Source organism: Colias eurytheme, chromosome 17 (genome assembly GCF_061535395.1).
Source record: "Colias eurytheme isolate Ceu_HAF_F1 chromosome 17, ilColEury1 Martin Lab GWU primary, whole genome shotgun sequence".
Taxonomy (NCBI): Eukaryota; Metazoa; Arthropoda; class Insecta; order Lepidoptera; family Pieridae; genus Colias; species Colias eurytheme.
Genome location: NC_142996.1, coordinates 1,866,148 through 2,108,463, shown reverse-complemented (window position 1 = coordinate 2,108,463; position 242,316 = coordinate 1,866,148). Strand labels below are relative to the sequence as shown.

Genomic DNA, 242,316 nt, shown 5'->3' with positions numbered 1-242,316 from the left:
GGTTCAAAGGGCACAATGCAATATATACTATCATTATGGTTACTCAAATACAGAATTGATAAAATAATATCCTCTAAATGTTTTAATTTCCAAGATACAAGTTATATGAAGATATCACGCAAGTCACTACGTTCCCGTGATTATCTGAAAGAGCTGAATCTGCGGCGTCACCACGACACAGCGATTCTGACGTCAGAATTGATAAGTGAAGATATAAATTAATCACATAAACGATCTTGCCTAAAAGGTAGACGATGTCAACGTGTACTGCGTATATGGCAGAACATGTGTTTTTGTTAGGTCTCGCTGTGATTCCTTCAACGCCAGATTTGCGGTCTGGCGGGAGGCGGCGTCCCCTTTATCATCTCTTAACGCGTCCAGATTTGGCAACGTCGATACGAAATCCTGTTCCGTCGGCTTTTTGCTCGGACATTTCCTCAGATTCAAGGAACGGCATGCAAAAAGAGCAAGTTTCGCCTCCAGCCTTTTATACAGGTTTTGTCATGAATTTTTATGGGCTCAAACAGGGTAACAACATAAATTCGACTCATAAGCGAAGCAATATACACATCGAAGTTGCAAAATACACGGCTGACGGTTTTTAAAATCACCTACCTAAGGTAGGTGTTTTGGTATTGACAAAGTAAATGGAACGTGTGAGTTACGAAAATTGTGCTATTTAGACAATATTTTGAGTAGCGGTCTCGATGCTAGGAGAGGTGTGAAAGGATAACTCCTGAATAAACAAAATGTGCCTGAGATAGTCAATATTCGACCCAGTATAAACTTGTTCCGTGTGGGCGTTAAAACGGTCAGGTAAGGCTTTTGACACCTAGCCCTGACCGCGGGGAAATAGCGTGAATATTGTCGCGTTCTGTTTAACATCCAATTTTTTAACATGTTTGATCAGTCCCTTTAGTTTTGACCCTTGAACAGCGTGGTGTCGAATTTTTAATGCATTCACTTTATGCGTGATAATATGAAATAAAAAAAAGAATCTTTGGAGACGTATTCTTTTTCATTAAAATTTAAAGGGTTACGTTGCTTTTATTATCAAATATAATATAAAGTACCAGTTCTTTTATCATACTTTACTAGAAAATATATACCTGGATATAAAGTTTGTAAATGAAGATTATAAGAGAAGGAAACTGTGATCTAAAAAACTAAAAAAAAATATCTTTTGGTACAACCACAAAAAATACCTACTTACTGATTTTAAAACCTCGTTTATTTTCACTACTAATACCTCATTTATTTGCTTCTCATAATTATTTTGATCTAAATAATATGTTTAGAAACCTACTAAAAGAAAGTTAAACAAAAAAACAACTTACATTTCATCCAGATCGGTTTCATATCTAAGCTGCGACCAACATTGTATGACAACTTACAATATTGTTATATTAAATAAAAGTATGTATATTTAAACGTACGTATAATAACTTTAAAATCTCTTCAATAATCGAAAAAAGAAATAAGGAGTGGAACCCAATGTCCTGTCAATCAGAGCCAGATTTAATTGGCTCGCTCGCATCGAGCGTATGTACTCGAGCCGTTCAAAACAATTCACCGATGAAATAACACGCGATCCGATGACCACCTGGCAACCCCGGCCGTGCTAATAATAAATCTTAATAAAATAAATTGCATACAAATGTAATACATAATTACTCTTTACATACACATACACGTTATTGCGATTATCCGTTTTAATTGACGTTTCTATTCTATATTTCTTTTTCTACCTAAATACAGACTAAATGAAACTTTTCAAGCCATTGCATTTTGACTTTATTAGCTCATTATGCAACGATTAAATTTGAAATATTGCTAAAACATAACGCTTCCTAAAAAAACGCTTTCTTTTCTTAGTGTTTGGAATTCAAAATCGAAGAATGAATTTAATGTTTTCCTACTAAATTGCATTGTAGCCTTTAATACAATAGACAGGTAGCATAAAATCGAATGTAAACAGAAATCTCAGCTGATTTATTTTGTATTATTTGATTATAGCTTTTATGTTTGTAATGGTAGAGTCTAAAGTCCAGTGAAGAATAAACATAACTTGCAGGACAGAAGGCGCCGCGCTTGCCGCCGTGGCGCCGGCTAGCCGCCGACACCTCGTGTATTATGAACTAGCCCCGTGACCTGGCGTCGATCAAGTAACATTTGCTTCCGAAAGCAAATTGCCCACAGTAACTTCCGAGAAATTACAGTGAACTGTGCAACAATTATTTACACTAAGCTCTTTACTATAATTGTCACAGACCTAAAAACTGAAGTGTAATTTTAATTTAATATAACGATAATATTTATTTTCCGATGGTAGTTTCATCTCAATTTGTAATGTATTCATTCTATAGATCGTGACCAAAATGTTAATTGATTTTATTAATCAGTTACGTTTTACTATTCCGTTATCACGTTGTTTTCAAGTTATAAAATGTATCATGTTACATTTGGAATTTTTGGAATGGATACTTGTATAGATATCATATAATACATACAAAAGGATGTTGATTAATTTTTAGATACAAACAGACAGTGGCACTTATTTCCACGCACTACTCTACCGAAATAAAAACAAGTGTTTAGAAAGAGACGCAAGTATCCCTAACTCTAACAGCGAAGCGAAACATCGATAATTTATGCGAACAGCCCTAACAACAGGAATGCAAGAGACATGATGCTTGCAATTATCAACCCTATTCATTGGCGTTATGAATCAAAATTAATTCCTATTAACCAAGATAAATGCTGTGGTTGAAACAGGTGTTCATGGCTTTAAATCTTTTCAATCGCCGAGCTAAAACCGACTTTAACAAAAAAAGAAAAGGTCTATTTTACATCTTATTTACAATGTTATAGGTCTTTTTGGAAGTGACGGTAACCTTCATTGCTCCCAGATGTGCATTTTGCGTAGTCGGTTGGGTGAGGAAAACGATATTACTGGCAATTAACGAGCTTTTAAATCGGATCAATGGATGCTTGTAATGTAAAAACACAAGCGTATTATTTGTTCATATTATTGACTGCGTAGACTAGCTAATCGACTGCTTTTATTCTAGTCAATGTTTAATCGCGTAGTAGGTATATTGTTTCTTTGTACACTGAAATTGATTGTTTTTTTTTTTTAATTTTAACCCGTTTAATGCCGTTTTAAATGGTTTCAATAACGTAAGTTACGTTACGTACCTACTTCAAGGTACGTGATTAGAATATAATAATTGAAAGTTAAAGAAGTAGGTAAAAGAAGTTTTATTTGATTTCTTCGATAAACTAAAAATAACAAACGTATTACCTACCAATGATCCATTGCAACCTGAAACGTAAAAATGCAATTTTCAACCTGCCAGACTGCACTTAAAAAAAACGCATTGTTCAAAACCACATTCAAAACACAATAGCGGGCTGTCACCTCGTCATTTTGACATTGACAGGTAACGCGCCGGCGCTCTCGGAGTAATCTTTTTTTTTTCGAAGATTATGGTCATGGCGATTTGTTTTTCTTGATCTAACGCGTTATGGTAAAAACTGATTCCTTTGTTGACTCTATATTGAATTCCAATTTCTCCGAGTGCGCATTTGATGGATAGATAGAGTCGAAAATATATTTAAATGTACTATAGTTTCATATACCTTCCTTATTTACCTTCTTACTTAAATTTTTTTATAATATTTATATGTTATGTTTTCATTTTATATGTCTAAATGATTGAATTCCCAATTTTTAACCATAAGAAGATAAAAAATAGGTGCAAGAAAATGGATACATAGCCTATACTATATTATCAGGTTATACAACGTCAGCCGAGTCTACCCGTACCTACCTGACTACGTTCATGGAATATGGATTACATAATATTTAATCCATACTAATATTATAAATGCGAAAGTAGCTCTGTCTGTCTGTCTGTTACTCAATCACGCCTAAACTACTGAACCAATTTTGATGAAATTTGGTATGGAGATATTTTGATACCCGAGGAAGGACATAGGCTACTTTTTATCTCGGGAAAATGACGTAATCCCGGAAATCCCACGGGAACGGGAACTATGCGGGATTTTCTTTGACTGCGCAAGCGAAGCCGCGGGCGGAAACCTAGTAAGTAAGTAAATGGATTTAATAAGACAATTAATTAATAGCTTGATCCTTCCCTAAAGTAGGAACTTTCTCACATGAAGTTTTGTCACATTAGCTAAACATACTTTTTAGAAATGACCTAACTGCTTTATTACGTACTAGCGGTCCGCCCCGGCTTCGCCCGTGGTACATAATATTTACGTTTTCTCTACATAAGAACTATCCTCGTACTTCAAGGAATATAATAAAAAAAGAATTATCGAAATCGGTTCAGCCGTTCTCGAGTTATGCGCTTACCAACACATTTTGCGATTCATTTTTATATATAAGATTATCTTAACCTTAGAGACTTAGAGTATACATTAGCAAATCTTAACGAATCTCATATAAAGTTGGAATTAGATAGAACCAATCATTTCCACCTGTACGCACGGTGGGATTCGAACTCCTAACCCAAATCCCGGCACCTGATCCCACACCTGCGAGGAATCCTTTCGTTTTTTTGTCTGCACACCTGCACCCTGGGATATACTATACCATTGCGTAAAGTAGAGCTATGAATGTGTAGAGTCGACGGAGAGAAGCCATTTTTTTTTTTTTTTTTTTTTTTTTTATATGAAAGAAGGCAAACGAGCATGTGGATCGCCTGATGGTAAGCAATTCCACAGCCCATAGGCATCTACAGACGTGTCCGAGGATGTGTTGCCGACTTTTTAAGGTGGAGGTATATTCTCTTTTTAAATTCAAGAAAAAGCCATTCTCTTTGCGTTGCGTAATCTAATGGATAGAGTGAGCAGTTTTCTTTTCTCGATTGTAGTCTCGTTTTAGTATTAAGTACCTACCTAAGTATTAATATAATTAGGCAGGTATACTTAATATAGTTAATTTAAATTTGTGATATAGAAAATATTATAATAGACTCATTTCTTTCATGAATTATGAATCGAGATTTATTAATCATTCAGAACTCTAGTTCCTAAAAAAGCATATTTACATTATATGCTGAAAAATACAATACCTACCATTAATTATTATTTATTATTAATGTCTAAAAAAAATCGTATTCATTTAAAATAAATTGCCGTGTCTATTAATTTTTAATTCACCACCTCTACGAAGGTCGATATTTTAAATTTTTTACAACAAAGGTGTGATTCCGAAGCCGATTAAAGTAGTTTTTTTAACTAAAATTGCCCAACTTGCTATAGTACCTACCTGTATTTAGATACGAAAAAACTGTCACCACACCATCGTAATGGTAATACGGTACATTTTTTACATTGAAATATAAAGAGGTCTCCAATTTAAATACCCCATTCAGCTTAATAATATCATAAGATTATATGTAAGTAGATAAAGTTTGTCTTCCATAACAAAAACATAAACGAATAAATTATCATATATTTGCTTTTCTAAGTGGGTTACTCTTTGAAATCTAGTTTCTGCATCTGAGTTCGATAAGTCTGATAAAATTGGTACTTATAAATAATTTTTTATACTCTTGATTACCTACCGAAATTGTTTCAGTAAGTAATAAAAAAGCGTACAACAATAGCAAACTAGAACTGGATTTGATAACTTTTTTTTATCAGTGAAATTAGTTAAATTAACTGAGTAAAATTTCATTATTCGCAATCATGATAGAATCATACTCACTTGTTTGTCTGTAACGCGTATCTACTCACAACTTTGAAAGAGAACTGAAATTGTTAAAAAAAATCATAGACAAATCAAAAAGCAATAAACACTTGAAACATCGGCGACATCATATTTTGATTTATACTCTATGGGATGTCCACCGCAGAGACACTTGACCAGAGACCACAGCAAACTGCAAACATATCGTTGTGGGGTCCCGAATTAGGGAAATACAAAAACGCACTCAAGATGACTAATGACGTCATCAATTTCTCGGCGAATTCCTTCCGATGGCAACACATGCACCACATGTCATCGAAACATATAACGACCGGCGCTTCCGCTTAATATTGCCATCATTTTGTTGATATGCCTTGGCTTGGAGGCCGAAATCAATAATTATGAGGTATTATTGAAGTACCGTTTGACAATATGTATGATACGAAGATTATACATGGGAAAGCAGATGTCATGGAAGTACAGATTCAGAATTTTTTACATATATGTTGGCGACATAATTTGGATATTTATAATCTGTGCAACTTACAGAGCCACCTGGCAACACTGTTTATTCGGGAAGACATCTTTGATTTACAATTTACATTTTACACGGCATTCTATACAATCCTTTCTGTTAATTACTATTTTACAATTGTTACATTAATAAAGTACATACGAGAGAATTATTACTTTCTATTATCATACAACCCGACATACATAACAGATTGGCGACGAGAAAGTGGAAATTCAATACAAATAATCGAGTGAAGAACATCGTGCGTACATTGACCCATGTGCTCCTAACACCTTTTCCTTTGTTCCAAGGGTTCCACATCCCGTGATGATAACCCGCTTCACAACCTCCTTTTTCCTTTATAATAATATACAATACATTACAAATACGCAAAATGGAACAGCAATTGGGGCAAGTATTATCTCAAATGTTAGAAACTATTCGAGGAATTCAAGTACAACAAGCGCAATTACAACAACAATTACAAAATACGGATAAATCGGTGAGTGGAATTACATTACAACCATACGACGAAAACAATGAAAGTTTCGCATCGTATTTACAGAGGTTAGAAAATTACATTAACCTAAAAGGCGTTACAAATGATAAAACAAAATCACAGATTTTTCTGAACTGCATTGGTCCTAAATACTATCAAGTTTTACAAAATATTACAGCACCTGATTCTCCGAAAACCAAATCATATTATGAACTGATACAATTATTGAAAAACCATATTGCACCTGAACCTGGTGAAGTAGCCCAACAGCACAAATTTTGTTTACGACAACAATACGAATGTGAAAGTATTGCAAATTATGTTGCTGGTTTAAAAGAACTAGGGGGAAAATGTAACTTTCAATGTGCAAGCTGTCAACACAGCACATTTGAAACTCATCTGCGAGTACAATTCATACGAGGTCTCCGGAATTCAGAAATAAAAGAAAGATTATTACAAGAAAGCTCATCTACAAAGGTTGATGATTTAATTAAAATTGCAATGGCGATTGAGACATCTAAAGCTGAAACAAAAGAAATGTGTTCTGGCCAAGTAAACATTAACAAAATTTCAACTAAATCAAATTATTTCAAAAATAATACAAACATACATAAACCTAAAAATATAAATACATACAAAGATAAAAATATAAATAAATCATACAGTTCATATAACGAGAAGAAGAGAGAAATAAAATGTTTTCGATGTGGCAAAGAAAACCATACAGCAAGGCAATGTCGTGTGAAACATAAACTATTTTGCAAGAAATGTAAGACAAAGGGACACATACAATCGGTATGTTTCAGAGAACAAAAACAAATTGAGTTAGTTCAGGATCAATTCACCGAGGAAGATGAAATATATGAAATACATAAGATATTTAACAATAACATACAGAGTGATAAATTTAACATAACCTTACAATTAAATGGAAAAATACATACCTTAGAACTGGATACAGGCGCTGCAGTTACTACATGCTCGACAAATTTTTATGAAAAATATTTTAATAATCTGAAACTTAAAGATACATCAGTAAAGCTAAGAACATACACAGGAGAAATAATACACCCATTAGGAACTTGTAATTTAAATATTCAGTATAAGAACACAGTTATTGAAGGAAGAATCTTTGTAATTGACCGCAAAGTAGACACCGTAGTTGGAAGAGAATGGCTTAGAAAATTGAACTTAAATTTTGAAGTAAATTCAATATACAAGGAAGAACAAGACATAACAGAAAAAGAATTCAAAAATAAATTACAAACATTATTAGAAGAATATAAAGAATTATTTACAGAAGAAATAGGTGAAATTAAAGATTATCAAGTCGCATTTAAATTGAAAGAAGATGCAGTTCCAGTTTATTTAAAGCCACGTCCAGTACCTTTTGCATTGAAAAATCAAGTAGAGGCAGAAATTGACAGATTAGAAAAAGAAGGCATATTAGAAAAGGTTACATACTCACAGTGGGGTACACCAATTGTTCCTGTGATGAAACATAATGGAAAGGTACGCCTATGTGCCGACTACAGAGCTACATTAAATAAAAACCTAGAAAATGACAACTATCCAATCCCTCGAGTTGAAGAGATATTTTCAAAGCTCAGCGGTGGTAAATATTTTTGTACATTGGACATTAACCAAGCGTATTTACATATGAAGACAAATGATGATACAGCAGAGATGCAAGCCATAAGTACATGTAAGGGTACATACAAAGTAAGAAGACTGATGTTCGGTGTGAAAATAGCACCAAATGTTTGGCAAAGATACATGGATCAGACATTACAAGGATTAGAAGGTACAGCTTGTTTTTTTGATGATATCGCTTTACAAGGACATACATACATACAATTACTACAAAGAATCCGAAAGGTATTTAATAAACTTAAAGAATGTGGATTACATCTAAACAAGAAGAAGTGTCAATTTTTTCAAAAATCAGTTACATATCTTGGACATAAAATAAATGAAAAAGGATTACACCCTACAGAAGAAAAGATAAATGATATAAAGAATAGCCCACGTCCCACAGATGTTACATCTCTACGTACTTTCTTAGGAATGATAAATTATTATCAACAATTCATATCTAATTTGGCATCTAAACTAAATCCTTTATACAAGCTATTACAGAAAGATACAAAATTTATATGGAATAAAGAATGTGAAAAAGCATTTCAAGAGTTGAAAATTGAGCTATGTGGAGAAAAAGTACTTATACCGTTTCATGAGAACTTACCTGTCACATTAGCTACAGACGCATCTCCTACAGGATATGGAGCTGTTTTATCACACATTATGCCGGATAAAGCTGAACGACCTATAGCATTTGCATCAAGATCCTTAACTAAAGCAGAGAGAGGTTACAGTCAGTTAGATAGGGAAGCAGCAGCCCTAGTATGGGGATTAAAGAAATTTTTCCAATACTGTTACGGCAGGAAGATAATACTCATTGTAGATAATCAACCATTAGCTAGAATTTTACACCCAGAGAAAGTTACACCAGCTACCACAGCCATACGATTAGTACACTATGCAAACTTTTTAGCAGGATTTGACTATGAGATACGATTAAGGAAGACTACAGAACATGCGAATGCCGACTATTTTTCAAGAATACAATATACAGATACAACTGAAAGGAATGAGACAATGACAGACGATGAAGCGTTCTACCTAAATCAAATTGCAGAAATGCCAGTTTCATTAAAGGAAATAAGAGAAGCTACAGCCACTGACCCTGAGTTACAGAAATTATACATAGATATACAGTCAGGAAGAGAAGATACAGGAAGACTATACGAATATTCACTACAAAACAATTGCATATTTTATGGCATAAGAATTGTAATACCTAAAAAGTTACAACCTCAAATATTAAAAGAACTACATACAGCTCACACTGGTATTGTGAAAATGAAGGCATTAGCCAGAAGCTATGTCTGGTGGAAAAATATAGACATAGATATAGAGAACATGGTAAAGCAGTGTAAAACATGCTGTTTAATGAAAAACAACCCTACTAAAGTACCTATACACATCTGGGAATATCCGAAAGAACCATGGAGTAGAATTCATATTGATTACGCAGGACCATTCATGAATCAATATTTTCTTATTGTGGTAGATGCCTACACAAAATGGTTAGAGGTAATACCTACTACTTCTATCACAGCTACAGCTACTATTAATATTTTAAAGAAAATCTACACTACGTTTGGCTTACCAGTTACCCAAGTATCTGATAATGGAAGACAATTTAGATCAGAGGAAATGTTAAGATTTTTAAAGGAAAATGGAATACAAGATAAGTTTACAGCACCCTTTCACCCATCTACAAATGGTCAAGCAGAAAGATATGTACAAACGGTTAAAAATAAACTTAAAACAATGATGAACGAAGAAGGATCTGTACAAGATAAGTTACAAAGATTTTTAATGATGTATAGAAAAACACCTAATAGTTCTACAGGACAGACAGAGTCCAGGAGAAATGATGTTTAAAAGAATATATAGAACAAGAATAGATTTAGTGAAAAGAAAACAAGAAGTTAGAGATAGCAACAATGAAGAATTAAAGGTATACAAAGAGTTTAAACCAGGAGATAGAGTACAAATAAGGATGTATGATAGTAACAAATGGAAATTTGGAAGAATATTAGAGAGGAAAGGAAAATTACATTACAAGGTGGAAGTAGATGGAAAGATACATCACAGACATACTGATCAGATAATAAAGACATCATTCTTGAGTGAGAATATTAATACACCAGATACTTACCGACCAACTTACCTGCAAGAGAGTTCACCCACACCAGCTTCACCTGAAAAAGAATGCATACAACCTAGCCCTACAGTAATAACACATACACCAAGAAGATCATCTATACAGCCAGTAGCAAGTCCAGGAAATTACCAACCAGAAAACCTTGTACCAGAAACAATTCCAGATACACATGAACCTACACCATCCAGAATTGAAATCCGTCGTAGTACTAGGATGAGAAAACCTCCCAATAGATTGAACCTTTAAATTTATAACGAGGGAGAGTGTTGGCGACATAATTTGGATATTTATAATCTGTGCAACTTACAGAGCCACCTGGCAACACTGTTTATTCGGGAAGACATCTTTGATTTACAATTTACATTTTACACGGCATTCTATACAATCCTTTCTGTTAATTACTATTTTACAATTGTTACATTAATAAAGTACATACGAGAGAATTATTACTTTCTATTATCATACAACCCGACATACATAACAATATAATTTAAGCCCAAAATAAGTAAAATTTAAGTCGTCTAAATTTTTGGCTTTTTGGTATATAGAATTCGTTATATGAACTATTATTATCGTCGATATCACATGAACTACCTATAATAATAAGTGAGTCGATTTGGATTTTACTATAAGTATTTACATGATTGCAATACATCCACAGATAAATTAATGACAGATTTCCTCTTCATTGACAAAATAAGATTAAGTTTATTGAGTACTAGCTGTGCCCGCGACTTCGTCCGCGTGGAATAGTGACTGCATAGTAGTTACTAATTAACACACAATTATTGAGTAAACACGTCTTGAAACACGTACTACCATAAACAACTAAATTATAAGTACTTACAGATTATTTTACAGTTAAGAAATAAAATAAATAATAACACAAAATAACTGTTAGTAAAATTTATTACTAAACTGAGCTAAAAAAACTTAGGTACAAAAGAGTTCAAAATTTCCAGGGTATGGCTATCCTCCCGCTCCCATATCCTTCTACTTTCACAGACTTTCAACTTTTCCCTTTCACCCCTAGTAAATGGCAGAACCGATTTTGATGTAAACCATGTCTAAATGTACCTATATGTACATGTCATATCCTTTCGTTTGGTGCTCCATTTGGATTATTTATCCCCACTATATCACCCCTAAGGTGCCCTATATGTAATAAACAGATGAACCGATTTTGATAAAACATGACTAATTGTAATTCAGACGTCAATTGATATGCCGCTTGAGTATATTATTTGACCACATTCGATTATTCATTCCCACTTTTACCGCTATAATCCAATAAATGGATGAACCGATTTTGATTAAATACCTAGATGCCTCATTATACTTCTCACGTCATGTCATGCCCTTTCATTTGATATGCCACTGTCAAATATACCCAATTTGACAAAATTCATTTTTTTATTCCCACTTTTATACCTATATCCAATAAATGGATGAACCAATTTTGATAAAATATGTCTTATTGTACTTTACACGTCATGTCTTTCATTAGATACGTCACTTGAGTATATTTGATAAAATTCATTTATTTATTCCTACTTTTACCCCTATATAAAATAAATGGATGAACCGATTTTGATAAAATTTGACTAATTGTTTCTGACAGGTCGTCTATTTTCATTTGATACCTATATCACTTGGGTATAACTGACAACATTCATTTTTTCCATTCCCACTTTTACCCCTATATATAATAAATGGATGAACCGATTTTGATACACTATACCTAAGAACAACTAATGTAACAAAAAAAAACGCAACTAATTCGTTTTACCCGTTAGCGAGCTACGGTTGCACAGACGGACACGCAAACACACATAGCGGACGTAACACCCCTCTTTTTGCGTTGGGGGTTAAAAATATAATACCTACGACATAATTTAAAAGACATTTTATGTAGAAAATTTACCTAGAAGTAACCATAATGCTATTTGTGCATGTTTTAGACTTATGAGCAAAAATCGAAATAAAGGTCCTTTGATCCCCCTACTACCCCCTCAGCTAAACCCCCCCCCACCCCACGGTACTTTCGATATGATCATCTGGACATGTCAAGGAATAACTTTAGCGTATAATTTACGTAATAAAGTTATTCATGTAAGTTATTCATGTATAGAATGCCTTAGCAAATGTTCGCCGTGATTACTTAAATGGTCATAACTTTTTTATTTATGAACCGATTGACATGATATAAACACTAAATGTTAAGTGAAGCTTACCACAATATATTAGTGAAAACCGCATCTAAATCGGATAAGCCGTTTCTGAGATTAGCGTGCACGAACATACAGACAAACAGACAAACAGACAAACAGACAAAAATTTTTTTAACTACAGTTTTGGGTTCAGGATCGATTTAAATTTTAATAATAACACCTGCTAAGTTTTTTTTTAATATTTTCATTGTACAGACATCACTTTTCTACGATTTTATTATATGTATTGATGATGATGATGATGATGATGATGTAAAGAGTTATCCATCGTAATCCGATGGAGCTTCCTAATAATAAAAACACCTTTTGCTAAAAAGATTTTAACAAAGGCTGGTCCACACGTTCTTGCACCTATAAAGCCATATTCACACTACCCTTTTTTTTATAGTGGGGAAATCTTCCAAAGATACCCACGGCCCCCGGGGAAGGAGCCGTGGGTTATGTCGGATTCTTACCGACTAAAACCCTACTGTGTTCCGTCGAGCAGCTTTAATGATGGGGCCGCGGGTATTTGTTAGAATTCTTCCGCGACCATCCACACTACCCTAGCACTGCGTATCATAAACTCCAAACTACTGAGTAGTCACTAAACTGTAACATATCTGTTTGCACCGCCGGTGGGTTCGCAAAAAACACCCCTGAATTCTGACAATTTGACAACCAATGGGCCGGATGCGTGTCTTAATTGGTTCCAAATTGGCCCCTGATTTGCCGCTAAGTAAAATTGCTATTAATATTTATGTGTAATAATCGTTTAGTAATTAGCTGTTACACATGTTTAGCAAATGTGGTAATTGTTTTTGATACGTTGCAAATATGCAGACATCTAAAGGGGTGAATGTTATGATAATTCATAATCTTATCACGAACTAATTATTATCAATTATTGAGTGATATTATCTTTCGTCGTAACTTTTTCAAGTGTTTAAATTGCTTTGTGTTTAAAGTGATATCAGCTGTCAGATATAACATATTTTTTATTTAAATAATGGATAAAAAATAATATAATGTATTTATGTAGAGTAATTAAACTTATTAAAAACCTCATCATCATAGAAAATATTATACTCTAACGCGGCTATCATTGAGTTCTGTAGAGTGATAGTAAAAATGTAATATTATAAATCATCTTATTAAATTATCTTTAAATGCACAAAGATCACACTCAACTTAAAATATACAACTTCATGTACAGCAACGTAAAACGTGTGTCCTTCCCAAATCCCAATAGCTGCTGTAAAATATAAATACCGATGTTTTTTTGTCAGGAATCCTGACAGGAAACGACACGTATGTTTACCCGCCATAAGCATGTAACGACAAAATGAGAAACACGTCCCAGGGGAGCACAGATAGCTAAATTATTGGGGCTGGTAACTTTTTTGACATGTGTCAATTTAAAAAAAAAAGTTTTGTACAGGTTGTTAATTAAATACAAAATTAATTGATTGATTGAATATCATTACCAGTGATTTCAACTCATAAGCTTTACATTTTTATTTAAAAGCTTTGAATTTTCAAGAGAAGCGTTCAAATTATAAACTAAACTACAACCAATTTGTATCTAGTAATGTAGGTTTTGTACATTACTTCAGTCAAAAATTGTACTTAGATCACATAACTTTTTTCCAAGAGTAATGGACTACAATTAAGATATGACTTTTAAGCTTTAGCAGAAGCTTAAAAGTCATGAAAGCAACTGTCAAAAAGAGTAACGAGAATATTAAAAGAACAATGTGAAATATTTCATTCGTTGTTAGCTCCAAATTCAACCCGACACACGTTGCTTCGGATTTTATTAACGCCTGTTAAACTTGGCATTTTAACGTAAATAAACGGGCATTGTCCTAAGCCTGACTATTGTTTCGGAAGTAGCCTTGCGTTTGAAGCACGTCAGCTAATTTTACCCGACTTTGAAAAAAAAGGTTATGGGAAATGAAAGAAAACAAGCTTTATTTATTATGCCACACAAACTTAAAACTAGGTAACATTGTTGATTGACATAAAAATATACCTGTCTACGTCTGTAAATATGGTTTGATAGGTAATACATATAATCGAAACAGACTCAGCCATGCTGTCGGATTTAGATACTTGAACAGCGTTGATTTCCAGTCTCTCCGCGTGTATTACATTTCAAGTACTACACTTTCATTTAACAGAAATGACCATAGATCTAGTTTAGTTTCTGTAATCCTCCTTTAGTTTCTGTGATCTGTGGAAATAACCATAATGTCAGTTGTCACCACACGTAATACGTCAACTTAGGAAAAAAATGTGTGCGTGTACTAGTTAGTATACACACGTAAGAAGTGAAACTTCTCAATGACCTTATTTTTCAAAAAATAATTTACTATATACAACTTTACAGATATACGTCGAATCATGCGTGGTAGGGATAAGAAAAAGATGGTGCGTAACGGAAAAATGTCACGCGTAACGAAAAAATGTTACACTAAATTTTTTTCCAACCCCGATAAAGAAGTTTCACTTCAATAATTAGTTCTTTTGTCAAGTACATATAATATGGTGATGTATCAAAATAAGAAGCATATAAAGTATATCGGAATATAAAGTATGAATCTTTAAAATATCTTCGTATAAAATACACATAACACAATTTACATACAGTGATTTCTGCCAGTCTATCAGATGCAGGTTGGTACCTACATAATATTTGAATGATGAGCAAGTAGATATTCTTAAATTATAGATTACTTATTTGTGTCTGTTATTAAATATCATATAGAATTAAATCTAATTTAGATTATTTATTTATTTCCAAAAATCCTCCAACACTTTCATTCTCTCTATTACCACACAAACGTTAGTTTGTATTCGAGTAAAATTTAAAAATAATACAAAGGAAGTTCAAGACTGCTGTCATGAAGAAGCAATGAACGGAAGCCACACGCGAGTTCCAAATTCGTTCGTGTTAATATAAAGATCTGTTCATAAGGAAAACTATACGTAAAAAATATTACATATTATGATTTAACTACTTAGTGTATGTAACTAGTGAATTAGTCGAGATAAGGAAAATGTCTGTAAAAATGCAAAAAAGAAACGTTTTTATACTTCTAATATTATTATAAATTTATACTAGTGTGCTGTGTGCCCAACGAACGAAGGAATGCAAGGCAAACATTACTTAAATTACAGTCAAAGTCAATATAAATAAACTACACTTGTTTATTAAAAGTTGTATAAAATTTAATTTCCTATCCACTGTAATAGCACAGACTAATAATAATATACTACGTATGTAATAGTAAGATACTTTGTTTAATTGACATGGGAGTGGACTAGATTCGCTATTACTAAATCTTTTTATTAAATTTAATGAGGGTGCTCCGTTTTTCAATTCCCTTCCGAAATGTTGTACAAAGCAATACAAAGAGAGAGTAAAATGTTGTAGATAAATATTTTATGTTTTAATACGTTTAGATAAATATATTTTAACTTCGATGAATTCGCATATATTTCAATAAGATCATTTATATAATTGACAATAAATACATCACACCCGAGCTACAGAGAAATGAACTTTTGGTGCTATTTTATAGCATACTAGCGGTCCGCCCCGGCTTCGCCCGTGGTACATATTTCACAATAAAAGGTAGCCTATGTTCTTTGTCGGGGTCTAAAGATTGTCTGTGCCAAATTTCATCAAAATCGGTCCAGTAGTTCATGCGTGAAAACCATACATACATACATACATACATAATTACAAACCTTTCCTCTTTATAATATTAGTATAGATTACCAGCTCAAAACGTGTTTTTATTGAATTTTTATACCACTAAAAGGTCTTTTAATTTTCTTAAGTTTCTGTCAGTGTGAACACAGGCTACCTAGGACGATAGGGCGCGCGCGCCACTTCAGCCTGTAATTACCCGGCAATCTGCTCTGCCCAGGATACGCGGCCATCTGGTGGAAACGTTTGCTTATTTATAATTATAAATCACTGCATGAAGGTTAAGTAAATAATTGCGTTTATCGCTTCTCGATGTGTATAATTTTATAGGCAATTCGCTGTCTAGAAGAGTTTTAAAGCGGCGTTTTGTTAATGCTCTATGATTGTTGGTTGTAAATTGTAATAAGCTTTTGCATTGCATGCCTATTTTTATTTTATTGGTGTTATATAAAGTTTTGTTCATAATATTTTTGGTTGATTGTGTATAAAGATTACGTTAATTCACTTAAATAATAAAAAATAAAAATATATATGCTTAATCCAATGATGATGAATCCATGATGAGCACACGATCGATATATACCTAAACATAAAAAGTATAATATAAAAAGTTATTATAAAGGACAATGTTCCCGAACGGCCCCTTTAAAAATAATGAAAAGAACACAATAGGTGGCGCCACGCGGCAGACACGCGCAAGCCGCATGTCAATTATTGTCACTTGCAATCCAACCTCCGGTGGAAGCGCACGCATTGTCTAACACACGCGTTGGATATAAGAACGCTTTTAAGGGTGCGATGATATATTTCCTTCCAGTTAATGCTTCGAATGAATGGATTATTTATATGCATGCGTACGTAACACCATAAAAATAAATATTCTATTTTACTGACGTTCTAAATGCAATTTATTACTCATGCAGTATACATACTTTAAAATAACAGCTGATAGACATATTGGCACATACAGTCTATATTTATCTATATCTGTAATCTAGTAATAAAAACACTGTTTACTTATAAATATATTTTACAAATGTGGAAATCGGACCAATAAGCCTCTGGTACATAAAAGTCACTAATCTCTGTGTCAATCAGATGACAGGTCGTTATTAGGGGATCATATCATTTTATTTGACCTTTAGCACCTCGTTTAGCACATATATGTGACAGAATCGGAATGGTAATTTTGTCTTAATTTTAGCTTGACCTGTGCGATAGAATATATTTCTTTATTATTTACCATAGAAGACATTTTTAAACGTACTTCGCCATAATTTTAAATTTTAATTTAGAAACGTTTTAGTCTGAAAATAAAATTTAGATTGACGCGAGTCTTCAGCTAGCCTGTTCTAACTGTAGTCTATCTAAAATTAGCAATCGTAGATGCACCCAATATATTTTTGAAATGCAAAATAGACATCCTGGACATCGCAAAGTTCAGACGATTTAAAATTCACAACACAGGTTGAGGCTGCAATTTAAATATTATTCATATTACTTCGATTGGAAACACGTGTAAAAGCAACCTAGAATGAACGCATCCCAAATACATCAGGTGGAATGAAAACGCATAAATCTTGATATTTTGTACCGTGACACGGTTGGCAATATCGACCTGCATAATATATTGATTTTATCATAACGTTGTTTGAATGTGCTATTTAAATTACACTGAAGAAGATTCTACAAATCTAGCGAATATGTCTGGATATCAATTTGCTTATTTTTTGAGAAAAAGGTTTTAACTGAAACATCAACATCTGCCCTAAGAAGAGTCTTATAAATTGTCCAACTAGATAGATCCCTTGTTACCTTTGTGTTTATTTCAATTCCGTCATTTTCTTATTCTTAACATAGAGATGGATACTTAGAAAATTCATAAGCCTCCTCTATAAGTTCTTTATTTACAAAATGTCTTGCTGATTTTATTAAAGTGCGTGTTCCATTACGTACACCTGTTTTCTTTTAATTCTGATTTGCAGGTGAGATAGCGACCTTCTATCTAAGAACAACGAACCGCAGCTGTTTATTGCAATCAAAAGAAATATTTCACGACAAACTATCTCTGATCATCTGGAGTTATGTGTAATTTGAATGATAGCTACATGAAATAATATCTGTTCAAAAGTTCTACAACATCCATAAGACCTTAAGAACTGCCTCCCGCTAAATGCAATCAGAATTGCAATAAATATAAACTCAAAGCACGATAAATAACGCATAAGTACTTAAGCCATGCATCGAATTCATATTATCATTAATACCCATAAATCTTCGGCATTAAAGTTTTATTTTGTCATTGCCATCCCGGCAAGACAAACAAGATGGCGAACAGATAAACAGCCAGATGTCTCACTTATCTTATCTGTGGCAATTTTACCGCAAGCTGCGAAATATTTATAATTAGTTAAGATACTGTTGCGTTTTAAACACGCACTCGATTGTCTTTTTTGCGATGAGTCATTGGATAAGCTTATAGCATAAAACCGTTTTATCAAAATCGGATAAGAAAATGAAGCAATTTTTATTAAATTCCATCAAGTACAATATGTACTTAGTACACGTGTGAAAAGTTGTCCGTCATTTATCATTATATCATTTTAATAAATAGTCTACAAAATCAACTTAAGTATGTATTATTGTGCAATTCAAAACAAAGAACCTACCCACCTAATTCACGGATTCTTTGTATAAACAGCATAAGAAAAATTGTTGTTTTTGTTTTTACAGTTCATCTTAAATAACTTTTTGTGACAAATCACTTCGTGTTGGTTAGCGGCCGAATTCAAAAATGGCTGTCCGAGTGGGAAGTTTTCCACAATGAAATTTAAATTGCAAAATATATTTTTATTTTATATTTCCTGGGTGAGATTTCATCTTATGCCCCAATTGAAATATGTAGGTATTCAAAGTCTGAAATTATTTTAGCCAATTGCTCCCACAGAAATTTAATCCGAAAATTTAATTTATGAATAGCCCTGCCGAAGGGTCACTTAATATGGACGTCTGGGTGAATTGAATGTTTATACTGGTAAGGACATGCCTAAAAGCATTTCCTTTTGGGCATTCCCCGTCTGTCACAGAAATGTGGAAGGCCCAAGGGGCCATACTGCGAGTTACAACGAGTTGGTTTAACTTGTTATATTTACCCTTATATATATATATTTATTGAAATACACATGATTAGGAATAAATATATAAAAAAAAGATTTAACTATGATTCTTTCTATGTTGGGACTTGGGACCTTGTGTTGCGCTATATGACCGCATCGTTATAAGTAAGTTCTGTAAATTCATTCTTGAAAGCAGAAAACTTTTTTAAACATTCGCCATTGGCGTAACTATCTTGCTCAAAAATATGTTTACACTTATCATCGGTCTCTGCCACAACATTTATATAATTTGCACGCAGTGTCAACTAACACAATTTGTCAAAGCGCATCGATACCACAACAGACAGTATAATGGTCCATAATTAAAAGGAAATTTCATAACGAAAAGACAAGGTGTCTTCGGCTATCGTCATCAGCTGCAAACGCATCAGGTGCTCAAAATTCGATCGGCAAAGGTGTGCGGCGAATAAAAGTTTCGAACGAATCGACCTCCTAATTGCCGGAAACCGACAGCGACATTTTAATTACAATTTAAATAGGTCACTCCATTACATTCGCATTATCCAAACGCGCATCTAAGACGCACCTTTACGCGCGAATGTCAAATGTCAGTTTATTGTTGCCACGTTAAAAAATGGATGCGTTTTCGCCCAGCTGTCTAGCAATATAAGAGCCACGTGCGCGCGAAAAAAATAAAGAATGGGGGGACAAGATGGCGCTGGCTCTCGTGCACTTGACATTTCCAATTAATTTGCGCGGGACATCTGTGCCGTTAGCAGCTGAACGATCGGCCATTTGGGTATAATACGGATTACGCTTAACACGCATAACGATATTCTGCTAATGACAACAAGGGTTACGAAATATTGCCAGATTACAAATCCTGTCTATTTATCATTTTTCTTTGACATTTAGAGGTACTTAGTTACTTGAAAATTAATGTACACAATACAATCAGAAGAAGGAATAATAAATTGTACTAATTCCTTGTTCTAGACGAAATAGCATTGATATCTATAAAAAAGTATAAAATGTTTCTCCATCATTTTTAAATTGAAGCAATTACAGAAATCGGTTAGCAGTTTGATTCAAGATGAGCGAATCTTAGTACCTACCTACTGTTTGCTGATTTCAGAAGTAATGCCTGCTAATTGCTTGTACCCAATAGGAATGGAACAAGGCATACGTTCATGGCTGACGTAAGTGTGAAATGCGAAACAGTACCTACAAGCAATAGTTATATACAAATTTTAGAAACATATCTAATATTTATTAATTTACAATTTAGTCATTAAATTAGACACAGAACTAAAATATATAGCTGTGACATCACCGATTTACACAGGTATCAGGCGCGTAAAGCCGCAGATCAAGCTAACTAAACAAAGAAAATTTCAACCTGTTGGGTAATTTTTATAATTCACCGATTATTAATCAATAATTAAAGTTTCATTAACAAAATATCAATGTAGAGTCAATGAAAGAGAGATAATAATTAATAGATAACTGTCTTTATTTTCTTTATCATATGAAAATGAAGAATCATCGGCGAGGTCATTTTACAAAAATACACCTGCTATCAACGATAGATAAGTTTTATATCGGATTTCTCGTTAAATTTATACTTTTATTTATGACATAATATATAAATTATGTCATAAATATAATTACTCTAGGATCATGTTTTTATTTCGTTCTATTGGAATATGATAGTAATTGTATAGGTAGTGCTACTCCTACGAAACTAGCAATATCTATAGAGATTGGTAATCGTGGAAAGTTGGCCAGAAGGATTAAATATTACATATATACAGAATCATCCTTCGATAAAATAATAAGTACCTACATATGCTTAAAAAAATGCTTTAAAAATTTTAATAAATGAAAACGTGTTCATGAATTTCTGATCAATCAATCGGTAAATTTAAACATAAAACATGAACGGTTCCGATGATTAATACATTAGTATCATGAATCTTCCATAGGCATTTGTAAAATTCTCAAAACAAGTCAACTACCTACTCTATAATACATAATATTATACATCACTCAGAACCCAAACTTATCTATATAAATCTTAGCATGGTTGATGGTAACCACAGAACACTAACAGTAACAATATCATCACTATCATTAAAGCTATACTCTAGCCTAAATACAATGTAGGTTTACCCCTAAATAACTACATTAGCGTTTGTTTATTACCCTTGCCCAACGTAACAGAAACATAATTTTGATAAATGTACACCGACTACTGCCAAATTGATAGTATAATCAATTTATGGAAGATTTATTGGTCACTTGCACATCATGTGGTTAGCTTCAACTTGATTGCAAAACAAACAGTCAATAATTTACGTTGTAAAGCAGCTTTACACTGGATTCTGGATGCACATTGCAAATTCTAATGTGAAAGTAACTTTGTAATGATTTTATGCACGAACTGCTGAATGGTTTTGGATACATTTTCCTAATAAAATTTTCTTGAAATAGAGTTTTCTTAAGAATAGATACATAAATGCAATCACATAGTCCGGAAAAAAATAGTCGTCTGTTTTACGTAACGTTTATTGAAATTTGTAAGGAGGTCGAGCCATCCTATGCCTTTACAACCATAATATACATATTTTAATAAGTCATCAATATATTGATAAAGTAAAGATTAACGTGTCAATGAGATAAAGCATTAACCACACTTTAAATTATATGATGTGTATGCTCTTAAGACAAGTGAATCACAAAAAATGCCCCCCATATACTCCGCCCACGTCATCATAAACGATGCAGGAAAGGGAAGCGAACAATTAGGCGCATTTCACGTTTGTAGTGCTAACCGAGTTAGAACAAAGAAGCTTTGTTGGTCCGTCTCAGAGGAAGTCTGTCAATTACTTTCAAATGAGAATTGAGAAGAATGAGGACGAAATAATCGGCAGATGGGTATGAGGAAGAATTTAAAATCTCGTAGCTAGAAAATTGACCGCCCAGTTATTGAAGTGCAATTTAAATTACCTAACTTCAAAAAATTTCGGCTATTGAAAAATATTCAAAATCGATTCAATATTTTCACAATCACAACTGTGCCCCCAACGCCCAACTTGTTGCCGACCGAAATTTGCCGGCCAACATTGTAAAAAAACTACTCATAAAATCGGAACTAACAGTGTTGTAGTACATTTTTTCTGCTACACGCCACATTAGATTCATTTTACACGTATTAAAACACGTTAAAACTAAATTTAACACGCGTCCTTAAACCAGTAACACTATTAGTTTTGCATCAACGAATTTCTAAACGTTTACCGTTCTCACCTGACAGCCAGGGATGACGGAGCAGAAAAAAGTTATAGTTTATCATTCTAGCATTTATGGTACTTAATTACGTGAAATAGATAAAGTTCAAAACAATATGAGTCATTAATTTTAAATAGAATTATCATTATTTTTATTGTACTTTTTATTGTTTTATACGCTTATTTTTTCATGTTTACGAAAAGATAATTAAGTCTGTAATTGCAATCGATCGCTTGCTTGTTTTGTCCGACCACCATGCATCTGAAAAGTCAATTACTAAAACATCGATAAAATTAAACTGTGAACAGAACAGGTAAAAACTTTTTCATAAAGTGAGTTCTTGGCGCCAGATTTAAAGCGGTTCGGTCACACCGCATCACACTTCCATAGAAATCGAGCCCAAGCGCCGCCATAAACTATTTTTTTATTATTTTGCACCTGCAACGTGCAAACCCTTTGCAATGTTTTGACAGCGGCGCCTTTTATTGTGTTCCCTTTAAATTGCATTAACGTTTTTATGAAGTGTGCTTTATTGTATTCTAGTAGAAGTGTGAATCGATGATATAGAGCCTTAGGGAGATATATTATGTAAGTGACAGGATAGATTATGGTAGAGAACATAATAATGATAGGTACTACTATAATCCTTTCAAATTAAATAATATAGTGTATGTAAATCTATTTCAATGAAATTATGAAAAGCTGTAGTACATATTTCTAACCAATAGACAAATTATATTAACTATTTATTTCTTGATTTGTTTGATCTTTCTCTACAATTGCTATAAGACACCGTTCTACTTATAACTTATATACGCATTTCATTCTACAACATGATTTTTAGAATGAAATGCAATTGCAATTGTATACAGGATACACGTTACCTACACCGTACACGCCATTACATGTCAAAATAAATGGTGGGAACTTTCAAAAAGAGAACGATGATGCGTGTTCAAAATTCGAATGTAACATGAAAAGTCAAGAATTCAAGGGACAAAGGAGATTTCAAATCAGTAGCCCAAGGCATTGAGATAATATTAATATGGAGTCGATACCGCCTACACCACTTATGTTCCACTCAACATACGTCATGTGGCGTAACTGCACTCAGTCGCTTGCTCGCTCATTGGCGCGAACGTCACGCTCATTTTTTATTTGTTTTAAAGTGAAACGCATCAAATATGCCTACGTGTGTGTTACGATATTGCACAAATAATACAAATAATACGGAAAAGTGCAAAGGAATAACTTTTCAATCAGTAAGTAACTAGATAATAATTTTTAAAACTTAGTTAGAACAAAATTTTTGGCGGGCGACATTTTGCGTCATTTGTCATAGATTAAAAATTTAAGATATGACATTGGGCATGAAATAAGTGTTGTGTATATTTTTATAGTATAAAATAATAATTTTACATATTTAGAAAAGCATAGACTGGTTGTTAATTGAAAAAAGGTGAAATCATGAAATATGAAAATCAATTACTTAATCACCAATTTTTCTTTTGTTAATTGATTTTAATCAATTTTAATTGATATTGTATAAGCTACTGACTTGAACGTATAATTGAATTATTATTTATTTATCTGCACTAATATTATAAAGAGGAAAACTTTGTTTGTTTGTTTGATTGTAATAAATAGGCTCATAAACTATTGGACCGATTTTGATGAAATTTGGCACAGACAATCTTTAGACCCTGAGAAAAAACATAGGCTACTTTTTATTGCGAAATATGTACCACGGGCGAAGCCGGGGCGGACCGCTAGTTCAGAGATTAATATTTTTTCTATTCAAGGTTTCCATGTCTGGGTCGTGAAGAAAGGGAAAAATGGGTAAAATTTGTCCAAAACAACCGCAGTGAAGAAACCTGGTTACCATCCGATAGAACTAGCGTCTGTTCATTGCATTTTCGCGATGAGGATAAATATACCACAAAAGCGGGAAGGCGTATTCTAAAGAAGTCTGCTGTTCCTTGTATTGATGTTAGTAATAATAATAAAATTTTACGGATTTGTATAACAAATAAAATATTATTTTAGCCATCACTAACATTATTATTATTATATTTATTTTAGCCGAAGGTGTGCTACAATAGTACTGGAACAATACAAACAATTTCTGAGCCGGGAACATGTTCTGAGGATGATGAACTAAATATAAATAAACACAATTTTTACACGGCTTTATTTTTTTTCTAAAAAAGGCTCAATTTGTAAGGAATGAAACTTCCCATAGCCCATATTGAACCTCCTCATCCTATATTATATGCCAGATATTGTTAGCCCCGCGTAGTAAAGTCAGTTTATATCTAAAATAAATATTAAGTAAGTACAAAGAAAATTTCAAGTCAACGTGCATGTAAGGAGTGGCACCCAATAAAATAAACAGAAAGAAACAAAGTGTCGCCTCTATAGCGGTGAGTCAGTGACATCGCATAATCTATGACTGTCTAGCCGTCATTCGCGCGCCCCGCGCCGCCATCTTGGCGCACAGATTTTGTTCGTGGTGTCTGCTCCATTATTAATATTATCTCAATGGCCCAAGGTCAGATTATTAGTAAAGAATTTCCTAATTGGCAACATTTGTTGCACGCGAACGCATTCAAATGTGTTCGACATTTGAATTCTAAATTGCATGGAATGCTACTGATCAGAAGCCTATTTGGTTTAAGATCGTGCCCTTTTTTATTCTTTTTAAATCGATCTGTTCCTTGAATATTTAAATTACAGTAAAGCAAAATAATTGTTTAGGAATTATCTGTGGTATATTCATTATATTCTTTATAATATTATTTCAACATACGTAATATTTCTAAGACAAATCTATCAGCCAGAATATTATAGTAATTAAACTCGCTTTATGACAGTTTTATACGACCATTACAATATTTATTACGAACAGTTGTACTAGAAAAAAATATGGAGGGCGTCAAATGTCAAAGCTTGGACAATTGCGGTATATTTATTTATGATTGGCAACTGCCAACTCGTTTGTAACGAAATTTAAATGACACACATTTCTCATGCTGGAGATAAAACTTTTTTAAACTGGGAGACTGAATACGCGTGTCTATGGTAATGCTAAAGGTGTGGCAAATGTAAGTAATGCTATTTCGAGACATTTTTGTCCTACAATTCCCGCTAATATTCTGTAATTTGACCAAATGGAAAAATTCAGAAGAAGAATAATATTGTAATATAGACTTCTACTTATATAGAAGAAAAAAATAGTGATACCTAAATGTGCCACTTTCATAGGCAACGACAATCTTGCTATTATTTCACGCAAAAAATATGTAACACGTAGGAATAAACTAACTTTGCTAACCACAATTCTTTACTAATATTTGTATACGTAGTACATATATTATTATTAGTCTGTGCTAATATCATAATTCATAAGTTTTTTTTTGTTAAGATGCGGAACCTATTGAGAGGAATTAGAAAATTCTTTCACCAGGATAAAAAAAAATTACCGTTAGAAAATTTAAACTTTAAATCGTAAAGGTTATATTAAACGTGTGTATTATATTATATTAATCGTGTCCAGATAACGACGACCCCTCAAATCTCACACGTCGTGATCTCGTAAGGAATGTCCGCCCGCGGCTAGTTCACACGCCGGCCACGGGGCGCTGGTGTTCGTGATTCGGAGGAATGTAGATTCAAAATTCGAATTTTGATGGAATAATATTATGTATTCGAATTTCGATTTGAAATGAGGATTTATGATTGGACAATAATGATAGGTGTTTTTTGTCACCAGTCTTTGATGTCACTCATTAAGTGAGATTTCAGTTTATATAAGTTGGCAGTGGGAATTTCGTTATATTTTATATTAATTAGATTGCTCAAGTAAAGTGAAATTTGGACTTATATTTTCTTTATTTCAAAAAAATATTATAATTTATACTTACAAAGCTGATGGAATGACATAGGATCCAATGAGTTTTATATAGGACCTTTTAAAAATACTAACAAGTTGGTAGCGACTAGCGGGCTGTGTTTATGAAGTCTCGGTCCGTTTAAAAATGGGAAAACATACCAAGAAAAGATTCTTCAAAAGATAAGCTGTTTAATCGTTACAGTTATTTTAAATATTGGTTTAAAAACAATATTTTACGTATCGATTTGATTTAATATGACACTTTCTTACAACATCGCATTGCATCGGTATGAGGTAAGTACAGTCATTAAGAAAATTCACGAACTCGAAAAAGTTATTTGAAACTTATTACTTATTCGTGAATTTTTCCAAGTTCACAGTGACATACAAATAAAAAATAAAAAAAAAGTTTTCTAAAATAAAAAAGAACATGTTTAGTGTTTGCTTGGTAAGTTTTATAATCACTAAAATGAACGTACATATTTCCATATATACATATTATGTATTTAGTTAATATAAAATTAATTGAACAAATCACAGATTAAATTACAGAGATTAAATATTATTAAAAATGCTTGTTCACACGACTGTACTCAAATTTGTAGCCCATTTATAACCCATTTTTATTATCGTCTGCAAGGCTATAATTCCGAGAGGAAATCTACATTTTATCGCACTAATTACACATAAGTAATCAAATAATGACAGTTTAACACCGGTAGCGGAAATATAATTATCATGATTTATCTGAGATGTTCTTAACCAATATTTAACACAACTGTAGCGCCTGAGGTCGTGGGTTCGGTTCCCAATTAATCCATCAGGCCCCGGAATCACAGACACAATAGAAAATCTATTGTGTCGCGGCCGGATCTGGCCGTTCGGGGCTCAATGGGTATGTTCAAAATTACTTTTGTAATCACTGCCAGTAAAATTGGTTCAGCCGTTTTGGACAAATCTAAGACAACATTTTTCCATCTGGTACCTAAGTACGTACATTCGTATAAAATGTATTTTCTGTAATGTCTATCGGTATCATTATTAATTAATATCTTTACAAAATTGTAATATTTTCTTTCTATAATAGTGCGTGAAAAATGACCATAGAAAATAATACATTCATAATTCACAAAGGTCAACACAAAATGACAAACATCATACACTATATAATATAGAAAGCTAAAATGGGGCTTCGAAATTAACTTTCTAAGTCATTACCAAAAAATCTGACCACGTACGTGACCTTACACGATAGATGGAATTAAAAGTTGATTATAATGTGCCGCAATGTCGCCATTGGCGTTTTGTGACGCCATATAGTATGTACATTATACTTGCCTGGACGAAAAATATTTATATTGAAGAAGTATTAAATTTTTAACACAAAAATACGCTCAGGATTCAGGAATAATTTAGCTTTCTGTGAAGTTAAATACATTAAATACCGTCAAATCTTTGTCCATCACGTAAATACTCATAGTACATCAAGATTCATCAATTAGGTACTACTTCATTTGACACAAAATAGATCATACAACAACCAAATTAACTCTTGAAATAAAACATTGAACCAGCCAATACTAAAAAGTAAACACAAAAAGTGTATTACAGTAATCATTTCATAGAAAAACTGAATTATCGCAACGATATACCACGTACAGTTATAAAAAAAACTCAATCACGCTATGTTGATTTTAGCAATTAGCGATTGAAGCGATTGTAGCGCTATCGACAAAGAAAGGGCACGTTTTGACGGAGCACGGTCAGCGCTACAGCGCCGCGGGGGATGATGGCTGTAGTACAAGCGTAAGCGATTTTGGTTCAGTTACATAACTTGCTGCTTGGGACAATTATGAACAATGAAAAGAAATTGTTAAAAATATTCTAGTCCTGTAGGGCGGGCAGTTCTGTACGACTTTACATAGAAGGTAATTAAAATGCAAGTGCTACCATTTATTGAAAACTTGAAAGCTATTGTAAGTAAGGAATTCGTCTAAATTTTCTTCATTTTATGTTGACCTTATAGCTACGAGCAATTATTATTGCTAAGATCTGATATTCAAGTTAATTTTTTACAAAATGGTAAGTACTGTTTGTATGTTTTCCTTGTTTGGATTTAAATCAAAAACTTCTCAATAGACTTTAAAAAATAATTTAACGTTAAAAAGGTATATCACTGACACATACTTTATATTCCAGGTCAACCCCCGGGCACAACTGGCTCAAGCAGGTACCTAAAAGATTATACTGAGGAAATCTAGTCTTGAATATTGACATGATATGAATTTAAAATTAATATTCTTCGCTTACACATGTAACTTGGGCCGCAATCTAAGCGAGCGGTGGTACGGTCGGCAAAAAAATGTAAATTGTCATAAGCCACGGGCGATTCACGAGCAGACATTCCCACAGTGCCTGGTACGGATAGCAAAATTGATCTAGCATACAACAGTTTATAAGTTATGTGTTTATTGTTTTAACACCTGGGCGATGATTTGAACATTTTGAACTTTGGAGTATGAAAAATGCTTGCACATGCATTATAATTTATAACCCCTTTTCTAGTGAAACCCGTGTACAATAATTTATAGATATGAAATATAATTTGTGATGTAATGGTGGTATGTAAATATAAGAAATTATTAATCAATTTAATACATTATTAGTTATCTTACTATTTGTAAACATTAGGTAGAGATAAACTACGATAACATGGCGCGCCCCTCCAAAATTCAAAACGTTTGAAAGTATTTACAATGCACCACCAAGATTCACAACGCATGTGTGCGTAATGAGACGGCCGTCAAACAAAAACAAATCCACGGATTTGTTGCTCGACTAGTCACGCTCTAATCGCTCATTATTATTAGTAATGGCGCTGCACTGACGTATTCTATGAAAACGACACGTGCGTTGTCTTGGGCGCTCGGCAACTTATGATTAGTTGACCAACAAATCTGGACGTAAAGAACTAAAGACGAATACGTACAACTACATACAAACTCCTTCGTAAGGATGTCACTACACACATTGAAACAGTAATTTGGAGGGGCGCGCCATGTTATCGTAGTTTATCTCTACAAATTGTCTCTAAATTACATCGACCGATTGATTGATTGATTTTAAATTTTAATAAAGCGCAACCGGCAACTGCGATGTAGTAAAAAGCTCCAGTTCTTTCACATCACCATTATTTGTTTCTTTCATTTATTAAATAGATTAATTAATAAGAAACTCGTATTATAGCTTTTTTCTAAGCTACGCTATTTCTTAGTGACAAATGCAATATTCTTATAAGTTATTGACTGTGCCGCGCGGTTTCACCCGTGGACGAGCCTGCTATCAAAAGCAAGTATTTTTATATCTTACGTGCAGTTTTTTCTGGTACATAGTCTACATAACTGCCAAAAATCATCCAAATCCATCCAGTAGTTTTTTCGTGAATGAACAAAAACAGCAGTAGAATATTCCAAAGGTAAAGTAGAGCGAACGACTAGCACACAATACATCTAAGATACTATAAATCAAAACCATTTGTACATTCCAAACCATTATCTTGGAGGTCACAACTAAAAGAAAAGTGTTTGTTAATTCATATTAGGGTCACTTACAGCAATTGACATATATGTCTCAATGATGTGACATCCTGCGGTACAGGAAGCTAAGATGGTGGACGGCTTTATGCAATAACAAACGGTAATTTAATAAGTTTATTTATTTTAATAGTATGTATATACTTAACTGTTGAGACCGTTTGCTGTAATTTACTGTTTCAAAGTTATTATATTACATATTTGAGATATAAAGTAAGAAATCGAAATGTTAATTGAAAACCTATTTAATCTAAAATATGTACAATGAAGAAAGTCTTACGTGGTATGAGTAGGTAATGCTCTTTAATTCATGCAACGTTTTATATATAATACTAGCTTTCCGCCTGCGGCTTCGCCCGCGTTTTCAAAGAAAAACCCGCATAGTTCCCGTTCCCGTGGGATTTCCGGGATAAAACCTAGCCTGTTACTCGTGGATAAGGTAGCTTTCGAACGGTGAAAGAATTTTTAAAATCGGTCCAGTAGTTTATGAGCCTATTCATTACAATCAAACAAATAAACAAACAAACAAACAAAGTTTTCCTCTTTATAATATTAGTGTAGATAAAGAAATCCCGAAAAGTTTTACCCAATAGAAGATTCACCTCTTATAATGTAAAAGCAAAATTGTTCGAAAAAGCATTAAGATGTTCCTGTCTCCCTTTGGTACAAGCAGGAAGCGGCAATGTACAGACAAACAGTCTAATTAATGCTAACAGCTTAATTATAGCAAGTAACGCCGCATAAATTATAAGATCGTGAAATATTGTCTGTTCCCTTGACACATTCTAATTAAAAAAAATAGAATTCCATTTTCCAAATAGGCCATTCCCAAATATCTTCGATTAATTTTCTGCTATCAGCAAAAAATTGTTTTCAAAAGAATAATCTATGTATGTAAAATTGTTTTCAAAAGAATAATCTATGTATGTAAAAAAAAAAAATAAATAAATAAAATAGTTAAAAACAATAATTGATTGATAGTGATAGAAAATTCTATAATTCCTAGGTTCTACGTAAGTCCTACATCGTGTATAACTAACGGTACCGTAGCAATTCACCTGTGACCCCGTATATTGACATTTCACCTTCTAGTTAATATTAACCGAACAAATACACAAGGCATTAGTACTATACAAATAGGTAACGGATCGACACCTACACTATATGCCGTGTAAACATTTTGACCTCCCGAAATGTTCCCAGGGCGGACAAATTAGATGAATAAATATTTAGTGGAAATTGGATATTTGTAATTCGTTAGTCAAGTATAGGTAATTGAAAGGCACTGTCTTTAATAAGAGTTCTAGTTAAATACATAACATATTTCTAATAATTGAATATAACTCAAAAAGAGGATAACGCAAAAAAAATTACGGATGTTTTAGAATTCACTAATAAATTATTTTCATATATCATTCAAATAAAAACAGTAGAGGTGTCGAGACAACCTTTTTACTAGGAACGTAGCCTTAAGTTTTGTGAAAAAAGTAACTCTTATAAAAAAAGTATTTGCAACGAAGCCCCTCCATTCCTAACTTTCCCAGCCGCCATTCATCAAACTTCCGAATGTTTGTAGTTTGTATTGTAAACAAAAACGCGATCTTTACCTCATAGTACGAACAAATAAGTTAAGTGGGTACAGGGTAACCCTTCCGTGGGAACCTCTGACCGTAGAACAGTAATTGCCAGCACCTCGCGATGACGAGCATGAATGTGTTGACAAATTTCACAGTCAATATAATGTCATACGTGTCATGTTGATGTGTAGTGACATAAGCATTTATTGTCTGTGCTTTAGATTTTGTTATCTGTGCATGTTTGCGTTTCGAATTATTATTGTGGATAGTGGATACCTACTTGAGTATTTTATACTGATTGAGTATGAAATTGTAATAGGTGTATGCTTCTGCTGAAATCAGAATAATACCTTTCTTTCTTGATATTGTTGTATTACTGCGTATAAAATAAGTACTTACCTATTTATTTGTACAAAACTACAAACCTAAGACTTATAAAACATAAATATTCAAACATTCGGTTACCATATAATTGTTGATTTAAAATTCAACTAATCAAATCTCGTACCGCCGACACATAAAGAAACATATTTGTAATTTTGTCATTTACATTTTAAGCATATTCAGTTGAACAGATGATAAAAAAGTTAATAATGGGTGAGGAAATGGGTTTGGGATCAGAGCCTCTAATTAGGCCGCGGCGGGAAGCGTAGACGCCGATTGATTTGACCGCTGTCATTTCGAATTTATTGCTTTTTTATTCTTTTAGACGAAAGAAACGCATGGATTTAATCTTGCCATAGATTTAAGATTACACAAAGTTTTTTTTTATTTGGCATTATCCTTTAATGTAATTCTAACTTCCCTTAATTTTTTATTAAGCTTTTGAACGATTTATATCTAATTTCCTTCCATTTTATATGAAGCTTTTGCGCGACTTATGAGCTAAGGTTTTCTCGAATCAATACGACATAGGGTGGGTTTTGAAAGTCTATTTGTTAAAAAAATTGCAATTCACCTACATCATGTCTACCTGTGCGTGTTTATGGGTGGAGATCGCTTAACGTCAAGCGATTCGCATATCCTATAAATAATAAAATCTAGTAATTATACTATTCTAATATATGCGTAATAAATAATAATATTGACTTTTAAGGAGTTGAAATCTGTTAAAGCATTTGAATGCGCATAAAATAATTGTGAAAAGCTCAATTAAAATGTTAAGCTCAATTAAATAAAATATTACCTGCTGATAGTTATAAAAAAAATAAACAAATGGCACATCCATATTATGAAACAACACGCCAACCCGTGCGCTGCACTTTTGACAGATGATTTAAACAACCTAACCCCAACGATGATCGATTTTTTTCTAATTTTATACTTAACTCATAAACATCACCTGTTTAACCTGCATAATGCAGCAATGCAATTTTATTCTGTTAAATATTTTTTGTGGTGGAATGGGGGCTGACCGGATAGGTACGGGTGTCCGCTTGCGGCGAAAAGATTCTAGAAACAAAACAATATAATATACATAATTAATTTTCTTATTTCTTAGAATTAGAATTAATAACAGCTGATATTCTTTCTTCTACTTATCTAAGTAATGACTTTTTCGGAAGTGCCTAAACGAAATACATATGGTTAGGGAGCCAGGTGCAAATTTGGTTAACTATTTCCTCTCAAGAGATAATTCGTCAGACGCATGAGAGTATAGTATTATAAAGCCTCGTGAACGTCAGCTGGCGCTCGGTTGGGGGGGTGAGCGGTTGTAGCCTCCCACGCACATAGGAAAAAAAATACATTCATTCATTCATTTCCTCTCAGCTAAAAATTTGTCAAATTGTAGCTAACCCAATATCTCAACGAAAAAAAATAGTCAGCTGGTTACAACATGGTGTATTATACGTCAGCTGGTGTCTCGAACATGAAAGTTAAATTTAAAGAAAAATTTATTTTCCGTTATTTCCTCTCAAACAAAAATTTACCTGATGATAGCTTATATGTAACTGTGGATAAATATATATGTCAGCTGGCTGTATCTTGGTGGAAAAACCGTCAGCTGATACGGGAGGCTACAACCGCTCTTCCCCCCAACCGAGCTCCAGCTGACGTTCACGAGGCTTCATAATACTATACTTTGATGCATTTTACTAATTACCGCTTGAGAGGAACTTGGTCATAAAATCTGCTGCTGGCTCCCGGACCAATACGTCCAAAAACTTCAATAGAATGTAATGTCAGACAAAAACTTTTAATCATGACACATCCTTGAAAATGATTGTAATGTAAAAATTACTGAAACTTTGAAGTTCTTGATGAGAAAAAGCTTAGAATTTGTAACAAAATCAGATATATTATTGATACAGAATCAAAATGAGAAATTGCGTCGATGCTAAATATGTGGCATCGTCAATCTTCATTGCCATACTTATCTTCTAGGATTTAATGCAGGATCATCTGTTATAAAGCTCACTTTCTTATCACCGTATAATCAGGCGATCAAGATCGTTAAAATATTATTTTTCATATTTACAAATCAACAAGCAGCAGTTGTAATAAATAAAAAATTAAAACATCGAATTTATTACATACAAAGTGCATATTTGGTGCTTGCTAATTTGCCTACACATGTAAAACATGTTCTGAAAAATACGATATATAAATAAAGAATAAAAACCTGAATTACCTATATGTAATCGACATTTATATAATTGTATTCTACAACTTGTATAAAATGTATGTGAAAAAATGCATGTAGAAATTCATCGAATTACGATAAATTATAAATAAATAAAAAGCCGAATAATGAGTGATCGACCTTTAATAATTGCATATTTTATACAATTTGTATATTTCAGCACAAAGTTTCGAGTGCAATAACTATTCTTAAAAGCGGGTTAAAGGCTGCAAAATGCCATATCACACATACCTTTCAACAAAAACTATAACAGCAATTAAGGGCCATTTATTGAGCTGGCCAAAATACTTCCGCCATATTGGTTACTTGCTCAAAATACATCTGCTTTCGATTGGTCGATAATTACAAATTGTCTTTGATAATGAAGCCCGTATCGCATGATATCTTTAAGGGCGCACCGGTCAGTCATATGGTGGAATAACGAGATGTTTGTGTATCTGTATTTAGGTATTTTATAATTAGCTTTTATGTGCTTACCGCTTCTAAAAGTCTTATCTTTAATTTCTTAAGAAATGCATCTTTAATTTCTTTTGTATTTTGTGTCAACGTAATTTAATCGATGCATATTGAAACAAATTTAAACAGTGATATATTGTTTTCATGTACATATTTTCATCATAACATATTTATAGCATTACAGATGTTCCAAGTTCTTGATTAAATAGCTTTTTGTTGTACATAGAGATGTATTTAATTTTATAGAGATATATAAATTAAATTGAATACCTACAAAATCATAATTAAATACTAATTAATAACGACTATTAGGTAATAGGTAGGTATATTTAGTGGTTCTTCTCTATCTGTCTACATTGAAGACTTACAAGTTACAAATGTTACCCCTTACGGGGATTTCCGTTTACGAAAATGCGTCTGTGCGTCTAATAGAGGGATTTCATTTGAATTTCTCCAGTTCATAACAGCCGAAACCAAAAACAAAATTCCTCATATATAATTATAATAATTAATTACACTCTCATTACAGTTCAGGCTTATTTCCATCATATATTCTTTGAAACAAATTCACAACCGTCCCTTATATATTTTTTCTAACGGAAAACAATTGTAGCTGAAGAAATTTGTTTTTTCATTATCATGCCCCCTTTAGTGAGACATGTGTTCATTCAGTAGTCTTTTTTTTATTGAAAACGTTGAAATATGGACAGGTGACGGTTATATGATAAAATTGTAACAATGCACGTACATATATGTCCACAACCTTCAAGTTTGTTAATTATTATTTAAAATGTAATTAATTAAGCGGATGCAAGGTTGTTTTAAATGACTTTAATTGTTTAAATATTTTAAGTAACGAAGTCTTGATGCGTCAGTTTCAAGTTTCAACATTGAACGTGAAATGCAAAATTGAAATTATGAAAAAATACTTCTGAGCTAAAAAATTATAGCTAAGACTTCCTATTTGCATTAAGTGACAAATTTATCTATATCAATTTCATACAATTAAATTAATGCTAATGATTGCAATAAAAGAATCATACATTGCAACGATATACTTAAAACGTTTGAAATATAATTCTGTTAACAGTATTGATTAATTTAATAATATATCTACTCTAAGGTTAATTAAAACGCACATGTCCATAACCGATGCGTAGAATATATGGATTATACGGTATACAATGGAGAACGGGTCTAAAGATTTATTCGAAGACCAAAGTATATTTATGTGTTTGTTGATGAAAATAAAGAAGACATAGCTAAAATAATATTTTTAAACGGTTAAGTTGTTTTTGCGTGTGTAGAAACAAAAAATTCTAGCTAAGTCAGTGATGAAAACAGATTATAATATGTACATTTTTTTAAGGTGTGATAGGTACAATGAGGTTCAAAAACCGCAACAACTGAGCTTCTATATATGTATATCCTGAAATGACACAAACTTGCTAACTGGATTCCACTTAAAATGTAGTATTTTTCATAAAAGCAAAGTGTGAAAATATATACAACTACAATAATTAATACACAATTCTTCATTCTTCGTGACATTGCATTCGTATAGGTAGGTCTGTATACATAAAACATTTACATTTGAATCAATAATGCATTTTAACCTTTTAAGAAAGTTATTTCACATGAAATATTTAAAGCGCGCCACCCCGACAAAGTCTAAAAATAAATGATTAATTAAAATATCTTCGGACTTATCGCGAAATGTTATCCACACATAAATCTCTAAAACTCAACACCTGTTACGATTAGGGCTGACACTCGATCAGGTGTGCAAAAGTGGTATGTATTAAAATTATGAGCCGACGTTTTGTATTTATAATTTTGTATACATTGCTGCTATAGCTTCATATGTATGAAAAATTAACAAAGAAAACCAGCAATGTATTCTAAGTTGAAATTAAAACGGCTAAGTCGGTTGGTTATAGCGCGCCATCCATTCATTGAGGCAATTTTATTCCGTTACTTTTATCTATGATCAGAATATTATTTTATATCTTTATTTGTGTGTATGAATCGCTAAATTAGTCATAATTATTGGGGTTGTATTTTTATGTTAGGATATTGTAAGAAAACATAACTGACCGAATGTTTATTACCAATTTCATTAATAATTTTATTCAGTGTTATAGTGTGGGCCTTAAATTAAGGCTTTTAATTTCTATAAAGGCCTTTAATAGAAAATAAAAGTCATACTTTAGGTACTACGAAGAATTTTAAATTTTAAAAGGATGGAAAATTAGATCATGAAGTTCACGCATTTGTAACAAAAAACATGCCTCCACCAGGCCATCAAACAAACGTTATCAGTTGCTACAGTCATACATAAGTAAGATATTTTACTGAAATATTTTCTTTGTATTTCCATATCTATAATCATCATATAAAAAATAAGACCTAGATTGCATGTCCTAGAACGAGATATAACAGTTTAACTAACAAATAGAAATGTGTCAGTAAGCAGCTGGCGCAAGCTGCAAATAAAAAGTTCTTTGTTAGATCTTTACTACTTAGTTTAGAACTACCGCGAGTCATATCTCGAATTTTATAAATACAAAGTGCTTAATTAGCGTAATGTATATAGGTATGTCGCATTTGATGTATTTGGCTCTTAAAATAACGTCTAACTACCGATGCTTTATGAATAAAAAATGTTTACAATTAGGCATAGACAGACATACACAGACACTATTCTATTCATCACATATTTTTAACGATTGATTGTGACATATAGCCTACTAGTTGGGCCTGGTATAAAAAAACTCTGCTTGCTTAACATCACAGATAAATACATAATAATATTATACGTTAACATGTAGCTTTCTAGGGGTAACTACTGTTTACCGAGTAATAGGTAATTTTTAAATCGATATTGTCCTCACGCGACTTCGTTCACGATTAATACGTTTGTTGAGGTAACCCTAATTATCGTGCCTGTTTAAAATAAGTTGTAAATTCTGCTTATAAAGATCCGTATCCAAAGTCAAATGAGAGTCATTTAATTATTATTAGATTCAAGTACATTTAATGAAAAGCTGTTTGTTTGATTTTTTACATTCCAAACTTTAATTGTATTTATGTCCATGTCAGATAATAGTCTAAAAAAATAATGAGTATGTAGCCTATGAAGAGTGTCTAGTAATATTTCTGTATATTCAGTGTTATACTTTTAGGAATGAACTTCCCTATAGGCTATAAGTAGATATAAATGGGCTGTGTAAGTTTCTGTCCACGAATAGCGTAAACACATAAATTTTAAACACGTAGGTACTTAGATACTTAATAGTTAATACATATTAAATTACAAACATTCGGCAACCATTAATTTATTACCATAAAATATGCAAGCTGACGATCATCTTTTCATAAATTCGACATAATTACAACATTCGTTAATTTTAATTAAAAAAGAAATTACAAACTGTGGCAAATGTCTCTAAAGGTGGTTCTACAAAGGTTATATTTTTGTTCGTGGCTCGTTATATTTTAGACTCTATAGCTATTAGAATACGGTGTTAGTCTGTTACTTGTGAAAAATGTTTTTATTAATGTTTAGGGGATGCCACCTGATCCATGCGTCATAAATGTGACACATGTCATAAATGTTAGGTTATGTTTATTGCAATGTGGAAAAAATAGAAAAAAACTAATCACAATACATATTTTCATATTTATTGTCTGTAATGCAATGGACCACTCCATGACTGAATACGAAATGTTAAATGAACGGTTTTCATGTCGTTTTTAAATTAATTTCATATTGTTAATATAGTTCAATTTCTTAACCATATTCGTGCTTACCGAAGATTTAAATAAAATTTTCATTCATTCTCCAGTGTCTTTGCACAAAACAATAAAAAAATATTGGTCTGTGTGCCTTTGTGTGTTTGTGTGTGTGTAAACAAAGTTCTAAAACAGGATACGGATTCGTGACAATATGTAATAATCAGTAATTTAATAAAATCCATATAGGTACGTAACTACGTAGGTATATTAATTATGGCAAACGCAATATAAAATAAAAAAATAACCGAATATTCATTTGCATTCAATGTGTTTTACTTCAGAGCGATTAATCGATCTCTTATTTACAAAATACTGTTAACAGGCCCCACCTATTCAATAACAATAAAACCAATAAACTGGCTATCTTAAATGGAGATTAAGAAATATGTACTATTGTAAAGCTGCGGCGACCACATAAATTTATTTTATAACTAAATACCCTTCGACATTTTACAGTAAAAGCAGCTGTGCTATATATTTTAAGAAAGGCCTTACTTTTTAAATTGCCCGATCGCTGGTCACGAAAGCTGAATTTTTTTTTAATTGCTCGTACAAGACGCACGCTCCTGCCGGCTGTCTCGAATCGATCTTATAAGCTTTGGCACTAGGCAATTGCCAGGTGTCCGTGGCGAGTGTTTTACGAAAAAAAGCGAAGATCACCCGGCTAAAAAATCTGTGCAGGTGCGTGAATCCGAACGTGGTCAGGCGAAAAATCAGCTGTCCAAAAACAACTGTCTAAATTACGGAAACATTGATTTAGTTTTAATCGATTCCATAATTTGCACATTGCGGGCAGCTATTGGATTGTCCGTTTTAATTTTCTACGCAGCGTTTTAAGCTAATGACTACCTACTTATTGGACGGTTTATTACAGCTCTTGTGAAGATATTAAAAAATTAACACTGTAAAGTTTAAGGTGACCTCTAGTCGCTGAGAAATATCACTAGGTTTTATTTGATAAAGAAGTACACACTACAAAATTATATTTTTCTAAAATTGAAACAAAGAACACATTTTGGCCGGTGTTCTGCGGTTGATATCGAGGACATCATGTTATGAATTACATACCGCAGTGCTTAAATTTTATGAATATCTCTTAAAATACTAAAGGATAATAAAGACATATAAAATTTTATATTTAAACAAAGAATACATTAACATTAAAATAAATTATTAAATTAGCCAAAACCCACAATTTACTGATGAAAACGCAAGATGACATCTCATTACTGCTCCGCATGCAGGACATAAAACGCATTAACAGTCCGGTTAAATAGAAGAAATCCCTACAAAAAATGATAGTCGAGTAATTTATTCCCGAAACGTAAAGGTGTGTCCGCACATGGCGTCAGTTACAACTAATTTGGACGTGTTAAGCGGTTATTTGTCGCGCGACTGTCGTTCATTTCGCTTGTACGAGTCTGTCCGGAGTTTTGATGAGTGCCTTAATTCTTATTCATTACTTCATTTATCTGAAATACTAAATTTATTCGGCACTTCGACGCCTCAAGGCTTGATGTATTACTGCTTATTTATAGGACACGCTTTTTAGTTGTACTGATGAATGGCTTGGTATGGCAATTTCTTTGGGTAATAATTTCGAATTTTGATGCTTTTCAAAATATTTGGACGCTAATTTCGAGCATGTTTTTTTATTTGCTGAATATTTTACATTCCTCCTTTCTCCTTGGGCAAACTGTCTCATTAATTATGTAGAAGATGCTAGCTCATTACTTGGCTCGCATGGTAACTGAATAAGTAGGTGCTATTCCTGCCTAATTTGATCCATTATATCCATCAACACATTTGCATAATAAAAGATAAAAAAGGTAGGTAACTTACGCAAAAGTAAATACAATATTGTAAAAAAATAGGGCAAAATAATAAGCTGCTAATCCCTCAATACCTAGTTTCCAAAAAATTCCCGCTATAATTTCCGCCACATGAGATAGGACATAAATATATAGACTAGACTAGAGTCTAGTAGAGACTAGAGTAGAGCTCTAGAGAGCACATAGCAGTGAGCACAGAGCAAAAAGAGCGCGCGTATATTTTTATCCTGTGCCGTATTTGTATAGATTGCACGCGATGTGTGCTGCAGTTAGGCGCCGCAGTGTCGCGACGCATTCTATGTGCGTTGGGTTACTGAGATTCTAATAAAAAAGAAAAAAAGATATTCTGCAAGGGGAAGGAAGAACTATTTTGTTGGCGCTTATAACTTATAAAGTTATAAGTAATGAGTTGATATTATAATAGATAATATTATATTTGTAAATATCATCATAACTCTCTTGAACGGACCGACCCTAAGTATTCGAAAGCTTAAAATAAAAATCAAAACAATTTTACCCGCAAATCCTGTAAGTAAGTGTATAAATATAACTTTAAATTAATATAACTAGTTGGTAGTAAAGTAATAATAATTCAATAATTTTACTATCCAAAATAAACTAAACTAAAAAGTTGTACAACACTTTAAATATATATTTGACTCTGACTCTACCTTCTGATTATAGAGTCGTATCTTCTTCTCAGTATGAAAAATGGCATCTTATAATTCTGCATGTGGGTGTAATTTTACCTGTAAATGCACCTAAAACTTTTTCTTAGCTCTACTTGGCGGCAAATCTGACAATCAATGGTACTTGGTATTCTGAAAAATTTGTAGAGCTCAAATCAATATCAATTGCAAATAATTTTTAATTGTCGGTAGACATAATAATGATGTAGAGTGAGATAGAACTAGGAAGAATGAAATGAATTACCTGAAGTTCAGAATCATAAACACTGCTAATAAAAATATTTTTGATCCCGGTAATTACTAAAAAACCACACCCACGTAAATTACTGCCACCATAGTTTTACGGTAATAAATTAAGAGTCAACGACCGCACTAAGATGTTTGCCAAAATGGCGGTCGAAGTGATTCGGGCCCCGCTGTGCTTCCGCGAATGCACCAAGCTAATTAAACCTGAATTATCTTAATCATCAATAAATGGTAATTTCCGAATATTTCGCTTCACAACAAATTCATTTGCTTGCACGGACGACACGATAATTGAATAATAACTATTATTTCCACAAATTTTCATGCGCACCGCAAATTGTAACGGCCAATTATGTACCGGTTGTAATTCTTCTGTGTTGTTTCGAATAAGTTGTTGTCATTAATTTACTTTTTACACTACTATTATGAAATTTTTAAAATCTTCCGTAGGTTCATTGAAGATGGCCTAAAAATATATAACCTTGTAGAGCAAACAGTTATTTTTTTATATAAATAATTAAATTGTGAATTAATTATCTACTTAAATGAATGTACATTAACCACTCTTTATATGTAGTACATTTACCCTTGATACCTATGTGATTCACGCATCTCAATGAAAAGATTTATTATATAAGCATTTTACTAGATTTCCGCCCGCGGCTTCGCTCGGTTTTTCTAAAATCTGATAAAATTTATACTAAAACCTTCCTATTGAATCACTCTATTTATTGAAATAAACCTTATCAAAATCCGTTGCGTAGTTTTAAAGATTTAAGCATATAAATAGGAACATACGGACAGAGAAAACGACTTTGTTTTATATTGTGTAGTGATAATATTAGATTAGCAGATTGCGAATGCAGATGTTAGATCCCAATAAGCTGTGGTTATGGCTTGCAACTTGAAAGTTACTATTCGTATTCACAATTTGACCCATACCACATGAGTAGAAAGACGGAACCATACTATGCACTTGTATTTTTATTAAATTTAGAGTACTTTATAATGTAGAGACTAGAGAGGGTAGAATTTTTATGGTAATACAAATTAAATAATACTTTCTCTTATTTATCATTTAAGCTCGTATCATATAGATTATAGAGTTTAAAATACGTTATAAATATATCACTTTGATAATCTGATTGCGAGCTTACACCCCAAAGCAAAGCAGTTAGCTTCCTGGTTCAGACAATTTATAATAGTTTACTGTTCATGCCAACATCTGCGCCAATTGTTGACACAATTTGTGACTGTAAAGGAGCGAACAAATAAAAACTAACTAACGATATACAGAAGGCTGCACACGTGTGTTCCTTCGACTCAAACTAAATGTCAAACTCCATGTTTGATTTTTAAAAATCGAACCTATTGCCATTTCAAAATGGACGCATTTATCTAAATGGAGCTTTGGTTTTTGTCAAAAATCTATAACTGTAAATTTTGACTAAATATTTTACGTCATTAGAAAAACGCTTAAATAATTTAATGGGTCGGAAATCTGAATTGTGTTTTATCTGAGTAGCTATAAAGCCGGTTTTTAAATAATCGATTTTAATAGAAATTAGTCGTAATGTTCAATAAACTCTGACCCGACGTCAATTTGTCTAAGTTTATTTGCTGAAATGTCACCGATGTAATTCCGCAGTAACGACTTACTTGACGTGTGAACTATTTAAATGTCAATCGTTATTTTAATAATATTCCGTGCAGATGTTTTGACTAATTAAGTTTAAAGTTTGATAACATTTCTATTTAAATCAATTACTTTAGTCATAGTATTTTTGTTGATATTTATTATTATTATAATAAAATTTAATGTATGAGTTTGCCAATAAGGCAACTTTAAAGATATTATAAATAGATATAAATGTATAAGTATCAACGAACCCTACGCAGAAAATACTCAGCACCTTTGAAATATTTGACATAAATTAAATGAAGAATGATTTTTATTGGTATTTTATTGATATTTTATTTATATCATACTAGCTTTCCGCCCGCGGCTTCGCCCGCTTTATCTTAAGGCTAACCGGCTATCCCTTCCTTTCCTTCTAGAGAATCACCCTACATACTTATTAAATCGCATCAAAGTCCGTTGCGTAGTTTTAAGGAAAGCGACTTTGTTTTATTTTATGTAGTGGTCCATTTTCAGTTAATCCTCTTTAATTGATTTTTTAATACTCTGGTTTGTAGGTACATTTCATAAAAAATATATCAATTATTTATGTTTTACAAATCGCATTTATATTATTATCAATAAAATCCATCATATAAGTATCATAGAATTAATTCCTAAATTGCAAAAGCAAGCAAACACCATAGACACTGTAAAAAAGAAAAGTGACAGATAAGTTTCATGGGGTTTGGTATCGAGCGTAGTTGGCGCCAAACTGTCGACTTCGTTGCGAGAGCTCCCGCTCAACGAGCGAGTTTCCTTGAACCGAGTTCCAAAGCTGTGCATTGAGATTACCGATTATCCTTTTTTTTTGAAAGAACTTTCAAATTGTAGATATAACATGCAGGGGATTTGCTTTTTACGAATGAACTTAAAAATATTGTTATTTCAGTTCTAATCATTTTATTGGTGTTGCGTTGCGTATAGCTTATGTTTTGACTTATTTAGCTACGAAATTCGTAGCACGAATATCCAAACATGAGTATGGACGATGCTATTTGCAGCATAATATATTTTTCTACGCGAAATCTGTGATGAAATCTATTACGTGTCTCTTTTCTAAACGTATCGTCTGTTCTCTCGCGAACCCGTTTAAAAGAGCATAGCGTGCGTTCAAGGTTTCAAACAAAGGACGCATTTGTAGGTAATTGTAACAGACACGGGCAGCATGCGGAATTTCCGTTTTCCGAATAGAACCGCGCTTCACCTGTCGCGGGCGGCAAGGTGCGAGCGCACGTGCCACCCTCCGCGGGTGGACTCCGCTTGGGGCTAGAGACTAGGCCATAGACAAACTGTGTCCTTGAGAAACACATACTTAGCAGTCGATGGTTGCTTCATCATTTCAAGCGATGACCGGATGACCACTTCGTTTTCAGACATATTTTTTTCTTAAATTATAATATGCAGGAAATAAATATGTTCAATAACTGTACATATAGAAAATTTAAATTTCTATATGAGTGTTGGTGTGAATTCTTATTGTGAAACCTTTGGTAGGTATTTCACTCAATTTCTAAGCCATTTAAAAACGACGGTAAAATTAAAATTCGGCCGTTTATTTGAATAGAAGTAAATAATGATAACTATTACAACTATCTGCGGGCTATTTTTATAACGATTTTGTAATTGTTTGGTAAAATACACATTTCAAGTACCAAGCGGAACAAACCCGCCATTTTGCAAGCCCCTAAATAACACCTGTATCTAAAAAACATATCAGGTGGCGTAGACGTTGATCACATTTATATGCGTATGCCGTATCCAATAATTTGGCTATCTGGGACTTTTAAAAGTTATCTATTGATAAGGGATCTTGGAATTAAAAGTAACAGTTCAAAATTATGAAAATATGAAACCTACCTAAAGTTAATTTCAATGACATGGACCTTGGTGTCTGTTGATATTTACTTATTTTATCGGTTTATTTCATCATAATTGCCAATTAGTATGGCGATGATTGTTGATACATTGCAAGTAAACAGGGCTTAAATAAATTTGCGCGGAATCTTGTACTTTTTATTTTTCTACATTCTTACAATTATTTCAGGCTTGTCTCCAAAAAAGTAGACCAATGACGTGCTACAATTTAATAAATTCGGAAAAGCAGAATAGAGAATATTTTTTTAAATTGTTTGACAAGAATTATGTAAAAGTGTAAATACATATTTAAATATTTAGGATTCGTTAAAAAAATAACTAAAAAGTTTGTTGTAACGTCGATGATCGATAAAGGATAATTCAGACATCAAAATTTTCTAAATAAAATTAATTATTTTATTTAGAAATTAGATATATATAGGTAGTTAAGCTTCACTTGAAAAGCACTACAGTTTCAGTTCCAAGCTATTTTAAATCTCAAATATTTAAAAGGGTATTATTATAATGAAGCTTTGATCATAGATCTATAATTAATACAGCTGCCAAGTTCGATTTTACATAAAAACTTATGGATATTTAACTTTTATAGTAAGATCTGGTAAAAGTTGTCACAATTGATAAAGATTTAAAAATCCGAGCTCCCGCACTTACCATTATGGCTTTATGTATTTTCGAGACGATTTTGGACTTGATTTATAAACTGAATTCATTTTTGGACATCGCTTTTGGCTTGTTGTGTTTGTTTTTCGAATTTTTTCTCTCGGCGTCGAAAATATTTCTGCTTAAATTGAAATCTTACTTCGTACTCATTTTCATACGTAAACTTGATGTTTGTTAGAACAGTTGTTTCTTTAGATTTTTTTTAAATATTCAAATGAATAAATGTGTTGGTATTCCTATTATATTATATGGAAAAAAAGATAGCTACAGAGATAGTATATTTATCATAGATCTGACCATGTAGTAGCTAAATCTTGTTGTCTGCTGAAGTCTGTACGCAATGAAAATGTCTGCCGTTTCGAAAATAAGTTTATAAGACCCTAATAAATAAAATATGTATATGAATGGCAGATCAATTACTTTCAAAATTGTATTTTTTTCAGCACTTTCATAAGTGTCTGCCAGAATGTTATCCGCGTGATAATGGTCTGCCATTGTAATTGACAACATTTCATTTTTTATAAGGCCATGAAAGAAAAAAACCGTTTCTTTATTTTGCTCTTGCGATTACAGAAAAAAATTTATTTCATTTTTTAATCGCATATTTTAAGAGAAATTAAATAAAAACGATAAATGTGATGATGACGTCATACATACGGAGGAATAAAAATGCGCCTTAGCCTAATTTAAAAAAAGTAAAAAAAAAAACTATCACTGACATTTACAGGTTATGGCATGTGTCAAATTTCATATTAATGTCATTTTTGTGAATTATTCATGTAAACAAACTTTATATCGTGTTATTGTGTTTTGGTTTTCTAATTTAATCTCATTAGCGTGATATTTATTTGATTGGAGTTGGACTAATTCATTTATATTATACAAATAGTGCCTATAGTGTTCATAATTTTCTTGAAATAAAAGACTTTGTTTACTTACTAAAAGTTGTATTTATTTAACACTTTCCAATGTTTTTGGGATAGTATATTTGTTTCCCAGAAATTTTCAGCACCCCTTAACAAATCCTGCATGAAGTCATCATCATCAGTATTTGTGAATAAGTTTCTTTTGTTTAAAATTTGGATCAGCAAATAACAAATAACAATATTTACAAAGCTTGGCGAATCAAAGTGACAAATGTGCCAAAATGTAAACTGTCAAGATTTTTTTTTAATTTAAACTAGGTATGTGGCAAAGGAAAAAATGTATTCCTCCGTATGTATGACGTCATTTGGCGCTTACGACATTTTAGAATGAGATGATTTTAAAACTCAAAAAGATGAATGAAAACTTCCAAATTTAGAAAAAGCAAAAAATACGTGTATAATAATTTTTGATCTAGTTTTCATTAAAATAAAAAAATAAGTAGCTTAAAATTTTGAAATGTTGTCAATTTTCCGATAATAAAAATCAAATGGATTTAGATTTCGCCAAAAATTTCCACCTGAAATACACACAGGTAGCTTTGCGCTAGCTCTCTAGCTATGTTTGTATCTACCACAGTATCTATCTATCTATCTAGTGGTGCACACTAAAAAATTTATGATTGATTGATTGAACAGCCGAAATTGAAAGTATTCCGAAAAAATACCTAGTTATTAATATTATTTGCTAAAACTTTAAATTAATTTAATCGATAGTAAATTACTTTTTTACATCAACTGCAACTCAATCGAAATTGTACTCAATTAGCAGGAGGTACGCCATCTATCCGATATTTTCATAAACAATGAAACATTAAGTATACTAAACGACGTCCAATTACTGCTACTCGTCGCTAGATGGCAGCTTTTAGAGTAATTCAATTCAACCCTATATTTTGAAAGTTTTAATTTCAGTAATTAAAATAAATATTAAATACATATAAATATATTTAATATATTTCTATTAAATTCTAAATATTCTAATTTTCCTGTAAAGATATGAAAAACAGATAAACATTTTTACGGGGGAAATATTATCCTAGATAAACATAAAGGTAAAATTAAAAATGTTGATCAATTAATCAAGTTACCAAGTTTTAACTACATAACGGCAAAAGATATATTTTTTAATTAATTAATATTGAAATAACCTCTAATTGGTACATAAAAATTTTTATTTCTGAATTTGTGAGTCATGCTCTTATTATGTATTCATGCGGTGTAAAAATATGTTATGTAAAATAACCTAACATTTGCGCTGCTCCTTGTCAGCTGTTATACATCTTAAATTCATTTTTGGGTAAGTGATATTGAATTATAAATCCGTTACATTTATAATACAACAATTAGGTATATACAATAGGTATCCATTATATATTTAAGTTTAAGTACATAGGTATTTCTTGTGTCATTTCTATAATGTTATATTGTATAGGTATCTACCTATAGTAACAATATATTCTGAAGAGTGAAGAGTTTTTGTTTGTTCATACAAACAAAAGCATCTCATCTAATCACGGGAATTATTTTTTCAAATCTCGATTTCATTTTCACCGTTAGTATAACCACAGATAAAATACCTACTAGCACAGACTAATAATAATATACTACGTATACAACTACTAGTAATAACATTACTTTTTCATTGGTTACTTAATATTATTTGTATACGTAGGTAGTATATCATTATTAGTCTGTGGTATTATAATAAAAAAAATCTGTTATGGGCGAGTTGGACTCGCTACCCTGGATTTCGGACTTCTATACCGGGAGATATAAACCCGAATAATGTATTTTAATAAATTATGTGCCTATAATTAATTTAGATTTTAATATTTTTGCAAAAAAAATAATTAATCGATTTACGCATCTAAAGTCGTAAAAAGTCATAATTATCTGCTGCCTCTTTTTCAAAAATTGACTATAATAGGTACCTAAGTACTTAATTAAATTTATTTATCGAATATAGAGTGTTTTCCCACAATTAGAAAATAACTAGATGATCCGACAGACGTTGTCCTGTCTTAGTATGTATATCAGATAATTATTCCTATCTTTCAAGTTAGATCAAACATCACACGGGGTGTAATTACAGTAAATCAAATTTAAAATCAGTTCAGTAGATAGTTTATCTTATTAGTTTATCAAAATTTCTCCATATTTTTTGTAAAGTTAATGTTTTTGGCAAAATAAAGATTTATTTAAAGACTAGCTTTCCGCCCGCGGCTTCGCCCGCGCAGTCACAGAAAAAACCGCATAGTTCCCGTTCCCGTGGGATTTCCGGGATAAAACCTATCCTATGTCCCGGGGTAAAAAGTAGTCTATGTCCTTTCTCGGGTATCAAAATGTCTCTTTACCAAATTTCATGCAAATTGGTTCAGTAGTTAAGGCGTGATTGAGTAACAGACAGACAGACAGAGTTACTTTCGCATTTATAATATTAAAGTATGGATTTCATGTATAAGTTATAACTTTGGTGTTTCTTTTTTATTCAATAGGTAATAATGTTAACTTTTTTTAATTAGGGATGAGTGAGAGTGTTGTAAACGTAAGAGTAGACAAATATAATCAGAAAGCTCCGAATTGCTAAGCTATTGAAGTTTCACGTGTTATTGTGAGGCAATTTTAAAAGATAGACATATTATGCTGTCTAGGAATTTATTTTTATATAATAATAATAATTTAAGAACATTTGTGTCGTACATGATTTCTATGTAGCTTTAATCATTAAGGCTGCACACGCGACGGAAGCTTAAAAAATGGAGTAACTTCTCCCGTTTTCCCAATATTTCCCTTCACTGCTCTGCTCATATTGATCGTAGCGTAGTAAAAAGTATACTATAACCTGCCCAGGAGTATAAAGAATAATTGTGCCAAATTTCGTTAAAATCCGTCGTGTAGTTTTTGTTTCTATAACGAATATACAGACAGACAGACAGACAAAAATTTTACTGATTGCATTTTTGGCATCAGTAGCGATCCCTTTTCACCCCTTCATAGTTTTTTTTTTAAATATATTTAATGTACAGAATTGGCCTCTATACAGATTTATTATAAGTATAGATTTAGTATTTATTTAATTTTTAACGAGGTCTCTAATTAAAACTAGTTGTAACCAAAGCATATACCTACATATAAGTAGTGAAAACCAGTTCTAGCTAGTGAAAACGCGGTGTCATGATAAACAATAATAAATATATCTACAATACTGCAATAACTGAAAAATATGTACGTAACATATCGCAAAAGATTTCGGGATTACGTTTATTTGGCCAAATGACGTCCGGGGGCCGCCTAAAAGAGACTTTTATCATAAGATACGCTATCTCATTCTCTCTAGCGTTCAATACACTGTTGGTCTTGTAATTTAGGACACGTAAGTTGTAAATTGTAATTATTATAATCTTTTATAAAAACAAAAATTTAGTTTGGTTATTACTTTTGTTTTTTAGTATTCATTGTAATCATAAAGTGATTAATTTTATCCATTACCACTATACTATTTAATAATAATAATATAAATTATAATATAATATTTAATAATGCAAAAAATGTAATAGCTCTAAATTATATTATTAGTAATTTTGTGTTATTTATCTTAACAGTAAAACTTAATTCTAATTATTATGACTATAAGTAATTAATGCTTCTGTGATGTGTCTGACTATTTTACACGCTTTATATTAGCTTCACCTGTATGTTTGTATGTTTGTAACCGACTTCTTTGGGCGCGATTTTGACCCACTTTAAACGGTCAGATTTCGTTCAAACTTTGTAGATTTATTGAGGACCGATGACAATACACTAATGTGATAAAATTTTCTATTTTTTAGTTCGGTTTTCTATAAAAAGCGTGTTTTTTAGTTTTTTTAAACTATTATTATTTATTGAATAAATAATATTAAAATTTCGTGAGTAACTAGGTACGTAACTATTATTAAAACAATTTTTACATTTTATTATATGGTAGTTGCATATGTAGTATATTATTATTTGTCTGTGATGGTAGTGTCTTGATAAATACTTATGCCTTCGATTGCATTACAAATTCGTTGATCATTCTTTATTATTATACTTACATCACAGCTTACATACCTATTATAACGTTTAGATGATTTGGCCTGTTGGGCTGTTGACTTGGGAAGTTCCGGCTGCTAACTAAAAGGGGAATTTGCATCATACATCAAAATGTCTCTCAAAAGAGTTTTGATTGTAAACAAGATGTTCCCGAAGGCTGGATTGGACTTATTAAAAGATAAGTAAGTTATAATTTTTTTACAATATAGTTAATAGTAACTTAATTAGAAAGAAAAACAAAATTTTTTACCATCAACATTTTTTTTAAGATTTACATTTTATTTTATCGGTTTTATTAAGTACTTTCTAATAATTTCTATGTAACTTTTTTTTTGTCACTGTTCGTTTTTTGTGCAAATGTGCAGTAAGTAACTTTATTTTAATTCTATTAAAAATAATATTCGTCTGCATAATTTATTTGAATTACAGTTACTCAATGCTTTGCCAATATTACTTTCTGCTATAAAATTGTATAATTTGTTCATAATATTGCATCATCTATGCTATCATAACACTGAAAAGTTTTTTGTTTAGTTGAACACGGTAATCAGGAAATTGCCACTTGCTTCCAATTGAAAAGTTAATATTACCACAGATATTACTGTGTTGGTTAGGAGAGCTATAATAATATTGCTCTATTACCAATAGGAGTAACAATGAAATTTTTTGAAAATACGGAATATATAACCTTGTGAAACTGCGTGCACATTATTATTTAATGGGTACGTGCTAATTATTATTTTTTACTAACATTTCTTTTTTGTTTCTAGACTACAGGTGACAGTGTTGCCATATTTAGACTACCAACCAGAGATGTTGCCAGAAATAAAGAAAAATATTGCGGGAAATCACGCCTTGATATGGAACACGAGGCATCGTCTCAATAAGGAATTTTTGGACCTAGCTGGTAATAATCAGTAATAATTATTTTGAAATAAATCATGAAACATCTTTTCTTTACCAAAACCAAAACATAGATTTAAGCAGAAGGAATACCTTTAATTTCTTGCTTAGGAAAATTAACTGATAAGCGTCTTTTTGATGAGAGATGAAAAATATAATCCTTATCCTTACTAGCCCTATAAAAAGTGATATAGGCAAATAATTTATATTTTAAGCCTTTCCAACTATCTTCGCCTTCTATATATTATCTTGTCTTCTTATCTTCGTTCTTAACAATATTATTTTTAGTATTATATTTTTTATTCTTATACCTCTGTCAAATATAAGCACTTAGTTAAACACAATTCCTTCCCAGGTCCACAGCTAGAAGCCATAACAACCATGGCATCTGGTGTAGATCACATCGATATAGCCGAAGTTGCAAAGCGCGGTATACCTCTGGGTAATACTCCGGACGTGCTCAACAATGCTGTGGCTGATATCACTGTAGGATTGCTGATAGCTGCAGCTAGGAGCTTTAAGCCTGGTATTCAGGAGGTGGAAAGGTATGAAAAAAGGAAATATAAGTTGAATTGAATTGATCCTTTCATTGAAATTTTATTGCAGTGTTACCAGGAAAACAACTCAGTTTGACTCGTCTGCAATAATGCACCTCTGCCTAGGATAATAATTGAGTTTTGGTAGTGAATTTAATTAGAAATTAAAATTATTACACTTTCCGCTCGCTTCTTTGCTCGCGTTTTTTCCAATTCGCATTTAACTCTTATCAATAATTTTTTTTATTTTTGTTTAATACATAATGGTATCCTATATATCTTTTCCTGAGCACTATATTATTTGGTTCAGTATCTCTTCCTTTGGCTACATTTATATTTAATCATAATTAATTTTTTTCTATAAAACAGTGGTGAATGGAAATACGGTGTCCAATGGAAATTAAGTCGTCACATAAACGGTACAACTGTTGGTATTGTTGGCCTTGGAGGCATCGGGCAAGCTGTTGTTAGACGCTTGAAGGGATTTGATGTTGGGAAATTCATCTATTCTGGACGTAGTGATAAACCAGAAGGTATAGTAATGGGAAGAGTGTGTAAATGTGATCTTCTGTCTCTTCTTAAAGTAATTTGCAACCAGATTCTGAAAGATTGGAAGTAGAAAGATTAGTTGCAGTAATAGTTATAAAAAATTCACATAAGTGATACCGACCTCAATTTTTTTTTATTTGTTGTTATTTTTTATTTGAGCTTATACTTACTTTCCGTGGCTAAGACAAAAGTACTTCCTGTATATTCAAAATATTTTTTATTACCTATATTCTAGCAAAAGCCTTAGGAGCTGAAAGGGTACCAATAGAACAATTATTAAAAGAAAGCGACTATGTGGTCCTCTGTTGCCCTTTGACTGAAGAAACCAAACACCTTATTAATAAAGAAACCATCAAATTAATGAAGGATACTTCTGTTATTATTAACATCGGTAGAGGAGGTTAGTATCCCTACTAATATAAATGGAAAAGTAACATTGTCTGTTCGTCTGTTTGTCAGTCTATTCACGCATAAACTACTGAACCGATTATGTATGTGTATGAGTTTTGTACAAAGATAGTTTCAGACCTGAGAAAGAATTTGGATACCACGAGAACGGGAACTATGCGGGTCTTCATAAATAGAGTTTGAGATATATTCATAGCGTCGTTAGATGAAGACATTACTTCAGAGCAAAAAAAGTCTATTGAACAGTCTGAAATCTCAATAACTGAACTGATAAAGTTCAATAAAATTTTGTATTGACCTAATCATCAATTGCGAGCCACTGCCCACTTGCATCTGTTTCAGAAATAATATAAGTAGGTACTATTACCTATAGGTATGGTTTTCTATTGACAAGAATATTTTTCTAAATTATCCTGGGTAATATACCTACAATTAACGTAAGTTACTTTGGAATTGTGAGTGTAAACCACGTGTATATCACATTCATCGACATTTATATAGGTACATTATCATAAAAATAAAAATTAGCTAAAAATATAATAAAATTCACAGGTATTATAGACCAAGATGCATTGTACGACGCTTTGAAAGAGGGTCGTATCTTCGCGGCCGGTTTGGACGTCACCACGCCAGAACCTATTCCTAAGGACCATCCTCTTGTATCATTGCCTAATTGTTGTAAGTATTATTAATTATTATATTTACTAGGTAATATTCAGTATAGTCGTAGTAGTAATCTGTGCTAATATTATATTATTAATAAGAAAGTCTGTTCGTTTGTTTATCATGTCGTAAATGAGCGATCTTATCACCTACGTTTATTATCTGGTGATAGTAAGTTAGGAGGCGAGCCGCTAGTTAGTACAATATATTATGTATAGGCTACTTTTTAATGGAATGAAATATCTGATTCACATGGTAAATTCCATTGAGCAAGTGTGCGAAACCGCGGGCAAAAAATATATGTATAAAGTAAAATGTTGGCAGAACTGATCCTAAATTATAATTTTTCAGATTTTTAAATTCCGGAAAAATTGTAAATAGTTAGTTAGTTATATTAATTTAATTTATTTCATTTAATTTTCATCCATATATTAGTTACCTTAATACTAATATAACCATTATTTTTTAGTAATAATTCCACACCTGGGCAGTGCAACAGGGGAAACTCGTGACGCGATGGCAAAACTATCGTCACAAAACATTCTACAAGCTCTTGATGGCAAACCAATGTTGCATCCAGTTTGTTGAATGTAATTCCGAATACCTATATTATTTGCATGGAAATTATAAAACATACATTTATTGAACAAAATTGTGTTTCATTTCATTTTTATATTTAGGGGTTACCCTGTCTGAAGATCTTTAAAATAAAGTAGGTAAGTATCCTAAGTACAATATTATCAAAATACAAAGGTTGGATTTTAATGGCCTCCTATCATAAAATTATAAAACAAATAATATTCCATTGTGACTGTTATCTCATCTGTTACCTAACTATAAATCCCATTTTTGCGTATTGCACCATTTTATATGACTTTTACAAGGGGTATCGGAAATTTAGGCTGAGCAGCCTCGCGCAGAGGGTGTTGGATACTTCATATTTAAGAATATAATAAGACAATCAAGTTAGTTTTGTAAAATATCTTTAAAAAATTATATAAAAAACCGGACCTCAGCCATTGAGTACGCTAGCAATAATAATTCAATGACCTCTAGAGGCTAGAGCGTACTTACGTTTTATAATCTACAGCGCCGGTCACCGGCTACCAATCAAAACACATGGCGCTTTTAGATTCCATTCACCCACGCTTAATTTTTTATAGCACAAAACATTATATTCGCTATCTGCATCAAAGTGCGGCCTTGCCTTGTCTCGAATACGATTTGTTAAAGAGGTTATGATAACGTTTTGTACAAGATAAATAAGAATTACGTAAACAATGCATTGTTTTACGTTTGTTACCGTATCGGTGCTAGTATTCACCTTTACCTTGTCGACGAGTGACGCGTTGACCACAAACATGACTAAAAATCTCAAGGTTCTCGTCTCTTCCAATGATTTCGCCGAAAGCGGAATTAAAATACTCGAAGAACAGTAAGTAAAACTTTTATTATATTAAACTTAATGTTAGGTAATTCAGTAATTCACATCATTTTGCAGTACTAAAGCTTTATTTTGATAAATGTGTGAGAATCTTGTGAGAATCGATGCCTTTCGACTATTATGACAGCGCTCTGACAGTTAAGAATTATAGAGTGCGGCATCTTTAAGTGCCATAATAATAAAAATAAAAAAACCCCCGATATTTTTTTAAGCTTTTTTTTTTGTTTGTTAAAATTAATTCTATGTTATATTAAGTTTGTGATTATGGAATAATACCTAGGGCTAGATGAATAATTTATCTCGACAAGAAAACTATGCATCTAGTTACCTATTTCAATTATTATTTTTTTTATATGTATTTATTAAAATTATGTTTCTTTATTGGTATAATATCAATCACGTATTTTCGTTTTTTTCCCCCAGACTGTTCTGAATGTTAATTGCTTTTTAATTATACTTAGGTTAACGAAGTGCGTATTATCCCTACACATAAGGAAAATTCTTATGAACTCTGATTGAGAAGGTACTTACTTATTAGTTAAGCCAGACGGTCTTATGACTTTTACGACTACATTACAATTATAAACCTATGTCATATCATTGGTGGTCAAGCGTTGTCACGGTAAAAGACGCAGGTTCAAATCCCGCCTCATGCATTTAAGTATCTACAAGTACCAACCTTAGCTACCTACCAACTTTTAAATATATTGAAATACATTTTATGTAATTAAGTATAAAAAAAAGATAATGAATAGTTACTTACTTTTATTCAATTTTATAAATCGCGGATATCTTCCGCGGGCTTCCATATAAATATTCGTATTTTATTTATCAAATTTTAATCGAGTCTACAGACATCGATTAGTTTTACAGTAGCTATGCTAACAACGATTTAAGTTTGAACAATTACCAAGCTTAGGTACAATTCTTTTCATCACAGCTTCACAGTGGTCAAGTCACGTTACTTCGGTTTCAATGAGGAGGGTTTGAACGAGAACATGCAGGAGCTCATGAACCTGATCCCAGGGTGTTCAGCACTCATCTGGGTATCACACCACCCGATTACCAAGGAACTGTTGGATAAAGCTGGTAAGTTATACTTTTTTTTTTGTGTGGTGTCTCTCAATGTTAGCCAGAAGGGCTTCTACATTTTAACGCGGACGCGGGGGTGAACTGAAGGTTCACCCTGGTAGCGACATGCACAAGGGCGTCCCCCCGCCACGGGGACCACGAACCTCGGCTTGAGCTGTCGCTTGAGTGGAGGAGGCCAGAAGGGCCCTAATCGGACGGGGTAAGTTATACTATGGTAGATGTTTATAGGTACCATTGTATATTCTATGCCTTAAAAGGTACTTAAAAAAGCAGGTAAATAACGCTAAAATACATGTTATTGCTATTATTTCCACTATGTTAAGCTTACGTACCTATACAGCTGATTAAAGAAGCTGGTAAATAAGAGTGAAACAGATGAATTTTTTGCTGTTTTCACAGCATAACATAATGGCGTGTCTGTAGCTAAAAGTTCCATGGCAAATCCATTGATGAGGCCTCAATGAAGGCTACACCAAAATTGTAGTTAAAAATAAATTAACTGAAACATTAATTTCAACCTGACCAATGGAAATTTTCTCAAAATTATTATTTTATCCGTCACAAAAAAGGATTCGTCGTTTCTATTTCTACATATTTTTTGTCCTTTTTACGATATCTTTAAAGTATTTTAAAAATCTAAATAATGTAACAAATGCCTTCAAAGTGTAGCTCTTCCCACAGGACCTCAACTCAAGATCGTGGCCGCAGCATCCGCAGGCTACAACAACTGCAACGTACCTGAGTTGAAAGCACGCGGCATCAAGCTTTCGAACACACCAAATGTTCTGAGCGCTGCCGTCGCTGAAATCGCTGTGTCCCTGATGATTGGAGCCGCTAGACGTTTCACCGAGAATATAGATCAGGTTAAACGGTATGTGTATGAAAACTCGGAATATTTTTTCGGAAGCTTAATTAATATGGGATCAGATCGTGCCATGTGTGAATAATGTCCTGAAATATTTATTTATATATGTATGATGATAAAAAAAGTAGTTACGATATAAGAATAATAAAAAACATCAAATTTATAGTATCAAGTACTCATTTGAAATCATGTGACAAAGATAAAAGATTTTAAATCAGATTGGTAGGAGTCGCATACTGTCACCGGCATCATCAATTCATATACATATATTTCTTAATCGTTAACTTGATACACAGATAGAAATATATTTTATGGTGGAGCTAGCAAAGGAGCATGTGGACCACCTTATTAAAAAGTTGCCCGGGACCATAAACACTCATAACAATGTTACCATTGCAGGTGCTTTGCTTTTTTATTATAAAATATTCTGCTTCCAATATTATCATGGGCAGTACCACCGTGTTAGTTACCATCGTGCGATGAATCGTTATTTTTTTTTTCTAAAAAAAAAATCACTACTTATGCATTTTACAGAGGCGAATGGGAAGGCATTGGCTTCCAAAACATGCTTGGTCAAGACCTCCGTGACAGCACTGTTGGTATTGTTGGCTTCGGTGGTATTGGCCAAGCCACAGCCAAGAGGCTGGTGGGATTCGAAGTTGCCAAGTTCTTGTACAGCGGACATAGGGAGAGACCCGAAGGTAAGCCAGTGCTTACCTTTGCAGTCAAAGCATTTTGAATCGCGGATTTACGAATTTATTAAAAAATTATGAGGCAAAAATAAAGTTTGTTTTTTTTACGATCTTATAGAACACAAACACATGCAGAATACAAAAAACAGCAATTAAATTATCTTCGCCATTGTTTAATTTAAATTATATAATAAATTCGCCAGTAAAATCATAAATTAAAATAAAGCTATTGCAATAGCGACGGAAAAATATCGTTCTGTTCAAGATAAAAATAGTTTAATGCTGTTAACATGTAACATCCTGTATTGCAGACATCAACTAAATTTTTAATATATTTTTAATAGCCTAAGAGCTTGAGTATTAAATATATCTATTTAACATTTATTTTTTTCTTTCTAGCTAAAACCTACGGCGCAGAATTAGTCCCATTAGACACATTGTTATCTCAGAGTGATTTCATCCTACTATCTGCTCCTCTAACCGACGAAACACGCCACATGATCAACAAGACTTCCCTTGCTAAGATGAAGAAAAACGCTATTATTGTGAACGTCGGTCGAGGAGGTGAGTTCATGGGCTTAAATAACTTATTAGTTTATCATAACTATTTGGCCCTAATGATTAACAAATTAGCCTATTTCGAATTGCTGTCAAACTAGCACAGATATAAGAATAATATCCCTTATAATTATCAAAAGTTTGTTTTTATTTCTTGAAATAAAAAATAGATTTTTCAAAAAAAAAACAATAAATTATTCTACTGGCTACTATTTGCACACTATTTAAGTGCAATAAAGATGCAATATTGTCAAAAATATTAATTTGAAATTCGGTTTTATCGCAAGTTGTGTAATACTATTTTACTTCTTATAGATATTATATTAGTATTTAATATTTCGTTTTTGTAACCAATAAGGAGATAGATGATACCGAATAAACACATTCCAGATTATCTGATAACAAACATCGATTTTTTTCTAAGATATTGAAATTAAAGCTCAAGATTGAGCAGTCTATTTGCTTTAAATAGTAAAAATAATTATACTCAACTGAATAAGATCTCTTCGGCTTCGCCCTACAAAAAAAAACCTGTAATCTTAGAAATTTTTGTCTGAATGTCTAATTTTAAAACTACCTATGTATTAATAAATGTGTTTTTTTTCTAGACCTGATCAACCAAGACGATCTATACGACGCTCTAAAGAACAAACAGATTTACGCAGCTGGCTTAGACGTTACTACTCCAGAGCCTCTGCCTAAAGACAACAAATTATTGACTTTGCCCAACTGCTGTAAGAAAATCTATTCAAAAAATCTTATCTATCAATAATTTGTCATATAAAATGCTACTTTTTGGAAATGTAAAAAGAATTAAATTAGAACTAGTTATAAAAACATTTTAAAAATCTTCTAATTCACCCAATTTATCTTGCTTATGCTGTTTTACTAATATTGATTCATGTAATTAATGAGAGCATATATTATGAGTGAAGTATTTAAAAAAACAGCCACAAATAATACTAGTTGGACAATCAATGATTTTAGTTCGAGATTAATAAATATTCCACTCGACTCACAGTTAAGACAAACCCTAACAAGTCAGATTACAGAAAAAATTAACTGTTCGTCAATTTCAATGTATATTGTCACCATACAGTTTATGTATATGTACTTAAGATATTTATGTTATATTTGATAATCTTTCAGTTATCCTACCCCACATTGGCAGTGCCACAGTACGCACAAGGAATGACATGGCTGAGTTGGCTGCTAAGAATGTAGTCAATGCATTGTATGGACGAGCTTTGATATCTCCAGTTTTGCCTTAAGAATCTTGTGTACTCTAAAGTCTAACTATCAAAATGATTTGTGTTTCAATAGAAATTGATTGTCAACTGCAGTATTGTATATTATAGAATTGTGCAATAATAAATATTATTTTAATTAAAAATATGGTGTTTTATTATATGTAGTGTTAATACTCAATTCAAACCTTTTTCAAAACCCTGCAATCGAATAATAGTTATAATACAACTTTGAATAATAAAAATTAGGAACTTATGTTCCTAGTAAGTACATAAATTTCAAAAAGTTATTGTAAATGATTTCCTTCTATTTCTTTAATAAATGAAAACATCTATATGGCTTGTATTCTTTCCAAACCTATAATAGTCTAGACTCTTGCCTTAAATTGTTTGACAGATTTTATATATGTAGTATAATATAATATTATGTAACCAATTGGAATTTAATAAGTAAAAAAAATGTTTAAATATTATAATAACATAAATTTACTTTATAATAAGATATACAGTTAGTTTATAGATTACTTTATACATATAATAATAACTTAAAACTAGGCACATAGCTGCATCATGGTGCATCGGCAACTATAGTTCCTAAATCTTTCAAAAATGGTTCAATTTGGTGTTCCAACGCTAATATATGTCCCGTATTACAGTTGTCACTTCCAATAAATGTTATGACTAAAGGTAATTTACTCATTTGAATGACCTGAAATCAGAGAAAATGTCTTACCGCTTACGCCTTTTGTATTAAAGAAACATAAAATCAATAATATACAAGATAAAAAGATAAGTAGAATCACAATTAGAAATATACCTGATATGTTGAATACATTGAAATTATTGTTTTGTTCCTTCCAAGGCCTAGTTTACTGGCTTGGTCAGTAGCCATGCCAAAAGTTGATATAAAATTCGGTCGTAAAGCTAACTGAGGTGCCTTTTCTGTGACTGCTCGTACCACTGGGACTCCATCCCGATCTGTGATTAATATACAATGTAGACCATTCACTCTAAAAGAAAAATTATATGGTAATATAACATACAATCTTATTGTATTTCAATTCATATACAAATTACAATTTGATTACTTTTCAAGTAAATGATTTAAATATTTTCTTAAATCGTCAACCATGACTTATGTAAATATTTTAACTTTATTTTAATTGTTACTTTCTAGTAAAAAGTACAAATTAAAAACACCAAAACAGACAAAAATAATGACACAATGACACTCGTGAAGTCGTGAAGTCGTGAACATAAAAAAAATCTTTCAATCTCTCAATCTAGTCACTAGTGTCATTTTGACTCTGAGCCGTAGAGTGAGAATGAACCATAGAGGAGGCACTAAAATGACAAGGAATGCGTGAGAGAAATACACTTATGACTATAAAGCTAAGAGCAAGAGAGACAGAAACATTGTTTTTTGTTTCTCTCATGTTATGCGATTTCTTTTGTTGGGGACAAAGGCAGTTTGTCCCAAACAAGCGGCTACAGTCCATTGTTTTGCTAGTTTTCTGTTTTTTCTCGCTGTTAAGTGACTTCAAAGTTTAATAAACGTTGACAGTGATCTGTTTTAATCCGACTTTAAGTGAAAATATGGTGCGTTGTAGTGTGATTGGTTGTAAAAATCGGCCGGAACGAAGATTACCAAATATTACCTTTCACACGTAAGTAAACTTATTTGAAGTATATTGTTTTATAGAACTGGATATAGTTGATACATTTTCATTAACTCTAATGTGAAATTATCTACAAATATATAATATTTTCATCGAAATAGACGTAAACATTTTTTTGTGTTATCCGACTAAATTACGAAGTGTTCTTGTTGTTCAGGACGCCATTTGTTTTTACGTAGTTTCAAATTTATGGTATAATCATGTGATTAACATTAGGGATACCAGTACAGGGTAAAATTTTCCCCAAAATCGTGAAATGTTTTTTTAATATTAAATGTTAATGTTTGTGTAAAGTTTGTTACACGGTTCGGTTTTCCGGTTCAGCTTTCCTCATTTGCATTGGTTTAAGTATTTTTTTTTTCAATGTCGGTTTTTTTGTATATTCCAGGTTACGATGCACATCATAACGCTGAAGACTGCGAAGCTGGCCCTTCCACACGAGCTGCAGCTGCCACTGAAGGCAGCGAGGACCCTGCCCCGTCAGGAGAGGCGGTGTTGGAGTAAAATCCGGAAGGCCACCCCCCGCGCCTTCCTCACCGAGGTGCGGCGCGCCTTTATAAGAACGAACGAGCGGCGGAGTCGTCCATTTTCGTCTGCTACTCGCGCGCACATTATCGCGGACCCTCTGCCCATTTATTTCTACCGTCATTTTGCTGTTCATTTTCAAATAAATGTATTTCGTTTAATTTGCTTTTAATTTGAACTATTTCCAGTACGTTTTTATTAGACTACATTTACGGCTGTATCTTCTAATTGCGTTGACATAGAAATTTGATTTTATTACTGCTTAAAGGTATAATAGACCTAAGTTTTTGATGTGAATATCAATTATTGAATACCTACATTACATTTGCGTTCATGAGTAAAGGGGTTATAAGATTAATTTTTTTTTTTATATAATGTAATAAAAAATTCATGTTTTTCGTAATTATTCCCGTATCTGTTTTATAAGATATTATTCTGTCTTCTGATTCAAATTCAATTTGAATCTGAATCAGAAGAAATAGCAATTAAAACCGCATATTCTGAAACTAGCAACTACTTGCAAGGGAATCACAACCTACAAGGTACTCCCCACGTCCTATAGCACAGACAAAGAAAAAATTGCTACAAGCAACATTTAAAGATACAACATAATAAAACAATTAGGTTTGTTCGAAGCCCTCGGTGCGCGAGTCCGACTCGCACTTGACCTTTTTTGTCCTAATTTTACTGTATTTTCTATTATTATTTACCATTGATTGAAATGATATCTAAACTTTAGCCTTGTTTTTTTATAAAAAATATATGAACTGGGATATTTCGATATTTGTGGTTAATTGCGAGAAGTGTAAAAGCAAAAGTTGTAATAAATATTTTAAATACCTACAACTTTACCATTAAACTTTATTCCGCAGTTATAGTTTTTTTAATCCCGATCTCAGATCGATCGTAAATAACTTTTCCTCTAATTTTTGTTACCTATATTCTCTTCCGTTTGAAATTGATTTCATTGTTCTATAATATTACTTTTATGTTTCAAAAGTTAATAAAAAATCATGTTGAACAATATTACTTTGTTAATTTCAAAAGTTAATATTAAATTAGTGGTCCACTTAGGTCGTGCACATGGCCCAGGGGGGGGCATGGCCCATGACCCCCATGACCCCCCCCCCTGGATCCGCGCTTGTACCGGCCGGCCGCCCGGCTATATATTTTATACCCGTGCGAAGCCGGAGCGGGCCGCTATGTTTTTATATACAACGTTCACAGTTTTTCTGTAGTGTATTTACTATTTAGTATCAGCATTGCACCCGTGCGAAGCCGGGGCGGGTCGCTAGTTAAGTTAATAAATAACAAAATCTTTTCAAATCTGTCTTTTTCTTCATAAACCTATCTTACAAAAAAATACCCAAACATTTATAGATATTTTGCCAGTTTTTCGGATAAAAAGTTTTTGTAATAGTTGGCAACATTGACGTAAGGATTCGCCATCTCGTTCGGGTATACGCCGATGTCGTCTCTAGTACATTCTCCCTCTACGCTCTGAGCATTTTGACTAGGAATGGGTCGTCGACGCATTTTTCATCAACGAGACTAGACCGTTAAATGTCGTTCATCAACTAGTCGATCAACTAGTTAAAATCTTCGACTAGTCGATGTGTAAACTGAAACGAATTGACACGGTCGACCGACGCGCGACGGTATTGGTAATCGAACGTTCGTTACCTTGAACTGAGGTCTACACTCTACATGTAAAATTCCACATTCTTACCACGAAGTTATAACGAATTATAGATTTTCAAAGAATTCAATGTCAGGGTTGTCTCTAGTAAAGAAAAAGTCAGAGCTGTTTTTTAACAATTATATATTTATCACCTATCTATTACCAAGTTTTTGTTTATGTTTTAACTTGTCATTTTAAGTCGTTAGTTATAGTCGATATTTTAACATTATTCAATATATTATTATAGGTAGGTAATCCTTATGATATGTAATAAATTAACTGAATAAAAAAAATATCTTGGATTTTTAAGACAATTCAATAATATCAAATTAATACAAATTAATCTCCTTTTTTTTCAATATTTCGAGCATTGATCATAGTAATCTCATTAAAAGTCAAACGGAATTAACGGTAAAAATATTGAACTATCAACTAGGTAGTTGATACAAACGTGTCGACTGACGAGCCGTCTACGACGAGTCGTTTAGCCGTCTACGGTGGACTATTATACGGCCACGTCGAAGAGTTAACCGTCCGCGTCGCGGACGCGTTGACGAGCGTTTCGACTCTTTTGTTTAGTCGTTGAATTTAACTAGTCCGTTGATGAGCGATGGACTAGTCGAATCGTTGAGTGTACATAGACGTTTAATTTAACTAGTCCGTTGATTCAACGCCCATGCCTGATTTTGACGTCAACTGTCCTCTTCATAGACAATTAAACATGTACCTGTTTTGTGATAACTTACCAACAATCATTAATTTTGCAACATATATAACTGAAAGCTTATAAATTTTATGAAAATCGATAAGTTTCTTAATTTCGTAAACAAGTAGGTTTATTTACACTCCATATTTTCTTATAATACTTTTAAGTAAAAATTGTTGTTCTGTTGTCTAAAATCTATAGTCTATAACCAAAATGGAAGAATCAGATTGACAAGTTTGTGATTTTCGTAATTTATATTTTTGGGTTTCAAGTATTTTTTTACCTGAGTAAGTTTAAAAATTGTCTTGCACAAAGCGAAATTCAAGATCGTTTAAGTATAAAATATCATATGTATCAATAATTCCATTACTTTGAGTGGATGATGAAAAAAATAGCTTTATTAGGATGATAACAAAAGATAATATAAAAATTCAGCCTTGTCTCGTTATGTGTTATTTTTCGTCACATGTGTACAGTGAGGATTAACAAGTCATGAACGATCCGAGTGCTAAAATACAGGAATGAATACGTAACTAAGAAAGAGATTGTAGGATTTGTGACGTCACTAGAACGAAAAGACAATAAAATATCGCTTCCACCGCTTCTACTTTAAAATGTTTATTAGTTTTTTTAGGTAAGTACGAGCGTATTTACACTGACGTAGTAAGGGGAGAGTTCGCGGCGGAGAGGTGGTTTTCCGCGAGGATGGGCGGCGATGTCTGCCCCCTCCGATAGCGCTGCGAGCCCTTCACCATGTGCATGCACCAATATATCGCTCATGCAATTGTTTCATGAGCTAAAACAGAAATTTCCCGGTGTCCCCGATCATGTTGTATCAAACACCATTGAATTGTATTGCCATGATAAAAAAGCTTGTGAGACACATCTCCACCGAGAAGTCAAAACCTCCTTAACACACGCTTATCATGCGTCGTCACTGGCAGCTGCACGTCAGCTCAATGAACATAAGATCAACCCGCCACTGAAGTGTCGCAATCAACCTATTGTAAGGCACGAAGCTGTAAAATCAACAAATGTTAAATCTATTACTTGCCAAGCTCCTCAAAAAGCTTTAATAAGCACAAATACTGAGGCAGATATTCCAAAAGTGAACACTGATGCCAATCAAAATGTTGTTGATTTAAAAACAAATGAACCACCTGCATGCTCGCCAATCACAATTGTGAATCTTGATAATTGCTTCGTAAAGTACAATGCAGAGTCACCCAGTGATTTGGAATTGACAAATGAAAACAGAAAGGTTGATAATGAAAATCATAATAATCAACCTGAAGAATTAAAGGAACAGATAAAAGAAGCTGAGCAACCAGAAAGTACGAATTATAAAATATTAAAGAGCAACAAAATTAAATGTAATTTGCATGAAAGGTTGGAAAGTGCTAAAGAGAAGAAAACTATTAAGAAAAATAAAGAGGAGCCTAAAGAACAGCCACCAGTAGAAAGCCAAAAGCCACAGAGACCAAATACATTGAATTTTATAAAACCCAATCCAGATATTGCATTTAGCGAGAACAATAAACATCCTGAGGCTGAATCGTGTCATACTGTATCACCGGCTCCATCTTTAACAAAATCAGAGGGCAAAGATCATAAAAATAGCCCTTATAGAGCAGACAGAGGGTATCCCCTGAATTTGTCTGTAAACGTCAATTGTCATATGGACTTGAGTCGTGCATATGCTGATCCATGGTTGGAAGACTACGAAAGCCCTAGAGCTATCACATCAGTAAATTTGACGGTTTGCACACCGACGTCCAATATGGCAAGTCCTGTGCGAGAGAATAGAGATGATGACGGAGGTTTTGAGGGGCATGTAACAGTGACAGTCAGCCCGAGCACGCCGAGGCCTGCAGCAAGGCGTAGAGCGCCGCCGCCGCCTACATCGAGAATTGATTCGCCAAGACCTACCAGAGTGGCTCCTGATCCACCAGGAATGGGTAAGTATTTCTAATACTGTTTTTTTTTACCATATTTCTTAAAAACATCCTCTATTGAATAGCACAACAAATAACTGAACTAAAAAACTCTCCGAAATTAAGAAAAAAATGTCCTATTAAGGCTAGAAAAATATTCTTAATCTGTTTGTTTTGTTAAGTAAACAATGATATTGATGTTTACATTGTACACAGCTGACCTTCATAAAACTTTTTCCATTAATTAAATATCACTGTGAAAATCAACTATAGTGCTTAATGATGATGCTTCTTGACAGAGAGATAAAACTATTTTATTATTAAACAATTTCAGACCGTCTATTAATTGAACGTCAAAAGGAGCGTCTCTCCCGTTTGGCGGCGGCGCTAGTGCAAGAGAAAGGTCGATTGGCACAATTGAATCGTGAGACACAAATCCTGGCTGCTCCCACGCCTACGCCCTCTGCAGCTCAGAGATTGAAAGACCATGTGGAACGGCTGAGAGACGAATGTGATATACTTGCCAAGCGACTCGAAATGGGTGCTAGGGGTAAGTAATTTATGTAGGTACTAGTGAAAGAGTATATGTAGGTAAAATGTTTGCATAAAAAAGATTGACAATGAAACATACAACATCTATGTGACAGCTATTTTGTAATTCTGATAAATATTGATAAAAGCAGCATTGCCTAATTCAATAGTGATGAAACATTAACATTCATATTATGTCAATTTTTATACAATGTTTTATAATTAATATTCAGGTGTTTTTGTGTTTAAACCAATTTAAATTCTAGAGGCACTAGAGGAAAATATGAATGTACATTTAAAAGTAGTATTAGTCTTTGTTTGGTATTATTATGTATAATTCACATGTCCTTGGTTCAAAAGAAATGATGATGCCATTATTGTACATTATTGTATAAGACATATTTTTCGCAATTCTAACTTCGCTTATCAGTATAAGCTTAATGCGGTTTATCTTTCTTACACTGCATGGTTGTTTGTTTTTAGATCTTGGTAGAACGGAAATATATGTTTGTACTATTTATATTTTTTATGCAAATTGACTAATATCATAATTGAAAAGAATTACCAGCTGCTATTTTACTCTAATGTTGTTTTTTTTTTTAATGACTTAACTTAAACAAACTAAACATTAACAAGGTTATTAAAAAATAACTGAACTATATTGAATTAAATTCAACACACTGATAGTTTTAAGAAAACTCCTATAAGCTTTTATTACCTTTTTTATAAAATTCTAATGCATTTCATAAATATAAAAAAAAATTTGAAATAGTCAATATCAAAAGCGCGGCGCGTATTATCTGTCAGTGACTACTGTTATCTGTATCTGTAATTACTTTTCACGAACACAACTTCTCATTTATCATTAATCATTATCTACCCTTTGCATACCTTTTTTTTTTAGTGGGGAAATCTTCCAAAGATACCCACGGCCCCCGGGGAAGGAGCCGTGGGTTATATCGGATTCTTACCGACTAAAACCCCACTGTGTTCCATGGGGCCGCGGGTATTTGTTAGAATTCTTCCGCGACCCCCTCGGACCCTTTGTATACCAAACGAACTTGGCCCATGCCCATTCTACATGACAATAATATCTCCCCAGCGCCCCGGATGCCCGTCCCCGAGATGGACGACGCGGGCAACTTCTACAGCAACATCTACACGGGCCAGCGGCCGCCCTCCTCGTGGCAGTGCCACATGTGCACGTTCCGCAACCACCCGCTGCTGGACAAGTGCGAGGAGTGCGACATGCCGCGAATATTCGTAGGTACGTCCCCGGCGACCACGCACGACTCCGGCTTCGGCTCCTTCCGAGACAGGAACAGGCGCGGAGCCAACGCCATCGAACCAGAAGTCACCGACTCCCCCATAACTAACATTGTGGGCGGCTGTCGGGCTGTTAACGTGTAGTGTCAGTGCTCAGTAAGGCCAGTGCAAAACTAATGCATGACGGACCTGGAATGATTTACCGAGTGATGTGATGTTCCTTTAGATGCATGTGTGTTCATTAACCTTCTACCTTCCAATTAGTTACCGTTAATTGTAAGAACTGTTAAGTGTTGCAATATTAATGCTAATTGGAAATGCCATTAGGTTTGTTTTTTACTTAATCTCGTTGAGGATAGACGTAAGTATATTTATTATATTATAATGTTAATATACATCACATTCTTTCTGGTCATGTAGGTCAGTTTCGGATCTCATAAGAAGACTACTAAGCACCTTGCCAAAAATAATGGAAATTATTTAAACGTTTGAATTGGTAGTTCGCGTTTGCTCAAATTTTGACTTTTGCTCAGTGCACATTTTTATATAGCAGCAAAAAAACAAAATATTACTACATTATTACACAGATAGTGTTAAATATAAACACCACACTAACATGAGTTTTTTATACTTATTGTAATTTGTACTTATAAATGGTGAGCATAGAAATATTTTGGCTAATATGAGGCGGTAAATTTGAACTTTCAAAGAGAGAAAAGTTTAGTGTTGAATTTGGCAATTTGAAGAAAGTAAAATTAGTGCATAATAAATTTTTAAATTATTCAAAATTATGGATTATGAATGAAATTATTAAATAGTTAATTATAATTATTTTTATGTATATTAGATTATTGATGTGCCTTGTTAAAGGATTTATTTTAGATTATAAGTCAGGACATAAACAGGGGATTTTTAATTATGAGGTAATTGATGGATATCACAAAATATATCACAGTATTAACTAAACTGTGATTCATATTTAAATAATAAAATGCGAATTTTAATACACCAACATATTTGATACACAATGGAATAAGAGCAAGAGAACTACAGACTTGGTATCAAATAATTTATTACAACAAATGTAGCTTGTAAATTTCCCTTGACTCATATAAGTACTCAACAACATAAATCGACATACCTACTTATTAATTAGGCTATAAAAAAAACTGGATCAAAATCCATTGTGTAGTTTTAAAGATTTAGGCATACATACAGACATTAGGACAGATGCGGGATGCGCCTTTGCTTTATAGTTTATACTAACCAAAGCAATAACGAGACCAGTATTCAGAAATCAGACCTAAAATTAATGGATTTTTATAACACAGATCATAATTTTCAGTTTTCTTGCTCTTATTCTGAGTGCCCAATTGAAAGAGGCAACTTTACACTGCTAATATTTTTAAGCTTTTATATACTTTTTTATATTGCAGACTTTTGAAATATTTATTATAATATCGTCAATTAGAAAGATTAAGGCTTAAATTGAATATTTGAATTTAAATTTGCATAATAATTTTGTTTGTATTTATTATTATTTCTATAACTGATGATTTTCGTAAGATCTCTTTTAATTTGGTGCAAATATTTGGCATGGGACATTTCATACAAAATGAATAAATATTAAACGATTAATTGTAGGCTAAATATGTTTTTGCAACTTCATTTATATTGTTAGGTTATATATTAATGTTATGTTTCTTGAAATTCTGACTTGTAGATACTTACTAATTTAGTTATTACTGAAATGAAATTATTGTGATCGATAAATGTTTTATGTATACTAGTTAATAAATTGTTATTCAGTAAAAATAATGAATATTTTATTCCTATTCGGAAACGAAACTTTTAATTTACTAACTAAATTTTAGTTCAAAAAAATGACAACAAAAAATATAAGATCTAAGTAGTAATAAGTAACAGTTTCATTTAATTTAAAAGAAAGTTAAGAGCCTGTTACCACTTCCTACTATGTATTTCCTATTTTCCGTAAATATGAATGTATATATTAATGCAATGTGTGTGGTGTGATTTTTTCTAATATAATAAAACATATTGAAGCAACACCAACATACAAGGTAAGTCACTAATTATGTTGTCTATGGAATGCTGTCGTGAGTGTTTATTCTAACGATAGTATTGTCTTTGAAAAGCAATTCGCAAATGTTCTAACTGTGTTTTGTTTCTGTACAGTTCGTGCTCCGGATGGAATTACTGTTCGCTTAATGCCCGGTCGTCGGAGTAAGTATATCAACATTATAAGTTAGAAATAAACCGTTACTAAAACGCAATATGGCTCTACACTCAGTGCCTATAGATTATAGAGTTTAATTGGCAACTACAATCCAAAATTTTTCGTTTTCAGAGATTGTGCGGTCGTGGGTTTTATGAAACGAAGTAATATCTACGAATTACAAGTTCTCTAATCTATCTTAAGTGCAGTAGTCGAAAACAATCTGTGATATTCGCATTTGGTCATTAAAGTCTGATTTTACGTTGATATTTTGAGTCACATTCCAAATTGTAAGAAGGCTTGTCTATGATTGCATTTTGTAGGCTTCGGGAAAATAACGATAAAGTATGAAATCAAATCTTTCCTATTCTCACTCGAGTGCTCTGTTGTACCAAATGCGAATAACTGTATGTTATTTACATTTTATCACTGCTGCACTTTAGGTGGATAGGAAAGTACTACGTAGTGAAAATAATCTATAAGTACGTACCTATTGTAATACATACTATTTAAAATATCTTATCAATTTTGTATTTATCGTTAGATATTTTGATAAATTACTGAGAAATCTATATCAAAGCTTGGATGAAGTCGAGACGATGTATTTTATTTTTTCTTTTACTTAATAAGAGATATGTTTATGAGTAGAAACACTATAGAAGCTTGTTTCAAATTAGGAATTTAAGTATCTTCCAGAAAAATGATACTAGAATTTTGTTTTCATTGATATAATATGTGAACCGCAACAGAAATGAAGTCATATGTATTCACAGTAGACTGTTTAGGAGAAAATATAACTAAATACCTACATCGATTTAAAATCAATGCAATTCGTGTAAGTAAAAAATATTTATTTATTCATTATATGTAGGTATATTAAAACAAACATAATATAATGTACTTAAAAATATAAATATAAAAGAAAAATATACAAAAGCACCACATTTGCTATGGTGCTGTATATATATATATTTTTGTGAATGAAAAATTTACCGTAGCTAAATAGTTCAACCAAATTAGTAACTTCATAACTTGTAAAATCATTATTCTATCTAAAATCCCAGACATCGACAACAATGTTGTAAATATACGCTTTAAAATCAATATCAAAATAAAATATTACATATTATACGTACTTTTAAAACAGCACAGAATACTTAACTACTTATCTATATTTTTAAATAAAGATAAATAATTTATTAATTTGCATAAAAATGTTTTTTTTTACATAACTAACTATGTAATTCTTTAAAAAATGTAATTTAATTCAGTTCTGTGAAAGATTCAATACCTTGGCTTAAAAAGATGTAAGTCTTATGCCGCCACTTTTATGTGGATAATCGCATTGTAACTAAGTATGTAGTGTGTACGTGAGAATGACAAGAAAAGATGTTATACCTATCGGCTTAAAACTAGACGATTGAAGCGTTTATGTAAAATAAACAACTAGACTCACAATCACGCTCAAAAATTGTCCAAAGCAAATCTCTGCCTACTTATCTATTTGGCAGAGTTTTGAATGATTGCATACAACAGGCTGAACATTATTGCAACGTAATAAGGTGTTAATTTCATTGAAATGTGTTGTATCACGTGCTCGGACATTTTTTGACGACCTTTTAAGTTATAACAAGCAAAATAATTGCAGTCTATTTGTTTATAATACGTCAATGAATTGAATCCGTAGATTTTGTTTAAACTTCCCGAACAATTTGTAAGGATAAACTAAGTAAATTACACTTACTCTAAAAGAAACCGAGTCAAATTTCCTCTTACACGAATGAAAATGATTGAAGCAACATGTAAAATAATTTAAATCAAAACGACGAATTTACACTTACATGTATAAGATCAATAAAATATTTAAATACCTATGTCTTCTGTCGATTGTATCTTCTGAAACTTAACAACAGTATTTTCCTTAATTATTGTCCTCCAATATAAATGTTTAATATACCTACTTATTTTACAGAATTTTATATCGCTTGTAATTTTGTTTCGATTATTCCTTTTAAAGTCGATACAATATATATGGATTGATGATGAAAAAGTTTATTATCCAGTGTTACTAGCTTTTAATAATACTTGAAGATAATAAAGAGTTTGTAAGCGATTATGTAAAACAACCAAAGTATGAGATGTATAACATTTTGAAAACAGTGTCTTTGCAGCAAAGAGCAAAGAATTTTAAGATACATTCTTGACGAGAATTGACGACTGAGCAACGACATGCAACGATGATTCATATTTCAAGAACTCAAATATTCTTTGTGAGGAAATAAATAGAGCCGCCTAAACCAATCAGAACTATATCTAGAAGTGATTTTTTTTGCCTTTGCTTTATTTAAATATAACTTGCTTAGCATCTCCTGGCTTCTCCTGCTGAGTCATGATCTAAGGACAGACGTCTGACAAAAATATAATAAAAGCCATAATTATTGTTGGTTCGACATTATTTTATGAAGACATTAATTAATATCCGTGGACATAGAAAATAGAATAGGTACTAGAAGGTCCATTAGTAATCCCAATTGTAAACGTCTACCAACACAAAATGAATATTTGATTTCAAATACATGTATCAATTTTATCACTGTGTTTTCAAATAAAGTTAAAAAAGTTTACCTTATCAAAATTGTTTAGATAAAATGAGTTATCACAATGCTCTTCCAAGAATTGCTATAGTGAGATAAACACTTCCATTGCTTATCTTTTATTAATATTGATGATAATCAGTTATTACTAGACCATTTGTGTCGTATTCTAAAGATAATGATTGTTTCTTAATCAATGTTTAATAAAGAAACCGTAGTTAAATTATTTTATCCTGGATCTACTCATCAATGACCGAATATTGTGAGATTATCATAAGTATTATACCTTAAACATAGATATGCCGCGCCCCTGCTAATATATATGCAATTCTTTAATTTAGATCATAGATTACAGCTGTTATACTTACAATTAATATGTTACATATTTTGTCGATAATTCTATGATAAACGGATAATGCGTTACTTATCCATAGAAAAATGGATAGCGAAGCTCCCTTGAAGTCCGTATATTTTCATCTCGTTGTGATATTCGTATTCATTGTAAACATTTAAACAAATGTAATACCTAGTTGAATAGACATATTGCGGATTTGCTGGCAACCCGCAACACTGCATGAAGCATGCACTGAAAAGTTCTCGACCGAGGAGCGACAATATTTCAATAAAAACATTGTTATGCAACTGTTGCTCATCAAATGTTTGCCATAAATACAAGTCTTTAATAATTCTCCCCAAACTGCCTATCTGCAAATCTTCCATATTCTTTGGTTCATATTCAAAATGTAACGCTTAATCACATGTGAAATACAACTAAGACCACACAACATATTCTGTGCTCTCACTAAGACCTTAAAAAATCCTAACTACATAATGCCGAAATTCCTTGCCCAACAATAATGAACGTGCTTTAGAGAAGCTTTACTTTTGATGTTTTTCTTTAATAGTCATGAACAATAGACGCTACTACAAATTACAAACAAGAAATTTTAGTAACTACCCTCATTACATTTTTAATATTAGATGCCTTCCCAACATACGCATGTTGAGATAATTATTGTTATTTTGTACTTATCTGGTCGAATTCGCTTGTGATAGCAGTCGGAAGGCTTTTCAGATGTAGTAATAAAGTATTAAGTAGGTAACATCCAAGCATAATGCAATCAACCAAATATCAAAGTCGTATGATTGAACCTTGGTAATCTGTATGCAAAAGGAACTGGTAAAATTTGTAACTTAAACTGTGATTTCTAGTCCATGCTCTGAATAGGCCTGTTATTTTCTAAATGGAAAAAAAATTGCAATCATATAGAATTTTGAAGGCATATTGATTATTCAGCTTTATGTACTTATTTTAAGTAAAAAGCATTTGTATGTATAAATAAAATTGTGCTCATCTTTAGCTTGAATCTATTTAGCATGCTTTGATTTTAATTGCAATTGAAAGGCAACATATATATTAAACTTCCATCAGAATACCTAAAAATCAACTAGAGTAGAAACAGTAATATAATTGAAACTTCAAAGTTGAAATCAATAGTATATAATATATCCACATTTCTTAAAAATCTAAGCGTGCTTTAAATAGATAAAAAGCTATAATTGTATATATTATGAGTAAGTACCATGTATTGTTATTTTTGCTTCTGATTATTATCGTAAAAATGTGCAAGTTTTTAAATTATTTTGTACCTAACGAATACGTGTTGAATTATGAGTCACTATTCGAAAATATAATAAATCGATGGCTTACAATGTTTTTCTACAAAAAGCTCAAAAGAAATCAATGAACAAAACTATCATCGAAATATTCGTATCATTTTAAAGAACTTTAAGAATTAAGTAGGTACATAATATTTACAAATGTTTTTAATTTATAAAAATGTACTGAATATAAATTAGATATTTATCACTAGTCATTAGACAGTTAGCTACTGCTTGCAACATCTATACCAATATTTTAAGGCTGAAGAGTTTGTTTGTTTGAATGCGCTAATCTCAGGAACTGTTGGTCCGATTTGAATAATTATTTTGGTGTTAGATAGCCCATTTATCGAGGAAGGCTATATATCATCACGCTTAGACCAACAGGAGCGGAGCATTGCGCGTGAAACCGCGGAGCAGCTAGTTAGAAATAAATTGGACTTCCTATTTTATTACAAGTCACCAAAAATGTTAAAACTTGCACAGTTTTACCCATTTCTAGTGCTTTATAGTAATTAGAGGATATGTATCTTATACTTGGTATATGTACTTACTATCATGTGTATCAAAATAAAACTTGTTATTGAAATTTGTTTAACTTGTTTTTTATTATCTTATCCTACAGTTTAAGATCTAAAGTTTTGAAGAAGAATGGTAAAAATACATTCTAAAAAAGAACATCGGAAATGAGAGTATCAAGAAATTTGTATATTGAATTTAACTATTTCACTTATAATCCATTTTGGAAATTATATCTGCCTTTGTAGCTATATGAACAGTACAGGGATGGTATTCAATTTACTATCATTATTATTTTTGGAGAACTAAAAACATTAATATATCATTTTCAAATCCTTTCATTGAAATGCTAATAAATACTTTTAAAAAGTGCCTAGGAATCTAAATTCATGTGTAAACTGTTATTATGAATTATTTAAATCCAGATAAATAAGATTTACTACTCAATTTAATAAAATTATCTGTAAAAAAATTCAAGAGAAGTCACTCTTTTATACCATTATTGTCCTTTTCTTAATAGATTTACATTATTTACAGAATAACATAAAAACAATGCAATTTATATTGCAGTTCCTCGTTCCAAATTCTGTTTAATCTCTGCAGTGTGTTCTCCATAGAATCGTTCCAACTTCTTGTTGAATTTGGCATTCCGTTCATTAATGTAATCAATATCAGCATCATCATTGTGTGTACGTCTCCGAGAGTATTTAGCTCTTTTAGCAATCTGTCCTTCCAAGTCATCTACCATTTTATCCACTGCTTCCTTCCTGTCTTTATGCATCCCGTGAATAATAACGTTCGGACCGCCGTAAAAGGCGTCGCCATATTTTTGCTTCTGCTGTTCATATTGCTCCATATCTGCTGACGGCATGTTCTTGACGAGACGGTTATATTGTCTAACTGTCGCTTGCTCGTAGGTCGAGAAGCCTTGATCTGGGTTCTTTTTCTTCTTTTTACGTTCCAATCTTTCTGCTTCTACCGCTGATATGTTAAGTAATTTGACTCGGTCGTAATCTTTCCCTTCTTTGGATGCTTCCTCGCGTTTATTCTGGTCGTCCATTAACCATTCTGCTTGGCGGCGTTTGGCTTCGTAGTTTGATGGCAACTTGTTTCTAGCTTCTTCAGCTACAACTTCTTGATGATTGTGGGACCTTGCTTCGTTTCTAGCGTTGTGCAAGGTTCGGAGTCTTTTCATGCGTTCTGCTTGCTTTTCAGCAAATGACAATTCTTTAGGAGCTGTCGTTGCTTGTTCTACTTCATTTGAACTCATTTTTAACTTAATATGGAAACCAATTCAGATAATTTTACAAATAAACTAATATGAGTAATAACAACAATAAAATACGTGATCAACAAGGAAATGTCAACTGTCAATGTCATAGATTATAGACTTATGAAGTGTGGTGCACAGAGCAAGTAATGCGTGGTGAATATTGATCTATAGTTTATGCATACTTAATTATTGTCTATTGCAATAAGATTGCAATATTTATCAAAACTAGACTCTAGATAGGTACAGTTTCTTATAAATAAATCTATATAATATTATTATTAGTAGTTACTACTATAACGAAACAAACTATTAATTTAACCCTTATTCAAACGCGAGCCTGTGGAGGAGCTAACAAAAAAGTAAGATACGTTCCTGGGTAATTTTGGGTCGTAGATTTCAAAAATACACACAAAAAAGGGGTTAGTGGAGGGGAAGTACCCTTTTTTCGGTGGGAAGTATATATCCCGTCATCTGTTCTCTCTTGTAAAAAGTTTGGAAAGGTGGGAACTATAGCTCCCAGTGTCCACTCCAGACATATTAATATAAATTATAGATATTTTAAAACACTAGTTAGTTGCCCTGACTCCACTTGTGAATTTAATGTTATCGTAAAAAATTATAAAGATCAAGTTTTTTAATAAAGGAGGTGAAAGTACTCATCAATGCAAGTTTCTTTTACTGAGGGAAGAATTCGGGAATTGAAAAATGAATGACTTCAACACAAAAATGGCATTTTTCTAAAACAAAATAAAAACAATAGGTAAATACTAATGTATTGAGTTAAGATTTCTAATTATCTGATCAGGAAATAACGAATAACAATAAATAAGTTGCTTATACCAACTAAAAAAGATTTTTTAGACACACAGATTTTATATATAGAATTTCCGAATGTCGTGTGCAGTGACGAACACTGGGATGATATCTTCCCACTGAAAGACTTAATTTCAAGGTATAAACGAAAGATTCTGGGCATATTTTTACGTTTCACGCAACCGTAATATAGTCTAGTTTACATAGCTAGAACTCAAATCTACTTATCTAATTTTTTTTGAGCACTACACCAAAAACTAAAAAATAACGGTCGTTTTCGGCTGCAAAATCACGTCACCTGACTTTGACGTGTGTTTACCATGACATGTAATAATTCTCTGAAAAGTGTTTCCATGAAAAAAAGTTCTCTAAAATGTTAAGATTGCGTAGATAAATATTACACTGCATTAGGTTTAAGCATATAAAAATAAAACACGATTTACTTCAATCTGAGACGTGGGAAGTATAGCTCCCAGCGTTTTATTAAGGGTTAAGCTAATTCTTCAAGCTCCTTCAAGTCATCAATGATTCCAACGTGAAGTTCTCACAAAACAGGTGCCCAAGCTCTCTGTATTAAGTATAATATAGTCTATGCCCAAGCCCCAACCGTCAAGTGCACAGATCTAGCACTACTAGATTCCGAACATGCGTGGCCACCTCAGTGCATTTCGCTCTATATTCGAGTGTTGCCATTTTATAAACATTCCTACATTTTAGGGAAAATTTTCATTAAAAATACGTCCTCAAATTCACTCTAACATTAATTATTTATTACAATTCAGTGTAATAAATAAATAATATTAGGTGAATTTGAGGACGTATTTTTAATGAAAATTTACCTTTGTAGTTTTTATAAACATAATATACATTCGAGAAGGGAAGACCACAAATAAAGGAATATTAAATTCAGATACAGTTTCAATGTGTTTTATTATCATAGGTTATTTTACACATGTATAAATTTCTGTGCTAAGGGCCGATTACAAATATTGGAACATAAAAATCAAGTAGGTACAAAATCTACATAGCCCGATGTCGAATGTTTTTCGTACGTAAACGTACGCTTTTGGGCTTATGAAATTTAGATATAAGGAAAAGTTGCGTAATTGGCTTGAATATCGTTTCCTTGAGTTTTAGAAAATATTTATTTCCGTTTTCGATGCTGCGGAGAACTTCTGTTTCTTCCATATTTATAAGCATTTAACAAGCAATTTCTTAAGACGATTAGCTGATATCTGTTTTTGCTTCTGCAACTGAAAAAATAAATTTTATAATATAAAATATTTTTTGTGTCAAGGCCATTGTATTAATTATTTTAATACCAATATATTGGTATCAAAGTATAACATTAATATACATATATAGCAAATAATTAGAAATAAAAATACTTCAATATATTAAATTTGAAACTATGGCATCAAAACAACTCTGCTTTTAGAAATAAAAACATTTTTTAAAGAGAAATGCTAACAATTAATGGCAAATAAAATGGAATTAATGATTAATTTACTCCGGTTATAATTTTTTATCCATTATTAAGTATGTATTACCAAATAACTTGTTATTTTTATTAATTAAGATGTATTTTTAGTACAAACCAGTTTTCGAGTTTTAGCACCTGGGGACACATTTTAATCATTTGATTTCTGTCTATTCCTTTTAACTCCTCTATAGCTCGTTGATGGTATTGGAATTTGGATCATCATTTTGTGTTGCCGATACTGACTGCACAGATTCAAACTAAAAAAATATAAATTCTTAGATTTATATTTTACTTTTATTTTACTAGAGAGTTAATGTTAAAAGCAATTTAATATGTAACAAAGTTTAATAAACGCATATGAAAATAATCTATCTTAGGGTTATAGGGAAATCTAACAATGGAATTTGATTGTGATTTAAAATCAACTTCTTAAAATGTAGATAAGTAATTACATTCATGCTTATTGTTGGCGTAGCATTTGACTGAAGGAGAGATAATTTAGGTTTGCAAACAAAAAAATTGCGTTAAAATTCTTTGAACATATATTCTCGCTTTTTAGATGGTACCCAATTTTACCGACTAGCATCAATCCATATTTTACGAATGCCAGAATACGTTGGAAAACTATTGGACAAACATTTTTTTGCAATTTTGTGGACTTTTTTTCCCATTTGCAGGCAACATTGTGATTGAGGTTATCTTACACTTAAAACCTAAAACTACCACGAAATATTAACAATAAGAATGATCAGTTGATAGGAAACAGTCAAATAAAATGATTCTGATATTATGTATCTATATTTAATTGTTTACTTACGAATGAAACGAAATTCCATCGGCGTTTGTTTCCGTGCGGCTGTTATAGCCTAATACGCTGCAACCACCCATAATTATAAACACTCAGTACACGTAGGACATTCAGAACACTTTTATAATTAACTTCCAAATGTATTTATCACCAAAAAGAACAGTAGACACAAGAAAACTAATTAAATATCAGATCTGCTTTGTTTGTTTGGCCCAGATTTGACATTGGGCCATCTAAAAAGTGGCCACGCAGATAAGGACAAAAAAAACGTATCTACATCCCCTTCACTCACATAGTGAAAGCGTAGCTATCTATCTCGTTTCACCATAGCATTGCATATCTACTAGTGCTAGATCTGTGGTCAAGTGAATTACTGAATAACCTGAAGTGAGCTAGTAAAATTGTAACGTGACTGAGTGACGGTTGTGTGTTCAGTGAATATTTGTCGAATATTTTTTTAAGTCGAGTGTTTATTTGAAAATACGATGTCGGATGAAATTGCTGAAAATGGAACGGCGAACGGAGACGTTCCTGAAATCGAGCTCATTATTAAGGTATTGTTTTATTTTAGCACGTGTTTTGTTCAGGATTATCTACTCCGGTCACCTTAACAACATTGCACTTAGCTGATATTCATATTTTGTAGAGTTGGCAATGTCAGGGATTTTTGCCGCTATTCAATGATCTCGAAATCGTTTACAATTATCAGTTTTGAGAACACGACTTGTATGGAAGACTCGTATATGCATGAAAGTATACTATTACTGCACTTGTAATGCATGTTATTTAGGTCACTTGCCGTTGTTTTGTGTCTGATGCATTATGTATATGACCATTATGTTTTGAGATTTACGTTTTGACATAAATGTTGAGATGAGGTCATTTCTTCATTGGATTATTGTATATAGAACGTTCATGACTCATTTGTCGTGGAACACCCGATATATACATTATTTTTAGAATTTCGTTTTATGGCTATTAGCTCATTGCCTCGTAAGGATAATTAATTATTACCATTAACTTATTTGTATTCCCATTAGTTAATGTGAAAAGTGCACCATAACCTGTTAGTTAGGGAGCCAGCAGCAGATTTTATGACCAAGTTCCTCTCAAGCGGTAATTTGTAAAATGCATCAAAGTATAGTATTATGAAGCCTCGTGAACGTCAGCTGGAGCTCGGTTGGGGGGATGAGCGGCTGTAGCCTCCCACGCACGTAGGGAAAAAAAATATATTCAGTCATTTCCTCTCAGCTAAAAATTTGTCAAATTGTAGCTAACCCAATATCTCAACGAAAAAAAATAATCAGCTGGTTACAACGTGGTGTATTGTACGTCAGCTGGTGTCTCGAACATGAAAAAAGAACAATTATTTTCCGTGATTTCCTCTCAAACAAAAATTTACCTGATGATAGCTTATATGTAACTGTGGATAAATATATAAGTCAGCTGGCTGTATCTTGGTGGAAAAAGCGTCAGCTGATACTTTGAAAGTTATTACATAGGAGTTAGACAGAAGCATCTATTGCCAATTTATATGCATCAGCTGACTAGGTTTTCCTCAACTTATTGCTAGCTGATTTTTTTTATTTATCGCATCAGTATATTAACAATCAGCTCACAAATTTTCATCTGAGAGGAAATGACGTATCTTTAATTATTCGACATTGCGCTTCAATATAAGAGTTAAGTTGAAATAAACATTCAGTATCAATATTTTTAAAACGAATAAGTATGAAATCAAATAATTTTATATATTTAAATAATTAAATAATCAATTAGCAATAAATGAACTAGTTACTCGATAAATAATATTTATTATATAAACTTGATAAAACATGATAATGAGAACAATATGATTTATTCGTTTTCGCTCTGGCTTGAGTCACTTTCCTCTCTTTCCGATTCATTATCAGAGTCGTTATATACCAACGATGTAAGTTTTGCAGGACGTCAACATAAAGTCAGATTGAAATAATTTCTCGTAAATGTTAATAAATGTTAAATGAAGAGTTTGTTTGCCATATGTACGGATTTAATCGTCTAAAAAAGATCAATGATTAACGTAGTTATTTTTATTTAATACTTTTTAGTGTATTTTTCAACACGAATCCAACGAGCCCAAACTCGATACCTAAAGTTGAGTCAATATATTACCGAGTTCCTATGGCCACCTTCCGATTCCATCATCAAATCAGCTCTATATCATGATAATGTTTCATCGCTATCCAATTTACATACGTATACAAAAGTTCAGCTCAATCGGTTACCAGGAAGTGAATCAACTTTACTTGCTTCATTTCAATTAAGTCATCGAGATTAGACAAAAATGTTCATAAAATAAAAACTACTGGGCCTATCCGAATAAATTCGAATCCGAATTTTTATGGGACCAATTCGACACCATTCCGCATCAAACAAAAAAAAAAGAATCACGTCAATCGTTTCAGAAACCTCGGAGTAATCGGTGAACGGTTTGGACGAGAAACTACAGTGGGGAGCCCATGTCAACACCGCTGCAGGTAAGCTCAGTTCTGCTGCATATGCAGTCCGAAAAATAAGGCATCTCACCGATGAAGATACGGCTAGATTGGTTTATTTCAGCTACTTTCATAGCATTATGTCCTATGGAATTCTACTGTGGGGCAGGGCTGCAGATATAGAAACTATTTTTATCTTACAGAAAAGAGCCATTCGCTCTATATATAATTTACGTGCTCGGGACTCACTAAGAGATCATTTTAAGAATACTGGTATCCTTACTGTACCATCACAGTATATATTTAATAATATCTTGCATGTACACAAAAGCTCTGACTTAGACACGATTATGGCACAAGGAACAAGAATAGAATTGAAATGCCATTTTTCCGATTAGCTAAAGTTAAAAATTCATTTATGGGTCAAGGTATACGCTTATACAATAGAATTCCTCACAATATTAAAGTTCTAAATTTAAAACTTACATAAAAAATGTACTAGTTCAGAGAGCGTACTACAGTATTCAGGAATATATGGACGATAAAGACCCATGGAGGGTTGTCGCGTAAAAACCACAGGACAGTTCTTTGGCATATTATTTAGTTAGGTAGATATAAGTTACATATTATGTAAATTTATTGACATTATTTAAAAGAGCAACTATGGAGTTTCTTGCCGATTCTTCTCCATAGATACTGCTTTCCGAATCGGTGGTAAATGTTAAAAATACTATGTAATGACGATTCGAAAGTGCTACTAAATAGTAGTCTAATTGAATAAATGAATGTTTGAGTTTGAGTTTGTTTGTTTGAACATACATAAAAAAAACATACCGGCCGAATTGATAACCTCCTCCTTTTTTTTGAAGTCGGTTAAAAAATCAGCTAGCAATAAGTTGAGGAAAACCTAGTCAGCTGATGCATATAAATTGGCAATAGATGCTTCTGTCTAACTCCTATGTAATAACTTTCAAAGTATCAGCTGACGGTTTTTCCACCAAGATACAGCCAGCTGACTTATATATTTATCCACAGTTACATATAAGCTATCATCAGGTAAATTTTTGTTTGAGAGGAAATCACGGAAAATAATTGTTCTTTTTTCATGTTCGAGACACCAGCTGACGTACAATACACCACGTTGTAACCAGCTGATTATTTTTTTTCGTTGAGATATTGGGTTAGCTACAATTTGACAAATTTTTAGCTGAGAGGAAATGAATGAATGTATTTTTTTTTCCTACGTGCGTGGGAGGCTACAACCGCTCACCCCCCCAACCGAGCGCCAGCTGACGTTCACGAGGCTTTATAATACTATACTCTGATGCTTCTGACGAATTATCTCTTGAGAGGAAATAATGAACCCAATTTGCACCTGGCTCCCTAACCATGTTTTCTGTTTTATTTTTCGTCATTCAAATTTAGTCCAAATACCTAAGTTTTGTGCTTATATAAGTTCAATACTACAATTACTTTGCTTTAAAATTTATTGAGGAAAAAGTTCAATACATAATCAATGAAACAGTATCATGTTACACCTTTAATTGGGAAAATTCATATGATATGATAATCTTGGTCTAGTTTTAACATTATTGAAACCATAAAAACTTTTAAGATAGAAATTTACCTAGAAAACTGTTCCCAAATACTTCTGTATGTAGTTATTTTAAACTATAGATTAATGAAATACCAATTATGATAATATAACTTAAAAACCTTCAATACTGCAATGTTATCTTGAGAATAATAATAATTACTAGATACTTATAGTATAACTATTTTCATAGCAATTATTATCAAACACATTCAATTGCTTTAATTAATTTGTATTTTATATAACTATATTAGTATGATTCGTGAATTATAGTATCTCCTATCAGACTTTTAATTTTGTAATTCTGTTTCTATATGAATTGGATTTTATCGTTCAGATATAAAACATTTCAGTTTCTATTTAAAACTGTCCGTTGTCTATAACATTAGCACATATTATTAGAATATAATTGTTTTTCGGCTATTTAGCTTGTAGATATTTGTCTACTACTGAAACAATCTAAATTTTAAAAAGGATAAACATTTAAATTACTTGTACATTTCATTTCAAGACATAAAATATAAACCATTTCCAAATAATTCTATTACCATTGATATGAAGTTATGTATTCCATAATTATTATAATAACTCGAATGTGAATATTAAACATGTGGTCATCTATTTATATACAAACAAAAACATAAATATGTATAACTTTCATTCAGAAAGTGTATTTGCTACTGCCGTTGGGCGCTTGCCAAGCTGTTTTACTTTAAATTTGTTTATTTGTGCATCCGCACTGGAAACTGTGTTATTGTGCCAATGTCATTGTCTTTTTGTAGCTATGAGTTTTTTGTATCATCGCTATTTCAATTATAAAGTAACTGTTGTTAGGTTTTTATTGATTTGCTTTCTGATTGAAAATATCAAGTCTAATATATAATAGTGCGGATAGTTATCTTGTTAAAGTATAAGATATGATTAACATACAATAAAGTAATATATATATATATATATATATATATATATAAAGCGAATGCTCTACCAGTGTTACATCCCCTAGTATAATTAATTCTCTGATCTGTAATATTGCTAAGAAATTAGAAACTACACAACAAAGCTCTCAACAACTATATTATTTAATGAGACATTATCAATCTTTATAAATACCCACAACACCCATAATTACAGTAATTAAAAATTGCATGGTCATTTTAGCTGCTTACTAAGTATTTCAAATATGTGAGGAGAAAGAAGTGAAGATATCAATATGCTTGATAACTTTTTCATTTCGTAGTTTTGTTAGTAGGTATGTACAATGAAAGACAATTATTACGAACTCAGAAATAGAGTCAGTCTAATTAAAGGAATACAATTTTTTATCTAATATTATTAACCAAGATATATCATATTGTGAATTACGTATGGTAATGTAGCAAAATTATATAATTTTAATTGGCATTATATTATTTACGCGTAACGAGACAGGGGCCTTAGACAAAGTAACAATTAAAAAACGATAACGAAGTTAGAAAAGGCAAAAATGTATGGGATTGACATTAGATAGACCACGTGATCTAACGCGGCGTATGTCAATCCCATACATTTTTGCCTTTTCTAACTTCGTTATCGTTTTTTAATTGTTACTTTGTCTAAGGCCCCAGCACTCTTTAGTCGCCTGAGCTCGCGCATCATAAATAAATGGTCGCTATGAAGTATGAACGCAACCATAGACAAGATGATTCAGTATATCTCGAACGTAATAGTTTACGGAAGTAATAGCGAATATTTATTCTGTGGTAATAGACAACCCGCGTTTTTTATTGCGCGGATGCGGGTTAATGGTTGTTTTAATTAATTTTTATATTTGCCAAAATAGACGTGAATTGCATGTGAATGGCGTAATGAATATCTAAAATAAATTTTGGTTTGGCTAATTTTTATTGGGCAAGCATGTCTATGACGGACGCTTTCGCGTGTATAGCGGTCAGATAGAATAATCGACGATAGCAGAAATAATTGGATTTGCGTACTGAACTTGGAATAATTAATTCAATATCAATTGCCAAGTTCATTGTGAAATCAATTCATTAAGAATCTAATTTACACAATGAAAGTTTTGAATAATATAATAGTCACACTCGTTTTCTAATCAAATATGTATTTCCATCAAATATGAGTAGGTAGCTACTTCAATAAAATTTTATATACCTACCTACTTGGTAACTGGAGATTGAGGAAGTTGTGGCAGTTCAGATAAATACCTATATATAGTTTGTGTTTAATAAATATCCCTCGGTTTTATGCATTCTGTTCACACCAACCGTTTTCAGCATAGCATCCCTGGATAGATGCACAGTGCACAATCGAATATCAAGTCATTATTGCCAGGGTCGCATCTCGCATGCATAGTTTAAAAAAAAATGTAACATTAAAACCATTTTAAACAATCGTAAATTTCGTAAAATTGTTGAAAGTGGCTACCACCAGGTACCAGCTGTAATACATATACTCAGCACCTTTTAATTAATGATTGTGTAATATTTAAGCAGTTTTGTTTATCTTTACACAAAAGGACTTCTAGAAGGTTCCAGTCCGAGCATCCTCGGGCATTCCGCTAGAGAGAGCGCATGCGCGCCTTCGAAACAGAAACCTTGCGCGGGCGCCGTCCTCAGAGAAAGTGACGCGACACGCGACAGATCGTGCCTAGAAATGAGTGACATGATCGAATTACCATACCAGCTAGATAAAATCACGATTATGATAATTAACCGTTTTGTTAGGACACACTGATCCAACCCACGATTTGTTTTTAAATTATAATCTAGAGCTTTACGCCAGTCGCCACCTACACTAAGATCTGAATTAAATGAATATATTACATGTATAAATGCAGTTTTGTAATTCATAATTAAATCTTCACTTTTCCCCATTACAAATTATCTCGCTTTTATGATGTCGGTTGCTATAAATTGTTGGTAGATACGTAAGTAACAATGCATCTGCATATTCACCTTCAAATTTCTCTGATTTTGTATTTATAGGATTGTAAATAACTTTTATTATATAGGTACTTTTGAACCGATAATAATGAGATTATGAGAACCCTTCATCTCGGACGTCAACATATTACATTCATAATATAGCATTGTGATTAAAATTCTATAACCATTACTTACAATGTGGAATGAACAATTTTTATAACCAATCATTAATAAAGAAATGATCTATTACCTCTTCGTATTCAAACGTGGTTTTAAATTGAATGTTGGTACAAGTTATTAATCATTACGTAATAAATAAAATTGCTCTCATAAATTCTTTGTCATTATTTCATACACATGAGCAGCTAGTTAGAAATTATACCGTATACTAAAAGTCAAATAGTAATTAAGTGACATACTCGTAATTATTGTTTAGTTCAGTCACCAGCTTGCCTACTCTTATAATGGACCCTTGGGGCCTGTATAATTCAAACAATAATTAAATGAAATTTACGTCTTTTATTCTAAAAAGGACCAATTTTATTTATTTCTTCAAATACCAAATTGGAAACGATTGTTATCGAGTAGAATTTATTCAGAATAAAGTGTTTGTGTATCGAATTATTTTTTTAGAGCAAAATTCAGATATGATCCGTTTTTTGTGCTCTATCATAAAAATTGAGAATCGTCATTAAATAATCAAAATTTTTAAATAAAAATTTACTGCAACTATTTTGTTTTGTTAATTGACAAAACACAAAGAAATCAACTATCAACTATACCACTTATTTCTGGAGTAAGTACTCCATTGCAAACAATTGATAAAATAATACGCTATGTTATTTTAAAACAATTCATTTCTGTTGCCTTCGCGATTGCATTAATTTGGTCATATATTGTGATAAGGATTTCCTAGAATTCTGGCAATATAGGTATGTGCTTACAACTATTTGCAAACATTTCCATGAATAACATTTAAGTAATATTCCACCATATTATATTTATTTGCGTGTGTAGAAGGCATTTATTTGACAGTTGCAGTTGAACGCACGCTTTGTCTTAACCAATTATGAACTATACAACTTCCCCCTATCTATTTAAAACCGCAGTAAAATCCGGACAAAGACACTATAATCTGGTTCTACTGAAAATCAGCGTTTGCTAAGTAGCTACCTTGCTTGATCTACGTATATCTGTCTTCTTATTTTACTCCTTATTTGCATTCCTCGTATTTTTTGTTTATAATGGAGTCAAATTCAAGATTGACTCCTGAACTTGCCCACTCTTAAGAAGAGTCATATATCATTGATCGTCGTGTTTGAAGCTAAGCGGTACAACTGCGCTATTCTTGTAAACTATAATTGTAACAATCCTATAAAAAGTGCATACATCGTCTCGACCTCGTCTCTTAGTGACACAACAGATTTTTGTCGCGCTCAAACCAGTTATTATGCAAAAGTCGTGCGAAGTGTAGTAACGTACGCATTGCACAATGCTTGAACTATACTGGGACTTTTTATAGTCTGTTACTCAGTTCTGTATAAGGAAATGTAAATTAGGAGTGTTGTTTAAATGTCATTATGCCAAATATGTTGATTTCTCTACTATAACTCTCATGTGAAATCTCGTGTTCTCCAATGGGGTTAGGGGCAGATGGGGGCAGGGGCATTATGCTTGCCTCGGTTTCACTGATCGACGTTTCTTCTGTGTCCTGTCTGACAATAATGTAAGAAAATATAAATTTCCTTCGTCTCCACCGTGAATCGCATTCGAAGACGTCTTCTAATAGTCTTACATTATTTATATTATCATGAAGGACTTGTGATTTGCAGATTTGCTTCGTTTTGAAGAGGGAGACGTCGTTGAAACTGATAAGAAACGCTTAATTAAATTTCTTCAGAGAAATTGGCGGCATTTATCACTAAAACGATATCTTCCACGCAACCTTGACGTATAAGAAAAATAAATAATAAAGTATAGACTATAGATACAGAATACTGCATATTGCATACGCAATTTAAAAGTGCATAAATAGAGATAAATTCTTAATAAAAGATAAGTTTTTTGTATAATATGTATATTGAAATAGGTCGGTGGAATAAATTTTCTAAAGTTCCTAAATATAGGTACGCGTCTTTACCAAATCACCCATTGAAATTAATATTTTTTTATTCACTTAATGAGTCATTTGTTGATAAAATGTTCAATGAAATAATTAGGTGCAAGCTTGAGTATATATTTTTATTATTAATAAACAAATTGATTCTTCCAAGATCAATTATATGTGGAAACTCCTATGGAGTCCTTTTATCGATTCTTGGTAACCATATCTATGAAAGGGCCAGCCTAATCGTTTCAGAAACGTTTTGTGATAACAGCTTTGATAATAAATATGCTCGTATATGTTTTAATCTTTACGTGGTATGTATTTACACTTCCAAAATAGTAATTTTCCTATCCATACTAATATTATAAATGCGAAATTAACTCTGTCTGTCTGTCTGTTACTCAATCACGCCTAAACTACTTTATTTTGATACCCGAGAAAGGACATAGGCTACCTTTTATTGCGAAATATGTACCACGGGCGAAGCCGGGGCGGACCTCTAGTACTATATATGTTTTTTCTCCATTATGTACTTCTGATTACCGGAATATTTGACATACCTAGTTGCAAAATAAATATACTTGGCTAAAAATGAGTTTCATAAACTACTCATAGTCAATACCCACAGACTTAATAATATGAGAATCTTGCGTTTGATATAATTTTTTCAAAAATATTGAGGTAAGGAAATCATTAATACAAATTACAGCAAAGGGAAAGCAGTCCATTTGCATTCGTTAATTAAGGCTTTGGCCACAACAAAATATTTGAATGTATAATCTGTACACATCACAGCAAGCGATGTTATTGTCGTGACGTAATATCAAAATAACATACCGAAAGTGAGAGGTAGAAAATTCTCTATTCGCTATTTAATTGACGCTAACGGTCATTAAATTGAATCGTATCTAATCGCGAGCAATTAAATGTCGGCCGGATTTTTATCTACGAAATCATATTATCTAATACGGAATACGATAAATTGTAAATGAAGTTCTCATGATGTACAAGTATAAAGCCATTATAACAGTTACAATATATTTATGTGAGTGATATCAGAATGGGATATAAATACAAATGAATGGATATATGCAGCAGACAGACGCATTTTCATGAACGCTCGTAAAGTTACAGCGCAATAATTCGTTGTTGAACTCTCAATATTTGTTTTTTATACATTTAAATACCTATCTACTTTGTACATGGTTCGATAATTTTAATGCATAGCCAGGTGTGGCTTTAAGGAGAGGAGCTCGTGCGCAACAACTTGGGGAGGGGTCTGCGCACGCGCACCTTTATCAATCGCACCTAAACATATACAATTATGGTCTCTATACCCATTATATTATAGCTCATAATCACCGAACAACCGATGTCCTACTTATTTATAGATTAGTTTGTAATCCTCATGGTATATAAGAGTTTGTTTAACTTCAATTCAGTAATTAGCCAGTCACACCTTGCATATAAGATATAACCGGACACAAGATAAAATGATTATGACTTGTATGTGTTTTGAAATAAAATGATTCGTGTAAATTATCATCCATTAAAATTTATAGCGGTATTTATTTATTTTTATATCGTTTTCATCGCCGTCGCTATTCAATGTTTATCGCGATGATTCGCTTTAAATCGGCAATGAGTATTTTGAGGCATTGCAGTAATTACAAAACAATTAATTCGTATTTAACAGAAGTACTTGCAGCGAACTTTTTATCTCCTTTTGATAAATAAAATACTAGCTATTTGTGTTCATTTGTTTCCTTAAAAGACATGTAATGTTTTTATTGTTGTCTGACACGATTTCTTCGTATGAATTGTTTCTTATTATATCCGAAATTAATTAATTTCGGATATATCAACACTGATGATAAACTACGTAAATGATTTATAGCTAGCTGCACACTTTATAAGTGTAAAAGGTAATGTTTAAACAACTACAAATCTTCTTTATTTTATTACAACCTTAATAATACCACAAACATTTGATAGGTTTAACTCCTCTCACAATTTCACGTTTATTTCACAAAAGTTTTAGTTTATATATTCTTTATTATAATAAAAATCTGTCTAACGTACACTTTGTTCAATGTCGTGCAGTCACACATGTTAATTTCCGTCAGCTGTTAGCCGTTACGCTAACATTCAAATTCGACATGTGCGTCTGTTTATTTTAATATCCTGTTCCCTGGATTGACGAGGCGATAATCCCCTAAGGGTTGATTAGTAAACCGTTTTATCTTTGATTAAACCAATTAGAGGTTCGTCCCCTATTCTATTACGCTAGGTATCGTTAGAGACAGTGACATTAACTTTACATTTAGCATAATAATTTGCTTTTGACTTCGTAACACCTTATAGAATATAATGTAATGAATTTTCAGGTATCAATTTCAGTGTCAACATGCTCGTTTTAGCACAGGCATGTAAACTTATTTTGTTAATTTACCTCTATCTAGCATAATTATGATTCATTCTGTTTATCTAGTAAAACTGATAGTGAAGCGATAGTAAAGATAACTGTCACTAAAATTATTATTAGAAATTATATTTAAAGAGATGGTGACAGATAAAAATCCAGCGCCACGATTGGATCCAAGTAGATAATTACAGGCAACGGTCTTAGTCAAATTATCTCTGCATACTTGGTCCCTTTAAAAACGTAACGCGTAATTTACTTGTGTAAGGTATAGACTATAGACTCATACATAAATATATCTAACTAGCTGCTCCACGCGGTTTCACCCCCGTGGCTCCACTCCTGTTGGTCGTAGCGTGATGATATATAGCCTATAACCTTCCTCGATAAATGGGCTATCTAACACCGAAAGAATTTTTCAAATCGCACCAGTAGTTCCCGAGATTAGCCCGTTCAAACAAACAAACAAACAAACAAACTCTTCAGCTTTATAATATTAGTATAGATTGAAACTGACAACTGTTCACTTTACTAGTCACTCTAAAGCTCTCAACAGGCACCACCCTTTGCATGTTTCTCAACATTGTGATTATCCGACGAAAGCAAAGTACTTTACATCCTGTATATTTTATTAATCGCCATGTCTTATTTATGGGAGGATATTTTGATTGCGATGTTGTTGTGTTCATGTTTTTGGATATTGCTAAATTGTTTATGAGTTGTGTATTAAGATTAAGATGATGTTTCGGGTCAAGGCCTTGTGTGAGAAGGTACATATTATAAAATGCTAATTATAAATGATTACTTCGATAATGTTTTGAAATAATAATTATTTTTTTATCTTGATCTAGAATCTGTTAAGCAGTATTTAACGCGATATTTCAATTAAAATTTAATCAAAAATTGTTATTGAATTGTTTTAGTAGCATTCTATTATCTCTCTAGACTTTTCCAATATCACAAACTTTGTCAAACAAAGTCTTTGTCAAACAAAGTCTTTGTCAGCTATATTCCGCATACTCTTAATAGTCTATTCACACAGGTAATCCTGTAGTGTCCAATTCGTTTACTGTTCCACCCATCCGTATCTTCAAATTGTAATTTTCGAATTTTATAATGTGGCTCTTAGAGAGGACGTTTTGCAGCGGAGGTCGGAGAGAGGTCGAGCATGAGTCATCGCAAACCGGATTTACCGCAGCAACCAGACTTCGATTTTGATATTGGCTTCGTTAACGTACCCCGTTAGAAGAATATTAAAGTCATACGCCGTAATGGGCTTTGAATTAACCTCCTTGATACCTTTATCGGTCTCTGATTGGAGTGATTAGTTCTACTCGGGGATAAACGCAGTGTAATATAATTTTATTACTTTAGAAAAGTTTACTGTCACAAGTTCTCGCTTGGCGGTTGGATAGGTAACCGTGTTGTTTTATGTAGAAAGCTGGAAATTCAATTCGACTAATATTCGCTTCAATAGTATCGTCATCGGCAATTATTTGCATAGTGGTACCTGTAGGATTATAAGGTGTATTGAAGAAATATGGCGTAAAATTTTCTGCTTCAGGTGTCTCGTCCACACCCCTTACAAATTTGTATGTGTCTTTTATAATATTGTTATAAATTATAATGCGATATCTTAATGTAGCCTACTTTACAATGTCATTGAAAACTTACGTCATAACGTTATTTGTACCGGCCGCCCTGAAGATAAGACGAGATTAGATTAAGCCATAAATGAATACAAACTTACCTACTTTCTAGCGTCGCCATGAACTGGCGGTTAATTTACAATATTTAACGTTGCTAGTAAATTGTTGGTAACATTTCGTAATTACAAATGAAATCCACAACAAAAATCAGTCTTAATGTTTATTTATTACAAAGATTAAATTCGATACGATTATTATCGGTTCTACAAATATGTACATTTCGATAATATTTATGTTTGGGATTGTTTCAACTTTGCAAACATATTAAATCAACAGCTTTACTTACGAAAGCATGTACATTGTACGTGCATTTAAATTGTATTGTTTATCAATTTATCGTAAATCGATAACGTTAATGATAAGTAACATTACGAGTCACAGTTTTAAATAATTCAGTTGGCAATATTTATCGGTCCAACAATTGAACGATCTTGGCTGATTTACTTCATTATGTGTGTTTTACTTACCGTTCTCAAGTAGAACAATTCATCGCGTTTTTATTTCTAATGCTTCGTATGCATATCTTGTGCAATTTAGTACTAATAGTATTCTGATCTGTTGTTTGCAGTTTTTGTCTTCATTCCTTTTATATTGTTATCTGCGGAGATCTTGATGTCGTTTGCTTCTCATGCAATTTCGTTTATAACGTTGCTTTACTTAATACAGTTATTGTCTATACGGAATGGTGTTACTGAGACCGCAAACGATTCATTTCCAGCATTGCGGTTTGTAATGCTTCAGAGTTTAGTAGATGCAACCATTAGTATGCCGTGTCACGTTCGATGGTTCGATGTTGTTCTGATTTGGGGACCACGGGACATTGGCCTTACCTTATTTGTAGAGAACTTGAATTTCATTTGATTTTAACAAGCAATGGGAGTATCTGAGGATTAACTAGTGCAACTTCTTTTCATAACTCTCCTCAGTCTCGGGTTAAAAATCTAAATGTCTCTAAATATATAATAGACAATTATGTAACACAATTATACGAATTTTTAATGTAACATAGTAAACATATTAGCATAAAGAGAAATGTATTTGTTTCTAAAAAAATAACAAGACCCTCTTGTGTCCAAGAAATGTGCCTCTAGTTCCAAGTTCCAACACTTGTTCGAAAAATGAATAATAACAACCTGCAAATGTTCTCCGACTTACGTTTTCTAGAATTAAGTGGCAATGGGTCGCGCAACCTCGATGTGAAACAAGTTATTATGTAATCTCATTGTAAATAGTTCTCATAAGTGTCTGACTTATACGGCAGTTGGACATACTTTGAGCTGTGATCATGGAGCACGTGTGGCCACTATTATACCTTTTAAATGGCAATTACGTCTTCTATAGGAAACCTTTTTTCAATAGGATTCCTCAAATGCTGACCTTTATGTGTTAGTCAGGCTTATGTTATTAAACTTTGATATTAGTTTACCACCTCCACCTTGAATAGTTTGGTCCTATTGCGGTAAACCAATAATAATGCAATAAAAATAAGCCGTATATCATGAAAACATATATATTAAAGCAGGATCGTCAATTATCTTCTTAACTAAGCTATAAGACACTTGGGTTCAATTGTTCTATTGAAACATAACACTCTAGTTTTGACGAATTATGACAAATGTGCTCTAATCTCATTAAGAATAAAACTGGCCATATTTTAGTGTTTACGGTATAAAGGATTACATAATACTTGGCTTTGACACAAACAAGGTCGTTTTCATTATTATAGTACCTCAAGATATAAGTGTTAAATGTATTGTCGTGACTAATGATATGGATGTTACACGAATGTGCGATTGTGTTATATTCTGTTGTGTGACTACACATTTGTTATGCCTGGAAACTGTGAATTTTCTCTTTCTGTAATTTACATCTTATTTGTGAAGGTTTTAGTCCGACGTGGGTTATCTTTTTTATAATATGGTTAGATGTGAAAATGTGAATGAATATCGTAGCGCATGGAAACAAATTCTTCTAAGACTTGCTTAAAAATATTTCCTCTTTATTCGGTTCAAGGATTAAGACAGGCAATTACATGTGACTTTAGTCAGCGATTGTGTATGTACTGCAATATTAATAATTGTTACAGACTTAATATAAGGACAATGGTTCAGTTTTACTGAGGCTTGAATATATTTGCATGAGTTGTACTATGAGTTATGACGTCATCTCGCGTCATGGGGACGACTGCGAAGGATAATCATTTGACTCAAGGTCACCAACGGTCCTTTGCCTTATCACTGTGATACATGTTCATATACTTTTCCTGTAGTTAAAATTTTATTTTTAAGTGTGACAAATACGAATTCAATTTAAAATATCCCACTGTCGTTACGTTTGTTAATGCTATTGTTTTAATTTAATTGTTATAGAATGCTTTTATTAATATTTAAAGTAAAAATCATACACAGCGAAGTGAAGAACAAATTAAAAAAAAAATAGTTTGGTCTGTTGGTAAGTGGTTATAAATATTATCATTAATGTCAAAGACAATTGCTAATAAATTATTTCTTGTTACAGGTAATAAAAATGTGATTGCAAATAACATCAATGTCATCATTACGTAAGTTGAGTTAGATGATTTTGAATAAATTTGCAGGAATTTACATGTGACCGAGACATCATCAGGCGTGTGAGCAAATACGCATTGAATGTACTAAAATATCGATTACTTCATGTTATTGTTTTGTATTCATCTGCAATTAAATACTTATGTTTTAATCAAGTAAAATGTAAGTATCTGAGTCAGAATATAAAACAGCGAATTCTGTTATGGTCATCAAATCTTATTTATAGGTTCATCATCATAAAAATATTTTTAATATTAGCACTTCTACACTTAGAAGTAAAATCTGTGGCATATACAAAGGATAGACCATTCAATAACCGCTCACTTAACATAGCGTCCTTACTACTTTCGAAGTGTTCTATTGCCGCAAAATCTTCTTTAAAAGTCGCACTGAAAACTGTATGTCAATTTTTTTCGCCATTTTCTTATTATCGTTTGTTTGTTGCGCATGCAGTTAATATGTCCCATTACTGGTATCAAGTGTTGAACATCAACAGCTCTTGTATGTAATTACTTTCAGCTTTTACTCCAAATTACACAAAATTCACTTTAACTACAAACAATTTGTGATTAGACATGCGTGTTTACGTTTTCTACTTAGTAAGCTGTTTCTCTTTTATGCCTACCGAGAGGAATTGCTTTGCGAGGCTATTTCTTAAATGAACCTTTCACGCTAAATTCATCTTTGATTAGGCTAATAACGCCTGCAACCAAATTTCTACACCAAGAAGAAGTAACTATCGATAAAGCAACAGTTATTATCTTTATTGCTGTTTTTACTTTTCCATTTCAACTAAATTGAGCAACTATATTTATAAAATTGATCCTCATTTTTAAACGATGGTGATTAAGGTTGATGTTCCGACCGTCCCTCCATACATTTTTGATTACCTCTAAACACTTAACACAGACACTATTTCTTTAAAACTAATCATTTTATCACTTCTCTATAATGAAATGTGTGCGCGTTCGACCTTTTTAATCAATAATTTACAATATTTACTTAGAAAAACAACAGTAAAATACCGGAAAAATTTGACACTTCTACAGTAGTGTGCGTGACTTTTGCCAAGCGAAACACGACATAAAGCACGACATCTAGCGCATAGACTATATACTTATTACAGATCTAGCGCGTCAATGTCTAAACGAAAGGCGATGTTTAGACATTGACGCGCTAGATGTCGTGCATTCGCGTTCGTTATCTTATGCATAATGAGCATAATTCTAATAAATCAAAGTTCTGTGTAAAAATTGAGTAATTTCATTTCCAATCGTTCAAAGAAAATAACAATAAAATAAAATAAAACTAATGACCTTAGAAACTATGTTTTTTTTTATTTATTACTCATTATTGTTCGTCCGTCGTAGGTCTGTAAACTGTATTGTACACTGAAGGTAAATGGTACTGTAGGTACTTTAGTTCGGCGTCGTCGCTCGTCGGCTTGATATAAAATTACATTCTTGATTTCATTGACACGCGCTATGATTTGCGCGCGGAATTTAATAAAATAAAAATAAATAAATAAAATAAATAAAACATTTATTGATAACAAACGAAAAAGTATACAAGCCACACAGAAACAGAAAAAATAAAAATAAAGTAAGAACAAAAACATGGTAAAAAAAACTTAAAACTAAAACAAAATATTACACAATCAAGAACTTACAACCTAAAAATTAGACAGGTACTGTGCGGCAACGTCTGTTATCAAAAGGGGCTTCTCAGTATAAAGCTGCAGTGACTTTTGAGTCAACTAGCAGCACTGATTTTCAGAAACCCCTATTGACAGTCGGAGTTACAGCCTGTGTGATGTGTGTGCGTGAGTGAGTAAGTGTGTGTGTGTTTTTTTTTTTTTTTTTTTTTTTTTTTTTTTTTTTATTATAGAGGGAAAAAATACTGTTAAGTATCTCAGGTCAAGATCTGCGACCTGGTATGTCGGTCTCGATCATGGTCTCATGGTCCATACCGACTAAAACAACCCTCTTTCTCCCGTCCATATCCCCGCGGGATGGCCGTTAGGCTTTACTTCGCGGGGGGACGTATAGCATTGCTGCTTTTCTCACTAATGATCTATGCCTTCAAGCTTTTCGCATCCGTTCTTTCTTTCGTAAGTCTTTCAGAACCTCCGTTGCATAAGCGCTCGTTGCTTCCCACGATTCTTTGTTTGACAACATCACTCCGATTATGTTCTCAGGACATACTTTTCTTCCCATTGTTGTTTCCCAGGTGTCTCGGGCTTCTTTGTATACTGGACATATAAAGAAAACATGTTCTGCATTTTCGTCTTGTCCACAGGTGGGGCACTCTGGAGAATCTTCATGCTTAAACCGATGTAGGTATTCTCGGTAGCAACCGTGACCAGAAAGCATTTGGGTCAGATAGTAGTTAACCTCACCGTGCTTACGATTGACCCATGGTTCAATCCGTGGAATGAGGCGATGGGTCCATCTTCCCTTGGTAGAGGTGTCCCATATCCGTTGCCACTTTTCTAAACTCTTCCGTCTTTCTTCAGTTTTCAGCTCGGTCTTTGTGAGTGCGGTGCCGCTTTTCTGGCGATAGTAAAGGTTCTTTCGCTCTTCTGTCAAGACTTCGATTGGCAGCATTCCAGAGATGACGCATGATGCCTCTACAGAAACAGTGCGGAATGCGCTGGCAATGCGTAGTGCGCTAACTCTGTACGTCGATACAACTTGACGTTTAGGCTGTTGCAGCTGCAGCGCATTTGACCAAAGTGGGGCGCCATACAGGAGCACTGACGTCGTCACCGATGTTAAGAGCCTTCTCCTTTGTTGTTTAGGGCCTCCAATATTCGGCATTAGTCGGGATAGTGTTGTTGCAACTACTGCTGCTTTAGTAGCGACATGTTCTGCATGCTTATTGAAGCTCAGGCGTGTGTCCAGCATTACTCCCAGGTAGCGAACGTATGGTTGCGTTACGATCTCGTAATTACCGACTCTGAGTGAGGTTGTTTCTATCCGTTTCCTGCTAGTAATAAGTACGGCCTCGGTTTTGTGTTCAGCTAACTGCAGTCCGGCCGATTTCATCCACTGACTAATTACTTGGAAGGTCCTATCGAAAGCCCAATTCAGTTCTTCCAAGTATTTGGCTACTACTACTACTGCTAGGTCATCAGCAAATGCCACCAGTTGTGTTTCTCTTGGTATCTCCGATTTGAGCAGTCCGTCATACATAACATTCCATAGAAGTGGACCTAATACTGAACCTTGTGGGACTCCTCCGGTGACGTTGTATTCTTTAGGTCCACTTTCAGTGTCATATATGAGGACCCTGTTTTTAAAATAGCTAGCTACTATATCCCTAAGGTAATCTGGCACTTTCAAGTTTGAAAGAGCGGACATTATCACATCCCATCTTGCGGAATTGAAGGCATTTTTAATATCGAGAGTTACAACGAGGCAATAGTTCTTAGAGCCTCCTCTCCATCTCGTCCCTGAAATAGCTTGTCTTGCGGTGTCGATAACTAGTCCGATAGCATCTAAGGTTGATCTGCCTTTTCGGAATCCGTATTGGGAGTTGGACAAGAGGGGTTCGACTGCTTCTTCAATTCGATTGTGAATTATCCTCTCCAGCATTTTTCCAACTGTATCCAACATACAGAGAGGGCGGTAGGATGACGCCTCAGAGGGAGGCTTATTACCTTTCGGGAGTAATACTAATTTTTGCCTCTTCCAGACTGTGGGGAAAAAGCCTTCCTTGAGACAAGCGTTGAAGGCGTCTATAAAGATTCCTGGTACAGATTTTATCGCTTGCTTTAGAGCAACGTTGGGTATGCCATCTAATCCAGGGGCTTTGGTATTTCCTATTCTGCCACAGGCGTCTGATAATTCCTTCTCTGTAACAGGCGGTATAACTTCCTTCTTATTGTGTGCCATCTTATACTTAAGTTTAGTTTGCTGCGGGAATAGCACAGTCACAATTTTCTCCAGCAGGGTTGGGTCAGTAGGTGGTGTAAGTCGATTATATTTAAGATTTTTCATGACAACTTTATAAGGTCTACCCCAGGGATCACTTTCCACTTCCTCAAGCATTTTTGTCCAGCAGTTCTTTTTGCTCTCCTTGATAGCTTTGTTTAAGACTAAGCGAGCTTCCTTATATTTTTTGTAAATTTGCTCGAAGTGTGTGTGTGTGTGCGTGTGTGTGAGTGTGTGTGTGTGTGTGTGTGTGTGTGTATGTGTATGCGTGGGTGTGTGTGGGTGGGTCGGTGCGTAGGTATATAAATAAAATAAACGTAAAACATATAAATAAGTAAGAACTATATAGGATTCAATAATACAGTAGATTAAAAAATAGATATACATATTAACTATAAATACTTACTATACTTACAATATTATAAGTGATGAAATATGGTGACAGACACTACAACGGGTACTAAGGCTGATTCGTAGAATTTAGAAGGTAGTTTCGATACTTGAAACGAAAGCTACTGACTGAATTTCTTGTGTTGTGAATTTATTTTTGTATGCTATGCATTTTAATTGATTCAAATTGCAATGTTTCTCTAGTATGCATTTGAGACTATATTGTAAATTGTAATAATTGATCGTGGGTATAGTAATTAATTATTCTAATAACGCAATTAGTAATATATGTATTTTCGGTGGGATTCAAAACAAAAAATTGGCCCGTGATTTTTATGAAATTTCACCACATTGCAAATCACATCAATCATAGTTCATACACATGTATGACGAAAGTGATTAGTATTGTGGCTAACATTGACTCATCAGTTCATCACTGAAACCAGTGATAAATCAGTACCTATATCATATTGTGTTTGAATATTTTTAAACAATGATATAAGTATACAATTATTATAAATCGGTAAACTATCAAAGTAATCACAAACTTGCAAACATTGGTAAAATGTCCAGTAGTTTATGAGCCTATTCATTACAATTTACAATCAAACAAACAAACAAAGTTTTCCTCTTTATAATATTAGTGTAGACAAACACTATGAATACGATCACTAATGCAAATTCGGGGATTTTCTAATTATTGCTAAATAATAATTGAATTCGTTTTGAAATACTCTATAATTTTTAGTGTATAAATAGACATTTATAATGTGGTGCTCATTTTTTTTGTACTGCTAACGCTATTGTAGGTACCTATTTTCGTTGTTTTATTTCAAGTGAACACGGCCATACAATTTTGTCACGAGCCGCCTATGATTGTAGGTACTTTTGTTAGGCTCCTTCGTCGTCCGCGTCGGCTCGAAAGTTCTTGATTTCATTGTCACGCGCTATGATTTGCGCGCGGATTTTCTTGTGTTGTGAATTTATTTTTGTATTATTATTATTTTTTATTTATTTTTTTATTTTATTGATTCAAATAAAATATTTCACTAGTATGCATTTGAGACTATATTGTATTATGTATAATTTATCGTAGGTATAGTTATTCTTATAACGCAGTTATATTTTCGGTGGGACAATTTGACCCGTGATTTTTCTGAAATATCACCACGTTGCAAATCACATCAATCATACACACGTATGACGAAAGTATAGTGGCTATAATTGACTCATCAGTTCATCACTGAAACCAGTGATAAATCAGTACATATATCATATTTTATTGTGTTTGAATATTTTTTAAACAACGATATAGGTATACAATATTATTATAAATCGGTAAACTACCAAAGCACTTCCGAATTTTCAGACAGACAAACAAGTAGTTTGAACACGCAGTTTTCTTATACTAGTAGCAAAAATCAAAACCATAATATTATGTTTCCCTACTATATTTTACTAAAAGTCGAGTGCGTCGAAATCGTAAATAATAATATGTTTTTCACCTTCCTGGTTATTTTCCCATAGTAAATAGTGTTTTAGGTTTGTTGTTGTAGGTAGGAATAATAATAATTATTCTTACATGTTGGTTATGAAATGTATATTGAAATAATTTACTTTTACAAATCATTAGTGATATAAGTTTTGAGTGAAAATGCTTGGATCAGCATAATATTATATGGTACTTCAAATACATGTTTTGATAAAAAAAACAATAGTGTAATAAAATAAAACTGCGTTTTATTGTAATCAATGTTGACAATTTTAAATTCCAAAATTATTGATCAATAAAATAGTTTACACCAACAAATATAACTTTTATTTTTATAACAATCGTTCATAATATAAACCGTAGCAGGTGGCGTTTTGAAGTTCTGTCTACTCATACAGAAAAATGGAAAACTTGTTTTTTTTGTAAACAATTTATTACTCATGTTGTTTGGCAACTCGAAGCGTGGTCGTCCGTCGTAGGTACTTTTGTTCGGCGTCGCGTCGTCGTCCGCGTCGGCTTGATATAAAACATTCTTGATTTCATTGACACGCGCTATGATTTGCGCGCGGAATTTCTTGTGTTGTGAATTTATTTTTGTATGCTATGCATTTTAATTGAATCAAATTGCAATATTTCTCTAGTATGCATTTGAGACTATATTGTAATAATTGATCGTGGGTAGGTATAGTAATTAATTATTCTAATAACGCAATTATATTTTCGGTGGGATTCAAAACAAAAAATTGGCCCGTGATTTTTATGAAATTTCACCACATTGCAAATTATATATTATACAATTACAATTACAATTATTATAAATCGGTAAACTATCAAAGTAATTACAAACTTGCAAAATATGCTTTTCCGAATTTTCAGACAGACACACAATTTTATTAGTTTGTTTTAGCAAAGTAGGTACCTATACCTATACGCTTACGTCGCGCGTCGCGTCGTCGAAAACGGTGCGCCCAGAAACAAACATACCTAATTCAGTTACAATCCTTTTTTTGTTCCGTAATTTATTGTATTTATTCTAATACGATTTTTTTTATTCGTCGGCCAGTTCTACTAGGTATAAAAAGATAAAATTGAAATATAATTATTGTAGCGACAGCCATATTATGTTACTATGTTTTCGTAAATATGTTTTTCACCTTCCTGGTTATTTTCACATAATCTTATCTTATATATAAAAATGAATCGCAAAATGTGTTGGTAAGCGCATAACTCGAGAACGGCTGAACCGATTTCGATCATTCTTTTTTTATTATATTCCTTGAAGTACGAGGATGGTTTTTATGTAGAGAAAACGTAAATATTATGTACCACGGGCGAAGCCGGGGCGGACCGCTAGTCTTCTTATATATAAAAATGAATCGCAAAATGTGTTGGTAAGCGCATAACTCGAGAACGGCTGAACCGATTTCGATCATTCTTTTTTTATTATATTCCTTGAAGTACGAGGATGGTTTTTATGTAGAGAAAACGTAAATATTATGTACCACGGGCGAAGCCGGGGCGGACCGCTAGTATATATATATATAAATGAATCGCAAAATGTGTTGGTAAGCGCATAACTCGAGAACGGCTGAACCGATTTCGATAATTCTTTTTTTATTATATTCCTTGAAGTACGAGGATGGTTCTTATGTAGAGAAAACGTAAACATGTACCACGGGCGAAGCCGGGGCGGACCGCTAGTCTTCTTATATATAAAAATGAATCGCAAAATGTGTTGGTAAGCGCATAACTCGAGAACGGCTGAACCGATTTCGATAATTCTTTTTTTATTATATCCCTTGAAGTACGAGGATGGTTCTTATAGCTAGAGAGCTAGTTAGTTTAGTTTTAGTGCAGTGGCAGTGTAAATGTTGTTGTTGAGGTTATGTAAATTTAACACTTTAGTTAACTACCAAGATATAAAGAAATGAGGATAGGACACAATAACTATTGGTTGAGGTATTTATAAACTCATAATATACTTTTAAAAAAATCACGTTTTAATAAATTTCTAGAATTAAATTAGAACAGCTGATTCAAAATAGCCTAAAAAATCTTAATAATAATAATTACGCTTCACAGCAAGAAGAAATGTACCATATGTACCCGCACAAAGTCGATATTGTGTTGCCTACCGTTCGACTCAATGGCTAGGGTTGTAACTACCTTTAATAATTATTACCAAACTAATAAACCGAGTGATGCGAAATAACCATAATTCTTTTAGAGTTTGATAAAATGATCAGGCAGGTATTTTCTTTAATCCTCTGAATTCTCGGTTACTAAATTGTATCGTTGAAATTATTCTTAATCGCGTAAATTTAATAAATAATCATATGGAAAACACTTTTCATTTGTTTTTTTACTTTCACGCCCAACTACTATACAATAATTACGTTGTTTCGGTATTTTGACGAGAAAACGCAGGAAACATCCGTTGTATCATTTTAGATAGATTGTATATTTTGTATCTGTAGAATTGAAATCAAAGCTATGTATATGTTGTCTCCATTCTTTTCTTATCGGATTGTTGATCCCAATGCGAATGCGTCACTTAAATTTTATAAAAGACAATTAAGAACATCAAAAATAAAGTGATACGTAAATATTTCACAGTGCAATATATTATATAATTAATAATAATTATATATTTATGAAAAAATAATTACATCAGATTTAATAATAGCAATTGTTTTGAATGTACATAATATGAATAAATGATTACATCATAATAGTAATAATTACAATTGTTTTATTTCCCATTTGTTGCAACCCTAGCATATCTTCATGTAGCAGCAGAAGTACCTACACTGGCGGCGCGGCGGCATCGTGCGACATCAAAGGCATTGCCTTACTAGGTAAGTTTATAATGACTCATTTCTTTTATTATATAATTTACGTTTTACTTTTACAGAATCCGATTCAATGGATTATGAAGACGAGTCACACAACGCCATACGATAGTGATGATGAATGAACATTTCAATAAATGCATGCGTGTTTTTTTATGTTGTTTTGTAATTGTTAATTGTTTCTTAAATAAAGAAATAAACTAAATATTTAAATGATGATTTGTTATTTGCAACACAACTTTATATTTGAGATTCTTTACAAATGTATATTTAGTTTTGTATCATCAAATTTATAAATTTTATTCCATAGTTTTCAAAATTAAATGTAAATGACCATAAAAACATTAATAAAGTAAATCATTGATGTAAGGTCAGGGAACGTAATACATATATACATCTGACCATGTAGAAGCTAAGTCTTGTTGACTGCTGAAGTCTGTAAAGTTTTGTTGTCTGCTGAAGTCTGTACGCAATGAAAATGTCTGCCGTTTCGAAAATAAGTTTTTAAGACCCTAATAAATAAAATATATGTATATATAATGGCAGATCTGGTCAAATACTTTCAAAATTGTATTTTTTTCAGCACTTTCATAAGTGTCTGCCAGAATGTTATCCGCGTGATAATGGTCTGCCATTGTTATTTTCCGATAGTAATAATAATCTATTTTCAAATATCAAAATGGCAGACGTGGTCAAATGGTTTCAAAGTTCGCCAAAAATTTCCACCTGTCTTACCTAAGCGCGCGCCCCGTCCACCACTCTGGGCTTAGTGACTCCTCATCTCATGTATAGTAGGTATAGGGGAATCAACACACAAAAATCCAGGTCTGGTCAAATACATACAGGTAGCTTTGCGCTAGCTCTCTAGCTATTACTTCTTATGGAGAGAAAACGTAAACATGTACCACGGGCGAAGCCGGGGCGGACCGCTAGTAAATAATAAAATAATAAATAGTGTATTAGATTTGTTATTGTATCTTGTATACCTACGAATAATTATTCTTACGTCTTGTTGGGAAATGTTCAAATACCTACCTATTGAAATAATTTACTGTTACAAATCATTAGTGTTATTAGTTTTGAGTGAATAGGCATGGATCAGAAATTCAGAATATAATATGCTACTAACTACTCAAATACATACATGTTTACACAACAAACACCACTGACCTCTATAACTATAAGTTATAGAGGTCAGTGACCGTCAGTGACAAACACTATGGATACCTACGCTCGCGAATGCAAATTCGGTGATTTACTAATTATTGATACCTAGTCATTGAATTCGTTTTGAAATAGCCTGTACTTTGTAATTTTTAGTGTTATAGACATTTATAAAATGTGGTGCTCATTTTTTTGTAATAAATCATCCCGAACGCTATTGTATTTTCGTTGTTTTATTTCAAGTGAACACCTAGGTATACAATTTTGTCACGAGCCGCCTCTGGCCTCTGGGTGAAATAAACAAGTCAAATGATTTTTGTTCTAATTGTATTTTGGTAGTAGTTTGTTTAGAATTTACATTACCATTGTTTAATTTTTATTTTGTATTTGCAGTAAAATAAAAAGATGAAAAACTTCATTAGGTATATTGTACGACACCTCACTCTGAATCGCGCTAGCGAAATTTTTTCGTTACAGAGCACATATACAACTTTCGGACAATCTTCATTGAGGCCGGCCGGCAAATCGAGTATGTCGAGAAACTTCACTTATTCGATGGAGGTATTCTACCTTCCTTCCTCCACAGTTGTGGGACCCCGACGTGCATTGAACACGCAGCTTTCTGATACTAGTAGCTAAAATCAAAACCACAGATATGTCTGTGATCAAAACCATAATAATATTTTTACCTATTATTTTACTAAAAGTCGAGTGCATCGAAATCGTAAATATGTTTTTCACCTTCCTGGTTTTTTTTCCATAGTAAATAGTGTTTTTGATTTGTTGTTGTATGAATAATTATTCTTACTTGTTGGTTATGAAATGTATTTTGAAATAATTTACTTTTACAAATCATTACTGATATTAGTTTTGAGTGAAAATGCTTGGATCAGCATAATATCATATTTGCTACTTCAAATACATGTTTTGATTAAAAAAAAACAATAGTGTAATGTAGGTAATAAAATAAAACTGCGTTTTATTGTAGGTAATCAATTTTGACATTATTTATTTCCCAAAATTACAATAAAATAGTTTACGCCAACAAATATAACTTTTATTTTTATAACAATCCTACTTCCTACTAATGCGAAAGTTCATACATGTTTCAAAAGAAAAACTTTTACTTTTACTATTATTTCAATTTATCCGGTTTAATTAAGACTTAATATTGATACATATGATCATTATAAATACAAATAGGAATTAACAATATAACGAATACGTGGCACAACTAAAATTTTACCGATACCACCCGTGGTCATTCTCCTTTGTGGGTCATTTGTAACAGGATGGCGGTTCTACAGCGAAAAAAGAAAAATGATGGTCAGAACGCTGATACCGGATACCTTAAGATACTGTAATATAAAATATTACTAGATTAGATAAAATATTATAGGTAGTATCTTCACCGTGTGTGACGCGCTTTACATTCACGCCATCTAGAGTTAAATCTTTATCATTTTTGTATACGTCTGTGTGTGTAAACGACCCTGTATGCAATGACAGATGTTAAAACGCATAATTTTACCGAATTGGGTGGATTTTAAGGCAATGATATAACATATTTCAATAAAATATAATATTCAGTAACCGCCATGACTATTCCTAGGTTTGATGACTATTCCAATTACGCAAAAACTCAAATAAACTAGAAATGTAGAATTCAGCGCCATCTAGCGGGATATTGGCTGGGAACAGATCGTTGCAATCACCTTAAACCATAATTTTTATTAATAATTGTCAATAATTGTTCTCAGGCTCTTTAATTTTTATTAAGTGGTCCTTTTTATACACTTTTATGAAAAAGAGTGTAACTTTCTTTTCCTAATATAGAGTATGGGTTGCCATAGGGCATTTAATGAGCAATTATTGTCCAATTAGACATAAATAGTATAGACTATAGAGTCTTATGTATTGTTACAAACATCTGCCTATTTTATCTTCATCCCCACATACTTGTTGTCGATTAAAATCACCATTAGCGTAATTATGAGAGTCGCGGCTTCCAACAACGGCGACGATTATACGATACTCGGAAATAGTGGAAAAATTAACGGAATTGCTGGTATACGTTTTATTTTTAGTTTCATTGTTTAGTTTTATGGCTGCGGTAAATTTCGTATTATTACCACTGAGCTGTAAATCGTGCAGCGAAGAGACAGTTGCTAAGTTTTAATAGCGAGTGTATAATTGGTTGGTTAAGCCATTACGAATGAAATTGCTACTCACAAGTCACACAATATAACTTCGTCGAAGCTTTCTTTCGTATAATTGCATATTTATTTGTTACTTGTAGTGTTTTCTTTGTCGATCGAATTTTAATATGCGTATAATATGCGTGGAAAAATTACGACCTAATACGCAATTTTACTTAAATCAACGATGTTCATGTACAACTAAACCACCATGCGCTTTTTATAAAACATTTAAAATTACAAAGTACGTGGTAACTTTGTGTAACCGGACTTGGTTATCTTAATAAAATATCCAAGACATCTATCTAGAAGTTACATCAAGCCATTTGCATGTTTGATGATCAACTACAAGCAAGGTCTGATGAGTTGATTAAATTAATTTAAACTTGAGACGCGTGTCTTCGACAATATACAGCAATTTACTGGCAAGCACCATCTAAGGACATCTCTAGTTTCTCCACTAGATTATACCGATGAAAACAATTTAATGATGTCCACAATTACGTGAAATTAATTCTGCCATAGGAACATAAAATGTCTAGAGGAGCTACTCGTGTGTGAGTAGAATAAATTAATTTTTAATCGTTCCGAGGCAGATAATAGTATTAACGTACTGATAAATAGTAAATTGTAATACAAATTAACGCGATAGTGAACATTGGAAACTTTTTATTTTATATAATTCGCGATAGCAACTGGCCAACGACGAGGTATTAACCAATTGCATTTGTGCATTTATTTTTACGAGGTCACGAGTCCTTGCTCATAGAATTTTGAACAGTTTACAAACTATCACTTTTGTTGTTCTTTGCATTTAACCTATATTCATGTTGTGTGCAATGCAATGAAACATTTTATCACGTTTAAAAAACGATTCATTCATCTTAAATAAGTGTCTAATTTAATCTGTGTCACTTCTCGCCAATCAGTTCTTCTCCAGATGGTAGCATAATAATCCCAGAAAAAAATATAGATTCTTTAATAGATCCGAACTAGTTTTAAAACCTAAGATCCTAAGATGGTCCAACTAATGATTCATCTAATACTATAAGCTACGTAATAGCATTAACTACTGGAAAATATCGAACAGTTTTCAAGCAAATGATTTTTTGTTACAAAATATCAATTGATGGCAAGGCCGTGATGTCATTGTCATCACAAGCATGAAGGTACGCTGAGATCATCACAATATATTATTAGCGGGAATATTATCAAGTAAACAATGTAAGGCCAGCTGCAGGATATTATGAGTAACTTATTCACATGTGTGTCATAAGTTTTTAGAATTTTTAATTCCTAGATTTTTATTTTAAAACTAGCTGTTGCCCGCAGCTTCGCCTGCGTGGAATACAAACTTCTATCCCCTATTTTACCCCTTTAGGGGATGAATTTTCTAAAATCCTTTCTTAGCGGATGCCTATGTCCTAACATCTACCTGCATGCCAAATTTCAGCCCGATACGTCCAGTGGTTTGGGCTGTGCGTTGATAGATCACTATATCAGTCACCTTTGAGTTTTATATAATATATAGATAGATAGCTGTGTCGTTTTCCATTTGAACCAAGTAAAATTAGGAATTTTTGAGCTAGTGTCCCGTGGGAATGGAACTTCATAGTTACTTAGTTGGTGTCACAGAACAGTAGTTGGTCTCCATTCTGATTTGATAAATCTTGACTGTGTTTTTTTATGATCTAGGGTTTAACACACATTAAGGGTGCTATAACAGTTTTTTAACAAAAACCGCTATTTTACGGTACAATTTTAACTCAAAGCACTTACACGTGAGAACAAAGTAATATCTTAATTTAAAGATAATATATTCAGTTCTACGATCATCTTATAAAAATTGTACGACGTCATACAAAATTGTCACTGAAATACGATTTTCCCAGCACAATGATCGCATAAAATGCAAAAAAATGGGGTCTAAACCGGTACACTTTTAAGAAAATTAAAAGCCTAATCTATCTTCTTACCTATAAATTATTGAAGGATATATAGTCCTTTATAGATTGTGATAATTTTTTTGTATCTAAATCAAAATTTTATTTCAATTATAAGCTAAATTAAAAATACTTGTCGATTTCTTCATACATTTTGCTCTCGCGGGTCGTCAGACCGCGCTCAGAAGCGCTCTTGGAAGGACGGGTGTATCGCTCCTCGTCCCAAAAATAAAAACGAATTAGAAAAAGATTATTGTGCGTATACTGTCGTTTTCGTGATTTGAAATATTTGATACTTTATAAGAGTAAACTGTATAAGTTTCATATTCCAGTTATTTGTAATTTAAAATTATGTTTTAAAAATTATGTTGACTGAGATCCTCTTTTTTTATGGGTTGTTGAACGGATTGGTGGGGTAAAGCAATTTGACAAAATTTAAATCCAAAATGGCGCCGACGAAAATTTGCCATCTTTTCGTCATGGGTGTCATTTTCATGGTTTTTGAGGTAGCTATTAACCAATATGAGGTCAAAAATAAAATCCAAGATGGCGCCGACGAAAATTTTACATCTTTTCATCATGGGTGTCATTTTCATGGTTTTTGGGGTAGCTATTAACTAATATGAGGTCAAAACTAAAATCCAAGATGGCGCCGACGAAAATTTTACATCTTTTCGTCATGGGTGTCATTTTCATGGTTTTTGGGGTAGCTATTAACCAATATGAGGTCAAAAATAAAATCCAAGATGGCGCCGACGAAAATTTTACATCTTTCCGTGATGGGTGTCATTTTCATGGTTTTTGGGGTGGATATTACGCAATATGAGGTCAGAACTAAAATCCAAGATGGCGCCGGTGAAAATTTGACATCTTTTCGTCATGGGTGTCATTTTCATGGTTTTTGGGGTAGCTATTAACTAATATGAGGTCAAAACTAAAATCCAAGATGGCGCCGACGAAAATTTTACATCTTTTCGTCATGGGTGTCATTTTCATGGTTTTTGGGGTAGCTATTAACCAATATGAGGTCAAAAATAAAATCCAAGATGGCGCCGACGAAAATTTTACATCTTTCCGTGATGGGTGTCATTTTCATGATTTTTGGGGTGGATATTACGCAATATGAGGTCAGAACTAAAATCCAAGATGGCTCCGGTGAAAATTTGACATCTTTTCGTCATGGGTGTCATTTTCATGGTTTTTGGGGTAGCTATTAACCAATATGAGGTCAAAAATAAAATCCAAGATGGCGCCGACGAAAATTTTACATATTTTCGTCATGGGTGTCATTTTCATGGTTTTTGGGGTAGCTATTAACCAATATGAGGTCAAAAATAAAATCCAAGATGGCGCCGACGAAAATCTGTTATTTTATTTTAGTTTACTTCTTTATTATTAAGAAAATTACACCTATGACGAAAAGATGTCAAATTTTCGTCGGCGCCATCTTGGATTTTGGTTTTAACCTCATATTCGTTAATAGCTACCCCAAAAACCATGAAAATGACACCCATCACGAAAAAAGTCAAATTTTCGTTGGCGCCATCTTGGATTTTGGTTTTAACCTAATATTCGTTAATAGCTACCCCAAAAACCATGAAAATGACACCCATCACGAAAAAAGTCAAATTTTCGTCGGCGCCATCTTGGATTTTGGTTTTAACCTCATATTCGTTAATAGCTACCCCAAAAACCATGAAAATGACACCCATCACGAAAAAAGTCAAATTTTCGTCGGCGCCATCTTGGATTTTAGTTTTGACCTCATATTTGTTAAGAGCTACTCCAAAACCTTGAAAATGACACCCATGACGAAAAGATGTAAAATTTTCATCGGCGCCATCTTGGATTTTAGTTTTGACCTCATATTGGTTAATAGCTACCCCAAAAACTACCCACACTTGCAAATGTGTTTGCTACGTAGGAAAAGTTCAGATTTAAGAGTATCCTAGGTAATGTGTTATGTGACGAATACCTATAATTTATTTCATTCCGACTATTTTTCGGAATAACATACATTTACTAAGAATTGTATACAATGCCGGATTTAATACAGTGCCGGTAACATCATATGTATGATAATAATTCTACATTTCTTAAAAAGCTTTGATATTGTATACAATTCATAGATTATTATTCAATGAAATAATTATGCAAAATAGTCACACTTTTTTAAGTTGTTTGAATATACTAACATACTTATTAGGATCGTACCTACTAATAAAAGTAACAAAATGAATTTTTAAAGTTCCTAGTAATCTTCTGGAATCAATTTCAATAAAAATACATAATATCAAAAATTAAAAATAATATCAAGTATGAAGATGGTCTATAAAATGGAATGCGCTATGTTTACGTGAGCGTGATATTGCCGCGAACAAAGTTACGTCGTTAGATACCTAAATTTGAGTAACGCAGATTTGTGACAGCGTCCTTAATATGACGTCACACCATTCTTCATAATTTTATTTCCCATCCACGGGCATGAAAAAACTCTGTGAAATTTATGGTTATTCTTGGGAATTCCGTGATATTGAAAATAAATGTTATTTAGTGTCTAAGCAGTATAGGTACTTAAGGTGATGAATTAATTTTTCTAACATTTACGGCCCTTTTTAAACCTTCGTAATTTTTATATTATTAAAGTTGTCGTGATGAAAATTCTTGACAAGAAAGTTCAATAGTAACACAATACGTCTACCGTTTTAGAAACATGATTCCATGATATTTTCTCGATAGAAAAAAAAAAACAAAGTTCTCATTGTTATTTTTTTTTAATCTCTGGCATCTTCAAAATAACAAACGTAAAGTTACGACTTTTTGGATATTAACTATAAAATATACAACCTATACGTCTACCGTGTTAGAATTTTGAAATATGCGATGGTTTTGAAATAAACAAGAAATACTTGAAATTAGCGCCTGACCAGCCAATATAGCGAGAGCCGCCCTGTACCTTCCTACCCCGATCGCTGCACGAGTCATTCCCGCTACGGCCGTCACACGGGGAACTTGTGTCGCTTGCGCAATCGTAAAAAAGGGTGACAACACGATAAGACAAAATGAGACAAATGGGGACAATAAAGAAAATAAGAAGAAGAAACATAAAGGTTGGAGGAAAAAGAATGCTTACAATTGGAACAAATTAATGAAGTAAGTTGGTTTTATTTTAAATTTGATGATAATTGTATTATAGACGATGTTTTATATGTACCCCTGTTTTAAGTACATAACGAATGTGTAAGATTTTTTCATTTATAGCATAAATAATCTTTTCAGAAATCCGGAATCCAGAAGGAAAATAAACCCACTGATTGTTCACAATGTGAACCCACTCCTTCGTAAGTATCTTTATTCAGTCAAAAATGTATGTTATCAACGCTCTACTGGTTTTATCGCATGATTCCATTTTTAGCAAAAAGCAACAAAGTGCAAAGAAATAAAAAATCATGGTGAACTTAGTGGAAGTATGGTGGACGTAATATGGAATTATGGAACAGGAGCTCGTTGGAGTAGTATTATATTTTAAAAAAATTTCAAGAATTTCTTAGTAGGTGGTAGATAAGTATGTTGTATAAAGAATTTGATGTTGATATTTATTTCATTTATACTTACTACACCTGTGCGGGAAATTGCTTAGTACTAAAACCGGTTTATATTCATATTTACATAGTAATGTGAGTTTTCATTTCGAAAAATTTTGTGTAAGTATATTAAATTGAGTTCCTGGGTGATCTGGAAACACAATTGGGCCCGGAGGATGGCGCTGCAGTCACTCCTCCTAATCACATGAACCGATTTGGATGAATATTTGTGTGCACATTTCATTGTTGTGGGATGATTGGTTGATTCGTTTTCACATTAGCTAATATTATGTATTTTTGTTGTTAGAAAGTAAACTTAATGTGTTTATGTTTATAATACATTATTATTGGTATAAATAAGCCAGTGTTCGTCTCACATTGCTGTACCTGCCTACCTATCCTACCAGGGCCTAACTTTGTTCTGGCTATTTTATTTTGATTATTTGTAATGAATAATTACAATTATAATAGAGTGCAAAAAATAAATACATGCGTCAATATATTTTGTGTTTTTTTTAAACAATTTTTTTATTTAAAAAAATATCATTCCGACCGCGGCTTTGCCCGCGTGGAATTAGGTTATATCGTGAATCCTGTTTTATCCCACAGAAGTGTTCAGTTCGGATAAAAAGTATCCTATGTGTAAATCCAGGCAATTAGCTATATTTTATCAAAATTGGTAATGTAGTCTTGACGTGATTAAGTAACAACTAACAAAAAAATATACAAATTAACATCCAAAGTTTCGCATCAGTTTTACTGTATTAGCGATATCTTCCACTCTTGACTTTGACTGAGAAGAATTAGGGTTTATAACTTCTTTCAGAAATAGTACCTTTCATTTCTGGGCATGATGTAATATCTACGTCAGCATCAAATTCTAATCTAAATCAATTCAGTAGTCCGCGTAATTAGGTACCATTTCATTTTTTCAGAGTAACAATATTTTTTGTTATTTTAAAGATTATTTATAACCTGTATTATTTTGTAATAAAGTAAACATTACGAAATAATAATAATTAATAATTATTAATAATGTCTAAGTAGTTGTTAAAAAGAAGATAATTTTGTGTTTATAAGCAAGAAAATAAAACCAATAAATCAACAATTAAATATATGTATAACAATATTATAACTGTATGACGACTCCATACATGTTTGTCCCGAGTCGGCCAGCGGCAGCGCGGCGAGTATGCAAGAATGACTTCGCGCACACCCGCGTTCGCGATAGCGAGCTATTAGACTCCGCCCGCCAAGCAGTGGATTTTTTTTTGTGTATCGTCTTAACGTTTTTCTTCCACATGTGTCTTCCATACGCAACATGATATCTGACTTAATTAACCTGTCTAGATACAACATAATTGTAGGTTCTTTATTACGTTGAAAGAATTATCTCAATCTATTTCAACTTCAGCCGTTATGGAGGAGGAGTTAAAGGAATTTATTAATTCCTCCTTTTAATTGATCGTTGGCAATTAAATGCCTACAAGTTTCGTTTCTTTTTTCCGATTAATCTCTTTCCTTTTAGAATTTATTACATTTATAAACTTTTTGCTACATCAGATCCAATTGATTGATATGAAGTTGTGTTTTTTTTTTTTTTAATACAAAACACGCATAATAAATGTTCCATTACCAAAATACTGTAATGCGTAATATAAAAAAGAAGAAAGAATAAAAGACGACCGAGAAAAGGTTCGTTTTTAATTTGAAAACAAAGCTTCTAACACGTGCTCCAACTAATTATGCCGAATGCAGAGTTGCCCGCAATCTCCATCTCATTTTAAATAATGATGTCCGCAGAACTGTCGCACTCATTCATTTATTATGGAGCAGCGATGTCATTATGTCTGTATGCAACTAGATACATGGTAATTGTGTTGACAGGCGGACACCGGATAACATCTGATTGCGCGCCGCGCCTTCACATTTCCGGGCAAACGTTTTTGTTGCCCAAAATGTAGGTAAGATAATAATAGGGCTTGGAGAAATGTATTCCAAATGTGGGAAGATAGCAAAATTCCCGATAAAGTAAGCGAAGAAAGAATCGAGGTCACCAATTCTAGTGGATGGTCTTCATTAATATTAATCAATGGTTTTGTTACTAGGCATGGTCTTAGTAACCGTGTATGTACGTAATATTTTACGTAAATTATGGTGACGACAGTAGCTGTATAAGATTACAAAAAGTTGAAGAGGAAAGTCCTTGAGTTACAGTCTCACATAATGTGCCAATAGATCATCGTCTAAAATATTACCTACTCATTAATTATTTCATACTTCCTTATTATTAACTACTGACTAACTCTTTATGCTATTTTATTACTTGTAATGCTACTTCATATTTTAAGTTTTGTCTTGACTACACAGCTCCCATATTACGCACAAATTAAAAAATTCCATAACTAGTAATCATTTGTTATGGTTTGCCTTTATAAGGAACTTTTTTTATGGGACAGTCGCGTAAATGATCGCATTGCCTGATGTAAGGTAATATAGCTGGCTTTTCATTAAACACTTATGTCATTATAATTATAAGCAAATATTTGTTATACAATTATCATTGCTTACCAAAGCCATAATCGTTTGTATTGCTCATAAAGGAGTAGTTGAATTAATGAAGGTGTAATTTAAGGCGTTTAAACATTCGGCGCTTAATTGTGGAAAAATCTTAAGTATGTATGTCTTTTTTTGTATTCGAAAACGACAAACGAGTTGATTACCAGATGGCAAACACCGCCAAATAACATGATTCACTATAGGTATATTTGCCAATCTAAATAATATGGCTACTGTTAAGTCCTATAGTAAATAGTAATGTAATATACTTATATAGCAAATCAGAAGTTGGAGATGCGTCTTCAACGAATTCCATAGAATATGCTTTCCTATAATTGTGATCAAAATCCACTGAAAAGATGTACCTACTACTGCAAGAGCAATCCAAATCAAATGTCGCCAACGCTTGAACGGTTCCCTGCAACAGAACTTTATGTAATCAGTCAAACAAATTGGCCAAGACAGTCCAGCTGGGGATGTCATAACATCAGACAATACTTCAAAGCGCCAGTGAGAGTGGCGGACAATCGTAAATCCGTCGGCGGCATCAGACAACGCGGAAGCGTTTGGTGCAATGCGGACAATTTAGTTTCACTTTGACCGAGCCACGATCACGCGATACTTTCTGTTGTTTTCTTTTAATTCACGTCTTTAGAATGACTATGACGAGGTTTATAATAAAGCAGGCAATGGATTAAGTGATAGTATATGCACAATAAATCATTTAAATTTGAATTTGCGACGCGATTTTGTTTAACAGGCACAGTTTTTACTTTTGAACCATGGATAGATTTTGTCCTTTCAAGATCTGATTCCCTTTGCCAATATTTAAAAATTTCTCTTTTCTGGTTATTATCAGATACTTAACATATAATTTATGTCTCACATTAAAAATTTTGTTAAGGGGCTCTTATTGTTCAGTATTTATGGTACGTAAACTGTTTCCAAGACGTTATAAGTTACTAGTTAAATCAACTATTTTATCAAATCACTCCATTTTATGCGGGCTTCCGCTGTTAAATATTGTTTTACAACTTGTAGGAAATGCCCGTTCACTATGATAAATCTATTGAGTCGTTATATTTCATAAACTATCTTGTTTTATTTGTAGTTTGTACAGCACAGCCGCTCATTTATCTTCTCTTGAGTGTATATTTCCTAGTAAAGTATGGTAGCAATAAACTGTTATTATATCAATAACGAAATAATTCATAGCTATATATAAAGTCAAATAACCACTTCAGGTTTACGACTTTTTAGGAACTAAAAGTAGAAGTAACGCACGCACAAAATGCATAGTTTTCTTTTGTAGTGCATATACTTTACATAAATTTAAATAAGCTACTGGTTTTAGAAAGTTTTTAAGAAACTGTCAATTCACTCGAGCTACTTTTGAAATCCTAAAAACGACAGCTGCATAAATCTTTCTAACGTTATAACTCATAACGTTGAATACTCAGTTCCACACAATTAACTCTTAACTCTAATAAATATATTCAAAACAAAATGCACAAATATGATTTTTCATATATGCATTAAACTCATTATCCGCCTCTGTTTATATTCGTTAATAAAGTTTTAACACTTGTTAATTAAGACAAGCCAATCGTTCCATTTTCCGGTAATTACTTTGATAATCTAGTCAATTTTAATACTGAATTATAATTTGTATAGTCAATGATTGTTTTCGTCACACAAGGTTTGTTCCTCAGTGAAATCTTCAGTGCCAATTCTATTGCACAGTTATTAAGCACAGCTTTCATCGACCGCCGTTCATAATCATCGTTTTGTCTAGCCTCGATCGGATTGCAGAACGGTAGAAATTCATCGTAAGGCAAGACGGGTTGGATGTAATTAGAGAGGTCTGTACTTTCACGGTCGTGGTCGGCCCTGGTCAAGTTTCACTGTCGCGGGTCGCTGCACTTCTCAGGTGTTGGCGTCTTGTACGAATCTTCAAATGTAACTGACAAGCTTGAAGGACTGTAGATTTCATATACACTGGGATGTATAAAAGGAATCACTAAATGTACAATTAAATTTAACGATCCCTTTTAAAACGAAGCATTTTTTATTGACAGGTTAAAAAGTAAAAATACTTTTTAAAGCTTCGATGTTGCAATAATAGTTTTCGTAACACCAACGTCTGCCGCTTCTGTCGGATTGTTGACAAATTGCGAGATAAGTCGTTGCGCGTGGCGCCGTGACGGGCTCTCTAGTTTTTCACAAGTATCTGTAAAAATGGATCGACTCGCGATGTGCGGGAGACGTATGTGCCGCTTTCGTTTTCACGAAACTAAAAGTGCCTGTATGTTCGGGTGGTGTCGTTGACTTGGATGTTTGTTTGCCACGCCTGGTTGCTTCTGTGCCGTACTATCTCATCCTATCGTGTAAAGCCGCAATGCCGTAATTTGGCGTCAAGATTTATATCGTTTTCAGCCCGTCCACGTCGTAGCGATCCGCATCGTTACTTCCTAGTCTTGGCACGACATCGACATTATCCGCGAATACTTTATTCGCGTTTATTTCTCTATGATTTATAGCGTTTTCTTTATGAAAATTTAAAACGTAATAAAGCATGGATTATCGGTAAATTGAATTAATACCTCGTATATTTAAAACATTAAGCAAAATTATGCGCAATGGTGATATTGCGTTCAATATTTATGAAATACCACAATCTATTTGTATTTTCTAAAGTATCGATGGCTTCTAGGTCTCGGTTATCTAGCATTTCATGAAAGTAAGTATAGGTCTACCAGAATCTGATGGCATATTTATATTTAAGAAATAAAAGATTTTTATGTGGCAACTTATTTGACAACTATCAAATTGGATGTCAAATTATTTGTCTTTTTTGCAGTTGATGAATAATTTTTAGGATTTTGTCTAAAAAATCTTCGAAAATGTCGAAAAAGCCGCTGCGATCACAAGCAAGAGGTGTTGTTTATAATGTGTATAGAAAAACATTCGATGAAGAAGGGTCAAACACATCACAATTTTCAATTTTGAAGATTTTATTGGTAAATTGGACTTACCCGTTTTGATACTATAAATTAAAAAAATATATTATATGTAGGTAACTATAATATTGTTTGTTGATTAGAATATAATTTTATGAAAACTTATTACAGGAGTTTCCAATACGGCTATTCGTCAAGTCCATGCTGTCCATGTCAATTTTATAATGTGTGTCTGTTAATACTTACGAAAATAAACATAATTTTATTTTATTTTTATTTTATTTTATAAAAAATTATAAGCAGTTTTGATCTACATTATCATTATATCGATATTTTCACATGGCATACTGGTAATGAATATACAAATATAGGTATGTGTAAATAATAATATGTATTACCTGTATAAAAGTAATTTGTATAATTGTATATTATACATGTAAGTATGTACCTACATAATATTAAGTGGATATCTCATTATTGTCCACTTATGTAATGTGAGTAATGATATTGAGGACAAAATAAAAAATAAGCAGTATCAAGATCGTTCAGTCCATTTTCCCTAGGGTTGCACACTCAAAATTTTGATTTCCCTAATTGCCATCAGATTCTGGTTTACCTATAGTACTCTATATTCCATAGAGCGTAGACATTTTTAAATAGATACGTTTGCTGAACATGTATTTATTGAAATCCAATTAAAGGGCAATGGACGTAACTGTCTTCAGACTGGAAAGTGTCTCTACATGATATGATAGTGATATGTGTATGTGCATATACCATTTTCAAATGGCATCTCCAAATGATCTGTTTCAATATGAGTCATATACGCTTTCCGCGCGTTGCGTATATGCAACGATAACATTTATTCAAGGACGCTGAAAATTGTCGTTCTCGTTGAAATTACGCAACAGATTGTTCAAGCGTACAGCATGCAAATCGGGGAGGCGTTCACATTTTCATAGCGTGGCGTGACATTATCGATTGTCAATAGCAACGCTAGTTTTCTAATTGTTAATACAGTCTGCTTTGTAACGTCATGTTGTTCGTCTATGTAGGTGCGATACGCGCCATTGATCCACCAGGTTTCTATTCCTCTCATTGATTGTAGTGAAACCACACTGAGGTTGACCACGAATGTTTGTACTGTTGTTTGTGTAATTAGGACCGTGGTTAGCGACGATTTCTCTGCTTGTAAATGACCTGTTTCTGGTATTGTCTAAACTCTAAACAATGTCTTGTGTACAGACCAACAACTTTTAGTTAAATTAGTATTAAGCGTGGGAAGCATCATTAGTTCCATAATCTATACAATTATTTGAACATGTCTTGTTTTTGTTAATTAATGAAAATATATAGACTCAGTATCCTATTATTTGTTGCTTAATGCTTTGATATTATTTTAGTATGGTTATCTCAAATTAAATATATTCTTTAATAATTTAAGTTATATATATATAAGTATATTGGTTGATTTTTCTTAAAAACTCGATGCATTTCCAATAGAAGTGCAATTCTTACGTTTCACAATAAAGTTGATAGTATTCGACTATCTAAGAAATTCCATCAAATTATTGCAATTTTAATAGTAGAAACTTTAATGTGAATAGCCAATAAGAATTGAACACCGTCACATAAACCTGAGTGCACTGTACACTTCCAATAATCGGTCATGTTGGTCACACTAGCGATGTAGCTCGTGCAATTGAAAACAATAGCGCTAAACACAAACAGTGGCTTGTATTATCCATATTTGTATAGAGAAAACGGCCAGCGGAGCCTTCGGCAATTTGTCAATTGTGTCGTTAACTGGTTATGATTATGGAGCGTGTCCATTTGACCATAACGAGCGAGGAGAAAATGCTTGAAAAACACCTTTGTTACTGCACTCCGCTAAATAGCCAATAAAATGTTTGAATGTGTTGAAACTGAAACTCAAATGTTATAAATAATTGAAGTAGTAAAAGAGCAACAAGCTGCGTGCGTTTCAAAATAAACAGACCTGTTTGCTCCAAGTACGCAACTGTGAGAATAGATATTAGATGGAAATATAACCGCTTGTATGATCTTCACGAATCCGTAGAAAGTTCACAGTCGGCACAAGACCCTTTGACCTCAAATAGTAGGAACCAATGACTCATGGGCACACACAAAGAAATTGCAGACATCCAAGCAAGACAAAAGAATAGCTATGTAGATGTTGTTATGTGTTAGTCAGCTTTTAGTGCTGCTTATCATTATATGCTGTCAGTTAACTGCAAACTAATGGATATGGGCATTATGTGTAAATGAATTTAGTTCGAAAACTAAGCTTCGAAACAGTAATTTTTATTAGTATAATGTTGGTTAAATTTTGTGTTCTCATCATCTTTCATTAGATTATATTTTAACTTGTTTGTAACAAAAACTCTTGTTGAAATCGAATAATTCTGGTACAAATAAACTGCAGATTATATTTGTACGATGTATTTATTTGTCTCTGCCACATTTAACATTCTATCCACTTGCTATAAAGACCGCCAATGAGGTATTATGCACATTTCCTTAAGTCTATTTAAATGGGTAAACTATCACGTTTATTTGTTTTCAATATATCTTGGACAGAGTAAATACTTTGTTTTTAACGAACAATTAAATATCAACGTAAACATGCATAGATAACATATAGAGATATTAATTAGGATAGTGGTAGAATTCAAAATCAAGTCATCTGGAATCGGGTGTGTTTTGTCGTTATTTGCCGGCTCTTGTATTGTTGCTTACTTCCTCATTTCTATGCAAAGTAAAATTAAGCAGTTTACAAATCACGTATTCAATTTCAAGAGATTTCTTCCAGTGTTTTAATTCGAGATTGATTGATATATTAATACATTTTATACCCTCCTTCCTGTAAAATGTTTTGAACAAAATAATGATTGTGGTTATGTAATGCACTTGATACATAACACACCCGTTCGATCAGTTGTCGTTTTCTATCAAGGCATTCGAAGGAAAGCTCAGTAAATACTTAAAAAGGTAAAAGTTGTTAGTACAAGTTCGACTGAGTAAAATACTTATAAATATAGCGCACCCAGTTCAATACACTAAAACTTGTTTTTTTCTGTATTGCTTCTTAATCTTATAGACGTAGTTAAAGCGTGGTAGCTGGATTTAATTCAGAATTTAAATTATGTAAGTTATTACGTAAGGATTTTGGTTTTCACTTCTGATATTGAAACTCAAAATGTTATATACTATCCCAAAGCCAATAAAAACTGCATATATTATCTAAAAAATTTTATTTGATGTTTCAGAAAGTTAGGTATCAAAATTACATTTTTACTAGTATCTTAGCCTAAGAACTCTAAACCTAGATTGACGTATCTGGTAGGAAACAAGGATGCATTTGGTTGACTAACTGAAACAACCGCCTTCCTTTGACCTCGCTCTAACAGCACAGTTTTTCACGACATAGTTTAAGGAAGATTAAACGAATCTAGATGAAGCTTATCCGGTGTCTAATTAAATATTTTCCTCAAAAAGTATATTTGTATTTAATTGGAGAATGCATTTACGCATACCCAGGGCCAAAGCATCTTAAATATTTACATTTAAATGTTTAATGGTTGGTTACGCATTACCTACACGCTCTAACTTTCCAAATAATTTTTTAGCTCATAAAATGAACATTAATTTTTAGCTTTATTTGTTTTAATTACCAAGTAAAACATTATAATACAGTAACGTTCACTGAAGCATCGTTAAAAAGGGAAATTAATTGTGTAACTTATATTAATTAATAATTATTAAGAGCGGATAATACCTCCGTTATTAACTAGAGCAGTTTTTACGGAACTTATGAAATAATAATTATAATTGAAATGCTCACTAAAGGAATCCATTAACGAACAATTAAGAATTAAATTGGTCTTCTTAACGTTTATTTTCGTCGGTTTATATTTATGTAACAATGAATTTAGATACATACTTTTGAATTGCTGTTTAAATGTTTAATTTTAATTTCAAATGGATATTTTCGTACCTGATTAAGGAAATAGAAGTGTTTGGTGAACTTTTTCCGAATAATTAACAATTTTATCAAATTAAAATATTTAATCTATATTAAACTACTATATATACTATATATAAATACTGTCTATACAGTAGATTTTTTTGGCTAGGTTTTTTTTTGTACTTAGAAGTCAGTAGTAATAATGTGCCTTTGGCACTTCCTTATTTTCATCAAACTTAGGTACATCATGTATCATACAACTACAATGAAAAATCTTTTTATTCTTTTGAGTAATGATACATTAATATATTTTTCCAATTTGTTAATAACAACATGCATTCTCTTTCAGGCTTCCACGATCGACGGAAGGCGGAAGGGAGCATGCCTGTTCTGTCAGGAATACTTCATGGACCTGTACCTGCTAGCAGAGCTCAAGACCATCAGCTTAAAAGTGAGTTTTACAATCCATCCTTATGTCTACCCTATATTTCATAAGAAGAATTGATAACGGAACTTTATTTTGCATATTTAATTCAAACTTGAAAATAATAACGTCACGTATCCCATGTATCGTCAATTTGTTGCAGATAAAGATAAACAATCATTTTCTATTTCACTATGACTAGACAATATTGTACTAACTTTCTTCGCAAGTAAGCGAAACCTAATCACAACAACAGCTGTTCAAATCAATCGATGTGTATTAATGAATATTCACGGCCCTGCGCTTCCGACATTGTCGGTCAGGTGCAATGCCGATATAGTCTGTTAAATCCGTTCAGGCCTACGAAGTATTTAACATACTTAACATGTCTTTTATTTAACCTTTGTTGAGGTTATAGTATAATTAAGGTGTCCTTTTACAGTTACTCATTATATTTTTCAGAATTAACTTCTAGCCTAAATGTGGGCGTGATAGGTTATTATCATAACTTTTCATTTTCTAGGCTAAGTTAGTCCTTGTGACAATCTCAAGAGCCGAGGAGGCTATAGATATTCTAGGCTTCAATATCACATATAACTGGATACAAATGTTACTTGCAGGTAACAACAGTGGACATGCAAAAGCCGCCGCCGGACTTCCGCACGAACTTCGAGGCGACGCATCCACCGATATTGATTGACAACGGGCTGGCGATCCTCGAAAACGAGAAGATTGAACGGCACATTATGAAGTCGGTGCCTGGTGGTCACAATCTGTTTGTACAGGTGCGTTTCTGCAATTATTATCTGGTCCAACTAACTCTCCTATTTAATTTTATAGCGTTCAAATCACTACATAGTATAAAACAAAGTCGCTTTCTCTGTCCCTATGTCCCTTTGTACGCTTAAATCTTTAAAACTACGCAACGGATTTTGATGCGGTTTTTTGTAATAGATAGAGTGATTCAAGAGGAAGGTTTCAGTATATAATTTACTAGCGACCCGCCCCGGCTTCGCACGGGTGCAATGCTGATACTAAATACACTACAGAAAAACTGTGAACGTTGTATATTAAAAAAGAATAGCGGCCCGCTCCGACTTCGTACGGGTATTAAATAGATAGCCGGGCCGCGGCCTGCCGGTACCGCCGCAAACGCTACGTCCCGCAATTTTTAAATCTGTAATATCTTCGAAAATATTCACTTAAATCATACGGTGTAAAGGGCCATATAGATCTATATTAAACGAACAATGTATTCAAGGTATTTAATTGGTTAAGGATTAATGCTGTATTGGTTAAAATCGCATCGAAAATTAGCCATTATTTGTCGTAAAATGTAAATGACAAAAAAAAGTTATTGTGGGTTATCCATAAGAGATAGACATATACCATCGCGGACTTTTCTGTAGACATTTTCAATGTGTATAATACTTAGTACATTATTTTGATAAAACTCGTAGGGTTCAGCCTGCGTTTGCAATATAAGCGGAAAAAATGTAATTTTTTACGACATCACTGTAGAAACCTCAAAAATAACAGTACTTCTCCACTATTTAATGGATGTAATTATACATATAAACCTTCCTCTTGAATCACTCTATCTATTAAAAAAAACCGCATCAAAATCCGTTGCGTAGTTTCAAAGATTTAAGCGTACAAAGGGACATAAGGACATAGGGACAGGGAAAGCGACTTTGTTTTATACTATGTAGTGATTAGGTTTTAGACAAAGCGGGCGAAGCCGCGGGCGGAAAGCTAGTGCTTTATAAATGAGTATTTTTCTATTCCTTTGGCATATTAAACCGAAACGTAGAGTCATGGGTGGCCATGGTCCGGCAAAAGACGCAGGTTCGAATACCGCCTAATGATTGAAATTCTCTTTTCTTTAAAAATTTCTACATAGTCCTTTCGAAAGGAGTTCTCCTGACTTTACCCAAGATCTGACCTGTGTCAAACTTTACTTTACCCATACGAAATGTTCAAATGGCCTCTTTCGAAGATATTTTATCCACTGACTTGTACAATAAAATCGAATCGTATCCAATCTTCGAAGTTACAATCGAATGACAAGAAAACATTCAATTTCTACCGTTCCAAGAAACCGATCAAGAATCGTGCGTCGATTCTCGCATTGTCAATTTTTAGAGAATATTTATAAATAGATTAACTTGGAGCGGGATTGTTGTTTCAGTTATTTTTTGTCTCATATTTTTCACATAGTTATGTATATATTAGATACTTGTTTCCAGTAGCTTAAAAATCTTAATTTTATTCCTATTATCTATGAATGTAATACTAATTATATGCATGGCATAAGTGTCGCTATAAAACTGGTTTTGCCAATATACACGTTTCGATTATTATACAAATATCGTGACTATAATATGTTAAATATTTGCTATAATATGATGAATTGATTAAAGATGAGGTATTTTTAAGCGTTCATTGTATTATACGTTTGAAGTAAAACTTGTTTTGTTGTCGAACATTATTACATTAACATTGAGCACTTATTTTTAGGCATTTTGTCTTCTTTGCTAAATTCGTAGGTATATTCATGAACAAAATAGTCTTGATCTGAACTGACGTTACTCAGCTTATTATTTCAGTAACTAGAATATTTTTAGCACTAACTTTGGCCAATTAAAAAAAACGCATTAAAATCAATTGTGTATTATTAAAGTTCTAAGTATACATAGGGACAGTACAGACAAATAAAAGTGGCTTTATTTTATACCTAATATTAATAATTTAGGATCTCAACAATATAAAAAATTAGAATGTTTAATTTTTACAAGTGCTCCTAAATAAATAGTTCACTTTAAATTCCACAACATTTTTCTTACAAAACATAGTAATTGTTTTCAGTACAAATAAGGGCGTTTATTAAATTTCGCAAACGTTCAACAAATAACGTACAGATAAAATTATCACGATAAGAGGTTTATGATAACATTACATAATACGAGGTGAAGTTTAGAATGTTGTTACGAAATGTTGGCAATTATTTGTTTAAATAAAAACTGTCATCAATTTTATTTCATACAATGGACTTGTTGATGTTTGTACTTTTCAAATATTAATTAGTTAAGAAAGAAAATTTTGGTATTAAAAAATTCCTCTTATCCAATTTTGAAAACAGTTAATCATGTGTCATAATTCATAAATATAAATAGCTTGTTTTTTGTCCACTCTACGAAAAATTTATAAACTTTTTACCATACATGGTTACTTGTCATAATATTCAAAATTTAAGGCATTTTTCAAACTATCCAAGTAAAGTATCGAAAAGACCCTAGTAATATAAAGTTTGGTAAATTTTGTGAATTTTAGAACGTAATTATATTATTTATGCTCTAATTTGTAGATTCGCATTACTCAATACCGAAACAATTGGACAATATATTTAACTAACAAACCAAACCTATATTTATTCCTTTCTTCTTTAACATAAATGACATATTTTTATAATCAAATTAAATCTATTTCCAGGACAAAGAGGTCGCGTCACTGATCGAGAACCTGTACTCGAAGCTGAAGCTTGTGTTGGTGCGCAAGGACGAGCAGAAGTCGGCCTCGTTGCGCGCGCATCTCAGCAGGATCGACGGCCTGCTCGAGCGCAGGGGGACCAGGTAATCCTACTACTATTATAAAGGCGAAAGTTTGTATGTATGGATGTTTGTTACTCTTTCACGCAAATACTACTGAACCGATTACAATGAAATTTAGCACACATATAGAGGTTAACTTTGATTAACACATAGGATAGGTTTTATCCCGGAAATCCCACGGGAACGGGAACTATGCGAGTTTTTCTTTGAAAACGCGGGCGAAGCCGCGGGCGGAAATCTAGTACTAAATATTTTATTTAGATTACTACTAATAATTATTACTTAGGACAATACTATTACTAATGATTACTATCCTATTTCATGCTAGCCCACTTCATACTATCGTACTGACATTTAGTACAGACATAAATAATTAAGGTTAAGTATGTTATTTTAAAACTAAATGAGGGTACCGTCATGAATAAAAAATATCGTTAAGTAAAAGTGGTAGGTTACCTACACAAAATATGAAATTTTCAGGATCATGAAAAACATTGTCTAACACTACATACATGAACACGCCATTATAAATTATACATAAACATATTTTAAAGAATAATGTTATTTCCGACAGATTCCTGACGGGTGACACAATGTGTTGTTTCGACTGCGAGCTGATGCCGCGTCTGCAACACATCCGCGTCGCCGGCAAGTACTTCGTAGACTTCGAAATACCGGTAAAGATACTTTATTTAATAATTTAATCATAATAAATATCAGTGTCATTCAAAGATTATTAAGCAAAAAACCGCTTGGTATACTTTCGCTATTTCTAAGAAATTATCTTTCTGTAATGTTGAAATGAAAATAAATTAATAAAATCCTTGTCAAATATTTAATATCAATGTAGCAACACTTATTCCAATGTCAAAAACTATTGTCTATGAGCTGTCAAATGTCACAACAATTACAATAACCATTTAAAAATTAAAAGAAAATGTATGCGTGTACTAGAGTACACACGTAAGAAGTGAAACTTTATGACTTTATGACCGTAAAAATGTCACGAGTATGGCGTAACGCAAAAATGTCACGCGTATGGCGTAACGCAAAAATGTTACACTAAATTTTTGTCCAACCCCGTTAAAGAAGTTTTCACTTAAAAATAATAATATTACGTCCATAATATTATGTTAATTTTATACATGTATATTATTTGTGTCCACAGACGAGTTTCCGTGCCCTTTGGCGCTACATGTACCACATGTACCAACTCGACGCGTTCACGCAGAGCTGTCCCGCTGACCAAGATATCATCAACCATTATAAGTTACAACAGGTATGTGTTGTCAAATGTATCTTGTGATGTCATGTAATTAATATTGATAATAGGGTTTTATTCGACTCGGTATGTCGATGTAGGCGACTAGTTTTCAAAAATGTTTACCGTACGATTCTGGCTGTTCTAGAACTATGAAAATTAAATACTTTAGGAGGTGTATAAACACAATACTATACTTGAAATATAATGTTTAAAATAAATCCCATATTTCGTATTACTTCTTATTTCTATGTAAGCCTTTTCCTCGTAACTGTACTTTTTATTCTTTTGCGAAAAGTTGCCATTTAAAAATAGGTCTCCTGTATTTTTTTGTTTTAATCCCAAATTTTGTAATCATCCTTACAAATTCATCACTGGCAAAATTACTATTAAACGATTTGTTCGCTTGAATCATTTCGTAATTCCTTTGTATTCCGCTACAATTTACTTTTATTTTAATAGATTAGAATAGCGCTCCTTACGCTTTTTATTTATTTTATTCTATCATGTTCGTATTCTTTTTTTCTATCTATCATCCCTCTGCAGTTATCAACAAAAGGTTTACTTACACCAACGATGACACGGCAAAGAAAAGTCGACACTGCGACGCCGGTATGTTACGGGTTCAAACTGTGTCGTAACACGCTCCGTGTACATAGCCATTTCATAATAAAAAAAATAATAATAAAAAACTTCATACTAAAATGTGCCGCCTAACATTTACATAATCTGTGCCGTGTAAATGGCTTTGTTGTCTGTGGTTTCTGTCAGTGTAGCCATAGGAAATAATTATTTTTAAGGAAAATGGAAATTATGGATACATTTTTGTTCCGGCCTAAAAATGCGTTAAAATATTTTGGCTATGCTGTACTAGTACCATCTTTGTGTTTGTTATGTTATTATTGTAAAAATATGTACTCTTGCTTGGTTGGTTGAGGTAATCTTTAGAAAAAAAACATCATTAACATTTAACTTATTCTCATTAGTTAAAATTGACCTTTCTATTATAATTATATAAAAATAACAGCACTTTTTGAATATAACTTTCCTACTTTTAAAACTATACTGCAAAATTATTAAAAAAGTATTCTCATATATGAATCGTTTACAATTACTTCTGACACACGAATTATACATATTTTATCATTTCAGGCGCTAAAAATGAAGAAACACGAAGAACTGGAGACGCCGACATTCACAACATCAATTCCTATCGACATCAATGATTTAAACAACGCAGAAGAATAAATAATGTTACGCGAATCCGAGCCTTGGTACAATAGGCATTAAGCTGAATTTTCGGTCTATATTGCCAATTATTGCACAGGGGAATCCGTCTATTGTTTATTTTTGGATTCCTGACATATTTATAACCATGTGATATCCCACCCCACATACCCTCGCTTGTTTCGTGTTGAATTATAAAATTTTATTTTAATTAAAATAATCTTTAGAGCTATTTATCTCTAAGCTATATTTTACAAATTTACTTTGAAAGTAATTGGTGCATTTCAGAATTATTGTTATTGTTAATTATTTAGTATAGCGAGAGGTATTTGCGGCCATTTTAATACGATTATTATTTTGTTACACGGGCAGAGGTGGCAAGTTTTTTTTTTTTCACCTAAATTATATTTTATCTATATTTATCTTCACAGTGAAGTGACAAGTTTTTTTTTAAACGATTGACTTTATAGATTTAGATTCAGTGTTCAAACACAACGAAAAACATTCTGACATATTTTTGTATTATATTCGCAATTATAGAATAGGATTCGGTATTTTTTGTTTGTTCTGGACGTAGTTTAGTTATAGATAAGTGACATCGCCATTATTTTATCCTCTGCCTTTACATTTTATTTAGCGTTTCGCTCTTGCCTCAAAGTTACCTTAAAGAAGGTGGATAAGTACTTATTTTCCTTGTTTTTCCTGAAACATGTTTCTAGAGACATCTAGATTGATAAATGTGAGGCTTTAAATCAAACCACCTAACAATAGATTAACTGTTGTATATTTCTTGTATAAAATGTATTTTTAGAGGAAATGTAGAACAGTTCCAATACCTTTTTAGTACACATACCATAGTAAAGGGCGAAGGACATCAACATGTCAATTGGACAATGTATAAAATATTAACTAGATTATAATGTAAATGTTAAGGAATAAACCTGGATTAATATTATTATTTTTTTATTTGAGTTTTATTTTATTTTCCTTTTCCTATTTTTAATTTTTAATAAAAAAATATTTTATTTTGGTATTTTTTTTAATGCCTTTTTACTTTTACTTCTTTTTTCTTCTAATTTAAAATGAAATTTATTTAAGCTTGTAGAAGTATGCCAAATGCTAATGTGATAATATGTAGCTTTTGTACTTTTAATAAAATTTTCCAAAAAATATTCTAGTATTTATTGTATAAATAATATAAATGCATCACAATCTCGTCCATAATTACAAGGCAGGCACCCAAATACTTGATGTAGAGGAATTTCATCCCAAAATTAAATTTAAATTACCATTTTCTGTAATAGAATTATTTTTTGGTATTAATTTTATTTGAATAAAGAAGTAATCCATCTCAAAACAATCACCCTACTCTCAGGTAGGTGGTTTTAATTTTTTTTACATTTATTCATCACATGTTTCAGCTATTAAATAAAGATATTATTATAAAATTAATTTCAAATATACAAACATAAGCCTCAAATAATATGAGAACTCCCTCTTTTGTTAATTTTCTATATTTATGATTCACTTATTACAATTTTCTTCTTCATCCATTCATTTCTATACACATCTTTAGGTAATAAGCAACTCAGAAAGACATGTGTTATATATGCTGTTATTCCCCATATTTTATAATTCTCAGCCAAAAATACAGTGAGGATGTAACCATTTTTAAACTGGGTGTAATATTGATTCTTTGGATCACACAATACATGAATTGGTACTGCAAAAACCTCCGATACTTCCTTTTCGTTTATAAGTAGGTCTTCAGGATTTAAATTTGAAATACAACCTACAACAGGAGTGACCATTATTGAATTGTCCCGCCCTGGGAATGCAGGCCCATGGCCCCAAACGTCTATCTTAGATGACGAAATGCCTATTTCCTCCTCAGTTTCTCTCAATGCAGTTTCAACAGGCGTCTCACCCTTATCGGTCTTTCCTCCAGGAAAAGATATTTGACCACTATGACCTCTCAAATTCGTAGATCTCACGGTATATAGAAGTGCAGCATCATCTTTAAAACGACACATCGGCACTAAAACAGCAGCTGTAGCCGTGGGCATCTTTGCAGTTTTTGAAATTGGCACACGAAACTTTTTCAAATTTACCATACATCGCTCACGAGAAGCAAGCGAGAAAAGGTTTTGTAATCCAAAGACAGAAGAACCCATTTTAATATTAATTTAACATATATACACGTTTTATATTAGTATGGTATACATTAGAGATAAGCGTTTACATAATATTATTATATTAACAAAATTTACCTATAAAATTTTCAGTTTATTTCTCTATCTTGAAAGTTGAAGTTTGAAACTTTGAACTTTGGTCTTTGAAGTTTACGAAATCACGAAATGTCAGTGTCATCGTATGGGGAAGATAAAATGTGATTGCCAATAAATACATTGTGTAAGTGTGAAATAGGGACAAAAATTACTTCTTTTATACCTGTTTATATTTTGCCATTGACGATTTATATGATAGATGTATCACTTATTTTACGAATTTTTTTAAGTTATTAATTTTACTCTATGGTAAGAATTTGGCTTAAAGGTCTCGTAGCCAAAACATTTAATTAAAAAAAAAAAATGAATTGTCAGTGTCATAGTGGTATCATACTGTCACTTTTCAGACGTCAGTGTCGAAACTCATAACGTCATTTACATTTTCTAAAGAAAAATGTCTTAAGGCCGCTGCATACGTGACGGGATTTTACCCGGACGGGACGTGACGGGAAGTTTTGGAAACATCGTTGCATACAAAATGTATCCAAATACGCATATGTCACGGGAACATCGACGGGACGGGAACGTGGACGGGAAAAATATCGTCGCCGACGATGTTTAGCACGTCCCGTCCCGCACGTGCCCCGTCCCGTCCGTGATTTCGCTACGTATGCACAGTCGCTCCGTTCGTGCCGGAGAGATTAATAGTGACGCCTTCCAAGTATCGAAAATGGACGATGAAAAACTGATCGAATGTGTACGCTCTTATCCAGCGTTGTATAATTTAGCGAACCCACAATATTTAAATACAAAATATGGCAATTTTATTTTTATAAAAATTATTTATGGCGTAAAATTGCTGTGAAATTGTCATACAGTGAAAACGGTAAGTGTTATTTAATGAATATATTGTGGTATTCCTAACTATACTTAGTCCTTTTCACCTATGATGATTCCTGTGACACTTCATCGTGTTCTGAATTACGTATTTTATGTTTAAAATGCCAAAATAATTTTAGTGCATAATATTTTTGTTTTATGGCGGCATTATTACCAAAAATATAAAAATGAAACATCTTAAGCTTATAAATCAAAAACAGTATTGTTTTGTTTAAATTCAAATTCAAATTTCTTTATTTGCAGAATGTAGATTACAAAGATGTTAATGTTTTCTTGACGGTCGTAGCTTCTTCGTCATCTAGAGCAATAGCAATTAAAGCCAATTCTTGAATTGAAAAATCCATCTTTCGTTGTTCACAACACTAGCACGTTAGATCAGAATCACGTCACGGTGCGTATGCGTTTGCACCACGTTCCCGTTGTGAACGAGGCAATCACGTGCCCGTCCCGCTCACGTCCCGTCCGAGGTATTTTCCCGTCACGTATGCAGCGGCCTTTATTTATATTTTTATAATTTGTTGTAACTTTTGTTGCCAAATCAAATTATTTTCAAAGAAAATGGGTCCAAAGTTCAGGTTTTAATTTTTAATACCATGTAAACATTCAGACCGTAGGCAGTGTTTCGACGTTTAACTTTAAACATGGTTCTGTCACCGCGAATATTGCTGTCGAATCTTGCGCGTGAGAAATGTAAAGCGTGTTTGAGAGAACAGCCCCAATTATTCATTCAAAATGGTGCAATATCCGAACCAAAAGCTGCAGTTCTACTGCCACTATGTGTTATAAATGAAGAGGTACATATTTTGTACACTTTACGGTCATCCGCTTTAAAAACTCACAGTGGTCAGGTATCGTTTCCTGGTGGTAAAATTGATAAAGGAGAGGATGTAATCGACACAGCGCTAAGAGAAACAGAAGAAGAGATTGGTATATCTCGTGATGCGATCGACGTTTGGTGTACAATGTCCGCAGTTCAGGGACGCGATAAGAATATGTTGATAAAACCTGTCGTGGGAGTTATCAAAGATTTTGAAAAGCGAGTATTAGTGCCGAATTCCCATGAAGTAGAAGAGGTATTCACTGTTCCCATATCAGCACTGTGTGATCCACTGAACCATGCACACTTGATGTTTGATAACACACCTCTACCAATATTTTTAGCTGGCAAACATAAGATATGGGGTATAACAGGGTTTATTACCCACTTGTTCTTGCAGTGCTTCCTTCCCAGTGAGAATTATTTGGTTGACTTTATGAGGAAAAAGTTCGAAATGAATGAACTTTTGCCATCTAAGTTATAGTAATAGTAGCTTGTACATATATTTACAAATGATCAAAAAGTGAATTATTGTAATGGGGTAAATGAAAACAATGAAATGTAATAAATAACAAGGTTTTATTTAACTTTTTGTACACTCATGACTTTATATAAATTACCAATACAATTGGTGATGGGTTCTAGGTTGCTTGATTATTCATAACTGTGATATGTATTTTATGAATAATTTATGTAAATTTCGAAATATTAAATTATTAAAAAAATGAAATTGTTTTAATTTTTCAAAGTAGGTGGTAACAGCTTACAATCCACTCTTGAAATCATTGGCAGTGAAAATAATTGTATGTAATTCAGTCTACATTCATATGTACATATATTTCTGTATCTTATCATATCTGATGCACAAATAGGTTGATATTCTGATGTACAAGCGCAGTACTTTTCACCCCAATCCCATACTTGGCAGTGTGCCAACACACACATAAACAAAAAAATAAATGCTGAAACAAAAACGAATTTAGTAAGTATTTACTCCTTTAGTGATCTTAAATACAAAAAAGCAAAAAGCTTACTTACTAAATATCAAATAAATAAGGATTAGCACTATTCATCACATCTCTTTTCCTTAACAATCATTAGTTGCTGACCATACAACCTTTCGAAGGTCTTCTTATAGCAATTAAATTCACAATGGTTATTAAAGCTGTTTCCATCTGAAGAGCACACTGGGAAGTACATTTTATCGCAAGGACATTTAGTGAAAAGTGAGTATGAGTCTGGTAGTGAATAGCAAGCACTTGTGGTTAACATTATTGCCAGGAGAAAAACTGAAAAACAAAATTGTACTTAAATTTGCACACACAAAAACAATATTAATTTTTCGCTGCACAGATTTGTAAGGATCTGTACGTGTTTGTAATATGAATATTTATAAAAAAAAAATATTGCCGTAGTTTTCATATTATCATTTAATTTATTTTAAATATACAAAGATAGGTTCTTTCATGAATTAAACGAAACACGACAATTTAATGGTGTTGTTGAACAGCATATTTTGAATGTATTAGCGAAGGTAACGAGCAAGTAACGAATCTACTTAGTTAGGTAATTACAAAAAAAGGAGTTTAATTAGTCAACTAGGTACAATGTACTCAACATAAATAGGTACATATTTGAGTAAACACCCTGAAACCTTTATTCAAACACATTGATATAACTATAATAATATGTGTGATAGCTACAACTTTAATATATAACAGTGCCAGTACAATAAAAAAAATATTATAGTACTTACCAACTTTGGAATCCATTGTTTACAAATCAACTGACTACTGACTAGTTCTGTGTTCGTGCTCACTTTGAAACCTTCGCCGCTTTTTATACTGTTAATTATTGTATTATCTCAAACTGATTAAAGAGCAAGGATAATAAAGGTAAACCTGGCCTGGATCCATGAGTGGTAATTCGCAATAAATGAAGTAGATACTATAACCGCTTACCGCAGTTACATTAACGATACTCGACACTGACTATTGTTTTTTTTATCTGCATTTCCGTTAAGCGCCTAGTTTATTCAGTATTTATAGATTGTAACTTGACTGTTGCGCACCTGCTTATTGATTGAAGTAAATAATATCTCAGCCCAGGCATGCCTATTAATAATTGTAGAATATTATCGGAACATTTGCATAGTAACTACGTGTTCGTAATATATTTGACCAAGTTACGTACTTAGTCAGTACAAAGGTAGGTAATTGATTTGTCGTTTTGTTGTTTGGTGTAATCCAAAGACTACTATGTATATACGGACAGTGTAATCTCCCTCAGTGTCAATTAAAACTGTGTTTATAAATTGCTTATTGAGAAGCCATGGGTATAGTTTATTAGCCGTAGAAAATAAATTATATAATCGTCTAGTTAAAATAGCTAAGTCGTTATAAAATGTTTCATTAAAATGAGAATAAAACTCTTATTTTACTTCTTTTCCAGTTATTTTACTGCAGTAAACTTCAGAACAAATACAAAAATCTATAATAGGTAATTGCGCGTGACTGTAATTTTTCAATTTATTTAATTCAATAAAACAATAAGGGAGCGTTAAAGAATGTTGTTTATAGCTACTTTATTTCTTATTGATAAATAAAATTAACCCACGCAAGGCACCCCGCACCAATGAATATAAAATTTTTGAATATATAACGTAATTCTATTCTATTCCTAGGGAATCGCAATAAATAAAATTCTCTACGGATATTTATACCACAGACTAATAATAATATACTACGTATACTGTCGATGTTAAAATATATGGCATTTTAAAACAATGACTCTTTATCTGTTCCTAATGAAATAAATAGTTAAATACTAATGTAAATTAAAATTAACAATGAGGATATTTTAACTCGTATTTGCGCACTTTATTACTTCCCGTCAAAAGCCTATCTTTTGCGGTTGTTTATTTTCAACGCCATAGGAAAAAACACGTAAGCACTTCGCCATAATAAATATTGTCGTAATAAATAATAAAACAGTTATTTATAAATTTAATTTACCTGCTTCAAAAACGGAGAAGGTCCTAATTCCTTAGTACTTACCACTGTTTTTTTTTATTTTATATAGGTACCTAGATTACCAACAAGTAAATTTGAAAATACAATATCCTCTGACGTTTATTCTGAAACACGCAGGCAGAAAACATCTGATTTAATAATAAATTATTATTTTTATTATAAAGTCAATATGTAGGTAAGTACATAAATTAAAGAATTTGCGTAAGTTTTATTATCTGTGATACAGTCTTGACTCTTGACTCCCTACATTATTCCTAGACCATGCATAGGTAATATTTGCTGGCTTCATATTTTAGTAGTATCCCAAAGAATATAATGTATATTATGGCAGTATCCTATGTATCTAACTACTTACATAGGTATTATCTTAATTATCATCACCTTTAGTATGTACCTATGATTTTAAAAATAACGGCTTATGGTTTCAAAAATCCCCCTAAGGCCTATAGGGTACAACCAAATATGTACCTACATAATATACAATATTGTTCTTTATTTTATTGTATTGTCGTGTAGACAAACTAACAAAGAGTAAGTAGTAAGTACCTACGTTACGAATATATTATTTATAATGTAACCGACTACTTACGTATGGTATTAGTATTCTTGACATGGCATGAGGATTTTAATTTTGTATTTTATAGTCCACAACTTTATGAGTTATGACCATGTTATGACGTATATTAGTGCGTAGCTGTAAAAAATAAGAACTCAACCGAAAACGAATAGGTACTAAGGTACTACTTAGCTATTGATAAACTATTTCACGCAAAAGTTTTTGGGTGCTGCCTGTCGAAGCTTTAGTATCTACCTATCTGCTTTTGTTCAGTACCAAAAGCATTAAAGACAGTTGCTTGAGTTATTATTAAAATGAATATGTATGTAATTATTATCATGTATTATATTGTAAAACACTGTATTAGATTTTTGTACACACACTGTATCTGCGCCGGCCAATTAAAAGATCTTCCACGTTATATTATAACTTTATATGTGATTTTATTTAAGTATGTACCTACTATTACAAACTAATAATAATGTACTACGTATACAACTACTATAGATATTAGGACACCTACATTAGGCTAGCAATTTTAATTCGACATCAGTGATCTGAAACCAATAGTTGTGAATAGCGATTGTTGCGACAGGTCTTCCTTAAAACAAGGAAATATAAAACAAAAGAATAATAATCAACTAGTTATATTAATATTCAGTAGCCATTAAATAAACCATCAAAATCAACAGACGTATATTTCTCATGGGGATACGGGAATTCACCCTTTGGACAATATCTAACTTAACTGATAGGTTACCGACCAAACAATATATTCGCATAGGAGTTGGTTATATATAGCACGGTTACGGCATAGCACGGTTTTTCACGCGTTATTTATACTGATGAAACTAATTTTCACCACAGTTTTCACCGACGCACGTACCGCTTCTATTGGTAAGTCCCAACCTTGAGTAGAACGCGAACGGGTGTAGCATTTACACCAATTACCAAAATGCCTAAACGTAAAACTTGTATTAATTGAGATGCATTTTATTCTCTTTGGTTAGGCATTTCGTTTAGCGAAAAAGTATGAAATTGAAATCACTATCTCTCTAGGAAAAAATGTTTAAAAAATATGGCAAATATTATTTTGTAAACCAAAATATACTTATGCATTGTTTAAAGGCCATACATAACATTTTATTATTATTCTAGTTTTCGTAGTTGGTATTAGGTAGGTACGTATACATAAAGAGGAAAGGTTTGTAATTATGTATGTATGGTTTTCACGCATAAACTACTGGACCGATTTTGATGAAATTTGGCACAGACAATCTTTAGACCCTGAAGAACATAGGCTACCTTTTATTGCGAAATATGTACCACGGGCGAAGCCGGGGCGGACCGCTAGTAGAAGATAAAAATGTTAAAGGAAAAGCGCCATTCAACAAGAACAATGCATAAGGGGTTGAAAGGAAGGGTGGGCAATGGTAATTATAATTATATATGTAAGTAAATTAATAATTTTTAATTATATAAGTACGAGGATGGATGTTAGTATTAAGTAACCCGGAAAATAAATTATTCCTATTTTGGAAGTTATAGGTACTGAGACGTCGAGTGATTTTTGGTAGGAGAAAATTTTTAAATTCCATAATATAGCTAGGTATATATTATGACTATAAATTTATAATGTATTATGACTATCTAATTTTTTTATTTTATATTATGCACTTGAAAAATTTATTATAACGTTGCCAACTGCTGTTTTAAGAAAGTGAGGGTAGCTCTTTTGAAATTTTCGTACCTAATAATGCAATCAAATATATAAAAATGAGATTTTCACGCTCGTCGTAATAATTATATTATCTGATAACATCTGATATCAACTCTATCTGAGTAGGTACCTTTTTCAAAAATGTAATTAATAAATAAATAGAAGACGTAAGTAGGTACATAACTATTTTTTTGTATTCTTCTGTCTGTCCAACGATATCCACTTATCTAAATCAATTAATCACATGCACGCAGTACATGGAAAACCTTTAAACTTAACAGATAAATACATATGAGGATATATATTTTGTATGCTCAAGTAATAAGTAACTTGTACTTAGTAGTTACTTACTTACCTTATGTTACAGCAATATTTAATAATTTGCCAGACTGTGATTATAGATGCCATTTTTTTTAATTATTTTTTTTATTCAGTTGGTCAAAATCGAGTCTAAAGAAGTCGGTTACATACTAACATACAAGGCTAATAATACTAACATAAAAGTGTGAAATAGTGACACTGTTTGGCTAAATGCCTTAGCTATAAAATTATTGAAAAGTGGAATCTCTAGTTTATCTACGAATACCAGTTATGGAAATATTTGATTTGGAGAAGCTCTGTAAAACACATATGTATTGAATTAAACTTCTTCAATCCAAACCCTATAGTGCAGTAAAATAATCTAAAATCTTACGGTGCATTTACATCAAGCGAACATAGAGCTAGAGCAACGAAAGAATGCTCTACGCCTGTTTACACTAAAATAATTTGACATTGTAAGGGTTAGAATGAGCATTCGCTTGATGTAAATGCACCGTTACACAATTGAAGAATGACACAGCGATAAATAAATAAAATTACAAACAGGAAACCTTTCAAAAGTGTTTTCGAATTAAACCGCAGCATGAACACAATAATATAATGACAATATGCAGATGAAATCATTAAATATAGAGAATACTAGCTGTGCCCGCGACTTCGTCCGCGTGGAATATAGTGACTGCATAGTTGTTACTACTTAACTTTTATTGAATAAACACGTACTACCATAAATAATTAAAAAAACTTTTAGTAAAATTTATTACTAAACTGAGCTAAAAAAATAAATGCCTAATTAATTTTCTACGTAAATTTTTTTTTTAAATTATGTCATATTATTTTTTAGGCACCAGGAAGGAAAGGAGCAAATTTATTTTCCTTCCTTCCTTGTATGGATGTTTTTGACAGTATATTATTGTGCAGCAAATGAGTGCCGAGACAAACGTCAAAACGCAAAGGAATAGAATCCGCTATCGATACTAATTGACATAAGCGTACTGATGATGTTTTGTTAAAGATTTGTTCACCCTACCAACGACGACGACGATCACGAACAAAATTTTCATCCAGTCGCAATTTAATAAAATTGTGCAAAACACATCATACGCTTATGACAATTAGTATCGCGGATTCCTTCTATTCCTTTGCGTTTTGACGTTTGTCTCAGCGCTCATCTTTCCTGTCTCGCGCCTGTAGTAACTAAACCGTTTAGACTGTGCAATAAAAATTAAATTAAAAAAAAAACCCCAAACAATCATATTTTTAGGTAACTACCAGATGAAAAAATCCCTAGGATCATAAGAAATTAGTTGGGTATTTTATTTTTTAGTTTGTAATCATGTCACTTAGTTTACCGAAGAAAGAGTATTTTCATTTCATTTCCCTAATAAATAAAATAATGTTCCTGATTATGATTCAGACAGAAAAAGATTCTAAACTAGCGTATTATAGATACACTTAACTTTAGCCTAGTATTAGTAGACATTTCGATAAAACTTATTAACAATTTCAAGTACCTTTAGATATTATAATCGACAATTGAGCACAGTGAAAATTATATTAATTTCCTAAAATTAGAAATTCTTATATGAATATATAAGTACAACAAGTCCTTTAATTAGGATGTTGTTTAGCCTACCTATCTATCAATTTAAAGGGCTATTAATTATGCATAAAAATTGTTGCTTCATCAGCGAATGCTGTAACTGGCACTTATATTATGAAAGGGTTGCTGTCGTTGAGCAAAATTCAATCACATATTTCAGAACGAATTTTGAGACCATGGCAGCATAATATTCAGTGGGATGGAAGTAAGTAAATAACAATATTTGTATGTAGAACTTACACTAACGTACTTATCGTTACTTGTAGGAAAATCACCATAAGTATATGTATTTGAAAAGTACCTAAAGTGTGAAGTCAAAGGTGCTAAAATATTATTTACCTAGTTATATGTAGGTATGTAAAATTCATTACAGTGTTTTAGTGGACTATGGAATATAAATACTTTACCTATGAACTACCAAGTATCTCGATTTTAATAAGGACAAAATAAAAAATAAATAGTATGTTTTTCGGATAGCCTGTGTCAGCAACTTGTAATATCTAATTTCAAATTTGCATAATGACAATATAGAATACCTACAGGCGATCATAATAAATTATGTAATATATAAATCCACAAAATACAAACAGAACTAGTAATTACTTATACACCTTCTAAGTGTAGAAGTATTTACGGTACATTTACCGATTTCAGGATAAATTTTTAGAAAGTTAATTTCTTAACCCGTGACGCGTCCTATGTACAGACGGTTGCTCATAACTAAAACTGTACTGTAGCGTCCTGCGTAACAACGACTGTTCATAACGCGGCCAATGACTTTGAAGGTCACCTGTAGTTCTTACAAGTGAATGTTTCCAGTATAAAAAATATTTCTCTATGCCTTAAACATTTATAATTCGAATCGACACGACTCCGAGACAGGCAATAGAGACCAAAACCACAAAATAAAAAAAAAAGTGAATCATTGATTGAGTTGCGTCATCGGCCATAGTTTGTGACATTTGTCTTGTTCAACGAATATTTGGATTGTGAATTATGCCGAGAGGAATAATTAGATGAGTGATAATTGAGACGTATATTACTGGAAATTTTACGTAGAATACGTTTATGATATTGGTTTTAGGGATATTTGAAGAATACTCAGTGAAAAAGTGTCTCAACTTTTCAGTGCGGAAGACGCAAAATGGCGCTTTTTTTCTTGTTTGTGAATAATGGAGATTTGTTATTATTCATAGTGAAATACGTTGTGTTAAATGTGTGAAAATATAAGTGAATGTATTTGGCAATCGTGTAGTGATATGAAAACGTGAATATGATCATTTGATGACTCAGCATTATCATGTAAGTGTTAGTATGTAAGCAATTAAAATTAAAACAAAAGAAAATCAATTTTTTATAATTTTATAGAAAAAATATATCGTCATGATTACATTTTTATGCTATAACTAGTTTCTTCCTCTTTCCAAAAATATATCATACATGGCATATAATTATAGAACAATAGGGTAAATAAAATTTTCAAACTCGGTAGTCATAAAAAAGCTAGATTTCGTGAACTCCCTTGACACTATCGGGATCGGTGCCGGCTGTGCGCCGGACGCGTCACGGGTTAAGTCATCAACGGTTGTTACCCTGAAAATGTAGTAATCAAAAAAACGCGGGAAACTGTCATGAAAAACAAAAACATTTCCGCGTAATACCTATGTGTACTTATTAAGCTTGTTCTTGGGGAATTTCGTAGCGATGTCCCTCAATATGTATTTAAACGAAGTCGAGGACACTGATGCATCATTCATAATATAGATTTCGATGAGAAATAACGTGTGTTGAAGATAGATTATATTTAACCTAAGATAACCTATAATGGGGTACCGGTTAGGTAAGTCCAGTGTTTATTGATTTTATTTGATTAAAAATTGACGGAGATTTCGTTTGTTTTTCAAGTAATTATGAAGATGGCTATTGGTAATAAATTCAGTCATGTGCAGCTACCAGAGGAAACAAGGATAAAATATTTTGATTTGATGGTTCTCAAATACCTATTAATTACTAACTGAATGTTTTCTTTGTTCAATCTCAAGATAATTATCTAAATTATTCGAAAAAATATTTGTCCTACAAAATCTATGGTTTGATCAAAGAGTCCCCCTTTCCAATGTGTATCGATAACGAAGTCATCATAAATGATTACTAACCAGCTGATTTTTTTATTTTCACTTATTTAATTCAACAGACATATTGTCCTACAAATTGCGTAATAAATATTTGAGAACCGTCAAATCAAAAATTTTTATCCTTGTTACCTCTGCTACCACAATCGAGAGTTTCGTACATGAAATTATTGGGCATCTCATCAAAATAAAGCTACTCACGAAAAATTAGCTTGATAGTAATCACTTGCAAAAATGGGCGATGGATCCCGGACTATAATACTTAATACCCAAGATGAAAACTTGTTTAAAAGAAATAAACAAATTTTTTTTAATAGTGGTTAGGTACTCAGACTCTACCACTTAATAATATATAGTTGAGTACCTAACACTAAAATCTAACCAATTCTTGAAATTCAAGTACCTATGTATTTGTATAAATAAGCTAACATTTGTATACGAATATCAACATAGCCGTATCTATATAATATGTACATCTTATGTAAACATGATTTAGAGGTCGGGGAGGCCGACATCCGTAACTATATTTATATTTAAGTTTGACTTCAAGGTGAGACTTATCAAAATAGTATCTTTTGTACATTGATTTTTAAGAAAAAAAAAACTATTTTTTATAGTTATTAACTTAGGTTATTAAAAAGTTTTATTTTTTACGGTTCCGATTCTCAAACATTAAACTTACAAGTCAAATCAAGATACAGCCGTTTCAGCAAATTTTCTCAAATGAAATTTGGTAAAAATCATCGTTTGTAAAAATCAAAAATCAACGTAGAACAAATAAAGGAAAAATTGCTATAAATTTTTTACCATAAAAAATAGGTTTGTTCGGAGCTCTCATGCGAGTCCGACTCGCACTTGGCTGGTTTTATTTAAGTATTTGTAGGTATACATTAATGTTACGCCTATTTGTTTAGTTATCGCAGCATTATCCCTGCCAGCGTCTGTCTTTCCAGAGAAGTACAATATGGGTTCCTTCAAGAGGCGAATAAATAGGCATTTTCTAGGTAGACATGATTTACCACCATAGACCGCGTCACCGCTTTCCATCAGGTGGGACTGTGGTCAAATGTCTACCTATCCTAATGTAAAAAAAAAAAAAAAAAATTATGTGCGGTTTATAGAAAAACGCCTATTTGCAGACAATAATAATTATGTGAATTGCAACCTTCATCCCAATTTAAACAAGATAGTTCAATTTTTTTCTGGGCGAATATTGTTAAAAAATGTATGATTTTTTGTAATAAGTAAACCACGGATGCGTTTTTCGAATGGGTTACAAAGTTTATATACCTAATCATAATAACGTCGTTTAAGTATCTATTTTTATTCAATTTTAATTATGTAATATTAATTTATCGATGTGCTTCGATTAAACTGATAACGAGTTTAAATAAATAAATAAATAAATAAAATTCATTTAATTCAGGCCACATAGCCCATAAAGTGTTAGTAAAATCTTATCCTAGTGTTAGTATTACAATTACCTATTACCTACATACATTTATTACTACAGTTTAATTTACAAATCCAATGCTTACTGATGATATTATCCGAATAATTTAACACCTTTAACACAATATTTGAATTTTTACGTATACGGTCTCTAATAGAAAAAATCTTTTTTCTCATAATTGCATAAAAGTCATTTAAATAGACGATTGATTTGCTTTCTTTCGATAGGATTAGGAACACATTATTTACAAATCGTAGGTAGGTATATAGGCAAGCAATCATAGATCCATTGTGTCCATATGTATTTATAGAGATAATATTTATTATTCGGAAATCGGGTTTACATTAATTTATAAATTTTGATATTAATCACATATCTCTTTACAGGAGCATTAGTCCTAGTGTCGGGCTGTCTTTCCGTCACGCTCGCCTATATACCTCTGTGCTTCTCGCCGTGCAACAGCGATCAGCCGGTCTGCGGTTCTGACGGCAAAACATACCCCAATGTATGTCTTCTAAAATGCAATCCTAGTCTAGAAGTGAAACATCCGGGTCGTTGCATAGAGAAAAGGGATTTGAACGAGTTCCTTTGCGCCTGCCCATCTAACCTTGACTATGTGTGCGGAAGCGACGGCAAAACATACCCGAATGAATGCGATCTAAGATGTACAAGTCCTAACGTAGCAGTTCAGTACAAAGGGCAGTGTAGAGTGAAACGCGAAGAAATCCAAGTAGCGTCTTTAAATTTGCCCAAATGCGAGTGTTCGTCCGAATCTAATCCAGTGTGTGGAACCGATAGTCTCACATACCAAAACCCTTGTTTGCTAAACTGCGGTAAGGCCTATAATGCCAATTTAGAGTTAAAGCATGACGGCCCCTGCGAGATTGTTAGAGCAAAGCCTGTTGGCAATGTGCCAAATTGTAGTTGCACTAGAAATTTGAGTCCAGTCTGTGCGTCCAATGGCGTCACGTATGGAAACTCCTGCATCATGAAGTGTGTGAGTGAAGATTTGACCATGGTCCGTGATGGACCTTGCGAAATTGCGTATTAATGAAACCTGCTTTATGAATTCCGAACTGTTCTTTCGCGCCAAATTTCTGTTTTTACAAATGGCGGATATGAAATTTGTTACATGACCGTGTTTGAATTTATATTTTGATAAATATACCAGTGCCAATGAAGAAAAAATAAAAGATATTATAACTTTTAACATATTTATTTATCAACTCCTTAATAACTTAATCAGTAACATATGAAAGAAATAATTAAAATCGAGAACAAAGATATTATAATTAATGTCTATTAATAACTTTACAATCATAAATCGAAATTTGCTAATAATTCGTCTCCTTCATCATCTTCTAAGAAATTGTCTATACTGTCTGTTTGTCCGTTTATTTGAGATTCATTATGTTCATTTTGGGTATCCTTCCTTATGTTTGTTCCTGGTATAAAGCTATTTTTATTCGGCCTGCACGGAGACAAGTATTGCGTAATATTCGTTTTACTTTCCTGAAAAAGAAGCAATATATTAAAATGTAAATTTGAAATGTCCCTATATTTGATACTAGCTGCTCCGCGCGGTTTCACCCCCGTGGCTCCACTCCTGTTAGTCGTAGCGTGATGATATATAGCCTATAGCCTTCCTCGATAAATGAGCTATCTAACACCGAAGAATTTTTCAAATCGGACCAGTGGTTCCCGAGATTAGCGCGTTCAAACAAACAAACAAACTCTTCAGCTTTATAATATTAGTATAGATACAGAATGTAATTTTTTTTTTAGATTCCTCACATCGTAGGCTAACAGAATATACCATGTTTTCGAGTTATGATTTTTCAAAGGTTTCAAAGTAGGCAGTATATCGACTACAATATTTTTATATAAATGAAAATAAACAGCTGTACATATTATAAAATATAATTTATACTTGGGGATCCCCACAAAGATCGCATCAAAAAGGTCTTTAGATAAACGAGTTTGTAATTGCAATTTATAATAATAGTAAATAATGATAGATGATGGCCAGTCAAAGTATATGACAGTTAATTATAATTGTATGCTATGTTGTCCTTATGTTAACTTGATAAATATAATTCAGAATTAACTTTGCCATTCAATCTTCTAGAAGAGATTAGAGAACCACATGAGGTAATTTAAATTATGCATATTTTTTAAAGATTTTAATTTGAACTCTTCTTGTATTACAATTTACAAGATCATAATGAGTCCGATTGATTTTGAATATAAAATAATAAAAGATAAGAATCAAACGATTTTGAACAAGTTCGAAAATTAGCTTTAAAGAAATCAGCGTACCTGATGTTTAACTGTTGTATCTTCAAAGCTGTCTTTACTTAAGCCAACATTGTTCAGTACCTGGAAAATATGAAATCATATTATTTTTTTTAATAGAAACGTACACCTAAAGTTTATAAAAAACGTAGTAATTTATATTTTTTTCATGATTTATTGACTATGATATTTGTGCGAATAAACAAGTTAGTTCGTACAAATACATCGCTCCTTACACACACACACACACACACATACGCACACGCACACACACACACACACACTCACGTGCAGCTTGTCCTGCAGCAGCGGCCACATGACGTCATCGGCGGTGCCGCTCGCGAGCAAGTAGCGCGCACACACCGCACCCGCGCGGCCCAAACGGTGCGCACGTGATTCCGCTTGTGACAAGATCTGCACAAATAAACATTTAATCAGAGAACATTTTTTTAACCCACTTCAAAAAAGTAGGAGGTTTTTTTTAAGTATGTAGTATGTACACCGATTACGCCGATGTCTCTGAACCGATTTACGTGATTCTTATTTTGTTTGATGCGGTATAGTTTCTTATTGGTCCCATAAAAATTATAATCGGATAGGCCCACTAGTTTTTATTTAATGAGAATTTTTGTCTGATTTCGATGACTCAATTGAAATCTAGCAAGAAACTTTGATTCACTTCCCGGTTACCGATTGAGCTGAAATTTTGTATACGTATGTATCTATCGAGTTTGGGCTCGTTTGATTCGTGTTGAACAATAAACCAAAACGTATTAAATAAAAATAACTACGTTAAAAAAACCGACTTCAAAAACGGAAAAGTAAAAAATAAAAAAAAGATTTGATATTATTAATTACTACATATTATTTAGATGTGCTATTTACTAAATAGGTTTGAAGTCACCACCAAGCACTAAGCACTTAGTATTAAGCCTGTGTAAACCGGGCATAATGGAATCAAAGCTACCTACTACTACATAAGTTTTGGCTATTCAGTCACTATTTACACTCATTGTTCATTCAATCAGATGAATGAACAATGAGTGTGAATAGTTAATCATTTAAAACTAGAAAATAATATTATTTATATTTTAAATAAAAAAGCTATATAAGATTTATGTTACTAGTATGTACAATCATTTTTACAATCGCGCTTTGTAATAATCACGGCTTATTACAAAGCTCAGCGCGTAGCAACACCGATCAACGCCGCGTGCGTCGGTCGCCATTTTGTTCCAAACATTCGGCTCCTAAGTTAGGAGCATTCGTGCTATCGGTTAGGAGTCCTAACCTCTGGTCCGATAGCACGAATGTTTTCACTGCGCTCACGCTGTTTAGTTATTGTTTTAACCACCACTAAGTTTATATTTTATTTTATACTAAGTGCTTAGTGCTTGTACCAAGCACTAAGCACTTAGTATTAAGCCTGTGTAAACCGGGCATAATGGAATCAAAGCTACCTACTACTACATAAGTTTTGGCTATTCAGTCACTATTTACACTCATTGTTCATTCAATCAGATGAATGAACAATGAGTGTGAATAGTTAATCATTTAAAACTAGAAAATAATATTATTTATATTTTAAATAAAAAAGCTAGGTATATAAGATTTATGTTACTAGTATGTACAATCATTTTTACAATCGCGCTTTGTAATAATCACGGCTTATTACAAAGCTCAGCGCGTAGTAACACCGATCAACGCCGCGTGCGTCGGTCGCCATTTTGTTCCAAACATTCGGCTCCTAAGTTAGGAGCATTCGTGCTATCGGTTAGGAGTCCTAAGGTATTGTTTGGTTAGGTTTAGTTATTGTTTTTGTTAATTTTTTCGTTAATTGTTTCGTTAAGTTGTGTTTGTTGTTAATGTTGTGTTTATTTGTTGTTATATTGATTCGTATAAACGATATGGAATATGGATCCTCAACCAAGCACGTCAAACCAAAGCTTATCTCCAAGAAAGAAAAGAGCACGGGTTGTTCTAACCGTTAACGAAAAACTTATGGTGTAGAACGTCTACAAACACTTATATGAAGAAAAAGCTGCTTCACTTTTACAATTGAGACTCCCGAAAAAAAAAAGAATGTGTTTCGAAAACAGGTGACATTTTGGGAATTGGTATGACTTTAGAATACAGCGTACCTACTCGTACGTAAGAATACAAAGAAAATGATTAATTCAAGTCTCCCGAGAAACGTGAACCGAAATACAATTTTAAAGATAAATTGGATGATTTTACTTTTGCCGCTATAAGGCGAAAAGTGCATCATTTTTTATGCAAATCAGTCACCCACCATTACAAAGGTAATTTTAAACTTAATTCCTTCTACTAATTAATTATATTCTATGTCCGCGATAATGTTCGTTGTAAAAACAAAATATTAGATTGCGTGGACTTCCGTTTAAAGAATAAAAAAAGACTTCCGTACTCAAAAACTTTTTTTTATTACTTTACAGATTCTTAGGTCGTCAATTAAGATCAGACTTACCCAATTTTTCTTGGAATACACTTAGACATGTTATGAAATACCTGAATTTCAAATATGTCACAAAATCAAGACGAAGTATATATTTTAATTGACACAGAGGATATTGTTTTATGGCGCCAGCGACCTTCGAAAAATTAAAGAGTATCGAAGGGAAGGAAGGTATATTTATTACCAAGACGAAACGTGTATAAACGAAGGTAATTAAAATTTTCTTTTTTTAAGTTATATTGTATTTTCAATAATTAATTTATAGTTTTCACTATCTTTAAAGGCATGCACCGAAGAATGAAGAAGGGGTTGACCAGGCTATGGTATCGGCCCGCTAGGCCTTCGTAGATGGCTCGACCATTGGCTTAAAACAGTTTTCAGGTAAGGGCAGAAGATTAATTATATTAGCCATATAGGCGGGAAGAAGGATTCGTAGAGGACAGTCTATTAATATTCGAAGCCAAAAAAAAGAAGATTATCTCCAAGAGATGAATGCCGATTATTTTGAAAATTGGTTTTGGGGGGTTTTGCCAAAATTAAAACCAAATTCAGTAGTTGTTATGCATAATGCCCCCTACCACTAGTAAATTAGAGACGCTGCCTACAATGTCTTGGACTAAACTAAAAATACAAGAGTGGCTAAACAGTAAAAATATACCATTTCAAACTACAATGGTTAAAGCTAGTCTTATAGACATTGTGCGGCAGCAATAACAACAATACTACGAAAAGTATGTTGTAGATGAGATGGCAGCGCAGCATGTTATAATTATTGTTTTACGTCTGCCCCCATACCACTGTGAGCTCAATCCTATTGAGTTGGTATGGACGCAGGCTAAAGGCTATGTTGCGAGTAATAACAAGACCTTTAAATTGACAGAAGGGAAAAAACTTTTTGAAGAAGGACTTTAACGTATCACGGCTGAAAAATGGAGTAGCTGCGTGTCTCACATTATCAAAGAAGAAGACAAAATGTATGCTCTCGACAACATGATGTTTCTGACAGATTCATAATAAATGTCGCCGAAAGCGACACTGATGTGTTTTGTTCGGATTATTAATAAAAATAAATTATTTAATAAGCAATGATTTGGTTTTTCACTACCTACCTATACTTGTTATATTTTTATACACGGTCTATACTCTATAGTTTCAACTACATGATGTATTGAAAAGAGGATAGTCTAACAAAGTATTCGGTATTCAATATAAGTGGATACTACAGAAACACAGTCGTCGAAAACTAGTTGGTATTTACAAAGCACGACTAAAAATCGAACCCCGTACCCGATATCGGAAGATATCGGCACTAACTATACACTAGACAATCGAGGCAATTCCATTTCAGGATTTTTCAATCATTTACTTTGTCACAACGCTATTTTTTATTTCATCCAAAACTGATAACACAGTAAACGTCAGTTGACTTCGATTAATTAAAAATCCGACTATAACGATACTAATTGACATAAGCTTATGACGTTTTCGTAAGGATTCGGTCACCCTACAAACGACAACGACGACCACGAAAAAACTTTTCATCCAGCCTAAATTTACACAATTAAAATACTGTAGAAATTTGGAAAAAAAAAATTCGAGATCAATGGACAAAAAAAAGGTTCTTCGAAGAAACGGTGGCTCCTAGGAAGAAAATGTATTTAATATTTATCCTCTTTTATAGATAATTTTATTATATACAATTTTGGTAAAAGGTTATATAACTTACCGTTTCAGCAAAACATTTGCTGAATATTGTTCTCGAAAAATTTCATTTATTGTTTTCAAATACCGGAATGACGGGAAATGTGGATGTGTCATCGTCGTTAGTAGTGTGACCGAATCATTACCAATTATATTTATAACGCATTTGAATGTAAAAAATAATTAAAATATAAACATTGTATCTAACATCTACACTAGTACTTACCCCCGGATTCCAGTGCAATTCCGCGAAAAGTACCAGGTCAGCAGCGGTGAGCGTGAGTCCCGAATTCGCGGCTGTTATCGATAAAACGCCGCAACGACATGTCGGACTGTGTTGAAATTTGTCCACTAGATCCTGAAAACAAACAAATATTATGCATAAAGTAAACTTGAAATTACTACGACAAAAGTAGTGGTGTAGTTTTTTTAGTAATGATTATTTTTATGGACAAAGTCCGCCTTGAAATGGTCAAAACTAGAACAAATTTAAATGGGAACACAGCGAAGGCATCAGCTTTCAATATCATACAGTCAAATTAAGAATCTCCTCCTTTTTTGAAGTCGGTTGAAAAATTATTTAGGTATTTTAGTAATAGAAACCTAACCTAATCATAATCATTACATAAATCCTTAAAATATTAGTACAAAAATGCTTACTGCTCTCGCATGCGCAGGAGTCGAACCAACTATACAAATATAATGTATGCCAACTTCGTCTAGTGTGGAACATATCGCCTCTATAACGTTACGATGGTGTGCGAATACTAGGAACTTGCCCGTAAATTCTTTCAACAATTGCCTTAGGTATTTACTGAAAAATAATCAAATTATAAAAAATATAGTTTAATTTTATAATTATTTATGAAGTTAATTTTCATCAGTACTTCATTTAGTTGGAATTTCGGAATACAGAATCCCTGTTTAAAATAAATTTTCTATGAATCACAAGGATATCAAATTATTACAGGCTCGAAGGACCACAAAGCATTTAGAAGCAAGATGGCACTTTAATTTTACGGCAATTTGTGAATAAAATTAATAAACAGGTTCACATTGAAATAACACAAAATTTATAAAAATAATAATTGTCGTCTTACCTGAAACCATTGATCTAAGCATGCAAAATTTCAATTCAAAAATTTTAAAACAAAATACCGTCTGTACTTTCCAAAAACACATAATCTTTAAAAAAAAACTAACCAAATCGCGGGTATCTTGATAGCAGCGGATTCGCTAAAGAACGTGATAAGTGCCGCATGTTTCTCCGTCGATTTGCTGCGCGTGTACGCTTCTGCCATTTGGCTGAGACCCTGCTGTTCCTCTTTGCTAAATTGCAGTAACGTTTGGTCGAGTAATACTGTTTCTCTGTAATGAAAATATTTATTTTTAGATGTTTTATATGCGAGTTTGTGTTTTATGTTATGATGTGACTATTCAGGAAATAAATGATTCCAAAGCGTATTTGGGGAGTAAGTTACAGAATCCTGCTATTAAAATCAAAATATTTAAATCAAAAATTATATATATTTTTTTTCATATTTCGAAGTGTTTTCCTCTTGAATTTTGGCACTGTTCAGAACGCACTTGAAAATACAATATTGTAAAATTTATGGCAGGCATTTATTTTACTTACTATATCAGTTTTTTTTAATCCTAACATAACATAAAATAACATCTGCTTCACATACCTAGTCTTTTCTTCCAACTTCGTAAGAACTTGTTCTTTAGTCCTTCGTATTAAGAACCGTTTTTGCAGAATTATCTGCAGTTCAGATAAATTAGATTGTCCCGACATATCCCACCCGAAGTTCGTCTGTTTGCCCGCGCAATATCTTTTACCTGAAAACGAATACAAAGCTAAATTCTAATAAATGAATAATGAACATGTCTTTCAAAAGAGTACAAAACATAGAAAATTATTTTTAAATACTTTGTCAAAACTTGAAATTTGTCGCTTTATATCCGACCAAACAAGTATAATAGAGATTTACCGATGTTTTTAGTATTTCTAGTTGAAGATGCCTTACGGAACAGATTTTTTGACATCTCAAAAGCAATAAAACCCCATAAAACTCACCATATTCCGTATAATTCGTGAAAATCTTCGGTTCAATCAAAGATAGTTGTGTATACAACTCAGCGGGTCTACTCAGAGCTGGTGTTCCACTGAGCAGTATCACGCGAGAGCATTGCCGGGATATAGACAGTAGTGCTACTGTGCATTGAGCCTTATGCGACTTGAGGTAGTGGGACTCGTCCTATAGAGAATTAATGGCTCACTATATGACAGGATAATCTATACTAATATTATAAAGCTGAAGAGTTTGTTTGTTTGTTTGAACGCGCTAATCTCGGGAACTACTGGTCCGATTTAAAAAATTCTTTCGGTGTTAGAAAGCTCATTTATCGAGGAAGGTTATAGGCTATATATCATCACGCTACGACCAACAGGAGCGGAGCCACGGGGGTGAAACCGCGGGGAGCAGCTAGTTAATTAATAAATAATAACATGTTACTGGAAATGTATGAAACTGCATGGAATTGTATGTTTTACTTTGCTCAAATACCGAATATGCTCATTGAGCGAAGCATAGCTCACAAGTGACAATGCATTATATTCACAGTTAAATAGTTACATTGCGAAATTTTGTAGCTCTAATGTAAAAGATCAAACATTTTGGCATTGAATAAATGCTATGTCAGTTCAGTTCAAGATTTCATAATTCATTGTTATTAGTCAGTAAAAAAAGTCCCTGACAATTTACGAGATATCACCAAATTACATAATATATTATACTAGCGGTCCGCCCCGGCTTCGCCCGTGGTACATATTTACGTTTTCTCTACATAAAAACCATCCTCGTACTTCAAGGAATATAATAAAAAAAGAATTATCGAAATCGGTTCAGCCGTTCTCGAGTTATGCGCTTACCAACACATTTTGCGATTCATTTTTATATATAAGATATTTACATACAATTATAACAGCACCAAATTTCTTGCTTTTCAAAAGATCCGTGTGCATTGTTGTTATCTTATAACTCACGATTACAACTTCAGTCTGAAAATAATAACTTAATTTTAATATTAAACCTTATTTTTATAATCAAAAGGTTGATAATGTATTGTACCTGTCTATCGGCTACCATTTGGGCATCCTTACCAGTTATTAGAGTAACTATATTCATCATTGGAATGGACGGTAACAATTCGTGTATTTTACTTTGCCAAGTGTGTCTGTAAAATAATAAATTAATTCAGAAATGATCTAGAAATATCATAGAAAATACAATAAACATTGTTAAAGAATGATTTTTTTAAGAAGGTAGTAGGAAAAAAACACAGAAATTTCAAACAGTTTTGTAAATAGAAAAAAATAAAATATATTTTGAACCAGAAATTTTTTACAATAATTGTAATTAAATACGATTTATTTCTGTTCCAAAAATCAGTTTGGTAGTTTCTGAATAAATTCTAATATAAAAAAGTGAAAAATAAAAAATTATACAGGCTTACAACAAACATTTTCTTTAAAATACTAATCAAGATAAGAGATAATATACCTCATAGATGAAGTAGTGACAATCAAAAGAGGCCAGTTATGTCTATAATAACTAGCTATAGCCAGTGCCTGGAATGTTTTTCCTAAGCCCATGTCATCTGCTATCATACAACGCCCGCGCCGTGCAATGCCGAATCTACGATTTATTCTTAGTCATTAGAAAATAAACATAAAAAAATGGTCAATCCATTATTATAATTACGAAAATAAAGGTAAAAGAAACAATTTGTAGTATAAGAATAAATTGTTAATCATAGGCTTGTTGACTCAAACAAACATAAAAAAGAACTATTCATAATAATATTGTAAATACAAAATTCGATGTTTGTTTGTTACAAAATCATGCCTTTACTAGTACTGAATGGATTTTGAAGAAACATTGTAGTTTTATAGCTTATTTATCAGAGTAACACGAGAAATAATTCTTGTGTGTGTTTTTTCCGTGACAGCGAGTTATTCCCACAGAGACAGGACTTTAAACAGATGAAATAAAATTAAACCATTACTTATAAAAAAAAAAATACCTGACACCATCCTCTTGAAAGGGCATTAATTTGGTCCTTAACGTTGATTCTATAGGAGATAAATCTATAGAATTAGGGTTCATGATATTTTCTTTGAGTATCTGTGAGGGATAAAAAAATAAAAAAATAAGGTGGTGAAATAACATTCATTGAACTCAACTTTTAACAAACAAAAAAGATCTTTAAAAAAATGAATATGTATTAGAAATCCTACTAATATTATAATCCGATGCAAAAGTTTGTGAGGATGAATGTGTATATGTATGTTTGTTACTCTTTCACGCAAATACTACTGAACCAATAACAATGAAATTTACATAAAGAGGGTAACTTGGATTAACACATAGGATAGGTTTAATCCCAGAAATTCCACGGGAACGGGAACTATGCCGGTTTTTCTTTGAAAACGCGGGCGAAGCCGCGAGCGGAAAGCTAGTATTAATATAATAAATAAAGCTCATACCTTTAGAACATAATGTGGCAACGTTCCCAACACTACATGTGGAGCTAGAGGAGCCACCTTAGACATCAACTGTTCATAGTCATGTATTGAGAAATTCCATAATTTCGATTTGGCATCTGAAATAAATAAATGTAGCATCATATTTAGCCGTTTGAAAAAGAAAAATTACTGTCAGAAGAATTTGTTTTCTTCTTTGTTGATAATAACATATATTAATATGTGACTTACCATAACTTTTTGATGGTATTGTTTTGAAGATATTTATCAAAGGTGAACAAAATTCTGATGGATTTACTTCAAAACGATCTTCCGATATCAAATAAACTGTTCCACTCACAACTTTTGTTACAGGCACAGAACTTTCGGCTGTATTGTTTTTATCGTTTCTTGAGTATGGATGAAACGCAGGGCTTTTAGAGATATCCCTAGTATTTTTCGAAAAGTTACTTGTATACGAGGGTCCTGGTGATTTATTTACATTTTGCTGCGATGACTGGGAAAACTTGTTTTTAATTTTTTCTAATGCAGCTAAACGCTTTTTTTCGATCTCCTCTTTACTGCATGCCATTTCATTAATTCATGTAGCCCACATTAATTTACCTTCATTGTAACATAGGTTTTTAATAACAAGAAACGTGACAAAAACACAGAGGACAACCTGCAACTTGGGCTGGGACAACCAATATTAAAAATTTTTAATTTGTCAACAACTTGGTCAACAATCAAGTATCAACCACCAATCACTCACCAATCAACATTCAACATCGAACATTGACATAGACTATGAACATAGAGTAAGTGCCAAGCACAGATACTACAAATGACAACGATCATTTTGATTCACAGCTTTTACCTATAAATACAATAATTATCTTATATTATGAGTGCGATTATGAGTCTCTATTTGTGTTCTTTCCCGTAGAATAAGCCCGTAATCCGTATGAAAGACAATCAAGAGACGTGAGTTTGTTTTGACATACGACATATGCCATTCATAAACTGTCATATACCTTGCTATACATCGAACTAGTGGACTTTGACATTTGAATTTTAAAAACTTGTTTCAACTTTCAACTTTCAAGTTTGTAAATTGTAACAAACTCAACAGGCCAACAGCTGTATTGTAACACCTTTCTTTTTAAATCATAAGTCGTAAATTATCACAATGTCGGAGAATAGCAGCCCAATTAAATACTTTTTAAGTGGTGGTTTCGGCGGTGTTTGCACTGTTCTTGCAGGCCATCCAATGGACACTATCAAAGTAAGATTACAAACTATGCCTTTACCAAAACCTGGAGAAACAGCATTGTATGCGGGTACTGTGGATTGTTTCAAGAAGACTATTCAAAAAGAGGGCTTTAAAGGTCTCTACAAAGGAATGTCGGCTCCGTTGACTGGAGTCGCACCTATTTTTGCGATAAGTTTCTTCGGTTTCGGCCTCGGTAAAAAGTTAATCAAGTCAGATAGTGAACAGGTTCTCACAAGACCAGAATTGTTTGCTGCTGGTGCTTTTTCAGGTATCTTTACAACCTCAATTATGGCTCCAGGAGAGAGAATTAAATGTTTACTCCAAATTCAACAAGGTGGTTCCGGGCCACAGAAATATAGTGGCATGGTCGACTGTGCCAGGCAGTTATACGCAGAGGGTGGGATCAGAAGTATTTACAAAGGCAGTGTTGCCACCATACTGAGAGACGTTCCAGCGAGTGGAATGTACTTTATGACATATGAGTGGGTGAAAGAGATTATAGTTCCTGAAGATGCAAGTGCTAAATTGAAGATGTTGGCAACAGTGGTGGCTGGGGGATGTGCTGGTATAGCTAACTGGCTGGTGGGCATGCCTGCTGATGTTTTAAAGAGTAGATTGCAAACTGCTCCTGAGGGAACATACCCTAATGGTATGAGGGATGTTTTCAAACAGTTGATGGCAAGAGAAGGTCCAACGGCCCTGTATAAAGGTGTGGCTCCTGTCATGATAAGAGCGTTCCCAGCTAACGCTGCATGCTTCGTAGGATTTGAATTGGCTGTCAAGTTCCTTGACTGGGTTGCTCCAAACCTTTGATGATATTAGTAGTAGTTTATTAACAAATTTGTATCATATAGCAGATAAGATAAAATGATTTTAAAACTTGTTACATCTAGTGTAATTTAGATATTTTTAAATATTTACTCTGCCAAATTATATTTTCTGCATTATTTTTACATGACAAAATGATTTATTCATGGAAGCTTTAAAATAACACACAAAATGATAGCAATTTTTTTTTGTTAATGATACATTTTTTAAGTATTATTTTTGATGCTTGTTTTGTATTCACAGATAAATAATAGTGAAAAAATCAGTGCCTTTGTAAGATGTAATGGTTTTGTCTTTGTAATGTTATCTTTCAGTGCTGTTACACTTTTCCTCATGTTGATAATGTTATTTTGTTATAACAAATAAGGAAAATGTTGTGGAGCATATGAATAGAATGAAAATGATTCAGATTTTTGGTTGTATTTTTTTTATGTAGCACTATTTTAAAGTGTTGAGTATTTTGAATGTTTTCATGTTTAGGTCAATTATATTATGAACACAATATATATTTTCTTTATTTTATTTTTTAACCCGGCTTTCATTAAATAAATGTGGGATCAATTTATTTTGCCATCCTGAGATATTGATCAATTTCATGTAACTACCTGTTTGTACCAAGGTTGACACTGAAAGAAAAAAGTTTTACACTACCTATATTATCAAAATAATTAGACTTTAGTGATCAATTTTTTATGGTAATATAACAGCATGTTTTACTGTATTATTATATAAGAAGATTTTATTATTGCATTCTCAAATTAATGTATAAAGATAATGCAATGGCAGTTACAAATAGATGTGTTACATACATATTAGATTTTTTTTTCTTTTGCAAGAAGATAAGACTTTTTGCCAGTGTCAAGTATGAATATGTACATTTTGTATAGATTTTTATATAAAGTGCCTATTATATTGAATGAAGGTTTATAGTTTATACTAATGATCAATTGAGATACATAATTATCAGACGACTTGTTGAAATAATGATAAAGAAATCTTGTTCTTATCATGTGGCATAGAATCATAGATTATATGATTATTCATGGTTGTGTATAGTCTATTTGGTATAATGTAAATAAGTGTACACTTTCAATTAAAAATAAATACTAATTTCTGATATTTGCTGTATGTACGGGTGAAAAGAAGAAAGCAATGAAAGTTTTATATAAATTCTGCATCTTTTATTAATGATGTCTATTTATAAATATCAAATTATTTATATTGCATCAGTTGGCATAATTGTGAGCAGTATCAAAAATATCATTCATTCATAATTAGTAAAATTCTCTTCTGAAATTGATTTCTTTTCTTCTATTATTGTATTGTTCCCTTGCTATTATTTTTCTATTTATCACTTTCGAGGATTCCTTCACTACATTGCCTTCCTTTTTAGGTTTGAGACCTAGACCTGTTCTATCTTGTTTCATCACAGGTTTAATTGGATATTTTGTGCCAGTACCATCTGGACCTAAGCCTGTTTCTTTATCCCAACCTCCTTTTACCATTATTTGGTAACCTTTGTTAGATTGAGGTATCACATAGTTTGCAGGCAATTTCTTCCCTTTACTGGCATTTATATTGTGAACAGTGGATGATAGATGCTCTTGTTTATCAGGAAATGTTGTATTATTGCAAATCTCACATTTATATTCCTCTTTTAGCTTAACTTTAATTTGTTTAGAGGTTTTACATTCATTCTCATCTTCATTTGATTGGTGACTTAGTAATATATCAGCTAAAGTGTAATTTTTATTTTTTATAACTAAACTTTGTGCAGAATTCCCAGCTTTATCTCTAACTGAGGTGTCAATTCCGCGCTTCAATAGTTCTTTAACAGTCTCTATGGAGTTTGCTTGACATGCTATCATGAGCAAGTTCCACCCAAATTCATCAACAATGTTAATCTTTTCTGGAGATGTATCTAACGCGACACTTATCAACTCAACATCATTGTTTTGAACACATTGAAACAACTCCCTGTCTGTGAGTTTAATGGAATTTTTCCTCTTGCGATTACGGCTTCCTTTATCCCTTATATTAGTGGTATTTGTGTTAGAAAGGACACTGTGGCTCGCCGAATTCTGAACTTCTTCCAGATAAAGTTTTTTAGCTTGTTCTCCAGATAGAAATGGAAAGTTTACAGTGGGTTTGCTAACTTCACTGTCATTTGTTGGTCGGACAAAGTTACTGTAATCTTTATGAAACATATTATGAAATAAATTGTATTGTTATAAATAGTTGGATTAAATTCACATATCGTTGTTTTCAAAACTTATTTCTTGATGAGGTAAATAATTTAACAAAGGTTTGTAATAATAAATAAACGAGTCGCAAATGACGTAAAACGTTGACATTTGACTTCTGACATATGGTTGACATTTCCATTTTTTTGTCAGAATACCATCCTTTTGGAATTTTTAGTTTTTACGATATCCACAACGATATCTTAAATCTATAAACGTACGACATGATTTTGCATTTTGCAAGAGCTTAATATTGCTACACAGAAAACAGGATTTGAAAATTGTAAGTTACCTACTCATTAATAACATTGAAACCATAGTAGGCATAAACTGATTTACAACTTACAACGCTAAAGAATTAATATGTACACATTAGTATGTGTAAATATTAATTCTTTAGCACATTATATTAATTCTACAGCCGATCTATGTCAGTTTCAACTTTCAAGCCTTAATCTCCAAACAATCTTCTGAAGAACATGGTGTTACTATAAAGCCGCTTACACCAATCTAATATAAATATGTACATAACAAATAAGGCTTTGAGAAAGTACTAATTATAAGGATAAAATAATATAAAAATAAGCAATAACAGGTTTTACCACATGTTCAAAGTTTTTTAATTATAAGAGTCACATTTTCTTTGCCTATACTATTGGCCCATAAATATGATCCACTATAAATATAATATTATACATATTATTAACATTTTTTTCCTTGTCAATCATTTCTGTGTATTAATTGCTTCTCTTAATTATTTTATTCGATATTTTTACGAGATCTAAAGGGAATGGTCAATATGCTTTCACAAAACAAAATGATATTCATGATTTGAGATCATTGATAAATGAGAATTATGCAAAATAGTTGAAGGCCCCAATTTTGAGTCTAGTAACACTACATGGGTATTACTTTTAACTTATTTGGATAGCTCACTGGCTATACTTTTCAACGCTTCTGTCTGTTCTTTTAATAACTTCAGTTTTTGTCTCAAATAATCCTTTTTGAAGTTAAGATAATCTTCCTTTATCTGTATTTTCCTTTGTTCCTGCACAGCCAATAAGTCACAATTGAGGTAACATTCACTTGAATGCTTGGAACTTTTAACACCATTTTTAATCTTCACCTTTGACTTTTTAAGGTCTTGCGTGAACACTTTTTGTTCGGGAATCGATTCAGGCTCACTTATAGATCCATTGGACATTTCTGCGTGATAATTATCATCATGGTTATCAGTTAGAGGCACAAATTCTGTAGATTCCTGATATTCTTCACCAGTCTTGATGCCAAGTGCTTCTTGCTCTGCAGAAGTTAGCATGACTGTTGTCAATGGCAGCTCACCGTTTGTCTCTGCTTGACGTTTCTTTGTTTTGGACCGCAAGTCATGCCAAGTCTGAAACATTATAAAGTTACATTTTACTAAATATTTTCATAATTATATTATTAAGTAGACAGCTATCTTGCTCTATGAACTGAACTGATGTTCTAGCGGTTCTGTTCATGACATAAGTATTTAGAAAATTTTAAATGAAGCTTCAAAGCTTTAATATGATATGTTTATCTTAACTACACCCTTGTAAATAAACAATGTCTCTCATTTTGGTTGTAACATGGAGATTGATAGATTTAAATGCACACAGGCATTGTATATTAGTTGTTGATTAGTTGTGTATTTTCCGTAGGAATGTTAATTTATAAGAAAAGTTAACATACTTTTCGCCACTGCCTCCAAGTTTTTCTCGCCCCTTGTATGGAATTACATTCATTAGCTATATTCTGCCACAACTTTTGTGAATCCTTGTAGTTGAAGTCCTGAGTTACTTTACACGATATTAACTCTGGATGTTTAGTCATTAATTCTATTAATTTCTTTTTTTGCTTAGCAGTAACGTATATACATCTTTGCCTTTTTCTGTCTTCCATTTGCGGAACAACTAAGTGTTGTTAATTAGAAATAGTGAATTTATAAAACAACATTTTATAATTAGTATTATCGGCACAATAGCAAATATAAAGCCTAATATTTATGTTTATTTAATTTGGACATTTCGTGGGCACGCAAACTGCAAAGCAATATTGACAACAACGACAACAAATAACAAATGTCAACTGTCATCTGCCAGGGCTTTTTTTTCACAAGCTGTTACAGCTTATATTTAATTGAATAGTGGGTGTGGGCACAGATAATTTTATACTGATAATTTAATATTAAAATGTTGTTTAGGGTCTTAACAATTAATTTTACTTGAATCCATACTAATATTATAAATGCGAAAGTAACTCTGTCTGTCTGTCTGTCTGTTACTCAATCACGCCTAAACTGCTGAACCAATTTGCATGAAATTTGGTATGGAGATATTTTGATACCCGAGAAAGGACATAGGCTACCTTTTATTGCGAAATATGTACCACGGGCGAAGCCGGGGCAGACCTCTAGTAGAATATAAATATTAGGTAATTACGCACCGCATACCATATTGACGTTTTTTTCTAGGTTTTTCAGGTTCTGGTATTAAATTATTTCTAGATTAGCATATGGCAATACCTTTTTTAATTGTTTAATAGCAACTCTGAAGTCCGACGTCTATATTAATTTTTTGAAATTTGTCATTTTAGAAAAAAGACTCGAGCGGAGAAGTGCGTCACATAAATTTTGTAACATTACTGTGTTTTCTCCATTGAAATTTGCCCTTTTGTGATTGTAACTATGATATGACAAAACAAGAACTTTACAACTGTAATTTGTGAAGTTTAGTGAGTTAAAATGGTTGGCAGTGGCAAAAGAATTATGCGAGGATTTCTCCCATCCATACTCGGATATCTGTTTTTACTTCACCTAGCAGAATATGTAAGTACTTTGAGTAATTACCTATTATTGTTCTGCCCCAATAAATTTACGGAGTTAACTGATACTGTCAATCTATTTGCTTTAATTTTTATACAACTCTCTTGGCTATCTGGTCGAATATCTTTATTTTGTACATTTACCTACATTCACCTTGCAAATTAACATAAGAAAATCAAGGTGTTTGCGTTGCACGGTCATAAGGAAATGAGATCACTAACTGGTTACATCTACTTTAATATTTTTATGCATTATTTATGGAAAATCATAGGTTCACAATTCTTTCATATATAAAACAAATAGTCAGGGATTTGAACACTCAAACAATTCGGCCTTAATCCTTAGCAAGGAAGTGTATGACTAAGTTGAATGTTATTAATTATGAGTAATTGAATGATAGAATATTAAAAACCATAACTAGAGAATGCTAATGAAATTTGTATGGGGTCTCATAATATATATCAGAAAAAATTATTAAAGATTTTCACAATTTCAGTTTAACGACTCAAATGAACAGGTCTCTATTCATATTATTATCATATGAATCAAAAATATTAAGCCCTGCAACAATATTTGGTTTCAAATTTCTCTTAAGAATCCAGGCAAATATGGTTTGATATTGTTTACAATTTCGAACAAAAGAATCAGGTATTCAATGTAGAAGGAACTAAAAATGTTATCTCAGATAAGAAATTCATGCAAAAGTGAATTATAGGTTTGTTCAATGATAACTGATAATAGAAATATTTCTTTATTGTTGAACAATAGCTTCTATTCCATAATAAGATTATATTGTTGGTAAAAAGTATTCTGCAAAAATACTCTGTATGCGTTTGGGATTTGAAGAGCTAACAATTCATTTTAAAATCAAACTTATCTACATTTCTTTGAAGCTACTTTGAATTGTATGGTTTACTAATAAACTTGTTAAATTATTTAATTATATTATTATTGGGTATGTGAATCATATCTCTTCTTCTTCTTATATATAAAAATGAATCGCAAAATGTGTTGGTAAGCGCATAACTCGAGAACGGCTGAACCGATTTCGATAATTCTTTTTTTATTATATTCCTTGAAGTACGAGGATGGTTCTTATGTAGAGAAAACGTAAACATGTACCACGGGCGAAGCCGGGGCGGACCGCTAGTTTTAATTAGAAATAGAATTCTAATGAAGGCTAAAAGCTTCATAGAATTCTATTGGTAGCTCCTTACTAGTCCTACTAATATTATAAATGTGAAAGTTTGTGAGGATGTGTGTGTGTTTGTTACTCTTTGTTACGCTAATACTACCGAACCGATTGCAATGAAATTAAGCACACATATAGAGGGTAACATGGATTAACACATAGGAAAGGTTTTATCCCGGAAATCCCACGGGAACGTGAACTATGCGGGCATTTCTTTGAAAACGTGGGCGAAGCCGCGGGCGGAAAGCTAGTCATATATCTTTATAACAGAAGCCTTATATACCTATCTTTCTTGATTCACACACTACTTTGATGTGAAATCAAAGAAGTATCATTCTCAGTATTATCTAATGTCTGGTATGTGGATTGTTTCTTTAATTTTCAGTAAAGAAAACAATATAACTGGCGAACTGTTAAATAATCAACATTATGCTGTTAATAATATTGATATTGTACTTTCAACTTACTTTATACTATTGTTTTTATTGTATAATTAAAATGAATATTCCTTTAATTTTACAAATAAAGAAGCATCAATAAATTTATTTTAAATGCAAATGGACATAATTTTCATAAAAATTTGTTTTAAAACTTAAGTCTATTAATTTCAATTACATTAAATAAATTATAATGAATTAATCACTAGTATTTACTTGCTCATAAATATATTTTGTGATTATGGAGTGTTTATAAACCTTCAAATAAATTATGATATTATTTATTAGTTATTGAGTCATTTCACATTTAATAAGTTTTTCTATGTAGTGTTTACAAATTTTATTTTCCAAATTAAATAAGAGTAGAATTATTAAAGTTTATCCTTTACAAATACAATAGGTAATTAATTAACATTATAATAAGAGGATAAAATAAATTTTATGTGAATTGTTTTTTTAAGGAAGTGTTAATTATATGAGCACTTCATTCACATTAAATTTAATGTATAATCCTTCACTTTAAATCAATTATAATAATTATGAACTATACATTGATAGGCAATATTGAATCGAAATTAATCAATGAATATCTCCCAAACCGCAAGTCATATTTATTATCAACTTGGTCAATCAATGGCAATTAAAATTAATGGATGCCTATTCAACAGCTGCATATGTCAATTGAAGCTTCGATGTGGATGAAGCTTGATTGTTTAAATTAGTTTGAGTGGATGGCGCCTGAGTTACTCTATGTGTGTGTTGTCATGCCGAATTGATATAGATTTTAAATCTGGATGAAGTCAATTTGAAAGATGTTTGATGTATTGAATTTGTATTAGCATTAATTATGAAAATATATTTTTTAATATATAATCAAAAGCGCGCTTTCACCCGTGTTGTCTACAAATTATATTAACTTTAAATAAATTTTTAAAGATTTCTACTGAACCACTCTACCTGTTAAAAAACCACATCAAATTCCGTTGTGTAGTTTTAAATATTTAAGCATACGGCAAACAGACAAACAATGGGAAGCGCCTTTGTCTTATACTGTGTAGTGCTAATTAATTATTATTATATTTTCATGATGATAATTAAAGCAACTAGTAGTTTCATATACAAAATTACATGTTAGTTACAAATTATATGTATTCCTAATTAGTCATTTTGTTTCCCAATTCCCATAACTTTGTGTTGCAATCACACAGTCGGCGTCATACGAAAATATATAGATTAAACTTAATTATGTTGAGGCAGGAAATGGGTCGACAGTTGTTTATTAGAAACTAGGTTTCCGCCCGCGGCTTCGCCCGCGCAGTCAAAGAAAAACCAGCATAGTTCCCGGTCCCGTGGGATTTACGGGATTGCGTCATTTTCCCGGGATAAAAAGTAGCCTATGTCCTTTCTCGGGTATCAAAATATCTCCATACCAAATTTCATGAAAATTGGTTCAGTAGTTTAGGCGTGATTGAGTAACAGACAGACAGACAGAGTTACTTTCGCATTTATAATATTAGTATGGATAATACATTATCTGTGCCAGCATAGGGATGAAATTTCCCTTGAGCATTATGCTTCCATAACCTAAATAACATCTTGATAGTTTATGTAAGGAAACTAAATATGACCTACATTACATGTTATGATACATATTAATAGCTTGTCTGAAAAATTATTTCAAATGTAGTACCTACTAATTATGGATTTAGTACATAGTAAAAAAAATAATACTTTTTTGGTACAGATATTAATAATTATCGCTTGTAGAATATCTCATTTTGGATTTATTTTATTCTTGCAGTACACTGATACTGTTCATGTTCATTAGGGAATTCAACTTGTGTTTTTTGTAGTAAGAAAAACATGGATACAATAATTAGTATACCAATGAACCCATGTTTTTGGAATGTACTTTATTTCATATCACTTTATTCAACAATTTGCCCAGAATTTAAGTAATTTAAAAATTGCGAGTTCAAACAAAATATTTAAGTAAGAATAAGTGAATGCAAGGCAGCCATATGAATTTATTATGTTCTAGAGTTGTGTAAGAGATGTAATGTTTTCAGGGACACAATGTATTATTTATGTGGGAGTTTAACCCTTCTCTAGTGCCAAGTTTTAATACATTATGAAATACAATGAGGCTATAAAAACTGTAGTAGCATAAATGGTTGAGTGGATCTGTAAGTTTGTGATGGGTATGTAGACTGCAGTGGCTTGAAATATTAAAACTTTTTAATATTAAATGAGAAAGATAGTTAATCTCCTGTCCTAGTACTAACTCATTGACCATGAAATTATACGATATGTAGGTTTGCTAATTAACTGAGATTTTTTTTTCATTCAGTAGGTTACAACTAAGATGTTTTGAAATCTATTCTTGTTTAAATAACTTCGGTTCGTTAAATCTGAACATTCTAGAACTAGTAAGTGATAATAATCTTTTTAGGAATGTCTCTAGGGAATAAAGTAATAATTATATTAGGTACTCTTTTATTATATGCTATAGGCATAATGACTAGGAGTGGGCATAATTTACCTTGCAAATTGTGGCAAGGTCTTTTAGTGAAATTTTTATAGTTTATAGACATATACAATTATACTTTCGTGTATATGCGTGTATGTAAGTTCTTGATTACTCCATGTACAAATAATATATATGTTACGGCTAAAGGTAGGTGAGAACATAAACTTAAGATTAGCCGGCTAAACTTAGGTTTATTTTCGACGAGGTGTTAATGTTAGTTTGTTCTATCTTTAGCCGGCTAAACTTAAGTGTAACCGCAGGCCCGTGGCTAAAAATGTCGGGGTGGGTAGATTTGGTTACTATAATACATGTAAGGAACAGGGCGAGTGTTTTCTGGCACTTCGCCGGCTGCTGCCGCAGCACGCTCGCTGCGCTCGCTCGGCTCGTGCGGGTCTTAAGAGTTCTAACCTAACCTAACCTAGCCACCAGCTTTCTGCCCTGAGTCGGGGTGGGTAGATTTGGTTACTATAATACATGTAAGGAACAGGGCGAGTGTTTTCTGGCACTGTGCGGGCCCCTCAAGCCCTCCACCGGCCCGGCGCTAACCAAATCTACCCACCCCGACATTTTTAGCCACGGGCCTGCGGTTACACTTAAGTTTAGCCGGCTAAAGATAGAACAAACTAACATTAACACCTCGTCGAAAATAAACCTAAGTTTAGCCGGCTAATCTTAAGTTTATGTTCTCACCTACCTTTAGCCGTGACATATACAAATTATATGAAGTTAAACTGAGAGGTAGTTTCCTTTAATAGAACACTTTAACGTGATCTTTGTTTGCATAAGTAAAATGTAACGACATGATATTAAATATGCGACACGCATTAGTACAAGGAAGGTCTAAAATTAATACGCTCGTCACGACTGTGGGTGGTATTGCATTTTTCTATTGCAAATATAAATTATTATTATGTAGAGTGTATGATTTCCTTGCTATATTTTTTGTGACTATACCTAGAAGTATACCTAGTAGTAGTTATTACCTAAAATTGATTTTCTTGGCTTCTGTACTGAAATAAAAAAATGCATAATTTGTAATAAGTATTTTTTACTAATTTCGATATTACCGAGCTAAAGTGCTGCACGGAAGTTCTTAAGATTTGTCGGACATCGGTACCTATGTAAGTGAATAGTGTTTTGAATATAACAGCGTAATAATTATATTCATATGCTTTCACGTTTACCGGTCTTTCTATTTGTGACAACCGTATCAAAATCCGTTGTGCTATTTAGATGCAATTAGCAAAGAAACAGAGCCAGACAGAAATTGTTTCATTGTATTAAAATGTTATTATCGTATGTGTGATTTCATTAGTATATATTTCTCACTTATTCAATTAACGCGTTCCTGATAAAATATAAGGTTTATTTATTTATCTATTTACGTTTTTAGCACAGTCTGTATTGTTTGTTCGTGTTAGCTAAGCGAATTGAACATCCTCATGTGCGCAGTTTTGTGAAAGTCACGGAACATAACCTGTTTTATTAATCTAGTAATATTAAACGTAAGCATAATAATGTAGGTCTAGTAGGTATAATAGTATGCATGTTTGTTTATTTAATATCATAAAAACAAGGTATGAAAACTAATTTCATGTTTAATTGTAGAACAGTACTGACATAAACAAAAATCATTCAAATGCATTTTGCGTAGGTATGTGGTGTTTTATATGGGTATCAATATTGAAATAACAAAAAAATTATAATAGCTGGCTCTTTGCAAAACGACATGAGATTTTGATTATTTTTTTCTGAACGAATTTCAATAATCCCGGTTCAACCCGGGCGAGATCATAATATTGTCCTAACTAGTAAACAACCGCCGACCGATTGACAATTGACCACAAATGACGAATGACGAATCACTATTTTAATAAAAGTTAAAACAACCCACATAGATGTTCCCGCATCCTCATTGATAACAAATTTGATGACTTTGGGAAACTTGGTGACGCGACAGACTTTGCTTACATGTTAATTGTAGTGTTATTGTATTCATAGGCTTTATTTGTTTAACAAAATTTTCGCTTAGGTACGCGTACGCGTCGCCTTGTCTGCAGAAAACAAGTCATAAATAGGACTTATGATATTGGTTGAATGTCGGATATGTATGGTATTAAACCCATGATATAAAAATAAAACCTTTCTATATATTAAGAAAAACACAACTGTATAATTTGCATGAACCCATTATTGACGGGATATAAATAAAAAATAGAAATGGCGTACCTATTTAGTGTCTAGATAACTGTTATCTTCTTCTTATATATATAAATAATTTGGAAAATCCAAAAGTGCACGCCTCATAATTTTTTTTAAATAATTATTTATTAATTATTATTTTTGTTTATTTAATAACAATTAAACCACATCGAATCAGACCCTGAAAAATGAAAGGGTTCTATTCCTGAGCATACTCAAGCGTAAGAGAAAAAAAAAGACTCGATTAGTAAAGTATTTCGGTCGCTATCGTGTTAACAAGAAAAAGGATCCGCACATACAGACACACGGACGTCCAAGACAGAACTTTTTTAAACTGTTTTTTAACTAGTTTAAATAACAAAAATGACATCAAAAATATCATGAACGTTAAAAATAGTGTTTTTTCTTAATATGTGTGTGTATGTATTATCTTACAAGTGCAATGTATGATACATAAAGACATTTTAAGTTTGAAAAATCAGATGTTTTGCGCGAAGTGACAGTAGTACCCACCTCAACGCTTCGCTTTTGAGGCGTGCAAAATGAATCGCAAAATGTGTTGGTAAGCGCATAACTCGAGAATGGCTGAACCGATTTCGACAATTCTTTTTTTATTATATTCCTTGAAGTACGAGGATGGTTTTTATGTAGAGAAAACGTAAATATGTACCACGGGCGAAGCCGGGGCGGACCGCTAGTTATTAATAATTATTATTAATTCTGTTTATCACATCTAGAAAAGATAGTTATTTTATTGCGTTAGTTAATATTAATAATATATTTATTACGTCGTAAATCTTAAATACCTACCGTGAATGCATCAGTAACAGGATTAATTATTACATAATGAAATAATTCAAAGCCTGATTCATCGAATTTCCATTCTTGAAGAGAATTTTGTAGAGGGCTTCTTCTTTATGCTAATTACGAACTTTTATTATTTTCCCCTTCGTGTCTTAAGTTGCTTATCTCTGAAAATAAACTTAGTTGAACAAGCTTTGGTTTCGCATTCTCATTTGAGTTATAATACAATCTAAAATGTACGTTTGCTTAGAACGTTTCAAGTTTAATGCAAAAAATAGTCATAAACAATTTAAACAATGCTTTATTTGCACAAATGAATAGAGGAATAACACAGTATTACAATATAATATATTGTGATTTTTTTACAAAGATATGTTTAAAAGCAACAATGTAGTGATGTTTTATGTGAATTTACAATATACCTACTTCATTTTATATGAAGACAGATACAACATAAAAATACAACTTCATACAATTTACTGTGAATAATCAATCAAATCAAATCATTAGGAGAATTAAGAAGTTGACGAAACTTCTATAATATTTTTCTACTCATGTATTATTGTATAACTTCGTAATACAATACTGTGCTTGTATGTAATTTACACCACTTACGGCGGCAGCATAGGAAAGTTAGCGTGCGATCAATACGTATAAAGTTTATGTTGATCGAGTCAGGGCACCTGTACTCCGTCTAGAGACCAGTACTTTAGTAGTCTAGACTTTGGGAATAGGTGTTGTTATGATTTCGTGGTCAGTAGACTTGAGGATATACACGAATTATGTTAAATCTTATTTGCTCTTTGTCTGAAACATATTTTTTAGAATGTTTCTAATATATGTATCCTATTTTGGATATTGTCTGGGAATTGATTTGAATAACCAATTGCTAGACAGGTGCAACAAATGTATGTATGTATGTATGTATATGTAAATAATGTTCAGTGTAAACAGAAAAAAATAGAGAATTGGTATTAATGTGTGTACACATTTGAATAGGTTTCATGAAGTTTTATGTTAAAAAAAACACTTTCCAGGAAGCTGAACTGGTAGGTCTGGGTTATGGTCTTTTCTTGTATTTATCGCGCTGTGCAGGACATAATACTAATATTAAACATGCCGTCGTGCCTTCCAGCATATTACTGTATATTACAGTGTTCTTCAAGACCTTTTGTGGAAGTGTTAACAGACCGGCATTGTAAATCATTGTTCATCCAATGTTTGTGAGGTGGTTTAGCGTAGAACGTTAAATTGCAGCGATGTATCGACCCTGACCGCGCCAGTTCAAAGCTTTTCGAGCTTGGTCACGAAAGGTCGCCGCTTATTTGATTATAGTGCTCGTATTGGATATATGGTTTTGCGCAGTTGGAGTACTTGGGGACTTAAGGGATAGTTCTGGAATCATGTATTGAGCGTTTGTATTGCTTCTGAGTCCACACTCTGAGTCCACAATTGCTTAGGAGTTAGGACTATGATATTGTATGTAGCCTTTAAAAATAAGAGTGTTCACCCTATACGTAGACAGAAGTAATATATGGGATACCACTATAAGATAAAAGACAAACACGTGTTGTTGACTGAGAGGCGAAGAAAGCTTTGGCCAAATAAAAGTTGAAAGTATACGATTACTTTAGTACGCATTAGCGAAGTGGCGAATGTATCGATTTTGGCAGTGCCAGAAAGTTACATGAAGGTAATGTAAAATATATGACTGATGTATTTTATATCATTTGTACTGTATTTTTCGGACAGGATGGTGCTTATTATGGAGACTGAAAAATTGACCTCACAACTGTCGTATGTGTATGTTAATCCATAAACAAAGGAGCAACGTGATTCATAATTAGCGGAAAGGCCTGATTTGTGTCCCCTCATGACGTCAGTCGATAATATTCAAAGCAATCAATGTCCACTGACCTATTGCATAAGGTTCAAAGTAGTTTCTTTACGCAGACAATAGATAACATTGGTATCATTCATACTAATTACAGCGTTATTGATGTTTCGGACTTCGGTGGAGGTTTCTTTGAATAACGCGTTTTGTTTGTTTTATTATTCTATTCTGTTTCGTTCGTCGACCTTCAGCTGAAATATGAAAATCACGTGGATTCAGTAAAATGTAAGGCTTTGTCGGAGGTAAAGTGGCCTATTTTTGTGTTTTACCGGGCGAAGGCTTAAAAGGTCGTTGGCTTGAAGTATGAAATGTTTTTCTTGTAAATGTTTATTTTTTCAAGGTAAACGTCTATATTATTTTAATTTTAAATTCAAATTAATGAATTCAAATGGTATCTCAATCTCCTATATTAAAATTTAATTACAGAGTCGAATACGGAAACAGAAGATCGGCCAAAAATGATAAAATAGCAATTCCATTATTTCAATTTGAATTCGAATCTTTCTCATGGGGAATAATTGTATCAGTTTTAGCAGTACAGTTGAGTCAGACCGCTCATTTTATCCCATAGTACACAGTACAGATCACCTGCGTTACTTATATCCAAAGATCTACAATGTTCCAGAGATTGATTTATTACTATGTATGCTTTGGCAAGCGTGTGATATCGCCACGTTTGATGCGGCGTGGTTATTGACTATATTGTGCCAAGCGTTGTTGCCATAACAATGAATGGTACATGTAATGACGCCTATAGCCTATCCATCCATCTATAATAAATCATATTTGGCAGTACCATTGTTTATTCTCCACCTCTCCTATTATTAAACCGTTATTAGCTACGTTTATACTGAAGATAAACAAAATTGATTAGAAACATTTTTAGGATGATTGACCTCAACCAAAATTGGCCGTAAAATGTCTGTCATTGAATATAGCGTGACCGATGTTTGTTGAAAGGGAAGGTAGATGGACCGTCGACATTATGTGATGTCCCAGGAATAATTAATCATCATAGAATGCGAGGTTAATACTTAATCCTATATTCTGGAAATAATTCTAAATCTACCGGGGTTTAAACCCAGGATAAATAAACTTCATTTGCCATTATGGAATGAAATTAAAGCCAGAGGCGGCTCGCCCTAAGGAGCGCTGGTGCAGTGAACTCCCATAAATAATTATAATAAAATCATACTCCTTAATTTAATTATTAACATTAATTATTACTATTTAAAATCAATCGTAATCTTTAAAACTACTGTTAATACCAATGAATATATCCATCATTCCATCATCCCATACACCTGTATAATACCTACTGTATTATGTAACGCGCGAAACGGTGCGCTCACGATTGCGCTCCAATGAAAAAAGATTTAGTACATTTCCTAATACGAAATCCAATAGGAGTGAAAGAGAGGGTTTTGCCAGAGCCCTGCGCGTGAAACAAAAGATTTTCTATGGAAAAGTAGCAAAATTCGGTGCGCCGCACCCGCAAACGTTGCCGGTTCGTTTTTACCGCCCGGCAGGACAGCGATTGCGACGTTGCCAGTTGCTACGTCTATAATATAAACAAACACTCGACTCTCGAGTCAACTTCAATGCACGCGCGCGATTCATGCAATTTTCTAATTAAAATTATAAAATACGTGTTGAAATAGCCTGTACTTATCAGTATTACTTGTGAGTGTTAAAATGAACAATAATTATAATGTGGCGTTCATTAAAAAGTGTGATAAAACGTTACAAATTCGGCTTGAATGTAAAGCTAAGGGACCGCCACGGCCTGAACTTGATCTTACGCAAAAATGTACGACAAAAACGAAAACATATACGCGTGTGTTTAAATCTGGACAATATGTAAAAAAAACCGTGGTTGTGTGGTTGTGATGAAAGCAACAACAGATATTTACGAATGTCTTGTCGCTTTAAGTTATAGATATTTTTGCACACCAAAAAGAAAGACGTATGTAGGTATTTCCTTTATAAGTAATTTTTTTGATAAATGTACTGCTTTACACCATGTATTTTCAGTGTTTTATTTCAAGTGAACACCCATAAAATTTTGTCACGAGCCGCCTCTGATTAAAGCTACAGAAAATGCGAGGAGCGATCTCTAAATTTGATGCGATCTTCGAGTTAAGACCGCAATTAAAAGTTTAATTAATGAGTGGGTTGAAATATTTCCACCAAGTTTTCAGTATAAACGCGGTTTATGAACTGTATAAGTACGCGGCTTGGATGATGTTTGATTGCCTCTATTTATATCCTTACAAACACCGACGCACTCGGCACTGCAAATAAAAGTGCCAACGTTTCGTCAATAACTTATTTTAGTATAATATTAGTATCGAAATATACAGTTTAGAATAATTATAACAATTCTGTAAAGTAAAACTTCATAAATAAAATAAGGCAAATGTGTAAGACATCCATAGAGCAATAAGGATTTCTGCTCTTATTTTGTTCCGAAGATTTCTTTTCCCAATTATACACGTGTAGGTATCTACTATGTTGTGATGCTTCTATTGTTATCTTAAAAAAACATCATATTTTATTTTAGACTTAACTATTGTTATTACTTAATTGATAGTGATACATAAGTTACATAATGTATCTTTCATTCCATAATATGTATTATGATGAAACCCATCCATTGTTATCTTTTTTTTATATTTATCTTAAATTATCACTTTATGATCTCATATTATGTATTCGCGTATTTACTCTTAGATTTTTAATAGTACTTAAAAAGTAATCCTCAATGACATAATAGTTTAGTCTACATCCTTAACCTGAACATTTTATCTTGTGCTCGTTTCTATCTAACTTTTTACACGCTTTATATTAGCTTCACCTGTATGTTTGTATGTTTGTAACCGACTTCTTTGGGCGCGATTTTGACCCACTTTAAACGGCCAGATTTCGTTCAAACTTTGTAGATTTATTGAGGACCGATGACAATACACTAATTTGATAAAATAAATAATAGTTAAAAAAAAAAATAAAAAACACGCTTTTTATAGAAAACCGAACTAAAAGCGTGTTTTTTAGTTTTTTTAAACTATGTATTATTTCTAATATTATTCGTCCTCTTATTTCTCCAGCTAAATAAAATTGCGTAGACTCTCGTTTTAGAACTGGCGATTTAGAAACTGCTATAGATAGGCGATATGCAGCCGGAAATAACGCGAAAACATATTGCGTATGTGTTTGTGATTGCTTCTATGAATTTGGGAAAGTGCGCCTTGACTGTATGAAAATCATAAATAGAAATGGAGATAAACAATGGGAATTATTGCTCTGTTGAACCCTATTCCCTTTGTGTTAAAGCTGCTTTTTGCAAAGTACAAAGAAATAAAGATCGTCGAGATGATAAAACAGTCTACAAATAATAATTAGTGCGAATAGTGGCACGTCTGGTGATAAAAATATTGTGACGTCAGACGTTGGATGTCGCGTAGATTCTTACAATATAAATTCTCTTATGGAAAAAAAAGGCTTGACTTTTATAATCGTGGAAAAGTTTTATCCAATGTTTTGTTGTAGTTACTAAAAACGATAATTATTGTTAGAATATATTGGGTTTTCGAAGTCCCTAATTGTTGGTTGCTGATTGCTTTGGGTCATTTACCTGTTATCATTTATATCGTGTTTCTAATGAGATTCCATTCATTGGTAATGGACGCACCCTAAAACATTAACTTCTCAGGCGATTCTGTTTGTAATTTCTTGAATTTTCTGTTGAATTCGAGTAATATCAACATTGTTGTTGCGTAGTTTTTGAAGTGAAACTTCTTTATCGGGGTCATTACATTCTATCTCGATGATCGGGGTTGGAAAAAAATTTAATGTGACATTTTTCCGTTACGCGCCATCTTTTTCTTATCCCTACCACGCGTGATTCGACGTATTTCTGTAAAGTTGCATATAGTATTTTTTTTTTAAATAAGGTCATAAAGAAGTTTCACTTCTTACGTGTGTACACTAGTACACGCACACATTTTTTTATAACAATAACAAATGGATTTATTAATGATAAAAAACAATCCAATCAGCTATTCACTGTTTGTTTCGCCTGAATACAGGTCGATCCTTCAAACCAGTAAAACGACATTTGAAAAAACATATGTGTGAATTACTTTTATGAAAATTGTGACAAAATTAAGTAGTCATGTATGTTATTTTCTTTACAAATTATGGTTAGCGTTTATGCGAGAATGTCTTGTTGAAATAGCTTTTTGAAGTGCTTCATTTAGTTGTGTTGTTCAGTTTGTATTATATTATGCCTTCGGGGCCTTGAAATATCCACTTCGCGCTCTTTGATGAGAACTAAGTGAGATAAAAATAGATCGTTTAGCCATTATGTAATTAAATAAATTTATGTATATATTTTTTTATTAGGGGCTGATTTTTCAATCCTTGGTTCAAACTTATTCGACGAATAATGTATAAAACTACCATTTTAAAAACGTATTCTAATTGCCCGTATTTGACAGTTTACGTGACAGTTTTATAATTATTGTGTAATACTTTATTGGACGGATAAGTTTTATCCAAGCATTGATAAATCAGCCCTAAAATGTATAAGATTTCATAGCTGTATTTGTAGGTATGTTTATCAGTTTCTGTTTCATGGTATAGAATAAAACAAGTAGAAGAAAACTCTTATCAGTTATTTATTCTGAATATTACGCAGGTTCGTAAATAAACACTTGAAGTGTTAACGTCCTTAGTATCTTTGTTCGATACTATCTATTTATTGTGGATCATCAATTATTATTGGAATACTGCTTGTTTGTATCAATGTTATCTCCATAGAAGGTAACGTAAGAATAAAAAACTTAAAATGTGTCAAGGGACACCCAGATGGAACGAAGTTACTAAAATAACTGGCTGGCTGGCAACTATAACAAAAGTGTCGTTACTACTTTTGGTCTTATTCCGTCTAGCCCCCTTTCGCAACGCGCGATAAGGATATTCGTTCCAATAAAAATATTATAAAATTGAGGGTATATTGAAAAGTCATCGCTCGATCTCATACACGTATGTAGTACTTGTGTTCGAGTAGCGTTAGCTACTATTAAGTATTCTGTGGTTCGAGGTAAGTTAGTACATATAATATTGTAATACACGGTATATTCGAATCAATCAATCTATTTGCGTGTTCTAAGTAAACTCTTGGAATCATATAATACGACGCGGACGGTATAAAGTTTAGGTTTTTGACATCGTTATCGGAGTGTTTACGTCGGATCGGTTAGCGATCGATAAACATTCGCCGGGAGCCTTGGGCGGGTTATTGTAAATACCACTTATATTTGTAACAAAGGTAATGAATATATAAATAATAATAGAACTACACAACTAACATATATTCTGCATTGTTAGATTGTACCGTTTTAAATAAGCAATAAAAAATAATAATAATAAACAGGTACAGTAAAATGCGCAGACCCTGACCTTTGAACTAGTGGTAAACTGTGTTTCTAAGGCCAGTTTCTTCCCAATCTTTATAAATATTAGAGAGAAACTACTAGAAAAATGTAGACATTTTGCTGTCTGTTTTATCTATCCATGATAAAATGTAAATTTATTTGATAAGTTTTGGTTGTGTTCCTTAATAATTGTTTTAAAATGCGTTACAGGTCAGCCTTGTGTACATGAAAAGTAAAGAAAATTGAGTTGATAATAAAATACATGAAAGTTATAGTGATTCTATGCAAAACATATTTTTCATTGATTAGGTTAAACAGAAATAAAAAAACATAAACGCATTATAATTTGTAGTAATTTATTTACATTATCAAGTTAAATTTTTCTCAAATATCTATCACATTTTTTCTTCAAAAACAAACTTTTTCTTATAGTCACATTTAATATTCAATTCCCGGTGGAGACGAAGAAAAAAACAATTGTCTTGGTCTGGTAGGACATAGAAGGCTGTCCCTAAAGAAAATTATTGATCAGTGAAACAGATGTATAATGCATCTGCCCCTTACCCCACTTGGGGACATGGGACTTCACTTTTACTTTTTTTTCACACATTTAATTGTAACTTATTCTATGCTAGTATCTAATATCTAATATCTAATATCTAATATCTAATATTCTAATATTCTAATATTCTATTCTAATATTCTAATATTCTAATTTCTAATATTTCTAATATATATTATAAAGGCGAAAGTTTGTAAGGATGTATGGATGTATGGATGTATGGATGTATGGATGTATGGATGTTTGTTACTCTTTCACGTAAAAACTACTGAACCGATTACAATGAAATTTAGCACACATATAGAGGGTAACTTGGATTAACACATAGGATAGTTTTTATCCCGGAAATCCCACGGGAACGGGAACTATGCGGGTTTTCCTTTGCAAACGCGGGCGAAGCCGCGGGCGGAAATCTAGTATAAGTATAATACATAAGACATTGTTCACGCTATAGCCTATATTTATTAAATCCAGATCAGCCTGTTCATCAGCATATTGTAAAAAGTGATTTTAAGCAGGCACACAACTAAATTTTGCAACAAGAACGTTCAAAACCCGTTTACAGGCTGAGTTTTATGTCTGTCTGAAGCTTATAAAGTTTTAAGAGGAGAGACGAAAATAAATTCGAATGTTGTTAAAACAGTTGTGTTTTCATAAAAAGTACTATCTACAGAATGATTTGTTATTAGTTGAAATTACTATTTATAGTCAGTGGAATTACATAACGTCTTTTGTAGGATACCTATAGTTTTTGTATATCTCGTAATAACTATGTGCTAGTAATAATATAGGAATGTGCACTAGCGTATAACATAATGTATGATGAGGGTTGTCAGGTTTGAAATCATGTATAGCTACCGTATGTAAATATTTTTTATATAGGTACAAGTTCTATTGAATTAGGTTCACGACCACGAGATGACCGTACACATTTAATTTATGGTTTCTTGGATTTTTATTTTATTCCCATCAACTTGGGAGTAATGGTGCTATTGCCTCTGACATTGATTTTATTAATCGATTTGTTTTATTGCCTACTTAATGTGATGCAATTCATGAAGTTAAACAGCCACAATTTTAAACAGCACGCGAAACCAAGATCACTCCTTTCATATTATAAAAACCTTCCTTAAAAAAAACAGAAGGTAGGTACTAGGTAGATGACAGCATCAGCACTTTAACAGTAATTATATCAATAGGAACACTATACCAATCTCGCCCCTAACCGGTATTATCTATTCTTATCCCTTACCCGTCATTAGCGATAGCCTCGCGTTCGACAGTTAGTCCATCCGCAAAGCACTGCAATCACGTAATTAATAGATTGTATTGAAGCGGGAAGTAGATGTTACATGCATAATAGATATCATACAGATAACTTTGAGGTCACGGTTTACGATTTGGTGCCTCAGATCTGATTTGATGCGCGGTGATAAAATATGCTAGCTAGATACGTCAGCGCTTAAAAGTAGATGATGTAAACAGTAGTCTGCACGGGATTTGTACTGGGCTGCGGCGTTTTAAGAAGAACGGTTTTATAGTTTATGATTCGTTGAAAGGATAGCAATTCGCTTCGTGTTTGATAAGCTATGCTGATCATCTGTTTCCTATGGCTTCCCCTGTGAGCTGTGACGTACCTACTCCGATGAAGTAAAGTCTACATTGATTTCCGGTACTTATGACATTATTGTAGATATAATTTCTGGAAAAACATCATACGTATCAGTAACTTTACTTTCTTCTTTTCAAACTTGACTGAGCTCTCCACTGAATTAATTCATCTACTTTGTGTTTGTGAAAACATCTCGATATTCTTAGAAGTCAATGTAACGGGTCCACATGTTTCACAATCGAATGGTGATTTGGTCCTGAATAAGTAAGGGTATGGATCTAGGCTTCGGCTACGTTCTATTTACAGTTGTTTTTCTATTTATAAATATTTGTGAAGGAGCCACAGAATTTAGGACTGAATTTTAAAGATTAAGTACTTATGTTGTGTAGTAGTCTATTTTTATTATAATAAGAAGAAAAGCTTATACATCGCGTATTCATGAGGTTAATCTTTTAGCATCTTCATGCTGGGAATAGCTGATAGTATCGATTAATACACCAATGGACTAAAATTTCAGTATTCTAGATATAGAAAAAGGTGTTCGTATTATGTGAATATTTTTCAAACACTAAATATCTATTTGATTTTGGAGTTAGCAGAATAATATTTTAATAATGTCATTATTAAGTTAGATAACGAATTATTTTTAGAATGGAACAGTGGAAATGTTTTTAAAGTATAGTGTGGCTCAGGAAAATTTAAATAGCAGCAATTTGCTAATATATAACTGAAAAATCTTTATAACTTTGACCGGAATATCTTTGATCTCGATGCGTATAATGTCGTGACGACAATGCGGACGCATTTGAATTTTGATAAGATTCAAATCGAACTGTTTTGGCGTATGCAAAACGTATGGTGATTTACTCAACACCTAAGCTTATCGATTTCTAAATATACATAATGTTGGTGCGATGACGTCAAACTGGTGTTGCATAGATTTAAAATCATTCATCTATTTATGAGCTAAAGAAAAAATTATAGGCGAGACTTCAGAAGTCAATTTGGTAGACAATGGTCTCTTTTTATACTCAGTTCAATACGGTCTGATGGCCAGATAGCCCATACATCGAGGAAGGCTATAGGCTATATATCATCACTAAGACCAACAGGAGCGGAGTCACGCGGGTGAAACCGCGGAGCGCAGCAGTAGTTTAATATATATATCCTTTACGACCGGCAGGGGTGGCTATTCAAATTCCCATACAAATGTTCTCAATGACGATACTTTGACGTGCTCGCCCCTCTGTTCTAAGAATGTTCACGAGATTATAGCACATTTTTACATTAAGTGGCGACTGAAGTAAAAATCGATAGATTGTAGCTTTTAGATTGGAAATATTTCGTGCCTATTAGTTGTTTAGGAAATCTGAAACCTAGCACGCTCGCAAACTAGTTTATAGCTTTCTTGATATTGTTCGGTTTATTCAAATTACCGCCATGGTTCATATTTATGTATTGAAATGACCTACCACGCACTACCGAGTTCGTTTTATTATAAGGAAGGAAAGCATAAAGCATTGATATCGACTAAGGTCTAAAAACGCCTAGGGGAATAATGTTCATATATAATACATTGTAAGTTTTAAACTAAAGCTTATTAATAGCTTTTCTATTAATATCTATTTGTCTGAAGTCGATTTAATTAGCCCTTTGATCTAAATCGTGCTCAATTTCTATACGCGGCGCTTCAGTTGAGATAGTGTTGAAGTTCAGTACATGAAAGGGGTATCTACATCTAGATAATTAGTTTCAAACGAACAGAGATATAGTATTGAAAACTGCTGCTTTAAAATTTAAATAAGACTACTTCAAGCATTCTTTTATCCATCGGCCATAAGGGCTTTCATATGGATTTTCATATCAGTTAACTCCAAACAATCGTACCACCCTCTACCGATTTCCTTAAAGGTCATCAATAGGACATTATTCTAGTCTTTGTTTAACATATTATTATGGTGTTTCTGACCGTGGCCTTACAATTTGGTCCATTACAGATTCCGAGCACGTCAGCCAAGGGCCAGTGCGTGTGGTACGGCGTTTGCTCCAATGCCACAGAGTACAAGAAGAAGAACTGCTTATATGATGGACCTGCCAAGCCCGTCGATGAGGTCTCTCGGGTAAGTGAATTGAGATTATTCATTAATAAATGTAAGAATGAGGTACTAAGTAAGTATCTGATTGTGAAGAAACTGAGTCTTGATGATTTAAAAATTTGGTCAAAAGGTTTTTATCTTTTATGGCAGTTGCAAGAAAGAAAGCGTTGATAATCGTCGGTAGTAAAACAAGTACTAATTTTTTAGTAAAAGCTAATTTGAAACTATTCATTCGAAATGAAAGTGAGGAAGTGATGGATGGCATGGTAATCAAACTTTATTTAAAATAATGCGCAGAAAAAAAATGTCCGGATAATTCTTGTAAATATTTTGCTTCTAACTCCTTATCAGACAATAAGCCTTATAAGCAATAAGACAGATATGTTATCAAAGATGTTTTCGAGGATATTAACGGACAATTTGCGGAGATGCTTAAAAAGAAATACCTTTTGAAGGTAAAACGATATCTTGCTCCTCGGTTCTTTTAACAATGATTAGTGTGTAATTTGACTAAGCATGAGTCAAGTACTCAGCTTCACTAGACCATACGCGAAGTTTCTCAAAGAAACCGGTTTAAGAGACACTTCACTATACTTTCAACTATACTGTTGAAATGTTAACATAAACACTAAACAGTGATTTATGATGTATGTAGATGGATTAAAGACAGCCTTCATTTCAATTAATTGCAAAGGAAAACCTTCAATACAACATGACTAAGAGATTCGAGATCTCTTCGTGCATTACAATTCGTTTGTTAGACGCTTATCAGCAAACAGGCAATTCGTCAGCAAAGTTTGGCTTTGACCCAATTAATATAGAGAAATATTAGGACTTTTAATAACTAGTATTGAAACTTCCACCGAAGGACGGCAAGCATGCCATACAAACTGGGTCAGTAGACGAGGTTGTTCCCCGTCTATATTTAGCGTGTGCATGCAGGTGTGACGTCACACGAAGCCTTCGTTACATCGAGAACATTGGGAACTTGACCTGGATGCTTTTTGCAGTCGCGGTTTGCAACACTTCACTCCTTGCGCGAATAATTTTCGCGTATGAAAGTATTGCGTCGCGGTCCTTGAGGCGTATTAGGACTGTCAATCAAACATTGCTTTATAGTTCAAGACCTGCATTTCTAGTAACATCTTCGTAAATTCATAATTAGATATGGAATCAAAATTCTTTTGAGTCAATACATTTTTGTCCGTGGTTTTTACTTTCCCGTTTTATAATACGAGCGTGATTTCTTCTTGTTTTCCTCAAAGAGTTTTGTGTTAGTGACACATTTAACTGTATCCATGAGCGATTGTTCGAGAACGCATGAATGGAATCAATTCATCGTCAATATTGGAATGACTTTCATTGATTTGAAGACATTGATTCATACCAGATTCGTTATTAATTGGTTAAATTATTGATAATACTAATTCATTGGTCTTAATTGAATGGAATAAAATATTCCTCATTTAATTCTTTGGTTTTAGCTTGAGTCATTGTATTTGTCATTATATACTGAGCGATAATAAGCACAAAATAACTTGATTCATAGTGACGTCACTTAGTAGATACAGGTTTACGTTTAGTATTGTATAATATGTGAGGAATTTTTTGCGTACATATTTCGTCAGATAAAATGGCATGTAGCAATTTATAACAGTTGCTATTAGACGATGTTTTGCTGGCTGTTTTGAACACGATGTAGGTTCATATGCCTTAAGGTTCTGCTAATTCAGATCTTTTACAATACAGTGTAAAATACACTGTTAATCATAGGCATGAGTCATTTTTGTTTAAAGTTTTATTCAGATAAATATTTGAGCTGTGACATCATATTTTTCGAAACTGTGAAATCCGCATAAGCTTACTTTTGCTTTACTGAACCCTTTCATCATTGTTGGGCAGTGGGCTACTTTATCACCAAACAATATACAATATGGGATATTTTACATTGACGTCTATAAAAGGATTTTTTTCTAGGTTAGACTGTGCCAGTCAATGTTTTTATCAACAAAGCTTGATTTTTCGAAACAATAACTTTTTTATCTATAAAAATCTGCAATTCGAAACAATATATAAATACACTTAACAATGTAATTCAACAAATAATAAATTCCCAGAATACGGACGCAGGTATGAATGCATTGACGAGTTAATGACCTCATGGAAAATTTTGCGAATTTTGTTGATATTAATATAAAAGGTCGCAATGTTTCGTTTCACTGAGAAATCGAACAATACATGTAGATTCAAAAATACATAATAGTATCGTTCGCCTTAAATGTAAATCTACGCAAAGATAAAACTGCGTAATAAGCATTGAATTGGATCGAATCGGAAATATTAAGAAAAAATTGAGACTCGAATAATCTTTTGCATATTAAAGCTAAGCATGATTTTAAAAGGGAACGTACCGAGAGTGCTCTTTGGTCCCGTGCCAGAAGAGTACTCAATATTATGACGGTTCCGTTTTGGTTGGTCTTTGTTTACTATAAATATTAAGGAAAATACATATTATAATACATGAATTATAACGTATTTTCCTATGCAGTACGGCCTCTTTGAATTCAGCTATTTATTTATAAGTACATTTATGAAAATCACTCATAACATTGAACATGAAAATCCTTGCTGTTTCGTCTTTGAATTAGCAAAAAAACACGTCACACGTGAACAACTACCATTATCGTATTTCCGTGATGCGAATTTAATTTATCTGACATTTATTTTGTTAGTTTTTACAACGTTATCAGCACTTTTGTGTGTATATCTAAATTACGTGGATCTACTCAGATTTCATCATGTCTAAATTATGGTTTAAATATGTATAATTGTAACTCGATTCTCGTGTAGCAACTGAAATTGATGTCAATAATATTTGCAGTATACTGTGTGCAGTAACTCGATATGAGAGTATGACGTCATATCGATCAACACATTGCACAAACGGTAGCAGCAATTAAGTCTACCTCTTCAGAAAGTTCTTGCTCTTACGGAGTACTTGAACTCGTGGATTTCTGTTCTGTGCAGGCATTTTTCAAATAAAGCAGTGAAATTAAATTCATTTAACGTATGTAATAGTAGTAATTAGTATGATTTAATGCGATGCTTTCAAATCACTACTGTATGACAGTAGTGGGTGTGTACGTGGAGCGTCTGTACGTTACATTTTGATGCCTAGAATATTTTGGCTCAGACGTTATGTATTGACTGGTTTTCCACGAACTTAAACAATAAACAAATAGATGTATTCGATGTTTATATAAACAGTACCCACACATAGATGATTGTAAAGATTGAGAGAATAGAAATATCAAAGCGTATGGTATATGCCGAATCCCGTTGGTCGCAGACATAAAACAAAAAGTGTGAGCGAATTTAGCCGGCGTGCAGACTAATGTATTCAAGGGCAAGGTGTAGGCATCCGTCTCGGTCCCGCCTGTTCGATCTTCGATATCAAATGTGAAGAAGAAAGAGGCCATTGATTTTGGATGTATGTACTTGTTTACCGGGAATTATCATATGAGAATGACCGGCCGCGGCGGCACGGTTGGATACACGATCAATTTTTTTGTCGACAGAAGTTTTTGTTTTATTTCAGATTTCAGAGAAGGGAATTGTTGTGTTACGTAATGGTAGATAGGGATATGTAGTTGATTTTGTTATTTTAGTAGGTATGTTACTTTTGTATAAAAAAAAACACGTGTAAAATCTTTGTGTTGTTACACACTGTCAGTTTTAGGTAAATGGACCATTGAAATTTTTAAGGTCTGCTTGCAACGTTACCTTGTAACTTATTGCGAATCAAACAGTTTGTATTTAATAAAATTCTTCAGTAAGATGTGTTAGTAATGCGTAAATTCAAATTAAAATCTGATTCGTTGAGTTAGAGTATGAACTGTAGGTATAATAAATAATCCTAAAATTGTGAGCGTTACAAACTTCATAAATTATCTTCTCGTCTCTTCGCAAATAACAAAAAATAAAAATAAAAAAATTGCAAGATGGTCACGTTGGTACGAGTAACAAAAAATTAATATCTTGTTTTGAAAATTTTGTGCTTATATGTAGGTACTAGGTTTTTGGTTAAATGTTATTCATGTCGAGATTTCCAAAACAGTTAGGAATAATATAATAATACATATTTATAAGGGACACATAATAAAAACGGCATAGATTCAAATTCAAATGTGTTCTCGCTTGTCGCATAAATTGGTTTCAAAATCAATGACATGCTGCTGCTTCTATAACTACCTAGAAAGATTTAGATCCGGGAATGGCACGTCGAAATAGGGATAATTAGCCAGAAGTTACTTCAGTGGTCTCTTTTTTGTTTTTATTCGCTCGCGATAGTTGAATGTGTGCGTTAGTATGCCGTTTTTGAAGATCGAATGTTGTGATGGTAACCTAATCTTTTTACTTATAATATCTATGATGACTATCAGGCCAAAACACTCATTGTCATCATTATAAATTTGATATCATTATAATTTTTTTGATGCGATATTAACTGCATTTTAAGTACACCGATGATCATCAAATTATTTCGGCCTTCCATCACGGTAAATATCATGTAAATAATACGTTTAAATACGTATTTATAAACATAGTTAGATATAAAGATTGGCGTTATATTGTTATTTAAGTGTTTCCGTTGCGTAATTTGATTGTTTTGGTAAAATATACCTAATTTACTGTTTTATTTTTTAAGTGTTTTTGGTGTCATGGAAATTTTCAGCAATTTGTTATTTGTGGACAATATTACAGAGATTGTCTCATCATATTATAATTTAAGTTTCGTGGTCAAAATAATAACCTTGTTATTCAATACATATTATACAAATTACCTGGCACTTACATTGGTTTGAAAATATTATTTTGATAACGTTTATTTCAAGTAGGTATTATTCTACATATTATATCATGAAAGTTAAGAGATGGGATTTTATACTTTTTAAATGAATCAACAAATACCCGATTGCCTTATTTATATTATAACTAGCTTTCCACCCGCAGCTTCGCCCGCGCAGTCAAAGAAAAACCCGTATAGTTCCCGTTCCCGTGGGATTTCCAGGATAAAACCTATCCTATTTCCCGGGATAAAAAGTAGCCTATGTCCTTTCTCGGGTATCAAAATATCTCTATACCAAATTTCATGCAAATTTTTTAAGTAGTTAAGGCGTGATTGAGTAACAGACAGACAGACAGAGTTACTTTCGCATTTATAATATTAGTATGGATTGAAAGGCGAAGCATCAGTACGGTCTATTGACATATTTTTATATTCTTTCGCATTTAGTTTCACTACTCAGTTCTTTTAGGCTCACACAAAGCTGGCCTATTGAGAAACATATTTTGTTGTTCCATAGATGTAAAATCTTTTCTTTTAGGCTTATTATAAATGTGCCTAAAAGAAAAGGCCGCCAAGCAGATCTGTTTCAGTGTTATGCCCATTGAAATCAATGTGACATTTAAGGTCAGGGCGCAGGACGTTCTAGACGTTTGTAGCATTCAAATTATCTCATTGATTTTTCTCTCAGCCTAGCTAGCTTTTGCGCAATATTTTACAATAGACGCGTCACATTTATTATCAAATTAACTCGTAATTAAATACGTTGTGTTTGCCTTTTGGGAACGGGTTTTAAATAAAATTAGTCTTAAATTAATGATAATGTGGTGTAACAAAAACATGTCAATTTTGAACCATAGGCGAACTTTAAACTTTAGTTGTAGCTATACCTTTAGTTTTTTGAAAGTTTCTTTTAGAATAAGTATGCTAAATATACTTAATGATATGATAAAAGGTAAAATATTAATATATTATAATAAAACGCATTTACGTCACCTTCTTGGTATTAAATATCAATAAACAGACATTACACGGCTGTGTCATAAAAATATCATGACCTGTAGTTTATACAGGGTGTCCCAAAAAGTAGTGATATACTGAAGCTGGGAGGTAGAGGACTTAGAGGGCTATCCGAATCACCCCCATGTGTGTTATGCGATTTTTCGTATTTTCGGAGTTATTACATCTTTTTCAATTTTTCATCTATCGCCGAGTACGATGAGATTTTTATTTATGGTGACGTGAACTATTGCGCTAGATGCTTGATTTTTTTTGTGTGCTAAGCTGAAAGATAGGCCAATTCAGTATGGTAACATTTACTATCGTTAGATCTTCGAATGGAATAAAAAAAAGAATTAAATGCCAAGAAAGATAAAATTGCCCAGTATGTTCATAACTTCAAGGGCCCATAAAAAAATAAAATCACATAAAAAGGTTTTCCATTTGGCTTTTAAAAACTTGCTCTATCGATCAGGTAGCTACCCTAAAAATTTCATTTTATTATTCTGAAGGCTTCAATCGAAAAATTGAAATCTAAATGTGGTAAGTGCAAAATTTTTATTAACATGATGATCATTAAAACCAATAAATAGGTGTTTAATTACCAGAATTTTTTTAAAATAGCCCCGCTGTTGCTCAATGCAAGTGCGACATCACCGTAAAAAGTTGTCTTTTTAATGTCTGAATGCTCTTTTATCATTTTTAATGGTTTCTTCTGCTACTCTGAATTTCCGGGTTATTTCGTCCAAATTGTGGCAGTCTCTCGTCTTTGTAGTATCCCCACGGAAAAAATTCAATAGGGTTTATGTGCGGAGACCGTGGAGGCCAGGCTTAAGGGCAAAAATACCCTGAAAGATGGATTGGTCGTTGCAACCTGCGCATGCGCCGGTGACGCCTGCTTTAAAGCCTGGCCTCCACGGTCCCTCGACCTAAACCCCATTGATTTGTTTCAATGGGGATACTAAAAAGACCTCGGCTACTTGAGAGAATGCCACAATTTGGACGAAATAACCCGAAAATTCATAGTAGCAGAAGAAACCATTAAAAATGATAAAAAAGCATTCAGACATTTAAAAGACAACTTTTTACGGTGATGTCGCACTTGCATTGAGCAACAGCGGGGCTATTTAAAAGAAATTCTGTTAATTAAACACCTATTTATTGGTTTTAATGACCATCATGTTAATAAAAATTTTGCACTTACCACATTTAGATTTCAATTTTTCAATTGAAGCCTTCAGAATAATAAAATGAAATTTTTAGGGTAGCTACCTGATCGATAGAGCAAGTTTTTAAAAGCCAAATGGAAAACCTTTTTTATGTGATTTTATTTTTTTATGGGCCCTTGAAGTTATGAACATACTGGGTAATTTTATCTTTCTTGGCATTTAATTCTTTTTTTTATTCCATTCGAAGATCTAACGATAGTAAATGTTACCATACTGAATTGGCCTATCTTTCAGCTTAGCACACAAAAAAAATCAAGCATCTAGCGCAATAATTCACGTCACCATCAATAAAAATCTCATCGTACTCGGCGATAGATGAAAAATTGAAAAAAATGTAATAACTCCGAAAATACGAAAAATCGCATAACACACATGGGGGTGATTCGGATAGCCCTCTTGGTCCTCTATCTCCCAGCTTCCGTTCATCACTACTTTTTGGGACACCCTGTATAGGTGTAATTTAACTATAGTTACGTCATAAACTTATATAACGGATTTTCCTTCTTGTTTTCGAAATCAAAATAACATTAAGTTGATGTTGTTTCTGTTGACTTAGGCTCAGACCTTGAAAGATCTTGCAAATTTACTGTTTAAGTTCCTACTTAATTATATTTAAACAGAAAGTTTGGTGATTGATCAAATGTTTATTAACATTTTGTTGTAAACTCTACCGAACTTTTGAACGGAACTTTTAATGAATTATAGCCAAACTAATTAAATCTATTTAATTTTGATGTAAGCCAGCCACACTAAAAATTGTATAAACGAGAAAATGTATCACGATAAGTCAATACACATCAGGAAACCAAATACCTACGCATCGAATTTGGAACCATCTAGAATTCCATAGTAAAAGCTACATTGTAATTTGTAAATCTTTCGAATATAACTTTGTTACCAAAAAGATTATAAAAATTTCCTGCAACTCTCGTTCAATACCTGTAGACCAGTGTGAAATATTGCACGCCTCATAAGCGAAGCGTTGAGGTGGGTACTACTGTCACTTCGCGCAAAACATCTGATTTTTCAAACTTAAAATGTCTTTATGTATCATACATTGCACTTGTAAGATAATACATACACACACATATTAAGAAAAAACACTATTTTTAACGTTCATGATATTTTTGATGTCATTTTTGTTATTTAAACTAGTTAAAAAACAGTTTAAAAAAGTTCTGTCTTGGACGTCCGTGTGTCTGTATGTGCGGATCCTTTTTCTTGTTAACACGATAGCGACCGAAATACTTTACTAATCGAGTCTTTTTTTTTCTCTTACGCTTGAGTATGCTCAGGAATAGAACCCTTTCATTTTTCAGGGTCTGATTCGATGTGGTTTAATTGTTATTAAATAAACAAAAATAATAATTAATAAATATTTATTAAAAAAAAAATTATGAGGCGTGCACTTTTGGATTTTCCAAATTATTTGTGTTATATAACCAATTGCAAACAGCAAGGTCGTTTGGCCCCATATGAGTGATGCTATTATTTATTATTAGTTACACAAATTATTAAGCATAACCAGTTATGTAACAATGTATCTATCGTAGCAAATTAATGTACAGATTGCTGTATTAATATTAATTATTATTGGGTTAAGGGCCAAACCGGAATACCGGTATAATTAAAAGTAATCGTAGGTATAACCGCTCGTTATCATATTCATTATTCACGTGTATTTCCTCGTCTAAAAATAATACCAGAAAACTTGATATTTATAGTACCACTTAACATGAACTCGTTATTTTTGTAAATTTTGGTATAATATGCTGGATAAAGGGTCATCTGAACTTTACCGTCCTTTCCATTATCTTGACCTAACTGAAGCTAATAAATATTTTTTTAGGGCACTATGGTCCATGAAAAGTTTTGCGTATATTTGTGAGCATTCCCGACTTCGGTATAACCATTAGCCTATTTTGTTTCTACTAAAAGGGTCAGAGACAACATTAAGTATAGGCCATATTAACTATGAAGCTGTGGCATTTGCAGAGTTGGTGAATTCTCGCTATAAACTGTTTTGTTTCAGTATTATTTTTCTAAATATGTTACTGGTTGAAAAAAAAAAGAAAACACTGAACAATCTTAATTATTTAATCAGAGAAAGCTTATCTTAGGTCATTACAGATAAATCAGGACGAAGCTAAGGTATAAGTAACCGATAGTGCTTACTATGTTGCACTGTGATTATTGTATGAAAGAATAGCATTGTGTTCTAATAAGATATATTATGTATACGCTGACCTTTTAGCAGTGCCGTCTTTAGGATCAACGAGGCTATGGGCCAAGGTACTGGCTGGGGCCTATGTAAGGAATGAAAGTTTTTTAAGCTGTATATAATTACTGTTATTTTAGTGCAAAAATAAATTTTTAAACAAATTTTCTAAATCTTGTTTCTATTTTACCAAGTGTGTGATTTGATATTTTTCTTATTATGTTATAAAATTTGTTGTTGTATATCGAAAATTTTCAGAATTGTGGGGCCCCTGCCTACCTCGGGGCCTCGGGCCAGGGCCCTGCGGGCCCTGCCTTAAAGACGGCACTGCCTTTTAGGTATCGTCTGTTGCGCTATCTCGTTTAATTGGCTTTATAGAATCGGCTTCTTGTATTAAGTCATGATGTATTAATTGGTGGTCAAGATAAATAAAACAAGTTCACGGTTGTTGTGATTCTTTTTGATCCAAGATTTGTTGCTTGTCTTCTTTTAAGGTATTGAGGTGTTGGTTTGGATTTAGCAACGCAACTGCTTATTGGTGTTATTACTTATTTTTAAATAATAATATTATTACCCAATAATATAAACAAATATTTCATTGGTATTCTGTAGTGTTACCTCAACCATTTTCTTTAAAATTAAATGAAAGTGTTAGCTTATGATTATTTGGCAGGAAAATGTTAAAAACGTTAATTTATTTTTTTTATAATACAAATATTAAAAACGGGTCAGACTTTAAAACAGAACAAAGTAACCGGAATTACTATAGGTAAACCAGAATCTGATGGCAATTAGGGAAATCAAAATTTTGAGTGTGCAACCCTAGGGAAAATGGACTGAACGATCTTGATACTGCTTATTTTTTAGTTTGTTCTCAATATCATTAGTCACATTACATAAGTGGAAAATACTGTACTTAATAATGAGATATCCACTTAATATTATGTGGGTACATACTTACATGTATAATATACATATTACTTTTATACAGGTAATACATATTATTATTTACACATACCTATATTTGTATGTTCATTATCATTATGCCATGTAAAAATATCGATGTTATATCGATAGAAAACTAGACTGCTTATAATTTTTTATAAAATAAAATAAAAATAAAATAAAACTATGTTTATTTTCGTAAGTATAAACAGATACACACATTATAAAATTGACTTGGACTGCTTGGACTTGACGAATAGCCGTATTCGGTATTGGAAACTCCTGTAATAAGTTTTCATAAAATTATATTCCAATCAACAAACAATATTATAGTTACCTACATATAATATTTTTTAATTGAAAGTATCAAAGCGGGTAAGTCCAATTTACCAATAAAATCTTCTAAATTGAAAGTTGTGATGTGTTTGACCCTTCTTCATCAAATATTTTTCTATACACATTATAAACAACACCTCTTGCTTGTGATCACAGCGGCTTTTTCGACATTTTCGAAGATTTTTTAGACAAAATCCTAAAATTTATTTATCAACTGCAAAAAAGACAAATAATTTGACAACCAATTTGATAGTTGTCAAATAAGTTGCCACATGAAAATCTTTTATTTCTTTAATATAAATATGCCATCAGATTCTGGTAGACCTATATCGCATCTATATTATTAGTGAGGAAATCTTTGAAATGGTAGGAATTTTAAAATGCATTTGATTCGTTTAGAATCTTTCTTATTGAACGATTGCGTTCTTTAGCAAGTGTAATTATAAAGTGCTAATCATTCTGACATTGTTAACGGAATTACTATCGAGGAAATTTTCCGTTGCCCGCATTGGAATCTAATGCTAAGGGCGCTTGTGCACTACAAGGAATTTTACTGTCCGGCATTCCGATTTTTTACGGTCCGGTGTGGCATGAAAAAACCGATGAATTGCTTGTGCACTTGTCCGTCTTTACTCGGATCAGTGCCGTACAGTTCAAGGAAGTTTGGCGGTATAATGCTATCATAAATGATTGTTTTCGCATTTTACAAGAAACGAGTAAAAATATAGAAGGTGAAATATTATATTACTTCGTTATAATAATAAGTAAAGTTCCGTAAGAGATTTAAAATGCGTGTTTCACTTATTTATTTTAATCGGTGACGAGGAGCTAAATCTATTCCCACTTGAACTTTAACTTACCAACACTTACTTAGATAATAATTATAGGTCAATGCTTGGTCAATGTATATAAAATAACAATACCGACTTCTCAAATCTCATTGCCAGCTAAAAGAAAGTAAAACAAGAGCTTGCTTTCAATTGGCATATGCAATAAAAAGAGTAAAATCCAAGCAAATGGGCACTCGAAAACAATTATACCTACAGCGACTCGTAAACTCAAAAAACCATCCGGAATAGAGAAAAGTAAAATGTCGGACAGTAAAATTACGTATAGTGCACAAGCTAGTATATAGATTAAAGGCGTGCGATACCGGACCGTAAAAAATCGGAATGCCGGACCGTAAAATTCCTTGTAGTGGACAAACGCCCTAACGATTGTATTGTTATGATTCGATTTATTATAGACAATTCTGATTTAGGAATTAAATTTTGATAAAAGTATCGTACTTTCAATCCTACTTACTTTTATATCCTTCTAATTTCACAAACGTAAAGGTTCTTAGGGTCGGATATATTTTTGTTACTCTGTCATGCAAGAATAGTTGACCCGATTTGTACAAAATTTAATACTGCGATAGATTAGAGTCTGGATAACTATAAATGCTCTGTTATCATCACGGGAATCAAACGAGTGTAGCTGCGTGCTTCATATTTTTATAAATTTGAAAGAATGGAAAAAAATATCGAATTTATTAGTAACTGATGAACGACTACGACTTACCCAATTGAATTTGTTTTTCTTCTGAGTTTAATGTGTATTTGGCCAAACCTTCCAATGCCAATCTATCAAGTTTAAACATATTTTTCCAACATGTAAATACCTACTAAAGTGACTGCTGTGTCCTGATAAATTGATATTGATAGGTTTTCGCTAAAAGTTAAAGCGTGTTGCAATATAACTTTTAATTGAATGGGAAGAAAGTCGCTTCTGGAATAAGTAAATTTCTCATGTTTAAAGTGTTTATTTTCTTGTTTTTTAGTAGTTCCTGAAAAGAGTGATGTGAATTTACGCGTGCTCTTAAATGGAAAAACCAATTTTAGTGATTTTTTTGTTGAAAATTATACGAAGATAAAGTTAAGAAGATAAAGATAAGCATCAAGACTGATAAAGATCTTGTTTGATATTGTAGCTAGGAATTCCAATTTTGTTTAATATATTTTGTGTCAGTATACCATTTTATGTCAGTAAGTATACCATTTTATGTCAGTATACCATTTTATGTCAGTATACCATTTTATGTCAGTATACCATTTTATATCAGTATACCATTTTATATCAGTATACCATTTTATGTCAGTAAGTATACCATTTTATGTATTTTTTGTATATCTTATCTTCAAGTTAAATGTAGTGAGAAACATGAACATGCTAAAGGAAAACATAATTTTCATACATTTATAACGTTTAACGTTTTAACGAGTTCATTAATTAGCTTCAATTAGTCTGGAAGGAATTGTGCATTTAACTTTGTATTTTTTTATTTAAGAGGTCTTTAGAATTATATGTGGAAATTCAGATAATTTTATACTTCCTTTTATAGCTTAAATTTTTAAAACTAAAGGATGTTTTGCCCGTTGTACAGTTTTGTTGAGCTTCTACATGTATGCTTTGTCCGTTTTTCGCTTAGTACCTAATTAAATCTAGGTTATATTATGATACATAACGACAGTAATCTATTGAATCCGTTTCCTAATTTGATTGTCTGTTGTTCTCATTTTAGATACGTCCATAGAAACATCCGCTTAGATTCTAATAATATTAGGATGATTTGCTAGACCTATTATTAATCAGGTTCAAAAAGAGAAATGCACAATTTCCCAACAATCAGTGAAAGGTTTCTAAGGTTCCTATCGCATTATTATGTAGCAACAATTTAATATTCGTAAGAGCATTACGCACGAATGTGCATCACGCCACCACAGTCGTAAAACAATTATTGCCTCGATACACTTTTGTTTTATACAATTCTGGGTAATATCGCGCACGTGTTTAGTGTCATATTGCCGTGACTGCATTTTTACAGTGACATGTATGACCCGTACACTACACGTTCTTGAGCCTGCTGCGCTTGCAATATATGAATAGTGCAATTAATTTTTGTTTGAATAGAAAACTATTATTGTCGATCTTGTCGAAAGTTAATTGTTTATTGTGTTTAACAAAACGTTCTGTTGTATCACCTTATTACAGTTTGAGATGACCTACACTATTTGGTAATTAATGTATCTTCGTAAGACATCACTACATAGTATAAAACAAAGTCGCTTTCTCTGTCCCTATGTCCCTATGCATGCTTAAATCTTTAAAACTACGCAACGGATTTTGATGCGGTTTTTTAATAGATAGAGTGATTCAAGAGGAAGGTTTTAGTATATAATTTATTATGTTTTAGACAAAGCGGGCGAAGCCGTGGGCGGAAAGCTAGTACGTTTATAAGAAATGAATGTATTAAATGAATGGATTGTGTGTTTGTAATATATTAATTAAAAGGTCAAATCAAGGTAGTGATTAAAATCTTTTGAGATTTTTTAAGACCTATTGTTTATTAAATATAAATGCAGTATGTAGGAAGTATTGAGTTTTTTGTGATCCAATGATATAGACTTAGGTCTATATCATTGGATCACAAGCCTTAGGGCTATCAAGGAAAAGAATGCCTACTTCGTCATCATTGTTACACATACAAGTAGATTTTTATAGGTCTAGAATGTTGTTTATTAATTGTGTTTGTGTATGTGTGTGAGATGAGCATTGTTTTCATTAGCGCATATGCGTGTGTGTGTATGTGTATTTGTGTTTGTTAGTGTGTAATGTGTATGATTCGATATAATAAAATTAGTCATCACAATATTTATCTGCGGCTTTAAAAGAAATGGTCTACAATAAACATTAATTACTTAATTTTACAATCGCTTCACGCTATAAAGATATGTTATCACGATTTCGTAATAATACACAAGTGTTAAAAATGCATTAGTGATTAGGCGATAATTTTGGATATCCATCCTATAAAATATTATAAAGAAACCAGGGTCCGATTTGAAAAATTATTTCACTGTTCGATAGTCCCATTTATCGAGAAAGGCTATATCATCAATTATTTTTTATTTATATATTATCAAATATCAATTATCATCATGCTAAGACCAATAGGAGCGGAGCAATGCGGGTAAAGTCGCCGGGTACAGCTAGTGTAGTATCCAATTCGAAAGTGAAAAATGGATCCCGTTATAAAATAAACACTTTATTAAGTAGCCATCTGACAGCCGACAGGTTCTTTGTTTCGCAGACAATTTGGGCCAAATTCTAATTCATTCTGCAGACTATAGTCGTATAGTCTTTCAGCTTTCAAGGTGAAAATTAAAAAAGTTTTGTGTAAAAAGCAGTTTCTTTTGTAACGTAAATTTATATTCTTCCCCGGTTATTTATAAACGTAACTTGTTGGTTTGATGTTCAGCGCAAAATAATAATAAACGCAAAGACTTTGGAATGATCTTACGGTGCATTTACATCAAACGAGCGAATGCTCATTCTAACCCCACTGTGTCAAATTCTTTTAATTAAGGGCCGATTTTTTTTAATTAAAACAGGCGTAGAGCATTCTTTCTTTGTTCTAAGTTCGCGTTCGAAAAGATTCTATGCAATGTTCTAAATTCTAATACTGAACAACACTGAATACGAGTTTTTGTTTACACTTAAAGATCACGAAAGAATGCTCTTGCTCTAGCTCTAGCTGTAGGTTCGTTTGATGTAAATGCACCGTATGAAGACTAGAAAAAATATTTTTTATTTATCTGTGAAGAAAAGGTAAATGAACGTTAAATATACGTATTGCGTGCTTCAAGGAAAAGGACTATATTTATGACTCATAATTAACTTAGAACACATAGGTTCGCAACGAGTCTACATCTAGACATTTCCTAGTCATACGTAATGAAATATTGCCTGCAGGTTCTAATCTAAAGATTACAGCGAAGCTCTTGAAATCCCCTTAATGAGATTAACCGATCTACATAACTACGACGTTGAGTATATTGGCTTTGGTCGTATGTATTTTAAACTATTATGCAACCGTTGTTTTGATATACTGTAGTTGTTAGTTGGTTAACTGACTCCAATGAAAGACGGCTTCTATACTATACAAAGTATAGGAGGTATGTATGTAAACAGACTAGGTATCTATTTCTGTACCATTTTTCATCTCAATGATTTCTATCAGTCTGTAGTGATTGAATGATAAACATACATCAAAACTTTGATATTTATAATGTTAAAATGGTTATTGGAACTGTCAAAGATTCACGTATGATAATATCTTCATATGTCTGTTCGTTCAAGCATTTCTCCGAAACATTTAATAGGCTGGTTATCGGTTTTATCTAATCTTGCTAAGCTTCTAATCCCCGATCTTCAGTAGTTATTTGCAGGATTTGAATGTTTTTTTTTTGTTATATAAAGATAATAACTAATAAGTATGTGCCTGTGGTATGTGCGACATATATAGACTACTAGCTTTCCACCCGCAGCTTCGCCCGCGCAGTCAAAGAAAAACCCGCATAGTTCCCGTTCCCGTGGGATTTCCGGGATAAAACCTATCCTATTTCCCGGGATAAAAAGTAGCCTATGTCCTTTCTCGGATATCAAAATATCTCTATACCTACCAAATTTCATGCAAATTGGTTCAGTAGTTAAGGCGTGATTGAGTAACAGACAGACAGAGTTACTTTCGCATTTATAATATTTGTATGGATTATTGATTTCAAAAATACACACACCTGCTATAATAAAATATGTTAGAGTCTTATCATACACGTTTTTAAAATGATAAGATGTCGGGCGATGATTCAGCATAACTTTTTCATGAATTGCTTTCTTATAGATTCATATATTTACAGAAAAATATTTCTCGTTATTTTAATATGTTTAAGTATATTTAACACTGAACTATTGAAAAATTTGGAAGAATAGAAATGGCATAACGCACATCCATCATTTGGCTATCTGGTTAAAAAATTCGAATAAACACCATGTCTTGGAATTCACGAGCTATGAACATAATAATTATAAAAAGCATATTTAGCATAAAGTTCAATATTTGTTTTGGAATATCATTTCTTATAGGTACTAGATAATTCACAATTACACATACATAAGGAATCTTTAGACCACATTAATATATATATGCTATATAATATGGCATATTATGTATGTTATATATGACGTACCTATAGGTAAATATATAAATGTCTGCATTTCGTTTATAGGTAGTAAGTTTATAAATACAACTTCGTAACAATATATCCAATTTCTAAAATATTAACATTATTTCTCATATATCTCGAGACAATAATAACCTAATCTTTATTAACAGGATGTTTTTAAACTTTCTTGTGATCTCGCCGAAGTAAAACAAAGCACCATCTTATCGATAATGATAACGATTGCAAAGATGCATAACACCATGAATCACAAATATTTTGTGTGAAACAGAAATGTTAGTCAAAAAATTTATTTAGATTTTTTATAGACATTTGTGTTGGAAATAAAGCCCTTTAAGATGTATTATAACAAAGAAATTTATCTAGATATATTTTAAAAGTGTATTTTTTGGAGTACATTTAAAAATATTAAAATTCTGTTTATGGAACCAATTTGTTAAAACTTTGCGTAAACTATATTATGTTAAACATACTCGCTATAGGCAACGACATATTTACAAATTGATTATAATACATTAAAAGCCTGTTATAAATAATTACTTATTAGTTCGATAAAAGGTTTTGAATGAGATGTTTTGATGTCGAGTATAAACACACCTTACCCGGCCCCGAGGAAGGCTCTGATGATCTTATAAATAACGTTTAAAAAAATGTTAAGTAGTTATGGCTAATGTGGCCTTGTGTGTCTGAACTTAACCATGTAAAAAAGTTTATAATATAATCAATTACAAAGATACATTTAATTAATTAAAAATTCTATACCATGACAGTGTGCTAAAATAAGCTTTTGAATATTATTACCATAATAAAAATCAAAAAGGCTGTATTGATTTGAAATTGACCCGGCTGCTGTTGTTCTGTCTGACCACCCTTATCAGTTAGGGTTAAAAAAATAGTTTAACATCTATTCACAGACTAACAAATTATAAAAAAAATCTATAAAAATTGGTCAAGATGTTTCGTAGGCGTTTGGTAATTATAAAGTGTGATACAATTTGTGTATGTATCATGTATGTAGATTATTTGCTATACTTACGCCTGTTAAACAAACTATAGTCAACAAACTATACGACCTCTTGAAATTGTAACCTCCGAGCGAGAACATTGTCACATGATTTTGATGCTGATCATTTGATTTCAAAAATAAGAAGGTTATATGTTACACTAATTGGTAGTTATACTAACTCTTTATTTATTTCTGGAGAGGTTTCTTATTAATTGGGTTTGTTTATAGCAAAACTTGTCTGATTTGTTGGCTGTTTTTTGATATGATTCACTTTACATGGTAATTGTGTTGTAAGGAAAACTATTCACGCGTACAGCGTACTAGGTCGCAGTTAGGTAATAAATAAAAGATTGACTATGATTCGTAGTAATGCACCAATTCTTCTTGGATTGAAGTAAGGGTTAAATTTAAAAGAATAAGTTGCAAATAAATGCGTTTATACTTGTATGTTTAACACTATCTTTTAGAAAAACAACTGAAGACTTTAAATATTTGTTTGTAGCATAACGATAACTCTGCCTACTTTCAAAATAATAAGCAGCGGAGCGTAACATTACACAACCGTTATTCTTTAATAGCCAACCAAATTGATTTTACTGGTTGTTGATGGTAATGGATCTTGAACCACTGGGACATATGCCAGTATACGTATATATGTATTTTGTTGTAGGTGTTAGGATAATACTACAAGTACTAAATTAATGCCAGATATGGAATAAATGATGAGATATGAAATAATATGATAGATAAGATATGAAGATGAAAATGTGAGTGAATTTGTGTTTGAGGTTTTTCCTTGTTTCAATCGAGATTAGTCACCGTGGCCGAAATTTGTTTTGAACTTTTTTTTTTTAACAAATCTGTAGTTATCTTAATTGTCAATCAATATTGAATTGAATAAGAAAATTGTGGATTCAATTTAAAATGATTATTTGTAATAATGAAAAACCTACAGTTGAAATGTTGTGTACTCCGCAGAGCTTTCGAATGAGCAACACAGTAGACTAATCATTACTGCCAGGAAAATAGATGCTAATTTCAATGAATGTTTACTACGCCGCAGGGTTATTTCTGTATTTATTTTTATATTCACGACCTTTAAATAGGCGGTTGTGAGTCTAGTTGTCTACAGTACGTCAATGGCTAAATTAACAATTCTTGTCTACAGCCGATCCTAGAGAAGTACTGTCCAGACCTCGCCGCCGGCGGTCTGACCTGCTGCGATGGCGAGCAACTCGCGACCCTCAACAGCAAGATTGTCCTCGCCGAAAACCTAATATCAAGATGCCCGTCCTGCATGAACAACTTCATAAAGCACATATGCAGTTTAACGTGCGCGCCCGATCAGAGCAATTACCTGAAGCCGGCGAAGACAAGCCCGTTTAATGGTGAGTCTTTGAATGGAGTTTTTGGAATGTTTGTGATCCGAGTAAATACTTCACGTTAATGAAAACTACCCCGTTGAATCGTGAGTTTGTGAAAGGAGTTTGAGGATAGTAGAGTTTTCGTTTATATGTGAACAGGGTAATAACTTGAAGCTAGTGAAAACTAGTCCATTTAATGGTGTGTTTGTAGTCGATTTGCGGGTGGTTTTATGCGTTTTTCAGTAGTTTTGAATCTCTAGAGATATTGCTTTTTTGTTAGTATCAATGAGTTTTAGGCACGCAGTCTAGAGATGTGTTTTTTGTCATTCTGAGTTATAAAAACGTTTTTACAAGTTTGTGCGTGCGTTCATGCGTGCGTGTGTGCTTTCGTGTGTACGCGCGTGCTTGCAAGTAGTAAGTGACAAATGGTGCATATTTTCCATAGTTATTGCTATATTTAGCTCTAACTAAATACGTTTTAAAATATGTTACGTAGTGTATATCTCCTCTCTTTTTTATTTGAACAAAGAAAAGGGCATTAAAAAATATGATATCAATTTATATCTGCAAACTACAAACAGTGAGGCTTCACTATGCAGTTCCGAGAATGATGGATAACTCTGGAAAGCGTAGATAAAACTGACACTATAATAAATTTCCCCGTAAATTGAACATTTATTATAATTTCGTAGCGATGAATTTTCTCAGAAACGCACTTGGTATTTGAGCAGATTAATTGAAATTTTATTTATTAAGTATCAAAATAAGAGAAATATCTTTCTTTTTCCAGCAACACACCAGCGTATTGACGAGATTGACTATCATCTCGGCGCTACGTATATGAACAACACTTTCACATCATGTTCAAATGTAAGTAAAACTGATAAAATGTTCAATGCACATAAATTAATAAGCGACATAATTTAAATTAAAATGTACAAAGAAGGGTGCGAAGTTTTCTTAATAATGTGGAAACTTTAAATAATGTTCAACATCCATTTAGAATTTTATAGAGAAAAGAATACAATAGGGGATGGAAATATGTATTTGGAACTACTGATACAATTACAGATTACTTACAGAAGCTGTCATAATATAACCGGGTGCATAATCAACTCTGCCAACAAAATGTTTTACAGTTTGGCAGAGTACTATGTTATTATATTGTATGTGTTTTTTTTGTTCTGGAATGAAAAATAAATAAATAATCAATAGTTTCAGAAGTAGTCCCCACCATTCACTTAATAATGTATTCATTATTATTGTAAAACTGTGCATTGTTTCTTTCTGGACCACTTTACTCAATATCTACCTCATGTTCCAGGTGCAAGTGCCATCATCGAACCAACTGGCGCTCGACCTGATGTGCGGCGAGTACGGCTCGCAGTTCTGCACACCACAGCGCTGGTTCGATACCATGGGCGACGCAAATTCCGCGTTTGTGCCCTTCCAGATCAACTACATTAGTGGGGACGAGCCTAGCGATGGTCTGACTCCGTACAACCCACCCACACGGCCGTGCAATGAAGGCATTAATGTAAGTAAAGTAGTATATGTAGTAAAGATGGTTCGATACCATGGGCGACGCAAGTTCCGCGTTTGTGCCCTTCCAGATCAACTACATTAGTGGGGACGAGCCTAGCGACGGTCTGACACCGTACAACCCACCCACACGGCCGTGCAATGAAGGCATTAATGTAAGTATAGTAGTAGAGATGGTTCGATACCATGGGCAACGCAAGTTCCGCGTTTGTGCCCTTCCAGATCAACCACATTAGTGGGGATGAGCCTAGCAATGGTCTTATTACTCTTACTTTTATTAATAAATAATAAATAAATAAATATTTCGGGACAATTTTCACACACGGTACAATCTGATCCCATACTAAGCTTTCGCTTGTGTTATGGAAACCAGATGGCTGATAAACATACATATATAATTTTAAATAAATACTTATATAGATAATTTACACCCAGACACAGAGCTAACATCTATGTTCACCACACAAATATTTGCCCCGGGTGGGAATCGCACCAAGCTCACCGGTCAGTCAATATTGTAAATTATAATGTAATGTAATCCTACTACTATTATAAAGACGAAAGTTTGTAAGTATGGATGTTTGTTACTCTTTCACGCAAATACTACTGAACCGATTACAATGAAATTTAGCACACATATAGAGGGTAACTTGGATTAACACATAGGATAGGTTTCATCCCGGAAATACCACGGGAAAGGGAACTATGCGGGGTTTTCTCTGAAAACCCGGCGAAGCCGCGGGTAGAAAGCTAGTTTATTATAAGCTATCTTAACTATGTAACAAATTGCAATTCTATGTATGTATAATAGCGGAATAAATAGTATTCATATATGATATAACCCTCAGGGCCAGCCCGGCTGCTCATGCTTGGACTGTCTATCCGCATGCCCGGCCCCTCCCCCCTCCCCCGCCCCGCCGCGCCCCTTCAGTATCGCGGGCGCGGACGGGTACGCGGTGTGTATGGCGATCGTGTTCGTTATATTCACTTCGCTCTTCCTCGGCGGAGTGTACTGTTGTAACCAGCAGGAAAATGTTGTTGGTGAGTTGGAATAGTTGTTTGAAAAAAATAATAATTTTTTATTTTTTTTATTTATTTCATTTATTTCAGATTAATTTAATATCCATATATTTGTTAGTAAAATGGCCTTAAAAAACTATGTTAGTATTATAATTCTATTTAATATTAAAAACAATCTTATTTCCATTAATGATAATAATTGAATAAAGACAGTATTCTTGATAAACGTGCGTCTTATCGACAGTGTGGTAGTAGGTTTATGATAGTCCAGGATCCTTCGCCCATTTTTGCAAGTGATTACTATCAAGCTAATTTTCCGTGAGCAGCTTTATTTTGATGAGACGCCCAATAATTTCCTGTACGAAACTCTCGATTGTGGTAGCTAACAGAAGTAACAAGGATAAAATATTTTGATTTGATGGTTCTCAAATATTTATTACGCAATTTGTAGGACAATATGTCTATTGAATTATATAAATATTAACTAAGTGAAAACAAAAAAATCAGCTGGTTAGTAATCATTTATGATGACCTCGTTATCGATACACATTGGAAAGAGGGGACTCTTTGATCAAACAATAGATTTTGTAGGACAAATATTTTTTCGAATAATTTAGCAACAACATCAAATCAAAACATTTTATCCTTGTTACCTCTGTTGGCTACCACAATCGAGAGTTTCGTACAGGAAATTATTGGGCGTCTCATCAAAATAAAGCTACTCACGAAAAATTAGCTTGATAGTAATCACTTGCAAAAATGGGCGATGGATCCTGAACTATGAGGCTCTTAAAAAAGATACACTAGTGTTAAATGCTTAACCCATTGAGCCCCGAACGGCCCGATCGGTCCACGACACAATAGATTTTCTATTGTGTCTGTGATTCCGGGGCCTGAGTTATTAATAAGTCTTTGAAACAAAGACACATAACAGTGTACAAACAAACTTTTGCAAACATACCAACGGTTTATAAAAGTTTTGTTGATATAAATGTAATATTGTTGTTGGAATATAAAATATAGTACAGATATATGAAGCCTATTAATTGAAAAGTATATTTCAGTAGTCTATTGATTACATTATTTTGAATTGCGTTTTAATATATATGACATGATATGCCATATTTATAAAAATGAAATATTCAACGTTCGCTAAATATAATTCGAGCCTTAGTTTGATAATAATTTGAATGTAAGAATGTTTGGGAGAAGAATCTTTAGAAACACTGTTGTTATGATATTGCTCGCAAAACTTACTTTATAATTTATGGAAGCAAATAGAATTAAATAAAGGTTAAGGTGACTAAATATGACTATTAGACAGACACAATATATAAAACATACTTACACAATTTAAAAGTAGAGGTGAAGGCTATAACACATATTACAATTTTAGTAGAATCACACGTTATTGACACTGCTATATGTGTAATATTATTTAGTATACATTTATAAATGCTTATTTATTAATTAATAATATTATTGGAATGCAGATACTAATCAAGCGCATGATCCGTGTCAGTAAGGGGTTATTCTGCACTAAATATATAATTAAAACATCCTAACTTGGAGCTTAATTTTCAGATTATTCCGTGTTTTCTGGAATAATTGAAATTTTTTATAAAAATCCATTTTTGTAGTTATGTTGACTTTTTCAATTTGATTATTATATTTGGAATTGTGATAGTAAAAGAGATTACGCTATAAGTACCAGTTATCAATTATTTGTGAATAATGCTGAAGAAAATAAAATCGATTATTATAATATTATATATATAAAACAAAACACAATATCTAGGATGTTTTAATTACTCACTATCAGATAACAGATATGATAATTGACTGACTCATTTAAATTAAAAAATATATCTAAATTAGAATCTTATCTGTTGTCTATTGTAGCTATTAATATTGCAAATCAGTTGGTAACAATGTTAATTTTAGATTAAATAATACATTTATTTTACACTAAATTGCATATTAATAGCTTTATTCTAAGTTTATACAAGTTTAGTTATTTTATATTTTAAATGGCGAGTCATCCGTGGAATCATTTTGCAAATATTACTTTCATGAGTGAAATTCATCAATTAAGAGACATAGGGGAAAGCAAATTTGTCCTATAACCATATGAATTCTTGTCTGTGTTGTTTTCATCATCAATTTTTATTTAGCTTGACACAAAATGAAATATCTGCTCAATATACAACACTTATTTTATTAAAATAATAAGATATGATATCCCAGACTCTATATTATTCCTATTCCTGTCCCAATCGATTGTAACACATAATAAATAAATAAATAAATATTTTTTTATCATGTATTATTGATTATAATTTACTAGATTCAAGGTGTTTTGGACACAATTCAATCTATCCGCACAAAATTATCAGAAAGTTAAAGAAAAGTGCTTTTCCCGTGTCTCATATTTTTTTCCAAAAGTACCCTCTTTTTAAATAATACGAAACTCCACGGATGACCGTACGCAATATAACGGGTCACTAACTCGGGTCTGGTTGGGCGGGGCAGAGGCGTGGCGGTCGGTGGACCTCGACGGACCGGAGACGAGCCCGCTACACACGCACAGATCTAGTACGTATTTATACTGGGGTAAGGTGTGTTTTCGCTTGGCACGTGTGTGGATTGTGCTCGTCTGATATAATTTTTTGAAGTCGATTTTATTTAATACGATTTTTGTTTAATTTTTTGACCTAATGCTTAAAGGAAATGCGGGCTTGTGTACGTAAAAAATCAAAAGTCCTGAATCGATTGACCTAAAACTTTAACGTTTCATTAAGAATTTGACAAAATGTTTGGAACATACAAAAACAATCTGGCTAGGTACAGAATACTGATTTGTAAAGAACTTAAATGTACACATCTCAAAATCCATCCTGTATAATAAGCGTGGGTTTCTATAACCTTTCAGTTTACATTTTAATTCAAATAATAATTCAGTACAAACGGTAAATCTGTTTATTAATTACATTTGATAACTTATCAATTACAATTATGAATACTGGTTTGTAGAAATAGTTTTTTTTAAATATAAATTTGTGTGTTTTATTTAGAACATCTTTGGTTCAAGATGTCTTGTGGTGTTGTTTAGTTGATATTATACAGTATTTAGTTTATTTGCATGAAAGCTAACTGCATGAAAATTATTTTGCATGTGTGTGTCATATGTATTGTACTTATATGTTTAAATGTATTTATGTCTATGTTATTCTGCTATTTACCTTAATATTTTTAATATAATATTATTATTATAGATTTTAATTCTAATTATAACTAGCTAGTCAAGTTAGCTAGTTGAAATATATTGTAACTACTGTTCTTAAGTAGAAAAAGAGCATAAGTGTAATATTACAAAAGACGTAGTTTTTGTGCTATATAGAGTAGAAAGTAGATTATAGATTCAATCATTATAAATTATAATAAATAACTAAAATTAAATAAAAACATCAAGCACTTGTTAGATAGAGGTAGTTGAAATATATGTAATTGTAAATATAAATGTGTGTTAAAAGTATTTTTATGTGCATTTGCTCACTACAATTTGCATTTTGCTCAATGAGTGATTTTAGAATTTGAATGAATTTAAATTTGAACTTGAAATAATTGAATTTGTATAATTCGAACATGAATTTCAAACGAATTTGAATTCGAATTTGTATTTGAAATCAAACTTGAATGTTCGAATTTTAGTTCGTTTTTGTATTTTAAATCAAATATGAATCAGGAAATAATGGTATAACACCAAAAACAGGCGTAGCATCAGAAACAAACGCCGAAATGTCCGCTGCCGGTGGCACTGCGTGGCCTCTCGACCGCGCTGAAGGCGCTACAGACGCGAGTTTCTTTGAGAAGCTCGGAGCTAAGACTGAGACGAAGTTGGAAGACTTCTTCCAGTGGTGGGGAACTATCATGGCGTCGAGGCCGTGGCTCGTACTGTTTCTGGGTAAGTGGCTGTACATACTTGTATTTAAAATAGTACATATAGACAAAAATAAAACCTCCTTTTTGGCCGTCACTTAAGTGACTCGTTAACAGAATGAGACTTTTATGATTAGAAACTTGAAATTGTAATTCTGTATGGTCGCCAACAAAAATATAGTTTGATTATTGTATTTAACTAGCTGGTAAAGAGCGTGAAAATGAACATTTCAAATATGTTAGAAAGGAAAATTTGTAGTAAGTAGTTCAAAATAATTCGGTCCGACACAAAACTATTTCAATTTTGGCACTACATTCAATGAAGAACGAGCAAATAAATCATTTGTATTTGTTCTCCTATTTTATTGTATAATTTCAATTTAATATTTTATTAATACTCCACAGGTCTCTGCTTCATAGTGGCTCTAGGGCACGGCATCAAATACATGCAAGTGACGACAAACCCCGTGGAACTGTGGGCGGCTCCCAACTCCAGATCTCGGCAGGAGAGGGAGTTCTTCGACTCTCACTTTGAGCCCTTCTATAGAACGGAGATGTTGATCATCACGGCTAAGGGCCTCCCGAAGATTGAGTACACGGCAACTGATGGTACTGTCATGACTTTTGGTTCGGTGTTCAACTCGACCTTCTTGTTGGATGTACTGGATCTGCAGAATAGAATTATGGGTGAGTGTAAATGTTTGGTTTATTTAACAATATGCACTTAGTTTGTAATGTTGTGAAATTTTATTGAAGTAAAACTTCTTTAGGCGCGACTAGGGAGTAACTCAGATTTTTTTTCTGACGGAAGTAACGCTGTGTAGTTTCCGCCATTTAAAAATAATAATTCTGATTGGTTGTAAGTATATGTCATATACTACACGCTTCTTGACTTATACGCCAGCTAGTGGCAAATATCATAATCAATTAGGATTATTTATTTTCAAATTTTCAAACGGATCAATTGTGAATAGCAAAGTGAATGAAAAATTCAACAGTTTTAAAAACATTATTTTAAATTGCAAAATTTTTTGAAAATCTCTAAATATACTTGTTTATTTATTACTTTTAAAATAAGTAAATTAAAAATAAAAATAAACATGTTGCGGATTATAATCAATCTATTTTAAATATTGCTGAAGACAAAGTAGTATCCATAGCAACAGATATGTATATGTATAGGTTGTCATTCAGTTGAACAAGAAGCATATGTACGCCAACAATTTCATAAATGTCAGTTATTGATACAGGAGGATCGCCTTATGAAATCATATTAGTTCTTAACATATTTTACATTATTACAACCAATATTGATGTATCTGATGGCTTAGCCAACGGTTGTGTTGGAATTAAGTTAGTGTATATTGAACGTGATGACAGTGATAACATCATACGCTTATGGCTTGAGTTTCCTGGTAAGATAGGAGAGAAAATTAGGAAAAAAGCTGCCCATCATATTCAAACTCTAAACATTAGTAGAACAGCAGTCCCAATTTTATGAAGATCGTCATCTGTACCAATGAATAGAAATAAGACAATATTTGCAAAGAGAAATCACTTTCCATTAGTATCTGCTTGTGCGCTTACAATACATAAGTCTCAAGGTGGTACTTTTGATCAAATCGTTTATGAATACAATAAAAGTCACAGTCAGCAGCTGTTATATGTAGCATTATCACGAGTAACTGATATAAATGGATTGTTCATTGTCTCAAACGCCGATGACAACAAATTTTATCATGGAAGAAAGCGTCCAGGGGGAATAGTTGACTTACAGTGTGAATTTGAAAGACTTTCAAATTCTCGCCTAATAACACAACAGGAAGAATTATATAACCTTGTAAATGAGAGTAACATTACACTATTTTCCTTCAACTGCCAAAGTTTACGTGCTCATGTTTCTGATCTGAATGATAAAGTATTAAAAAGGTCCACATTGCTGTTATTTTCCGAAACTTGGATGAAAAATGACGAACAAATTCTTATTGAAAATTTTTATTGCGTTACCCAATACAAACGACCCAACTCAACTGCTGGTGGAGTAGCTGTATATCATTCATCTACAGATACACTGAACAATGTAACACCAATTCAAAATATTTCACAAACGATATTATCACAAATTTCCGATGAGGTTTCACAAATTGGTGACATCGCCTTGGTTCGATGTGTTAATACGAATGACCAACCTGTGATTATCGTTGTTATTTATATTTCTACAAATACTAGCCTGACAAATATCATAAAATTTATTCATCAGCAATTACTTCACTTCACAATTGAAGGTTCTCGACTTTTAAATAGTAATTATCATGAATTACCGATGATTCTAACTGGAGATTTTAATGTTAATTTTCGCTCTCAGGAATCTCAGCCGTTAATTGATTTTTTAGAAGAAAAATTTGATTTATCTATGAATACTTCTCGACTTCATTCAACAACGCGTTTCGGTACAACGATAGATGCTGTATTTTCAAGAAAAGTAGCAAATTTAGAGAGTAAAATTTATGTTTCACATTATAGTTACCACAAACCTATAATTTCGTACGTAAGAAATTATGACATTCAATTACCTGTTTCGAATGAATAATATTAATATAACATTTAAATAATCTTTGTAAAGCACATGAATAATAAATATAATTAAATTATAATATAATATTTATTTATTTAAGTTAATATTTAATCATTTCAGTGATATAATATGTCGTCAACGCCAAAGAAGTTTTACTTCAATCGCGCGTAAAGGTTACACGCACACACTTTTTTTATTATTCTTATGTATGCTGTATATTCAAACATCTCGTCTTGCGATCAACTTTTTTCCTATTTGAGTTTGTTTTTTTTCTGAATTTGATTACAATTATTTTAATAGCGAACATTTCTTTTGTAATATAATATTAAGGCGTGAAAATTTTGCCTCGTTTTTGTAGTATTTTCTCATTTTACATTCTAAATATTTTTTCTTCCATTTTATTAACTTTTATTGCCTTTTCCAGCGATCGGCAACGAGACCCGCATAGAGGACATATGTTTCGCCCCACTTTCCTCGCCCTTCGAAGGCCCGGTGACCCCGCAGCAATGCGCCATCATGTCTCCGCTCGCCTGGTGGGAAAATGACCCGGATAATATCAACGATTCGTTGGAAGATAATGCTTATCTATCGCAAGTGGTGCGCTGTTCCAGGTGAGTGTAGTACCGTGAAACTGCTGACTTTGGACTACATATGAAGCTGCTGACTTTGGACTACATATGAAACTGCTGACTTTGGATTCCAGAGCGTGTAAAAAAAGCTCAAGGTTATACGCATAATACGTGCTTGAAGTTCGTTCTGCGTGTGAACATTGCAGTCTGTCAGATCAGATCAGATAATTTTTTCTTTATTTTTTACTCTTTCCCCCACCTCTTATCGATTTTATGGCTACTTTGGTCAAAATTGATGGCCTCTATTCATCAACATTGATCAAAAATTACAAGGATAGGCCTTTTTTATACATGGTTTAGTTTTAAGTTCTTTTTAATCGTTACCTGTATAAATAAATGTTTTTGAAGTGAAAACTTCTTTAGCGGCGTTGAGCACTTTTTCTGTAATGGGTAAAAAATCTTAAACTCGCGTCAGGACACGTGACCTGATCGAAAAAGCGTAAAACGGATACCATTCCAAAATATCAAACATGCTCAATGTTAATAATCAAGTTTTCACTTCTGCCGGCACTCCCGGAGTGCAACCTTTCTTTTTTTCTTTCATTATATTTATTCGATACTAGACACCTAAAATTTATATGTGTGACTGTTAGCAACCCGTACGGGTGCCTAGCCGCGTGGGGCGGGCCGGTGCTGCCGGGCGTGGCGCTGGGCGGGTTCCTGGCGCCCGGCGAGCCGCTCGGCAAGGCCAGCCGCTTCAACGAGGCCAGCGCGCTCATACTCACCGTGCTCGTCGACAACCGCCACGATAAAGAGAAGGTGAGTGCAAGGGGCCACAGTATATGTGCAAATGCGGTAGGGAAAGTCCGTACAAAACGGTAGCGCAATTTGTTATAAAACGTTCGAAACGGCTCACTAACACAAATATCGACTTGTATCAAAGTGGCTTCTGAGCATAGAAATGTGTGTTTGAGTGAGTTGTTTCGAACGTCTTGTAGGGAGTTACTCTACTGTTCATAATTTATGTTTACTGTGGCGAGATATAAAACCAGCGATTCGAGCAAGCTTGTAAAGTTTGTAAATAACACTTCCAATTATTACCAAGATGGAAAATTCACATAAACTTCTCTTTCAGCTAAAACCAGCCCTCCAATGGGAGAAAGAGTTCATCGAATTCATGAAGAACTACACGGAAAACGAAATGCCCGCATATATGGATATCGCATACACATCGGAACGGTCTATAGAAGACGAACTCGACCGCGAGTCGCAGTCCGACGTGTCGACGATATTGGTGTCGTACTTCATAATGTTCGCGTACATTGCGATATCGTTGGGTCGCTTCACGACTTGTTCGAGACTGCTGATCGATAGTAAAGTCACTTTGGGGCTTGGAGGTGCGTATTGTGTTGTTGTGTTCAGTATGAATACTCATGATACTTGTAATCTTAATATATGTATATAAATCTCGTGTCACAATGTTTGTCCTCAATGGACTCCTAAACCACTTAACCGATTATAATAAAATTCGGACACCATGTGCAGTTCGATCAAACTTGAGAGATGGGATAGTTTAAACATGTAGGTACCACGGGCGAAGCCGGGGCGGACCGCTAGTTGTATTTATTTACTTAATGAGACTTTCGTGTCAAAATAGAATAACAGAATTGTATTCTGTTAATAAAAAAAAGGATGACTTAATTTTTTATGTGGAAATGAGAAGTGTTATAAGTAGGGAAAATTATTTTGGCAATGTTTTAACGATTACAAATGTCTACTTCAAAATAATATAATATAATCATTTAGTTGAGTTGAGTTTGAGTTTAACACAAGCGAAAAGCTTAGTATGGGATCAGATCGTGCCGTGTGTGAAAATTGTCCTGAAATATTTATTTTTAAATATTTAAAATATGTGTCAATTTTATCTGCAACAATCTTTTTCCATGCATTTTCCAAAATTCCTATCATATTTTAACCCACAGGTGTACTCATAGTACTAGCTTCTGTAGTATGCTCTATCGGCATATTCGGTTTCGCCGGAGTAGCGGCGACACTGATCATAGTTGAAGTGATACCGTTCCTCGTGCTCGCTGTGGGCGTGGATAATATATTTATATTGGTGCAAACCAACCAACGGGAGGGTAGGCGGCCCAATGAGACGGTCGCTGAGCATATTGGGAGGACGTGAGTAAACTTTTCTACACTAATATTAAAAAGAGGAAAACTTTGTTTGATTGTAATGAATAGGCTCATAAACTACTGGACCGATTTTAAAAATTCTTTCACCATTCGAAAGCTACATTATTCACGAGTAATATAGGATAGGTTTTATCCCGGAATTCCACGGGAACGGGAACTATGCGAGTTGTTCTTTGAAACTGCGGGCGGAGCCGCCGGCGGAAAGCTAGTGTATTATTAGGAAAAAATAATGTGTTGATAGATGTGAAAATTTTGAAATAGCCTTAGCATGTTGGTAATATGTTAGGAAGATTTTTTCGCTGTCAAAAAGTACGCGGCTAAGGAAGTTTTTGTTTATTCTGATGTTTCGAATAATACATTAGTCTGTTACTCATATCGAGACATAAGGAGTATTTTACTTTATCTTGAAAGTGTGTTTCAAAATACTTTAACCCATTGAGCCCCAATGGGCCCGATCGGTCCCAGACACAATAGATTTTCTATTGTATCTGTGGTTCCGGCGCTAGACAGATTAATTTAGAGAGTAAAGACAATTTTCTCAATGGACATAAAGAAAAAAATCAACTTCAAACTTGGTAGATACGCGTACCATATTCTTTATTCATTAGATTGTGAATTGTTTAATCTTAAACAATATTTTGACGCGACAACGTCTTATAATTCGATAGAGCAGGCTGCACGCACGAAAAAACATGACTCATGCGGCGTTACCTCGCTCTGAGGCTTTCCCTATGTGGCTTGAAGTGCAAGCGAGAGCGCGGAACGAGCGACAAAGAAGCACATTCGGACGTTGTCACGTTCAATTATCGTCAGTAAACAACCAATTTTTTTTTCTAATCACAGGCTCGGCCAAGTCGGTCCCTCCATGTTCCTCACATCAGTATCGGAGTCCGTGTGCTTCTTCCTCGGAGCCCTAAGCGACATGCCGGCAGTTCGAGCCTTCGCTTTATATGCTGGAGCTGCTCTGCTCGTGGACTTCCTGCTGCAGGTCACCTGCTTCGTGGCGCTGCTCGCTATAGACACGCACCGGCAGAACGCTAATAGGTACGTGTTTGTGGTAACCATGGTAACGGGCAGTGACGATGTCATAGTGTTTATGGTTGCCATGGTAACGGGTTGCTTTTGCAGTTCGAGCGTTCGTTAGTTCTGCAAAAGAAACATGTAAAAATAATGTACGTTAAAAGTTGTAAATTCAAAGAATTTTATTTAGAAAAAACTCATTACGCAATTTTTACTACAATAATGATTTGTTTTCCACAGATTCGACATATTCTGCTGCGTGTCCGGCACGAAGACGGACGCAGCGGACGCCGGTGAAGGCGCGCTATACAACGTGTTCAAATACGCGTACGTGCCGTTCCTCATGCGCCGCGAAGTGAGGGCCGCCGTCATGGTCATATTCTTCGCGTGGCTGTGCTCGTCCGTCGCCGTGAGTTGATTGTGGACTCTATTCGCTTTGCAATAAGGTGCAGTTCGCTGTGCAACGTGCCAAGTACGCGTACGTGCCGTTCCTCATGCGCCGCGAAGTGAGGGCCGCCGTCATGGTCATATTCTTCGCGTGGCTGTGCTCGTCCGTCGCCGTGAGTTGATTGTGGACTCTATTCGCTTTGCAATAAGGTGCAGTTCGCTGTGCAACGTGCCAAGTACGCGTACGTGCCGTTCCTCATGCGCCGCGAAGTGAGGGCCGCCGTCATGGTCATATTCTTCGCGTGGCTGTGCTCGTCCGTCGCCGTGAGTTGATTGTGGACTCTATTCGCTTTGCAATAAGGTGCAGTTCGCTGTGCAACGTGCCAAGTACGCGTACGTGCCGTTCCTCATGCGCCGCGAAGTGAGGGCCGCCGTCATGGTCATATTCTTCGCGTGGCTGTGCTCGTCCGTCGCCGTGAGTTGATTGTGGACTCTATTCGCTTTGCAATAAGGTGCAGTTCGCTGTGCAACGTGCCAAGTACGCGTACGTGCCGTTCCTCATGCGCCGCGAAGTGAGGGCCGCCGTCATGGTCATATTCTTCGCGTGGCTGTGCTCGTCCGTCGCCGTGAGTTGATTGTGGACTCTATTCGCTTTGCAATAAGGTGCAGTTCGCTGTGCAACGTGCCAAGTACGCGTACGTGCCGTTCCTCATGCGCCGCGAAGTGAGGGCCGCCGTCATGGTCATATTCTTCGCGTGGCTGTGCTCGTCCGTCGCCGTGAGTTGATTGTGGACTCTATTCGCTTTGCAATAAGGTGCAGTTCGCTGTGCAACGTGCCAAGTACGCGTTCGTGCCGTTCCTCATGCGAACACGTGGATTGTAAACTTTATGAGCTGAGAAATAAGGTGCAGTTTGCTGTGTAAAACTGTTCAAGTTTCAACGGTTCTTCAGTGAATATTTAATTCTAAAAAAGAAAAGTGTGGGGTCAAAATGGTTCATATTTATGTTTGCTGGAAGTTGAAGCGGTCTCCAAGATGCATGTTTGGAATATTTTATTTATTTTCAGAAGTATTTTTAATAATACAACTTGCTGTAAAATCTCAATAGCAAACTTATATTAATTTTTACCCCTTTTTCTAACAAAGGTGGCGCCACACATAGAGATAGGCCTCGACCAGGAACTCTCGATGCCTCAAGACAGCTTCCAACTCAAATACTTCCAGTACCTGAACAAATACCTGAACATTGGTCCACCTGTTTACTTCGTGATCACGGAAGGCCTGGATTATTCTGACACGAACATGCAGAATATGGTCTGCGGGACCAGGTTCTGTAGACCGGACAGTGTTGCCATGCAACTGTATGCAGGTTGGTAGAAACTTGAGTAGGGTGGCAATATTGAATTGTATAATTAAGTGATGGGGAATTTGAATTTTGTGTCAGTGTTTTTTAAGAGACAATTGTCTTCAGTAGTTGTAGCGGAAATATACAATTAAAACAAAAAAGTATATCTTGAAATTGAGTATTGAACAGTTTCATCTATGCGTGCTTGCTGCTAAATTTTATTAAAGGAAAATGTTTCTATAAACCCTAATAACACATGAAATACAAACGCAGAAAACAAATATGTTGTTGAAATATTTTAAAATATTTGGGTTTTATTTTTTGGTACTAAATACTTATTCTTTCCTAATTAATTTATATTATTTGTACAGAGGTATTAATATTAATATTATCAATTTTATTTCTAGCATCCCGCACACCAAACGTGTCATACATAGCGCAGCCGCCGAACTCGTGGTTAGATGACTTCTTCGACTGGGCTGCACTGTCTGATTGCTGTAAATACTTCCCGTCGAATGATAGTTTCTGTCCGAGCAAGAATGGTATGTGTACTTTGTTTTTATTTCTGAATTTATATTGTTTTTTTTTTTTGTTGGCTTTGTTAGGGGTTGGTGTAGAAATTAAATGAATAAATCATTGTTGTTTATTATTTTTTAGTAGTGCTCAAGTAAGACTTGCTAAGTTGCTAGAGTTCAGAAAAACTATATTTTTACTATATATTTGTTATAGAGATGTGTCTTTAAAAGTTTTATACTATCTGGATTGCTTTTCTTCTCATTTAATGGCAATTTCTGATTGATACCATTCAATTAGGATGATTCATCTACTGTATTGTTATTAATTTCTTAATAATTCTGATGTCGTTTATATTTATATCAAAAACATGGAGTATTATAAGGGCAACCGCTCATTAACCAACTTCAATTTAAAGGTGACCGCTCATTTGCCGTATTAATTACCGTTAACTCCCTTACTTAGACGATCCATGCGAAGCGTGCAACATAAAACTAGTCGGCCGGGAACAACGCCCCACACCAGATGAATTCCAACGCTACGTTCCATACTTCTTGCAAGACAATCCATCCGACACGGGCTGTGTGAAAGGTGGCCATGCGGCATATGGCCATGCGCTTAACTACCAGCTTAATAAAACGAGAGCTAACGTTGGAGCTACTTACTTCCAGGGTGAGTAAGGGGAGGGGGAAAGTGCGGGGGGTATAGAAAGGTCATTGCCCCGAGCTAGTTTCTGTGTCACGTGACATACAAGATAATCCATCCACTACGGGCTGTGTGAAAGGTGGCCATGCGACATGCGTTGAACTATCAGTTGAACAAGACGCGGGCTAATGTGAGAGCCACGTACTTACAGGGTGCCATGCTTCCTGTAATTTCATTACTCCGCTTGTACAGTGCTTACTTCCTATATGACAACCCACTGAACATGTTGAGTGTCATATTGTACTAAGTGCTATGTACAAAGTGTAATGTGACGTGTACTCGATGTATAAAACCGTGCAAGGTCCAGCGCAATACAAAAATCGAACTACATGAACAGAAGTAAATAATGGTGCATAATTCAAATTACATGCTTAAAACAATATTAACCTATTCTGTTAAAGCCATGCAGCACAACTTTGCAAGGAAAAAAACATCTTTATAACTTAACAAGCACCATTAACTAGTTCTAATTTTGCACATATCATATTTATTTATTTATAACACTTTCCTACATTGTTTTGTACAATGTACAAAACAATGTAGGAAATGTGGTACAAATTAATGAGGTACAACAATTTTGCACAATAGCCGGCCTTATTGCTACACAGCAATCTCTGCCAGGCAACCTGGCAGATATCATAGCCTAACAACCAACAATAACTAATTAAACAATCCCTTCCAGGCTACCACACAGTGCTGAAAACCAGCCACGACTACTACTCAGCGCTGCGAGCCGCTCGCAGCATCGCAGCGAACCTCACTGAGACGCTGAACCGCAACTTGCAACAACTGGGAGTCACTAACACTGTCAACGTGTTCCCGTATTCCGTGTTCTATGTGTTCTATGAACAGTACTTGACCATGTGGCCGGATACACTCAAGTCTATGGGCATTTCTGTGTTGTCGATATTCATTGTGACCTTCGTGCTGATGGGATTCGATCTGTTTTCCGCTCTGGTGAGTAGTGTTAAGTGTTAGTGTTAGTGTAAGTGTTAGTGAAGGGTAGTGATTGAATGAATGAATGAATGAATGAATGAATGAATGAATGAAAAATACTTTATTGTACACCATAAAGAATACATTTTACAAAAATTAAAAATACAATATAACAATGTACAGTAGGCGGCCTTATCGCTGGCAGCGATCTCTACCAGGCAACCCAGAAAAGACGAGGAAAATAAATGAGTCAATAACATGGTGGTGCAAAATAAATAAAAGTGCCAGAATAATAGTCTTATTATATATATACTATATCTACATATATGCAGCTTACATTATTATATACATACACAAATAATAATATATTATATATGTTGATTGATATGAGTAATTAAAAAAGTCTAATAGTTTTTTGTTGCGGCAGTTTTGTTTCTGTTATCTTTAGTCTGGATTCTTTATACTAGTAAAAATGAACAATTAATATTCACTAATTGTCTTACTAATAAAATGTTACCCATTCGCTTTGCAATGGATTAGTTATTGCAATAACCTGTCTTGTTTTTATGATTGACGTTTCATGTGAGCAAGAGCAGGACAAAGCTATGGTAGGAAATGGCAGAAATTTATCCATGGTTTAACTTTTTATTAGTAAGGCCGTTAATGTAAGGCCTTATAATGAGATTGAAGTGATTCAGTCAATACATTTATTTAGTTTTCTAGTTTGAAATATTTTAATGAAATTTACGATTTCGTTTGAAAGTGCTTTTTTTTTTGCCGAAGTAGATATCTGTATTTGCATGTTCGAATAAGATGTATATTACAGAAACATTCCAAATGTCTGTTACGTTGATAGACAACTTAATTCTTTCCTTTTTGTTTTAGGTGGTAGTGATAACAATTACTATGATAGTGGTGAACCTCGGTGGTCTCATGTACTGGTGGGGCATCAGCCTTAACGCCGTGTCTCTTGTTAATTTGGTAAGTATTCATGGATTAAAAAATAGTTACAAGTAATTTAGTGATTAATAGTTAAGGAACAATTCCACTGTATTTTTGGTAAAAATCCAGTGGAATTATCAAAAATACAGTGGAATTGTTCCTTACCATGAACCGATTTTGATGATTATTTTTTTATTTAAAAGCTTATGCCTTCCGTGTCCATTTAAATTAATTCTGACGGCAGGTTGTAGTTGTGGTGGTCTGATGGTTAAATGTTTTATCAAAAGCAATTATTTTCTGTTATTCTTTTTATGGGAAGTAAAGCTATCAATGTCTATATATAAGATTTTTTTAAATTATTTTTATTTCTCCAGGTGATGGCGGTCGGCATAGCGGTGGAGTTCTGCTCGCACCTGGTGCACAGTTTCAGCGTATCACCGGGCGAGAGTCGCATCGCTCGCGCTTCAGCCGCGCTCACCCGCATGGGCTCCTCCGTGCTGTCCGGCATCACGCTCACCAAGTTCGGTGGGATCATCGTTTTGGGCACAGCCAAGAGCCAGATCTTCCAGGTTAGTTGAAAAACCCATTAGATCTCCACTAGATATTCCCAGATGTAATGGCAGATTTTTGTAACAAAAAATGGTTGTTTGTAAAGTAGGTTTACGATCGAGATGTTTACGTGATAATATAATGCAGTGGCAGCGCTCGAGATGAGACGGGAGATCGGTCCGTCCCTCTCTCGTTATACCTGCGATCGCGCTCGTGAGGTTTTGGTGTGACACAAGTTTCTGAACATGTCACCCGACTAAAACGATTTTGAAAACGTTATCACGTTAAAACAGGAATGCATTCTGATGTTGTCAACGTGTAGTTCGAATTGGTTGTGAATGAATAGCAGCAAATAAAAGAACGTCTTACAATGTTATGGTGTGTTTTTGACCCAGTACACAAATATTGTCATGTGCTTGGCATTAATTACACCGAAAAAGTGCCTAGCCTATTTCTATTTAAAAAAAAATTTGGTTGTCTGTAAAGTCGGTTTACTGACGATAGTTGAACGTGACAACGTCCGATTGTGCTTCTTTGTCGCTCGTTCCGCGCTCTCGCTTGCACTTCAAGCCTTACGGAACGCCTCAGAGCGAGGTAACGCCGCATGAGTCATGTTTTTTCGTGCGTGCAGCCGGCTCAATCGAATGGAGAATGTTCACTAATTTTGATTATTAGCAATCCATATTCTCTATCAAAAATAAATAATACTAGTGAAAAAATTACTTCGATACGTCAATTAGTTTCCGATTTAGAAGTAAAACAAGTTGTAAACGCCCAGTGATGGTGTGACGTCATACCACAACACGCTCAATCTGGCTCACTCAGTCCGCTAGCGATCGCGCGCCCGTGCCGTCGAAATTATAATTAAATACTTTTAAAAATGTCCAATCTAAATACCAGAAAATCATGTGTTGTTCCTAAATGTAAAAATACAACTACTAATTCGCCGGATAAGTTGTTTTTTATAGTTGCAAAGGACGTAAACACAAAATGGTCAGAGTACTACATCTATTCTATACTAATAAATCTGTAGAAGGGTCAATTCTGTACATTGAAAATATTGAAAAAATAAATAGCAGGGGGTGTTACTGGATCGATACCAAACCCAAATATGTGATTAAAAAAATTTTTGTCTGTCTGTCTGTCTGTCTGTCTGTCTGTATGTGAAGACATCACCTGAAAACTAACGGTTCGATTTCAATCATCAATCGGGATCTTCGCACACGCAGCCTCCGCGGTTCGATTTCGATGAAACTTGGTATAATTATACCTTATTATCCTGGGCGTAAAATAGGATACTTTTTATCCTGGAAAAATACGTAGAAAAAAAATAATCTTAATTTTTCAGTTTTATTCATAGACGTTGTTCTGTAGAACCGCGAACACACGTTGGGTATTATTATAGGCCTAGCCGTATTTGGGTCCAATATATATTTATAAGATGTTATTGTCAGAGTTACTCAAAATGGAGAAATAAACCATCCACGCGAAGACCCACATCCGCGCGGACGGAGTCGCGGGCGGAAGCTAGTATTATAATATTTTGAGAACATTGCAGCTGTTTTGCGTTATCCTTTGTTTTCTATACAAGTTTTAATCTATACTAGATTGTGCTTCTGCTCTGCTCATAGAAATCTAAATAACAAGGGAATGTTATTTAGATTTCTATGGCTCTGCTCGTATGGGCTAGGTATAGGTAGATGGCTAGTAAGATTTTTTCTTGTTTTAAGTTGAGAATGATATGGAGAACTATACTAAAATATAAGTTGGTCGGGGGAAGAATTAAACAAAAACAGGGTATAGTTCCACACAAATTCAAATGTCAACAGGAAAATGAAGATAAACCTCAGAGATCAGCAGTGCAAAAACGCAATTGTATAGAATATTTTGAGAAACTATTAAATAAAGATGAAACTTTGGCATGACTGTTATTTTATTAAACGAATAATAATTAGTAATTACTATTATTGGACTATTAACGAAATTCGCGGATGAAAACCCATCAAAATACTGCGCAAGCTATAACACCTATACTACAGCGCTGCCGACTTGATACGCGGCCGCGCGGCGCGTTGTGACGTGACGTCACAAGCGGTCACGTGACTATTAGCGGGACTCGATATTTTTCGAAACTTTGAATGTGTATAAAATCAAAACTACTTGGTATTTTTGACTACGACAAAAACTAGTGTATTTGTATACATACAGGCTTTACTGAGACACAATTTCAAGGGATTTGGCATACCTAGTAACATTCTTCATTATAAGACGATGTCACGTCAATTAACCTGATTCTTTTTTTTAAATTAATTGTCATAATATAAATCGTTCGCATGAAAACCCGGCAGGTGTTCTACTTCCGCATGTACCTGGGCATCGTGCTGTTCGGCGCGGCGCACGGCCTAATTTTCCTGCCCGTCATGCTCAGCTATATCGGTGAGTCGGTACACTACACTACACTACACTAGAATGCTTCGCTATACCATACATACCGTACCGTATTATTACGCAACACTACATCAATTTACGCCACACAACAACACACACTTCACCATACCACGCTACGCTACCACACGCCTCGCCACGTGATGCCACGCGACCTCACCCCACGCCACGCTATAACACATAACACCACACCGCATCACATCATGTTACACTACACTACCCCACACTTGCACCAAATCTCAGACCGTCATATTTCAATAAACTGCACAATATAACATTTCAATTCCTTCAACTACATAACATATCATTATTATCACAACTGTGGGAAAGGAAATGGCACGCAAATATACTCTACAAAGCTACTGATTTATAGAGATTTTTACGTATAATAAATTGACTAATAATTGTTTCTTCCCAGCGCACTAAAATTTCATACTTGTAACATAATAATTCATTGCATCACTATCCTTCACCTCAAAAAAATATCAATACAAAACCGATACTTCCCAATAAAAATTGATCACTAAAATACAAACAAAAAATTGTTATATCTGTTTCATTGTCGCTTACACACATACAATCAAGCTTGTCAAGCCTGCATGAACGATCACTTGCGCAAACAGCACTCACATACGTTCATCTTTATTTAAAATACATCTTTCACTATTTTCACATAAACTCTATATTGTACATACTTATTGTTTCTTTTCTCCGTTTGTTTTTATTTGCACATTTATTTACCTTTGTATATTGGACCTTTCCTTTATTTAGTATTAATATTAGCCAATTGTTTTGTTTATAATAATTTGTATGATATTTTATTATGTCTTTGTTTTAAAGCTTCTTACATAGTTTTATAATGTGTCCATGCTTTATTAACAAAAGGTAAGCTCGAAGTTTTTAGTTTATTAATCTATGTGTATGATATTGTTGGCTATTTGATCATTTGTAATAAAAATATAATTGGATTGGTATTATACTTGAAGACAAACTAAACTTGAGAAAAAAAGGTATTACATATGTCTGTGTTAAAGATTATTGCTAAATTTTTATTAAAATATTCAAATCAAAATTACAATAATTTGGAAGTAGTTAAATAGCCTACATAATATTTTGTGATACTTTCGATGTAAGTCCATAAAATATACAATTATTATGGAAATGGTTATAGTAATATAATATAATAATTATTTTTGATAAGACAGTGCTCTCCAAAATCCCACATTTTGAGTGACTTATTTATGTTGTCGTCACAAAGTTTTCCGACTTTTGAGTGACACAGAGAAGATATTTTCTTACCTATATCCCAGACTTCCTTCCACTTTAAATGTGATGGATGCATATTGACTACACAATAAAGTGTATTTCTCGTGTCACAGATGCATACTGCAGCACTATAAAGTGTTCTTCATTGTTCAGTCCGTATTCTGAAATTCCATATTATGAGCGACTCAAAAAATACATTTTTCTAGTGGAACAAGTGGAAGTGGAAATTTCTGCCACAATTTTCTAACAGTTATAAATTGAGTATTTCACAGAAGACATTTCTTTTCTTTGATAAGTCCATATTTAAGTAACTTTTCTACCACAAATTAGATTTCGAGTGTCCCAAATGCATCTTGCCTACCCTATAAAGTTCTCAACTTTTCTTATTTTTGTAATGTCTCACAGAAGATCATCTTTGTGTGGCAAAATATGTTGATAATTCCATATTATAAGTGACCTAATTCACTTAAGTGTCTAAACACTTATCTTACCTTCGAATGTGCGTAACCAACACTTTACTATGAGTTCAGCATTTGACTATGAGTTCCACACAGTGGAGGCCATTATAAGCTACTCAAGAAGCTTATCTCCCACTTTATAATGTGCGTATAGCACACAGTGGCCAAGTATACCTACATTCGACTATGAGCTGTCAAAGCTCTTTAGCCAAAAAAAAAGACGGGTTGCACTCCGGGAGTGCCGGCAGAGGTGAAAACTTGATTATTAACGTTGAGCATGTTTGATATTTTGGAATGGTATCCGTCTTACGCTTTTTCGATCAGGTCACGTGTCCTGACGCGAGTTTAAGATGTTATACCCATTACAGAAAAAGTGCTCAACGCCGCTAAAGAAGTTTTCACTTCAAAAATTCGCATCAGTACCGGTGACCGAGCCCTAATTTCCAGGTTCGCCGGTGAACAAGCAGAAGCTCGCGGATCAGATGCTGCGCGGCAAGGAGACTGCGGTCGCGGAGACTTCGCTCACACGAGTAAGCGCGGGGAGTGGGGGGAGGGGGGGCCAAGTGGTCGAGAGGCGGTATAACTTTGACGCGCTCGCGTGATAACGAGAGTGGATGATGCCACGGGGTGGCTTGGGTGCGGTAGGGGGGGATAGATCGGCTAGAGAATTATTGGGGAGGGGAATAGGTCAGTTAAGAGGGTTATTAGGGAGAAGATCAAATAGGTTGGTTAGGATTAACCGGAATCAGTTTTTGGTCTTCGGTAATGAGATAGTAGCGTATTCGTGAGGGGGGAGGGGGATAGCTTCGCTAGTGCAATATTATTTGGAAGAATTAGTGCGGTTTTGTAACTTTTAATTAATAGTAAAGTTTTATAATTTCTATATTTCAGTAATAACAGTTTTGATAGTTAGGTATAAGACTAGAAAAGAGCATAAGGCAGTTTGAAGTATGATAAAGTTTTGTTCGAGAATATAGGATATTTGATAATAATATTTAGCAAAATTTGCCTAACTTTAAAATCATCTTTTCGTGCGAGTTATTCAGTCGCGTTGGTAAACTTGAAATACATTTAGTGTTTTTTGAATAGCTTTTTTGTAGGTTATTCCTCAAATAGATTCAGATGGCCTTAGATAGTGCTATTGTGCATAATATCGATAAACTGAATCAACATTAATAATTCAACGGAGTTAAATATATAAATTTTCGATACTTTTCTTCCTATGATTATACCTTTTTCGTGAATATATTTTTTTATAGATTTTTTGACGTATCATCCAAGTCACCCTGCGCGATTATTAAATTATTATATTATATTGAGTATATTTTTGTAATCAGTATGTTTATTCCATTTATATTATTAGGTATCGGTGTGTAAACCTAGCCCAGTTCTTGTAATGAACCATAACCTTTTAGGGATCACGAGTGGAAAGTCAGTTAACGGTTTAACCTAACTTCTGTAATCGTATGGATTATTGCTTTCATAGGTTAATGTTGGGGAGGGTTTTGAATGGGACATGTGTATTGAAATTTCATGGACACCTAGTTTTAAATGTTGTCATAACATAATTTATTAATTAATTATTAATTTAACTTTTTATTCAACCTTAGAGTCATCACTAAAATTATATTAGTCTCAATTATCACACGATTCGTGTAACGTATTAACAACATTAAAATGCATTTAAGTTTTCAGATAGATTGTAATATTTTGTAAATAACAACTTAATCCAATCACTTGCAATTATTTCATCGTGGCAATGTACACAACACTATTTCAATACTGCACCACACTATAACGTTTATAAGAACTGGGCTTTTTAACACTTCGCTTTATATGTAGATGTTGTACAAGTGATGTGCATCGTTCAGTCTCGTTAAATTTATTGATGTATTTTACACAGGTGTGGGGGTGGCTTCGCATTCGAGTTAGCACACTGATTTTGTAGATTTTTAGAAGCTTTTAACGTGTATTTTTAAGAGTTTTATATATTAACTAACAATAATATTTAATGAGAGAGAAATATAGGATTAAACACACGATTTTCGATCCGTGTGCTAATTTCGCAATGCTTAACGGTCACTGTTCAGCCTAACCCACTTTAGTCGTCGATTGCAAACTATCGTGCGTTTCACTTCGATGTATCGATCAACTGCAATCGATGGCTTAACTTTACAATAACGGGCATAAGGTCTCCTTCTATTTATTTAAAGGCATTTATGTAAAGAAATTCTCAATTTGAAATTTTATCGACATCGATAATTGAGAATTGCTTCAGTTCTTAATCTAACCACTGGTTGGTTGAAGGGGCGGCTATTTAGCTAATTTAATTTCAATGCATGTCACCTTTATAGTTTTATCGATAGGCGTCATTCCTAGTGTTTCGAATTTAATTATTATTTTTTATTTATCAATGTTTTATTGGACGTCACTGCCTCGCCTCTGCACTGTACTTATATGTTGTACTTATTGAAGTACTTAGCGCGGCAGACGTGTATATTATTTAATTATGATCAAATCGAATAGTTTAGCTTGAACGCTAATACATTGAGCACAAGGCTTAAATTCCATTGATGAAATCAAAAGAACGTCAACGTAGTGATGTGCGCACATTACAACGTCGACGTTGCAGATTATCGATATAATATTATAATCAATCCTTTTTATATTTATTTCGTGTGCTTCATGTGAAAATGAGAAATGTGTAAGTCGTTGTGTGTCGGTGTTATTATTAAATAGATTTATTTGAAGGAAATTGACTCTAGATTGTTTAACATTCCTAGATTTCGATGAGAAATTTGACGAGTCAATTGTCTTTGTGCTGTGGATATGTAGATGTTATTGACCTGCGATGTACCTCCATTATTAAAAAGAGTTTTACTAAATTTGCGATTTTCTTTGACTTTAAACTTAATTTTCATATAATTTATTACACCTGTACGAATATAGTTCCTTTGGTACATCGCTGGTTGTATTAGATACGCTGTTAGGTTGCACATTGTATTATTTTTTTTTCCTTTAATTTTCTATTTATTTTTATGAAACTAACATGGGCATCGCTAACTAACCCATGGTGTCGGATGCAATCGTATAACTACAATACAGAAGTAATATTATTACAGGTACGCCTTTAGACCTGGGATGAACAAATCTATTTATTGTAACATTTTCTGGACACTTTTCGGTCTGTGTTTTATTATACTTGTGATGTATTCATTGAGATTAAACCCCTCTATGTTCCTATAATGTCGAATAGTATTCTGAGATACTGTCTAGAGAACTTTTTTCTTTTTTATTCCGGAATCTCTTACTTAAATTTAGTACTTAATTAGAGGGAACAAATATCCAAAGGTTATGGTTAATTGTATACAAACTGACAACATAATTTGTGATAGAAATAAATTTTGTTTTTTTGATTATTATTTTTGTTTTATTTTTTGTTCGCACCTGCATGTTGCCAGATCGATGGGTTTTTAAGGTCTTTTTTCTTTAACTGTATTTCGGACTTTATTAAGCAGATAAATAATCGATTTAATTAATTATATTTTTTTATATTTTGGTAAGATCTTAAAAATTCAGAGTAACAACTTTGCATGATCTGTGCTGTTATTTATAATCTGTATTATGAACGATGCTGTCTAAACAAGGTCCAATGTACAAATTCTGATATTTATTTTTTCAATAGGATCAGGATCTGCTGAGTGCAAGTGAAAACAGCGTAAGAATTGAAACGTTACTAAAGCACAGCTTATAATATTGATTTTAGCTGACCTGTAATAAACCTTACGTTAAATAATGTTTAAACGAGTTAGTGTTTTGTCTCTTTCAATCTTATTCTTATGGTATAAGAGTGAAAGGGACAGAGTATTTCTTAGTTTAAACGTTAGTTAAAATTACGTAAGGGGGTATATGCGGGTAGTGAAAATCAATCTACGTGCGCATTGGCTATGAGCTTTTTTCCGAGTTGATGTAACAATATTAAGTGAAATTATTAAAAAAGAGTATTGTAGATTCTTATAGAAGCTTACACTCATACTTTTTACGCAACCACTGGTGTTATAGGAACAAGTAAAACAGTTCAAACTAGTAATGTAATAAAATTAATACAAAAAATGTATTCCATTTAAATTTAAATTCATTTTTTTTTGGCTCGGAAATTCTGCTTTATCTCTGGTGCTTTATGTGACATCAGTATACACAGAATTAAAAAAAATAACTAAAACCTAATATTTTTTTACATCACATAAGTTCACTTAATTTAGCCTGCTTGTATTCTCAAATCTTACACTTGTAGTTATGTGTTTTCACTTATTGTTGTGTTAAAAATTAAAATTGAAGCATGTTATTATTCAGTTTGGAGTTATTTTTTTATTGAGAAAGATTTGTTTATTTTAAAATTATGAACTATTTAACTTAGGGCCGATTTTTCAATCCCGAGATAAACAGTCTAATATCTACCCCTCGAATAGATTTATTCAATTATTTATCTAACTCATAACGGCTCGCCTATTTTTCAATCGTGATTTATTTGATGAACAACTATCTGACCAAATATTTCCATATTGGCAGCTCTGCTCTCGGAGTGGCGAAACAAACATATTAAATTAGTCAGGTTAGAGCGGGATAGAGTCAACTCTTGCAATTTGTCAACAACCGTCATTATGACTCACGTCTTGTATTGCTCTTGTCTTCTATGATTGTTGATTGTGGTTTTGATTCGAGTAAAGAGTTTGGTTAAATTTGTGTTTCAATTTATATATTTTACGATGGAAACGACATACTTAAAGGCAGCGTTCGGCAAATTTTCAATGGCATGGTCATCAATTAAAATCATAGTGAAAACATCAATTTCAATATGATTTTAATTGATAATAATTATATAGAAAGAGGTTTAATTGTTAACAATTCTACGCTCTATGTTATGACATACGAAAATATCCCAAATTTGACGCATCAGTTGTCAACTCAAACGCCTAACCGTCGAATAGCGCGCTATCTGGCCGTTGGAGCGGCAAATAGATTTATTCCTCAAATAACGTAGTTATTCGATAGATACGTCCTATTCGTCTGTTGAAAAATTGAATATTTTGTTAACTGAAGAATAAAGTCTATCTAGCTGTTTATCTGGGCATTGAAAAATCGGCCCTTACTTAAATACTTAAATGGTCTGGTGTATTGGGATAAAATACAAGGTGAGAATTGTCTATTGTTTCTGTTGCCTATACTAAATAGAATTAAAATAAATTCTAATGATCAGACGTGTTATCTGGTTAACATACTTATACAAATCTTATAACGTACTTATACAATCTTAAAAGTAAGAACAATTTTGTATTGCAGGATTCATTTTGATTTTTATTTGCGGGCTTATAACTCTGAACTCCTGAACCAATTTGCTATAATTTAAACAATTTATCTTTTGTGAGTGTGGAGTGTGTGGTTAGTACGGATGAAGTCATGTCATGTATGGTGATGGAAGAATCGAGAATAAATGAGTTTTAAAATCGTTAAAAGGCGCATTGCTTTTTGCATATGTATTGTCCGCTCATGTAGTGATTGTCATGCCTTTCTTGCATTGCAAATAAAGGTAACATTAGGTAAAATCGAGAATATTAGGTACATCATTTCGTTAATGTTCTATGTTAGGCTAGAAACTAAGCTTTCATAAGCTTTTAGCATTACCTACATGTAGACCAGTGGCGGATTTATACAATGCAAATATTCAAATTTTGATAAAAAAAATATTCAATTTTTAATCCAGGAAGCAAGATATTACTTATAAACATTCACAGTAAGTTTCGTTTAAATTGTAAATTGTGATGAATCGAATTTCTATAATAATATGCAAAAGAAGAACTCGAACACAACAAAGAAAAAAAAAGATCGTTTGTTGTGTGATACTTATTTAATCTCCTATTATATTCATATCACATATGGTATGGTAAGAATTTCATGGTAAATCCGCTACTGGTATTCAAGGCTTGCCAGCTATAACCCCACTTTGTCCATAGGCATAACCCGTCGCCGGGGTGGCTGGCGGGCGGGGCCGGGGTTCGCCTACGGCAGTCTAGACTCGCCAGAGGAGCCCCAAGCGTCTGGCAGCGGCACCGCGCTCACGCAGGAGATGTGATACGATAGAGCTGGCAACACTGACGCTTTTTTAATTACGTCACTGTCACGATGACATTGACAGTTCGGTTTAACGTCACTGTCAATATGGGGGGTGACATTGACATTTTATAAAGTGACATTGACAATTAGGTGTATAGTCACTGTCAAAATTGAAATTTGTAGTTCAATGGCAGCACATTCGGCTTGTAATGTTGCTATTGTTGAAAACTTGAATAATCATTCCTATTAGATTTGGTTAGAACGGTAGAACGCGACTTAATAGTTAGAACTAGCTAACTATAGTTGGTTAGAATGTAAAGAATAACTAATTTTGCTAAATAATATCATCAGAAGGCCTATACTCATTGTAAGGTTATTACTATTCTGCACTAATCCAATCTAAACAAATTGCTTTAGATTGAAATTTGAAACCTCATAGGTGTAAGCTTTATAAAATTTCATTATGATTATCATTAGTTGTGGAATTTGGATAAGGCCTATTGGATTCTGTGATCGTACTAGCAAAAGCTTTGCACTTTTTTCGTGTAATTATTTTGTCGTGTACGTCTTAATTAGCCTATCGATATTTTGATGCAATTTTTGTGATTAAAGTATTGTGAGTCTGAAAGCAAATCTGAACGTTTCGTACGAAATTCGTATTTGAAACTACACTGGTGCTTTTTGGGCGTTCCTTGCAAGACTGACGTCGGGTATTTATGGGCTTTATAACTATGAAGTATAGGTGATTCGAGATTTAATATTATCGTCAACAGTTTTGACCTATTTCTAATAATAGATGTTTATTTAGAACTTTAAGGGTCGTCTCGAGTCGTAATGCCAGTTACATTAGTTTAAATTTAATAAATAATATAGGAAATATGAAAAAGTGTCAGTGTTGCTATTACATGGACTTGAAATGGTGATATTACTAACGAAGTGAATAGCAAAAAGTAGATCTTTTAACCTTTCTACGAAGGAGTGGCATTAGATAATAACGGAGCGACGTTTAAACAATTATTGTATTGCTTTATATTGAAATAAATATATGTATTTGTCAACATCGTTGTTAGTTTTTAAATAGTTTACGATTAGTATGTGAATGGTGGTGATTCGAGTTGCCATATAATTTGCGAAAGATTAACAAAGTACAGGAGGGTATAACATAAGAAAATACTAAGGAAAAAATTAGATCATTTCTAGTACTCAGTACACATAATAAATTATAATCTGTTTTTTAATATTGTGAAATTAGATGGTATCATGTATTTTCTATGACCATACAGTTAGGGGAAAGCTTAAAAATATCTTTAGTAATTTTTTTGTAGGCTTGAATATAATTTCTATGAGTTTATTCAACTGTTAAATATTTATTATATTCAAATTTCAGTTCAGGCAGCTGACCCTTTTAATAAAATTTTAGAAAACAAATGTAAAGCCTATTGCCCAAATATATCGTCTCGATTGTAATTAAAAATAGATAGATTTTTATCGAGAAAGCATGAAAAGGAATGGGTATCATTTTGTTTCATAGAAACGTATATCATGCATTGCATATAAGTAGGTATGTATACGTTTTAGTAGAAATGAATGGACTGTATTAGATAAGAATGTAGTAAAGGTGTAGGAAGGCGATATCTTTCTACTAATTTATTTTAGTCGCATTATTTAGTATAAAGAATTAGTTATATTTTAGTTGGTAGATTTAGATTACCAGGCCAGTGTTGCGAGTCTGAAAATCTTCCTTCGGTATCATAAATTGTTTTCTAAAGTATTTTTTTATTTGACGTAGAGTAGTCTGTAGTATTATAGTATGGAAATCAATATTTTTGGAATGTGATTTGAAGAGTTTGAAAGTAACATCTCTCTAGCTAAATTATAACTAAATTTAGGAAGTGCTAGAAATTTTTATATATATTCCATTCTCATTAATAAAAAAATTCTTAGTACTTGTAGTACTCTGTAATCTTTTAATATTGTTCTTTATATATTTTCTACCCCTAAATAATATACCTGGTTCCTGTTAAATATAATGCGACAAAAATAAGTTAGTTAAAATTGATAAGGTTACTTTACATTAATGTCTCGATAGTTTTGATATTATTAACAACCTATTTTATCTATTAATTTTATCTGGTTCGTATTTCTATTTTCAATACTCTTATAAGGACAAGTTACGACCAAAGTTTTTAAAACCAAAGGGAAGAGGAATATTTTCGTTTTAATATAAATATTTATTTGCTTGTGCCTTCTAATGTCAATTTTACGCTTAGTAAATGTAAAATTGTTATTTTTGTGAAGGGATCTAACAGCGGTTAAGAATAATGATGGGAAAACCTGAGGATCGTTCGGAAATTAATGCCGATCGGAAAAATAAGTTTCTATTGAAATGGTAATAAATTTGAATTCTATGTTATTACTAGAATCGAAAAAAAAAGAAATGTTCGGAGTTATAACAAGTTTTAGATACCGGTATAATTTAAAAGACGCCTGAAGTTACCATAGGTAAATTCGGACACAGTGTAAGAAAGAGGATTTCTTTATTTATAATCTGTTATAAATCAGGTTCCTGATCGAAAAATCTTATTAAATGGTGTTTATATAATCGCTGAGAGTATAGGAAAAGAATAATAAAAATCTTCCATTTATAATTTTATGTTTGCTTATAATTTTTATACGTTTATGTTTAAAAGAGTGAATGTACTTTCAGAAAAATTGCACATGAAGAAATTTTATAAATTTAGATTGATTAATAATTCTTATAGCTTGACCGCAACCGCTGTACCGCGGATTAAGTATGTGCGCGGCGAGGCGGGGGAGAGCACTGACCGTACCGTTTCTTTCTAACTTCTAACTCGTGCTCTTTCTTACCCGGTCCCCGCCTCACCGCACATACCTAGGGCGCGGTACAGCGGTTGCGGTCAAGCTAAAATAACCATGTTTTTGAATTGATGATTGAATAATTTAAATACTATATCGTAGATTAATGTTACAAACATCTTTATATGATAAAGATATATTATTTCGGTGTTGCTGTAAATAATTATTCTAAATCAATTAAGTACATAATCAATGTTTTTAATGTAATCTGTATATTTGCTATTATTGTATAAAGCGTAAATTTTGCGTGATCTTTCGTATTCAATGTGTAATAGCATTTATAATAAATGATATGGAAAATATATTGGATTTTTATTTCATACCTTTCCCTATATCTTAAGAAATCAAGCAGGCAGAGAATAAAGCAAAAATCAGCCGTTGTACGGTACCTACCTAGGTAGATAGTGGATACCTAAGTTTAAGGTTTTACAGGTTTTACAAGACTAAACTGTTCTGTGACTATAAATGATTCTTTAGACTTTATATGACAGATGGAAAAACAATCAGGAGTAATTTTTGCTAGGACCAACTATTGAGACTATTTTTAAAGGATCAAACACATGTTGAAAGGACACAGTAGCCTAACATAAATTCTCCTCGGCCTGCCTAAAAAATCTATACTAATTCCTAATAATATTATAAAGCTAAAGAGTTTGTTTGTTTGAACGCGCTTATATCAGGAACTACCTACTGCGGACTGCGGAGCAATGCGGGTAAAACTGTGGGACACAGCTATTACCACAGAATAGGTAATAACTAGTCTAGTACTTTATAAACATTGACAATAGGTTGGATTGGATGGGGTAATCATAAATAAATAACTAGAAAAGAACACTTAATTTTATTTGTCAAACAATAACAACATATTTACAATATTTGAGACTAGATTCATTTTTTGTTTTGAGCACAATTTCTCTTATAAATTCGCCTTAAATTGTCTTAATCTGTAGGTATTTACAAATGCTTTTTTGCGCTTTTATCCAATTTTATTAAACTTAACGCCTGAAACGATTATTCACCAAAACTTTGCAAAACATTCCATTTGTAACGAGGTACATTGAAAGGACGGAAAACAAAAATAAACGCAGAAAACATTGAAACTAATCTAGCGTATTATCTTAGCTAATATTTATTATTTGGAAACATTTATTTTTACAATAGCAAAGTGTCGGTATTTCTTACAATATGCCGTGCATTAAATTCGAAAGCGTATATAAATCAGAGCGCATCTTGTTATATCTATTTTGAGATAGCCGCGAAGCTGTGATATTTATTTTTAACCTTTTCTATGATGTAATTTTATTTATAGATAGTCTAGATATCGGGAGAAATGCTTGCTATTGTTATTTTACATTTAAACGTTAAAAGTGGAGACTTATCAAGTTTGGTTGTCTCATCCCTCTATGCAACCATTTCTTTTTCCGGCTTTTGCATTTGACTTATAGGATAGTTTACCACGCGTAAAAAGACGAAAAGATTTATAATATAGGGATAAGACACTATTTGTTATTATTAATCTTATAGCGCTAAGGGTCCGAACAGTAGATTCGCCTGGCAGTTGTCACTTTGGTCGCTAAGGAATTGCGCGAAAAGCTCTTGATATCTCGCTAAAGTTAAGCCACCTCGTCGCCTGTCGTCATCCTGAATATAAAACACATTTATTTTATTAAAATTATAATCATCCGAAATCTTCTCGATCATCAGAAAACAGTAAAAGGTAAAAATATAGGTACACTTTGTGTAACATCATTTATAGAAAAAATCACGACAGAGCACAGAAGTCTGACAATATTTGAGACTAGATCTAGTCTCAAATATTGTACAAGAAACAGTAGGTAAAAACTATACTATAGGAAATTATATAAAAATGTAGAGCGAAAGACTTTTTATATTATAGTCTACTTAACGTGAACAACATTCCTTCTTCCTATCCTAACCTATCTTCAAAAACTAAATAACATGTTTATAAATTATAATATTGCTAGAGGTTGGCATGTAGTACACATTGAAAGACAATAGCATTAAAGATATTAATATAATCCTCATGGCAGAACGCTTTACGACGTCCATAATTTATATTTAATATATCGAGTAGGTACATACGGCGTATCATAACATGATCCAGGCCACAGTTTCATTTCAATACTGAAATTCAAGGACACCTTTAAATGTGTATCGATCAAGTATCAATCATATAACTATCTACTTATTTCTGAGTGTAAAATATGTAAATTAAAAGTGGAATATATTTGTTTATTAATATAAAGATAGATTTTTCTTATTGATTTTAGCTCCCGATAGAAGAAATATATATTTTAAACGTGAAAGTTTGTGAGGATGGATTGGTGGATTTCTGTTAGATATTTAACGCAAAAAAAAACTGATCGAATATGTTTAAATAGCACAGAGATAGAGTACTAACTCGATTTGTCAATAGTCTTTCATCCTCACAGAATACCTATACCGTTCTAATTCCAGAATAATTTAGGTCCTTCCTAGGTCCTATACGCGTAACGGCGAAAGTATATCAATATATTTTATTGCATTTTTATTAAAATTAGATAAATTTGGAATTTCCCATTTTTCATTAATAATTTGGTGTAGAAATGTTTATTTTTGGTGCAAAAAATATGATCCAACTGCTGTTCTCTGTTAATTACTAAATTTTCCTTGTTAAATCTCAATTATAATAAAGACGAAATGTGTATTCGCTTATTTCAATAAAAACATTCACGATGCGTAAAACTTTTTAACAGTTTTGCCCTGGAGATGTGCCAATTTTATTGGTCTTACAATAGTTAATTCTTAACTAGTTTTTATTGTTGACAATTACATTTTATTGTAGCCATTAATTTTTAATAGCAGTGATTGTCAAATATCTAAAATGGAAGATAAGCAGAAGACAGATTAAGTTAGACTGAACATTTTTGAAAACAATACATAAATTATGAATTATTATTATTAGGAGCAACATTGCTAATATATTTACGAATATAGATACTATCTCAGATACTATTGACCTATGATATCACTATATTGTGAGTTCAGAATTGAAATGTCTCTGGCCTTTGCTTTTTTTCAGTGTGGGAGCACTGATTTTTATCTGGACACTTTTCAACTTTTCAAACAACCCTCTCCTTCAGAACTAGGCACATGTAGGTACTTTAAGACAGGAAAACTCTGGAACATGAACAGTATTAATTCTGAGTCGCCAGCGACAGTGCGTAATAGCTCCAAAGGATGGCAACCCTGGTCAAGTATGAAATAGGTAAATGTCATAACTGAAAAATGTATAGAGCAATAATTTTGTGCTATTAATTATGTGTTCGCACCTTGTTGATTCTACATTATTAGATATAGATATTGTGCGAGGATAGATAATATAGGTACCTACATTACATATTGTTATTTTCATATTGTTATTGTCTATGTATTTTTACAAAATGTGAATTATATTATGTACCTACATTTGTGTGAAAATATACCTACCTTTTCTTGTTTATCAGTGGTTTTATTTCGTAAAATAAGTTGTATTTTTATGGTACTAACACTAACACTTTTCCTAATGTTTCCGGGATTATTTGTATATTCTCTCTTAGCGAAATATTATAAGTATCATTGTTATCGGTATCGGATACATTTACAGTGTCTAAAGCAATTACTGTAAGTTGTATTAAAGCAAACAAACAGACGATCGCAATTGATATCGTCATTCGCATAAATATTCCGAATTAACTCTGCCAAACTCACGCAGATATTTCAGGAAACGCGTAATTTTACGTGCTTTTCGTCGAAATACGTAACTTGGACAATATCTTCATAATTCTCCTCATTGATTAATGATTCATATAAACTATATTTTAAGATGTTGATAGCTAGCTATTAACGAGCATTACCTAGTTAGGTATATCTATGTCATGACACAAAAGGAATATATTTTACTTTTAGATCCTGAAAGACATTACCTAGTTATAACTTTTTTTTTTGTTACTCCCCACTATGAATCAAACCCACGACCGATCGGTTTGACTCGGACTCTTTACCTAACCATCATACTAAGGAGGACAACATATCAATTACTAACTTAATATATTTTAATTCTATATCTAATATTCATATACTCACATTCAATAAGGAATTAAACGAGTCATCAATAACCTTGATATCATCCACTACCATCCTCTGAACACAGTCGTATCTGAACTCTTCAATACCAAGAAGACCGTCCGCATTAATATCCAACATCCGGAAGTTAGTTTCAATGAACGCCTTCATTGCTTGCGGGAAATCCTCGTACTTCTTGCCGATACAACTGTTCTTTACTGCTTGTTTGAACTCATCCACAGTGATCATACCGTCCTGTAAATTGCTGCTAAATTAACGAGCTAGAATTGCCGAAATTGTTCACATTTAAAGCGAAAAGCGTGCGTTGCGAAAGAGCGTGCAAAGTTCATGCGTTCATCTTTACGTATAACATAAATGCCATGCATAATTTCTGTATTTTTCATAATATTGTCGTATTTAATAGACGAGTCGTTCGGTCTACTAGTCTTATTTGGAAAGTATAGAAAAGATTGGATAGTACAAAAAATACAAACACCACTGTTTGTATTTCAGTAAGTAGGTAAGTATTATCACTTTAGATTTAGGTAATAATCAAACAATCGTAAAAGACATTTTTAATACCAGTCAAAATATTTACAATCACATAAAAAGTTGGAACTGTAAAAAAATGTCCCTCTGTCTCTTTAGAAAAAACATTTGTCCCTCTCATCTCGTTATATTAGTCACATTTTATTAGCGTGTGTAAAATTGACCTGTTCCACAGGAATTTGAGGTTAACACAAAATTAAGTAAAACACAAATTATAATACATTTTCATGTGACACGTGTAAAATGTAACGAGTGATTTACGAGTGCATCCGGACACATAAGTGGATATTATTAATAATTTTCGCATAGTTGCGAAATGACTCTGGAAAATCATATTTCCTACTGTTCATTCTGTGCTAGTTCAAACCTTTGGATCATAATCTATGATCAAATCAATTCCATCATGATATGTTTCCATGGTTATCACGTATTATTTTAATTAGCAGTTTCTAATAGATTGTACTTGTATTATGGTAAATCCTTTTAGATTTAAAGTAGTTTAATAATTTGGAGACGAGCAAACCATACATTTTTCTACAAGATTTTAGTAACTACTACTAAATATACTATTTTACACAACTAAAACTACAAATGACATCCTTCATTCAAATAATTAGAACCTGCAATATTCTTTCAAACCCTAAAAGCTATTTATAACTCACGACACGACTTCACAACGATCGTGCACTAACTACAAAGGCTAACAGTACCTACACCTAGTGAAACTAAGCTGGTACATCGAGAACATAGCTGCGATGCGTGTAATGTAATGTGGGGTAACCGACATTGTCTGGCACCTTGTCGAAGTCAGCCAGCTGCGTGATCTCTTCCCAGAGGCTGAGCATAATGTGCTCGTACTTCTGCAGCCTGGCGGCGCTGCAGTCGCCCTTGCCTTCGAGAACGCAAGTGCGCAATGCTAGGCATTGGAAGTCATGTGCGTCTAGGTAGCCGTTGTTGTCGATATCTGTAACACGATGTTATGTATTTTAAATTAATGAGTATCTAGAGATAATTTATATCTGGGGATTGATATTAGGGGGATATTTTGCATGATGCAAAGAGGATCTTTAAGTGGTACCTGCTCCCTACAACTGGTTTTTATCAACAAATGTATAAAAAAAACTTAAAATACATCTATCAGAACTTATTCCCATCATGACAAAGAAGTTCTCTTTTCTCGTATTGCTTTTCGATAAAAGGACTTTCCTTCATATAATCTATTAATACTCTAGTACCCACTTGTGACTCATATCTATCACACAATTGCAGTTAATAGAACGAAAGAATGGCTGTCACATATCTAGGCAGTAAACGATTTTATTTTAAGACACGATACATTATTTTGAACCAGAAATAACAATTAACATCTTAATTGCTTGGCAAGCGAATTGATTGTATAGAATAATTAAAATGTAGTATTTTTGTAGGTACAGTGAAACTTGGTTAAGTGGGACCTGGATAAGTGAGAGACCTCCATAACTGAAACTCATGCTGAGGTCCCAATACTTTGGCACTGAATTACCTCTGTTAGTGGGTTGAGGTAAACCTCTATATCTGGGATTTGTTCTTTCGATTTATCGTCATAGTTACCTCTATAACTGAGACAGCGAGTAAATTTTATATGCATAAACCTCTGTAACCGAGATAACATTGTTTGTTTACTCATTCTTATTCAACCCACTAATTCCACACGTAATTCCAAGTACGTAAGTACAAATTTTGAGCTTCAATTACCTTCAGTTTTAGTTTCGCTTTACTATCATACAGATATTTATTTGAAAAATGTCAAAACGAAAGCTACATTCGTTATCACCCCTCTGTAAATGAGACAGATATTTATTTATACCTGTATATCTGAGACACTGGGTAAGTGGAATACCTCTATAAGTGAAACGACAGTGCAGGTCCCTTGATGTCTCACTTAACCAGGTTTCACTGTAGTTTAATTAGCAAATAATCTTCCTGATATTGCAGCCAACTGATTTGTCACAGACAGCTGTTGCAAGGGTTGAATGAAATTCTAGTAAATGGAGTATTATAGACTTTAATCGGTCGCAATAATTTTCACCCTTCACTCCTGCTTTTATAAATTTATTGACTATTTGAATTATATCTAATTGAGTAATGTCTGTTCTTTTATTTTGATCGTTTACAATACATTGAAACTCTATTTTTTATCATACCTACCTTTACAGTTTACACTTATTAAATTGTTCAAACAAGCACCTACTATCCACCAACAAATCGTATCCCATACCGTTTACAAAGTTTAAATGTCTGTTTATGATCATACATAAAACCTGGCAAGACCCTGACAGGCTGACATTGCGTCTCAAACAATCTCTATTTTGTTTCGTAATGATGAATTGGTCTGCCTAGTTGGCGGAGCGGTAAACAATGGTTGCTCAGCTGTATGCCAAGATGCAATATTTCGTAATGTTTAGTTAACATTGTAAATAATAATGTTAAATTCATGATTGGTAATTAATCATCATCATTATTCGTATGATTAGGTGAATAATATTAGTTAGAAACTTAGAATTAAACTGGGATATGTATTGTATATTGAAGCAAGCAAAAAAAAACTTGCCATTTACAAACTAAAATCTGGCTGAAAAGAAAAAGAAACATATTGTTATACAAAGTCCGTCCTAAAATTTATTATCTGTGTGTCCCACTCCCACAGTGTGTCCAATTCAAAAGTAGGCGGTCGCCACATCGTTATCGTAACGTGTAAAAATAGTTTTTCGTTAGCTATAATTGCCTCTAGATTTATAACCCTAATCGATGTTTGCCAATAGACATTCAATGCCAATGTGAGGTTCACTGCGTGTCAAACTGAAACACTTTTTAGTTTTTTATCATCCTACGCAATCGCGTTAATTAAGATTATAGGATTACAGAGCGCTCGTAATAGATTGATTTGTAGCTTCCTTCCAAGTTTTTAAAAGTATAATTATTTTTATAAGTTCAACCTCAGTACAACACAGTGCTTTAACGGCAATGTATTTTGGATTGATGTTATTTTGAGTTCTGACAGTAACAATAAATTTAAACTACATCTAGTACCTACTACTTTGTCTTCTTCTTCACCATGAGATGCGTTTATAGATGTTTGCGAATAGCCGCATTTAAACAACCTTTGGCATTAAAATTTATAGTACATAGGTATTGTTATAGGTGTTACAGTTGTAACACCACCAATCTTACAATGTTTATAGACGGTGGTGGACACCGTGGACACTTAACGTGAGATGGCCCACGCCCACTTGTTCGCTCTATCAAGAAACTATTCGATTATTGCAATATTAATTAATAGATTAAAATCTCTAATGGCCTTTTTTTGAAGTAGAGTTTACCAAAAAATATGAGCTATGAAAGAAGTGGTGGTTTGCTAGCAAGCACTTTATGACAACAGTTGTACCTATGTTAAGAACAACATATTTAAGAACTATTATTTTTATCTTGTTTAAAAGAAATGTAAACTTCACATCTAAAGATAACAATTTATAATTACACTCCGCCCACTTTAATATTTTGATCTAAAATTGACGAGACTTATGTATCTACGTCAGCTCTCGATTTGATATTAGTTCGACTCTGTAACCTACCTCAATACTTTAATAATTATTGTCAATTAATAAATATAGTACTTGCAGGCGACAACAGACAGGTATTTCTAATCTTAATATATTTTTATTTATTTATATTGTAAGCAACCATCATTAAAAGGTATTTCTGCATCAAACATCAAAGGAGGGGTAGAGTTTTGCTGTCGCTGCAGTGGGAAATAGTTCTGCTCCACAGACATATATTATATATGTCTGTGGTCTGCTGATCATCTGATAAGTCGATAAGTATACTGATGATAAAAACTTGTCAAATCAAACGAATCTCTGAAGTGAATTATAATTTGCATTTACCTTTGGCATTTTTAAACTATTATCATTAATCTATTTCAAATAGTTTAATGGCCACATGCCAATCATAATTACAATTAAAATACTTGTCAAAGTATTGTGATTGATTACATTCTAATAATTTGTAGACATGCGGATATTTAGAGCACACAAAGTGGGTTCATTGCCTAATTACTTATTGTATTTGAACGATTATTTATCGTCTCTTACTATAAAGAACCCATTGACCATATATGTACTTATGAGATTTTTTTTTATAATATAAATATTTTTATATCAATACCTGTGACCTGTGCCTGTGACTTGAGATACTAAATGCTGTGCTTTTTCGGTAATACTTTCATGTTTAATTGCATTATGAAATCAAACTGATTTTTGAGAAAGATTTCAATTCAACGAAAGTCAAGGATAAAATACCTACTATTTAGTTATTTCAGGATCTCCTGAACTAAACATAAGTAAGAAATAGAAAAATTAACATAATAAATATTGATATCACCAACACATCATCAGCCTTAATTACTAATCTATGATAATTTATTGATAATCACTAAGCTCAACAAAATAAAGTTTCGCATTTTATTTATTAGGTAAACCTATGGACATATTATAATGTCTGTGTGTATTAATTTATCCAATAAAAATTAAGGGTTAATCATATTAATTTAAAATAACCGAAAACATGCTATACTGCTAATAATTATATTTAAATTATTGATTCATCTGTATTGTGCAACAGTAATTCTAGTAACCATTACACAGTGTACACATTACCTATCTTGTTAGCCATATCACAATTATAGACGATAATTTAAAATAATAAGTTTGAACATACAACTTTTTGATGAAAATTTTACATGCATCAGTAAAGTTCATGCCTTACCGTAAAGATATCGCACGACAAACGCGACTCTATTATCCCAGGAATACGCCATAGTTTCGAGTGAAGTATTTGTTTAGTCGCGGTTAGAAACACCGATCGGCACGGGATTCTAGTGGGAACTGAAACGCTGATGCGATACACGCTGTCACTACAGTACACTAAATTTATCTTTTGTCGGCTGGGATATGAAAACACCTTTAGTTACACATTTACTATCATATGAACGAAGTGGTCAGCATCATCGCGGTGTCAGCCGAAGTTCTTAAGTACTTACCGAAATGTCTACGAATAAAAAACCGGCCAAGTGCGAGTCGGGCTCGCGCACAAAGGGTTCCGTAGCAGCAAATATAATAAATTACAGTTAAATCAACCTATCTCAAAAACTATAAGAGATACTTTGATCAAACCAAAAATCGTTGAAAGAGTTAATTAGCATGCATCACCTCTATTTTTTTTAGAATTTTATACCCCGTAGTTATAAAAATAGAGGGGGGGGGACATACTTTTTACGACTTTGAGAGCTGATATCTCAAAAACCGTTCACTTTAAGAAAAATGTTTTTTAGAAAACTTTATATCATTTTAAAAGACCTTTCCATTGATACCCCACACGGGTATGTACATCGAAAAAAAAAATTTCATCCCTCAGTTACATGTATGGGGGGCCCCACCCCCAATTCTTTTTTTTACTATTTAGTGTCATATTTTTGTAGCGGTTCATACAACACATATTCCCATCAAATTTCATCACTGTAGTACTTATAGTTTCCGAGTAAATCGGCTGTGACAGACGGACAGACGGACAGACGGACAGACGGACATGACGAAACTATAAGGGTTCCGTTTTTGCCATTTTGGCTACGGAACCCTAAAAAGAGGACCTTTAAAGTTGAAGTCTGCTACTCCAGTAGTAATATAATATTTTGGCCGTTGATTTGTCGCCGTAAGATGGTTGAAATCGTTACATTCGAATTCTAATCAAACTCGTGAGATTGTTGCAAAAGAGTGTTATGAAGATGAAAATCTTTCGATAAATTGCATTCCTGCGGGATTATTATAATCTAACCGCGTTTACAATAATTTTACGCTCACAAGTAAAATCATTAAAACCGAAGTATTTTTGTTTCCATATTTTGTGCTATTGGATTATACCTATCTGTGTAAAAATTAGCTCAGTTTGATACCTAGTCCATTTCATAGGACACGTTTGAAGAAAGCATAAAACAACGACGTTAGCATTTATATTCGACAAGACTAAATGCCAGGACATTAATCCATCTACATTTTATACCTATTACTAAGGTATATAAACCGTCGGCTTTCTTTGATCGTTGCAGATGTTTTGGAACAGGAATAAATCGTTGTTCCAATAAATAGCGGCTGAATCATTGAAGTTGGTGACTGTTTCGAACACTTGTAGCTCAATTAGCAAACTATATGTTGACTTGGAGTGTTAGAAATCGATATTGGTATTTGGTAGGTATAAAGTTTTGAACAGAAATAAGAGTAATTTATAAGCTGTATTTTATTTAAACAGGTGTTGCATATTAGGTACTACTTGTATACGTAGTATATTATTATTAGTCTGTGGTACTACTGTATCTCTTTGTTTGAAGAATGTATGTATTTTTTTTTGCTTATCCTCATATTCTGGGTATCTATTATTTATATAAAATATGTAAGAATAGCTTTCCGCCCGCGGCTTCACCCGCGTTTTCAAAGAAAAGCCGCATAGCTCCCGTTCTCGTGGGATTTCCGGGATAAAACCTATGTGTTAATCCAAGTTACCCTCTATATGTGTGCTTAATTTCATTGTAATCGGTTCAGTAGTATTTGCGTGAAAGAGTAAAAAACACTCACATCCTCACAAACTTTCG

General features: G+C 33.0%; 16 protein-coding genes and 2 long non-coding RNA genes across 22 annotated transcripts; 10 read left to right on the top strand and 8 right to left on the bottom strand.

Moving 5' to 3' along the window:
- Positions 1–47,905: 47,905 nt before the first annotated feature.
- LOC149901044 (glyoxylate reductase/hydroxypyruvate reductase-like) lies at positions 47,906–54,520 on the top strand. Of its 2 annotated transcripts, none has more exons than XM_090111653.1 (8): positions 47,906–48,032; positions 50,844–50,991; positions 51,580–51,716; positions 52,068–52,257; positions 52,618–52,781; positions 53,033–53,197; positions 53,758–53,883; positions 54,338–54,520. In XM_090111653.1, exons 2-8 carry the CDS (start codon positions 50,921–50,923, stop codon positions 54,454–54,456), a joined length of 972 nt encoding a protein of 323 aa, XP_089967779.1. In that variant the 5' UTR covers positions 47,906–48,032; positions 50,844–50,920; the 3' UTR covers positions 54,457–54,520. The 2 variants fall into 2 exon arrangements, with proteins under 2 accessions (XP_089967779.1, XP_089967780.1); XM_090111654.1 differs by lacking the exon at positions 47,906–48,032 and adding an exon at positions 50,000–50,108.
- Positions 54,521–55,001: 481 nt separating this feature from the next.
- Positions 55,002–59,882, top strand: LOC149901043 (glyoxylate reductase/hydroxypyruvate reductase-like). Its single transcript, XM_090111652.1, has 7 exons — positions 55,002–55,303; positions 56,253–56,401; positions 57,086–57,275; positions 57,804–57,970; positions 58,361–58,525; positions 59,128–59,253; positions 59,669–59,882. The coding sequence occupies exons 1-7, from the start codon at positions 55,149–55,151 to the stop codon at positions 59,788–59,790; spliced, it is 1,074 nt and encodes a 357-aa protein (XP_089967778.1). The 5' UTR covers positions 55,002–55,148; the 3' UTR covers positions 59,791–59,882.
- A 342-nt stretch (positions 59,883–60,224) lies between these two features.
- Lamtor3 (Late endosomal/lysosomal adaptor, MAPK and MTOR activator 3) lies at positions 60,225–61,012 on the bottom strand. Its single transcript, XM_090111857.1, has 3 exons — positions 60,855–61,012; positions 60,584–60,776; positions 60,225–60,475 (listed from the first exon to the last, which is right to left on the bottom strand). Exons 1-3 carry the CDS (start codon positions 60,896–60,898, stop codon positions 60,335–60,337), a joined length of 378 nt encoding a protein of 125 aa, XP_089967983.1. The 5' UTR covers positions 60,899–61,012; the 3' UTR covers positions 60,225–60,334.
- Positions 61,013–61,085: 73 nt separating this feature from the next.
- LOC149901041 (uncharacterized) lies at positions 61,086–62,131 on the top strand. The gene is made up of 2 exons (XR_016457690.1): positions 61,086–61,433; positions 61,834–62,131. It is a non-coding gene; the product is annotated as an uncharacterized LOC149901041 (long non-coding RNA).
- Positions 62,132–64,563: 2,432 nt separating this feature from the next.
- Positions 64,564–69,897, top strand: LOC149901040 (uncharacterized). 2 transcript variants are annotated; one of them, XM_090111482.1, is made up of 4 exons: positions 64,564–64,644; positions 64,992–66,315; positions 66,626–66,841; positions 67,925–69,897. In XM_090111482.1, exons 2-4 carry the CDS (start codon positions 65,073–65,075, stop codon positions 68,230–68,232), a joined length of 1,767 nt encoding a protein of 588 aa, XP_089967608.1. In that variant the 5' UTR covers positions 64,564–64,644; positions 64,992–65,072; the 3' UTR covers positions 68,233–69,897. The 2 variants fall into 2 exon arrangements, with proteins under 2 accessions (XP_089967608.1, XP_089967607.1); XM_090111481.1 differs by having other exon boundaries at positions 64,566–64,644; positions 64,983–66,315.
- A 4,828-nt stretch (positions 69,898–74,725) lies between these two features.
- LOC149901039 (pre-mRNA-splicing factor Syf2) lies at positions 74,726–76,475 on the bottom strand. Its single transcript, XM_090111572.1, has one exon. It carries the CDS (start codon positions 76,367–76,369, stop codon positions 75,659–75,661), a length of 711 nt encoding a protein of 236 aa, XP_089967698.1. The 5' UTR covers positions 76,370–76,475; the 3' UTR covers positions 74,726–75,658.
- A 1,615-nt stretch (positions 76,476–78,090) lies between these two features.
- On the bottom strand, positions 78,091–79,756 carry LOC149901038 (uncharacterized). The gene is made up of 3 exons (XR_016457655.1): positions 79,486–79,756; positions 78,784–78,925; positions 78,091–78,438 (listed from the first exon to the last, which is right to left on the bottom strand). It is a non-coding gene; the product is annotated as an uncharacterized LOC149901038 (long non-coding RNA).
- A 96-nt stretch (positions 79,757–79,852) lies between these two features.
- On the top strand, positions 79,853–129,828 carry Clic (chloride intracellular channel protein 5). 2 transcript variants are annotated; one of them, XM_090111377.1, is made up of 8 exons: positions 79,853–80,030; positions 122,691–122,792; positions 123,386–123,550; positions 126,258–126,397; positions 126,951–127,053; positions 127,545–127,655; positions 128,184–128,249; positions 128,790–129,828. In XM_090111377.1, exons 1-8 carry the CDS (start codon positions 79,962–79,964, stop codon positions 128,883–128,885), a joined length of 852 nt encoding a protein of 283 aa, XP_089967503.1. In that variant the 5' UTR covers positions 79,853–79,961; the 3' UTR covers positions 128,886–129,828. The 2 variants fall into 2 exon arrangements, with proteins under 2 accessions (XP_089967503.1, XP_089967504.1); XM_090111378.1 differs by lacking the exon at positions 128,184–128,249.
- LOC149901037 (uncharacterized) lies at positions 107,102–113,334 on the top strand. Its single transcript, XM_090111965.1, has 4 exons — positions 107,102–107,177; positions 112,181–112,403; positions 112,530–112,591; positions 112,666–113,334. Exons 1-4 carry the CDS (start codon positions 107,102–107,104, stop codon positions 112,704–112,706), a joined length of 402 nt encoding a protein of 133 aa, XP_089968091.1. The 3' UTR covers positions 112,707–113,334.
- A 142-nt stretch (positions 129,829–129,970) lies between the features above and the next one.
- Positions 129,971–131,146, bottom strand: LOC149901035 (mitochondrial coenzyme A diphosphatase NUDT8). The gene has a single exon (XM_090111380.1). The coding sequence runs from the start codon at positions 131,036–131,038 to the stop codon at positions 130,382–130,384; it is 657 nt and encodes a 218-aa protein (XP_089967506.1). The 5' UTR covers positions 131,039–131,146; the 3' UTR covers positions 129,971–130,381.
- A 1,348-nt stretch (positions 131,147–132,494) lies between these two features.
- LOC149901034 (mitochondrial coenzyme A diphosphatase NUDT8-like) lies at positions 132,495–133,530 on the top strand. The gene has a single exon (XM_090111792.1). The coding sequence runs from the start codon at positions 132,634–132,636 to the stop codon at positions 133,291–133,293; it is 660 nt and encodes a 219-aa protein (XP_089967918.1). The 5' UTR covers positions 132,495–132,633; the 3' UTR covers positions 133,294–133,530.
- An 8,245-nt stretch (positions 133,531–141,775) lies between these two features.
- On the top strand, positions 141,776–144,836 carry LOC149901033 (serine protease inhibitor dipetalogastin-like). The gene is made up of 2 exons (XM_090111635.1): positions 141,776–141,881; positions 144,013–144,836. Exons 1-2 carry the CDS (start codon positions 141,866–141,868, stop codon positions 144,675–144,677), a joined length of 681 nt encoding a protein of 226 aa, XP_089967761.1. The 5' UTR covers positions 141,776–141,865; the 3' UTR covers positions 144,678–144,836.
- Marcal1 (SWI/SNF-related matrix-associated actin-dependent regulator of chromatin subfamily A-like protein 1) lies at positions 144,830–155,354 on the bottom strand. Its single transcript, XM_090111634.1, has 14 exons — positions 154,879–155,354; positions 154,651–154,766; positions 154,188–154,288; positions 153,665–153,799; positions 153,233–153,338; positions 153,079–153,162; positions 152,179–152,359; positions 151,790–151,940; positions 151,302–151,466; positions 150,759–150,912; positions 150,325–150,456; positions 146,210–146,335; positions 145,946–146,005; positions 144,830–145,138 (listed from the first exon to the last, which is right to left on the bottom strand). The coding sequence occupies exons 1-14, from the start codon at positions 155,216–155,218 to the stop codon at positions 144,944–144,946; spliced, it is 2,046 nt and encodes a 681-aa protein (XP_089967760.1). The 5' UTR covers positions 155,219–155,354; the 3' UTR covers positions 144,830–144,943.
- Positions 155,355–155,724: 370 nt separating this feature from the next.
- On the top strand, positions 155,725–157,231 carry colt (carnitine/acylcarnitine carrier protein colt, mitochondrial). Its single transcript, XM_090111886.1, has one exon. It carries the CDS (start codon positions 155,816–155,818, stop codon positions 156,710–156,712), a length of 897 nt encoding a protein of 298 aa, XP_089968012.1. The 5' UTR covers positions 155,725–155,815; the 3' UTR covers positions 156,713–157,231.
- A 715-nt stretch (positions 157,232–157,946) lies between these two features.
- LOC149901030 (G patch domain and ankyrin repeat-containing protein 1 homolog) lies at positions 157,947–159,034 on the bottom strand. Its single transcript, XM_090111520.1, has one exon. The coding sequence runs from the start codon at positions 158,932–158,934 to the stop codon at positions 158,002–158,004; it is 933 nt and encodes a 310-aa protein (XP_089967646.1). The 5' UTR covers positions 158,935–159,034; the 3' UTR covers positions 157,947–158,001.
- Positions 159,035–159,566: 532 nt separating this feature from the next.
- LOC149901029 (uncharacterized) lies at positions 159,567–161,054 on the bottom strand. The gene is made up of 2 exons (XM_090111519.1): positions 160,684–161,054; positions 159,567–160,363 (listed from the first exon to the last, which is right to left on the bottom strand). Exons 1-2 carry the CDS (start codon positions 160,891–160,893, stop codon positions 159,890–159,892), a joined length of 684 nt encoding a protein of 227 aa, XP_089967645.1. The 5' UTR covers positions 160,894–161,054; the 3' UTR covers positions 159,567–159,889.
- A 511-nt stretch (positions 161,055–161,565) lies between these two features.
- Positions 161,566–228,524, top strand: Npc1a (Niemann-Pick type C-1a). The gene is made up of 23 exons (XM_090111518.1): positions 161,566–161,818; positions 180,484–180,606; positions 199,392–199,611; positions 200,378–200,457; positions 200,912–201,124; positions 201,978–202,170; positions 204,682–204,744; positions 205,922–206,113; positions 206,494–206,775; positions 209,088–209,274; positions 209,886–210,051; positions 210,368–210,629; positions 211,215–211,416; positions 212,275–212,475; positions 212,692–212,860; positions 213,984–214,206; positions 214,590–214,724; positions 215,161–215,367; positions 216,083–216,357; positions 217,222–217,317; positions 217,653–217,847; positions 220,176–220,263; positions 228,008–228,524. Exons 1-23 carry the CDS (start codon positions 161,735–161,737, stop codon positions 228,124–228,126), a joined length of 3,975 nt encoding a protein of 1,324 aa, XP_089967644.1. The 5' UTR covers positions 161,566–161,734; the 3' UTR covers positions 228,127–228,524.
- A 3,285-nt stretch (positions 228,525–231,809) lies between these two features.
- Scp1 (Sarcoplasmic calcium-binding protein 1) lies at positions 231,810–240,572 on the bottom strand. Of its 2 annotated transcripts, none has more exons than XM_090111691.1 (4): positions 240,441–240,572; positions 236,423–236,601; positions 235,110–235,343; positions 231,810–232,625 (listed from the first exon to the last, which is right to left on the bottom strand). In XM_090111691.1, the coding sequence occupies exons 1-4, from the start codon at positions 240,490–240,492 to the stop codon at positions 232,503–232,505; spliced, it is 588 nt and encodes a 195-aa protein (XP_089967817.1). In that variant the 5' UTR covers positions 240,493–240,572; the 3' UTR covers positions 231,810–232,502. The 2 variants fall into 2 exon arrangements, with proteins under 2 accessions (XP_089967817.1, XP_089967818.1); XM_090111692.1 differs by having other exon boundaries at positions 236,435–236,601.
- Between the last annotated feature and the right edge of the window lie 1,744 nt (positions 240,573–242,316).

Excerpts from the sequence above, each read along its gene's own strand:
- LOC149901044 (XM_090111653.1), top strand. The coding sequence starts at position 50,921 with ATGTCTCTCAAAAGAGTTTTGATTGTAAACAAGATGTTCCCGAAGGCT. Across the intron at positions 51,717-52,067 it reads GGAATTTTTGGACCTAGCTG|GTCCACAGCTAGAAGCCATA; the intron begins GTAATAATCAGT and ends ATTCCTTCCCAG. Across the intron at positions 53,884-54,337 it reads TGTATCATTGCCTAATTGTT|TAATAATTCCACACCTGGGC; the intron begins GTAAGTATTATT and ends ATTATTTTTTAG.
- LOC149901043 (XM_090111652.1), top strand. The coding sequence starts at position 55,149 with ATGCATTGTTTTACGTTTGTTACCGTATCGGTGCTAGTATTCACCTTT. Across the intron at positions 57,971-58,360 it reads ACATAGGGAGAGACCCGAAG|CTAAAACCTACGGCGCAGAA; the intron begins GTAAGCCAGTGC and ends TTTTCTTTCTAG. Across the intron at positions 58,526-59,127 it reads TGTGAACGTCGGTCGAGGAG|ACCTGATCAACCAAGACGAT; the intron begins GTGAGTTCATGG and ends TTTTTTTTCTAG.
- Lamtor3 (XM_090111857.1), bottom strand. The coding sequence starts at position 60,898 with ATGGTTGACGATTTAAGAAAATATTTAAATCATTTACTTGAAAA. Across the intron at positions 60,777-60,854 it reads TTAAATCATTTACTTGAAAA|AGTGAATGGTCTACATTGTA; the intron begins GTAATCAAATTG and ends TTTTTCTTTTAG. Across the intron at positions 60,476-60,583 it reads CAATGTATTCAACATATCAG|GTCATTCAAATGAGTAAATT; the intron begins GTATATTTCTAA and ends CTCTGATTTCAG.
- LOC149901040 (XM_090111482.1), top strand. The coding sequence starts at position 65,073 with ATGTCTGCCCCCTCCGATAGCGCTGCGAGCCCTTCACCATGTGCATGC. Across the intron at positions 66,316-66,625 it reads TCCTGATCCACCAGGAATGG|ACCGTCTATTAATTGAACGT; the intron begins GTAAGTATTTCT and ends AAACAATTTCAG. Across the intron at positions 66,842-67,924 it reads ACTCGAAATGGGTGCTAGGG|CGCCCCGGATGCCCGTCCCC; the intron begins GTAAGTAATTTA and ends ATATCTCCCCAG.
- LOC149901039 (XM_090111572.1), bottom strand. The coding sequence starts at position 76,369 with ATGAGTTCAAATGAAGTAGAACAAGCAACGACAGCTCCTAAAGAATTG.
- Clic (XM_090111377.1), top strand. The coding sequence starts at position 79,962 with ATGTCGGATGAAATTGCTGAAAATGGAACGGCGAACGGAGACGTTCCT. Across the intron at positions 126,398-126,950 it reads CTCGAGCGCAGGGGGACCAG|ATTCCTGACGGGTGACACAA; the intron begins GTAATCCTACTA and ends TATTTCCGACAG. Across the intron at positions 127,656-128,183 it reads ACCATTATAAGTTACAACAG|TTATCAACAAAAGGTTTACT; the intron begins GTATGTGTTGTC and ends ATCCCTCTGCAG.
- LOC149901037 (XM_090111965.1), top strand. The coding sequence starts at position 107,102 with ATGAGAGTCGCGGCTTCCAACAACGGCGACGATTATACGATACTCGGA. Across the intron at positions 107,178-112,180 it reads AAAAATTAACGGAATTGCTG|CCAATATAGCGAGAGCCGCC; the intron begins GTATACGTTTTA and ends GCGCCTGACCAG. Across the intron at positions 112,592-112,665 it reads CAATGTGAACCCACTCCTTC|CAAAAAGCAACAAAGTGCAA; the intron begins GTAAGTATCTTT and ends TTCCATTTTTAG.
- LOC149901035 (XM_090111380.1), bottom strand. The coding sequence starts at position 131,038 with ATGGGTTCTTCTGTCTTTGGATTACAAAACCTTTTCTCGCTTGCTTCT.
- LOC149901034 (XM_090111792.1), top strand. The coding sequence starts at position 132,634 with ATGGTTCTGTCACCGCGAATATTGCTGTCGAATCTTGCGCGTGAGAAA.
- Marcal1 (XM_090111634.1), bottom strand. The coding sequence starts at position 155,218 with ATGGCATGCAGTAAAGAGGAGATCGAAAAAAAGCGTTTAGCTGCATTA. Across the intron at positions 151,941-152,178 it reads CACGAATTATACGGAATATG|GTAAAAGATATTGCGCGGGC; the intron begins GTGAGTTTTATG and ends ATTCGTTTTCAG. Across the intron at positions 150,457-150,758 it reads CTCCTGCGCATGCGAGAGCA|GATCTAGTGGACAAATTTCA; the intron begins GTAAGCATTTTT and ends GTTTGTTTTCAG.
- colt (XM_090111886.1), top strand. The coding sequence starts at position 155,816 with ATGTCGGAGAATAGCAGCCCAATTAAATACTTTTTAAGTGGTGGTTTC.
- LOC149901030 (XM_090111520.1), bottom strand. The coding sequence starts at position 158,934 with ATGTTTCATAAAGATTACAGTAACTTTGTCCGACCAACAAATGACAGT.
- LOC149901029 (XM_090111519.1), bottom strand. The coding sequence starts at position 160,893 with ATGGAAGACAGAAAAAGGCAAAGATGTATATACGTTACTGCTAAGCAA. Across the intron at positions 160,364-160,683 it reads CTTGGAGGCAGTGGCGAAAA|ACTTGGCATGACTTGCGGTC; the intron begins GTATGTTAACTT and ends ATAATGTTTCAG.
- Npc1a (XM_090111518.1), top strand. The coding sequence starts at position 161,735 with ATGGTTGGCAGTGGCAAAAGAATTATGCGAGGATTTCTCCCATCCATA. Across the intron at positions 210,052-210,367 it reads ACCGCCACGATAAAGAGAAG|CTAAAACCAGCCCTCCAATG; the intron begins GTGAGTGCAAGG and ends CTTCTCTTTCAG. Across the intron at positions 217,848-220,175 it reads CCAAGAGCCAGATCTTCCAG|GTGTTCTACTTCCGCATGTA; the intron begins GTTAGTTGAAAA and ends AAAACCCGGCAG.
- Scp1 (XM_090111691.1), bottom strand. The coding sequence starts at position 240,492 with ATGGCGTATTCCTGGGATAATAGAGTCGCGTTTGTCGTGCGATATCTT. Across the intron at positions 236,602-240,440 it reads TGTCGTGCGATATCTTTACG|ATATCGACAACAACGGCTAC; the intron begins GTAAGGCATGAA and ends ATCGTGTTACAG. Across the intron at positions 235,344-236,422 it reads TCGACAAGGTGCCAGACAAT|GACGGTATGATCACTGTGGA; the intron begins GTCGGTTACCCC and ends AGCAATTTACAG.